This window comes from Numenius arquata, chromosome 8 (genome assembly GCF_964106895.1).
Source record: "Numenius arquata chromosome 8, bNumArq3.hap1.1, whole genome shotgun sequence".
NCBI classification, from domain to species: domain Eukaryota; kingdom Metazoa; phylum Chordata; class Aves; order Charadriiformes; family Scolopacidae; genus Numenius; species Numenius arquata.
The window spans coordinates 4,172,085-4,460,442 of NC_133583.1; the positions used below are offsets into that span (position 1 = coordinate 4,172,085).

General features: G+C 41.4%; 2 protein-coding genes across 7 annotated transcripts; one reads left to right on the plus strand and one right to left on the minus strand.

Moving 5' to 3' along the window:
• Nucleotides 1-49,174: 49,174 nt before the first annotated feature.
• PDZRN3 (PDZ domain containing ring finger 3) lies at nt 49,175-190,515 on the plus strand. Of its 4 annotated transcripts, XM_074152853.1 has the most exons (10): nt 49,175-50,151; nt 56,245-56,331; nt 57,487-57,594; nt 172,148-172,401; nt 174,746-174,833; nt 182,431-182,529; nt 183,417-183,479; nt 184,319-184,420; nt 185,455-185,571; nt 186,518-190,515. In XM_074152853.1, exons 1-10 carry the CDS (start codon nt 49,435-49,437, stop codon nt 188,066-188,068), a joined length of 3,186 nt encoding a protein of 1,061 aa, XP_074008954.1. In that variant the 5' UTR covers nt 49,175-49,434; the 3' UTR covers nt 188,069-190,515. The 4 variants fall into 4 exon arrangements, with proteins under 4 accessions (XP_074008954.1, XP_074008955.1, XP_074008957.1 ...); XM_074152854.1 differs by lacking the exon at nt 56,245-56,331 and having other exon boundaries at nt 49,435-50,151; XM_074152855.1 differs by lacking the exons at nt 49,175-50,151; nt 56,245-56,331; nt 57,487-57,594 and adding exons at nt 158,298-158,366; nt 172,923-172,934.
• A 63,046-nt stretch (nt 190,516-253,561) lies between these two features.
• Nucleotides 253,562-284,987, minus strand: PPP4R2 (protein phosphatase 4 regulatory subunit 2). Of its 3 annotated transcripts, XM_074151699.1 has the most exons (9): nt 284,809-284,987; nt 283,934-284,015; nt 265,225-265,395; nt 260,150-260,243; nt 258,726-258,763; nt 258,159-258,233; nt 257,594-257,737; nt 257,003-257,271; nt 253,562-255,906 (listed from the first exon to the last, which is right to left on the minus strand). In XM_074151699.1, the coding sequence occupies exons 1-9, from the start codon at nt 284,840-284,842 to the stop codon at nt 255,599-255,601; spliced, it is 1,215 nt and encodes a 404-aa protein (XP_074007800.1). In that variant the 5' UTR covers nt 284,843-284,987; the 3' UTR covers nt 253,562-255,598. The 3 variants fall into 3 exon arrangements, with proteins under 3 accessions (XP_074007800.1, XP_074007801.1, XP_074007802.1); XM_074151700.1 differs by lacking the exon at nt 265,225-265,395 and having other exon boundaries at nt 284,809-284,842; XM_074151701.1 differs by lacking the exons at nt 258,726-258,763; nt 260,150-260,243; nt 265,225-265,395; nt 283,934-284,015; nt 284,809-284,987 and having other exon boundaries at nt 257,594-257,675; nt 258,159-258,201.
• Nucleotides 284,988-288,358: the final 3,371 nt, after the last annotated feature.

Sequence of the window (288,358 nt, forward strand, 5' to 3'; positions counted from 1 at the left end):
ATGGCTGAAGCCGGTGGCAGGACGTGCAGGTGGAGACTTGAGGGTCCCACTCTGGGTTTTGGTACCTAATCCCCCAGAATTTTCCTTTCCGTTGCAGATCTGGCCTTATTCTTTCTGAAGTCAGGACTATAACTTGCTTTTATGATGCGGCAAACAGGGAAACTGAGCACTCGGGCACCCCACAGCTGGTCTAGTAATGTCACAATCTTTTCAATATGTTCATTATTCAGTTGTCACAGATTCATACATTTGATAGCTCTCAATCTGCAGATCGTTCATATCATGGCCTAACAGCTGGTATTTCGTGCCATAACACTGTAACTATGTACCCGTAATGTATAGAACATATGGGGCCAACTTTGCTTACCAACTGAGTACATATTGTGTGCTCCGCAGTCAAGTGTAATTTTACACATTTCCAATTTACATTTAACATTGTGTGGGACAAACCAATAAATCATTTGGCCTGGGAAGAGGAACAATTCAGGCTAATTTGTGTAACTAATCAGAAGCACATCATTTTTGTTGTGTTTGTTTTCTCTGGAATCTTGAACTTGAAAATATTTCGGGTGGTCTTTGTTCTAAATTTGTTCCCTCCTCTTTCCAAAATCAAGTACTTCGGAGTAACCTCTATTTATCTTATCTGTTCCACACAAATGGGAAAACCCAGTGATTCAATCTGCTGACATATGTTTAGAGACCATTCATAGAAGGCTGGGTCTCTGGATACAGCTCAGGAGGGAAAAGTATAACTGGATTCTCCAAAGGGGGAAAGTTCAAGAATAGAAATAAATCAAGATGAAGAACAATAAGAAAATATGCTGTCAATTTATTCCAACACCTTCTGGCGTACACCAAGAAAAATAGCCCCTGTGTCCCCATCATTACTTAATGCAATTCTTTTTTTCCAGGTCACGGTAATACATGCTCCAACCACCATCTGAAAATTAAATACAAAGCTGGCCAGAAACAGAATTCACACAGCTCCAAGGGAATGCGTTCAATAATGCCCAAGTGCCTTAGAAATTTAAGTCAAATTTTCAAAGTCCCAAAGCAACATTTAGGCCCAATTTCAGTGCTTAAGTCTCATGCCTTTAAATATCCTTTTGCAGCTGGCTTAGGCCAGCAAGCGCAGTCAGCTGTAGTTACACAAATGTCTTCATTTTTTATAGGAGAACCAAACCTCTCCATAGCAGATCATCTGATGAGCAACAGCAACTAGGCCTAGGAACAGCAACGCAGTAAAAACCAATAATTTCAAAAATATGCTGCCACTGCTTGTTGCTGATGCTCCCGAGCCCTCCACAGGAGGTGAGTTGAGGACAGAGAGCGAGCAGCAAATATCCTGGCTCTACCCGCTGCACGTAACAACTCCCTTCGGTGCTATTTCAGGGTATTTCTTTCCCCTTCCCAGACCAATACACCCTTCATAATTTCAAGGATGGATAGATGCGGATTGGGGGTTTTGAGGTTTTTGGATGAATCACAGCAGTAAGGGCCATCCAAGTGATTTGAATTTCAAATCCATGGAGGAGCTGGAGGGCAGCCCCTGGCAGATGGTTGGCCGTAACTGCCTGTGCAGCAGCTATTATGGTGTATTCGCTTCCTAACTGCATCTTACTCAGTAGCAGACAAGTCTTATTTAGCAAAACAGATCACAGCAATGTGCACTTTCACTGCAGTCCTTGAAAATTTGCGTGAAAAGAACAAATGTTTTGCTTAGGAAAAAAAAAATGTGTGTAAATATTGTGTAAATACGGAATTAAGTACTTATAATGATTGTGTGCATCTGAGTCACATAAAGATGCTCAGAGACGTATAACTTCCTAGGAGCTTTTCCCAGCTCTGATGCCATGAGAAAGGCACACACACTACCCCAGTGATGCTCTCTCTCTAACCAGTTCCCTTGTGATGTGACCGAATCTCAGCAGCCAAAAGCAATAGACCTCTCCAGTTGTGGGCAGACAGTCGTTCTCAGCTCATTGCCTGGTGGGTAGAAATCAGAGCACTCCCTTGTGCTTGGGCAGTTCATGTCAGAGATACCATCAAATAGTCAGCTTACGATAAACATTTAATGCTCTCAGTCCCACAGTCCTCCCAACACTCCCACAAAGTCATTAAGTGCCTATTTTCAAGCATCAGAATACCAGAAAATATGAAAATTTAAACCCCAACAAGATTATAGTGTTGCCATCACGTTGGCTTTGCTAATATTGCTTCATATTATGTAAACTTTGCAGGCTATAGTTATGGGAAAAGGAAAGCCTTCCTTTCCAGGGTGGTGAAAAATGAGGCTGAGCCCTTTTTAAACTACAGGGATGAACCGTCTGGTGTCTTTTAAAACCCACACCCAAGAGCCAGCTCTTCGGCTTCATGCTCACCTATAGAGCACTTCGGGGAGGAGGTGCAATACGTAACGGCTCTGCTTGGCTAATTGAGCTCTGCTCTGCCTTCCTCAATGGCAACGGCTGGCCTTACACAACCAGCTTTAATAACACCATGCTCTGGAGGGAATACCAGACTCAAACAAAATCCTTTCGTTTAATCACTCCAAAACACAGTAGATATTTCAAAAGAACTTAATGATCTAAAAGCAAACATGAGAGGCAAAATCCTGCTGTTCTGAAAACAATTTTAGAGTTGTTTTGTGTCCGAAGAGACCCTTTTAAATATTGTCAGACCTCCAGAATGTTCTTATTATTCCTACTACCGCAGGACCTGTGAGCTCCGGTCAAGTGCTTTGACCTACTGTACTAAGACATGAAGACACAACCCACCCTGAGGCAGTTTGCAATTAAAACAAGACGAGAGAGAAATTAGGTATAGAGGCAAGCCAGCAGGGCGTTCGAGGTAACCGTGATCATCAGCCAAGCTGTGCCTCAGTGTAATCTTCAGATTTTTGATGCGTGTCAACCAACCACGGGGAGTTCTGTGGAAGTTTTGAAGGAACATATGCACTTCATGAACGTGCAAGAGAAGTTCCTCCCATAAGCACGAAGAAAAATGCAAATGTAAATCTAATCAGCGTGGGACAGAGATGGGCATCATGGGCCGTCCCCATTTGGGAGTCAGCCTTCTGGTGAAATGGCCAACTGGAAAAGCTACAGTGGGCCTCAGCAGCACCTTGTAAGCAACCCAAGATGTTTATAGGGGATGGGACAGAGAAAGGGACGTCAGTCAATGGACGTCAATAGTTAGGACAAGTCAGAGAATGGTGCAGGTACTGGAGGGTCAGGAAAGTGTAAACAAAATGCGAGATTGTGAAAAAACCTGCTGAGGGTGCTGTTTCATTTCAGAGTTTCAGCTTATTTTGTCTGAAAATTTAGTGTCCTGCTGTCACCCCTATTTTTTCCTTCCTCCCCACATGCAGCCAGCATGGACGGACCATTGCTACTCATCTAAAAGAGTGGAAAAGGCTGAACCAATTCATGGTGCAACCAGACCAGATCTGAAGCTAACACGGAGCAGGAAGGTTGGGGAGGAACGGAAGAGAGGTCTGAATGGAAAAGGACTCTTCTCAGGAAGAAAGGGATCGTCATCCTTTGAGTGATAGCAAGGAGAAGGCTGGGAAGACAGCAGTGCAACAGGGAGATAACCACTCCACCCTCTTCCCTGTTTCACACACTGTTCTCATCTTGCTTGTAGTCTTAAGGACAAATCAAGGCTGCACCAGCTCTGCTCATCCCAGAAGCCTAATGTTAACAGAAGATATCAAATGAATTGCTGTTCCTCAAATGGGAAAGAGATGGTTTAGTGGCTTGAATTTTCACTGTGTGGGTGTAAAGAAAATATGCTTATTTTCTTTTTTATATACCAGGAAACATATGGAAGTTGGATTATATTTGTCCCAGCCTGCCAGTATTTTAAATTTATAGAACCCAAATCCTTTGGGGAATGTCATAAATTTACATATACTCTCAAGTGCTAATGCTTGCAGAGGGATCTGTAGATTAGCGGATCCATGTGCAAAAGCACATATGTACAACCACCTCTTTAGAGGCCTCGCACATATGGAAGCCAATGCAAGTTAACGCTTCTAATGTCCGCATCACTCAGGCCAGCATCACATCAGAAGCTCCTTACTCCACACCATCACGGTTCCTCAGTGGACATCTCCTTCGAGGATCTACCAGCCCTAACAGTACAAAGCTCGTCAGTTTACCAACATACATCACCTAGGATGCAACACGAATGCTTTCCAGGCTCTATTATCTATTAAGGCTCAAACATTTCTCAGCTGGTCTTTTTATCTGATGCTAAAATATAGCCCTAAGAAATATCAGCCACTGCCCAATCTGTCCTAGTACAACAGAGCAGTTTATCTCAACGGTGCATGCGAATTGAGGAAAATCTCCCACTTCAAACTATTTTACCTTTTCACTGTAACTGTTTTGCTTTAGTCAATGACTTCTTGATACATCCAAACTGATTTACATGTGTTATGGTTTCAGGTGGGATAGAGCTGACTTTCTTACTAGCAGCTGGTGTAGTGCTAGGTTTTGGATTTGGGCTGAGAATGGTGTTGGTAGCACACTGGTGTTCTCGGTTGGTACCAAGCAGCCAAGGCCTTGTCTGCCCCTCACACCGCCCCAACAGTGAGTAGGCTGGGGGGGGCACACGAAGCTGGGAGGGGACACAGCCGGGACAGCTGACCCCAACTGACCATAGGAATATTCGATGCTATATGACATCACGTTCAGCATATAAAGCTGGGGGAAGAAGAAGGAAAGGGGAGGACATTCAGAGTGATGGCATTTGTCTTCCTAAGTGACCGTTACACATGATGGACCCCTGTGTTCCTGGAGATGACCGAACACCCACCTGCCCGTGGGAAGCAGTGAATTAATTCCTTGTTTTGTTTCGCTTGCATGTGCAGCTTTTGCTTTACTTATTGAACTGTTTTTATCTCAACTTATGAGTTTTCTCACTTTTACTCTTCTGATTCTCTCCCCCATCCCAGCTGGGGGGAGTAAGTGAGCGGCTGTGTGATCCCAGCTGTTGGCTGGGGTTAAACCACGACAATGTGCAACTGCATTTTGTGTATCAACAATACCCCCTTATACAGTTCTTCAGAAACATTTGAAAGGTATGTCTATTCCTACCCCATAAAGGCTTAAAACCAATATTTTTCCTCATGAGTTAACACCAAATTCCTGTGCATCCTGACACGCTGCAAGACAACAGACTTAAGAAAGGTAATGTCTGATCTGGGGACATGCAGGAACACAAAAGTCCCGTGAGACCAGGCAGAGCAGCTCCCCAAAGCATTTCCCCTTGTGTGTGTCAGGATGCGATCTGCGGGGTCTGGCATCCCAAGGGGACCCGGACCTGGCCGTCCCATTCCGCTGGGTGATCGGAAGGTGGCAGTGTTGGATCCACCATAGTCTCCAGCCTCAGCCCAGCCTCCTCAAACAGCAGCTGCCAGCACAAATGTGGCCTTAATAATGACAAATTACACATCCGCTGCTCAATTAGTCATCATTCATGTTGTGAGCCCGTCCTCCGTCAGGTGGTAAGACAAAATCCTTAATACTGAATTAGCCGGTTTGTTTAATAATCACTAACACAGTACCAGGGAGATGGGGCCCCACAGGCTGGTGCCCTGAGCAGAGTCACTGACACGGGGCTCTCTGCTTCCCCGGGCTGAAGCTTTTCAGAATAAAGCAGATGAACTACAGGACAGCATCCCCAGATGGTGCCCAACAGGACCACGTCAGCCTTCGGTCACCTCACAGCAAACAGGAGAGGCAGGAACCCCAGCTGTCTGCAGTGTGAGACGGCAACTGATCCTGCAGATGCTGAGCACCAAGCAAAAGGCTGGTGGGCTCAAAGTTATGAAGAAGTTTAGTTGCAGCAAAAGCACTGCAGCCTCTCAAAGGTCTAGAGGCTCAGACCCTGCTCAAACAAGTTTTGGTTACACTGCGGGGTGCAGACAGACGCGTATGTCCCCTGCCCGTAGTAGCCACACACAGGCCAGCTCTAGCCTGGGGAGCCTGTGACAGCGCTGAAAGGAGCCTCACCACAGAGAATTAGCCCTGCGCAGGGGCAAGATGCATTAATTGGGCCACAACCATCCAGCTACCGCAACCACTTTGGGATGTGCAGGAGCCGATGTAGGTGCCTGGGTGGCCAGATGCCTTTGCACGGGGTGAAGGGTGCAATGTCTGAGGCCACCGGACTCAGGAATGTGTTTTGAAAATTACATGCATGTTCTAAGTCAATTAAGCCTTCTAACTGCCAACGGAGCCGTGTCTAGGTACTCTTGAAAACCTGAGAAAAGTATGAGCCCAGAGACCTCACCATCTGGCACAATCAGTCCCCAAATCAACCCTGGATTCAGGGTTTGCACAGCAACACTAGCATTTTTCCCTTCTACCCTAGGACACCACGTCCAGGTGGTGAACTTCTGCCTCATGTCACATCTGAAAGAGCAAATCGCTGAGGACCAGCTTGTAAGCGCTCGCTCACCCAGTCATATTTACCCCAGTGGAAACACTGGAGGAAGTATCCGCTGCTCAGTGCCAGCGAGAGGCAAACAATCTGGCTCAGAAAGGAAACATAACACCAGCTGATTCAGAGCTTTTTAGCATATGAATGTGTAAATTTGCTGTGACAGGTGGGACGTTTCAATGACTTTCAGCAGAAAGCCAACTGCTACTCAGTTATCATTAGAAATTTCTCACTGAAATGCCAATGACTGGTGCCCCATGCTGGGTAATGGAGCTCCGAATTAGTTCTTAAAAAGAGAGAGTGAGAGCAACTAAAAACAATATCCCTGCTGGGTGATTTCCTGATCAGAGCACAACTAGCAAAATATTTGTTCATGCAAATGTTTCCTGCCATGAGCAGCTTAACAATATCAATGTGTTTCACGCAGGAAAATAAACAACAAATAATGAAAAGCACATGAGGCAAATAGAAATATTTGGAATCATCCTAATTACAGAAATCTTCACTTTAAGGAAAGAGCCAGATAGTCTGCCAGCCCAACACTGACCTCAGCCTCTAACAGAGCCAGGGCAGGAAGAATCTTGGGAGGAGATTCCCAAGACAGCTTAGCTCTTACACCTCTTTGTCAGATATTCAAGGGTATTGAGTACGCAGCCAGGCTTTCAGTGGCAAAGGATAATTTCACTAGACAGGTCTCCTGCAAAGTATCAGTAAGACAGGGGACACATTTTAGGGACCTGCTAAGACTTTTTGGTTGCTCCTGTCCAACAGCCAGCACACAGGAAAAGAGCCTGTATATTTTTACTCTCCTGGAATAATTGAGAGAAAAGTTCCCATCTGTGTCCTCTAGCTCCATTCCCCCTCCAAGATGAATAACAAGACATCACCACCCGCTTTTGCCCAGCCACAAGAAGAGACAGAGCGGTCCAGCAGTCCTATCAGCAGCAGTTGAGCCCAGGATTTAAATCCCCAGTGGGTCACACACCTCCTGCAACACCCCTCTCCACCTCAGTCCCCTCATCACTACCTGCTTCAATCAGTGTTTCAGTTGTGCTTCGATTTGTTTTTATTAAAATAAACACAGAGGTGCTCAGAAGCTGCAATAACAAAATGACCCAACTGCAGACAGACCTACTGATGTCTGGGAGACTTGTAACAACCTCGGCCAGAAAAAGAGGGATTTTTTTCCTACTACACCGGGCAGAACCTGTCTTCCAGGGACAGATGGGATTTTTCTGAAAACTAGAAAAACACTGTTTGCTGTGACCCAACCGAGTCACGCTCAGTGAACCAACTGTCATGCTCCAAATACACTAAGTGGTACACTAAGTGAAACCAAACAAATGAATTCAAAAAGATTAACAACTCTAAAGCTAAAAGACATGGAGCCTTTTATGTTTTTCTCTCCAGGATATCTGGGACATTTGTTGTGAACACAAATATACTACACATGATTACAATTTATTGAATTAAACCCAGAATAGTTTCTGTTGTATAAAGTAGCACTTTCTTCCCTTATCTAATGCAGATGAAATCTTGAACTTCAATGCCCATCTGCAATATTGTGTTCCGTTACAAATACATTGAGCAAATTAAACTAAGTTCATCTGGAATGGTATTTTTTTCTAGTTTGGTTTTTGAGGTTATGAGCAGGGCTTCAGGCAGCTGCTGCAATCAGTCTGTAAGTTAAATGTTGGTTTCATGGTGGCTGATGACCTAACAGAAACAGCAAATGTTGAACTCTAGGGGAAAATAGCAGAATCCTGTTTAATCATCTTACATTTCCTTTTTCTTTTTTTTTTTTTTCCTGTTTGGTCTAAAAAAGTTACTTTTCTAAAAAGGGATAAAAACTTCAGCCATTTTGCTGCAAGAGCCTTTGGTTTCAACCCGCAGAAAGACACAGTGGGAGGATTAATTTTGCTTAACAATCAACTTGAAAAGTTCCCTTTAAACAAGACACGCTGCGTTTAGCTTTGAAGTTCAGATGTGAGCTCCAGTTCGAATCTAAAGAGAGTTTTGAGGGGCACGTTCGCACCTAGGCTTTGCCTGCAGGAGAGGATTTACAGCAGTGGCCCTTTAGCCACGAATCCCTGTGTGTACCCCGTAAGCAAAATCACAACGCGTGTTCGCAAGCCACCGACATGCACCAAAGCTGCTGGTGATGTTTCTGTGACTCCCGATGCTGCGTTCGCAGGGTAATGGCTCGGCACACGACAGCGCGTTAATTTGCAGCATGGACCGGGCTACAGAGCCAAAGGGCGTTCAACAACCAGCACAGAAGATGCTGCTGTGTGTCCGCCCCAGAGATGTGCTCATCCGAAACGTATCAGGGCTTGGGCAGCCTGTGCTCACATCAACAATTATATTTTATATCTAGCAGTTTAGAGAGGCTTTGCAAGGTCCCTTCCTCTTCTTGCTTGGTCCTGCTCACCCAAAGGCCTCCAGCTATCAAAAACATGACATCAAAGCTGAAGGAAAAAACAGAAAGCAAACATCTAAAAGCCCAAATGGAGGCAGACAACTACACCCAGTGCTCCAGGAAGTGTCACTTTACAATACGCGAAGTCTGTGGAGGTGATGACATTAACACTCACAGCAGAATTTCACTCCCAGTGCTGCTAAGAAGCAGCTGAGAAGCTCACAGCTCTGCTCCAAGGTGTCTCTTGAAGTCTCCTGTATTTCTTTGCACTTCCCCGACAACAGCTCTCCGTGGCTCTCTCATAACACTGCATATTGTGCAATCAGAGTTATTAGCTATGTTAGCCAAGGCAGGGTGCAAAATAACCCCGAGCCCTCTTTCTCAGATCTTGGAAAACTATTTGACTCAGCTTTATTTCCTTACCACGAGTATTAAAAAAAATAGGCACTGAAAGAGTTTACAAACCCTTTTCATGTGGTGAGGAGGAACGTGAGTTCCCTTTAATCTTTCATAGCTTGTGTGTGTTAACGGCATGCTTAAAGAGTGCCAGCTGATTTGAATTTTGCAAGGGATACGCAGGGACCACCAAAGTCAAAGGGGGTCTGTCCTTGCGATGAGAGAGCGGCTGCAGGAGCCGGGGCAGAGGTGGCTGCGGGGAATGTAGATCTAGAAAGAGACGTTGTGCTGAGATCATCACCCGAGCAGGACAATCTCTTCCACAGACTGAAGTCCACACGCACAAATCGGGTCTACCCTAGACCAGGGAAAGGCAGATTTCCCTGTTCACCTCTTCTTAGTCCACATCTCCAACTTGCCAGGAAGGATGAAAAAGGCTTTCTTGCTAAAGCATAGGCATCTTTGCAGAGAGTGTAGTCTTCACTGCAATGATGGGGATCAACTTTAGTTTAGAAGGCAAAAGATGAATTAACTATGTAAAACAGAAGACAGATTAATGATGGGGAAAAAGCCACAGGTGAAGAGAACAACCAACAGATTATGTCCCGAGAGCACTAGGGCTGCTGCTATTACAGGGTGACTAGATCTAGATTTTAGTCACTGTTTTACCACCTCCCTGATTTGAAGTACCCATATTACTGACGCATTTTCTAAGTGCTTTCCAGAGTTTAACATTATTCTATAGAAGCTCCTTGCATAGATAGGTTTGAAAGAAATACTTGCACAATGAGCAGTACGCGAAATACAGTGGGGCGCATACTGTTGTGCCGTAAAACTCATGCCTTGAGTGTGTTGTGGGGCACGATGCAAAGAGCCTTCTGCCTTCAACTACCTGCATATAGGGCTCCGATCCTTCAGCTGTGACTGGCCACAGACAAACCGACTGCGTTCAGGAGGTTTTTATGGAGCAGTATTGATGTGAATTTCATCACATGTTACAGTTCTCCACATTTGGGTTGAAAAATTGGCAATACTGCCAAGAAATCTATTAAATAAGGCTAGGGGAAACAAGCAGCTTCTAATATGAAATCTGCCAAGTAACGCGAGATGGAGACAGTGAGAAGTTTTCCAGCAGGACATTCTTCCAGGAGGAAATTTGGTTTCCTTGAATCCAAAATGTTTGCAGAAATGTGTCAGATTCAGTGACACTGTTTTGAAAAAAGCTGGAACAGGGCTTAGGTTGAGACTGAACATTCAAGGCTTCCTTTGAGTGAAACTTTTCTGTTTTCAAATGCGTTTTTTCAATCCTTTTAATCTTATGTTACACAATATAAAACAGAAAAATCAATTTCAGACCAAGATTATATTAAACCAAAAAGTTTCTGTTGTCTTAAAATAATTCTTCCCCTCAAAAGCTCACGCCACAAGAATCCAAAACTGTGTTACATCCTCTTTTTGGAATAGAAAGCGATTTGAAATCACAGTAAACTCCTGTGAAATGGAACCCTCTGTTCCAGCACGGCTTCATGGCTTCCAGTTAAATTCACAACTGGATCAAAATGTACAGTGGGGAACAGGCCAGCTGGTCTGAAACACTTATAAAACTGTAGATTTATGGATATGATATATATATGAGAATGCTAGAGGGTTAATTATAAAAGATATTTTAAAACTACGGCTAACAGCAGTGTTAAGGCCCTAGAAAGGATCTTGAGACGTTTCTGCCCCAGTTCTGCTCCTCATGCTCTGTTGACTCTGACCCCAGAGAGCTGGTGAGCACCAGTCGTGGCTGCAGACAAATGGCTGCCTCCTTGCAATTAGCCAGATTTCAAAGCCTGAAGGGATCACATAGACTCAACGCGTGTGTAACACGGTACCAGCCTTCATCCTTTTAACGCTTGTGTCCCATTCCCCAGGTTGCCAAGTCTCGTGAATTTTTGGCAAGCGATACATTTTGGCCGGGGCGAGAGCTGCTCTCCCCCATCACATAAGAACCTCCAACTTTCTCAGAAATTTTAGCCAAGCTAAGGGAAACTTCAGCCAACCTCTCTGACAAGCTGTTTATCCTAGCGCCTGCTCCCCAGGATGGAAGCAATTGCAAGTTCCCAAAAGCAGGCAATGCTCTCTGCTCCCACCAGTAACCCAATACCAGTCTGACAAGGCAGGAGGGGGAATGGAGATGGAGAAAGATCAGCAGATAAATAGGCTCAGGTTTCAAGCACAGAGAGTAGCTCCTCTGGGCTCCCTCTCCACCCCCTCCTTCTTCTCTCCATCCTGGATGGTTGGAAAGAATAAGAAGGGAATTGGGCTGCCGCTGTATATCCCTCTGCTGACCTGGGGAGAGAGAAAGAGTTCTTCCCGCTCCTGTAGCCCAAGACCATCCCAGAATGAGCAGAGCTGATGCTAGAGGGACAGGGTGGATGGAAATGAAGTCTATAGCGGAAATAGGAATACGCAGAACTGATGGGAATGGAGAAAGCAGAGAGAACACAACTGATTTGAAGGAGGAGTCATCAAACAGGCCAATTTGGGGATAAAAAGTACCCACCTAAACAGACCGAGTAATTTTTCTTTATAAATACGAAAGAATAGACAGCACTGCCTCATATTCACACTGAAAAGGGAAGAAATATGGAAAAGAAGATTATCCAGAAAACAGATCCCAAAACTTTAAATTTGCATAATTGAGAGTGGAAGAGGGAAGCGTAAAGTCTCTCCCGTTTTCAGTCTAGTTGGGTTAAAACTACTGCATTCTGACACAGGTTTACCAAACAGCCCACATCAAAATCAGTTTGTACAGGAGGAATCAGAGATACCAGAGAAGCTGCTGGGTGTAAGCTGGGTTCTCCACACACAGCCCCTTCCTGAAATGAGATGGTCAGACAAGAGACGCCTCCTCATGCAGAAACACCACCCAGCCTGCAACTCCTGTTGAGCAGCTCTACCTGAAAAGCTGAGCCTGAGCAAAACCCCAGGCTGGGAACATGATCCAAACAGAATTGCTTTAACGAACCAGTTCCTAATAGCAAGACTTTCCTGGGTCCAGCCTTGGCTTCCCCACTAAACAAGAACCTGGGAGGCTACGGGTTAGATGGGTGAATACAAACTGGAAGAGCTTTTCCAAGGTGTTTCAGGGCTGATGAAGCATTCTACAGATAACAGGAAAATAACATATGATTTCCTAATCTGAACTACAAGTAGTAAAAGAGATGGATCCAGCATGAAAAATCACAAGGGCAAGCTGTACAAAGCAGGCAAGAAGCTGAAGGGCCTTTAGATTTGGAGGGCGAGCAAGACTATATGAAATAACAACAGCAACTGAGCTGAAACGGGTATCATAGCTAATCACATCCGTTCTTCTTCCCTAATAATTTACAGCTGAATAGAAGGCTCTGTGGAAGCATTGGATAAGCAAATATTTCGTGCAGTGCCCACTTTTAACAACTGCCTGGGAGTGATTATTTATGTGCGAGTGCCAGAGAATTTGACATGACGGATTAGAAAGTAAAACCAAATTCTGCTCTCAAGGAAATCATATTGGATTTCAATGAAGTAACTGTGCATTTACATTATTTTTTCACAAGCACCGAACTTTGACATTTGGTCCTTTTAGAAGAGCTCAAGGTAAGAAAATAGGGTGGAGGAATCAACTGAAATCTTAAATGATCAACAAACGAAAGAGTGGAAACGGGAAAAGGTCCACATTGTGCTATCCAAGCTCTTTTATGTTTGTTGGAAGAAACTTCCCCCATCAAGCCCAACTTCTACTTATATGGAGATCCTGATGTTCATCCAAGCCCGTCTTTAGCTATCAAGAAATGAGCTTCAAAGAAAATTAGCCCTTTTAAGTGTGTTGGCTTTTTTTTTCTCCCAGTAGCTTTCATGGCATTTTCACTTGCTTCAGCTTTTCAGATTTCAAACTCAAGCAAGCGTGAAATCTTTGCTCTGTTGGAGCCAGTGGCAAAATTCCCACTTATTTGGATCATCCCATCATTTCATGCAATATATTTTGCCCAGGCTTTCCTGCAATCAAAGCTTCTTTGTTGCTCCAGTTAACAGCAGACTGTTTCCAGATTCTGGCATTTCTAACACGAAGACGAAGAGCTACAAAATTGAAGTAATACTGGAAAGGAAGGTCCTGCTTGAGCAGAGGCAGTCTCTTGGATGAAGGCCCAAGAGAAAGAAAAGTGATGGACGTGCAAGAGTGGAATATTTACAGCCCTACAACAACTCAGGTGGACACCTTCCATACTGCAATATCCAGTTTGCTCAAAAAGATCCCAACAGAAAGGAATCGCCATCAGCTCACTCTGCTGATGCAGACGTGTATGAGCTGACACCCTAGATTATAATAAAATCTCAAAGAGCTAAAAAGCAGCATCAAATATTTAAAAAGAAAAAAAAAATCACAAAAAACACTTCCCATTTGGTCACACACCCATTAAAATGGGGAAATAAGCAGAAGGGCAGGTGGGGAAAGGCGGACACAGAAACGCAGCATTTTGCTCAGACTGCAGAGGGTGGGAAGGTGAGGATCTCTCAGTGTCTCACACTGATTTGCCTTCACGTGGAGCTAAGAAATCTTCCAGCAGACAAGAGCTGCAGGCCAGGCACCAAAAGCAGCCCGTTAATTTCCTTATTTCACAAAGGGCTTTGGGATCACTGCTAAATACAAACGGTTTCTTCGTGGAAACATGGGAGAGCCTGCACGGCCTTTTCAGTTACTCGGGGAATGTCTACACACAGAACCACAATCCTGCCTCCTGTATAATTAAAATTAGTCCCTTTGTTCTGAAAAAAGGAAAAGCTTAAATTAAAGGCTCCAAGAAAGTATCACAGCATTTATATAAAGCATAACTTCAACAATGTTTTCTCATCTACAGATAATACACTGGTTAAAGATAAATCTCAAATTAGTATGACCCAGTATGCACTGTCTGTGTTCGCTACGTCATTAAGCTAAAAACCTCAACGGTTAGCTACCAGCATAATGAATAAAAGAAGATGAGCTGTGCAGTATTCTAGTGGGTTTGGAAGAACTCTTCAATTCAGGAAGATTTAGCCTACCAAGATATTGAGGGTGATAAATAGGATTTCTTCCTTCAGCTCCTGCCTTAGTATTTGCAGAATATTTTAGCAGGAACTGTAGTGCTAACTCCACCGGCCATTTTTTAGCACAAACCTAAACTCTATACACACACACCCCCACACACACCCCAGAAGCACTCATCCCATGGAAAACTTTAACACGGCTCGCTCTTTCTTTCTAGATTTTTAAGCATTTAGTTGTGAAGTTGGAATACACTCTTAGTGGGGCTGTTTGGATAGGATTAATGACAGTGAGCACTCAGGCAGCCTAGAAAAAAGATATTTACTATTTAATATTAGCATTCCAGTTGATCTTTAAGTCAAGTCTACCTGTGAAGACATTCCCATCGGGTTTCTATGAGTCCTAATATAACGCCACCTTTTTCAACAACTCTCAGTTCTAGCCATCAAAAATCCTCATTGTTTTCGCTCAAGTGATGCGGGACCAGGCAGCAGCGACACAGTGCTTTCTTACCGCCCTATACTACAGAGTAGCCTCTCCGAGGCCCTCGTATTTCTGCCCCCTCATACCCAATGCATTCAGATCAAAAAGGGAAGATTGCAGCAACAGCAGCACAAAGGGATTGACAAACGGGCACTGCCCGACCTGAACACAGCATGGAGTGAGTCAGAACTAAGGAGCAGAGAACGTCCAGGGCTGTAAAGCAGGTTTTGAGGGGCTAAACACTCCTAAAATAGCAGATGCACCCCTGAACTAGGGAAAATTGTGACTTAGAGCCACAGCCTGATTCCCAGTTTGCTCACGGGGTAGCAGAGACCCCATACAATGAGCTCGTAGCAAAGTAATGAGTAAGTCCTATGAGAACATAACATCACCTGAATTATGCAGGCCACGTCTAGACACAACTGCTGACATTCCACATAATCAAATGATTCTTAATAAGCAGTTGTCTAAATATCGGGCCCAGGTCTGGCACCCAAATTCAGATAAAATAATCACCGACTCCAGAAGTCACCTCTTGATTTCAGTCACAATAAGGCTCAGTCCAACAGCCCAAGGCTGGCAGGGTCCGGTCTGATATGGTTTCAATTACTTGTTTAAAGTCAAGCATATTCTCATGACCAAAGTATATTTTAATAAATATATTCCCTTAAATGTCCAGCAAGGCTCACGGTAATCCACTTAAGCATTATTTTCTGGAAGGTTTAAGATTCCTGTAAGCTGAATTACATGTGGAAAGTTACATTAATGTGTCTTCACATAAACTGAAAGTTTATTGTTTTATTATTATAGAAAAACCATAAAAAGATTTGTCTGAAGCTATTGGCTATTGTGCTACACATCTGGTGGAACGTTAGTTATTACAATAACTCCTTCAGCGCCCTCAAATGAAGCCCTGGGCTAAAAATGAAAATAAGTAATACGATAATACTGTAAAAAGATGTTATGGAATCATACGGAAATACTAAGCCAAATCCAGCTGTCAAGGGAAAAAAAAAATCCTGGCTGAGTTTTAAAAATAGCATTAAGTTAGACAGGAAAAAAGGTCAAAAACCTCATGACCAAGCTGGATCCATAGCCAAATCCAGGGTGCTGTTGTTGCACGCTGGCAAGACGAGCAGCGCTAGAGCCAACTGCGGAAGGATCCTTGGCTAGTCCGAGGTTGACACTCTTGTTTCTATTCCCAAAGCTAATTAAAGGCTTCCCAGAAATATTGGCTAAGTTTAATTTTGTGCTGGTCACAGATCAGGTCTGGGGACAGTGGGAGCAAGAAGAAGAGACAGCAAAGAGCCAGCAGGAATGGAAGGAGGTGAAGATGGGCAGGAGCAGCTGAGAGGTGGGAAGAGCCAGGAGGTTGTGGATAAGGACAGGCTTTGAGGAGAGAAGCAGTGCTGAGGCTGCTCAGCAACACAGGCAAATTCAGACCAAATTCTGGGGTGGGAGGTGGGTATAGAGAGCTTGAGGGAAGGGATCACAAAATCTGGCTCACAGCGGGGTTTTCCTGGAGAAGGTGAAAGGGGCAAGAAAGACTGGGAGAGGCCAGTGGGATTTGAAGTAGACGGATGGGGATGTAGATAGAGAAAGGCACTGAGGAGGAGCGGATGGGTGCTAAAGGGTGGGAAGAAGACCATGAAGAGTCAGGCATTTCAGGAAGCGTGAGCAGGGGGAGGATGTGCCTATCCCGTTTTGCTCTTTCTTTCCACCCTCCAGCCCTTCCCTCCTCATCATCCCCCTGATGTGGAACAGCTCTTCCTGCTGCCCAGGAGCCACAGCCGTCCTGGGGCCCTGCAGTCTCCCAGCAGAGGGAAGGGCTGTGTAGAGGACAGCAGAGTCAGTGACACAGATTTAAGTCTGCAACAGCTGATCCTCATCTCCTCAAGCAAAGGCAAAGTATGCAGCCTGTCATCCCTCCGTCTGCTGCCTTAATCTCTCGTAACCTCTGTTGGAGGCAATATCCATTTTCTGGTGGAAAAGAAATGTAGACAGGACCATACCAGCTGCCTAAAAAAAGGTGGCATAACTGGAAGCAGTCTTGAGCGCTTTTACTTCTGCAAGTGGGCCAGACTGGTTCCAGCAACCAATGTCTATATTTATATTTATTGCTTTCCTGATCCAGAGCATATTTACCGTGAGAGCTAACGGAGCAATATTTCTTCCCCTATCAGCGCTGGCTGCTGCAGAGCCTGGGTCCTGTGGCAGAGCAGGGTCCTGCTGCTACACAGCTTTCCTCACCCTCATCTGAAGCAACTTTGCTGTAACATCCAACCCTGAGTCTGCCTCCTCTGGGAAACTACTCTGTGTACAATATATTTGGGGTTAGGGCAGGGGATGAACCAAAAATAGTTCACAGAGACAAAATTCTTCATATATATTAATCTTGTTGCTTTATCTAAATCTTAATGCTCTTTTGTATCACTTACCTGAACATCCATCTTCTCCAGATGTTTAATTTTTCATACTGGTGGCACATTGCATCTGTATCTAATAATATTACTGGTAATTGTTGTTATGAAAGAGACTTTTTTTTTCTGGATCAAGCTCAGTAATGTTGTTGGCTTATCAAAATGCCACACACTAATTTAATTAATAATGATAGTAGGTAGAGGAAATAAAATTGATAGTCTTATTCTGGAAGCTCCTGAATAAACAACTAATCAGTTAAAAAGCCCACTTCAGAAATGTGCTGTCTAGTCTAGACTTATCTCAAAAAAAAAAAAAAAAAAAAATCAGGAAAAGTGGTTAGGGATAAATAAGCTAACCAGAAACATCTGCCTTTAATATTCCATTTTGACGTCAGTGAATCTTTACTGGCCTCCCAAAATAGTCTAAGGTTTTGTGAAACAAGCAGCAAACAAAACATACTGTTGTCCGGTTTAAAAGATTTTTCCATTGATGATAAAAGTAGAAATCATCCCTACTTCATTTTTAAAAAAGTGCTTTTACTGCACTCATGGCAAAACTCAGGACAACGCGTGACCTCAGGCTTTATCCTGTTTCACATAACCTGAACGCCGCTTGCAACTTTCATTAAACCTACTCACAGCCTTTAAAGGATAAATATTATTTTTGCTTTGGCTGTTCAGCTGCATCCAGCAGAGCACCGGCAGCCTCTAGCCCCTCTCCAGCAGGAGACTCTCCAGCTCGCCTACAAGCCAGAATCCCTCCGTAACTGGCAATATGGCCTTGTAAAGCTTTTTTTTGAGGGGGAAGAAAGAAGTAAAAGCCAGCAACGCTGCCGCTGTGAAATTCATACGGAGGAAGCACATCAGGCAGTCCCGCAGCCTTGGCAGCATTTTTACTCCACCGACCTGATCTTCGGAACAAATTGCTCAGGGCAAAACCTGCTCCAAAGCCTTCCCAGCCCTGGAGCCCAGCGGCGCTGCACACCCATTGAAGAGGACTCCCCACATCACGGAGCTGGGACTCCAGGCTGGCTCCAGAACAGGCTGGCACACACTCCCAGTATGTGCTGGAGACAGAAAAGCCTCAGGCAGGCCAGAGGCTCTGTGGTTACGCAGATCCAGCCAGTCCAGCTCCCTGTGCAAGCCGCATACCTCTCCTGTGAGTAATGGGCTGGAGCTGGGGCAGAGGGAGGGCTGCACGGTGAGCCGTTTCCTTCAGGATTTCTCTAACACCTCTGGAAAAGAAAGCCTTTGTACATCAGCTGGGTAGGATAAATTTCACACGGCAGTAAGATCTGCCCTATTTCAGGGAAACGTAAAGCTTCTAACACCTCAGACAGACAGAAAGAAGCCACTCTGATTATGCTTTTCACTTCTGTATAAACATTTCATTTCGAAAACCTCTTCATATCGTTTCGAGCACACTTTTAACGGGCTTAGAAAAATTCCCCCTCCCCTGCACACAGAGCAGAAAGCAGAATACATTTTTGCAAGCCACAACACAAAGTTTAATGACATTCCAAGCCTGATGCACATCTAGGAGTGATGATGTGGCAACAACAGCCCGGCAACAACTGGAAAGGATGTGAAGAAATTTAACGTCTCTCTAAACAAAACCCCTTTGATCCGTTTCCCCTTGGACAGAAGCGTGATGTTGTTGTTCTCCTCGGGAATTATGAAATCACTTTCTAAAACTTGAGTTTTCTGTAAACAGGGAAAGTGTATCTCCAAAACCACACAAAGGAGACCTTTGAAAATACATGGATTTTCTTAAGGCTTGCATTCTGTAAAAACTAACTGTGGTAAGTCAATCAAGCCTTTTTTTTTTTTTTTTTAACGAGACTGTGACAACCTGAATCTTCTGTGATAAATATTTCTCATGAATCAATTCCATAAATGTAAATGATAAAGAAACAGGTTGATATCATGGAACAGACACTTTCCCGCAGCCATCACAGGTTGCTTACAGCTGTCCTGCCTGTGGCTCAGCCTGCTGGAACAGAGAGGACCGCACTGCCGACAGATACTCGCATTGCGTTGACAGTCAGCTTTGAACTCATGCGTGACCAAACTGTGAAGTGGCCTTTCTATCAATATTTAAATAGACACTGCTACATCACCCCACAGTTTCTCTCTTCTTTGACCCATACGCTGACCCTTCTCTGTCAAATCTCTCCACCACCATAGTTATTTCTTGGCTTTCTCAATCAATCATGCTGTTGAGAACTCCAGGATCCAAGCTATGCCTTCACCATGGACTTCTAATCTGGATGCTCAGCTTGAGAGATGCCAGACACCTGCATCTGCCGTGGCCTCAGCTCACCCTGTACCTCGGTTTCTTTTCCTTAACTACAGCTGGAAACCAGTATTTGACATGAAAAAATTGCGCCTTCCATTTTCAAAGACGGAAGACAAACAGGCTCCTTCAACCTCTTTTCTCCCTCATATTAGAGTTTCTCAGATTTGAAATCACCCTTTCTTAGGGCTTGTGGCATGTGCTGAGCATGGGTTCAGCAGGATTCCAGCAGACCCCCCAGAACAGAGCTCTCCTTGAAATCCAATTTTACGTCCCTGTTTACTGCTGCCATTCTAACATGGCTTGGATGTCAGACACAGACATTGAGAATCACTTCTGGCAGAGAAGGGAAGGCTGTACCAGAGACCCAAGAGGTTTTCTGACAAGTCTTCAACATTTCAATTGTGTCTGTGTTTGTCTGGAAGCAAAGCTCCCTCCCCGACCCACTCAACATATTTGTGATGTATTGTCCTTGGGAAGACAATGGTGGGTCTCAGAGGCTTTGTCTGCCAGGTGGTTCCCATATTCAGAACCAAGCCATAACGTCAGATGGAGCAGAAGGGAGGGAAGACGTGCAGTAAAACAAGCCCTGGTAACCTCACACCGGTCCAGGAGGAGACACAGAGGTACGACCACATTGCCCTGTGAGCTCTGCACAGCCTGTGTGCTCAGACTTGACTGAGAAATGGGGACAAGCTAAAAATACCAGGTTTTGCAAAGAGCCTGGGATTTCAGCCCAGCAGACCTTGTGTATGGATGAAGATAAAATCTGTAACCAGTTGTGTCAGCCCTGAACTGACCATCCTCAGCAAATCCAGTGAGCACAAACTACAACAACAGCTGCTGTGATACTTGTAAGATCCTTTGTTCCAGACCACTGGGGTTCCCACACTCCTCCAGCAGCCCGGAGTCTCGCTCCAACTTCTCCCCAGCTCTTCCCTTTGCTTTTTCAGCAATGCCAGCCCTGGCCATCCATTTGTACCAAGTCCTCGGGCAACAAATGACATAAATGACCTTTATTTCTTACAGTCTAATTTATCTGTTATTTACTGCACCTTATCTAGCTCCTTCTCTATGAAAACCACACCATAAATATAGCCGAGATCTGCCAGCAAGCCTCCTGCTACTTTAATAACCCATCAGTACCTATTATATATAGTGTAACACATAATGAAATCCAATAGCGCATTAAAATAATTGGCAACCATGCACACCCTTATCTTTCACCTTCTTACACTGGAAACCTTCCCATTTCACACATCTTATGCTTCCTGAGACCAGTGCTTCCCTTCCCCTCACTGGAGTTTTATTGCTTTGTCCAGAAAGAAATAGATATTCCCTCAACAAATCAGTTACGTGTTTGTTTAAAGCCTAGAAGGCCTATGAATCTCCTTTATCTCACTTAGTCTTTATCTCCCTCAGTCTTTCCTAATGAAAAACATAATAATCTTTGCCTTTCAGATGACCTAGTATGTGAAGTCAGGAACACATTACTTATTTTATGAACCTGAAGATTAAAGGGCCACTGTAGCTTAGGTTACATTCTCCAGTTGGGAGTGCATACCCTTCCCCAATTCATTAAGAGTTAATTCCATTTTTCAACTCTTCCTATTGATGAAAAACATTTATAACAATTCCACATACAAACAGTTGCGCCAGACAATATAAATCCTCTGCTTTGGAGTTTCTTCTTTCCTGTGGAATATTCCAAATCTTTTCTATCATCCTGACATTACCTGGATTATAGTCGTCTTGATTTTTTTTAATTTAAATTCTTTCCAAGGAAATGATGATCCTTTTGAACTGACAGTCTATTTAGGTTTTGATCACCGCTGAGTATCCTGCGCAAGAGTTCAAGTAGCTTAGTTCTTAGGCAAGTCAAGGGGAGCAACAGCTCAAATTAGGGCACCAATGTGCAGGTTGCATCACAAAGAACAGAATTTACCCCCCAAAGTTTCTTTAGATTTTTCAGATAAGCAGAGGCTGTAAGACAATGATAGGGTGTCATTAAAGAAACTTTAAAACGTATAGGAAAAAGCAGGAAAGTAAGTGCCCAAGAATAATTTCTGAGAATTAAGATGATTCCCCGAAGTGCTGTGCAAAGGTCTGTGGTGACACAAGGATGAAAGGACAAATGGCTGAAGTGGTGAGAAGGGTAGTTTTAGCTACACTACACTAATGTGCCCTTTTATCCTTGAAAAAAGAGCATCTGCCATTATCAACACTGTGGCAGGGGTATACAGCAATACACGTTCAGTGTATAACCATTAGTGAGAGCAAATCATTTTAGGGACACTGGGTTTAATCAGCTGATTCTGTAATGGGTCAAAATTCCATTAATTCAAAGAAGCTTCTTTTTAAAACAATAAAGACTGATCAGCTACTCTATTTATCAAACGGTCTTTAAATCATAAGTGAGTATATATATATAGGTATTCCTACAAACAGACACTGTAATGAAAAATGAGTTGACATGCTGGTTTTTCCTCTGCAGGCCCCTACATTCATTTCAAAAGAAGCTGGATATGATCTTGCCTTCATTTTGAACACGTCTAAAAAACAGGAAACAATTTACTTGCTGTAACTGCCTGTAGCTATAGAAGAAAAGGACAATTCTAGATGCACACACTTATTATCAGATCCAAAGGTGATGTGATTTCGGCTTCTTTCAGGTTCCCAAGACAGAGATGGAAGAACCCAAGACAGTCTGGAAGAACCATCAACTGAATAGCGAGAAGAAAGCTCATAGAGGGGCAAGCAGGTAAGGAAGAGAAGAGGAGAAGAAAGGAAGGAGGGAAGGGGTTTGTATTTTGGAATCTCAGCGTGTCGAGGGTTTTTTGGGTTTTTTTAAGGTTGCATCTTCTGCATGGATTTGCTACTTTATGCAAGTGTTTCTGTCGTTTGTAAACTCAGGGAATTTATCAATTAAATTCTTGGTGTTCTAACTTCTAATTAGGCTCTGCCTGTCTCTTCATCCTATGAGCCCCAGCACAGCTCCTGGCAGTTTTCCATCCTGACACTGACAAACTTGTATCTCAAGATCTCAATTATAGCTCTAATCTTGATGGATTTTCTGTCTTCTAGCCCCAGTCATGGAAGTGCTGTGATTGTGCCAGCGTTCAAACATTTTTAGGAAAGTATACACTTAGTCTTCCTGATGGTGGGAAAAGGCTTGAAAACATTAAAAAAAAAAAAAAAAAAGACTGAAAAAAGAAGGTAAGCAGAAGCATATGGGCTTTAGGACTTCATTGTATATTATTGCAGCAGAAGTAATATCTTTCTCTGTCTTCGTAGTCCCCTACACACCGTAGTTACACCACTACCTAAACCTTATCCCATCATCTCTGTACCCAAAGACCCAGAAGAAGAAAGAAGGTGCTGCACCAACAGAGAGCAAGCATTATATAAGACAAAAAGAATTTCAGCCTAGGAATTAACTCGTTTCTTCCACCTTTCGTTTACTTTTTTTTTTTTTAGATTGGGATTTTTTGACATTATTCACTGCTTTTCCTATACATATGTAGGTACCTAAGGCCTCTTTCCATTCAGGATAGAAGCTCTTCTAAAAAATATGCCATAAATATTAAAATTATCGGTGAAAATACTCAGGCAAATGTTTATATTTCACAGGCACCGGGAGTAATTGGTGAAATATGCTTATTCTGCAGAGTGGCCAAGCACATAATTCTGATGCAATGCTGCTGAGAACTTGTAAACTGGTGTGGATTTTGCGCTAACGGTGAGAGAGAACCTCATACCACAGTACGGAGTAACAGAAGCTCAGACCCTGTATCTGTTTTCTACTGTGGTTAAATAATGTCCATTTTATACTATCATTTAGTCTTAAAGAGAGAAGAAACAGTAATAAGAACTCTAAACCAAAAGATTTTAGGCCAGGTGGGACACTTATGGTTAAAATTTTGGTATGTGCTATTCCAGGAATAAAGACACATTTTTTTAGTAATGTTAAATCCTTAATTATAACATCTAGGAATTTAAAACCATGAAGCTTAAAAGCTGGGGTTTGAAAACTTAGAGAAACTGAATCTTTTAAAACATTGTCTGGCACCACAGGTAACCCTTTCATTCTTTCTCTTTTTTATTTTCTCTTGAAGTAGGTAGTACCTTCCATCATTAAACTAAAGAATTTCTCACCGAATCATCTAAAGCATAACATTGATGAGACGCAGTTAACCTGTACTCTCGTCTGCCACGGAGCAGAGGAATAAAAGCTTTCTGGTATGTAAGTTCAAAGAAATGGACCTTTTACCAGATTTGAACAGTTGTCTTGGGAATGCAGATTTATGAAAATCGATACCCTGTCTTTGTCTACTGGAACAATGCGCCTTTCTTCTCCACGTTTGCCCCCTGTCTATTCCACTGAGTCAGAACTTCTTCAGAAAACTTTTTTTAATTAATAGAGGATAGCCTTGCAGCCACAAGGTTATAAGATGTCTCTGACAAACCTCTCTTCGGATACAGTCAAAGAGGAAGATATTTAGACTTCACATTCAATTTAAAGTAGAGGTCAGAGTTCAAAAGTGTAGTTTGCCCTTGTCATGTTCTATTTGGAATTCAAATAGTCGGAAAAACAAAAGGCAAAATGACACATCCCCATCACTGGTGTTCTCCAGTCTGCTCCAAAACAGGCTCAAGGGTAAAATAAAGGACATTTCTAATGGTATTTATTGCAATATAGTATATCTAAGCTCTGCATTCCAAACTACACAAAATAATTGGTCTAAAAGAGTGTGGGTATACAGAGCTACTGACTATCACTGAGTTCAAAACTACTCTCAGTGGGGATAAACTTAAATAGTTTATTCTTATTCTTCCTTAAACTACCTTTATAGAAAAAAAATAACTTCAAATCAGAATTTAGGGAAGATGATAGATTTTTAAATGGCCTTATGCTAACTGCTGCTGTATATGAAATTTTCTTGCCATTGCCATTTAGTCTGCTTGCTTATTCTCTGGGAGGAAATAATAAGAACTTCACTGATTTCTGCCATTTTCCCGAAGTAAAACAGTGGAAACCAGAAAAGAATCAGATTATATACATTACCAAAACGAGAAATGTTTTGGCAAGATAGATTTTTTTCCAAATATTTGATCATATAAGTTTTGCTTAAAATAATAGCACTTTTGGGAAGCACTTAAAATAAAAGCACTTTGGGAACTTCCAAACCAGTTTCCTCCTTCTACTATACTTGCTGCATCCCACCTTTGTCTCTGAATAACGTCAGAAAAAAAGATGTTAGAGACTGCATCAGCAGCAGCTACAGAAGCCAAAAAAGCAGCTGAGATAAGACGAAATAGACAAACCTCATTCCTTTTTAAGTATTCTTACCAGATGGAAACTTCTATTTACACAAGTGCAAGGCTCCTTCAACCATAAATATTTTTTGTATAAAAGTATAAGGACTACATAGAATCTGTAAGGACTTATCGTTCATTCATTTATTGTTCTTCACATAGTCATGTACCTTTAGATCTGTTTTTGTTGATACTCTTACTCAGAGCTCCTGTAGGTAAAATTTATTTTGTTTTCTAACCATGCCAACTTCTACTAAGCCTTTTCCTAAATTCCACTGTTCTAGTCATAGAAGCTCCTTGTAACCTCCTCCTGTCTCTCAGTTTGAAGCCTAAAGTCTAAAACATGTTCCAGCCGGTGGTTTTGTTCGTTCCCACATCTGTCTGAAGCCTCCACATCACACCCACCACCTCGCCACTCGGCTGCCTTGCAAAGCACTAACCACGGACCTGCAGATCTCACAGTCTCCAGCCCTGTCTCTTCTCTGTATACAGGATGCTCTGGGATTACTGTTGGTTGACGACTTGACTAATTAAGTTTCTTTGAGTAAGACCGTCTAACCACAAGGGCTGTCCATGTAAATAATGAGAAGGATGGGATGGAGAGGTAACACTTCTCACTAAACTGGTATCTTTGAAACAGGTAACTGATGAGGAGGACAAAGCCAGGTTATTTATTTCTATTTCTTCTGTCTCAGTTGTGTCTATGCTAGAATCAGGAAATGAGCTTGAAGAATTTATAGCCCCAACCTACTTAATCCCAGTGGTCACCTAGCAGGCAAGCAGTGAAGTTGGGAATATATCTAAATCCTGGGTCCCGGATTTACTTTTTTAGGGTCACTAGTCCCTACTCCAAGCACAGCATTTGCCTGGTCAGCACATTTTGAGCAGCATCTCACCATCGTGCCTTTGACACTGCTGCAACCATTAGAAATGATATCAACTGTCCTAAGTACCGTGCCTATTAAATCATATCTTTGGTATCTATAAAGACATACCCCAAGGTACGAATTAAATAAAAGACATGCTAGTAATCTTGTCAGATTATTGTACACATTCCTTCATACGCAATCATCTTCCTTTCTTTCCTAGATTCATTTCAAACAACTTTAAAACGCAAATATTATTCTCAACACAGCACTTTCCAGGACTTCTTCATGTTTCAGAGCTTAGAAAATGACAAAATGCAAAAAGCTTTGGCCCTGCAAAATTACTTGTGACCTCTGCCTGATAACACACTCCAGTTCTTAAACTGTATTTAATTTCAGACATTTATAGGCCTTGTCATCTTCATTTCCCGGAGCTGTATTACTGAGCTCCTCCTCAATCGTAACATATAAAGTGTGATATGCTGCTGGCTTACGCTGAAAAAAAATTCTACTGACAAAAAGTCAGCCTCTCTCTCTAGACCAGTCTATGAAATGACATGATTTATTGGACAAATACAAGGTTTTTAACATAAAGAACCCTGAAAAGTGCTCACTGCTTCTCTATTGTAATCAGATTCCAGGCAGTGATTCTGCTCAGAGGCATGTTGTACCGTTAGTGTCAGGAAGACGGATGGAAACCTGAAGTTCATCACAACAGTCAGACAGGACCGGAGAAAAATGTCGCTTTCCTGACATCAAAGAATCAATAAGCAGCACTTACATTTTAAGTTCAGAGCGATAAAAGCAGATAGACAGCATTTTAATGTTTGTTTCCCTTTTTATAGCATATTTCTAATGCGGGGTTGGTGGAGGGTTTTTTTTTTTTTTGTGCCAGACAAAGGAGTTGGAGATATTTTCTCACAGCACAAACTAATGTCCTCAATCTGTTTTTCTTTTCTAGGGTCTGCATAGACAAATTCCACAGCAACATCTGATGATAAGATCAGACAGTAGTAGCAGAGACATGTTTAAATCATATTTACAATATGTCCCCTCCGGGCCAAGCAAAGAGCAATTTTTCTTAGAACAATACATATTGGCAATTTTTTTTTTCTCTCTATTTAGAGATAATTTTAGCTCTTCAGTGTCATGCAAATACACAGGGCTTTACTCAGATAAAACTGCTATCAGGGCACTGGGAGCTCTGCCAGGAAAAAAAGTAAAGAAGTTTCCTCAGAGGAGTTCAGCTTGAGAAAGGCTTCAGGATTTACTCCACTGGGCATAAAACAGTGCATTTTTAAATGCCTGTTTAAGAGACAATGAAAACGTGTTTTTAAAAGGAAAAAAAAATAAAAGGCACCAAAAATCATTAGTTTCTGAAATCTAAATTTACTTTAGACCCACCAAAATTTACATACATTTACATTTAGAACATCCTGCCTGGCAGCCCCGCAGGGAGCCCGGACCCTCAGCCGCCCCCTCCCCATGGCCCAGGGACCTTCTCCCAGGTAGGGAAGCCAAGAGGCTGGACCCTGCTCCTTGTGGGTGGTGTGGCCTGGGGAGAAAGGACAACTGCCCAGATCTCTACCCTCTCCTTAAAAAAGGGTTTGGTTCATAGGAGGAGGAATCTACACACGCATGTTAACCCTTAATCAACAAAATGAACGCTATTCTGGACACCAAACACCAAGCTCTTTGCTGCAAGATGGAGCAGAATTAGAGATATTAATGGATACGGGTCCAGACGATGAGAGCATCTGCCGCTACGTCAGGTAAGCAGCTTAAAAATGCTCCTGCTTCCTGGTATGTGCTGCATGGCCAAAGTTAGGAAAATCTTCTGCCTCGGAAAGACACCACACCATTGCCTACTGCTGGGTTCCCTTTCCTGCGAAGCAAGTAGCACTTCGCACTGTCGGAGGAAGGATATCAGACAAAACGGTCCATAAAGTCCAACAGAAATCGGACAGCAAAAAGCTCAAAAGGAAGGAGAGAGAAACCTTTGCTATGGAAATAACGAGCAGAATTGCTAACCCGGACTTGAAACATTTCCTGCTGCAAACACACACACTCCATGCACCAAACTGGAGAAGGTTCTGCACTGACCCTGTGAAACTGCTCTTAAACTGCCCTCGGAGATGGAAAGTTGCCCCGCTCTGCCCAGGCCCCACCAGCCACAGTGATCCCTGCACGCAACCACCACCACCACGTCTTAAATACGCCGCAGCTTGAGGGGATCTTGGCAGATGAAAGTGATGTAAATATGAGATTATATTATCTGGTATTGCTATTATAATTTTATGGTCCTGTCTGTATACAGTGTCTTAAAACTTTGTAAGCTCTTTTCTTGTTTGGCTTTCACTGCCTTTAAGCATCTTGGTAAATTTATAATCCCTTTTCTTTAGCTTCTTTTTCTATCTCTTTACTTGAAGACCTGGCATGCAATGAATCAAAGAAGGGATATTTATACCCATACTGTGAGAATGTTTACAATGTACAGAAAATTCTGTCTGTGGTTTGGTCTTTGTATATTTTCAGAATAAATGACAGTTTTCCAAACGTACTATATTACTGTTGAGTCCACAGAGTCTGTATTTATGTAACTAAAATGCTTTTATTTAGACCTTTGCAACATGCCAAAATTAAAAATATTTTAATGAATGAATCAAAGTAGTACAGCAAAGAAATCTGTAACGTATTACCGTTTCAAAATAAAGATTTCTGTGAAAAGCCTCTCAGATATAAAGAATCTGTTTGTTTTACAAAAAGTAATTTTGTTATTTTTATGCCCATTGTTTTAATAACAGAACTTTGATCTTGAAAATATTTTAGCGTGAAACATGAATATGGTAATAGCCAAAGTTTCCATTTAGCTGCTGCTTCATGTTCCAAGAATATTGGGTTCCATTACATGTAGTATTTAATAATTTACATATGGGCTCCAGGCGACCGCCTCGAGGTCTTGATGCAGACGCTGTTTAAATTTTCCAAAATTTTACTCAGGTATGTGGATTTTCAAACTCCAGAATATCAATAGCATCACTAAGGGCCTGACTTAATTTTCCCAATGCCACGATCTGGTTTGAAGAACCTGAATGTTATGGGACAATGTTCCACTCAATCATGGAGACATTAAGCACTCCATGACTTCCCCACATTTCAGAGTTCCTTAAGAGAGCTAAGAAGTTGTGACGTTACTCAAGCATCTCGTATTAAATTGAGTCCTCTATGAAGCTTTGGAAATAAAGGAAGTGGCTACTAATACTCCATTTCCTTAATTCCCTTCAAAGGAGTTTCCCTTTCTGAAATACTTCAGAAATTCTAGCTAAAATCTGTTTTATTCTAACACATTTGCCTCCTTAGGCTCTACTTACAAGCGTATGTATGAATGAATGAGGCAACATCCCACCTTCCCACCCACAAATGTCGCTGGGAGAGAGGGTGGGAGGGTGGAAACAGAGGATTTTGTAAATTTATCTGGCACTTCCAGATGTCAAGCAGCCCTGTCTGACCACATATGGATCAACTCCACCGTGCACCTGTAACGAGCGCGGTGCCTCTGGGACCGCCAGGCTGTGATGAATGCGTAGGTCAACGGAGACTGATGGATTTATCGAGCACGTGCAATCGTCTCTGTAGCACGCTGTATATCATAAGTCTAACATTTACAGAAGCATCAGTTCTGGTGTATGTTCACTACTGAAATGGAGCAGAGATGTTTCTGGGCTTCTGCATCCGCTCCTGGATGCCAGCTACTCAGGTCAGGGAGACGGAGGATCAAGTTTGGAGAAGAGATTTATCACGGAGAAGTTAAAGACATGCTGCTGGCAGCACTGAGGGTATTCTGAGTATCCTGGTGGCAACCAAATGTGCTTTAAAAGCAGATGTATAAACACAGCTACATCATGAGCAGATAGCATCTGCCTTGGAGGGTGACTGATGTCGGGTAGAATGGTACCCTGGGCTGGTATTTATTCTTCATTAAGAACATTTCCGGTAAGCTGAAGCCTTCGTCCCATCCCTAATCAAGTTATGTGTGCATTCTTTGAGCTTGCACATCTTTCCAGGATCCTTGAGGTGAATGAATAAATCTTACAAATGGTTATATGCCTCTAATGACACCTCTTGAAAGGAAGCTGAACATAATAAATTCTAGTTAATCTTGATGGATGGGTTGGAACCAAGGCATGGAAGAGATAGCTAGCAGAAGCACTAGTATTAGACGTTTCCGTTATCATTAAACATACCACCCTGCCCTTGAAAGCTGATTAACATCAACACCTCCGAAAAAATACTGGAAAATCTCCAGCATCGGATGTGACCTTGCAGCACTGCAGCCCATGGCAATTGCAGAAGGCAGTGACTGCTCTAAGCATGTTCTTTAATCTTCAGTTATGATATGAGAGCCATTAACATTTTAGAGGGCTCTAAAATTAGGAAGCTACGTCCTTTTCCTTCACTCCCCGTCAGTAAAGAGGACATACGCTTGGATTTATCGTGTGTCTGAAAACAATGATATATTTATGTCCCAATCACAAGCGCAGCTTGCCACTGTGGATGAAGAGATCCATACGTGCAGCACACCCTGGTCACTGCCCACGCTCTGGGAAGAACATGCCCCTCCATCCTCTGAATTCAGTGATTCCAACAAGGAGATTCTGCTCTTGGAGCGATGCTGGCTCAGCGTGGCCCAAAACAAACAATGCGATTATAATCCAGTTACTGATACGGGAGAAGTCTGAATCATCTCCTTTTAGATGCTATGTCCAAGTAAGCTTAATCATACTGGCAACACGGGAAAGTTTGTGTGGCTACTGAACAGAAACAGCCTTTTGCAGAGCACAGGACATTTGCCTCTATTAAATAACTGGAATACTTCAGTGCAGCTACTTTTACATTTAAAATACCGTGTTTGGGGCACGGAAGCGGGGACAATGCCACTTCTCCTGCCAGCTGATGAGACCCCAGGGGTTCCACACACCACCGGGGCTCGGGCTGCAGTTGTCCAGCCGTGGGTCTGGCGTGGGGCACAGGTATCGGTGCTGGCGAGCCCTGGCCGGGCTGCAGCAGCGCTCCCCATTCCAGGAGGAAAACCATCTGGATTTCACAGTTCACAACTGGGGCAGGCATTCCAGGGCAGCCAGGCTCCCACTGACTTTCACTTTGTTTTCTTTAAAACAGACCGAGTTGCTGTCAGCTCCCCTACGACTTTCTCCCGCTTTAATTTACATCCCATGCAAACTCCGCAAACATTTTCCACTGGAATAAGCCAGGGATGGAGCATTTGGGGGAAACCAAAGAAGTTATGCAGGGAAGTTTGGATTTCTAGTTTGAACTTTTTAAATTTTTCTTCTTATTTAAAACAAACAAAAAAAAAATTTAAATTTCAGGTTTTGTTTGGGCTAAAAATATTCTTACCAAGCAACAAAGAAGGATAAAATTGGAAGCTTTTCTGAAATTACTGCTACGTTTTTCAGATCTCAGTTAGGCTTATGACATTAGTCGTAGCTCAAGAGGAAATTACCAGAACATATATAATTACCGGTTCATTGGTATATTAAATACCAGGATGCAAACTATCCTCACTATACAGTTTAGGACACATCTGTGTCCACATACATTTGGTTTTCTGATGTGAGGAAAGTTCTCTAAGAATTTAGCAAGCTCAATTCCATGCAGTGTCTTACTATTTTTAAAAGGAGTCTCCTTAAATATCCCTGTAATTCTAGCTTTCCTCTAGCATTAGTAGTTTGGGAAATGGGTGACAGCTTTCTGTGAGTTGAGTGGCCACCACAGTATGGCATACGTATTTGTCTCAGATTAAAAAAGAAAAAAAAAAAAAGCAACCCACAAGCATATTTTAATGCAGTAAAGTGTCACAAAGCCAACATAAAATGTAATAAACTTCCACACATCATTTGATGTTCTTTGCAACCATACGATCTATCTCTGAATGTCTTATTGCATGGGGTTTTGAAAGGGAAAATTTCTGAGCATAATGACTTGGTCCACTTTAATATAGTCAGGTCCCACTCAATAGAAAATGGATTTTTACTCAACCATTTAACTGGCCCCTTTTGAGACAAGCTGCAGGGTGAGGTGGATCCGTGCACTCTCAGGGGCAGTCTTGATCCTGGGATTACTGTTTCTCGCAAGCGAGATGCTTTAAAAGCGCGATACTTGTGTATGTTCCCTCAGTGGATACCGCTTTGCTACAACTTTAGATAAAGGCAGATTGTGAGACTAAGGAAAATAAATACAATTAATTGTTTCTAAATATCCAGAACACAACCACACGCAGACCTCATTATTACTGATGCTTTGCAAGTGAGTTTGAGCCTTGAGGCTATTCCCCTTGTGACACAGCAGTGGGCATAAATTGTTTTCTTGGATACCCCGAAGGGAAACCAGACTGTGACCATTCTTTTCTGTGTCACTGCTGTCTAGTGTCACGATGTCAGCGAAGTGGCCAGAGGCTTCCACCAGCAGACGAGGAACAGAATTCCTCCAGGGAGCCCAGAGATGGGCAGGACACCGATTTTTCCATTTCTGGGCTGTTTTGACAGTTTCTGTTTTTTTTCTACTATATAAGAAAACATCAGTGTTTTCAGAGAAAAAGAAAATATGTTTTGGGTTCAGGTGCTATGTTTCAGTGTTTATTTTTAAAAAATCCTGAATTTTCTAAAGAATTTCTCATAAGAACAAGAAATCTCATCCTCAAATTTAATTTTAAAATATCTAAATGCTTTATTTGGAAAATTACATTACTAAAACATTCTTTTTTTTCTCTCCCAAATGAAAGTGAATCAACTTGATTTGGGTTGATATACCATTTCCAAATGGAGGAGAGGGATGTCTTCTGGAAATAAATCGGTTTTTTCAAGTAAGCCAGGTTCACATTAGGGTTTAACCCATAAGCATGAACCTGTGTTATCCCAGACATTTTCAGAGTAACTCTGAGTCCAAAACAGTTTCAAATTACTGAAAAGAACTTTGAAAGTATTAAAAAAAAAAAGTTATTCCAAGACAGATTCTTAAGCATCAGGCAGGGAATTCCAAAAAACGACTGGCAAATCAAATTGATCTTTTATGTTATCTCTAATCATGGTGGTCACTAAACACCAGCTCAGAAACTTGTCACCACACTCAACTGAAGGCACTTTTGTTTGAAAGATCAGGCTTGTGTCCAACCACAATCTTCTGTCTTTGTTATGAGGAAATAAAACAACTTCCACGATATATTTAAAAATAAATCCCTGGATCTCTCCACCCAATTTAAAATTCTTTCAATTAAGCTCTGGAGAATTATACAAAAAATCAGATTTAAACATTATGAAGACATGGCAAGTAGGACTCCAGGGGTTCCTTTAAAATTCTACAATGAATAAGATAAGTAACGTGAGGTTTAGTAATTCCCAAGTGAAGGTTTACGAGTTCAAGTTGCAATGTTTCCAAGACTAGAAGGGAGGTAAGGTCTGTAGGATGTAATAATACTTAGTAGACTAAATGATACAGTGAAAAAATACACAAATTTGGGACACATAATTCATTCTTCATGTCATTGAAGAACCCCTGAAGAATCCCACAAAGTCCTTTAAAAAATGGCTTGTGTGCCAGAAAACTTTGTGTTCTTTCTAACGAAATCAGTTGGTCTAATAATAGACGAAAAATTACTCTGCCTGAAAAGATTTTGCAACTCCAAACAAATCGGTTATTTGGACAATGATACAACATTCAACCCAGTTATAAATAACTCCCTACCACACCGTGGAGAGCTCAGGAAGGAATACGTGTGTATTTACACAAAGCTTGTATACGACCACTGGACAAGATAACCAGAATATATGTGGTTTCTAAGTGTTTCGCAAATCAGAGGATATCTCCACAAGTACACTCAGGAGCCGCAATTAGGTAGACCGTCACCTTTGATAAATGACAAGGCATTTGTTTCCTTTGGCCACAGAAGGACCTGAACTGCAGCACAAGCACCTCAGCACAGTTGGTGCAGTCATTAGCGACCACAAGCAGGTCCGGTTGGAAAGGATTTCTCAGAAAAGTCTTAATGAGAAGTTTCTACTGAATGACTTAAGAGATGTCTATCGAGGTTTGCTATTCAGTTGCTATGAACAAAATGGTTTCTGAGTCCAAATCAAAATACTCTGCAGTTGTCACATAAAATTCTTATTTGACCAGTATTAAGAGCAATACATATTGTGTGAGGTCCTGCCCGGCTTAGGCCTTCTACTAAAAGCCCTAGGATCTCCCACGAGTAGAACGGTTCCTTCATTCTTTGGTGGGACACACTGCACAGGACTAACCACTTACAGACTCCTGCTCCGATTCTGAAATAACGTAGTTGGTGCACTGTGAACTGTTCTAACTTACTTTTTTTTAAATCCTCCTACCTGCCTCCCACTTTTCAATCCACCGAAAATACATCAGCTAAGGGCAACCCCCATCAAATCAATGCTATTGTTTCCTAGCAACTTTTTTTTTTTTTCCATTAAAAAAAATTAGTCATACAAGTTTTTTCCTTAGGGCAAGCCTAGCCAGTTAATTATTAAGTAACTAAATGGCTTAACTAGTTAGAGGAACTCTGACCCATCACTAGTCATCATTTGGTTTCCAATGTATTCATGGGTAACAAGCGGTGAGAAGATGTGGCCACCTGATACCTGTGAGGGCAAGTAGCCCCGCAGAGCCCCTTTCCAAAGCTCCGGCAGAGGATGGGGCTGTGCCGCAGCACACCGAGCCCCGCTCCTACAGGGGTGGTTCAGACTTCTACAGATTTTGTAAGATGCCTGCTGAGGTTGGGATAGAAGCCTATTCTGGGCAAGGAAGGCCTCGTTGTTTACACAAGGATGCCAAACAGCTCCCCGAGGAAGGATCTAAATGTAAACTCATTTACGTGAAATGTGAAAACTAACTGTGAACTCACATCGTTTCCATCGCCCTGCGGCAGTACAGAACAGTTTGTCTTCTTATTTAGGCATCCCCATGTCATCTGCAACCTGGATCTTTTTCTCAGCTGTGTGCTGACAATGAATAAATTAAAAAGTCAAAACACACAAACAGCCAACTAAACTGGACTAAATCAACCTTGAAGGAGAAACGCACGGCGACCGCTGCAGAATACGCTACGCTGCTCAAAGCCCGGGGACACTCGAATGTTGTCGGTAGCACAAAAAGGTGTTTCTTCCCTTGGCTTGTGCACAGCAGGAGACAAATGAACTTTGACGTCTCATTTCTGCTCATCACGGAACAAAGACAACAAAAGGTGCTCCGTGTTCTGGCACGGGTTATTCATGCAACAGCTACTTAGTCTAGCGAGGACACGGGTGCCCCTCTCTATGAACCCTAAGTCTGGTTTATATAAAGTCTGATGTTTTCTTTCATAAGACTGCTGTTTCCAAAGACTAGTTTATTCTTGCAAGGATTAAGTAGATAGCAAGAATAACATGCTGCAGTGCGTGTTGCCAGCCAATTAAAGTAAAGCGGATCACGGCCTGATTCTGATAATAGAGATTCTACAGAATATTATTCAGACTCCCAGACAATAAATCTTAGGAGTAATGTCTGGGATGTTGTTCCAGTCCAACAGCATCTCTCAAACATTTATACAATAGCATATTTATACAGCTAGTTTTATTTGGAGCAATGGTCTCTAGATTGATTTAAGAAACTCAAAAGTTGAGCCTCGAAGCCTGTCTTATTATGGTTCCTCTCCAATTAATCAGTACTGAAAACAAATAAACAAGTCACTAAAATAAAAAAAAAAAAAAAAAAAAAGAGAGACTGCAAAACCAGAGCATAAATCGGTACTAGTCATTTTTAAAGTCAACAGTAATTCTTCTTCATAAAGATTTTGTGTCTGCAGATACTACTTACAGCCAGGGATTCTGCCCTGACCTCTCATTTTGTTTAAGCCCTGCATTACAGTCACAACAGTTTGTAATTTTTCAGTCTCTATTTATTAACTCTGTTTTCTTCTGACTTTCTCTTACGTGTTCTTGTTTTACAAACCTATACTTTTTATAGTATGAACTTTCTTACAACTTCTATACATATATTCTTACTAATACAGAAACATTTCTATGTATTATTGTTATCCAGAAAGACCACCAAAGTCCTGTTCTAGAGATAGAGGATGCACCTAAGGTACAAGAGATTAAATCAGCCTCCATGTGGTTAGGGATAACATTGATAAATGGCTAAAGTACAAGAGTAGACCTGAACAATGCTGGGCTCAACTGCCATGTGCTTCTAGAAAAGTCCCTTCAATCACCTTGACCAAAAATCTGCTTTCTAGTTAAAAGCTGGGCATTGAAGTTGAAATCTGCGAGGGCTGACACCCAAGATCCGCCACTCATTTTTACTGATGTATTTGCCTTTGGAAATCATGAATGAATTTCAATTGGGTGTTCACAGAGCAACTTCTGCTGCACAGTGTGATGTCGTATAATATGTATTTGCCTAGAAATCCAACACAGGGCTTAGCAATGTAAGCCTAATGTAGAATTTACTGGTGGCATAAGATGCTCCTAATAGAAAAGATACTGGATACGCAAAATATTGCAATGAGTTTCACTCCCATAGTTCAAATGTTTTATGAAAAGTTTCCATTCAGCAGATAACAGAGTGCTGAATGCTCTGTCCATAGAGACACTGCAGAGCAATTTAAGTGACATTTTTGAGCATAGAAGTATTCTAGCAGGAGGAGCTCATTATATCTGATAAGAGACAGTTCTTTTCAATGTTGCATTAAGATGATACTGAGATCTACCTGGAACATTTTTTATGACATCTATAAAAATGGTACAAATTGATTCCTACTAATGATATTCACAAAGAAATGGATTTGAAGAGCCTGCAATACTTCCCAGAAATGTTTGTCCTCAAAAGACAACAAGCTTTGCAATTTGGACCGTGGGTTTTGCCTGCCTTGCCTAAGCAATAATGCATTACTGAGATTTTATCTATCAGTCTAATTAGAGGCCTGATTCTGCATAATGATTCTTGTGCTTCCCAAAGTCACAGGTTTCAGATAAACAGGTAACGAGCTTCACGACTGCAATACTACTCCAATGAAACAATTAGCATTAAACAAACAGCACGAAACTTCTGCTTCTTAGATCTCGTCAGCCTTACTTTGGGACATGTTATTTAGAAACAACTTGGAAGAAAACAGAAAACCACTGGTGAAGTGAATGCAAACTGTTTCATAAGACAGGTAAGATTTGCGTGACCGTACATCCATGTAAACAATAATCCTCATGCTGTAGACAGCTGGCACAGATATCTCTTCTTTAGCACATGGGTAGATTGAAAAACACTTCAGGTAACCTCTTTAAGTGTTATGTACGATATCATGAGCCTGATCCAAAGCCTATTGATACCGGTGGAAAACCAAAGTGCCACATACTATGTGTTTTGAGTAGTCTGAATTGCAATACTAAGAGTACTAAGAGAACCTTATTTCCTTTGGAGAAGCCACAGACAACCCCGAAAAACCATAAGAAATCAAATGCTTAAGGAGCACTCTGGAGCGACAAATTTTGGTGAAGAGGAACACTAAACTCTTATTTTCTTCCGAAAATCAGGGCTTTAATCATATGTAGAAACACAACCTCCCCTGCTATGTTTAATGTCACAAAAATGCTAACTGCTCATGGGGGAAGTATTAGATCAATGCTAAAAAACAGCTGGGAAAGACCAGGGGAAACATTGCACAAGATCTGCAAGCACTTTGTGGAATATTTAGTTGGCACTTTTTTGGAGTGTTTCTGAGCATTTTCTGATATTTCTGAAGGCATGCTGGGAAAACACTCTGGGAAAATAACAGTCAAATAGTAGAGCCATATGAAAAAAATCAACAACAAATAATAATGAAAGAAGCTAATTTATCCCCCAGATAAATCAATGCTAAAGCAGAATCACACTGGCGTGTAACAGCATTTCTTGCTAGGAAAGCACAAGGCTAATTGTGTGTTATTTCTATAATCGGTTCCCTTCATTACTACTCCCACTGAGTTGCCAGCTTCCAGCAGGGGATGAGAGAGGCATCAATGTGTCCATACAAGAAATCTGCCAGTCTCCTGCCTTCCTCTCTCTTGGCCTGTCGTTAACTTAATTCTGCTCTTGCAAATTTTCAAGACTGCATGCACTGTTTTAAGCAAAACAGCCTTCAGTCTGTTGGGCAGAGCTAAATGGCATTTAAGCAGTTTATATTCACTAGAGTTGTAATTCTCGCCTCCTATCTCCTCATATCTTATCACTTGTGATACATATTTCTTCTTTGCAGTTATTTTAAGTAGGATTAGACACCCCCCTCCCTTTGTCCTGCTCCATGTGGGAGAGTTTTTCCAACCAAAGAGGAGAAGCATCTTCCCCAACACAGCACCTGCCTCCGCTCCTCTCCACTTTACTATTTTTAAGTTTTCTCCATAGATGCACCACTTCCAAAGGTGTGTAGACCATACCTTGGAGCCTCCTCTGCTCTACTTTTTTCCAGGTCCCTTTGATGTTGCCCTCCTGTGCAACGTTTGAGAACAGACATAGTCTTTGCCCTTGTGACAGACTTGACTCCAGAGACCAAGAACTTCTGCAAAATGCCACCAACAGCGCGCAGGCACAGTTGGAGCATTAACATTTAGCAGCCAAGGCCCCAGAAGGGTGTAGATTCCAGTAAGAAGCCAAGCCCTTGAGCAATATAAAAGGCCTGCCAAGGACAGGCAAGTAAAACCAGATGCCGTGGGTTGGAAAGATAGAGAATGGTGGTCACACTGGTAGGCAGCGTGAGATGAGAAAATACAGAGGACAAGGAAATGAGTCGAGAAATGAAAGAAGACACAAAAGAAGATCAACAGGGAGAGAACTGACATGGGCAGTATGAAAAAGCATACGACAAGCAGGTTACATAGGACAGTAAGAAAAGGCTGGCGTCAGTGCAAAAAGGAGAAAAATGGGTTTTATATGTAGACACCCAAATTACTGCTAGCTGTAACGCTGTTGTCTACATATCACAGGTAATTAAGCAGTTGGGATTTGTTAGACAAGAATGAATGATCTCCAAGTGTTTGGAAAAATATGAACCGCAGTATTTGGCTATATAAAAAAAAAAAAAAAAAAACAACAACAGAAAAACAACCTATGACCTTACCGTTATTACCTACAGTTTTACCCTTACTTTTGTCATTGGTCTGAATGGTGCCGTTCTGTTTGTCTTCAATAAATTCCTGATAATTGCACATGTGCTAACTGTACACAGTAGAGGTCAATACTTCACTTTGATATGATAACTGAGGCCAATGCTAAGGGAATGGCAAGTGTACAACTTAAACAAATTCCAGCAACATGAAAGAGCTTTGCATGCCTCCTGGAATAATTCCTTACACCAGTTCAGTACACTAACCTTTGACTTTAGAACAGCTATAGTTAGATAAATCATTTAACTCTACCATCAAGGCTGTTACCTTTGGCTTTTTCCATTATTTTCTATCTTGTTATTCAATGACTTAAATCAGTCACTAGAGCCTACTTCATCCAGCTTCAATAATCTATCAAACAACTATTTATACCATGATATTCTCGTGAATTTTCACCAGCCGTCCCAGTTTTCTTCACAAACTTTATTGAATTTCTCTTTACATTGGTGGGGAAAATAAAGTCAATTTCCACAGTGGCTAACGAAGAAAGTACTGGAAGGCATAAAGCTCTTGCAGAATAAAAAAACCACATCTTTAGGTAATACCTGCCTTCAGAACTAAATAAATCAGCCTGGGCTAACGGGACAGGCTTTGGGGCTTGAGTTACATGGGGCTGTATCCACTCTGACTGCACATAACCAGAAACACAACCAGCGCCTGATATAGACATGTATGAGGGAGAGACAACCAATCTGCTCTCCCCACAATGTCTCTCAGCTACAGTTCCCATGATCAAACACCAGACTGGGTAGGAAAAGCACCTCCCATCCCCAATACACAGCTGTTTAAGTAGCAAATGTCAAGAGGGTCCCTGCAGCCCATTTTGGAACATGTAGGGTGCTGGGTCCAGTCACAGTCATAGCTCACAAGTGGTGAGAAGGTTTTGTGTTGGCCTTAAGTAGGTGAAGTCCCTCTGACTTTATGGCACAAGGTCCTTTTACACAAAGGAGTTATTTTAACTGGAGTATGGAAAAATCTTGTTGTGGTCTACATAAATGCTGTCTAATGGAAAATGAATTAGCAGAACATGAAGAGTAGGTATGGGAGCAATCTCATAATGTCCTCATTGTTACAAAGCAATGTACAAACATACAGTGCAAGCCATTATATTGAAAACAATCGTCTTCCTAAAATAGCCTGCAGCAGCAAACAGTTACAGAAAGGGATTTGTTACCAATCATGTAACACTCTGTACAAGTCAGATCTTCTCCTGATGTTTAGCAGGATTCTCTGCTTTGCAATTTGGGAGAAAGCCTTGGTCCTAAATAAATTGTTAGGCTTTCGGCCTCCTAGTTTAGCTACACTCTGAAAAACATGAGCTGCAGTGAAGGAAAAGGGAAAAAAGAAGCAAAACCTGTGGAACTGCTACTAAGGCTATTTCCAAAATTTTATTCCCATTGCAATGTCAATGGAAATTTTCAAAGAGCGGTAAAAAAACCCACCTTCTTCTCTGGGAGAAGAGAGCAAAAAACTGGAACAATTCAGATTAATTGTGGAGACACAATTAAATTAAATAATTAATTAATTAAATTAAAATAATTCTTCCCCACCTCCAAAACCTTTCCCTGGAGGAAGGCTTGGTGCAAATGAGCCACACAGTCGACCTGGGACACTGGCGTGTTCAGATCATGGACCTCAGCTCTGTTTCTGACACGTGGCTGGCCAGGCTGTAGGTAGCTGTTTGTTTTCTTACCCTACCTTCAGGCCCTGCAAGTGTCTCTACTCCTTTTTGTAGACACGACGCTTGGGAACAAACTCTGGGTGACGTTAACTAGTAAAATTATGAAAAAAAAAAAAAGTGAGAGTGACCTTAAATAGGGGAGTTTATGACCTTGTGGTTCCCCCTGAAACTGTTTAACCCAGATACAAATACAGATCTTGGAGGACACAAACACATGGGACCACCTTTGTTCTCTGTAGGAGTCTCTTCACCTCCTAGAGGATGTCAACTGCTCGCCCTGGAGCCTCCATTGGTTTCCTTATCTTTTCTACGTAACACTCAGAGAAATCTCCATCCCCTGATTATCAAAGCTGCTTATCCTACTCACAGACGTATTCCCAGGAGAGAGACGGTTGGCCACATGCTGAACGTGGAGCACAGTCCTCATTTCAAACTTGACTTACTTGGATGTCCACGCCGGTCCTCTGCTCCAAACCATCCTCTCTTCTCTGAAATCCCAAGCTTCAGCCTCATGAGTAAGTCCTCCTGAAAACCCAAACAAATAAACAGTCTCATTCATGCTCTTGGTGACTTGTCCTTTATATTATTAGACTTGATTGAAAAAGTTAAGACCGTTTTTACATTAATGTATTTGAAAAATGTCCCTGTTTTGTTTTTAATTAAAATATATCATTAGCTGTATTATCATCATTACTTCGCTAATTTTTCAGATAACACATTTTCCTTGCATTTTTATGTGGCATCCTGGTTAACAAAATGTTTTGGTTTTGGTTTTTTTTTTTCAAAACTAGTGATTTCAGAAATAAAAAAAGGTAAGTATCCATTTCAATACAAGTTTAAGGAAAGAATTGTAACACAATTTATATTTTGCATTTAGAAATTGTAAGAACAGCTGTGGACAAAGTTTCCTCATCATGATCTGCTTCTAACTTTTTACAGTGACAACAAATTTGACATTTCAAGTTTTCAGAAAATTCTGCTTTTATTTTTTCAGTCAGATCTAGTATTTATATTAAAATCTGTTTTGCCAAGAGGCTTACAATCTGTCACTGAAAAATGTAGCAGAGACTGCCAAAAGAAAAAGACACTACTTTTCTACTTTTCTTCATTTTGGAACCTTTGTGAAAGTTCAGAAAAGATCTTAGAAACACTAACTATGCTTTCAAACTAAATGTCTAAAATGCTCATGAAATTTCAGGGCATACTTAATATTGCAAAACCACAAAGGAAAAAAAAAAAAGAAAAAGAAGAAAAAGAAAGGAGCTGGAAGTTGCCTAGATAAGACATTTGAAAAACAAAAATAAGGCTAAAACAGTTCTGAGCGCTACACAAAATGTTTCTCATTAGAGCAAGATAGCTATGAATATTAATATTTAATAATGTAATTTGACTAGATCTGGCACAGCATCTTGTGCAGTAGGACTACGCTCAAGTTCTGTGGCGTTGGGAGCACAAATCCAGATTCTGAAAGCTCCTGATGCTCCACATCGTTGCACACTTAGAAAGCCACATAAGCCAGCCACAGCGGGGAGGCCTGGGGGGGTGCTCTGTACCTGCTCAGCCATGACGCCGAAAGAAGTTTAGAGATCCCAAAGGACCCTGCTTGTGCAAAGAGGAAGAGTCTTTGCACCTTCAAGTGTGTTCTTTTTTTAAAAAAAGAAAAGACCCCAAAACCTCCTCATGTTTAAAAAAAAAATACCTTTTGTCTCTTAACAGCAAAACTGGCTTTGTTTAATAGCTAGGATGTGCCTTCTTTCCTTTTCTAAGCTGCGTGACTGCTCTGCAGAACACACACCACTCCCATCGCCTGCACTATTTTGAATTAAGAGTAAATACTGATGCATATTAATGAGAAAAACGATGGTTTGACCGAGTGTAAGCTTCTTAGCATACGTTTTGTTAATCCACTGACTGTCTAATTCAATGGAGGCTAAATTCTTAAGATCTTTGATCATTAATATTAATCAAGACTTTAACTTGCACCAAGGTTTTCTCACTGGCTTAGCAGTTCCCCAATTCTAGCACTTCTGGGGCAAAAATGTCACTGATTTAAGATCCCTGAACTATAAAAACTAAGTTTTCGGGATGAGCTCTCTAGCTGTATGTGGGAAGTTTCCTACAGACATCTTTTGTTTCTATCACACGAAGGATCTGTGATAGTTCAAGCTCACAATTTCTCAAAAATGTCACTGTGATGTTATTGCACGTCTCTCTACAGTTTGGGATAAACAGCTGCGATACACCAAGCAGAACACTGATGTAAAATCCTCCCATATGAAATCTTTTAACACGTAAAGTATATAACCTTTTTGAGCTGTTGTTCAGCTCCCAAACAGAGCCGAATGAAGCGCACACACACTACAGGGCAGCTCTCAACCCTGCCCATCAAAGTCCAGACCACAACAGGACAGTTTCGACCCACATACCCAGTTTGATGCACGTTATAGCCTGATAATACAGTTTATTTTTAAAAGCATCAAACTTATTTTTATTACAGTATTTAAAATCTCATACATTATTATTAATTTCTAAAACTTTTTTCAAGTGGCACATTCCACACACTCACCATATTTGCTTCTTTTCACCGAGCAAATGTTGTCATGTTCCTGCTTGAACTTCCCAAAGGCTTCATTTTATCCCAACCCCCTTCCCAACAAGAAATAAAGAAATAACTCTTTGAAATCCATGCTTGCTAGTTCTAAGTACTGGAACCCCCTTTTTAAAAACTTGTGTTTTAAAGCAATATAAATTCCACAGAGAGTCCAAGAGCACTGGAATGAAAAAGCCTCCTTAAGCCACCAATGCTTTCCAAGATACTTTAACTACCAAAAAAAAAAAAGCCAAAAACTCAATTAGGATCAAATTAAAGGTCATCAAGCCCAGAATCCTGTCTCTAAAAGCAATCAGCTGGAGATACTCATCTACTCATCTTGCACAGATAAGGGCACGGTCTATTTGCAGTGATTCTCTCCTAGCTTCTGGCAATCTGTAATTTAGAAAATTCTAGAGACAGAGGTCAGTGGCAACTGCTGGAGTTACCGTCCAAAGATGCTCCATGCCATCCCTGAACCCACGTTCACCTTGGGTCTCTACAGCATCCTGCTGTAGCACTCAAAGGCAAAGCAGCATTCTCCTAACCCTTTTTGTTTCTCGTTTCTATCCTGGGGCTCACCTGACCCAGAATTCAAGAAATTCTATTTAACAGACTGGGCTTTCTGCAAGGCACATATGTTTTAAAAGGGAGTTTTTCCTTGGTTTATAAAAATGTAAACAGTGCTGTAAATACATAAGCAGGGTAACTGCTCACCTAAGAAATAGCGGCTGATCACAAAAGCCTGCTTGTCAAATACACCTTGTGCAAGTATTAAGAAGTGTTTATTCTGGAAACGGCACAAAAGCATCCTGAGATAAAGAAGCATTTTGCTGATGCGGAAAAAATGGAACATTCCACATTATTCACAGTCATTCTGCCAGTATGAAAAGTGAATTAATTTCTGTTACTGTTCTTGAGAACAGTGATATTTTTTTCACATTCTAAGAGAAAAGGGTTGGAATTAAAGACACATCGTCACGGATAAATATAGCTTCACCTCTTTTTCATGGGGCCAGACTGTCAATTAAGAACAATTCAAAGGCTCTCAGATTTGTCAGCTAAACACAATCCAAAACACACCTACCCATGCAAAACGCCGCCTGTGTCAGTACTTTCTGACAGGTCTGCAACATCCACGTGCCTGGAAAATGGGGAAAAGCTGCTCAGCAATTTGTGTTCGTGGAGCACTCTCTATTCTCCAAGACGTGGACTGACCTCCACTATTACTGAACTCATGGTACAAACTCCTACAGAATACGCCTCTAAATTATGGCTTGCATTTTACATCCCTCCCATTACCATTGAGTTAATTACAGTCTGGATTTAAACGTTATCATTAGTTACAACGTGGAAGATGTGTGAAAGGGAATTAGGCATATATAATGTCAGTTCTCTCTCTCTAAATTGTTTAAATAAGGGAGGAAAAGACAAAGAAATTATATAGTACAGAATGTGGCATCTACATCATAATTTGATACCTACTGTATGTTTTTAATGGCTGAGGAAATTCAAAGATGCAGCATTTGTGGCCATAGCACTGGATACTGGGTGGTTTCTGGGATGTAGCCTCCACTGAAATTTGGCATCCTCGTGTCATTTTGGGCAAGCAGCGGTCAGGTCTGGGCTTCAGTCTCGTACTCAAATCCCAGACTTGCTCAGAAAAAGCAACTGCTCACCAAAACTGGCTCCAACATCAAGTGAAGAACGTCCCAGGAAAAGCAGAATTCAATTTCTAGCACTCAGCTGAAGACTTAGTGAGGATTGTTCATAATAAAATGTATTATAAATAACTTCAAGACTCTCAGATATTGTAGTGGTGAATTAGTGTAACTACTCAAAGAGCACCCAACACGGCTGACCGATCAAATTTCCTAAAAAGCCCCAGAAATAAGAGCATTATGTTATATTTATCTCTATCCATATTAATATAGGAATGTATACTTATAGCCAAAATTCTTGTGGACCCTGTCTCTCAATTATTCAAGAATAAAATATAAACTCTCCTACGACTTTAGTTAAGAGGTGAGGAGAAGGAAGCCAGTTATGAAATAGGCTCAGATGATGCCAGTCCAAATATGTGGCTGAAAACAGCCAGATTTCTGAGGCAGTGAAGTAGCTCTTAAGCAACTACAGAAAAATACGTAGGGAACGTCAAGAAGGGATACTCAGGTGCTGTCTTTTACTTCTTGCTTAAATGTTTCTTCTGAAAGAGAGGGATTTGATTCAGATTTTTGATGTGGCTTGTTCTGTTGCTAATACACAACTTACTTCTAAGCATCCATTTTAATATCGTATTGACCTTCTGCTCGTACATGTAAAACCCCGAAATCCCAGCTCAACTGCCAAGCCAGAGACAAACCTCTTGCCAAATACTTAATATAAATGGCATATAATCCGTTATCATTATGAACCATCTCTACAGTGGTTGATACGGATGATGCTCTACCATTACAAGACATTATTTGGTCTACATTCACCAGCTCTTCTGTGTATCTTCTATTAATGAAAACTTACTTACATTTCTACCAGCAGTAAAAATAATGGATTGAGGCAATTTTACTTGAATTTTAACGATAGGAGCTACGCAGACAGATAAAGAAAAAACATGTAACGTATACCTAGTACAAGAAGGGTCATGAAATGTCACAGAATACAGAATCTTTCAAATTTATTACTCTGTACAGTGCTTCAGTGCTTGGCAATGAACAGAATGTTGAGAAGATCTTGACATTTTAGAGACATTTTAAATATACTGCACATATTCTAAATACACTGAACATACTTTAAATACGCCCAGGACTGTTGTGAATTTCAGCTTCCAAAGGGCTCCAACTGATGAGCTAAGCACGTAAGGAGGAGCGTGTTGCATTGAACATGTCCTATTAACCTTAAGGGTTTTGTCAGACTCAAATAAGGCAGAAGAAGGATGCAGATGCTGTGGAGAGGGATTCGACTCTTTCACTGCATTACCTAATGGTTTCTACTTTTTTGAAGGCAAACTGGTGCAAAAAATACCAGGTTTTTTGCAAAGAACTCATAAGCAAGTGTAAAATGATGCAAACCTTTATGAACAAAAGGCAAATGAAGATTAATTATTAGCTCAAATTGCATTTGATTTTCTGTGAGACCAGAAACTTTACAGCAGCAAAAAAAAAAAAACCCAAAAAACCCAGACTGAACAAAACCTGCTGCAAAAGCCTTAGTTTTACAGACCTTTGAGAGCCGGCATTGCGTCTGTGCCACATCCCAAAGGACAAACTGAGATGCCCTCACCCTTCTTATGACGGGACAGCAAAGTTAAATGACAGAGCCCTAACGGTTCGGGAATGGTCCCACCCCAGTGCACTACCTCTGATGATGAGAGACCTGACTAAATAAAAATGACCTTCCATGGCTGTGGCAATGTAATTTCAGCCCTGGTGGCAACACACTGGAAACCAACCCTCTTTTCAGTTTCAAACCTCAGCCTTTGAAAATAACATTAAAGGCTCACGTTGAGAGACTGCTTTTTAAACATTTTTTTTGAAGGGAGAACTGAGATGTAAGTGTCTGCAGTAGGGGAAGCACCACTTATGCCTTCTTCCGTGGATAACGGCAGCAGGGAGAGAGGAACTTCAGTTCCCTGCCAGCACTCCAAAGTCTCATCGAAACGCAAGGCTGCAGTGGCCTTCAGAAGTTTTAATTTATAAAGAAAGTATCTGTTCCTACATAAATGTCACATTAAAGTATATCACAGAATTCAGCACGCCATCTGCCCAGGCATGAGTCCGAATGAAAATGTTATTCAAGCTCTTGCCCATATTTTCCATCCAAATATTTGTATAGTTTCAAATAGCCTAAAGAACCCGGCACTGACGTCACTCGCATTGAAATCAATAAAAGCTCTGCCTCTGGCTTCAATGGGAACGGCCTCGAGCGTCCTGTAGCGACATCTTTGAAATACTAAACCAAAACTGCTCCAGCTATCGCTGAAGGAAGTAATGTATTTCTGTTTCAATTTACAAAATGCACAGGGCGCTTTATAAACTCATGGAAAGAAAGTCACAAGACGGTGGTCACACGGGGCAATAATTCAAAGCTGTTATTTTAAAACAGGCTCTTCAGGAACAGTTGCATTGATGGATTTCCTCATCAGACAAGGCCTGATGCAGCAGCTACCGACACGAACACCAGCACCCAACTGGCTCGTCTGTACTGTGTGCATCCCCAGACCATGTAATCTGAAGTTTTATTCCAGATAAAATGCCCAACGTGAAGAAAAGATGCCGTGACTCGTAACAGCTGTCCGAGCTGTTGTGACAAACTGCAAAACAGCGGTGTCCCTCGGTGACGTGTACCGACATGGCAGGCGAGAGGGATGGAGAACCACAGAGCGCGCGGCTGGTGGTCCAGGTGGTGGGAGTGAGGAAAGGAGATGCAGCATCGCAGCAAGGGAAAGGGCAACAGAGGCTGGTGAAAAGAGGAATCCGGAGGAAGCAGAGATGAGAAAGAGGAGGAAGAGGAAAAAGGCAGTGAAGGACAAGAAGAAAGTATGGGAATCACCATTATAGATCAAATAGAATAATCAGAAAGCCAGTGATATACATGTATTAATCACCATGGCCCTGGACTGCACGTGACCTTCAGATGGATTTAGCAGAAAACCTGCATACGCAGCCCTATATTCCATCATTTATTTGTTTTTTTAAAGGAATAAAACCATAAAAAATTCCTTAGCTAGATATATAACTGACTGTGACGCGCACTTTCTTCAGTAGGGTGATGTATGCAGCTAAAAGCAACCTTAAGCTTTATGGAACATTAATTATTAGAATGAAATGAGAAATTCCATCTACAGATGGAATTCATATTTGAAAAGTGAAAACCCTTAGTACTAAAAACTACTTGCCTGAGACCGAATTGGGAACATAGCTGTGTAACCACTAGTCTGTTACCTTCTAAAGGCCACTAACAGACAAATAATCATCCCAGACGTTCAGAAAAATCATTTTACCGTGATATAACAGGCATATACTAAAGGTCATTTGAAACTGAAGTTTCTAGTCGGGTTTCTACTTTGCCATACAGCAAAACACATTAAAAGAACAATTGAGCTGGTATGTGGCTTCAGTGCATGTGAGAATTCTGCTCCACCATCCGCAATGAACAAAGCTGTTCTCTTTTATTGCTTTATTCGGCGCTTGAATATCTGCCTTGTAAGAGAAATTGTTTTTGCCTAACGCTATGTCTGGTACTTCAGGTGTGGTCTGGCCAGCTTTTTGTAGCATATTCTGGAGTGCTTTTAAATCATCTGCAGGCAGAAACAGATATCAAAAGCGGTAACCTTTTCTGATCCCCCCCCACTTACATCCAAGTGGCATTAATGGGACATAACCAGGCTGTGCAAACACAGAAAAAACGAATCCCTGTTCCACGAGGATACGAGCAGCACCGGCGGACCGGTCTCTTCGCACTTCTTCCCGGTGGTAATGTAAGGATGTCTCACCAAAGTGAGATATTCCCTGTACTGAAGAGTCGAAATTTCTAAGCAGCTCGCCAGGACCTGGCCCCAGGACCAAAGTCCCCAACTTCTGCCTGTCCCCAGCCACCCTGCCCCTACCCTCTCCTTCGACCAAGCCGTCCCCTCCGTCACCGACCGCGCGTTAAACGGGACCATCGTTTGTGCTCCTCCTTCCTCCCCTTCTCTCACCTTGTCGCATCCCCCCGCGTCCCTGCCCTCCTCCTCCTCTCCCCCCCGCTCCCCCCTTCTCTCCCCGCTTTCGTCCCCTTTCCCCCCCGCTCCCCCGGGGACCTCTCCCCCCGGCACCGACCCCGCTCCCCGCCCCTCCCGCCGCCCACCCCCGGCTCCCATTTACCTGACACCCCCCCAAAACAAAGCCACCCTTGTGTGCGTGCGTGTCCCCTTCGCCGCGGGGGGACCCCGGGGGGCGTCCCTGGTGGGCGTGTCCTGGGCGTGGCGGGGGCGGGGCGGCGCCGTGCGCAGGCGGCGGCGGAGCGGGGCCGGGAGCGGCGGGGACAGCGGGGACAGCGCGGCCGCCGCGGCTCCCCCGGCACCGCTGCGGGCCGGGCTGGGCGCCGGAGCTCCTCCTCGGGCGGCGGGGGCAGCTGGTTGATATTTATTTATTATTATTTTTAATTGCCTTTCCCGTCCCGTCCCCGCACTTTGGTTACTTTGGCTGGGCTTTTTTTGGGGGGGTTGGGTTTTTTTTGTTTGTTTTGTTTTTTTTTTCTCCGCTTATTTCTTTGGCACAGCGGAAGGAGGATGGGGTTCGAGCTGGATCGCTTCAACGGGGAGGTGGATCCCGACTTCAAATGCAACCTGTGCAACAAAGTTCTGGAGGACCCGCTGACCACCCCATGCGGCCACGTCTTCTGCGCCGGCTGCGTGCTGCCCTGGGTGGTGCAGCAGGGCAGCTGCCCCGTCAACTGCCAGCGCATCTCCACCAAGGAGCTCAACCACGTCCTGCCCCTCAAGAGCCTCATCCTCAAGCTGGACATCAAGTGCGACAACCACGCGCGGGGCTGCGAGGCGGTGGTTCCCCTGCAGCACCTGGGCGAGCACGCCGAGACCTGCGACTTCTCCCCGGCCAAGTGCCGCAACCGCGGCTGCCGCCAGGTCCTCAACCTCCGCGACGTGGAAACCCACATGCGGGAGCGCTGCGAGGCCCGCCCCGCCGGCCTCTGCGAGCAGGGCTGCGGCTTGATGCTGACCCACGGCGAGCGGCGGGCCGGTGGCCACGGTTGCCTCCGCGCCCTGCGAGCCCACGGGGCCGCGCTGCAGGCGCGGGCGGCGGGGCTGGAGAAGGCGCTGAAGAAAGAGGCGCTGCGAGCCGGCAAGCGGGAGCAGTCGCTGCTGTCGCGACTGGCGGCGGCGCAGCTGGAGCTGCAGGTGACGGCGCTGCGGTACCAGAAGCGCTTCACCCAGTACAGCGCCCGCCTCGACGCCCTGGCCCGCGCCCGCGCCGCCTCCCCCGGCAAGGTAAGGGCGGGGGGGGGACACCCCGGTCCCCCCGTCCCTGCGCTCCCCCGGCGGCGGTGCGGGACTCGGGGGAGGCGGGGGGGTGGGGGGGGGGGGCGCCTTCCCGTCTGTGGCTCGGGGGGTTTCAGCGGAAAGAAGGGGCCCCACGGGGGTCTAGGTCCTGCGTGGGGGCTGCCCCCCCCCCTTCCCCCCCGCCGCCCCTGCCGGCAGCGCGGCGGTGGGCCCGGGGGGGGGGGGGCGCGGTCGGAGCGGGAGCCCAGAGGGTCCCGTCCGGCCCCAGAGCCTTCGAAATTCCTGAGCTTTGGCTTCTAAGAGCCCTCGTGTACCGGTTTCCATGTATATATTTCCGTATATATATGTATATGTGACCATCGCTGGTATCTGGACCCCATATGGCAACGCACGCATCAGAATACCAAGCTCAGGGTATAACTTTTTTTCTTGGTTCTCTCGCCAAAGAAACCTCTAAACAGTAAAATTGGAATTTCCAGGGCTGGAAATGGTGCAAAAAATCGACTCCCAGGAGTAACGCAAAGTGGAGTGAATGGGAAGACGCTGTTGTGACCCAATGCTTTCCAGACCCTGAGCTCACCTACAGTCCCAGAATATGGCTTCCCACAAAATCCTGTCTTTAGGGTTAGCTATTAAGCCACTCGGACACCTCGCCAGCTGTTTCACGATCCCAAGCCATCATCTTTGTAACATCTGTGTCCAAATACAAGACGGTTGCTGTGTACTTGCATTTTTTTTCCAGAGTCACACAGGGTTCTTTAAAAAGCTCAATTTAGCAGGAGAAAAATTAACTTGACTTCAGCCCCTCCGAATTAGACCATGTATAAAATGACCAGAATCAAAAGCCAGAGCTACAACAATCCCTAAGTTTTAATTGGAATGAGGCTCCCCAGCGAGGGAAGCCCTTGAAGCCAATTATCTTTTAAATGAAGACATTCAAAGTCCTCCCCGTGACCTGGAACGCGCTACCACAGACACAGCCAGCATTAAACTGTTCAGAACTGTCAAACATCTGTAGTCACACCTTTGGTAATGCTGGGGTTCAGAAAGCTGCATAAAAGAAACAAAACTTCATGGTAGAGTCTCTCTTCTCTTTTCTCTGTTTCTTTTGAGAAATCCAGGGCAAAACAACCCATCGTGTTTTGGCTAACTCAAACCAGAAAGAGTATTTTAATACTGAATGTGCTGTTTTAACTTCTGGCTGTGACGCTGGTTAAAATCTTGAAACTGAAAATAAATCGGGGGCTTCACATTCATGTAAAGATTGAGGCCAGTTCTCTTCTGTCTCCTCCTTTTCCTGCAGCCCCCTCATACTTTGCGATGGCCGTGGGGGTCTCTGCTCCCCCAGCCCAGCAGGCAGCTGCCTCTTGCTCTCTCTCGCGTTGCTGGTGATGGGAAAGCCCTGCGTCCCATCCCGCTGTGGGAAATCATCTCACTGAACCTCTACCTCCTCGTCTCTGAGCCGATCCCAACAGCACACCTTTATTCTCACACCGCCCCTCCTTCCTTTCTCTGTGGCTAGTGGTGATAATGTTGCTTTTGCATTATTCGGCTCTGTAAAGTGTTGTGTGAGCTGCTGTTACCATGAAAGGTGCTGTAAACGTGCGTGGTACATAGTTTCCAGCAATACTTTTTTCTCCAGTTTATGGATACAGCTGGGCCAGACGACTGTGCTGGTTTTCAGCCCTCTTACAAAAGGCTGTTATACGCTTTTCTGAAGCAGGGCCTAATCTGAAGAAAGCTGGAAGGTGTCATGTCACCACAGGCTTGTGGTCTAGCGGTCAATCAATTACATGTCTTTCACAGCATTTTGGGCAGCTTTCCAATACTAACAGCTTTAGTCTGCCCAGCTCCCAGAGAAGTACAATCGGGAAACTTGCATCTTTGTGCGCTGGAGGGTTTTTTAAAAGCCCCTTGGTAATCACCTAGCGCAGGGGATGCTTTACCAATTTTGGGCTGTGGCAGGCTTCCAGGTTTTCACTCCGGGGTTATTTTCTGGGAGACGCTGGCGTAGACTGCGCGGTGCAGATTGTAACGCTCAGCAGGGCACGCAGGCTGGGCAAGGATTCGGTCCCTGAACACAGGGATTACATGTATGGTAATGCGGAATAACTTATTTCAATTTCAGAACTAATTGCTTATTCAAAGCATGCGGTGCCGTTGCTGTCATTTTTGAATTATAATCATTATTCGTATTTCATATATTTTTTTTTTAAGATGTAATTCAGTCTACGTTAAAACACAACTAGGCCTAGTGTTAATCAACTGGGTTCATAGGTTAAATGTGGTGGTTCCAAAACTTACTGTAGGATGCTCTGGCTCCTCAGGAGATGAAGAAAAAGGACCTTCTCACTTCCCTGCCTGATGGTTGCTTGTCGCTACAGCTGTAGAACCGATCTAGAATAAATCAGATGACATATCCTCCAGTCAAAACAGAAGAAATGCTCGCTTGCAGTTCTGTTTAAATGCTTAGTTAAAAGGGAAATACGATATTGAGGGACGTTAGGCCATTCATGAAAGCCCCCCCATTCGGGGTATTTTGGCTGGGTCTTTCAGCAGGTTTGAGACCCAGGTCTGGGTTTGCCTTAGCACAGACTTCCTTTGTGATACTGGATGAATCCCATGGCTTTCCTGTGCTTCCATCTCCCGTTTCTGAAGTGAGTTTCATAACACTGCTGTAACTATATTGACAGAAGACATACATAAAATCGATACATTTTTATATACACACATTCATCTGTAAATATCTCACAATTTTATAAGTCCCTTTAAAGAGACAAATGTGCCTTCATTGCCTCCAGTTGTTTTCCATGTGTGTTGCCACTGAGGGAACATTTTCATTTTCCTGGGTTTTTACTGGATGCCTGATCTGTGCTTATTCCAAAAGACAACTTTGAAGGTTTATTGAGAGAGCGACTATTTATTCCTTGGCGGGCAGAGGCGAGGCTTGTTGTGGTGAGAGGTGAGGTGAGCTTGAGGAGGGGGAGTGGTTGGGAAGATGATGTGTCTTACTCAAAATTAGTATTTCCTTTGATCAGACATGTCACTCCTGAAACATCAAAGTCTAAATAATCAAGGAAAACCCGCACACTATTCAAACAACGCTTAATCCTTGCCAAAACATACCACCGTTCACACCTATTGATAAGCTGATCTGGTCGTTCCTTTACGTACACAGCCCTCAAAGTCCTTTGGGAAGAAGTGAGGGAGGGAGACCCCGCAGCAGCTGGTGGTGCTGGCTGCAGCCCTTCTCTACTGGCCACCGAAGGCGGGGATGGACTTGCAGTAAACCTATCAGACATACAGGACCCAGTCCATATCTGGTATTTAATGCCTCTGTGAAGGTGGGAACACAAGTTTTAATTGTATAAAAGCCAGATGAATTCCTTCAAAACAAGATGATTTTTTTTTTCTCCGCCTGTCCCTGGGCAGGATGCGCCGGGCTGGTCCTGGCAGCCCTTTCTCCTGTAAACAAGTAGCTAAGTGCTTCCCGTAATGAAGACAGACCTTCTTAGCCACAGCGCTACCAAAGAAATTAAGAGTCTTGCAGTACCTAAAGGGAAAGGCAGTCTATTAGCTCCACATTACTCAGCTGGGAAGTACAGTAATTTCAAGAATTATGTTTAAGAGTTGTGTTCAGCTGTGGGAATACAACATGCCAGGAACCATCAGTTCTGCTGCCGAACCAGCTGCCGGGGCAGGGCTGGACGGTGGCCACCGCGTTTCCAGTTACCTCACTGTTTAATGATTGTTTCGCTGGAACGCCAGACATGTTGGGGGAAGAGAGGAGAAAGACAGAGCCCTGGAAAACTCATTTGCATCGTGGCTTCCTTACGAAAGTGAAGGTTGTTAAAGAAATTGTTAAGACGTGAATCTGCCCGAGTGCTAGGGGCAGTTTACTGCTGCCTCCCCGCTGCCAGGGCAGGTGGGTGCCGGTGGTGGGATTAATGCTCTGCACTGACATGAGGGTTGTGCTCAGTAAAAGAGCAGAGAAGATGGGGACAGTGTACACATCCATCGCAACGGGCTGAAAAGTCTCTCTAACGCCCCCGGGGACGTTTTTTGGGAATACCTACGAAAAACTGCATTAACTCCCCCCCCCCCCCAACTTTTGACTCATTCCAACCCACCTGCTTTAATACATGTTCTGCTAGGTATAAAAGCATCAAATTATAGCCACATAAGGAGGCTTTAATGAAAACATTCAACTTCAATTACTGAAAGTGTCTTGGGAGCAATGTCGTAATTGTTTCTTGATTGTTCTAATTGATTTGCCTTCTTAAAAAGGCATAATAGGGGAAGTAAACAGTGGCGATAGGCATGGCCTTGTCTTTCAAACCCCAAATTATCAGCATCAGAAAATGGTCTTAGAGGACTGGAAATTTGCTCCTTGAAATCCCATCTGAGGTCGGGGTTTGAAGACTTGCAGGGAAATAGCCTTTAATTCATTTTTCAGTCCTCTTCTGGGCACCTGATTCTCAGTGATGCCGAGTGTAGGCAAATCCAAATAAAATCAGTCAGAGTTGGTTCATGTTTCTCAGCATCAGGTCCAAGCCTATTTATCATTCGACCTGCAGGAAAGATAATGATCCCAAAGTGATGCAAAAACTGTGAACCGAATTTTGAGGTGGAGTGCGTTGGTGCAGCTCCGAGCACGGCCAGTGGAGCTCTGCCAGTTCACACTGGCAGGGAACTGGGCTTTGTTATCGGCCCCAAATCTGTAGCAGTAATTGGGTAATCCAGGATTACTTTGACATTTTTTTATGAGTTTAATAGACATTAATATTTGATTGACAACTTCAAATTGACATGTTAGAAGAAAAATGCACAAGCTAAAAACATCTGCATCGAATTACGATGTAACTGTTGTCATTTTTGTCATTAATTGGTTATGAAAACCAGACTTGTAAGATAACTTCCTCAAACTTTTTTGTGTTCATAACTTTTTCACCCTTTGGATAAAACAAAGAAAAAGATCTTGGAGGTAGCGAGGTTCATATGTATCTGTAGATGCACAAAACACCAATCCTATCCTGATTTCTAAAAGAAATATTGTTATTCAAATAGCTTTTTGTAGTGTTTTGCTGTTGTCTGTTGTGTAGTTTTGTAGTGCTGTGCTGTAAATAACAGCCACTTGATTGAGATTGAAGTTAGTACATTGTGAGGATTTCGTTGTCTTTAACAGTACATGCACTTACTGTTATCTTAAGGAAAGTTAACAGACCTGAGTAACATCCCTGTGCCATAAAGGACATTTTGTTTGGGTTTCTGTCTGTTGTTAGGAACAAGGTGGGGTAAGAGGGCAGGATAACAGTTCGTGTTTACACAGTCCCCAAATGCTACAGGTCCATCCAGTCTTTGTTGTACATTTTCTTGTCCAATCGGAGAACTGTTCACTGCAGAATTTCATGTTTTAGGGAATTAACATAATGTTTTTCAATGATGGGAGGTTTCTGGTTTGCTAATGTTAAAATTCCAAAGGAAAAAAGATTATTCATGGCAGGCACTGTGAATAGTAATTGGCATCTTAGGCCTTTTGCAAAATTTGTAGCTGTTTTGTTTAGTGCTGCTTGCTGAAACTCACCAGAGAATTTCTGTTGTATAACGCTTCATGTTTGATGCTGTTTAAAATGATGCCATGTAGAGGGCACGAGAGAGAAGCAACATAAAAATGCAGTCCTAAGATTCAGTCACCATCGGAAAAGTCAAGAATTTGACTACTGGAACCGTGGAGCATGTTAAATAACACATCACATATGACTAGGTCAAGTAGTTGCAGGAACCAGTATTACATATAAATATCTTCTGTTGCTGTTAAGTGTCTCACTGTAGATATCAATAAAAAATAGGCATAAATCTTCGGGGGTGGGTTTCGCAGAGAGGCGCTGCTGGAGGAGGGTAGGGTGGCTGGAGGCTGGGAGCTGCTGGCTTGGCTCCTGCAAAGTTCTTCTAACCATTTTTCTCTACTATGTGGGGGAAAAAAAAAAAAGAAATCAACCCGACAGACCTGCACAGAAGTATTGTCTGTCCTACCATCCAATGCACACAAACGTTTTGAATATGTTTATCTGTTCTTTGTAGGGTGAAGAAACTAAAGCACTGACTCTCGTCCTTCATCGTGACTCTGGCTCTCTTGGATTTAATATTATTGGTGGCCGACCATGCATGGTATGTTAATTGTTAAAATATGTTTGCCCTTTCCAGTTGGGAAAAGCACGTAGGTCAACACTTAGAGGAAAAATGCTGCTGACAAGCATTTGCTTCTCTTGGGATTCTTTCAGAGCAGTTCTTGCCTTCGGATTTGTATCGGGTGTCTGGTGACTGCACTGTCCTTTCTCTCCCAACATGGTTATTCTTGCACATTGTCACATCTAGTGACATTGATATTGGTGCAGTGTCACTCCCAAACCAGTGAAACCCCTGGTATCTCTTTCTCGGACCATACGGCTTTGAAGATATTGCATGACTTTGGGGCCCACAGCTTTAGGGTCTTTGCAGTTCTTTAAGAAAAGCGTTATTTACTCCCCTTTCCACCAGAGATGAAGCAGCCCCCTGTGCAGGTGAAGGGATGTAACTTAAACAACCTACTTTTGAATTCTGTGATTTCAGCAGATGTTTCCTGCACCGTACACTCACTAATGTATTTTTTCTGGATGCTTGTTGGCTGGGGCTGCTGCATATGACTTTAATTAGATCAAGGAGTGGATTATACCTTGTCCTAGTAATTTAGAAAGTATTCAGAACTACTTCTTGGCTGCTCGGAAATCTGACATTAATCACGATTTATTCCTAGTAAATTCACTTGAAAGTTATTCTTTCATTATAGTTAGAGTTTTTCAATCTTCTGAAGCACTGTTCTGCACTGGTAGAAGCTGGTGACACAACACACAGGAATATGAAAATGCCTTGTTAGGTGTAAGTTGTTTTTCATGGTTTTATTTTTAAGCCTCCAGAGGAAGAGCTGTGTGACTAAAAATAAAAATGCACTGTTGTCTTATGTTTGATGTGCAAGCAGGCTGCCGTCTCACCGGATTTCACGTTAAGAATAATTGTAATGACAATTACTACTGAGCTGGCCTAAGTCAGAGGAAAATTATTATCATGCAATGCATGGACCTAATGGAAGTGCATTCCTGGTTGTTTAATCTTTTAGAATGGGAGTATTGGGTGTTTTCATTAGCACAAAAGTAATTCCATATTAAGACATCAATAAGAATATTTCTTTCAAATTACATGCATTGTTGTGACATGGACAAATTTTAGCTGAGGGGTAGGGTTAGTTCAAGATACAATAGTATATTCTTTTTCTTTTCATCCTTAAAGGACAATCAAGATGGTTCATCTAGCGAAGGAATTTTTGTATCGAAAATAGTTGACACAGGGCCTGCTGCTAAGGAAGGAGGGCTACAGATCCATGACAGGATTATTGAGGTATGTGAATGCACTGTCCAGCCTCTTTTAATAGTGCGACTTCCATCTCGGGTCTTCAGATGGCACAATGTTTGGTGTGGGTTTAGGAGAAATGTACCGTGGTAAACGCTGTCTAGAAGACATATCTGTTAAAGTATGCTTGACTTGATTCAGTGCTGACCTTCATGGCTTTAGGTATAGTTCTTAACTAAATATAGAAACCAGATTATGGATGGTATGTGCATGTCCTGACTTTCGGAGGAGCTAGCATCTATCTGGTATGCCATAGATATTTCTTTTTAAAGCTATTGGAAACGTGTAAGTTATTTAGTTAAAACCATATGTGAAATATCTGTGGTGTAGACCATGATTTTATTTTTCTTGGTATTTAAGACCGAGTTTTGAACAGTTAGAAAAAATTCTGCTCTGCAATTTCTGTATGGTTTATTATAAACCTAAGTAACTCCCTTAATGTTGTCTGTAAGTCCTTACAGCACTCAGATTGCAGTCTGAATTTCTTCTCATTTTGCCAAAGTCTTGACCTCAATAAAAAGTCCTTCCTGTGAAAGAGATGGTTGCTTGAAACGTTTCTCGCAATTTGCAGTGAGCGAGTTTCTTTTTTTGGGGGGGGGGGGGGAGGAAAGGTTAGTTTTCACGAAACAAAACCAGCTGATTGTGAGTCAGTTTCCATTGTTTAGCATTTTACAGTTAAGAAAAAGTATTCTTCACTGTCTTATTTTTGTAGGCTGGAGAAACTTTGGGAGTCTATTGTTCAAAAAGATAAGTGCGGTGTTTGTTGCCAAGGATATCATGGAACAGCCAGTTTCTCTAAGTAATGGAATTCCATTGCTCTTATGTTTTGCAAATGAGTAATAAACAGCTGTTAAGGATTTTCTGTTGGCAGGGGACAATGTGTATTTGCTATTTTCTGTACTGTTATGGTAAATTGTATTCACAATTTAGAAGGATATAAAATATTAATTAAGTTTCTTCATATGGGAAAGAATGGAGCCACAGTAGCAGAACTATAAAAAGATAAGAGGCTGAGCTGTGAAATGATCCAGAGTTGCTTAAACTATATATATATGATGTAACATAATTGCGAAAAGGTCTGGACAGTTTTGTGAGAACTGTGCAATTTTGTTTGAACTGAAAGTTTTCCCATAAGCACGTTATTTCCCCAAAGCCTATTTGAAAAGCTGACATCCGTTTCTGAAGTAGTACAGAGTCACACAAACCAAACAACGGTATGAAAACCAAAACTTTGGAAGATCAAATACCCCAAAGTTCAGCAATGTCCTAGTCCTTCCGTGTAAGCCTGGTTCAGTCTCCCTGAGCGTTAGGGACTTTTTCACTGCTCAAGTTACATTTTCACATAGGAGAAAACCCCAGAATAAAGACACTGGAGCGATTTGTTGTATTTGTAACACGCCAAGGGTAGCAGGAAGCCATGGGTTGACATGGGTTGACAACTCTTGTTGGGCTGACCACAAAGTCGTTTTCATATTCCCTCTTCTCGCCTCTAAACATACACAAAATCCTGATGAAAATTTAGCACGTTGTTTCCCGGTAGTTGACTTTGGATGTCTCCACATCAGCGTCTCAGTTTGGATCAGGAGTGTCCTGTTGAAGCCAGTCTCTGAATGGTGCCCAGTTAATGAGGTTTGAGTCCTATTGTGGAACAGTCTCCACGTGTGCTAACTGGAATTTTTTTAGATAAAATTAATTCATTTAATACACCTCAGCTACTACAGGCATCCTGTTCACAGAATTGGATTTGAGTGCTCTAGCACAGAGCCATCAAATTACACGTAGTGTGGACATCAGCAACTCTTTCATTCTATATTCTGTGCAATTTATATTTTGTGCACCATATCTAACCCTACTCTGGATTAAGGAAAAAAGGGGATACTTCTTGTGTGAAGGCATCTAAGTGAGCTTTATCATACTAACATCCAATTATCTTAGATAATTGAAATATCCTGTAAATGATCTAGATGGAAATTAAGTCATGGCCAGTGACAGTGTCCTTCTAGGGGCAAATTTTTTTGTAACCTTCACACTGCCAAAGTTTCAATTTGGCAGTTTGGCTGAAAAATCATTTACAGATTTAGCTGCAACTGGCAGGACACAGCTGGAGGACCCAGATAAAACTTGGCATAGGGAGCAGAGCATCCTAGTGGGTCACATTTGCTCTCAAAAGCATGCAAGATGGTAAAGAAAGACAGTAACTTAACTATCTTGAACCGAATTTAGCCATCTAGAGCTCCTTTGACTTGTTCATTCAATATTAAGATTTTAGGTATCACCAGCGTCATTTTAAATAGACTCCTTCACAAAGAACTCTTAAGCTGCTGAGCATAACATCTCCAAAAATTCCAGCATCCATTACAGAGAATTTACAATGAAGTAAAATACAAATGATTTGATTTCCTTTTGGAAAATGTTCCTTTGCTGTGAATCTTCTGGTGGATGTGTTCGTAAGCAAGAGTGTCATTTCTCGTTTTCAGAACTGTTACAACATTTCTAATTACTGAGCAGGGATTAGGCAGTGTAAAATATAGACACATACGTAGTACTCTTTATAGCTGATAGCAAATGGGCTGTTATATTGATATTTGCTCGCAAATTCTATCCCCTGACAAACTGATACAGAGATAAACTTTGAATTATATCTGAGATAATATTTAAACGTATTTTCCTTATGTAATTTGCATTTCCTGTTCTACATCTTTTAGAAGGTTAAATGCAAAGAAGTTAATCAGCTTTAAGAATTGTCTTGAATTTTCTGTAAAAGCAATTTTTTGGCCCGTTGTATCTCATTGACATAAGTAATGCCACTGTGAAGTACATGTTTCTCCTGCTAAATGACATATATCAAGATGACTGTTGCATGGTCTGTGCTACTCAGCCTTCAAAGCAGCATGTAACAGAAACGCAGAGAAATGCCCCTTTTCCCTTGTATTTTGTTTTACAGAATCTGTTAAATAATAATGGTATTTAGTGCTTACATAGTGCTATGAAGATCGTGTTATGGCTATTAACTGCTTAATAATTTCCCCCCACTGTTTAATAATATTATCCATATTTTGCGAATGGGTAATCTGAGGCATACAGGGAAATAACTTCTACAAGTTCTTATCAAATTAGGGTTAAAGACTTGGATCTTGGTCTATTTGTAACTGCTCCATGTAAACCAGTGCTTCTTACCTATATCGGTTTTCAGATCTTTAGAAGTGAGGAAGTAATGATACTACGAGATTTTCTCTGGTTTGACTACATGTTTTTCATGCAGTTCTGTACTTACACATTCAAAGCAAGCAGCTGATTTAATGCAGTCCTGAATTATTGTTAAGATGTTCCACAGCAAATTGCCATGTTAAAAACATGCTGAAACTATTGGTTTTTATGCAAAGGAATTACTGTTCTCATAGATTTCGTTTTTGTCAGGGTAACAAAATGGTCCTAATTTCCTCTCTTAACAGAAGTTGGGTCAAGTCCCAGCCATGAATGCCTCCTCTCCGCAGCTGCTTGGCATTTCTTAAGACAAAATTAGATTTTCAGGGTTTTTATTTTTAAGCACATCAGCTCTGAAAGATTATAAATTAAATATGGCATTCTCTTCTCACTAACTAGCAAACTTGCTTGTTTAGCTTCAGGCCTGCTTGGAAAGAAGGCGGCTTTTGAAACGCTGACTGCTTGCCACCTTAAAAAGTTTGAAGCACAATTAGGGTACTGTTGAGGTAGTATAAACTGTCACAGCCCCACTGAAACCTGGAGGATTTATGCCACCTGGGACTTGCCCGGTGTTTCATGCCGCTCACAGGAAGGATCATTAGTTTAGGAGCTGAGAACACGTCTTAGTGCATTTGATTGATTTTCCCCAAAGCACACTCATTTGCTACAAATTACAGGCTGCTTTTCTATTACCTGGATTTCTTCGCAGATTACACATAAGAACAATGAAACTTTTTAGGAAATCTTCTTCTCCTGCATATGCGCAAACAAAATTTGTGGGTTCCCTGTTCGCCCTGTAGTAACATGCTGCTTTGGCAGAGGCACTTTCTGCTTGCACGAGATGAGGTGGCTTTCAGCAAAATTAATTTGGTAGCTGTGTTAACAACAAAGCCTCTGAAAAGTCAAATCGGCACAGAGAAAGTACATGGGGAGTCTCCGGGCTGAAAAGGCTCAGTGTGTTGCCAGCAGAATGCAGTTGTCCCTACCCTCTGCGCCCTCTTCCACTTATCACCACTCACAGACAGCTCACAGGAGACTTCCACAAATAATCAGTAAGTAAAATTACTGACTGAATACAGCCTTCAGTTTCTCATTCTCAGGAAAACTTACTGCAGGCACTATCTGAACGCCGACAAGCCTATAGGTTAAACAGAATTTTTTCATTGTCACGACTGGAAGAGTTCAGCTCTGCGAACAAGATTTACTGTGCAGCTACGTACACTTAGGAATTAATTTTTCTGGAAGAAAGCATTTTCAGACAGTGTCTTAAAATTGGCTGTTCAAGTTCCTGCCAGGACACGCAAGCACATTAGAGTATTTGTGGAGAGCAAAGACGACGGGGCAGCGAGAGCAGCCGTAGCAGAGTCAGCTTTTTTAAAAAGTTTATAGTCCTAGAAAACTTTCCAAGCCCTTTGTCCCTATCTGCTAATGGTATCTTACACAGCAACATCGTGCCCGTGCTAAAACATAGATCCCGCAACTTGGTCAAAAGGGAATAGTAATAACCTTAAGAGGAAAATGTAAATGAAAACAGGCGGCCTTGGTTATCACTGCATTTTTTCCTCTCATAACTTTATTCGCCTGATTCCGTGCCGGCGCTAAGGCCCGAGCTGTGGCAAAGCAAGGGGGTGAGCCAGGCAGCAAAAAGAGAACAAACCTAAGAGGTACAAGAGGATTTTTACACTAAATACTGTACTATTGTCCTTCCCACAAACACAAAAGAAAGATAAGTTGGATGGGGTGAAAATACAAGCGTTGCAAACAACGAAAGCAGTGTTGTTTCTAGTATTGGGGACCTACGGTCTGTGCCTCTTCCCTGATGAGAGAGAGGGCTGCAAAGCTCAAGTTATCAGCACGTTTCATGCTCCAGCTTTTTCCTAATATCCATCCTAAACCTCCTCTGGCACAGCTTGAGGCCGTTTCTTCTTGTCCCATCACCTGTTCCTTGGGGGAAGAGACCGACCCCCGCTTCTCTACACCCTCCTTTCAGGGAGTTGTAGAGAGCGAGAAGGTCTCCCCTCAGCCTCCTTTTCTCCAGGCTGAACACCCCCAGCTCCCTCAGCCTCTCCTCATAAGACTTGTGCTCCAGACCCCTCACCAGCTCCGTTGCCCTTCTCTGGACACGCTTCAGCCCCTCAACGTCGTGAGGTGCCCAAAACTGGACAAAGGACTCGAGGTGGGGCCTTTGGTAATTCCCCGGCCTGTCAAATCCAACATTAAGTGAGGGGCTCAGTTGACTCCCCCATTGCCTGATCAGACACCTTGTGAAATATCTCCTCCATCCTCCCTCAGCTGTGTTTACCATTCTCTGGTAAGCCAATCATACTAATTACCTTGATAAAACAGCTCTCAGCGGGTGCCCAGCGCCGAGGCAGAGGGGAATCCCTCAGTGGAATGGGGTGGTGGGACAGGACGGTGGTCCTGCAGGAGAGGACAAGCCTGGTGTGTCACCTCATGGGCTACAGGAGCAGAGACGATGCTGCAGATCAGCCCACGGCTGCGAAAATACAAACCACTCGAGAAACCTAGATTTTGGTGTTATGAATTACTCCTTTTTCAAAGAAGTGAAAAATAGCTGTTTGATATTCTCTGTAGCTAAGCAGAGGGAAACGTGTCAGACTCCGCCAGACAAATAGTTTTTTAAAAGGATGCATATAGAGCATATAACAATGGGACAATTTAATCTTCTTTTCACATGTGGTACAATTCCTTGCATTTTAAATCATCTCCTGTTCAGTTTTCCATATTTGAAGCCAAACCATTATGATTAACTGTTAGATTTTATTTTTAGATTTTTTTGAATGCGCTGGGTCTTTTTCGAGAAAACACACAGAATGTCCTATCAACTATTTTCACACATTTTGTTTGTATCATAATAATTGGGCAATCAGACACAATCATCCTTAATTTAGCACATATGCGGTACGTTACCATGTCAATTGTACTAAAAGATACGCATAAAATAAGTGCAAATTAACTGCCAAAAAAAGCAAGCTCAGACCATCGCTATTCAAAATGCATTTGAGTAAAATTTGCATAAGGTTTCATTTGGAGTTTAAAATGGAATTTGTCCAGCAAATGTGAAAAGTACTGACTGTGAGAGAGTGGCCAAATCTTCCTGGGGATCCTGAATCCTGATCCTGCAGATCAAGCCTGATTTATTCTGGTGGAGGGATTTTTCATAAGACCAAGAGCGTGGCGTGCAGATCTGCTTGCCACCACTGCCTTATTTCTGCTTTCGTCACAATAATACGTTTTTCACACACAAAATGCAGAAACGGAACTGAAATCCTGGAATCTGCTCTAGTAATAATGCGAAGTCACCTCTGATTAATGACATTCGTAGTTTTTAAGTCGAATGGAGTCTTACTGCTTGATAGTAGACAAAGTATATTCCAATATGGGGTATGGGGGTTTGTTTTGCTTCTTTTTTCAGAATTGCTAAATGTTAGTTAATGATAAGGCATGAAACACGACAAACAGGAAAACTTGGAAAATGAGGGTACTTGATGAGAAGTTGATGACATTTACTGTATCAAATAGTACGGCAATAATGGCATTAGATTCATAGTCCCTCTCATACATAAGGCTTTTTCCGTGGCCTAATTAATTTATTCTTTACACTACGGAAAATTGGAAGCCGTGCACAATTAACTGCAGTTCTGTGCTTTAAACACTAAGAGGTGACAACTTATCATCCTTGTGAAATTAATTCCAATATCATCGACTGCTCCTTTATGCATGAAGTTTTGATAAATTTTAAAACAATGTAATTTGACTATTTCATGTTCCACTCCAAAGCGCAACTACAGGACTTGTAAAGTTTGTAGAATCTCATAAATACAAATGGTACTGGGCTGACAATAATGGTTGAGAATTTTTTGCTTCAGCACTGGGGCTTTTAAATGAGAGTAGTATTTAAGTTGTTGCTTTTAAGACTTTATTGTGCCTTTTAGTATCCAAAGCGAATTTGTATTATGTTAGCTTTCATATAACGGTGTAACATTTTTAAAGAAGTTCGATCTGTAAATTCTTATGTCTGTAAAGGGAATTTACCTCTGAATATGGAATTTGGGTTTTAAAGACTGGGCGGGGGAATAATGCTTCAAAAAAGGAAAGTTGAGAATTTGTTAGGAGTGGGAGGAGTGGTACAAAGGGGCTGTGCGGGCAGGTCACGAGATGGTAGAAACCCCGATCCCACCCCTGTGTAGATGACAGGAGACATTCCTTTTGTGAAGAACGAGGTGATAACTCTACTCTGGGCCTCTCAGTTCCCAAATAGCCCAAATGGCGCAAGCATCTTGTCTGCAACTTAAAGTATGCATTAAATGTACCTCAGTTGGGTGAAGCAGGTGGAAAAAAGAGTCACAATATGGAAAACAGTATATTTTGTTGGTGCAAGCCTCTTTTTAAAAGTCTACTGAAGCCTGGCGTTAAAATAATCTTTAAAAAAAATATTCATTAATTTATGTAGCCTCTGTTGTAGGACATGACCTATGGATGGATCTCAGGAATAGTATACCCTACAGCAGGTTCTCCTTACACACCAACACAATTATCATCCATAACCCCAGTATTCACAGTTTAATTATATGATGCATTTAACAGCAGTACAGAATTAATCCTGTTTAAACTGAGATTAGAAAGCATATGAAGAGTCATGACTGATCTCTTTACTGTAGTGAATTTTATCTGGAAGTACTTGCCTTTATTCTTTTTTTTTTTTTGCCATCTTTCACACAACTTTGAAGAGCACAAAATTGCACAACACTGAAAGCAAGTAACAGCTTTGGTGATCGAGCTTGGCTCAGGATCCCATTTTATTTATGCACAGATTTTCAAAGACACGAGCCACAAGTGCTCAGTCCTGTAAAATATCACAGGGACATTGGTAATTTTGAAATCCCATCTGCAAGTTTAACAAATGGAGTAGACTCATTAAAGGTTTCACAGGATCACCAAATGGCTGAGGTTGGAGAGGACCTCTGGAGATCATCTAGTCCAACCCCCTTGCTCACCATGGGGTCAGCTAGAGCCTGTAGCCCAGGGCCAGGGTTCTTCCTTGAGTAAATTAAAGCACCTACACATTGTGCATGTGAATAGTCCTTTGGGGCCATGGTGTTGAGCAGGAATTTGAGCTGAAAACTAGTAAATATCTCTCTGTTTGATTGATTGGATTAATACGAGAAAGAAACCAGCAACAGGAAGGGAGAGTGAAAATGTTTCCTGAATCATTTGAGGGGAAAGAAAAAAGAAAAGAAAAAAAGAAAAGAGACCTCTTGAGCACTATTTTTTTCTTCTTCTCTCTCAGTTCTGCAAGCTTCCTAGCTCAGGAAGATTTAGTTTATTTCTTAAAAGGTCTTGCTTATAAAGCAGACCTTTTTCTGGCCTTCTCCAGCTCTAATAAAAATTAGCAGTAACTTTAGCAGCTGCCGTACCCCATGACTGCTTGGAATTGCATAACTTCTTTTTCCTCCTAAAGAAACACACAAAGAGATCATCTGATCTCCGCCCTTGCAGTGTTCTCTGAAGTGTATTTCTCTAACTTGATTTCCAAACAAAAATCTTTTTCTTCTCTCTTTTAACAGTCCTCTCTTTTTAAGACCAAAATCAGACTGTAAATAGTTATGGGCTCTAGGTAGTAGAGCTTTCATGAGTTAAATGGATAGGGTGATTATTTTTGCTACTTCAAACTCTATTACTGTTTATCAGTAAGAAGCCATGTCATGGACAAAAGATAATATTTAAGATAACCAAAGAAATATTTTGATGCTGAAAATGTGGGGGGTTAGGGCTTATAATACTTCTGAGAGTGTGCTTTTGAGTGGAGATGGATTGTGGTTTCACAAGGAGAAGGTCGTGGTGAGCTGGAAAAGACTCCTATGGCCATACCACACATCAACTGAGCACAGACTGTTGGCTTAGACCGGGTCCCATTTAATTCACTGGAAATCCCAGAGTATCTAACCTGATCTGCAAACACAGAGCAGTTGGAAGTTTAAATTCCTCTTCCTGTGTGGCATGTGGAGATGCACCGCTGTTTTCTGGCTAATTGGTTTTCCCTCTAGCAAAAAAAGGACATTTTTTTTCTTCCTTAAAAGCTGAGTCTGTGCAGCCCCTAACACTGCTGATGCAGAGCAAGTGCTGCTGTGTGTAAGGGACAGAGGCGGCACTGACGTGTAAGCTGATGGCATGTGGTCCTACACGAAGATGCGGTCTGACCTGTTGAACTACCCATGGCTAAAGGCATGGCTTTAAACCAGCAGCCCCTCTGCTGACCAGAGCAGTTATCTTACATTTCTACCATTACTTCCTTTTACCACAGTTCTCACACAAACTTTTAAGCATTTTTTAAAAAAGAAATGCTTGATGATCTTACATAGGTGTGTAAATCTGTACTACACGTGGAAGCTTATAATAATTTGCTGAAACCCAAGAGCAAATTAACCCCTTTCTGTACATGCTTTTTTCTGATGCAAATTTCTTGCAAAGAAAAAAAAATAAATCTTTGTTTAATGAGGAGACCTTACTGACTGCATATTTGTGTCTCCCTTGTAGTTCGTTCAGAATCAAGGCTGATATTCATATATTATGTCTTACAGAAATCTCACATCCATAGTTGGAATGATTTAAGAATTCTTCCTATGTTCTTTCCAAAAACTATGTATCAAACTCTTTAAAGCTTAGTTCACCCCAAATCCAAACAAAGAAAAGCCAGGTAACGATAGTGTCATAGGACATGAAATGTTTCTAAAATAAGGAGCACGTTGGCACACAAGAAAGCCTCGGGAGCGGCACTTTTCAGAGGCACCATCCCTGGCTTGCACCGATTCCCTTACTCCAGTGGAGTTGAGGCAGTTGCCTTAACCACAGGCTTGTGATAAAATTTGAATTTTTGTAATTTTCACTTTTGCATTTTCTCTGCTAGTAATACTTTGCTGCTAGTTTTGTCAAGACTCCCTAGCTCTCCTTTCAGAGTAAAAGATTTGGCACCTTTCGTGCTGCAGACTGGGGAGAAGCTGCCTCTCCCAGGCCGCCTGTAGCAGTGGTGAGCGTCAAACTGTTGGGAACATAAAGCAATGAACCGTCTTCAGATGCAGTTACAGCTCATAAGTGTCCTGCTAGCAACTCTTGTTTTAATTTAAAAGTTCACACAGCCAGCTCTCCAATTCCTTCCTGGATTTGAAGGAGCCAGTACATACCAATGCTTTTTTTTTTTTTTTTTTTTAATATAACCTTTCATTGTTTTCCCTTCGTTTTGGCCTCCCTCTTTCCTCTTAAAAGCTTTGTAGGCAAAGTTTCCTCTGCAGCAGGGGAATTGCTGACTGTTCGTATTACAAACCTTTCTCTAGCAACTAGAACCTTTTCCTTCAGTTTTTAGCCCATTTAACCCCCTGCTGCTAATTAAAATGTTCTCTCTCTTTTCTCTCCTTCTCTCAAAGTTTAGCAAAAAGCGAGTCTGTTTGCCCTCTTTGTGGATTTTCCATTGCAGGAGGCATTTGCAGACTTGCAGAGCAGCGGACTTTAGAAGCAAGTAATAAACACAGGAATGAGCAAGGGTGTCAGAGAGAGCGATAGATAATATATTAGCCCCTTGCAAATCTCCAGGCTTTATAGACTATTGAAGGCTACTTTCACTGGGCTGACACTGCATTTGGGTTTTCCCAGCTTGCCTTCCCCAGACGCTCCGCTGCGGTTCTTTGTTAGACACTCGAACTCATTAGATTAACGAGAAACATTTTAGTAATGTCTTTCAGGCAGAAACAGGGAGGAGTTCGGGGGTTGAGGAGATGCTGTGAAGTTTCTTTTGGGATGAAATTAATTTCATGCATAAGCTGAAGGAAAAGCAGTGTTCCTGCCAGTCCCCCAGATTTGAGTGATGCACTGTTAGTCTCTCCTTAAACTTTCTGTTTGCTTTTGAATACTGGGTTATAATTTAAATAGATTTATAGAACAAAGGAACCAAAACCCCACAGTCAGAACTGAGATGATACACTTGTCACTGACTGTCCCTTTTATCCTGAATAATAATTTACCCTAAAAATAATTTGCTTTCCATTGGTTAATTCCACAGCCTGAGGTTCTGTTCAGTATGAAGGAGGATTGCAGAGTCTGGCCCTTCCTGCTTCTTTGTGTCCGACAGCAACCATTTAATTCCCCTCCTTTACAAAACCTTGGAAAAAAACTAAGCCCAAAAGCTTTAAACTGCTTAGAAAGTGTTTTCCTGCAGTTTCAGGAAGAAATGCAATTATCATGGCTGCTTAATTAAAGTGCGTTGTCAATGAAGCGATAAACTATGGTAGAATTTACTTATCCTTGTAGAAGAATGCAAATTAAGGCTATAAATGGAGGTCTTGGGAAAGGTCTTGACCACTTTTTGCCACCAGACTAATAATCACATTAAGTCATTCATATTCTTAGGCAATCAGATGATGTACATCATCTTTTGCAGGGAAAAAAAAAAGGAATATGGAAATAAGTATATAAGTCAAACACACTAAAAGAAAAAGTGTCTTTGTTTATATCTATCCTTGATGAGTTAACCAATGAGCTGTTAACTGCAAGGCACAACATTTCGAACCATGCAAGCCCTTTCTCAAAGGAAGCTGGCTGTAAGTAAGCAAGTAGGATAGGTAGAAGGACAGTATTTTAAAAGCTGCTGAAAATGGAAAGACAAATCCTGACCTGAAGTAATGAGCATAGTGTCCAATTAATTTGATATCTGCTAGGGCAGAAACCATGTCTAGCCGAAGTCAGCGGCGAAGATTTCACTAAGTGAGATTATGAGAACTGATGGCCACATTTGTAAAATCTTTTCTAATCTAATGATAAAAAGTAAATTTAGAACTATTTATTGTAACTATTATTGTAAGTTCCACGAAAGCCTATGGTACGATCTGTAGGGGAGCAGGAATTCTGAGGGATAAAGCTGCCCCTAATGAAAGCCGTGTTACCATAAGCTGTCTATTACAGGGGAGAAAAAGCCTGAACATGTAAAACATGTACGGTAATGCTTAAATAAGTATGGAATTTGTTTTGCTGAAGCCAAAGGGACTACTCATCTGCTTAAAGTTAAGTATATTCATTAGAATAAGAAAAACTGGGGTCTTAGGTACTAACTCGCATCTATAAGCATGTGAAAATAATCCACAAATGGCATATGCACTCATCTATGAAAGACACAAGTTCATTTTATATTTCCTTTGAGTCTGTAAAACCCTAACTGGTCATTAAAGAATCCAAACTGTGGTATTTGACACCTGAGAAGAATTTTATGGAAAACAATTGACAGATTTTTAGTTCAGTCTCCCACTTCGGAACAACCCAGTCGGTGTAAACTGCTCGACTTCTGCTTTCTTCAGTTTGTAACATCCAGATTACCAGCTGCTTTTATTCTCCTGACAAACTACATTTCTGACATGAGATAGTGAACCACAACATACTATGTTGTGTTACGGATTACTATGTATTTTCTTTTTAAGAAAATTAAATGCAACATTAGCTTTCTGTTTGAAAGTGGAAAAATGTTGGGATTTTTTTTTTTTTTCAGAACATTCCAATTATTTTTGTTACAGTGCACTCATTTTCTAGTCCTTATTTTAAATTTCAGTTTCTACCATTAGTGGCAGAGTAGTTACAGGCATGGAACCTGGAATAATGACTTCGCAACTGAAACACATTCACTTCTACCACCCCTTGTGATTTAGGAGACGTGGTACTTTGCATTATTGTCAAGAGTCCAAGTTATTTAAAATTACATTCAGAGAAGAAAAGTGTCATCATCTAACTGAATTCATTCTATAAAAGTTTATAGTTCGGCTCCACAGTTAAAAATTTCCTTTTGGTTGGATGTACGAATTCAACAAATTCTAGCTCAAGGTCAATTCTAAAGCCACAGTTTATTATCGTCGTCGTTCTCTCCCAGTCTATCATTTAAATGGCGTTTGGATTAAAGTATACTATTATATCAGAAACACAGAGCATTTTAGGCATTAAGAGCACTAAGTATCTCTGAATCACAAAGGGGCCTGATTTTTGTTTAGCTTTATCCTTTACTGTGTCAGACAGAGGATTTCCTACCCTTGTTTGTGAAAAGAAAGCTGGGACTGGAGTCAGAAAGGAAAGCATAAAACTGATTGCTGGCTGGTTTAGTGTTACAGACCACCTACTCGGAGGAGGCTCAGAGTTTGGAGTCAAATTGAATTCTAAAGAAGGAAAAAAGCTGTAGACGAGCAACAAGTAAATTGGTGGAACTTAGTAGAAAATTAGAGGAATAATAAAATATGATTCCATTTTGTTAGCAGTTTGGTACTTGGAATGTAAGCTTTACATGTAAGAAAATATAAAGCAAAAGAAGGAGCCACTTAGAGGAAAGACATTAGACAGATGTTTAAAGACTTCTAGACTGACCTAATATAGTTTTATACACTTAAACACCTTGTGATAAAAGCTATGTATGTTCAGATGTTGTTTTACATAACTCCTTTATAGTACAGTTAAAAGAGGAAAAAAATAGAAGTAAACATATAAGGAAGGGGAAGAGAAGAAAACATACTTATCTCCAGAAGCTTATTTAAAAGGGAAAGCACAAGGCAGGATTTTTGTAGTTCTTTTGGGACCTCAACAAGCAATTTATCTAAAAAGTATTTGGGTTTGGATAAAATATGGAAGTTAATGACAAAGAATAGATGTATCTTTCACTGCACTGCATACAATTTAAAACAAGGTATTTCTAGTCCTCCCTGTAAAGCTTGAAAACACATCTTCAATTTAAGTCTACAAGTTGGGTGTGCACTGAATAATACTAGCTATTTATCCAAAGTTCTATAGAAGTATTAAGAAAGTATGGAAAGATTAACCAAAGTTGAAGAAATTAATACAAAGGGCTAAAAATTGGGATGTTTAAACTGAAGACATTAATGCAAACACGTAAGGATATAACGGTAATACAAATAAAGACACGTACTGCAAATAAGTCAGTGGTCAAGTACCTGATATAAGTGAACATTTTTGTGTGTTACATTGTTAAAGACAAATTAGTGAAAAGCAGTTAAGGCCCCTTTGAAAGGAATGAAGTTAAATTTAAAATTCACTTTTGGTTTAAATATTTACCGAGCTTTATTTACCATCACCCTTAAATAAATGGGTTTACTTTGGGGCATTGTGCAGTACGTTATATACATGTCTGAGATAACGTCCCTGTTTGATCACCCTTCGAGTTAACTTACGTGGTGTTTGTGTGGATTTTGAAGAGTAACAGAGAAATTTTCTCAAAATAGGAGAATCTGATTGCAAAACTACAGATTGTTATGGACTACTGAACTCAAAGCAGAGCATTTCCACTGTTAGTTTAAGGTGGTTTAGCTTAGTGTAAGTGAAAAACTTGAAATGATAAAGAAATTAAAAAGCTGTCGCCTGAGGTTTTAAGTTTACTCAGAGTATTTTCCAGAGACAAGGGCTACACATTGCTGCTATTTGTCTGGCTGTTCAGCTTCCACGATGATAACATTGTGTAAGAATTTACATAGAGTGGGCTAAAACCTTTTATTCCCAAACACATTTATCTTAGTCTCAATCAGTTAGGAATCCAAGAGCACCAGCATAGGAGGCCAAGCAGAGACATCCTCATCTGTGTAAAAGCCAGTTCCTGCGAGAAGAGAAAGACCCTGGCTGCTTTGGTAACCCTGGGAGGGATGTCATTTTGGGGTGTGATCTCTTCTCTTTGGGGCAAGTCTGAATCCATCTATTGTTTCGTGGGAAAACAGCTGCAAGGGACGCCCGGGGAGTTTGAAGGAGAAAGGAAAAGTTGTGATTCTTCTTCAAGACAGAACTGAAAGTTTTCTTGGTAAACAGATGTTCCCATAGTGGCTGTTTTTTACTGATATCCTCAGTTATTAGCCTGGAAAGGCCAATAGGTTCAGTGAAGCAAAGTGATGCCTGATACATTTTAACAGGTGCCAGGACAAGCTTTCTCGCTTCACAGACCTAAACCCAAGTAAGATTGCAGTTCGAACCCAAAATGGCCATTTCCCCCCCTATCACTAAAAGGAGAATTTCACATTAGCAGCTGCCAGGCTGCGGCAAAGGCTGACACTGACTTTCCTTTCCAGGTGGGGAGTGTTATTGTTTCGAATGCCCCTTTTAGAGACCTCTTTCACAGAGCCCCGGGATGTGAAAAGACACTGGAAACTATTTTGAATCCTTGCAACAGGTGGTTAGAGTCAAACCGCACTACATAAACCTTGTAGTCTTTCCAAGATTTCCATTTTAGCTGCATGAATTATTTCTTATTTAGCTAGATAGGAGTTTCAATAAGTTGTGCTCATAATTTTTACATGCTTTTTATAATAAGCAGTCAGGGCAAGTGTTATTTCTGTTCTTTCTGCTTCAAAATGCACGTGAGCAAACAAAGGTCTGATCTAAAATGCAGCAGCGGCACAATTGCCAGGTGTTGTCTCTGTGCTTGAAAGTATTTTTGTTTAAGCCCATAGGACAAAAGTTCTTTCCACTTTAACGATGTTCAACTTGCACTTATTGCAGTTAAAGGATTCCTAACGATAGGGCTGGATGAGCCATCACATCATACAGCTAAATACCAACGCTGTTGCCAAGGTCTTACATGATCTTTCTTATATCTGTTTTGAATCAGTTTCTGTGAGACTGTATGATGTTCTAAGGTCTGCTCCCATGTTTGTATTTATTATTCCCCTGGACAAGAGCAGATTTGGGCCCCAAGACCAGGTGAGAGCACAGATGTTGTATAAAACCTAAACTGAGAATGCTGCTCAGCTCTGCGGCATCAGCAGGGTCTAAAGGATTTCCATTCCTGTTTCTTAATTATAACAGACATCAGAAATTGTCACACATGAAGGTTTCATGGCTCTCTTTTGCAGTGTCCACTGTCAATTCTGAAACCCATAGAGCCCAAATGTGAAATCTTTATCAAAAAAGTGTTGTACTTATATAAATAAGTAATAGCTCAAATAGCAATGCCTCTGTGGAATAGTTTCAGCTCCTACACTTTTTCCCTGCTGCCATCAGCAGACACTATTTTTTCCTGTGGCAGGAGGTAGGAGGCCTGAGGAAAATGGTCAAATACTGGTAATAACAAAAATCTCCTGAAATTAATTTTGTGTTACTACTACCAGTATTAAATGGATAAATTAGTTGTGTGGCATGAATGGAACAGAGCAGACTTTAGCAACAGAAAGTAAACAACACAGTGTTTTACATAAGCATCAAATATTTGACAGTTTTACAACTGGCTTGTTATTTCCAACAACTGTTGCATTAGGATGAAGAGCATTTGCTCTTTCCATTTCTGGCTTTCTCATGTACTCAGAACGGCTCATGCCTGGAGGATGTGCTAAGAAACTGTGGCTTTGTATTAATTCCACTTGGGCATCTGAAAGGTTATTTACTTATTCAGCTATCACAGCAGAACCCAAAGGTTTATTTAAGCAGCTCACCAGAAACAAAGTGAGGCTGCCCGGTAAGGTCGGGGCTCATATTGGTTTCAGTGGGCTTTTTTCACACGTCAGAGTCAGACTGGACTAATATTTTTTGTGCTTGCACTGGCGAGGTTGGCACCTTCTGGCCTCCTTAACCTCTAACCCACGGTATAAAAGTTACATGAGATCCGAGGCTGTGGGTTGTCTTTTATTGCTATTACTCTTGTAGAGCCTGGGGACCCTCACAGAAATTGAATCCCCACTGACAGTAGCGCCCGTCTCAAAAAGTGTGCAGCATAAATATTCAAAAAACTCAAGAGGGGTCGTGTCATCATCGTCATCGGGGAACTGGGGCACAGAAGCTTAATGTACCCACCGTCATGGCTATGTCAGGTGTGGAACCCAGACCTTTTAGTCCATCAAGTTACTTAAGCGCAGAGGCAGGCTGTTTCCCCGGAGGGCTGGATAAACCCAGAGGAGTATAATCCTCAGCTCCGGGCTGCTGTGGTGCTGCTCTCCCTCATATGGATGGATGGAAATTTGTGGTAGCTTCACGGTGCTTTTATCTAGACTAAGATTTAGATAGATAATACTAAAGATTTAATATGTGACACATTTTAAAGAGGGGTTGACAAGGCATTGCATGTATTAATATATGCTGAACTAGTCAAGGGAAGGATTAGGGAACCATCACTTTTAACGTGACCAACTGAGCCTATATTAAAGTACATACCACGCCTACACTAGGTTTTTTTGGTCATGCTAGAACAGACTCGCTAACCAGGTCTAACAGAGTTGAGTCAGAGTGATTTATGGCAGCAGCATGAAGCGATAGAAAGATGATCAGATAGAAAATCAGGCAAAATATTACCTCATTAATGAATAACAAAATACTCTGTGGCATTTTACTAATCCTTAAAACATGAGTCAGTTACTTGAGACTAAGAAAATCATGAGAAGTCTGAGACAAAATAGGAAACATTTTTTTAAAAGTCCTGAAAGCCAATAATTAAATTGTTAAAACACTTCTTAAGCCATAGCTACACCACCTGCAGTTATATTGTTATATTCCCTATAAACAAGCTATACTTAAACTTACGATGAACAGGAAGCATCCATAATAGTGATAACAGCTGCTTAAAATTACTATTTTAATAAAAGTTGTTTTAGCCATGAATTCTGTATTCAAATACAGATTGCTACGTTTGACTATTTCTAACAGCAATTAATAGAGCTTCTTTTTAAAAAAAGAGAAAAATGTGAATCACTTTACAGATAGAGAAAGCATTTATTCTTTGTATACCTAAGACTCCCAGAGGGAGATTTGGGTGTTCAAGGAATGCGGGGTGGGGTGGACTGCGCTTCCCTTCAGCCCCTGCTATTAGATTAGCCCCGAATTGCTGTTTCTGCTGCCATTTTTAGTGATTTGGTATCAGCAGCTACAGACCCTTCTGAGATAAGACGAGGGCATGTCAGCTCTGAAGGGTTCTCATTCTGGTGCAGGACTATATCAGTCTGGCAGCTGTTGCTTTGATTGAAAAGGTCTGCTGACAGTTCGGGGCAGGCTCCGACAAATGGCACCCGCTCCTGAAAAATGTACTTCTAACAGACCTGCCCCCAAAAGGCTGTTTATTTAAGGATTTCGCTGTTGTTAGGCCTGCCATTTCCGTTGAAACCCGAGTTTTTACAGTGTGAAATGAAATAACATTAAAATGTTTTCAGAAAATATATTTGGGGATGTATGATAAACACTAAACCATTACCCAGTAAGGATCTGTTGACACAATCTACAGCACTGACACATTACTGCTGGTTTTAACCAAAGATTGTTAACGAGTATAGCTTTTTTTTTTTTTATACTGGAGAAGATGGCTTGCAGAAGAGTGATAAAATGATAGCCAAAATGCAGATGATTCTGGGACCCGAAGCTCATAACTAGCCCCCAAATTCTGGGACAATAATGCTGGTTCTGGAGAGCAGAAAAATTGAGATCCAGACTAGACCCTCCTAACAAGCCTGGGAGTCCTTAAATCCAAGTGTAACACTCAGACCATCTCACTGCTATACACGTAATAGCGATTCTCAAACTCAGGAGAAACCATTATTTCAGATAATTTTTCCCATGGGGCATATTCTCCATTACCTTGTCCCTTGCGTGGTCATTTCATTTAATGTGGAAAGCATGCAGAACACTGTTGTTCTCACTGATGGCGTTTCACACTCACTGTAATTTAGATATTGCCGCATCAGGTACAGGGTAGGAGGGGAGAGACCCAGTGTAGCTAGAGTTTTGGTGCAAAAAGATGTTAATTGATTTCCTTTCTGCCCTGGATGTGCTGCTCACTTTACACTCTTGTTTCCCTGCCCAAAACCCCGTGATTTCATTCATGCTGGTTTGCAACGCAGGAAAAACATTGTTAAGGAGTGTTTTGACTTGTGTCACTAACTAGAAAACCTGGGGGCTGACTCAGTATTCCAGTCCCACTCATAATAGCGCTGCTGGAGCTAGACATTGTATCTTTCAAGATCTGTATATATATAGCAAGGTTAAGCTATAAGGACTTACTACCATTCCTCCATGATAGCAGGTGCCATCCTAATGAGAGCAGATAGCCACATCTTCATTTCTTTTTGACTTTTTTCATGTGCTGTTTACACCTTCTGCCATGCTTGTGACAAGTGACAACCCCAGAGCAGCCTCTCAGTAGGTTTGCCTGCTGCTGGGAGAGCCCTGGGGCTGGCTCTACAGCCACCTTCCAAAATCCCCAGGGAAAATACCCTACACACCCTGACCCCTTACAGCCCCCCCAGAGGGTGGGCAGGTCCCAGCCTGCAGCCAGGCCACCTTGCGCCACCTGCCTTCACCATGCAGGGTTCTTCCTCACAGGGTCACTAAACCCATCACCACCAAAGGATGGAGAAGTCATCTGCCACAGGCAGGCTGAGTCCAGGCTGGTTTCAGGGGGACAAGGGACAGCTGCTGCAGGGTCACAGAAGTAACCTGGGGGTTCCCAGAAGCAGTGGTACCAAACAAGAGAGTCTTGAGTGCAGGCAGCTGAAGGTGGGCTTCTCCAAGCCACAAAGGCAATCAGAAATAGGGATGGAAACTAAACTGAGTTCCGGAATCCCCAGATACTTTCCTTTCCAATTAAAAAAAAAAAAAAAAAAAGCTATTTTCTATTTTAAGTAATCTAATTACTAACATACTATCATTATATTCAGAACTTTCCAATTCATTTCACCCAAAACTATTAAGTAGTGGATGAATAGGCAGTTGAGGTAACAAAATCAGATTAAAACTTTGGGGTTTATTTCTCTAGTGTGCTGAAATCATCACTTCCAGGATGACTTTGGCTCAGTTTATTTCCACATGGTACTTGGTGAATGCAGAAAGTGCACATGCAGGAAGTTACCATGGCTTTGCTGAGATATGGCTATTTGTGAAGTAATTTAGGGTAACGTAACTGGTTTTAATTACATCTCCAGATCCTGTCTTTCATTGACGAGTTTTACAGCCTGGTGGTAGTAGCCCCACCAGTCCTTCAAGCATGGGCTTAGGAAAGCCTGTGCCACTTGGTCTCCCGGTGCCTGGAAAGAGAAAACAGGGCCACTGTTCACGAGCTTGAAATAACATGTTTCAACTTAGGGAGCTGACTTATGCCAGGTATAACTTCATAGAGAATATATGAATTATGACTACTAGGTTCAGATATATGGAAAAGATCTTTGTGCTGTACGTTAGGAAGTACTGATTTGTGTATATACAATTGCAGGAGATTTATTGTAAAACTGATGCAATTATGTGGCTGAAATAACCTGTTAGTAATTAGGATTTTGAGTAGGATAAGTATAGAAGAGCGTGAAAATGGGGCTTGATTAATACCAGAAAATTCCCAGAGCGCACCATATGTCCTTATATCCAGTGATTCACGCTGGAATCCCCAGTGCCTAAAGGAAACCGCCCGTAGGCACTGCTGCTGCAAGGGCCAGACACAGGCTGTCCTGTTTGCTCATCACAGGATCATTCCTTCATTCCTTTCACACACTCTGTTCCCAAAGTCACTGGGAAGCTAAAAATATCTCACAGCAGAGCTGCGAGTCTTACAAGTGTCACTGAAGACTTTTGTTTTCTAGGACAGTGTTTGAAACGTGTGGAAACATTTAGTTTCAGCCAAGCATAAATGAATATGAATTAAGAGTTAGTGTGCCTGAATTAAATATTGTTTTATATTAAATCTGTTGATGAATATTTCTATTCCACTAAATACATATATCTTCAAAGCAGTTTTTGCTGAAGAAATGGATGTCACAAACTTAGTAGTCCCTGTTGTTGAAGTGTGGCAAAAAGTCAGGCAGCTGACTCAAGACCAGAAGTGTTCTAAAAAGAAAGCAAGAATTTTTCTTTGAACTTAACGTTTTAGTTTCAAGCTTTCCTCCAATGGCTAGAAATTTTGTTACGAAAGCTGATGTTCCCGCTTCAGACCATGATTGCTAGACTTGAGGCTTTAACACAGAAGCATGAGCTAGCAGGGCGCTGGTGGGGGCGTGAGCCTGAGCAAGTCTCATGGGGTAAGATTCAGAGTCTGCTTTGGCAAGTGGGAGATGGAAAGTTGATGTCTCCAGGCAATTCAGAGAGTTAACCCTGAGGGACCACCTGGACATCAGCTCCCACTAGTACCTCCAGGGAAGAAGTGTATAATGTCAGAGAACCCTGGACATGCACGGAGTTTACACATGAGGCAGGTCAGCGCCCAGATGAATCTCATCGTTGTACGCAAAGGCTGCCTGAGGGGCTCAGATGCTGGGGAGATCGTCAGGCAGTAACTGACATTTTTCCATCAACGGTTTCATTGTCACCAGTAGTATAGATTTACCAAAAATACATTGAAGAAACTCACATGGTTTCTTTATCCAGAAAGCAGAAGATGGAGAGGGTTGCCTATCCGTATGATGGCTCAGAGGTCAATCTCCTGCTGAATACAGCGAGTGGTAGCTCCTTCCCCTGGAAACAAGGGACTTTGACAGGAATACAGATGGCCAGTCCAAAAGAAGAAGAGAAGGGACTAATTCTAGGTGCATAGTCCAGGAAAGAGGTTTGTGCTCTCAATCAACCCTTCATGTTTCTATGCCCCAGTTCCCTGAGCTACATAATGTCAGGCAAATCACAGTTTGCCCGAGACTTGTGTGTGTTTGGGAATTCCCTTTATGTACATCCACATTTGCAATTTTTTACCCATAACATTTATCACACTGAGACCCTAATCTTGGTGAGGTCTCTCAGATGTTTTAATAAATATAGTGAAGTTTTTTCCGCTCTAAACATACGAACTGGTTTTGAGCCATCACTGCTTTGCTGCTGAGTGTCAATATTAACTGCTAAGCAAGAAAAATTGTCTACAGCTCGAAGACCTACAGACTATTCTCATGAAACTATCATTTTTAGAGATGCAGTGGATAAAAAACAAAGCTATATTGCTGATTTAAAAAAAAATACAATCAATTCTCAGTGCAAACATTCAAAGATATAATGAAAAGCTGCTGTAACAACAATTCTCCCTGCATAACTGCTGTTACGGGGTTGAATATGCCATTTGTAAGGTTTAAATTGCTTTTGCAGTCAAGTGTTGTAATCCATTAGTGATAAGAAAAGGTATTTGTCTATCGGTTGTGGTTAACTACATTCCTTGTATTAGAAACAATTTAGTCTCTTACGTGAACCCAGTGCAGGAAATTGTTTAGAGAGAGAGTCTGGCTGCAGAGCTGGAAAAAGAGAGTAGTTGGTGCTCCCTTCCCCCCGCAGGGATGGGATGTGGAACTGAACGCTGACAGCCAACAGCTTCACCTTTAAGAGTGTTGCACAGAACAGCACCACATACTTCTGCTCAGAGGAGTTCCACTGCTACATTCAATAACTCCTTCTCAGTAAAGTTGTGTAAAAAAAAAAAAAAAAAATAATATGTTTTTCCACCTTTCCCTGGGATTTTTCTCTTTAAACATTGATGTTCCTTCTTTTTTCTGTTTAATCATGTTATTTTTTTTTTTTTTAGATGCTATCATTACTCATAGAACAAATAAATCCTAAATCTCTGAACAAATAGAAGAGGACTTTAAGATTTGATTCTTGTAAACAGGAATTGCAATTTCTCTGTAAAAGTAAGATTTGCTACCAACCACGTTGCTTTCCTCTGGGTTTTGGAACAGTGCTTGCTAAATATTATCAGCTTTGCATGTTTGGCTAAACATTAGTAGTGAATCAGTACATTTCCTAGGGTTTCTTTTTCCTCTATAAAGACGCTGACAAATGTTGCAACAGACCTCTAACATATGATCTAGCACTGTAAAGCACGATAGATATTACATGTCACAGACTCATCGAAATCGGAGATAGGAAGGACATATCAGATGGTAACATCAATGCCCATACTGGCATGGAACTGGTATACCAATAATCTTGGCCACTACCTGCTGTCTAGCTTATTAACATCCCATAGCAGAATTATAAATTATTTTAGGATCCATAATATACTGCGCATGTACAAGGCAAGATTTTTTTTTCCTAAATATTTTAAAGTAATAATTCAAAAGCACTTCAAGCCCAAGTCTTTCTGATCATAATGCAGTCATCTCCTTATATGTTTATTATTACAAATAAGTTTCGTTTTCGGAAGGGGCTGGTCCCACAGGAAAGCAGGGTCAGCAGCCTGTCAGAGGCTGGTCTCAACCTCTCCTGAAGCCCCGAAGCAGCCTTCCTGTGGGATTTAAGAGCTGCGGCTCTTCCGGCAAATTCAACATGTGCCTACAAAGCTTAGGACCCAGACAAAAGCTCCAGTCATTGGACTGGACACCACCTGATATCGTACATAGGATCCCTGTATTCTCCTGTTTAAAATAATCCTCGCCCAGTATGAGGTTTTTTAGGTTTCCAGAGACTCAGTGTTTGCTGGTAGTCTTTATTTTGTCCTGTAAAACGCCTGAATTCTGGTTTTGGCAGAGGAATTGGAGTATAACTATGACAGAAGAGTGAGCTTTCCCACCTAACGTATTAGGCAGGAGGAGCTCTGAACTACAGGGCAGGCTGCTAAACCCCCAGGGGAGGACAGTTTACAGTCTTAGGAAAGCAAGCAGTGAGAGGGGAGACTCAAACTGCATTACGTAGGGTTCATTTGTTTATCAGAAGCGCTGCAGATACTTAGCTACTGATTTCTGAAAAAAAAAAAAAAAAAAAGAGTATAGAGTCCGTGCCAGGACCATGTCTTCCTTACAAAGGCTAGGCGTCTAGCCACGCAGTGATAGCATATTCTTCACAGCAAATAATCACATTAATACCAAATTCTTTCTTGTGGGAAGTGTTTGGAAATCATACATCATTGTTAACAGGAATATTTCCTGCTATCCTACTGCCAGGGTGCTTCCAGCAAAGCCTGCAAGAAGGAGCTCGGCACGTAGCGATGGTGGTGCTTGCAGCGGAGTGGGAGGGCACTAATGCCACAGCATCCGAGTGGGTCAGATTTCTCTTATGGTTTTAATCTGTGTTCATCTGACAGTGATTCCAACTTGTTTTCATTGAGCACAACCATATGTTCGGTTTTCAACAACACATGAAAAAGTAAGGGCACTGTTTGCAAGCTGAAATGCCTTAACAGAGAGGGAAAGGGTAATGCTGCATGTGCACCACCATTCGTTATTTTTCTTCAAAGGCTGGGTTAGATTTACTGCCTCTGTCAATCATCTCCAAGCACTTATTCCATTTTTTTTCCCCCCTCTTTGTAAATCACATCCATCAAATCTACTGCTGTCGAGCAGATAGTAAAAGGTATCTCCCCCCTCAAGGGCCTCTCCAGCTGAAAGCAAAATAAGCACCTGATAATCCACTGGAAACCCTGCGGGATATAAATATACCTGCAGTATATCAGGTCAAAATAACCACGGGGGATCGAGAGGTTGGAACACCAGGGTGCTCCGTCCAGCCAAGTCCAGTTCACATGAGCATCCCTTGTACGTCTCAAGTTCTCCTCAAATGGGAACGGTTTATCCAGTCTCTTAAAACTTAATTCCTCCCCACCCCCCTTAGGTTTACTCTGCCTTTTTGCTTCAGGTAATGCAGTAAAATACATATCCAGCATCTGCTTTATGCACAGCTGAGATTTCTGCTCTGGTTTCAGGCAGTTTCTGCCTCCACAGCCATAAAAGAAGGCAGCACTGGTGGAATAAACATCGCTTTGTCCTTGCATAGAAGGTCCAGACGCTGTGGGACGATCCTCGCTGCCTGCTCAGCCTGATGCAAGTTCCCAAGTATTTGACAATTTACATTCTACTTGGGATTACTTTTTTTTTTTTCTTTCACCCTGTTTCACACAGAAGGGGTGACTGGAATTAGCTACTTGGTGCTCACCTGACAGATAAATATCCTCCAAGCTGTAAATAGGAAGCCGGTTCAGTTTTTTGGCCATAAATAATTGTATGAAACAGTAACTATAGGAGGGCAGACTTCAGGCTCCATGTTGTAAACACTGTCAGATGCAGAAAATAGTTTCTGGATTTTATACAAGGTATTAGACTATCAAGATGTGATTACAAGGCATACGTTTTTCTGGAAGCCTATTTATATGCAGCTGAACACTGCTTTTGATTCATGAAGCTCCTTTTTTATATAAAATGCAGTTTGGCAAGTTTTAGCACTTAGTTAACTAATTCCCACCAGAAATACTGAAAGCATGGTTTCCATTTATAGCAAAACAGATTAAGCTGATTTAGAAATACAGTATGTTGACAGTACTATTTAAAAGCATATGGACAATTTGCTCCTTTCTTCTTCATGACAAAAATGAGGGGTAACCATCAAATGCTGCGCATCAGAACGCTAGCCTCTCCTTTTGGTAGAGATCAGCGTAATCTTTTCCAGTTGTAAAATCGAATCCAAAGCAGCCTGATTTATTGTTCTTTGCTATCCTCAAAAGTCACCGAGGCATCCGCCTTTGCAGCCCTTTCTAGGCAGTTAGTGTAAATCTCCGCATGGAGTTCTGCAGAGCACGACTTTGATTGGTACAATAGTTCACAACACTAGATATTGTTTAATTGCAAGTATTTGGTGATGATTTTCTATTAATTGCAATTGCTAGTGTAACTCCAGGCTTCAAGAGATCTACGACAATATAGAACTAATGCAAAAGGAGAAGAATTATGCTTTGTTTGTTATTAGCGTATGTCTTGTTGGAGCCTCTATAATTAAATATTCTATTTGTGCTTTATGGAAAGAAATGTCTCTTGGAGTCTTCTGCAGGAGAACAGAAACAATCCCAGAACAAAAGATGCATGTCTTTATACTTAAATATATAGATACACAAACACAGTGTGCCCTTATAGAATTAAAGTATTCATAATGAATATAGAAAACAGATTTATTTTTTTTTAAATCCACATATAATATGTGGCTCAATAAAAGCACAGTATTTGGTGACTACTTAGGCCACATTTTCTGCTGCTCTTGCTGATCTCAAGCAGTTTCTGACTCTGACTATTCCCACTGACTTTTATTAGGTTGGAAATAGATATATACTGAACTCAATGACAGAGGATTTGTTAACGATCCTAGGCAATAGCCTGGCTTATGAAGGGTCCCAGTCACCCAGTAAGTATACAAGGCTTCTTACTAGACACAGGAATTGATCTTTTCCTTGAAATACTGGAGGAATAACTGACTGATGTCATACATGGGTACAGTCACGTTACAGGGACAGTGAGCACTGTCACTGTGGCCAGCAGGCGCTGGCTGTGTTCATCCTCTTGGGCTGCCATCTGCCAAAGGGTGCAGGCTGTAAGAAAGATCAGGGGTTTCGTACAGGCACCGAGAAGCAAGAAATCAGAGCAAGAAATGATGCTGTGTATCTTTCCCCTGAGACATTTAGATTTGTCTCAAATATTTCCACAATTTTGAATTCACAGAGCCCAAGAAAAATATATATACTGTGATACAAGACAGTAAAGGGAAGAAGTGGGAAGATCCATGAGCAAATCCATGTAGCGAGTCCTGCCTTCAAGTGCAGGGAATTCTTTCAAGTCCTGTGTGGACAGTTATATTCCTTACTTACAGTAAGTGCACTGGACTGGAAAACACAAACCCTCTGACTTTAAACAGGCAGAGACTGAAATAATTTTCAGCTGAAGTCAGTGAAACTTTGTGTGCCTACATGATCTGATACCCAGCTCAATCCTCAGTCACCCTCTCTATCCATTTGCTGTGAAAGAATAACACCATAATATTTTCTTACAAATATGCTAGACTAATGCCATGAATACTTTTGTTAATGATCCAGAACATTTCCAGTTCGTTTTAATTATTTCTTCTCCTTTTTACATCTCAACTATTATTAAAATAAGCAGAAGTTAACAAGAAGTGTTAGGAACAAAGTTGAAGCATGAAAAAACCAATATAATATTAGAAAAGATGGTAAGCAGCAGCAGCAGTCTTCTCTGAGAAACTGTTTGCTCTCAACAACACCATCCAAAAAAAAAAAAAAAAATTGGTTCACAACAGTGTCCTGACTGATGGAAATCACACTTGCACCTGAAATCCATACTTAGCTACATCTTGGGAGTCACCATGGGGGGTGGTGGTGGTACCAACCTGTCAGACTTAACACACAGAAGGAGCGCAGGGCATTTCAGGAAAGTTATATTTTAAATGGAACAGTTCAATATATTTTTTGTTGTTCCTCAGGTGCAGAGGATCTTTGAACTGTACTGACCAGAAAATACATATTTCCTTATAGCTGCACCTTTGATAGGGAAACCTAACAATAAGGAACGGGGGCAGAAGGAATCTAACACAACAGAACCCCCAGGTTTCTCTGTTACTATTGTTAAATGTTGCAAATTATGGTAATATTTACTGAGTGTCAAAATCTGGAAATACTGAATAATTAAGCCAAAAAAGAAAATACATCAGAAAACAAAATTAATCCAGACAGGTGTATGCCAAAATTTTTCAAACCCTCCCTTGTTAACAAATATCAAATGAAGATAATTTGCATTCCCCTTAAGCAAAGCCATCACATGCTTCACTCTGTAGGAGTGGCCAGTTGGAGAAATATCCCCAATTAAAAAAAAAATGCGCTGCACCCCAGTGCTCCATGGAAATAATCACCTGCACAGCAATAAGCTTTCTAATGTTTACACTCCTTGCTTTTTTATGGAAGACCATAACACGAGGCAAGTTTAGGTTAGTTTGGTTTAAAGATTTAGATTAAAGATTAGTCTGGTTACTGTCAAGCTCCAGAATCCCTCAAATACTTCCTTGACTGTCCCTAGATAAGCCAGCTATCAACCACCAGATATGTTACATTAACTTTTAAATATATACACACATACAACAAAATACATGTGTATATATACACCTTGAACACAATTTTCAGAACAATGTTTTTATGATTTAGTACTTTCCCAAAATAGATGCATATATCTGCAGACTTGAAATATCTTACCCTTAGGAGTTCTAAAAAATACATATAATCATGCCACATTTTTGAGAAAAAGTCCTTCCTATCCTGGGATCTTATTGCACTCAACTTTGTTATGGATACATCAGTGTCTCCAGGGCTAAGCGCACTGAAATAATTGTAATCCAATTGTGCTGAAATATTTAAGGGAGTTTGTTGCTGTAAGAACATTCCATTTGACTCAAGACACACAGCCAGTATGGTTTCAGAAATAAAAGTTATGGCTCTTATCCAGCTTCTGGGAAAGTAAATTGCCAGGCTGTTTGTTGGCTGGGATTGGACTCAGTATCACGCTACCTGGGTCATGTAACAATTGTTCGTTAGTGCTAAATAAGAGGAGTTACCAATTATAGTAGCAATTTACACAAGGTACATGGCTAGATAGAATAGTAAGTTGGTTTACTCTGCCAGGTAGGTACCCGGGAACAGCAAGGAATGCCCTATTTCAGTCTTACTTTTCATTAACTGCCCAGCATCCTGGGCTTTCATATAGTATTCCATCCTCCTGTTGGCTAAACTTGCTCCCCTATGTGTGTTATTATTGATTTTGAAACATGTAAATGCTATTTATATAATTTTATCCAAGTCATTTCAGGTTTTCAAAATTTTGAGATTCAGAGAAATTCTGATTACTAACTTATCTAATATATGAAGCTCTCAGTCACGTAATGCAAATCAGGACTTCCTCTCATTGTTATGCAGGTATATATTCATGTGCGTAGCATATATTTATGGCCCAAATCTGAGAAAACAGCTCTGAAGTTTTTAAACATCGTTGATGATGAGAATCACTGCAACTGTCTCTCTTGGGACTTTGAGCACAGAAACCTCTCTCAGATGCTTTTTACAAGTCCACTTAGTTACTTGTGCTGATAGCACATCTTGGGGCCACAGTCTAGCTCTTACAGTATATATACTTTAAGACTTAATTGCAGCATACTTGCTCTATCTGAATGACGACCTTCAAAACTTAAGTTTGAGGATTGGGTTTGCTAACTCTCCCAGGTAAACACACCAGTTTTAGCGAGTGAGATAGTATTTATACCACTGTTGATATTTATCGATCAAGGTAGCCTGTTAATATCCTAATACTCCTCACCTTTTCTACCAGAGCATAATTTCACATGTTTAAGTAGTTCCAGAGAGCTTTTAGAAGAACCCAGTTCTGCTGCTTAGTTTATACAGCGGCTGATTTTAATGGGACCACTGACAAAGCTGATCATGAGCATCAGCATAACCTTAGACACCATTAAGCATATTTTGGCCTTGAAGTCACTGTTAGGTGTGGATGTTGAGTAACCTGCTCGGTGCTTGCACAGAGCAGTAATCTGAAGAATGCAGACCTTGATTTGTTTCTGATGTCTCCGTGTAAAAGGGTTTGCTCCCAACAAAGAGTCAGAAGAATGGAGTCCTGTTTTTATACAAAAGCCCTCTCAGTCCACGGCTCAAAAGAGTACGCCACACTTTCATTGATATAGCAATGACATACAACCGTAGTAATTAAAGGCTGAAAATGTAATCTCCTGATTTTTGCCTATTTCATTTTACAAAGGGTTTTTTTACTTCCTTTTGGGTTTGGCCCAATGGCAAACTAAGAAAAAGAAAAAAACCATACAGAAAAAGCACATTTACCCATTGCAATTGTTAAACCTTTCCGCAACGCCTGCTGGTTGCATCTCTCATGGGACCAGTTCTCTTCTGATAAAAAAGAGTTGCTTCAATTTCAGTGGAAGCCCCTGGCTGATTTACACCAGGTGAAGATGTGGTCTACTCACACTGGAGTTGGAGATCAGTGTATTTTCTTTAGTAACAACTGATATTTCTAATGAGTAACCTGTATCAGTAGAATGAATGGGACAAGATTTAATGATTTCATAGGAGGAATCCTTAAGAGGAGAAAGGGACCCTATTAGCAGAATTTTATAAAGTTAAACCTGTAAACAGCAAGGAAAAAAAATCTACAGCAAAAGCACAAGTGAATAAAAAAAATGCTAATCTTTTTGTCCTGTGGTAATTAAGTGTTTGCTAAGTAGGGATACAAGGCGCTTAATGTGATTTGAATGCTTCTACCGTAGTTAATATTTGAGAACTATGTCCTGAAACATTTCAGATGAAGTCCTGCTTTCAGTATTCACCTCTGCTAATGGAAATCAAGGATAAATTGTGACCACATGGTCAATCTTACTCCTGAAGTCAGAGTGAGGAAACATGCTGACGGAAATCAGCTCAAAAATATTCAGTGAAATATTTCCAGATTTCCTAACCCAAGGCTGATGATCCAGTTCCAAGAAAAGATAATGCAAATTTTATAAATGCAAACCAGCTGCTTTCTTTAAATCAGCATGTTTTCTTTCAGAAATGGGCCAGAAAGCTAAGCATATTGAGGAGTGAATTTGCATTGTTAGTTTTGAAACAACCGTCATTTATCTGTAGTGAACTTGTTATTTAAAAATCATTGCAGCTTCAGGCTTAAATTAAAATCTTTTGAAATTATACTTTTAAAGCTCCGTTAAGCGGTGCTGTGTGCTGTCCTGAATAGCACATGTGTAGTTGTATATGTTCTAACAAAAACCACTAACACTTCCTTGACATGTCAATTATTTTTCTGTCAGTATCTAAACCATACAAGACAGGCCTGTTAGAAACTTTAACCATGATTCTTAAGTGTAACGTGCTTTGTCAACTTCCTCTGCTCATTTCTGGGGAACAGATTGCATAAGTGCATAATGTGAAAATCCACATTTTCCACTCCTAGCGTGTCGCCTATCTCCTGCATCACTTTGTCTTTCAAATTTTCCACTTACGCAGCCAGACTGACAGCCCTAAAGATGCCGTGTCCTCCATCCTCAGACTCACGGGAAGGCTTTGAACCTCTCTGCACGAGTAGAGCTCCATCCAGCTTTGCCACGCAGTTTTTGGCTTCTCCCTGCTGGCACTGGGTGACATTTTCTGATGCAAGATACTGTTTGTAATCAAAATCTGTATCTTGTTTGACTTAGGGCAAATCGTCAAGTTGGCAATTTTTGTGTACTACTTTAAGTCAGATTTGTAGGTGTGCTCTAGTTCCTTGCATTTCCCTTCTGCTAGATGCTGTATGTGTACTCCAGCCAAACCTCCTTCTGTGTTCATATTGGCCCATGACAGGACTAAAGGAGTTATTCTAACCTTTCTTTCAAAAGATTTAAAATCAAGATATATAAACTTACTCAGGGCGATAAAAGCAGCCTGTGGTAGACTTGGAAAGTAAGCCCAGGTCTCTCAAATCCATCCCCAGCATGGCCAGCTTATGATCACAGAGTGTTTGCAATGTAGTTTGTTCTGAAAATAGAGTTTTCATTTCTATTTTGTGCATTCCCTGGATTTATGGGGGCTGTTGGCTCTCATAACTGTTGTCATAAACAGTTGGCTTGGTCAGGATGAAAGTCCATTGACTGTCTTCATGCAGAGTTCACGGGAAGCGTGAACGAGCCCAGAAAATTTCACTCTGGGTTTGAGTGAACAAAGCGAAGTTCACTTGGAACCATCTGACTTTCACCAGATTGTTTGTCAGAACGATGTTAAACAGCAAAATGCAGAGTGTTAAAGAATACCAAGGTTGTTCAAAACTAGAGTTCTAAGAACTGGATAAATTTGTTTTACCGTTAGAAGATTGAAATGTAGCTCCTTTTTCATACCAGTGGAAGAGCTTAACCCATCCTGTCTTTCCAACTTTTTAAGAAAATAGCTGAACAATTGATACTATTTTATAAACAAAAATACAATGCAGTAATTCTTAAAGCCTTTATTACTGCCTTTCTCCTTAACTCCAAGCGCTGTTGTAGTGAGTTATTTATAAGATGTTATTTTGTGTTTCCTGACCTAAATAGCTGCATAATGTCAGTGTTACTACACTGTAATTTGTTGCATGGTCACCAACCATGTTTTAGTGGTATGAAAAGTGCCATCAGAATATAGTAAAGCACAGCCGGCACCAGTTGAATTAAAGGAATGAAAATAGAAACAGCACTGGTATTATTTTCAGTAATAAGGAAATTAATTTTCAGGCACATAATAGGTGCTAGCAAGCCTTGCTTTCTCCTTGTGCAACCATCTATAAATCCTTACTTGGACTTGCAGTTTAGTAACTCATTGAGGATTCCGAAAATATAGGTGATGTTGTTTCCAACTGTATATCATTCAAGTTTCAAAATTACCTTATTGAACAATATATAGCATAAAATCTACCACAGGGATTTAGCGGCAAACCCAGTGTGAGGCAACATTTTACTATGGAACACAGCTAACACCTTGAATTGTTGACTAAGAAACAGGATGAATGATAGCCATTTGTACTAATGTCCCAGGTAGGGACAGTAACACAAAATTAATAAAAATATTGAGATTGACCACTAAGTTATGTTTATGCATGAAAATTTTTTGTCATTATATTCAAATAACAAAGAGTTTTCTTAGGTGATAATTTTAAATATTGGGAGGTAGAGATTTACTACAAGTGTACCCATTGCTATAGAGCAGAAAAATATCCCTTAAGTGCCAATATCACTAGTCAAAATGAAAAGCTGATTTCAAGAAGCCTTTGCTTTCATGGAACAGAACACAGCACTGGAAAGTATATACCTCATTAACAACCTACAGTCTGTTCCAATTTGGACACATGTAAATAGCACTGGAGTTGTTCCAGATTCATATCAGTGTAATTGATAACAGAATTCAGATAGTATATACACACACACACATATATATATACACACACAGAGTAAGCTTTCCTCACACTACTGTATACAAGGATTTTAGAAGAAAGGCTCCTTTAAAAAAAAGCAACTTGTATTTTGGATTACAGATTTTTTGTCAGAACAGTCTTTTGCTTATTTGATTCTGAAGTGTATTAACTTCTGTAATTCCAAATAATTGATTCTCCCTTGATAATCAGAGTTCAGATTTAGGTTTCTGGGCTGTTTTTCTTGCAGTGTTTTGTACCTTGTCTTGGAAAGCACTATGTGAGAAGGCCAGCAGTGAGCAATTACAGTTTACTGTATTTCTGGCTGGATCGTGGCACAGGCTGGATATTTGGCTGATGTCTTTAACTCTCTCTACAGTTGCATTAATGTCTTTCATATGTTCAGAACTCTTTCCATTAGAACATCTCAGCCATTTATAAAGGTGGGTGAGAGCTGTTGTCCACGTTTTTACAGATGGGGATCTATAGGTACAGAGGGGCGATGCAAAGGGCAGAAGGCAGCAGTAGAAACCAGTTTATTGAATCTTATTTCTGCACTCCAACCACTGGATTCTACCATCTCCATATAGATTTAAATGATTAGCTGTAAACTAAGTCAGTATTACAAAATGCATGCAAGTTGCAGTGGCTATTTTTGCTATGTTCAGAAATAAGCAGCAACATCAAACAGCGTAATGGCAGGGAAACCACAATAAAGATCCTTGTGCATTCAGACTGGGTTGTGCCGGTTCGGGACTCCAGGGAGTATTTGCCAACGCTGTCAGTAATTTTATCATCCACAAAGTGGTTCATCTGTAAGCTGGTGGCAAGGGCCACATAATGGTTCCCCTTGTTGAAGGGGAAGAGAGGAAGAGGATGATTTTAGCAGTTTCAAAGGGGCAGCCGGCAGACTAGAACCACGTGGAAACGCCTTAAGCAAATTATCACTCATTCTTCCACAGAAATCTCTGGCAGCTTGAACAGCCCCTCGGGACTGTGGGCAGCGAGGCACAAACCCGAGCAAATCTGAACTGCTCCAAGTTTTAATCAGGAGCCCAAATGGTCTCCTCCACCAAAGAACGCCTCTGCCTCCAGGAGAAATCTTCAGCTTAACAGAGCTAAGAAACGTCTACCATTAAGACTTTGATAAGGCCTCGAACCCAATCAAAGACTAAGCCTTTTTATCCACAGTGAAACACGACCTTTCCCAATTCAGTTTTATGCCTCTTGCTTCCTCGGCAAAGGAAGGACTCACCAGGATGCGACCAACGTAACAGGCAAAGTGCCAAAAACCCAGAAAGTTCCAGCCGGTAACAGACAGCGACTCTTGGCCTACTACAACTAAAACCTGAATTTGATAGCAGTGTAAAACACCCCATTAAAAATAAAACCGCCACTGATAGAGCAGTGACAACATGGCCTACCAGTAGTTCAGGGATCACCAGAGCTGAGGCAGCGAGCCAGGTCCACGGCCGAGCCAAGAAGTCCAGACACCTCAGGAACGGGCCTGGAGACCAGGACACCTCCAACACGGCTCAGGAAGGGACTGAAGCCCCAGGGCCGAGGTCAAGTGGACTCCTGGGCCCATGGGCGGGGTGGGCAGAGAGCCCAGGTGAGGCTGGTCAGGACCATCAAGACCTCAGGATGCCCGAGGCAGGCCCTGTTTCTGCCAGGGCAGGACAAAGATCTTGTTCTGTCATTTAGGCAGGAGGGCTTTATGGTCCCAGAGCCATATTCTGCTTTCACGTCTATCACGGCCTAAATCTGGAGTGAATTTGTTGTGGTTGTGACACCCTTAAAGCGCCACGTCTTCCCTCTGAAAGACAGAGGCTTCACGTGTAGCTTGAGTCAGGTGGGGGACAGTCTGCCGTCGCTCCACGCGTTTTCCCATTCCATCTCGGACTGTCTGGAAGGGCTACCAGCCCTGCTTTCCTCTTAAAAGGGTGATAAACAGGACCTTTGTAGGCTCATCCCAACTCCCCGTAGGAATTTACACCACAAGTTGCTGTAGAGCAATCTTAGTAGATTAGTAAGAGTAATTTGCTAGCCTATAACCAGACAAAAATACTTGCTTTCACAAGTAAGACTAACAAGTATACCCAGAAGAGAAAATACGCATAAATGCTGTGGAAGGGGTGTTTTTGTTTTTACTTCTCTTAATTTAAGGTGATTGATAAAGCTCTAAAAGCAGTGCCGGCCACGTGGGCTTTGTAGCGGTTTGTTGTCCTTCATGCACGGTCACTTTTCCTATTTTTGCTTATTATTCTGATAATAATAAGCCCTCTCCCTGTCCCCATTTCCCCATTTCTTCAAGCTCTTCTCCAGCCAGGGCCAGATTTTGCTCGTCCTGTTCCCGCTGGTCTCCCACCACCCCAGGGCAGGCTGCAGAGCGGGGTCCCTGCCACGAACCCACCCAAGAAGGCGACTGCTGGTGTGCAGGGGCGGCCGGGTCCCTCTTGGTCCCCTCCTTTCCCTCCCCGCTGCCGGAGGCTGCCCCGTCCCCCGAGGTGCTGGGCTGCTGAAACAGGATCTCCCCACTGCTCCCGGCCATGGACTTTGTTTTTCTTGGCTCACCGCTCGCTGAGACACTTTAAACCAGAAAGCTTTTGGCTTACTTCCTCGCCTCTTCTCCCCCCTTTCCTTTCCTTGCTTGAAACAGTTTATGAATAAAATAGTAGTATTCTCTCTTAAAAGCGTTCGGCTACAACGTTAAAATTTGGATTGCAAGGGCTCTTTTCAGTGCTCAGAAGTGGCAGATGTTTGCAACAGGCACAGCAGGAAAAACCCATCCCGGATTCCTGCAGCGGGAAGTTAAGGTGCAGGCTCGATTTTTGGTAGAAATATGAATCCCCGTAGATCACTTGCTGCATATTTTAATGACATTTAAACATAACCAGATACAATTAATACTTGAGGAGCGGGGAGCTCTTCTAAGCAGCAGGATCTGAAAGCACTGTGTTCAACTGAAGACTTATTCACCATTCACTTAGAAATAGGCTGAAAGCAGTCTGTAGGAAATTAACTAAAATAACATTCTGCCCAAATGCAATATTTTAATTCATGCTAATAGGAATTGCTAAGAAAATATATGTATCTGTAAAAGATTCTTGTAAGCATAAAACAAACGATACTTCCCATGCTTCTTTCTCAGCACGGCTGATATTTGTAGAAAATGTGCAGGAATTTTAATCTCTCGCGACTGTGTAACACAGTGCTGGAGTCTGGGGGGGGGTGTGTGGAAAATTTAGATGTACCTGGAAGCGAACATAAATCACAGTCAGCCCGAGCGCTTTGCCGGCTCCACGGCCTCCTCCAGCCGGGCAGCTATACATTGCAACTCATTCCAGACATTTTCAAGACCAGAATATCTGCTGCGTGTTTTTAATGCAGCTGCACTGCACCGTTCACACTCGCACAACAACTTGCAGGCAGTTAAGCTGTTAGAGTGTGTAACCTGGCACAGTCATGGTTTGGCCCAGCCTTCCGTGATTTTACACTGGTTGGGGATCTGGTCCTTGAAACAGGGAAGTGAGAGCAGCTTGGGGTCCACAGAAAATCTGTCACATCTATAGAACCGTAAAGGAACAGCGTGTGATGCGAACACGCTCAAGTTTGCAATTCTTCAGCGTGGATGGGCTGACACTGAGGGCTGTGGGACTGACACCAGCTGGGAATTCGCTCCAGCATTTCCCAAAGTTCACATTGGCCATGGGAAGATGGTAACACATTTCTCCTTCTTTTACCATTCTCTCTACGGCCAAAGGAAGTCACCTGCAGGAGATACCATCCCAGAACAAAGTGTCTTTAGAAAGGCATTAACAGGAGGTTCAAGGCTGTTTCTCCCCAGGAACTGCAGTCGGAGAGCTCTGCTCATACATACCTGGGGACATATGTGTGCAGGCAGGAGAATGCTGCGTCCTGTGAGAGAACCGGGTGACTTATGCCATAGGACATCGTTTCTAGTACATAAATACCTTGCACAAAATATAAATGTAGTTCTGAAACTGATTATGAGTTTAGGGAGAAAATAAACCCACATTTTGTAAGTTCTTCTAGCAGAACGATAAACAAAAAATCCATATCTCTTCATGTTATTGCAGTGCTGGAGGTTTGTTTGCCAGGCTTTGTGTTTAATCTTACCTACGTTACTGCAGAAAATTAAAGACATCTGAGAAATCAGAAGGAATTCCAGATATACTCTATAAAATGTTGATACAATACTGCAGTTGTACGAGTACCTACAGATAAATCTTATGTTTTGACGACTTCAATAAGCATGTAGTACGATAGAGATAATGTCGTATGATAGAGATACCAACCTGATATCATTTTACCCAAAAGAAACAAACAGAACACTAGCAGAAAAATGCAGTAGGAGGTATAAAAATGCTTCGTACTTTTGTATACCATCTCCCGTATTGCAGCAGCACCCGCAGCCTGGCTGAGTGCTACATATTTGATGGGTTTTGAATGACCGTGTATGTCGTGGTTCAGAGCACAACATGAAGGAATTGGGATGTGTGTGTGAGAACTCACGGTATATTTTATAACATTCTTACTACAGCAGTACTTGAGCGTGAAATTTTTTTTGTCAGTGATGCCGGGAGATCTGCTGGCTCATGTTCAACCATTTTTGCCTGGTTGTTCAGAAATCTTACAGGGAGGTAGAAAAGGGGGAGGAAGAAGGGAGGAACTAGATACAATTGTTGGTAGGATTATTGATCAGAGATCAATTCCAAAATACTGGTATTCGCAGATGTAGAGTTTTCTTTCACCTGAGACTGTTCAAAAGTGCCCTACTAGAAGGGTTTAAGAAAGGTTAGTTCTAACAGTCCCTACTCATTGTGCCTACTCTTAAATACCAAAATACACCACTCAAAACTTCAAATTGATGGGAATACTCTGTCTTTAACAACTGTGAATTCTAAATATTGCATGTTGCATTTCACATAACACGTTGTTGTTGTTTGGCATAATATATTAAATATTTAGGTAGTAGGAATACTTCCCTGGCTAGTTCTTTTGAAGAGATTCTTCTGCTGGAAAAGTATGCAATAGCTGATGACACTCATTTCCATGTAAAGCAGATCCATGGAAATGTAATAGCCAAGGGCCTAGATATATTTTTTTCATCATTTAGATTTTCTTTTAGGTCACCCACACAGATTTGCACAGCTCTGACAACTCAGGTCACTCTCAGTAAAGTTGTGTTAGTCTACTACACTAAACTATTCTGGTAAAGTTAAAAATCATTTAAACCCAGCAACCAGTCTCTTGGCTGACGGTCGCAAAGGAGGAACAAAAGATTGTCCACAGAAACTGAATCAATTTGGGGAAAATTAATGGGTATTTCTTCTTCGGTGGGTCAGAGAAGCAGCCGAAGAAGTGAGGATGGGCCACGGGGCACAGCTTGTGCCGGCTCGCTTCTGGTGACAGTTAATTTCAGCCATTGAGGTGATAAATTGGATTATCAGGAGGCAGAATCAGGAGTTGTCCATGTGATGGAGCAGCTCGAACACACAGTGCTGCTGAGTTTGTGCTGCACTGAACCCAGTCCCTGCTCGGCAGTGGAGCACTGGGACTGGGGAGCATCTCATTAGGACAATGCAGTTAGGAACAATCAAAATGTCGGAAAAGGCTATGTTTGGTAAGAAAACGCTGTCTTTTAAACTCCTATTCTAAAAACCCCTAAAAACTGGTGTGGGAGGTATTGCAAAATAGCCTCTCTATCATTTATAGAGTTTGAACTCAATATAGTGTTAATAAATGTAAACATTTGCCTTTTATTAGTAAGAAAATAATTTTAATGGCTTGTGCCTCTCCTTAATTTAATAAAACTGTTTTACATCTCTGGTATGTGTGCTTAGTGGATGGTACTTATTAAAGAAGTGTATGCCAATGAATGGTAGTTATTAAAAAATCACTGTATGCCAAAAGCTGTCAGACAAGCTTACTGTTGAATAACGAGTGGCAAAAACATTTGTGTGGAACAAACAGAAAAGAATTAAGGCAAAAGCAGTAATGTTACACTAACATACGATGTATGTTTTTTCTATGAAATTGGTCTTTGAGAACACAATATTGACTGTTGTTTAAGCACGCGTTTTCTCCAGAGTCTTTTCTGGAGACTACAACTAGTCAAGCTAGGACTGCCTAAAAATTGGGCAAGTCATCTCATAAATGAGGGTAATGTGCCATGCCCAGCGTGTACCCACACATGCCCCAGTGCCACTGCTGTGCTGGAAAGAGTTTTAACTGCCTGTGTAAACCCAGAGACACTTTCACTCAGTGAAGTTCTACCACTGGGTAAGATTTCACTGGGCGAAGGTGGGATTTACCAGCAAAATACACAGTAAAGTAAGGAGTAGCTCAAAATGAATCCCTGACAAAGAGAAACATTTTGAGGAACACTTAGCTCCAGTATTTCTCCTGTGACTGTGTTGTCTTCTTCTGCGTGGACCTTTTTCTGCTCCTCTGAAATTCTTGGTAGCATCTCTTGCCACCGTCACTAGGGTAGCGCAGATACACCATCCTCTGGGTCTCCCAGACATGAAGATACAGCACCTCTGGCTCAGAGTACTATCAAATACCACGATGACAACTCATTTTATGGATCCAATTGCTGCAGGAAGACACAGATGTGGAGCAGGAATCTGACTGCTTTGTATAATCTTGGCTACTTAGCAGAGACGTGGGAGAGCTCGCAGGAGAATGGGGCACAGGAGAATACAATTGTGCACAAAAAAATGGAGGAGGGTCACACCCTGCACTGTCCTTCTGCCAATTTAGAAGACAATTACACAGAAGAGGCTTTGCTCAAGCCACACACATTGAAAAAAGTGGAATTAGAGGGAAGTGATTAAGAGAAGGGTTAAGAGAGGGAAGATGTAAATCCAGTCTCCTGGGCTTTATTTAGAAATGTCTGGCAAGCAAGACTTCCATAACAAGTCAAAAAGCACATTTGCATTTTGAAGTCATGACAAAAGACATGTTATGCTCAGTAATGTTACACTTCTGCAGTTACAATTGTTTTTAATTAAGCCTGTGTATTACATGTATACATACCACTGCAGAAATGGATGGCCTAAGTTAACTGTTTGTCTCCTGGTTTCCAGGAAGGCCACAAAGAACTGACCTTACAACATTGGCTATTTCACCACCAGAACTCCGCTACCCACATTTTGGCCTCTCCATTTTGCCTCAGGATAATCTTACATCACGTATTACACTGTATACGAGACAAGGAAGATCATTTAAGAACAAGAGAAACCATCCTTCATCCTAGGGTGACCACAGAGGCAATCAAAATTGCCCATCCTATAGCATGTACTCAGACCCCTGCATAGAATGTAAGTTAATGAAAGGTTTTAGATAGCTGAAAGTAGGAACAGGATGGAGAAGTAACAAGTGCTATTAAAGTAAGTGTATATCTTGAGAATCCAAAAGATTAGCCATTTTTTCAGGGCACTGTAAAGTTGCAAGGACTAGAAGATGAATAAAATGATTAGAGGCTCCAGTGATAGTTTTATATGCTCACTTATCTTTTAGATATTCTCAGATTTAGCTGTTTCCTTTTTCCACGTGGGCTCCAACACCAAAAAAGCAGCCACAAGAACAGAAACAAACATTTTTGATGGAGAACGTTGCACCGTGGTTTGGGAGGTGCCTTTACGAGAGTGAGCTACTCGGAAAGACCAGAATAAGCTATTGTCAAGCCCAGCGGTGTGGACCCTTGGACAGGAAAAGAGTAGCTACTTAAAAAGTTGCTGAAAAGAGCTTCACTTTCTCAATAGGAAATGAAGCTAAATACTTCAAAATGGAAAACTTACAGTATAGTCAAAGCAAGTGAAAAAATGTCCTTGGGTTAAAGTGAGCTACTTTGGCTTAGGTCTCCGAGCATTAATTCCTGCCAGCAATACTTAGAAAAAATATAAACTTAATTAGGACAGAAGGACTGGTGGTGGGTATTGGCCTTACTTTTATAAATCCTTCAATGTTGCTCCATTTAACTCTGCCAATGAATCTTTTTCTTTGATCTTAAACTAACAGGATTAAAACCAACTTGTTAAAATTGAATCCTGAGGTCACAGTGAAGATTTGTTAAGGCAGAACTTTGTTAAAGCTGCTGTGTTTTCTTTTAGAAAAACAAAAGCAGTTGATTATGGAGTTTCTTATTCCAAAAAGCTTTTATTACAGAGTTCATTAATCATGATGGTAGATAATAATTATAGTTTTATAGTCACGTATTTTTTAGTTATAACAAAAAGCTATTTCTCATCCATCATCCATTCAGTCTGGGTTATGCTCTGTGAAGGGGCTGTCCGCAGGTGTCACAGCATCTCCACGGTCAGGAGGACTGACAGCCCCTCTGGCATCTCTGCTGGAGCTCCTGCATTGTCCTTAATAAGTGGAACTTTGAAAATAAATCTTCACAATGATGTTCTAGCAGGTGGGCCCGTCTTTCTGCCCTTTGATCCCTTCCAGTGCAATCCATAATGTTACCGGGAATCTCATATAACTATTGGGAATCTGACCCTGATTTTGTAAAAAGGAGTAAGTTGCCAAGCACTGTATCATTTGATTCCGACATCTTTTCAGAAATGTTATGTTTGAAGTGTTGGCAGCGATCTTGAGGTTACTCACATTAATAACAAACTCTATAACAACATTTACTGCTACACAGAATTTAATAGGTAAATTAAACATAGTAGTGGTTTCATTATTTAGTAGTGGCCTTACGTAACAATTTTATTTTTATTAGCAGGGGTGTTATATTGTAAAAATTGCTTATATTATGAACTACAAAACTACACTATAAACCTTAGCAAAGAGGCCAGTCAACCACGTGCAACTGCTGCATTCCAGAATCAACATACTAACTTCGTCTCGTCTCTAACATCATTTAGTGCATGGCTAATGAGAGTAAGTCATGAGAGACGTAAAGAGCATGTATTTATGTAGAAAACGTGAACCTTATTCTTTTACAAGTAGTCATGGAATATATGTGCTTGTAAGTTATGGTAAATGAGTAAAGCACAGCCGTAAGATGAATTCATAGAGATGAATTCATACAGATGAAATACTGTAGCAGTTCAGCGCTGCGTTAGTAAAATGCCGAAGAATGTCATTTATGGGAAAGCCTGGAGAAGCTGTCATCATCTCATTAGTTTGCTGGAAAAAAATACGGTCAGTTCAGAAAATGATGGGTTAGGTTTTTAGTTAATGTAAATCATTGCTTTGTTTGTTCAGAAAAAGAGAACCAACCCCAAAAGATCTCTTCTATTCTTTCTTTTTTGTTTCATCTTTTCCTTTTTGTTATAACTAAATTAAAAGAGATTTCTCATTTCTCACATTACTTAGTCGAATCTGTTTGAAAGCTGCTTGACTATGTACTTTCTTATTCCAATTAAAGATCTGTGGAGCTACGGGTACTGTTTATTTGCCTAGTCAATTGGCTAGATTTTTGATCCACTTTATTATTATATACTAAATTCCTCTGAAGTCATATTATATTTACTTGTAGCCTTGCCTGGGCGTAAAAGAAAATACAAATTCACGTCTTTGACTTATTGAAGACTAATCATATACCATAAACAATTCTGAACAGGCAAGATGTGGATCAGATTCCCTTCCCATACCATTTTTTAGAAGAACTAGTTAGAGGTTTAAGTACAAAAAGTAGCATTATTTTACCTTCTAATTAATGTGTTCTGCATACCTTCAGGACTCTTCATTACTGGTTATTTATACCATTAATAAATATATTCGTGGAGTAAAAAGTGATAAAAGCAGTTGACTGGTAGGGAGAAAATTTCCTCAGAACTAAGACAAAACGCTATTTGTGATCAGCACAAGTTATAAACACTTCAAGTGGCACTTTGAAAATGAAGAAAGCTGCTAGTGTAGAAAATGAGGAGGGCATGTCATTGACAAATATTTACATTGTGAAAGACGTTTTCTACTAAGATGGAAAAAAAATGCTGTCATCTTTTCACACTTTCAGAAGAATGGCCAATGTGTTGGTAAGAAGTTGGCTTCTTGCTCTGGACCATTTACAAATAAGTATGAATAAGCAAGTTGTAAAATTTCCAAGCTCACATCAAAATGCCAGTAACAGGGCGCTGATTCCAAGGGAGTTTCCAGTGCCCCGTGTCACGGAGCCAACCATTCATTGCGACGCAGAAAAGCACAGCGGCCTTCAGAGGTTGCACTCTCACATCGTAGAAAGGGCGTTGGGAATCCAACATCAGCGTATATAAGCATTCCCTTAAAACCCTAAGAAAGCGTATGGCCAAAAAATTACAGTCACCCTGAAGAGCCACCCTGAGCAGCTCGTTCTCTGCGGTTTAGATCAGTGGTGGGGCTTTACCTCTGAATCTTAAAATGCTGCTTCAAAGCACTAAGATGAAAGCTTAAACTACCAGAAAAAAATCATAGTAAGCAGTTCTGTGAGGAGGATAATTGCAGGTTGTATCGCTTCAAAATACATCTTTTTCTGACATTCTGCATGAGATCTGACTGAAGCCCCCCACAGTAGAAGACAGACCGTGTAAGGCCTAAGAAACCACAGATGGAAAGCGTAGAGACCATTATTTTGAAGTTTATCAAGCAGATAATCCCACATCTTGATTCATAAGCTGTCCCACTGACTGAAGCAGTAAGGAAGCAGAGAGAAGATTTCAGAGAATGGGAAGTTCAGCTACCTGTTTTTCCTGTACTCACTTGCAACCAGGTTTAGTAGTAGAAAGTGTTTGGATTATCTAGAGAACTGAAATATGAGAGTAAGGTATGTTGGTTCTTGGTCGTCATAAGAAACGGTGACACAAAGAACACGCTCATCTGCACGGAAAAAAAAGGATTATCCAAAATTACATATGTTTAAAGCAGAAAAAAAACCCAATTCTTGTGGAATGCAGCCACAGAGGAGGAGACACAGCACAGAAAACCTCGGGGTACTTTTCAGACGAGAAGAAATATCATCACAGCCATGGCTAAATTCAATTTTAGATCCAAAAATAGACCTAAAACGATGCAAAACTGAGCTCTATAGCCCCTAATGAAGATCCTTGCTGCCTAATGAAATCCAGATCCCTAAGTTAGGCACCCAACTACCTTTTCTCTACAGTAAGAAGAGAAAAGCACCTAAACATTCAGAAAAGCCGAACACGGATTGACACGCTGCCTTCCAGCTCCTCATGATTTCACCCTTTAATACATGTGAGCGTGACTCTCACTGCTGAGGTTAGAATTGTAAATGTCACAGTTAACATTCAGTTTTTTAAAGTTTGAAGGGGAAAGTGTGGTTTCATGTTGAATATTAGCTTCTTTCAGAAAAAAGGCAATAATAAAAGTGTCAGATATTCCCCTATAATCTGTTTAAGCATGCCAGCTTTCCTTAGGGAACGTAAAAGCTTGACTGAGGAGAAGAAAAGCTTTGAATTTCAGTCTAGCCTTTCCCCCCCAGCTCTGTAGCATTACACTAACTGTAATAGAGATATAATCTATATTGTCCTAATTCTTTGTATAATTCGTGTTCAATAGTCACTTTAAGATTGTTTGGAAACCAAGAAACTCTAATGTCCATATTCTTCATAGATGTGTTTCTATTTCAAACCCATTTTCATGTGCTCTTACAGGCTTTTAAAATTACACTGGCAGTTTCTTGTGAACTTCAGGGAAAAAAAAATATCAGGCAGCTTTAATCTTCCCAGTGTACTTCATGAAAGCAGTCACTGGGCCATTTGAGGGATTAACCACCAGGAGCTTTAAACTCCTGGAAGCGAGTGTCCCAGGCAGCTTCCAGCGAGGCGTGAAGGAGCCCAGCCTTTCAGGGCAGCCGGCGTTAAGGAGCGCTCCTGCATCACAGGCTTTGGAGGAAGGCCCTTGACATCAGCCAGAGCTGAACTCTGACCGTGGCCCTTGGCCACCTTCATTAGCAGCGAGAGCAATTTGTTAAGGGTAATTGTGTGCGTGGGTCTGCGCCCATCGGGCCGTCAGGAATTTCTAAAGCAAACAGCGAGAAGCTCCGTAACGTACTACGTACAAAGGGCTGTCGCGTTTAAACTCATAGACCGCAAATTGCATTAAAAGATAATTCATACATACACAAATTGCATTAAAAAGTAGTTAAATTGTACATTGAAAGGCTCGACGGCTGGGGCAGCTGTATATTCTTTTCTTTATTGCTGTGATCACACTGTCCCCAGAGCTCCCTTCAGTGCCCACTGGCTGGGAGAAGCAGCTTTTCACGACTGTTGTGTTACCCGTATTGTTGAGCGGCTGTTTCACGTGGCCGGCTTCCTGACACGGCCTGAACTTCACTTCAAGGACAGAATTGCTGATTTTCCCACTGCTATCCCTTTTTCTGTCTTTTTCACAAACACTAATTAATCTTCCCAACAGCAAAGTAAGATGATATTAAGAGGTAGGAACCTGAAGTACAGGGAGAAGAATCATCCCATGGTGGGTGACAGGTTAGATTTGACAGGTTATAAGCCTTAGACTTGATCTCTCAGAGTATTAGAATCATAGAATCATAGAATTGTCTGGGTTGGAAGGGACCTTTCAGATCATCTAGTCCAACCATCAACCTAACTCTGACAAAAAACCATCACTAAACCATGTCACTAAGCACTGTGTCAACCTGTCTTTTGAACACCTCCAGGGATGGGGCCTCAACCACTTCCCTGGGCAGCCCATTCCAATGCTTAATAACCCTTTCCATGTCAAAATTTTTCCTAATATCCAATCTGAACCTCCCCTGGCACAACTAGAGGCCATTTCCTCTTGTCCCATCGCCTGTGACTTGGGAGAAGAGACCGACCCCCGCCTCTCTACACCCTCCAACCTACACCTATTTAGAGTTAAATTATCACTTGGAATGTTTAGAGCAGGGACACTGCTGCAGTGTGAGGCTGTGGGGTGGCAGCACCCCAGCAGATCACCCAGATGAGATGCCTCTTGCTGGGCATCAACACGTTGGGATGTTCAGCTTGTGGCCACCTGCAAAAAGCTCTTTTTGCGTCATCTGAAGCACACCGGCACCAGCACAGAAATGCTCAACTCTTTGGAAAAAAAAGAGACCTTATTTAGAATCACAGAATGGTTTGGGTTGGAATGGACCTTAAAGATCATCTAGTTCCAACCCCTATGCCATGGTGGGGGGTTTCCCCATGGCATTTCCCCCCAAAATCTATCATCATCATCATCATCATCATCCCCTGTCTTTCTGGTCTGGTGACCAGACCTGCCAGAGCAATGTGCCACCACAGCCCACCTGCGACGTGTGAGGTGGGATCTCCTAATACTTACAGTGTGCAAACCAGCATATTTTCCCCTATATTGATTCTCAGAAACAGATGAGCAAATTTTTTTTTACTTGAAAATTGTTCCACAAAACTAAACGCGGAGCAGATACCCAGCAAGGATAATTTCAGCCTCCTGGATGAAACTGGCAAAGGGGAACTAACTGAGAAACGGTCTGAGAAGGTGTCAGGGATGACTAATTACAGGTATTTTTACCAATCCCACTTAAAATATATAATGTACAAAAGACTATTGATCTGGAAACCTCATATTATATGTGTAAAGGATGGAAATTGTACTTAGCACTGCATGTTCTGCAGCTGGGCATGAACTGAAGCATAGGGAAGTTGATAAATGTTTCTAAGGACTGTATTTTAAGGATCCAGAATGTGGTAGGGATGAAGTAAGACAAGTATCAAACCCAGTCATTGCAGCAGTAAACTGAGACTGGAGGGCAAGCAGTAGAAAGATAAATATCCGGGTAAAAATGGGAATTGGGACGTGACACAGAAGAGGAAACCACCAGACTCTGATGCTGAAGCCAAGTGAAAACCCAGGCACGAGAAGGCAGAGGATCAGGCCCCACCACCAGGGCCACAGACTTCGGATGAACGACAAGCAGCTCTGCAGGTCATTTCAGTAGCTGATAAAACACATAGATCTGCAATCATATTTTTTTTTGTTGTTTAATTCTGGTGTTGGTTTTTTTTTTTTATTTGATACTGACATTTTTCATTTATGAACTGATGCACTGAGGATTTTCGTAACGGGACGGGTTTCTTTAAATAATCTACTTATGACAGAAATGCATACTTTGGCATGAAAAAATAGTTGTGCTCCCCAGCGTCTCTGGAACACCATAGACTTGAAAGGAAAAGTTTTTGTTGTATAAGCAAAAAAAAAGTGCCTGTCAAAGCTGAATTTCCTTTATTGTTTTCCTTGAAAATATCAGCTTAACTTTCCAAGGGAATACATTTTAAAAATCCACATTGGTTGATTAGAAACAAATCAAACCAGATGCACTAACAGCCTTCATATGAAAATTCCCAAGCTAGACTAGATCATACTTTGGAACTGAAATTGTGCAGCAGCTTGAAACCTGGAGATTGAGAAAATATGTTCAGTGCTCTTGTCTCCAAGCCTTACCCCTGAACACACTCACAGATTTCCCTGAGTTGGTTCCCCATCACAGGGTGCGTTCTGGAATGTGTGGGCTGCAGAAACGAACTCTGGATGCGTTTCCAGCTTTGAGACTGGCAGCTCTGTCAGATGTCACCCTTTCCTAGTTAAGATATTTACTGACAAACCGCTCTCTAGTTCTGGGCGAAAGGCATTCTGGATTTCTAGAGCTGTATGTGCAATGCATTTGTTTATATATATAAAGTTACTAAGGCAAAAGTATTTGGAAGGGCAGGACCTACTTTTTCTCAAAGTAGCAAATATGAGCTGCGTGTTAATGCTGAAACCTCCTTCATGACTGAATATTATAGCGTGTGATAGTAGAGCTTCAGAAGAGGAAGCCGTTTCAACAGGGTATCTATAATGAATGGGATATATAATGAACGGAAATCACTTCCAACAGCTTTAAGTTTAGTAGATGGTATCATTTGCTCTACTGTCCTAGTCTCACTCCGTGCCAAAAATGAATTTTTCATAAATAAAGTCATTGAAATGGTTTAGATACTTTATTTATTAATGCTGAACTGCGAGGCAATGCATTGACCCAGTTTGGGAGATGCCACTTAATTTATACACATTTAAGTGTGTCTAAAGAGAGCACTACCTTTGAGCAAGTGAGTACGGTCCTCAATTATACTGATTTACACCAGCAGAGGAATCATTTCTCTTTCTGACAAATAACACCTGTAAATACTGAATTGAAGCTGAAGTATTTGGCATTTTAAAATCTAAGGACACATCTTGAAGAAACCAAAGAACAAAAAGGAAAAATCTTTGTTATCCAGGGTGCCTCTGCCCTCCTCGGCACCCACTGGAGTCCAGGAAAAGGCTCCCATGAATATCACTTGAGAGCTGTACAGCAGTTGGCAAAAACTTCAGAAAGCAGTCTCTCCCCAGTGTGAAAAACTAATTATTCAGCATTAAACAACATATTTTCTGATGTGTTGACTTTAAAAATACTGTCCCCTTTCTATAAATGTCATTTGATTACAAACTCTTTTTTCCTTTTGTATTACCTATTACAAATGCAGCTGACACAGATCTTCTACTTACAAATCTGAGTTAATTAAATTGGAGTATGCCAGTGAAAGCAATCTCTTTTTTTAAATACAGACTCTTTGGGTCCTGAAAATCCCTCTTACTGGGAATAACTGCTATTACTTCAAAGCAGCTAGTCAAAACCGAGCGCTCTTTCATTTTTTAATAAAGAGATTTTCTGGTCCGAGGGGGCACACCTGATATTGTTTGCACCCAAAGCAAGTGGGCTGTAATAAGTGGCCCAATGGAAGTTTAAGCCTGCTTTCAAGGGTCATCGGCTTTTCTGACTGTTACTTGATCTGTTTAGAACTGGCTAATTTGTTAATCAGAGCAAAGCTTCCAACTTACTGTGATCACCTCCTTAATGCTGTTTTCACACCCTAATAGTTAAAGCAAAAATTCTATACAAAATTGTCATACGCTTTTCTAAAAACACAAAATACATCAACATCTGGTGGAGTGTTAAATCATGCTTCAGGTGTCAGGAGTTTGTTCTGTGCATACAGGGATTTAAAACTCATTTTCTCTAATATTTTGCATCAATGATTTTTCTTTTCCTCTTCCACACTACCTATCACTTTGAGCTGATTTTCCTCTCTTGCTGCTTTATGTCGATGTGTTTTAGTGGGATTAGTCCCTGTTCAGACGGTGCGTAACGCAAACCAGACTCACCGTCCCCTCTGTAGCCTAAAGTTTAGTTGCAGAAAGCATAGGATCTTGAAGTGACTGAGAATTTAGGGGTTTTTTCTGCATGGTAAAGTGTATATGTGATATAATTTGAATCTGATTTTTCAAAAAATAAAAATAGTTAATTGATCCCAAACTCCAACTTTCAAATTCAACTTTCTCATTTAGTTCAGTCGAATCCTTTCCTAATAGCTTTACGTTAAATCAAAATACTCCCGTCTCCAATGAAAAGAGTGTCCACGCAGGTTTTTACTCAAGTTTTACTGGAAGAATTTAACTTGTGCCAGGTCAATTTTCTCATATAAACTGCTTTCCCTGTAACAATATGGACTCTGTGTGCAGGGAAAATAGAGGGAAAAGAGCGGAATGCAAAATGCATGTCAGCTGGAAAATAAGTGACCTGCTTGTAAGAATATTTATGTGTTTTCTCCTGACTTGGCTTGGGGAAGAAAACAGCTTGACAACACATCAGCTGTGAGCAGGATGTTTCTGCCATCGAAAATCCACATGGTCGCACTTGAGAGGCTTCTGGAAAAACGAAAAGCTGTAGTTTAGAATCTGGAGAGTTTATTGGAAAGGCATTTACCCTAACATCCGCCAGGCAGGGGCGTGCTCTGCCTGTTTGAACTGGTCACTGAGGAGTTATCATAATAATGGCTGCTTTTAGCTCTTCGGTGCGTGTTTAGTGAGCTAGAGAAAGGCACAGTGAAATCTTTCATTAAAAATACCTTCATAGTTAGACCTATTTGCTCATTTTTTTTAGACCCAGTAGAATATTTTCTTTGCCAGTAGAGTATTTGAAAGGGAAGATGTATTCACATTTGAGCTCGCTAAAGCACAAAGTCCTCCTCTTCCTTACTCTCTGTGTATGTAAGTCCCTGAGAAAAACGCAGCGAAGTTCAAAATCATTGTTCTTTATAGTCTTTCCAGCCTGGAAGTCAGATACATGACTGTAGGCCAGTCTCATTGCATGAAATAAAATATTTCTCCGGAACACCACAGTTAGTCTTTAACTGATTTACTGTAGTTAAACAGTAACAGTGAGAGTGTTCATCGTACCAAGCCTGGTGGCAAAACCACCCGCACAAACAAGCCATTCATGAGCGCCGTGAACAGGCTGAGCTTTCTCTCAGCCCTGCAGTGCAGGGCAAGGCTATCAAGGCAATCTCAGCCCAGCTCTGCAGCCCAGCCGGAATAAATTCTAAAAGGAAAGGTCTCTAGACACCGAGTAAGACCGTGCGTGTTTTGAACGTTACAGGGAAAACGAAGGGTCTCTGGATGAAGGTCTGCAGTGCGGCGAAGGCACCTCGGTGCCCTGGCAGCCTCTCTGGATGGTGGATGAAAAACACGCGAGTCCCCAGCGGTGGGGACAGTCAGCATCGCTGGACTGGGGAATTAGGTGCTCTGTTATTAACGGGAGCTTCTCCTTCTTTGCTAGTTAGAGGAGGGAGCAGGCAAAAAAAGATAATGAGGATTATTAAATCTGTGCCAGGTGGATGAGCTAATCTTCTTCCATCCCATCCATTTCATTTCCATCACGCTGGCCATGATCAGCCAAAAAAAAAGCCAAGCAAGCTACTGAACGCTTTGCTTAGCTACCACTTAGCAAAACCAACCTGCCTGACAGATGATCTACGATCTATTTATGACATAAAAATCGCTTCAGTTTGGACGGCTTGGGGAATAGCATCTCATCCACGTATGAAGCCCTTCCACATTTCTCCACCCATCTTTAAGCTGAGTATCTGGCATCTGCTTTTGTTACTCTGCCCCACTATTTTATAGACAATGCTGCTAAACAGAATTTTACAAACTTGCAGAGAATGTCTTGCATGTACCTTTTCTAGCTCTTGAACTACCCATTATAACAAGAATTTACGTGAAGACTTTGGGTGTGTTTGTATTCTGTGCCATTTGAACACCAGACTGCCCGATTACTTATGGAAAGACTAATATCTGTTGAACACAACGGCCTTCCAAAATGCCTGCAATTTTGCAAGATTATTTGTGTTACCAGAAAACAGGAAATTGAGTGTGGCAATAGCCAAGAGGGCGCAGAGAGCAGCGCGATGGCTTTCCTCAGGCAGCGCCCATGGACGGAGCCGGGCGGGAGGGGATTATGGCATTATTTAAGCACAGCATTGTAAAGGTACACTTAAAAAAAAATCTCTGCTGCGTATGTCAGGAAATGAGAAGATGGTTCAGAGACAAAAGACGGGTAAACGTAGTGCTTAGCGATACGGTTCAGTGGTAGGTTTTGTCAGTGTTAGGTTGATGGTTGGACTCGATGATCTGAAAGGTCCCTTCCAACTGACAATTCTCTGATTCTGTGATTTATCGTATTATTGGATATTGTGACTGTCGTATGCTCCCATGGGGCGACTGACTAGTATTTAAAGGGAGTCTGTGAGCAGTGCCGAGGTCTCCCCGAAGTGCCATATGTCCCAGATGTCATCCAGCTCCTCTAGAGGCAAACACAGACGAAGGAAGCCACGTTGGTGACCTGGGCTAGGCAAAGAGCCCCGAGGTGGCCAGGTGAAGGGCTGGCCCCAGAAGAGGTGACTCTTGGCGGGGGCTCTGCTGGGCACCCAGCTCATCCTCCAGCCTAGAGGGTCCCCTGCCCAGGGCCACCAGCCCCCTAGGACAGTGGTAACAACTGATGCTGAGATTTCTCTTTCTACCTACATCATACGTCTCACTGTGACTAAATATTCCTCTTTACAGCAGTCATGATAGCACGAATAAACACCCTTCCTGGGGCAGAAGAAACAAAGCAATAGAGATTTAATAAATAAAGCAGTGCCTACAGAAAAATCCCAGCTAGAACCCACTTGCTTTTAGGTTCTCATAAACCTTCTCCAGCCTTTTCCCTTTGGAGAGGCATTTTCCACAGCTGAAATCTGCGCAAAACAGGTGGTTCAGAGTTGTTTTGGTGTTTGTTTGGGGGAGCTTCACAGCAGAATTACAGCTGCCATGTTCTAGTTTTCAACACATTCAGAAAATAGAAACAAGTAGTCTTCCTTGTAGAGCTACAGACAGACACAATAAGCCAAGTTTTAAGGCTGCTTCAGTGTTTGTGGAGTTCTCACCAAGAGAAATTTTTTTTGTATGAGCAGTACAATTTTTGTGATTGCTTTTTGTGCCGGGATCGCAGCTTTGAAAGCTGTTGACACACATGCACAACAGACTTTGCCCTTTATTTTTTTTCTGCTCAATTGAAAGCAGCTTTTCTTTCCTTAGATTTATGATATCTTGTTTTTCTGAGTATTAAAACGCTTTGCGAAAAGACAGAAAAATATATTAATTTTCCACGGGCAATACATTTTAGTAGAAAATTGGTGAATGCTTATGTTAAACCTAAACAATGCAAGCTGTTAGGACAGGGAAATGCAATATTAGCAAGCTCGCTTTAAAAAAGAAAGTTAGGCAAGAGAAACATGGAAACAGCCCCCAAACCTGAGCAAATTATCTGTAAAAGATTAACCTTTCACGTAAGCCTAGGCAGCAGGATGCAAGGCAAGATTTGTTTATCAGGACCTTTAAGGAATCATCTCTGTTATGATCTGGAGCCGAGTCCAAACTGGATCTTCTCTCAGCTGCGTCTCCTGCAGCCGCATCACCGGCACATTCAGGAGGGAACACACTGAAGCAGAAAGTTCAGGTCTTTGTTCAGTTCAGGGCTGATTTCCAACAATTAAATGATTATTCCAAAAATTAGGAAATTCTTCTCAGTTCAGGGCATGATTCTGGAGCTCTTTGTCACAAGTTGTACCAACGCAGCAAAAAGAGATAGGCACTTTTTGCGTGGTTTCTCGAGGAAAGGCCTGAGGATTTGTATACAATTTGCATTTTGCCCTGTGGCTTTCACATAATTAGGGACATCTCTGGATTTGTTTTTCAAATTGAGAGCATTAGGGGAGCGACAGTGAATTCCTGTATGAGCCTAGAGGGATGCGTTTGCCAAGGTGCGAGGCTTTTCCCAGGAAAGGAAACAAAGACTTCATTTTAGCTTGCTTTATAATGAGCCATTTAGAAAAGATGGGAGAGTGTGTTAACAAAGAATAAATATAACAGAAACTGAGATACTTAAATTGTATATCCGATAGAATTATCTTCTGGGGTTTTAAGGTTTTAAAACTTCAGATGTTCTTGGAGAGGAAGTCAAGTATTCATTTTAGGGAAAAAAAAAATCAAGATGACTAACATTGCATGTATTTAATTTAGCTCCACCAATGTTTACAGCACTGGACACACAGTGTTTTACTGCAATAAGATGAATATTTATTAACAATTCAAAATGATCTGTTCCAAAACGTACAGTGCGCTCGCAGTGATGTTTTACCACAGAAGTCCAGGTGTTTCCTGTCTAAGTTTGGAAAGGCTCGAGCTTACGATAGGTTTACTGAGCAATGCTTTTCTGAGTTTAATGTGCGGCAAAATAACATTCTACTCTGGCTCATCCCTCAAAATGGTTAAAATTTTTAAATGCTGGTATTGCCTAATCTAATGTGGAGGATGGACTTGAGAAAATCTATTTAATATGCACAAGGGACTGTTGTTCTTCATTGCGACATCTCTGCTGTAGATCCCTAAAGAGTTTCACTAACATGGACTGGGAAAGGGAAGAACTCGATAGAAATGGAGATTTTCTTACATTGTGCCTCCACGTGACATTTGTGTTGATGGTTGGTTTGGTGCTTTGTTCTTTTCTGAACAGTCCATCTGGGCGCGTTGGGCTGTTCAGGAGGTTGCATTTCAGCAAAGCGTTTCAAGACTGTTAAGACAACCTGCCTGAGGTGTAATGTAGAGCCTTTCCACGTATCCAGAAAGAATTTAGGTTACGGTTGTACTGGCAGAGGGACTGTGATGACACACTTCTCCTTACCCAGAAAACTGTGAAATCACAAAAGAGCAATTCTGAACAGAATAGGTGATGCTGGGACACTGTGGTCCTGCTACCGGCCCATCCCTGGGCCCCTTCTGCCCATACAAGCACCTTTGCTTCCCGGAGAAACGGGGGAGTGGGAGCAGAGGAATAGCGCCTGGGATAACACCCACGCTGTCCCAGGGTTAGCGGCAGGAGCAGCCACCCTCTGGGAGCAGAAGCACTCCCGAGGCCAACCCTCATCACACAGCCATCATTAAATGGGTTTGAAAACCTCAGTGTTCTCCATGATTGTGATCTTCATAAAATTTTACTTAACATCTGAAACCCGTCATCACGGAGCTTGAACTCTGGAGTATATTGCGCCAACATTTCCGCATTACTCGTGTACGTGTCCAAGCCACCGAATACATATTCAGTGATACGCAAACTGACCTCCTTTTCCATGACACGTTCCCCAGATGGAAAGCTTTACCTTCGGATTGTAAGTGCGTGCCGTGTTTAGAAAGTATGCGCCTCTATCTGTTTTCACAGAGAGGAAATTAGGTTTCTGTTTATTTCTGTTTACTGGAGATAGGCTACTAAATCTCTCAGTCTGCAGATTTTCCGAGGAACTCGGAGCTGCGCTGCTGTCAGCAGTTGTACTTCTGTGTGATCACCACATCACACCAGGGAGAAGATTTTGAGAGCATTCGGTTGCATACAAAGTCCATTTCTTTTGAAAATCGAAGCTTGATGGGAGCTGTTTGCCTCCTGAAATGGCAAGGTGGTTGTCACTTTCTCAGAAGGACGAGATACAAGTGCTTCTCTGTGAAAAGTAACATGAAGATCCCTTCCAAAGAGACCTGACCAGCCAAGGGAAACCAATTAGTGCCAATTAAGCTGGCTCCCAGCTAAGCTAGCTCTGTTCTGCAAGTCTTTGTGAATGCTCCGGTGGAAGTCAGGACACGGTTCCTTCTTCCACAGCTATGTCCTGTGACGGCAACTCGGGCTGTTCCAGCCAGTTCCTCTTAATCCCTACACCAGGAGCGCATCCCTATTCCCCCAATCCCTATTTTCTCCCTCTGCTTCGAGAAACAACAAACTACACGGTGCCTGTGAAGGTAAAGCTGAATCGTAAAAACCACTGTATGAGTAGGAGGGAACAGAAATGTTGGACAAAGTTCTAAGCCAGGAAGTGAAGATATTATTAGAAAGCTCAATTTCTAAAAAAAAAAATCCCAAGCCCGTCGCTCGGGAGCCATCTAGTGCCGCAGCGGGAGAGCAGCCGACCCGGGTGTCACCGCTTCAGCTCAGACCTGGCTGAAAACTAAACAACTAAACCCAAAACTAAATAAAGGGACCCGTAACGTGTCAAGTCAACTCTTAAAAGAGTTGGTGTGCAGTCCTGGAATCCTATGTGCATATCAGTGTTTTGGTTCTTCTGATTATTTGCATGTCAGTGCTCACAGAACTTGACCTTTATTTTGAATGGTAATTAACACATAGATATTAATCAAAGACAAGAGGGTGAAGGAACGGAATATGCTTTCTGCACTGGTTTGTGCAGTGTTTAAGTAGGTGGGACTGGAGCTGGGGGTAGGGCAGAGCTAATCCTATGGACTCCTTCCAGAGTTACTACCATTCATCATGTGCAAGGGATGTTCAAATTAAAGGATGTGCGCTGAGGGTAGGAAGAAACATGCCTGAAGTTTGAACATGCCGGAGTTTTCCTGACTTTCACCAGCCCTCACCTCTCATGGCTTCATTTTCAGCCTCACCTCATAAGCTTTAATTTGTTATTCTTTCTTCGCTTGGGAATAGTGGATATCGGGAGCAGAATTATGTAAAGCATACTCCTCCTTGTAACAAGAACTTTATATTCATTTTTTTGTCCTAAAGAAGTCTCAGTAGGGTGTAACTCGTATTTATGCATTGTTACTGAACCAAGAAAAAGTCTTTCTAAATGTCTTTTAGCTGAAAGCTCAGGGAAAAGAAGAGCTTACACAGACCATCTTCAGAGATCCCTTTCAAAAAAAAATCTGCATTAAAAGGTGTTTGATACAGCTGCCTATTTTTACTCTCAACACCACAATCTACTTTCAAATTACAGACTCGAAGGTGATTATTACACTTTATTTTCCAAAGTGACCATAAAATACTGTTAAGCATCCTCATACTGTTCCAGCCCAGCCCAGCCACTCCAGACCGGTGGCTACAGTCCAGTCCCTGCTGCTTCTGCATGAATTCTCCTTTGTGCCAACTCATCCTTAGATCCAGCTTGTGTCATGTAGGAAAAGGTCTGGTGTGTCATTTTACACAAAGAACTGCAACTAGAAATCAAGTGGCCCTGGCGTGTGTACACCACAGATGCTCTTCGGAGCCCCAGACCAAGGCTGGAGCTGCTGCACCTCTCTCTGTCTTACCCCTTTGCTGAACATGGCTCAGACTCAAACAAGAGAAGAAAATCTTTGCCAAAGAAATAGTTTTCGAAGTGTGGTCTCTGGTTTTGGATGCCAGTAACGTCACTGGGAGCACACTAGGTAGAACTAGTCCCCCCACTAGAGGGGACTACAGGAGAGATGAGGAGGGACCCTTTATCAGGGAGTGGAGCCATAGGACAAGGGGCAATGGCTTCAAACTGGAAGAGGGTAGGTTTAGATTACATATTAGGAAGAAATTTTTCACTCTGGGGGTGGTGAGACCCTGGCCCAGGTTGCTCAGAGAAGCTGTGGCTGCCCCATCCCTGGAGGGGTTCAAGGGCAGGTTGGACGGGGCTTTGAGCAACCTGGTCTGGTGGGAGGTGTCCCTGCCCAGGGCAGGGGGTGGGACTGGATGATCTTTAAGGTCCCTTCCAACCATTCTGTGATTCTGTGATTCTATACTAGGTGTGTTCTACCATGTAGATGACATTAAACCTGACATGGCTGATGAAATTAAAGAAAAAGGTTGTTCTGTGGCCAGAAAAGCCAATCAAACCATTTTTCTATAAATTAAAGTCCTTTTTCCTAAAGGATTTTCCCAAGTCTTTTGTTTCCCTCTCCCAGCCTTCGTGTCCCTGTGACCCATCCACCAGGCGATATTGGAACATGCTGTGGCTTGCCCAGGGCAGCACATGTGCTCCTCAGCCACCTGGCTCCTGCCCTCCCCTGCCTCCTGCCAGCTTTCAGGACAGCTGGGGTCTCCTCCAGGCTTCCCACCATCTGTCAGGGTTGGCAGAAATGAGCCAAGTTCAAAAGTTACTGGGAGGAGACTGGAGAGAGCACATTCAGACAAGCTGCATTTCCCTGTGAAGTGAGGCTAAAAGGGACCTGGAAACCTTTGTTGGACACTGAGGACTCCTCCTCCCTGGGGGAAGTGGAGTGTTTCCAGGAGAAAAGAAGTATTATATACTACTGTAAGGCAAAATGTCACACCTAATGCAAATGTATGCTCCAGCATGTGGGGTGTCCCTTGGCGTTTGTGCTAAGTGCTTTCCCATGCTCTGCTCCGAGGCAGGGGCGGCTGTGGCTGGTGGGAGCCACATGGAGGTGCCCAGCCAAGTTCTCCAAGAAAGAGCCATGGCGGCGAGCCCTTCAAACTCACCCCTTGTACAGAGTTTGCCAGAATCAAAAGAAACCAGCCCAGAAGAAGGCAAGGAGACACTGGCGCATCGGTCGAGGTCTTGTCAAGTCAGCACAGGGTTGACTATCTTGGGTTTGGGTCAGCACCGTGCGACGGATGAAGTTGTAGATGCCCCATCCCTGGAGGGGTTCAAGGCCAGGCTGGACGGGGCTTTGAGCAACCTGGTCTGGTGGGAGGTGTCCCTGCCCAGAGCAGCAGGTTGGAGCTGGATGATCTTTAAGGTCCCTTCCAGCCTGAACCATTCATGATTCTATGATGGAGGTATCACACAGCGGGGCCGAGCTGTGACTGCTCCCTTGTTTCTCCAGCCGAGACATAATTCCATCAGGGCTCGGGCAAGTGGTCGGAGCTTGAGTTCAGAGCCGCTTCCAAGCAGCTCTGGTGAATAAAAACCCTCATTATTTCAGAGATTTACTAATTATTTTTTTGATTCGGAACACTGGAAATGAGAACACCTATTTTTCTATTTCTGCTGACTCCAGCGCTTTTTGGCGTAGGCACCCTGGGGAAGCAGTGATTTAGTCATCCAACCACGTAACAACGTGGGGCTTAATGAGTAACACATTTGTACTTTCCATTCTCCGTCTGAGAAAGGGCCTATAAATACAGCATATTTGCCCTCAGATCAAGAAAACCTTTTTCTCAAATTATGTCATTAAATTTTAAATTAGATGTACAGGCAATTACTGGTGAAAATGTTAAATACTGGATAACCTAGGAATATGACCTAATTTAATATAATTTTATAAATGCTTGAATTCAATTAAATAAAAACTTTTGTGTAACATTTAAACTGTTTGCTTAGTTCTCCCCAGAGCTCGCAGTAGGTTACTGTGAGCCAAAGAGCATTACAGCATTTGTTTAAAATGCCAAAAGGCTTAGGATAGATCCCATACACTTCTAGCTGAATCCCTGGTCACCGGACAGCAATTTCTGGGCAGAAGCTGCTGTATTAAATAATTGCTAGCTAATAAATATATTTTAGACACATTATAAACCTGGATGTTAAACCTGTTGGAGTAAATGAAATGTTTATTGCAGAAAAATATACAATTTGCTGGTTTGACCTAGGTGCGTTGTCATGGAAACCAAAATCTTTCTTGTGCAATAAAAAATCTGCTTGTCATCTGATTTGAGCCAGTTATTTGCACAGGTGGTTTTCTTAGCAGACAAGTACTTAGTAAAAACAAATCTATTCTTTCTCAATAGTTCCATTATGTGTTCCCACAACAATGTGTTTCATTTCACTGGCTTTGTAATTAATGATCCATTATCAACTAATTAAATCGCATTTAGATTGTATATGAGTTCATCTGTTACACAAGGCTTGCTCCCCAATCCTCCTTCCTGGGTGTGTTAACCTTGTAAGAGTTTTAATTAATGGTGAGAATGAAGTATCGTAGGTTGCACCGTACTTCAGACAGGCTAAAGTGGTAACAAATGCGGACACGTAAATATATCCAACAATTTAATACCAATTTCCTTAAATGAAATAAAGCAGCAGTAGGAGTAACTGAAATCAGATTTCCAATCTGTACGTAAAACTGTTGTAAAATATTAAGTTCATATGGTCGCAGACAATGGAAACTGAAATGTGAACTATGCTAACAGCTCCAAAACGTCATCCAAAAGAAAATTCAACTTAATAGACAACATCTTTGCTGTTAGGCCTGCTCCGGGCCTCACTGAGATGAGGGAAAAGAGGTTCATTAACTGATTTTGGAGCCAATCCTGGTTTTGCAGTCCTTTGGGCAGAGGCTGTCTCCCTCGGTGACAGCCCATCGCACACTGGAGCTGGTTTGTAAGCCCGGGCCGACTTTCTTACAGTATCACCGAAAGCAGTAATAGTAGAGGTGAGATGGAAACAGATGAGATAAAAGAAAGCGCTTTTGATTGTGTGATATTTTCTACAGGAGTTTTAAGACGGACTAAGATGACACAACCATAGAGTTTTAAAAACAAATGCCTGTATGATTTCACTGGCATCTTATAAACGATTTGTACTTGAGACTAATGATATCTGTAACCCGTAATCAAACAGGACCAGGTGGACAGTGTTTTTTCATTTCTCCCTTACACTCATCAGTGCACAGCAACGTCACACACACATTTAAATATCCAGACTGGCAGATTATTCACGAGATTCCCGCAACATCCCCACTGGGGTGCCCAGTTCAGGTATAACTGCTCTCCAGTTGCGCGAGCTGAGCAGAGCCCTGGCTCGAAGCACCATTCCCCCAGAGGCAGCATTTATTTTTCTAAAGAAAGAAACGCTGTGCCCTACCTGGGGGGGACAGGGAAGGGTTAAATGTGAACTTGCCCGTTGGAAGCCATTGGCTCTTGAGCTGCTTTTTGAGGCAGTTTGGAGCGTCTGCTCTGAGTAAAAAGCTGTGCAGGATTTAAGATTCCAAGAAAATACTCTAGGTAGATAGCACATTCCTTTGCAAATGTGGCAAACGGTGTAAACAGCTTTTTCAGATCGATTATACAAGTTACATGTTTAGTCTACAAACTGGGTACCATTAACTAAAGTCCCTTTGTTTCTACTTGGAATGGCTTTATCAAAGATTTAAGAATCAAGTGTTACACGTGGAATGGGCTGTTAAATCACGTGCCTTGGAAACGCAACACTTTGGGGCACTTTTAAGAAACTATGTTAGTTGGAAAATTTATTTTATCTGATCACTATTTGTATGGAATTTTGCACACTCGGAGAGAACGGCGGTATATATATACTCAATATTGGATTTAAAAATATATTTGTTTTATTAATGCAAAAAGGGACTTTACTCTGATACTAGAATATTTGCTGTCAATATTTCGCTAGATGGCACTACAGTACTGTAAACATCTGCAGATCATGGAGTTCAGTTCCAGCGCCTAAGTCTATCTATAATCCAGTTTACTTTTACGATACCTATCGGGTGTGATGGTGATGAGTACCACCACGAAGCAAACAATGTTGAGATCTCGACTCGTACGTGTTGGTTTGCCCTGTCCCACGCATGGACAGAAACACGTACACATTGCCCCGAGAAGGTCAAAAGCTGGAACACAACAGAGAGACTCAAGGGGAACTGGATACAGCAAGTATTTCTGGAATACAGCAAGTCTTTCTGTTCACACACAAAAAAAAAAAAAAAAAAAAAGAGGGGAAGAAACTTCTCTGAACAGTGAAAAGAGCAGGAAAAGAACAGGTTTCAAATTTTTGAGAGGAATCAGGAAAAGAGGGAGCTGTGGCCAAAAATGAAACGACAGCTTTAACACATTAAAAATGCCAATAAACTTGGGAAGGCTACGTTTATAGAACAGAAATTCTACAAAAAGCTTAGAAAAGAGGAAAGACTTTCCAGATTGGATTTGAGGGTAGATAAGAGGTACTCTAGGGATATTATATTTCCTTATCTTGGAGAAAGAAAATACTCTGTCCATAATCTTACGATTTCCCTGAAGATTAGTGAATAGCAAACTAGGGCCAGCTCTTCATCTGCTGTTGACTTTTGTGGCTCCTCTGACTTAAGCGAAGTCACTCTGACTTAAAACAGATGAAGATCAGACCTCTGAGAGTTTGAAGCATTTATCAAGCAAGCAGATAACATCTTTTTATTTTTTTTTCTCCCGAAGAATATTATTAAATTATGTGCAAAGTTTAGGCATCCTGTGTTTTCTGTAAATTGTGTTAACAATGTGGCTTTTATCGAAGCACTCAGATGTTCCAGTTGTTACTTGCATTTTTCTTTAATCGATCTCATCCGGGCTAATGCATTGTATTTAAAGCAGTAATTTGGTAATCCTGAGGTCCCATACACACGAAGCTAAATGTATAAACTGTGTGCTCTGACAGATGAGATTTGGCAGATTTAGCTGCAGTGGCTTAAGACGTGACCACCTCCAGCTGTTCGCCTAATACCTCTCTGCCTCCCAGCATCAGCGTCCTCTGGAAGGGGTGACAGAATGGGACACGTGTCGGCACTTCAAGTGCCCCCATTCCCAGCCTAAAGCGCTGATGAGGGGAGCGTGAAATACAGGCGTGAGCCAGACGGACAGACGGACACTGCAACGGCAGCAATGGGCATCAAGGCAGAGCAGAGGGCTGGGGGTAGGGACAACCGCCGTGGCTGAATCTACCCGGGTTTGCTCACGAGAGGATCGACAGATGCTTCAGTCCCACCCTATGAACAGCACACTTGAGTGCCTTCTCCATCTCATTGACTTCATAGGTCTTAATGCCCTAAACCAAAGCCTGTAAAAATTCACTGGCCAACTTTTAATCCATTCTGAATGAGGATTTAAATAAGAGTATTCAATTTAATTATTAAAATCATTTGCAATTTTGTGGCAGTATGTCCCATTCCTTAGGGCAATAATACTACTTTCCATTAGCCAAGTGGAAAGACCCATCCCGTGAAGCCTGTCCTGCAGTGACAGCAAAGAGGCAGTAGGGTGGGCTGCAGCTGAGTCTGAAGCATAACCTTGTTCTTTTTAGAAAAAAATTACTTACTCAGTATTTCCAAGCCTGGTAATCGTGGTTTTCCTGTTGATTCAGTGAAAAGGAGTATTAATCTTTTCCCTGAGATGCAAGTTTCATTGTACGATATATACCCTGTTAGCACTGGAACTGGTATTACTGATGACTGCAAGTGTCTGACTGAAAAAAAAACCTTTATCAAAATTGTAACTGCTGAATACACGTACGTGAGTTACATCACACGAATCTTGATTTTGGCTCTGGAGGATTTAGAGGCAAGTGAAAATGAAAGTTTTCCCAAATTCCACAAATCTGAGCCTGAGACGGGCAGTTTGTCTGTCTCCAGTCACAAGTCCCAGTAGGTCCTGAAAAGTGGGACACGGAGGAGCCATCAAACACCATCACCTCAGGAGAAAATGCAACATGAATTCTGTAGCGTTAAAATCATTCTTTTTAATCTGGCCCTTCTTTGACTTCTGGTGCACGGCGATTGAAAGCCGCTGCCGTGACATCAGTCCATCTCCAGTGAAGTTTCCAATTAGTTCCTGTCCGGTTCAGACTGCTGAGACACGCATCCAGCCTCCCCCAGACAACTTGTCTTCTTGCAACCAGAAGCATTGACAAGTGGAGGAAGAGTGATTTACCCGTTCGGGCAGGATTTAAGGCCTTTGTTTTGCAAACAGAATGCCTGGTTTGCAGAAGTGCCAGATAAATGGCTCGCGGTTCTAGCGCTGCAGGTTCCTCCTTACGGCAAAATTTGAGGCGATGAAATGTTGATGTTTGTTTCAAGCCGAAGGTGGGTATTGACCCATTTTGGACAAAAGGTCAATACAACTTTTGCTCGGGAGAAGGAAGCGATCATTGGAAACGTGACCGAAGAAGCTTAGGGGTTTGGGTGGCCTTGGGAGCCGGTTTAGGGAGCGAGTGAGAGACATCCAGCCTAATTGGGTTCTTCTGGAAGTCACAAGGAGCTTGATCATTGCTGTCACCGGGAGCAGGGTTAGTTAAACAGAAAGCGCTTTTGTACCGGTATCACCCTCATACATATAGGTATGACATATACAATTACTTTAAATTGACAAAGAGCTTGTATAATTGAGGTATTTGAATAATAAGCCTCATTTAGTTGGAAATGTTAATAGGGCTGTAACCCCGTGCAGCGCGGCACATGCTTCATGGCACGTGAGGCTCAAGTGCCTCTTTCCCCTTCAAACTGATACATACAGTGTTGGTTTTTTTTTAGAAGTACTGAAATATCAAAAATGGCCAGGGCAGTTGTGTTTCTTTAAAGATACTGTAGTAGAATTTGTTATTAGAGTTAATTACTGTGCATGCATAAATATTTACATCTTTTTATGAGTGTATTCACTGGCCATGACAGATTCAGAAGCAGTCTGAGGTTTGAAAGTGTCAGTAAATAGCAACAGTTATGTGGTTTTTATGTTTTAATAACAGTGTGTTTATTTAAATGTTCTCTCAGTAGCCAGCTGCATACTTCTAAATGATCATTCTGGAGGTTGTCTCTCCAGACAGAGATACAAAAATATATTTGACCCACTTGTAATATATTGGATTTTTCTTTATAATCTTATTAAAAAGTGTGCAGTGAACACAAAACCATAATTTACCTGCTGTTGTAGTTTCATTAAACATCAAAAGGGTGCCTGATGGAGTAGAATAATCCTATTTTGCATCCTTCATTGAACATCTTTCAGAATAAGTTTATTCATTTAATTAGAAGATTTCTCTAAGTGAAGATTGCACTGGTTTTACTAGTCTGACTGAATTTGCATTTGTTATCCCAAGCACCCTCTATTTCACTTATGATAAGTGCATTAGAGCACATGCTGCAAAATATCTCCACAAATTGGTACTTATTTTCAAAATTGTGTTAGCACTAATTCAAAAGTGAAGGAACAGAGAAGCTCTATTACACTTTAAAGTGGAATTTTCCCTTCAAATCTGTGGATTAGTCATGGCAAACAATGAAATGTTTAACTCAACATCAAATGGGATTATTAAATATCTTTTCAAAGTGGAAAATCACATGCATTATTCTATTCCCAGTACAAAAAGGACAGTGAATTAGTTTCTCTCTTCATTCAGTATCAAACAATGAATAGTACCATGGGCACACTTCAGCCTCGGAGGACTCTGCCGAAACTCACGCGCTGAAAAGTCTCTGGATCGTTTTAACGTGAAGGTGACATTCTCCGTGATTAAAACATGGTATTGTTGTAACGATGGTGAGGCTTGTAAAAGTTGGGATGTCGCAAACTGGGATATAGTAAACTGGGATATTGCAGCTAAGGCAAGTTTTGACTCCCCATCTCAGCCCTCAATGCAGACCAACAGCTTTGCCGTAACGCACAGCTGGAGGAGTAAAGCCGCTTCATTTCCATTTTTCTCTTTTATGTGTCTGGCTTGGGAGTGTGACCTTTCTCGCATCTAGATCGATACGTCTGTAACCATTAATTCTAGGAAAACCAGGACCTGTTTGTAATGCCAGAGATTAGGATATAACACACCGTCAAGTCTCTCCCCGCGGAAGAAGGGGTAGGTGGCTAACCAGGCAGTTCTCTTCTTCATCAATGACACCGGTTTCCCTGGGAAAGGGACGTGCTCGGGCTGTAGAGGTGCAGTGATGGATGGCTCTTCAGCATCCCAAACAGCAAGAAGGGAACGGAGCTGGGATATCTAGCCCACAAAATAATGCATCATTGTAAAGCAAATTTTTTTCTTCCGTAATATCTGACTCCTTCTCATGTCTGTGTTGGGGTAGGTGAAGGCTTATTTCATGCACGGAATCAAAAAAATTGCAGGTATTTTCCAGAATAAGTTATCTTCTCTCATGTGAGTACTAGTCATAATAAACATCAATAGGTGGCAAAAACATTGCCGAATCCCAAATTTATGGTGCTCAGGATTCTTACCCCCAGGTAAGCATGAAAAGCTTTCAGCCGACTGTGCAAAATTCTTTTTAAGGAAAAAAAATGTCAGATGGAAATTATCCCAGCCCAACAGAAATTGTCTTTCTGTGGGCACCTGAAAGGATCTCTGGAAGTAGGGTTGTTAGTTAATGAGATCGTTTGAATAGTCTGCGTAAGTGGCTGGCAATCCCAGGGGGAGGGAGGCAGAACCAGCCTTTCACCTTTTGGCCCATCACACGTTGAGCGCTGACAGGGTTGCCTGAAATGTATTCTTTGGAGACTGCTTCAGAGAAAACGAAGCGAAGGGCACTTACTAGATTTTCATACCTCATCTCATTCGCTGAGGGATACCTCTCAGGAAATCCTTTCCTTTGCCCACGGTTGGAGTCATCGCAGTGGACGGAGAGACAACACGTTCTTTGATTGCAAATAATCTTGTTTCCTTGGCTTCAGGAATGGCTTCACAAGTTTTTATACTGAACTCTTCCTGGGTAGGCAGGTCTGAAGAAGTCTTTGCTGGGGTGCACTGTCTGTTGTGAGTGAGCTAAAAGATCTATTATGAATTGAAGCCGGCTTAGAACTAATTAGGTAATTCGCTGGTGGTTTATTTGGGGCCACAGGGGTGAACAGTAAGAGATAACAGAGACCCGGTTGTCTTCAGGTGCTTGCTTCTTTTGTTACTGTAATTACTACTTGGAGGCAGGTTAGTATTTAAAATCATCTGACACTTTTGTTACACAAATCCATATTAACCCAACAGAATGACTACATAACTTGAGGGGATAGCTTACGTATTGGTGAGACATGGGACAGTGGCTGAGTCATGTCATGTTTTGAGGAGTTCTTAACAGTCAGTACAATAAAACTATATTTATCCCTAACTCCACCAGAACATACAGGGGAGCGACGTAACTGCTTCTACAGAAAGGAACTGGAGGGAGAAAAATAATTGAGCCTGAATACAAAATATTTTGAACACAGGAGGATGCATTTCAAAAATGTATCTTTTCATGGGATGAACTAAAGTTTAATCAATTGATCTTGTTCTGAATATTTCAGGGCAGGAAATAAGTCTTTATTTCCTTTAGCAGCTGCTTCCAGTCATCTCTTGTCCTGCCACTGTTCAATGTCCTGTGATCTCCATTTCACATCAGAAGATTTCTCTCACTGAGCTTTGTGCCATCCCTGCATAAGGCAAATAAAACACGAGCAGGTACAAAGTCATGCCAAAAACTCAGTCCTTGAGCTAAGAACGGGTTTTGGATTGAGGCAGCGCGTTTCGTGGCTCAGCAAGCTGGTGTTTTTCTGGGGCGGGTGCCATCGTGTGCTTCAGCAGCGAAGCATTCGCTTTTGAGATAGTGTGGGTGTAAACCCGTCTCCACCGAGTCCATGGCAGAATTCCCATCAGCTTCAAGGAGACGAGGGTGACTTCTCAAGTTTCTGGGCTCAGTGTGATATTTCTTGTGTGGCACGCTATGCCAATGCTTCCCTTCTCCCATGTTTCCGGTGGATTATTTGATACAACAACTATTGGTCTATATTAAACCTTTTATTTTCTTTTTCTCTTTTCTTTTTTCTTTTCTTTTCTTTTCTTTTCTTTTCTTTTCTTTTCTTTTCTTTTCTTTTCTTTTCTTTTCTTTTCTTTTCTTTTCTTTTCTTTTCTTTTCTTTTCTTTTCTTTTCTTTTCTTTTCTTTTCTTTTCTCTTTCACAGTGCTTCCATCCAGCCCTTTACTGAAAAAATAAAACATTTACTATGAAGACAAAGCAAGCCTGCAGTCCCTTTGGATTTGAAGTAAATCTTCAACATATAAATTGAAGGGCAGGTACTTGAAGGTTTATCCAAACGATGCCAAGGTGAAATACGCTTTCAGAGAAATGAGAAATGGCAGAATTCCTTGCAGTGGCGCGTTCACTCTGAAGCATAGTGGTAGTTCAAAGGGCGTTAACACTCTCAGCATCGCTATTACTCTTCCACTGCTGTGCAGTTACAAATGAGGCAAGCGGCACACATTTCTGTGAGTGGTCATGAATGAAGACTGAATGGGTCACGTACCTGCCCAAGTACTGAGACAAAAACTTTCATATGGAGTTTTTTCTATATGTTTTTTCCTATATTTTTATCAGCTCTATTTCTTAACCAAACCTGCTTTGCTCTTACAACCTGGTTCTGTTTGTCCCTGCGTGCTTGAGGTGAGATGCTGATGACACAAGAAGAGTATAAGCTGATTTAATTGACGATGATTTATATTCTTTCTCTGCATTCAGTGTTTTATCTTGCCCCATTCATCATCTGCCTGATAAAAAAAGTACCTAAATATTTGTCGTACGTAACGTATCAAATCACAGCTGAGCAGACACTGAGCTAAGATACTCAGCTTCATAGCCTTGTCTTGTGGTGTGGGGTTTCCATCTCTATCGGGTGAGGATGGGATTAAGTTGGGTGTTAGAGGGACTAAGCCTGAAGGAGCAGCGTTGAACCTGGCCCATGGCTATCTACATATGGCTACTGAGAGAAACAAATCTAAGTTTGTTTTAAATGGATTAGTCAAACTTCACTAAATGCTTGTGTCGACATTCGCATGTGGAATTAAAGGGGCCTTAATTCAGTTTCATTCACTTAGAAAATTGATTAACTGTATGGACAGAGCATTGCAAGCAATAATATTACCACGGCTTAATGAGTTACCATTCATCAGCTGAGCGTCAATAACTTCTTGTCTATAAGCTCCCATTCCACCACAGTTGGCCTTGTTAATTGTGAGGAGCTGACGGCCTGCACACGGTCAGGGTACGCAGGTGATGGGCAGTAATCTTTTCATCTCAATTGCCTTGAAATGATACCCCATCCTCCTGAAGGTTAGACAAGCCCCACATTTGTTGAGCACTTAGTAGGGACTTCGTGCAAACAGCCCTTATTCACGTTGAGGACCACCACCAGGAATACCATGTTTCAGACAAACAGCATCCCTTATGAGAGAAGGTAGAAAACCTATTTCCATCCCAATTTATGGGTGAAGGCTACACAAGCTCTGTCGCAAGATGGGGGTGCAGGAGCCAGGGAAGAGGGCCTATTGGCATAGCATTTCTTAGCGGTACTATTCCACAGAAAGCCAGGGTGCTCTTGTGCCATTTTTGGACAGTATATACTGCCCCAAGGGAGTTGGTATAGACACAGAACCATCTAGGTAGCAATCTGGCTTTGCCAACGAGGTACTTACTGTAGGCTAATTTACCCCACTGAGCATCCCAGTAAATCATAGAATCACAGAATCATCTAGGTTGGGAAGGACCTTCAAGATCACCAAGTCCAACCATTGACCTAACACTGACAAAACCACCACTACATCATGTCCCTCAGCACCACGTTTGCCCAGCTTTTAAATACCTCCAGAGATGGTGACTCAACCACTTCCCTGGGCCACACTATTTCTGATACGGGCCAGGATGGTGTTGGCCTTCTTGGCCACCTGGGCACACTGCTGGTTCATACCCAGCCAGCTGTCGACCAACACCCCCAGGTCCTTTCCAGCCATTCCTCCCCAAGCCTGTAGCGTTCATGGGGTTGTTGTGACACAAGTGCAGTACCCACCACTTGGCCTTGTTGAACCTCACACCATTGGCCTCAGCCCATTGATCCAGCCTGTCCGGATCCCTCTGTAGAGCCTTCCTACCCTCCAGCAGATCAACACTCCCTCCCAACTTGGTGTCATCCACAACCTTATTGAGGGTGCACTCAATCCCCTCGTCCAGGTTGTTGATAAAGATATTGAGCAGAACTGGCCCCAGTACGGAGCCCTGGGGAACATCACTTGTGACCGGCCACCAACTGGACTGAACTCCATTCACCACAACCCAGTGAGCTGGGGCCGTGCTCGGTGTTGCAGTCAGCGCTCTGCTGCCCTGAACACGAGGGATCTGGTGTCAAGTTCACCCAGCTTTGATAAGCACAGAGCAGACATTCCTTAAGCAATGCTAAATTCAATGCAAGCAACCAAGGTAGATGCAATTGCAATTTCAGTTTTTCCATAATTATTTCCAATAAGCATTCCCATAATTTAAAAACTCTACAAAGTTGACCAGACAATGCAACAACTGTTCTTGAATTACACAGTTTAAATTAATAACGAGCCCCGGTGAAGGAAGTAAGATGAACAAGTGAAAAGCAAGCACTCTGCACGGCTTTTCAAATTATTGTACAGTTCAGAAAATTGGGCCCACTGTGTCTATTACCCACTTTATACCAGTCATAACGAGATTGTTTTGTTTGTTACACTGCTGGATACTCTCACGGATCTTAAACCTTGCCAGTTGTTTTATTTATTGGTAATTTTGTTGAGTGCCACGGTAAAATTAAATAATTGGACGTTGTTTATAGTGCCAAAACATGTTTTCCTGAATGACTGCTTTCAGCAGGCAGTGCGGTTAACTAAACCCATGGTCCATATACCACGGAGAGATTTAAGACTGCTATTGGTTATTTGCTTCCTGCATTATCTTCAGATTTAAATCAAATAAATTTTGAAGCAGCTTTTCACTACCTTCTGTTGTACTCATATTGAGATAGACTCCCTGTATGGGGTTTTCTCCTCCTCTTGGCCATCCAGACTCACTCAAATACCCACCTATTCTTGGCACAGGCTCTTCGATACGAGCACAATCGGGGTCTTTGGGGGAGGCAGAGTGGGGTTTGGAAATACGTGTTTGAACTACACTTGACAGCACAATTAAAAGGTGTTCAATCAATCTCTGCAGTGATTGACCTCTCTTTTCACTTCACATGGTAATGTCCAGTTTCAGCTATCTTGAAGGGACCTGATTTTTGGAGCTTGCTAATATCTAACGTACATGAACGAGTCCCTCTGAAGTCACTGAATTCAATGGTGTATTTGAGCACAAGCACTCTGGCTCCTTTTGTTGCTCTTTCCCAGGCTTTTTTGAAATATCAGGAATAAACCAATTTAGGAAATTTATACTCTGACAAAAAAAGAGTATTTGTTGATCAGCAAGAAGCAGGCACACAGAATCATATTCATACAAAAGGCACTCAATGCAGAGAAATACCTAAAACCCAGGAATGATACGGTTGGGAGTATCTGGCACGGCGGAGTCTTAGGAGACGTGAAAGGCGCGTGAGGAAAGCGGGGGGATTATAAACAGAGAAGCAACACCGTGGCTTGTGGGAGAAGCAGGGACACCGGTGTTTTAGTTAGATAAAAATGACAGAATTAGTTGCTTCTTCTGAAAGCCACTATAGGCTTTTTTTTAAAATTCATTCAGCTCCCCTTTTATCAAGGAAAAACCTGTTTCTAGTGAGGCTGTATGAAATTTATCATTTTACATGAAAACATTCCAGTAAATCACCTCTTTCGCACCCTTCTCTCTTCCCCAGAACTCACCAAACATCAAAACACAAGCAAAGGGGGAAAAAATAAATCTAAGAAAAGAAGTCTGCTATCTGTTCATTTATGTGTCATTTTAAAATAGTCATTGTGGGGTCTTTGCCATTATCTGTGGCAGGCATATAATTGTGGAAAACTTTAAAGGTCCCATCTGGCTTCCCAATACATTTGTTCTAATTGTGAAAAACCAGGGATATTCTTGCCTCTCATTAGTATAAGCTTACTTGCCTTAGTTTCTTTCTCATAACAACATAGGTCAAAGAGGAGACACCTTAATGAGAATCTTGGTATCATAAACAGGAAATATGGTTCATTTTCCTTATCTTCATTTGCAACTCAAAACTTCATGTCCAAAATGAAACCACTAATTTTCTAATTCATTTTTTTGCTTTGTCTTTCTCTTGGGCCTTTATCTATTAAGTAGGGCAATTATAGGATGTATTTTCATCCTAAGTATTAATATTCCCATTTATGAATTAATTTACCAGCACAGGAGCAAGGAACTAAAGGACAATATAATTTTAATTCCTTGGTTTTATCTCTGGAAATAGTTGTTTTCACTTCTTCAACCCACAAAAATGGAAAGGAAGAATTACATAGAGTCAAAGCTATTTAAATTTCAGATGATCAAAAAGAAAAGACCAGGGCACTTCAGCTTTCTGTCAACACCTATTTTATATGTATCGCCTTCATATAGTCATATGGAGGCCAAAGATAACAATTAGCTGTATTTTCTGGGGAAAGCAGGAAAGGTGCCGCTGTTCTAAGCTTGTCACTTTATTTCTTGCCCACAGAAAAACACACGTGTTTAGGAGGTGGCTCATTCACTGTGCTGGACGATTGCTAAGCTATGGATACAGGAGAAAGTGAAATAAAATCAAATAATCCCTCTTCTATTTTACATATGATGCAATCCCACATGCATTTCTTGGCTGGTGAAAACTGGCGCTGGAAACAGAGGGATCTGTTGTATCAGCTGGGAACTGGGTAAGTGTGTTCCAATTGAAGCTGGAAGGCTTGGCCAGGGTCAGCTGGGTGAGATGCACTGCTCCTCACCCCATGGGGCATCTTCTGCAGCTTGGTTGCTCACTCTTGACTGAAGTTTAAATGAAGTGCTGCCCTGCCTTGAGTTCATCCAAACACTAATTCCCAGTCCAAGTGTAGTACTGGTTTTAATTGTGTGTTGTCATAAGCATCAGTTAGTGAAGCTCACAAGGCCCTTGCACAATCCTTCTCTTCAGCTCAGGTGCTGTCCCCATAGGAGGGCTGCTCTGCTTCTGACTCGGCAAACATAAGAGTTCTTTAACGAAAACTAACTCTTCTGTGAGGACATAGTGATAGGACAAGGGGCAATGGCTTCAAACTGGAAGAGGGTAGGTTTAGATTACATATTAAGAAGAAATTTTTCACTCTGGGGGTGGTGAGACACTGGCCCAGGTTGCCCAGGGAAGCTGTGGCTGCCCCATCCCTGGAGTGGTTCAAGGCCAGGTTGGACGGGGCTTTGAGCAACCTGGTCTGGTGGGAGGTGTCCCTGCCCAGGGCAAGGGGCTGGAACTCAGTGATCTTTGAGGTCCCTTCCAACCCAAACCATTCTATGATTCTGTGATTCTACGACATGCCAGAATATGTTGCCTATTGTGCAAAAAAGTTTAATGCACCTATTTTCTTATACTTCTTAAGCTGTTGTTGATCCTTGTTGCATATCTCATACACATCATGCGTGATAAGAAAAGTCAAACCTGAAGGTGTCCTATGGTTTGATACATAAGAGTGTAAAATTTAGCATGAAAAGAATTGATTTTTCTTCCTTTCTGGTGAAAAAATTATCCTTGAATGCTTGTATTCGGATATTTGAAACAAATGTCTTCCCAATCAAATTACAATTTAATTGAGTTGAAATTAAATGCTAAATACAACAGCTATAGATTTTTAATACGCTCCTTCAAATCACTGCCCTTTAGCATAAAAGTAGGTTACTGTCACTTTTGGGAATGGGATCATCCTATGAAATCAAGTAGCAAAACCTTCCCAAAGTCACTTTTTCTCAGGCATTTAATTGAAGAGCTAAATACACAATCACTACATGCATTTTCATAAAGCTACTCGAGGGATGGTATGTGAAAATAATTTATGTCTGCTTTATGCAAGGTCATTAGCGCTCATACAGAACACCAATAATGACACTAAACCATCTCATATACTTACCATGTTTGCATAATACAGTATTTTTGGTGAGAAAAAAAGAATTTAATGGCAAAGTCCGTGTCTTTTGGAATAGAGCACTGAAAGGTTGCTGATGCTTTTTGTGGGATATTTAGTTTGTACGTGAATTGCATTAAAAATAGACTCATAAGTGAAAATTCTGTACAATTTTAAGCAAATTTTAGCTTTAGAAAAAACCAGCTGTAGCCATTAAGTGAAACAGCTGTGTACTGTAAGAAGTAGTTTTGCTCCGTGAGGATGACTTTTGTGTTTGTGTGTTCTTTGCTTTCTGGGCTGCTATATTCTTTCTGGATGATTAGAGCAAGCAGCTGAAACACAGACTGTATCACACATACCTTTACAAACACGGAATGAGAACCAGACTTCACCCAAACGATTACAGTTTAAGCAGATAAATAGGACGGAATCTTAAAATAAAGGCAGAATAATATCATCCTAAAACATGAAGAAGTAGTAAAACTGATACAAGACTTGCTACAAAAGTATTAATTTGGTCAGATGGGAATGGGTAATTTATTTAGTTCAATTCAAAAATCCCCAGGAGCTTTAAATTCTCTTTTTGCATATAGTTTCCTTCCACCTAAGCCAAGTTGCAAAAGCAAAACGTTCCTTGTTTGAGTCGCCTAATCTGAGCAGTTTGGTCATTAGGCAGGGTCATTCCATCCCTATCCCTAGGGATAGCATTGGGTACCTTGAATTGGTTTACTTTTCAAATAATACAGTTAATACTTTCACAATAAGCTAGTTTTTATGGTACTCGGTAAGAAGCCTGCACGCAATACTCTGCTCAAATCCACACTGTCCACAAACTAGAGTAATGCCACATCGCTCTGCATAGGAAAAGGGAAGGAAAATGCATTTTCTATCTGTCCTGCTGAACTTGTGACTCTCATGGGTCAGATTCTTCCTAATTTGGGTCCTCTTGGATACCTCTCATCATTTGTATTCATTTTTTTAACAAAAACGGCAGGGTGATGCCATGCGTTACGCTGCAACCCTTAGGGGAGCCAGCACTGCCTGCGTGTAGAGCATCTTCTCCAGTCCACCGTGCTCACTGGGACCACGCGCGTGGTGGGACATCCTTCTCCCACATCATCCCGTGTTGGCGTGTCAGAAATGCCAATTACAGAGTGATGGTGATCAGCATTCACTGGGACTGTCCTACCCATGTTGATCTGCCCATAAACACACATAATCTGCTCACTAGATCCATACAATGTAGGTAACAGTAACACCATTAATCTACAAGGCCCTGTGTCTTCTTCTCCATTATCTCAGCCTTTCTCTTACATCCTTCACTGCCCGGCAGCTGTATCCGCTCTTCCTCAAGACTATCCATATTCACTGATTAAGATAAAATTTTCTGGACAAAAGTGGCAAAGCAGTATCTCACATGCTGTTTATTGTTAAGGGGATATTTAATAGCTTTTAAATTCATTTAAGAAAATGGGAGCAGTGAGTCACATGTAATTATTCCCGGATAGATCATTAATTACTCGATAAAGTTTCTACATAATGCCGCCTTTTGATTTTTTTGCCATAATGATGGGTTATTTCTCATTTATCTCCGTTTGCCTGTCAGTTATTCCAGTTCCCTTTTATCCCCTATCCGTGATACGTATGTAAATATTACAGATTGAGATTGATAAAGGTTTAAAAAAAGGGCTGTTACTTTATTGGATTACAAAAGGGTTTATGAGAAACTCATTTGATTATTGTGTTAGAATGGTATCATTTGCACCAATACCAGTATGGCTGGTTCGGTACCTAAATGGTAACTGCATTTCTCATAGGTTTAGTAATTCAGCTTTAGAAATTTGAGGGGTTTTGAGAATGCCAAACAAAGGTACCAATGCAAATACTGAATTTGAAACTAAAATTGCTCTTAAAGAAAATAATTCACCTGGTTACACTAGGCTTGTCTGCATTTAATCACAACTTTAGATGAAGTCCTCAGAACTTTAGATATGCATTAAAAAGAAAAAGTGAGGTTACAGATGCATTTAAGCTATATGTTCTTTAAAAACAATCAGTATATAGGCTCTAGGAAACTCAGGAGATGGATGTGCCAACTGAAATGGACATTTAGGTTATATAAAATAAAACCAGCGTCACGTAGGCAGTCGGCTGACAGTTGGATGGTTCTTTGCAACCAGCACATAGTGACTTTCTCCCAGCACACTGGGATGCCCAGAGGATTTAAGTGTCCGACTGGGCACAGCTCCCCAGCAACACCTACAGAAAATCCGAAACAGAACAGTGATAACTTGCTCAGTAGCAGCTGGTGAACTCTGGGAATAAATTTATCCTCCTCCATAAACACGCGGACATTTATGAGCACAGGCTGCATTCGTTCTCTGCTACACCCAATGCTGTTGTGAGGTTATTACTAAGTTATTATTACCCTGCCAACTAAAACACATCTAGCTGAAGTGTTTTAGATTAGCTTTACTGTTCCACATTATACTCTTTATTTTTCCGTAAATAAACAATAATAGAAGAACTACCACGGGGAATTGTAGAGAGCTGAACTCAAACATCTTTACTATGTTTGAGCCCTAACTGTTCCCACTATCCCAAAGGTTGTGTTCTTCACCCTAGAGCAGTTCATCGTTACGGCCATACCATGAGGGATACGTTACTGGTTCAGTAATCATTTAAAAGTGGGTTGTTTTTTTTTTTTCCAAGAAGACAGGAAGGATCATCTGCTGTCGTGAGAACTGATAACACAACAATCCTGCTCGGTACGGTGCTGCCCGTTACTCTGCAGCTCGCTCAGCGCAGAGCTCGGGGGGGACGAACGTCAGTAGCGAGTCTCAAAACTCTCTGCAAAAGCTAAACAAAGCTCAACAAAACTAAACATTTGAAAAGATGCCCAGTCGTTGTTACCGATAACCAAGCTCAGCTGTCTGTCCCAGCTTCAGGCATCTTGGGACCGGACTACGAGTCCGAGCAGACACGAGTCAGTGTTACAGCACCTTCCAGCCGGGGAGATAAATCACACACACGATTACAGGCTTTGGGACCAGGCACAACTATTAATTCTTTAGTCTTGGTTGTAGCACCTTTGCAATCTTGGTTTAAAAGCAGCTGTCTGCTTCTCATATTGCTTAGCGATATGGTTTAGTGATGGTTTTTGTCAGTGTTAGGTCGATGGTCGGACTAGATGGTCCCTTCCAAGGAAGGTTCCAAGAAAGGTCCCTTCCAACCCTTTTATGATTCTCACTGGTTGTTTTCAGTGCCTGAATTCTTAAGTAGATGCCATGATATTGTGGGGTTTGTAACATCTCGCAAATATTTTGGCCAAAATGAAGAGTTAGAAATTCAGATACAACGTCCGTTCTTCCTGCAGCACAGGTGTATGGGAGAAGTGGTTTATTTGTATAGCCCATATAAATGGGCTACAGGATCAACCTTAGATAATGAACCCAGAAATACTCGTTTGCATCACTGATGTTCAAAACCTGAGGACCACAGACAGTGAAGCGGGAATCAGTTCAGACCACCAACCAAATCCTAAATTTATATTCCAGCCTGGGGAGTTAATGCAAATGCACCTCACTAGGCTATCAAAGATGAAGGCACGTTTCACATCTTCTGGTCAAGATAGTATTATTTTGAAAAAATAATGAAAACAGAATGTATCTCACCAGGGTTTGATGAAGTGAGATGCCAGCTCTGGGAAGCGGTCTGCTTAGGCTGTGGCACTGATGATGTTAGCTCTGCCCCACACAAATTACATTTGTATCAGTCACAGAGATAAGCTCTGATGTAGTGTGGTGTGGTCATAAAATAAACTAAGTGGAAGCATCTGAGTTTCTAGAGTCTTTGATACTTCCATCAGGTTCTCAAGGGACACGTGTGCTCCCCAGAGCCTGATGTGAAGGCGTTTGAAGTCTACGGAAATCCTTCTGGTGACTTCACACAGCTTTGGACTTGGCTTCTAAGGCTGGGGGGGCAGAAATGTGCTTCATCTCTCGGGATCAATGTCATCAGCTTTCCCTGCCTTTAAGGAGAAGCTCTGTTTTTAGAGAAAGGCGGTACGATACAAAACAGCCAGAAACAGAAGAAACTTCCTCCCCCATTCCTTCAATACAACTTGGAAACCTGTTGCTTTGGAGCAATAGGTTAATACTTTGTTTCTTAGCATCTTGGCTATGTTTTGGGGATACTGATTGCTGTAGGGTTTTAATGACATTCCCCAGATCCTGCTCCAGGCCCACCCAGCCCCTTCCCCCAGGACAGTGACGCTCGCTCAGATGGAAAGAATTTCAGCAACCACTGCCCTGGGATAAATCAAACCAGTAGCCTTGAGATAAAACACCTTTTCCACCTCCCAGCCCACAATCAATCCACGGGCTCAATACTGTCATATTTAACATGTGAGACTTCACAGCTGATTAGCAGAACTCGCTTGTAAGAGGAGCAGAACTTCCCAAAATCATATTTATGGGAGTTTAATAACAGCTCTCTTGTGCACTAAATGATCTGTGGTACAGACGTTCCTCTGTATGGGAAAAGGGCTTTATGTATTTCCTGTTAATGGCTGCAATGCAGTTAGTAACAATTTATACAATATTTCACTTTAAATGTTCTACATTTATTTTAAACATACTTTGGAAATATTCTAGGGTCCAAACATTTGATTGTAATAATATATCTGTCAGTTTATGAAAAGAGCTGGTTTAGGGCTAATTCAGTACACACAAAGTTAATGTAAATATTTAAATTGATTACAGTGAGGCAAATATTTCACTCTGAGGTCTGCTGTCTTAGCATCCAAGTTTTAGGACATATTTTTAGGTTAAATCTAGTTAAAACTTTTACATTAAAATATTTTAATGTTAACTTAAAATTCTAATTGTGGGGAGCTGGAGGTAACTGCCACGTTACCCTTGATTAATTACAGTCCCTTGATTGGCATTACTGGTGTTTTGTGTAACGGTGCCATTATTCCAGATGTGGTTTTAAGTGCACACCAGTTTGCTGGGGACCAGCAAAGGCGTGGGGAAGGAGAAGGCTGTTGGTGGGATGGTGTTCCCTGGGAACCTCCTTGAGGATGCAAGTTCCTATCTCTGCCTTCTTCAGCTTTCCATTCTACCCATCCTTCATATTATCTCTCCTTATACTAAAGATGGCTTTTCTGGGGTGGGCTAAGGAGGACAGAAAATAACCTTATAGTGACCAGTAGCAGTAAAGTTTGAAGTGGATGCTTTCTCTTTAAAAAGGAATTACTCGTTTCCTTTGTGGCAAAGCACGAACAGCTCACATAAAGCAGCCCCCTCCTGATGGCGAGGACTCTTAATTGCACATATTTGCATGTTCGTGTGCAAGGTTCGATGGAAGTAAACAAGCAAGAACTATAATCAAGTGGTGTACAAGTATAAATCAATTAATCAGTTAATAACTGATTTTAACCTTTGGTTTAATAATGCTAAACTTTGAAGTCAAGCCTTGTGTGTGTATCTTCATCTCCGCTCCCGCAGCAGCAGCTTGTGTGCTGGAACTTCAGAGGATTAAGAACCAGCTTGTTTATCTTACAGCTCATTTCACAGCTTGCTGCCTTTATGCATGAAGATTCATCTTTGGGGGGGTTGGGGTTTGCCCTTTCCATTCACTTAAGAAAAATTTCTTTAAATAAAAAAAAAAATAATAATAAAGGGCCTTGACTGGTTATACCCCATGCTGATTGCTTTTGCTTAATGGCCTGTTTTCTGAGCTTTAAAAAACCACAACTTTGAACATAATAATGGCATTTGGAATATGCTTGGGACTGGAGGAAAATTATAGGCCTGAGTCATTTTAATGTAGCCATCTTTTCTTTTGATTCATTTCTGAAAAAAAGCGCAAGGGACTATATTTACCCCTGTCAATAACATTTGATTTATTGTTTATTATATGTCACGGTATGTGGTGACTTAAATTTACATTCCAGTTTTAACAGAAGAGTTGTGATATAAAGTATTTTTCATCGTAGTAATAATGGCTGATGTGTTGGAAAACCTCCCCGTGTTGTGTAACACTCTCTAAAATAGCTGAATACTATTTGATAAATATTTGTTAAATCTCATTATTTCTATTCTTGTTTTTACTTCATTAGTCATTCAGGATCAGGTTCACTGCTTGTTTCTCTTTCAATGCCTAGAAGAGGTGGTAGTAGGAAGTGAAAGGAAAGGCTACTTTGTTTTTTGAACCTAGATGTGAAGCTGGAGGCTATTTACACTTTACCACTGGAGATTAAAGTTTTGGGTTTGGAACTTCCTGGCCCACGTTCTCCAGTACCAGGGAAGCTGAATTTGGTCTAAGTCCCAAGAGGGAAGAGCAGATAGGGGTTCCAGCTACCTGGAAAGTCCTCTTGGATCTCAGAGTGATGTGGTTGAAAGCGTTGAACAGGGCAGTGCCCACCAGCTGCTTTCACACCACCCGAATGCACCCTCAGATTCATCCTTCTGTCTAGATTAGCTCAAAATAATCTTCCATTTTTATAAAGCTGTAGTGATCCCCAGACCAAACATATCTATTTAATAGGTAGCCAGGGTAATTTTTAAAGAAATGCTGTGATTTCACTTAGCAGTAAGTGTGACACTTTCAAATCAGGTATTTTATACGCGGAATGGTTTGCCCAATCTGCATGTTTGTGGGAGGATCAGCCTTTGAACAAAGGTGGGAGGAAAACAGGTGAAAGAATTTTACCGGATTTCCAAAATTATTTTAAAAATTAACTTACATAAAACATTAAATGTTTTGGTTCTGAAAGAGAAAAAGGAGAGGACCTCTCCTGGATGTCTGCAGGAGCTAGTGGAACTAGAAACTCACTGAAATTCAGGCAAAGGATGAGTGTGGAGCCCATGAGGAGAACCTGGGATTCTGGCTGGCTGTAAAGGAGTGTTTCTTCTGTTTTAGAGGAGGATACAGGGGGTGACCTGTTATTCATCCTTAGCCCCCAGGCTGCTGGCTCTACCACTAAATTAGACCTTTTAAAATACACGAGTTCAATGATAGATACTAGCTTGGGTTTTGGGGGGCTTTTTGAATTTTTCAGCCTGGAAACTCCTCCCAAACTCAGTATTTATAACCTACTAATAATGCCACAATATATGTATTTTTATTAGACTTTCTATTGAACGCTAGTCTAATACCTTTGCTTGCTTTATTTATGATGAGATTGTTTCCAGCTACCGTTAATTTATTTTACACAGCCCATGATGTAATCGTTAAGCAGTTGTAATGAAGATTGAAGGTTTAATAATGCCAAGTGTTACAAATTTCTATTTAATCATTCCTAAATCGATTAGTTACTTTCACCCAAATGCCGTGCCATTGAAACAGAGAGCTAAAGACACAAACCGCTGTGGCCAGTGTTTGATAAATGTTATTTTGGTGCAGTGGTAATTGAGTTATTGAATTTACTCATCTTCCAAATGATGTTTGCATTGTCTCAGCCATATGTGTTTAGGGCCAGGGGAAGGTCATTAGGAGCTTCAGACCGGGGGCATGTTTGGGTTAAAGTGATTTTGAACAGCCAGTGTTGAGGTTAGTCAATTAAAAGAAATAGCACGGCGAGATGCTACAGGAGGGCATGTTAGAGGCTGGTCAGCAGGGAGGTCCCAAAGGCCTGTTTAAAATAGTCTAAAGATTCTGTAAGTAAATGTCTACTCCCAGCCCCAGGCTCTTTAGCCACTGACAAATTGCTGTGGAAGACGCCCTTCCCTTAAAACGGGTTTCAGCCATAAACAAATTTCACCCTTTCATGGCTACCTATAGGACAAGCCTATGAGGGCCAAGGAAAACACTAAATGATAATACCTTTAGTATATATAAACAAATTTAGTTAAATTAGTTACATTAGTTAAATGAACTTCCTTAAGGGAAGGTCAGGGATGCCAGTGAGACACAGAAAATGCACCCAGGGCACAGCAAATCCTGCAGACCTGTGTTTGGTGGCAGGGGACACCCTGGGCCAGCTCGGTGGCTCGTCCTTACTGTGTAGGACTCATTTCCACCGAGCCCTGCACAAAGATTGGCTCTGGATTCAGGGGATGATTAGTTTGATATGACTAAGCTGTTTCAGAGACACAGTTCAATGGAGGATATATTTATATCTACACCCTGGACACAGAGCTTGGGAGCATTTTGTTCCCCTGAAAGGGTGCATCATTTCTATTTTAGACTGGGTGCTGATGTGTGCCTCTCTGGTGGGAAAGAACTGGGTGGGAAGGTTCCCTTCCTAAGTAGACATCCCCTCTCCTGAGTGACCAGCAAAGATGATCAGGGGACCTGTATCCTCTACTCTGAATAGAGTCACTGGGGAGAGCAAAATCTCTCTTGAGGTGAAAAATGGCCCCACTTTATTTTTAATACTTGGCTAGTTGCTGTATATAGAGACCATTTGTTTCCTTCCTTCGGAGAGAAGCCCATGTTCTCTAATACTTCTGTTGTGCAATTCTTTAAAAACCTGTTGTTTTATAAATACAATGTTTTGTATTTGATTTCTGTCCTCTAAACACTATTTAAATCAGAAGTAATAATTTCTAATCCTGTAAAATGCCCAAAGCTTAAATCAATAAACATTTGATGAATACATAACCCGAGGACATTCTGTTTGGCTGATAAATGAAAATTGTGGGAGTGCCTGGCAGCTTTTGTGGTTAAACCTTTGCTTTTATACAATTAAATGGCAGACTCCTTCAAACACTCGACACACTCTTAATGATAATTGCACAAGGAGTTGGAGAGCTTATTGTGGACAAAGACCTTTCTCTTTAGTGCCGGTAGATGATCAGCTGGAAGCCAGGATGGCTGGGCTCTGCAGGCTGGTTCCCCAGGGGACTCAGGACACTGTGCCCACGTCCTGTGGAACTTTTTGGGGTCACAGCTCATCTTGTGTCTGAAGCATCGCCTCTGCTCGCCTGCCCTGCTGCTCTGCCAAGGGTACAGCCACCCTCTGCCACCGCCTCTGCTGCTGCCATAAACTCTGCCCCGGGCCATACAGTCCCCAAGTGACCCAAGGCCAGGAGAGCATTCCCATGGCCAAGCAGCACTCTTGGCTTGGGGGGGGGGGACACGTAAAACAGGCCAGGACACATAAAAGAAGCCAGGACCCATCTGGACCCAGTGGTACCCTAATGAGGGTGGAATCCTTTGCAGTCATTCATGGCCAGTTTACATCATTTTATGAGCTGTAAGCACAGGAAAGGCACTATAGGGTCACTACAATAACGTACAAAGCCCAGGATTGCCTCCTGGAAGCAGTATGAATTACCTGTGAATTCACTGCAGTCATGCCTTAATACAAAACCCCATCCCTTCCAGCCCTCCCTATAATTTTCCTTATCTCCAGCAAAGCCACCCCAGTGTATACACACAGGTGCAGATTCTCCCTCCTCAATCCATCCCGTTGGAGAAGCTGCACCTCCCGTAAATCCCACCTGGTTTGCGTATGGCACAGATTGAAAAGGAGCGGCGGCATTACCTGCAGAATGATACTCTGTCCTGTAGTTTGCAGCTACTGAGTCATTCTCAGCCTGTGCAGTTGCTCTACCATATGCCAAATTTGTAAAATCTTGTTCCCGTTTTTTTTTCCCTCCCTCCAGCCAAGAGCAGCTCTTTAGGGGAGAAACACGGAGCTGACAATTACACTGTGTCCTGCTGTGAATAAACCATAGGACATCCCCAGCCATCAGGCTTTACAGGGAGACTTAAGAAGTATCTTTAGCCTTTCTTCCCTCTGCTGATGAAGTTACAAAGTGAGGCACAAGCAGTTTGACGATAAGACCAGAAATCAGGCAGGAAAAATGATTCTGTTTTAATGTACTGTGCTTCCTTTATGTTGACTCCTGCATCACTCAGGCAGAAATGATGGAGAAAAAAGTGGGAGAAAATGAAACCCTAATTATTTTGATCTTTAATGATCACTGGCAAAATAAACAGAGCATTTAGAGGTTCTGGCGTATATGAGATTGTGTGTATTTATTTTCTGTATTATTCTAGCCACAGTGTCACCCAGGACCACATCTCACATGACAAGGAGCAATTAAAGGAAAATGTGTCCAGGCTATGCCCCTGCCAAACTGAATCATGACCCTTCTTTTGGCAGCCTCACGCATGAATCCCTCCCCATGGGGAACACCAGGCAGCAGCTGATTTGCCAACTGACATGATACATACATTTTTTTTGTCATGTATGTCATGTTAGTGACATTACGCACCCGTTGAAAACAGCTTATATCTCGGCATAATGTGCTATTTTAGTGTTGCTTAGATATTCAGAGATTAACAGCAAGGTCCAAGGAGAGAGGCAGAGTCTCTTCACAGAGTGTTTGCTTTGTTCCAAGTCCAAATTCACAGCCATTTGATTTTAAAATGCACTGTACAACATATACAGATATAAGCGTATTAAATTACCTAGTTTGAATATAAACAGCTGTAGATATAGTAGCTGAGAGCACCTGGGGAGTTGTATACTACAGAAATAGGATTTTCTGTACAATTTATTCAATTAAAGTGTGAAATGTGTCTAAAAGAGTTATTTGAAGGGCTTTTGTTCTCCTGCACAATTTCTGCCTCCCACTCCCTTCTTCCTTTTGTAGAGAAGTCCCAGAACACAGCTCAGAAAGGCAATAATGAAGTTAAGAAGTATCTGGGAAGGACGCGCAGCTACAGAGCAAAGCAAGCTTAGCAACATCACGTCCAGTATTTCTGCTTCATAGAGGAGATTTGAGTAACTGTCCTGTATACTTAACATAAAACTACTCATTAGAATTCAACTTGCTTATATTTCTTCCGTAGCAAATATTTTCTTTATTTCACATAAAGACATCCCATCAGCTAAAAGAACATTGCAGTGACCTATAGACCAAAGCACAATAAACATAGGAAGAAACTTTATACAGAATCACGTGTAACCAGTGTAAATGTGCATTTGATTTATCTAGAAGTAGCTACAGCTCAGCTTTTTCCAGCTGCCTGATCAGCTTGGCAATAGAATTCATACAAGACCTAAACTGGGGTTTTGTTGCCTCAACATGGAAGTTTACTGGCTTTTAAGCACTGTGGAGTATCTGGGAGGACACAGAACATGCCGTTTACTTGTGAAAGTCACTCACAACATACAGAAATGAAGGCAAGGGAACAAAACCTCCAGATATCCGTCTCGAAAACATAGCTCAGTTAACGCTTTAAGTCCTTTATTTCTGCAGACCAGCCATCCAAGCCTTTCCTTCCCCACTGGCAATCACAAAAACAACGAGAAATACTCTCTGCACAGTTTCCATTAGAGGGTCCATAGCGTCTCCACCTCAGACTACATAAATCTGAAGTCTAAAAAACCCCAGTAAGGCACAGGGTTTCGCTACAGAAAGTGCATCTGAAGATGCCCTAAGCCTCTGCACAGTGAGAGCTCTTGCCCTTGCACTCACAGGGGTTGTTTTCCTCACATGGTACCACCTGGCTCAAATACTTAATGCTAAGAGAAACTTTATATTTCTTGGTAACAGAAAGCAGCTTTTGTTAATCCAAGTTTGCCAACACAGACTACATATTCACAAACCACCCAGAACTCTCTCTTCATACCGAGCCTGCTGAGGAAGGAAAAGAACAAAACCTCTGGCAAAGTCGGAGTCACAGTAGCCCATGCTCTCATCAGCCAGCCCATCACACAAATAATGCTACTTAAAACTTGTAAGAATTTAGATTTTGGGGATCCTGTACTCAGTCCTCATTTCTAATACGTCTGTTTTATCAGCTGAAGATCAGACTGTAAACGTTTGCCTTATTTAAGGACCATCTCAGATCACCAGTCTGTTCTGCCTGTACAAAACAGTCCCTTCCGAAATCAGACTTGCACAGTATTCTTCTAGTGTCCTGTTTCTCTTCTTGCTAAAGGATAGTTGTAGCATGGAATTACACAAGTACCACCATTAAATACAGATTCAGGTTTTGCAGAACACAGTGGTAAACTATTTCACACAAGAGAGGAATCATAATATATGCTCAAGTTTATAATTGGTCATTACAGTCATTAAAGTCCAATATAATTCCCTTAACATAATCCACCCATTTTTAAATGAAATCTAGTTGGCATTAATCAGGAAGAAAGATTCAGTAATTAGCTGGGATCATCCTGTGAACATGAAAACTCCTACTGGTGATTAAACGTAATGTTTTCCATAAAAAATTCCAAGCCTGAGTACTTCAATACTCAAAAGTATCATTAGTATTTGGAAAATTTTGCAATTGTTCCAGGGTAACCTTTTGTCCAGCAAATACAGTGGCTGGGTCTGTGGCTTGGTGTGGTTACAGCGTGAGATATTAATTTTACGAGAATCCTAATCCCCAAAGTGAAAGTTCAGAGCAGACACAACTGATAAATACCAGAAGGTAAAACATGAGCCTGGTACTATATTCATGAAACCCAGTCTCCTTCCAGTGTCCAGAAAATAGAGAAATCAGAAAAAATGCTAGAATTTCAGACATGATAGCTTTGCCAGAATCGTATTTTTCATTTTCACCAGTCTGTTAACTGCTTGGTGCTATATATTCTATACAGCTGGAGAGATAAGGAATTGGTTTGTGTCCCTGGTGGGGTCCCTTGCAGTGGTTTCCAGAGGCAGGAACGTCTCCGCTCTGGGTTCGTTCCTCCAGCTGCTGTTTATGTGAGGAAAGATTTCCCACAGCCGCTTTTCTGCTTTGATGATGTGTATTTTCTGTGTCTCAACAAATATTGCTAGAGCTGCTCACAGCCTTTCTGCAGCATCGGGGCCTCAGCCGTGACACAATTCCTGATCGTTTAACAAGGTTACAAGCAGCAGTTTAAACACTCGGATCGTCAGCAGAGCTGGGGAGGGGTAGGGGGTTATTTCAGAGCTGGGACACTGGATGGAAGGGGTAGAAATGTTCCTTCTTTTCAGCAGAAGTTCATTTCTGCAGTTGCTGATGGTACAGATCAGGGCTTCGCAGGATAAACTTCTCACTCAACGGTGAACATCTTTTCAGAGCCAACGTCATTCAGAGACATTTAGTACAAGCAGTTGTTCAATTTATCGTATCTAGGAGTGCCAGCATTTTTAATAAAATTAACAAATAGGCATCTCATGGCAAGCAGGGTAGAAATCCTTTTTTTTTTTGTAATTAGATTTCAGACAATGTTATATTATGGAGTTAAGGGAAAGGAACTTTGCCTCAAGTTTCAAAGTGGTGAATCTCAGTTTAATTCTGCTAATGGCAGTTAACACAGATGGCTAAAAAGAGTAATTATCTTCTTTAGCTTTCTGCCACCTGCCACAAATGAACTGTTTTCTTTAATTGCTCAGAATTACTCTTAATCACACAAAACAGATACTTAAATCCTAGTCACATATTGCAACTCGAGCAAGATTTTAACCTAAAGCATGCGATTTAGGAAATTACCACCCTGACCAGTACAACGTGTGCTGTGACAGCTGAAAAGATTAATCCTGACTCTTCCAGGTAGGAGCAAAGTTTGTGGGGCTAATTATACAAGTCCTGTAGTCTGATCCAAGTAATTACCAGAGCAACCAAAAGGCTATATCCGCAGGAGCAGGAAAAAAATTCACACAATTTCTTCCTGCTTGATACACTTTCTCTAACAAATGGTCATTTTGAAAAGCCACAGAGTCAAATAGACTTATCTTAAAAGTGAATTAGTGAAGAACTGAACGATGTAACATTAACTATACCTGACTGATGAGTCAAAGATTGTTTAGATTCCTGGGGATATTTTAACAGAGATAAGAATCCCATTTCCATTAGGGAATTATTTTGAACTAAATTGATGATGGGCATTTAAAAATCCCAACATGACACCCTTTGGAAGTTTCTGGCTACATTATATTTTATAACAGCAATTCTTGCCCCCCCACCATTCAGAGGTGATGTGTTTGTTGGAAGAACAGAAAGTCTTCCCTTTCTTCTTTGCTGTAGTTCCTGATGCCTGAACTGAAAACCAACAAATTTAGCTTCTGCTAAAGCCATCTCTTTAATTCTGTCTGCTGAATCACCACATTAAATTGAAAAAGCACTTGTGCAAATCCTGAGTTTTAGCTAGATCTCTGTGCTTAAGAGAAAGGAAAAAGCACCAAACTTACTCCTCCATGAATTACAAGGTCAGTAACTCTCCATCAGAAGTGCTCCCAAATTTGTTAGAGAACGTTCCCACCAGAATTTATACCCAGCAGGTGATAAGAGGAAAATTAGGGTGGACACCTCTTAATAAGAACTCTTTAAATGAAAACCAAACCCAAGCAGTTTCACTTCTCAGTATAAAATCATCTCCAGCAGAAATGATTTGTACTGCATGTGTTACACCTTGGGAACACATTGTTTTTAAAAAAATATTTTATCATTTTGAATTTAGATAAACTCATGAATACTGCAGTTTAGCATCCTTTTCGATCTTTATCGAAATTCCTTATCTACAACACTCATGTTGTATGCTGGGGCTTTGTGCTGTGCTGCAAATTAGTGGGAGTTTCTATCCCATAAATTCCTTTCACTGGTCTGACCCCCCTCTTCTGAGAGAGCCTCAGCTGCACAAAATGTCCGTGAGTAGGTGTGAGAAAGAAAGGCTCTGACTGCATCATTGCCCCTGTGTATTTATAGCCACAGCGGGGAAAGTTAGTCTAATAATAGTATTTACCTTTGTTACTTGGTAAATAACAAACTATTATTGAACAATTATAGTAAAGGTCAAGATACACCTTTTTTTTTTTTTTTTTCCTTTGCAAAACATGCTTATTCTGTGTTCAGCCTCAGTTAAAAAGAGCTTTTCATAAAGTAGTGTAGTGTAGCAAACATTTGACTGTATCAGAGCTTGTGATGCTGGCTTAATTTAATGGTAAAAGATAAGGAGTTTTCAGTGGTGCTTGCTCAGGAATCCTTATTATCATCCGGCTCCGGCTTTCATATGGTTTTGTTACAATAATAATAATAATAAGGGTTCATAAAATGTAGCTATTTTCATATAAATGTTGTCCAAGTGACAATGGGTTTTTATAACGGGCTCCCGCGGTGGCCGGGGACCGCTCTCCGCTGGTGTGGAGTTGTGGGGAGTGCACGGCGCTGCAGGAAATGAAAACAACTTCAGAAGGAGGAAAGATTAAATACAATCAATCCATCACCCTACGATAAGTACCAGGCTTTTGGAGTTTTAATGGACTAAATAGTGTAATGTGTTTGGTTTGGTAACCACAGAGTTTAATCAAGTATTTTGAAATTTTTAAACAGGAAATGGCCTTTTCTCCAAAGGATATACACATTTGCAGGGCATAAATCAGCTCCTGAGTCCCGTGGATCCTGATCTCATGGTCTTTACCATGCAATTAACTTTAACTCTTTTTTTTTGTGCAGAAACTCCCGGTCATTCTGCCGGTGTCATGTGATTTGATGAGTTCTCACTGTTGTTTTTCCATCGTTTTGTTCTGTTCAAGCCCTTGCCTCAACGCTGTTCCTCTAAACCACTTTCAGGCTGGGGATCAGTCACACACCCCACCCCGGGGTGACCTTTGGGAAAGGGGGTGCCACCGGAGCAGCTGGGTGATGGCAGGGCCATTCTCTGCCCAGACCCCCTGGCAGAACGTCACCGTCACAGCCAGCACTGCCACCACCATGGCCCAGTCTCATCTTCTCTCCCCTCCTTTCTAACCCTTTCCCAAAGTAAAGGGGATCCCCAGCCCCGGCTGCTGGTGCGGGGACGGGAGGGCTCACATTTAGAGCACCGAGCACAGTATGGGGTTTATTTAACACTGTACAAATGTCACATTTTAGACAGGAGAGCATGTAGCTATGACAGCTGTCTTTTAAATTATGCAGAAGAACAAGCTGAGGACAAACACAACCGAGCGGTGGCTTGTTAAAGGCATCAACTGAATATGGCAATGTTTATTCCTTCAGAAAACCCACACTATCATTTTGCAATAAAACCAGGTAAAGCTGTAGGTGCATGTATTTTCCGAGCTGCTTGCTAGATATCATGATATAAATACTTATTACCATCATAAAATATGCACGCACACTCACACACATATATCTTTCTTCTGAGATCACTGATAACTTCTCCTTTGCCAAAATGAGACGGAACGTTTACAGAACGTGTATAGCTAATATACCCACTCACGGACGACTTTTGAAAAACCTAATTCATAAATTATACATTAAGTTAGCAACTATACGTGCATGCATCAACAGGATATTATTATGATGAAGGCGGCTATCTTTTCCAAATGTAGGGGACACATCAAAACACTACTGAATGACAAGCAGAACTGGGAGCATTTTCAGCAAGAGCTTAATCAGAGGCTAAAAGAGTGCTGGGAATCCCATTCTCTCCAAAGAATCGGATGCCGCGGAATGTAATCTGTGCACAAATCCCCCAGTTTACAAGCAGAGGATCCCCACAGACTATTGGCCCCACCACCTCCTGCACAAGAAATATTTTCAGTGTTAAAGCTTAAATTTAGGAAAGTCTTATTATCCAAAGTTGTTTTCTTTCCCCCATTCTAATTTAAAAAAAAATAATAAATGAATGTTACAGTGAGGAAGAAAACAGGAGTGCAGAGATAGAAAATGTTCGAAACAGTCTCAAGTAAACACTGGAACTAAATGGAAAGTGTTTGAAACATAAATGTTCTCACGTAAGTTGTGGGAAAGGTTTTCTGAAGCATTAATTAAGGGAGACATACGCGATACAGGGAAGTGTTCATGACTATACCTGTGATACCGTATGGAAAAATACTGGAAAATACTAAAAAAGATAAAGTTGTCTTCCTCTCTTCGAAAGTAGAGGGTGTTCTACTTTAACTCTCTCAGATGAAGAATTGCTGTAAAACTGCACATGAACAAGATACTACTTTGCTAAAATGCTTGACAGAGATGCAAAATAAGCCAACAAACTGCTGGAGAAAAACAGTTGAGCCCTGAACACAGCGTTGCTGTGATTCCAGATCCTTGTCTCCTAATGATACACCAATGTACACAGACAGCTTCTGGTAGGCAGCTTTCACAATAAAAATTATAAAGCACCTGAATAGGGTTAATATCAATGATAGCAGGGAAACAGACACACATTAAGATCCAAAAAAATATTGAGGATTTTATGATTTTTTTAAAAATGGGAAACACATTAAAAACCTGCACCCATGGGTGGAAGCGTTTGAGCTAATAAAACTGTATTTTAGACTGTAACCTTTTGTAGCTTTTTTTTTTTCATTGGCATTTGTTTTCTATTCATTTGCTTCCTTAGTACTGTCTTCTGTGGCATCATGCCACCATGACCAAAGTGACAGACTTTTGTCTCTGCTGGATTAATCAGTGTGTTCTTTGATCCATAACATATGCTCCTAGTAGACATTTAGCATCAACATATTCAAGATTTGTGGTCTGGCAGTTCAGTGCCTGATGTTAACCCAGCTGATAGACAGTTTAGAGTATTTAATTTATTATTTTTTTTTTATTGAGACCGTCTTTTATCCATAATAGATCATAAACAACAGGATAAAATAGGGGATGTTGAATATTTGGGTTGATATCTTTGCCTTCCTTCCCCAAGGACAGGGGCTGGGAACACAGGGAGGGTGATAAGAAGTTTTATTTCCTTTATGTGCTGTGTGAAATCGTTAAAAACTTTTGTCAAAGGAAACTGGTAAAGGGCAGGGTAAAGAACAGAAGGAGCAGGTGTTTTTCTTTTAGTATATCAATTAAATAAAGGATATCAATTAATGGGATTCAAACTATTTAATTATTTTTTCATTGAGAGGTGTAGCACGTGACTGATGGCTCAGCTACTCCTTTACCGATCCTACTGCTATAAAGTGCTGCATAATATATTGCTTTTTACTACGTCGTGCACAGATAGACATGGCAAGTGTAAAATGGGATTAAGTGCCCTCAAAACAGTCTGGGCTTGAAATTACTCACACGAGGATGATGTCAAAACTCCCTTTGACTTCAGAAGGTGCTGAATTATCTCCTCGTCCCCATCCTCTGCAGCACACAGGCACGTCCCTCTCTGTGGCCGACCCGTACAGGGCCCCAAAACAGTATGTGTAATACAGAGGAGAGGGGATCTATTTTTTTTTTTTTATAAAGCACTGTCCTGCCATGAAGAATTAAAGAGAAAATGAATGGAGAAACCAAATGTCAGCTGCTCCCTCAGACTTCAAGGTTCAGGAAACTCTGCTTAGTGGGAGTGGGAAAAGACTGGCAGGCTGAAACGTAAGGGAATAATTGTATTATAAGAAGATTATGGGAGATTATTTTTCTTGCGGGCCCCAGATTTCTGCAAAAAAAATCCTGAATTGCATCCTACAAGGCAAAATTAATTCACCCATTCCTCTAAACGACAGGGGTTTATTAACTGCGTATTCATTTGGTGTGCGCAAAATTAAAAATGGGCTCATGTTACAAAACGTTAGGTGTATCTTTCTTTCGTTTGACAACATGGAGCTCAATGTGATTAACAAGGTGGCGAGAAGCAAAATAATTGTTTTTTCAATATACAACCCCCATAATAATTCAGAAATCAATATGCGTCCTCGGAGAGTTTCCCCCAGCAGAGGTTTGGTGGAAGCAGGGTGGCCTCCTTCATTTCCTCCTGGACGGGAAGCTCTTGCAGCCCTGGCTAGTCTGGCTTTTTTTTTTTTTTTAATCTTTAACTATAACCACTGGGACTGGAATCATAGCTTCTAGTGGCCTAGTATGAATATTAATAAGACACTGGGCCATGGAGTTCCTTGCTGATTTTGACAGTTTAAAGGATCAGTTAGTTAATTAGAAGATGACATGGCACATCGCATCCCTTGGCTCCATCCTGCCTTCTGTCTCCTCTTTTCATTTGCTTTTTTGACATGTTAGATTACATCATTACTTGTAGTTTCACTTGTTAGCCACACCATGAAATGAGAATATTTTAAGCTGTAATTATTGTGATTTCTTTCCTCCGCTAGGAACATGAAACTCAAAGAAAACACACAGAAACCTGAATTTCAAAGACTTAGGAATACGTGCTTGGTAGTTTATAATCTTCTAACTACAGCCAATAAACAGAAAAAGATTTTAAGTAGCACAGAAAATTGTGTTGATCATCATACTGGCAACCAATGTAGTATTTTAAGTAGGCACCCCCATCGACTGTGCTTTATTTGTGAGTTACTTAACGCTTTCATAGGCATATTTCTCAGAAATCTAGAGTCTCTTTCCCCAGCCCTGAATTGGTTGTAGACATGTACATGCAATCCAGTACATTCATTGCATCATACTATCCTAAAAAAAGCATGAGTTTTCTATCAGCACCATAGTCAGAACAGACAAAAATAATGTGAACAGAAAGCACAGTACTACCCAGGAGCCCTCTCATTTGGGGGAACCACAAAAGATGACGAAGATGGACAGGGGATAAAAAATTTCACTGAAATATTAACTTATTTCTCAGCTACACCTGATACCCTAAAATAGACAAGCCACAATCCAAAACACAAATAAAAAATAACCTGCAAAGCTACAGCCATACTATAAATCATAAAAACTTTCAAGTTTTGTATCCCAGTGTCATACTGCAGGTAGCCATTAGGACAAAAATTCCAGACCCGTAATAGGACTTTGGAAGAACCACAACCACTTATTTTGAGTTTCTGCATCGTGGAGAGCCCGCGGCTCTGGGGCTTCGCTGGCAATGACAAGATTAGTGGGTGAAGGCGCCTTCCAATAGGAACCATCATTTCTGGGTTATTATTGGTATTCATCACTGTGTCTGATTGCCTGGGTCCTCTCCCATTTCTTTTATCAAATGTTTATATTCGTGTATTCATTTCAATACTATTTAATCAATAGTGGTTATCAGAATATGTATTTTGAGGGAAGAAATTGCAGAGGAAGTATATCTGCATAATAACTCTATGCAGTTAGCCAATACAATAACCTATGCAGGTAATTTATTTTCTTCATTAAGTTAAACGTGTAACCTCCCATTGATTCACAGGGCTTCACAGAAATACGTTGCTAATACCAGGTGGAAATTGCTTCTATTGCCACTGAAGATAAAGTTAAGTAACGCTACCTGTAGAAGGAGCAAAGTTGGGAGCTGTGCGCTCTCCAACGACAGAATTTACTCATTGAACTAGAAATCCTTGTTCAAGGTGAACCAAGTTAGGCATGAAAAGTGTCCTTCTCGCGTCAGAGAAGGGATTAACGCTGGAGAGTGTCTTTTATCAAATCAATGTTATTGCAAAAGTATTGATTTCATAATGAAACAAGAAATGAACCAGCGTCGCTGCAATTTCATAGGCTGGGGAGATTATACTGTAAGGAGGATAAATGGAAAGCAAACACCACACTATATTGTTGCTGTATTTCATACGCTAAACAACACAAACCCGCGCACTCAGCCCTCGGTTGGACCTTAGCCCTCTTCTGTATTCCTCACAGACTCAAGATTATGGCTCGGTTGGGGCTGGGAGAGCAGCACAGGCCCAGCCTGGCTCTGGGGTGGAAACCAGTCAGAAACCAGTCCCTGTGTGCCCCTGTTACCCTTTTCTCTTATCCCATGCGGCTCGGCTATTTTGACTGCACTTTTGCTTCGCGTCCTGCGGTTGCTGCCGGTCCCTCTGCGTGCCCACAGTGGAATTAATCACACAGACCAGTTCTGGAGCTAACGCCAGTCTCCCTCAGTAGAAATGCATCTCTCCCAGCTTCAAAGAAAGAAATAAACACTTACATTTCCTTTGTTCCTAAAAGCCTTAAATCCCATTTCATTTGAGGTCTGCTCATCTTCTGGGTCTTTTCTGCATAGGAGCTCTAGCCAAGAATTAGCAATCAGATTCCTCATTGTCCACCTGAACCTAGAAATGAACACAAAGGCAAACATATAAGCAACTTTTTTCATTTTGACTGCCATTTACCATTAATACTTAATATTCCCACATATCCTTTTCATCAGACGGTTAATATAAAACCTAATGAACCATAGACAGCACTCCTGTTTTGCTCTGTTTCAAATTAAATGTGGAGCAGTAAAAACTGAGAAATGAAAGTTAATATCCTTTCAAATAGAAATGGCTTAAGATTCCTATTATGAACACAGTAGATAAAATGCAAAAGTAAGAGAAGACCGTGATCCTTAGCAGGTCTTGGCAGTTTCTGGCCATATATTATTAAGCATTATTCAGCTGACCCTAAGGGGAGTTCATCTGGAGACATTAAGGTCAAAGAGTAGAAGCATTTGGACACAGTCAAATGGATTTTACACCTTTGTATCTTTCTGACATTACTGTTTTGCTTCAGCAAACTGCCTAATATCAGATATATCCTACTGGGTACCTTTCTAAATCACTGCAATTTTCTTTGTCCCTGGGCTACAGTTATATGATCAGGATCCAAAGCTATCACAGACTATGATATACTATTTTACTTGCTCGTTTGTATTAGAATGAACTTTATTAGCTTTTGGGCACGTGTCTATCAGTTTTAAAGATTAAGTATTATGTCAATAGTTTTTACGCAGCGTTCAAGTACACTGAATCATTTTGCTTTCTCTGAGATTATTAAAAGTATATTATCGCTTTTACAGAAAACATTTTGATTTTAAAATGAACCATCACTCACAGCAGTCTGTGCTTACCAAAGCTATCCCTCTAAAGTGATATTTCACAGCAAAATCAAAATGGGGACAGATGCTCTGCAAGTAATTTTAGATTTGAGAGCACGCGAACCTTATAAACACAAGTGTATAACTAACATTTGACTCCACACTCCTGTGCTTTCACTATCCACCTTCTTCCTTTAAATATTCTTAATTTTCTATTTTATATCCCTGTAATTGCTAACAATAACCACAGCACTTTTGCCATGTGAAAACTGACAATTTGTGCAGGCTTAAATTTGTCGCTCTTCTTAAATAGAAACCATCCAGTTAAATAACCTGTAAAAAATTACAAAGATGAGCTTGGCTGTTCCAGTATCAAACCCAGGAACTCAAGGATGCTTTTTTGCAAGGAAGCTGAGGTTTCAGCTAACATGAAAGAGGCTTTTAGAGCACAAATCCAGCCTATAATCAGATTTTCTCATTTCCTTGCCAATCTTCCGTACTTTTTGGGTTTGTGGTTGATAGTGGCTGAGTCCATTGTGTGTCAGGAATGGGAATATGGAGGAGGAGAGCACGTCGGGGATCTGAGCTGAAGAACAACTCTTTAAAGCGTGATCTGCCTCCAGGTCCCTCACTTGGGCTTTGCTAGGCTTGACGTATCGCAGCTGGTGATTTCAGGGCTGGTTTATGATTAGGTGAAAGAGCTCTCCCTTTTTGATTAGTTCATTCTCTGTCTTCAGTAGCTAAAACCCTGTTTCACCCATTTCCACCCCAGTGTCATCCCTGTAAACCCAGTGGTTCAGGGATTGCCCTTTGTCTTAATCTTCAACCAAGACCCCTTGATCGAGCTGTAACAGACACCCGAAGAGGCAGCCCACGGTAGGAGGAGTTTCGTAGTCCCTAGGTCAGCTCTTAGCATCCCAATTCTCCCCATCCGAAGGTCTCAGTGGCATATTAAACAGTTATTTACCCTGTTCTGACCTCATCATTTCTGCTTCATGAAAGACTGAATTAACACAATAGCGTTCTCGTATCCGCTGGCCTTGCAGTGCTTACAGGGATGTTGCTCTAATGTCCCTATAATATCGCTGTCTTTCTCAAGTGGCGCAAATTAAAGAGATATCAGACTCCTTAAAGAGCTTAGAGGACAGAACAGTTCCTTCAGTGGTTTAACAATAAATATCATTTCATTTAAGTTACTTCTGAGGATTGGAACTCTTTCAGAGATGCTAAGTGGAGCAAATAAGGATCTCGAGACTTCGACATTAACTGATGGGAATAAAGCCAAGGTTTTACATTTGCTTTCATATCCTCTCTTGTGGTATGTTTTAGTTTAAATATTTTGGCTCCAGTCGCGAAGCTTCCAATGCATAGGCAGATTGCTATGCCCACATGCAAAAAAAAAATTACAGAATTGAGATCTTTTCACTGTTATATTTAGAGTATGTATTCAATTGTTGTGCCTACACAATGCCATAGAAAATCTTGGTTTGGTTTCACATATTCACAAAGGACTTTTTAGAAGGGTATTTTTAAAGTAGATCCGCACTAATTAAATGTATTATTAAGAAGCTAACACTTCACAGCTATCGGTCGATTGTAGTATTGAAAATTTGCAAATAAACACAGAGAAACAGAACTCAATCCGAACACGTTCTCAACAGCAAGGCACTCCAGCTTTAATAGAGGTAACCCAGTGGCTATAATTAAAAAGCACCCTACCACACTTTGAAAAATTCCAGATAACTTACTTTAAAGTACAGTTGTGTAGCACAGCTTTCTTTCACACCACTCTATGTAATTATAATCCGTACGGTTTCCTGACTTCTGTTTATATAACACGCGAATGTGAGAATTATTTATAAAGTCACAGCTGGTCTCTTTCCTAGCCTTTGTTTCTCGCAGGTCTTAAATATTTGTAAAAAGAAGAAAAGTAATTAAAGTATTGATACCTCAAGCAAACATTTCCCCAATCGCACTGCTGAAATAGGAATCGTTTGTTTAAACAGAACTTGCTAAGTATATGTACAAAAATATGATGTTAAATAGTTACTACGTACTAGGAAAGCCAACTTGCATTTAAAGAAACAAAATAAACAATGCCAAACCGTTACTAATATTGCAGTCAGCCCCTCAAACATTAGGAACTCCCAGAACCGAGCGCAATGGCTTGGTGTTTGCCCAGATCTGTGAAGTAGCTCTGTGCCATCTGCTCCCCGCACAAAGGACATGAGTCTATTCTCGCTGGTGGGAACTGCTGTCGAAGAGCCAACACTTGGCAGCGCAAGTCCTTACCCTTGAAAAGCTGGCAGAGAGCGCTTTTTAGCCTCTGAGTTCCCTAATAACGCTCCCCTCCAGGGTGCAGGTCCCTCGCGAGTGCTTTATTTCCCTCTTTATTCTGAGTCACCGTCCCGTGCAAACGGGCAAGACACCTCAAGTGTGTCGGTCTCCAGTGGGTTCCCCTTACCTGCCAACACCTCATGGGCTTAATTGTAAAATAAATCAAACATTTAAATAGCAAAATTTATACTAGGCTTGTAGTTACGAGCTGAGAGATTGTAGGGTGTAACTAAGACAAAAGGCTTGGTCTAGATGACCTTTAGAGGTCCCTTCCAACCCAAACTATCCTATGATTCCATGAAAAAGCAGAAGCAGCCTGTGGTCTGTGGCAGGATTCCCTCCTCGCCATCCCCCACCCTCTGCCCAGGACACCCCCCTTCCCGGAGACGGGAGCAGCACCCAGCCCTACGTGGTGGCCCACGCAGCCTGGCCTCCTCTTCCTTGGGAATTTGGACACAAAAACCAATGTCTGGCAGTGGGAGCCAGGTATCTTCATAAAAGAGATTTTGCAGACTTGGTCACAGTTAATCAGTCAGGGAGCGAGTAATCTAGATAAATGCTAATGAAAGGCCTTGCTGGCACCTTGTGCATTCAAAGGCTATTTACTATTGTTCCCAGTCAGCTGGCTCCCTAACTTCCCATTCACTCTGGATTGCTCAGATTCAGCTGGGACCACTCTAATATTCACATTACTCGTGACAGAAGCCATCCACTCCGCGTACGTTTTGGTAAGCTCATTATCTGTGGCACACCGTGAGACCACACATGACACGTTGTTATGGCAGATGACAGATCTCCTAACGAGCTGCCTTATCTGGAGGCCAGTTTACCTCCAGAACGTAGGACGGTCATTGACGAGGGTTCCTGTAACGCACTGGGCTTGGTACATATGTTATAAAGCAAGAGTAATTACACAATTAACACCCGCCCCATCCCCGACAGCTCAGGTGGCTCTTTCTGGCTGCCCAGGTCCAGCAGTGAGGAGCACTGAGAAGGTCTCTTTGTTCTTGATGTCAGTCTCCAAACTTCACAAAGAGCAATTAGGAAACGGAACTGGCCTCGTCACACCTTCTGGTGTCCCCCACCAACCTTCTTCATGATGGAAGGAGTCTCATAAAAATTAAACTGAAAACTCATAGCAACTTCTTACTCAGAACGTGCAAAATGCAACAGCTTAAAAGCTGACCAAATTTAGCAGATTTCACAGGGACAACACAAACCATCCCTGTGCCAAACTTCTAATTTCTGTTTCAACTTATGTTGATACTAAAACCTTCTCGAACAAAACATATCTGGAATTCCTTAACATGGGCAAACAATGGATTTTTTTTCTGTAATCTTACTCTTGGAAGTTTCTAAAGCACTTGGGCTGAAGTGTAGCAATAAAAGCAAAAATCAGCCTTGGACAATGCCCAGAATACAAATTTACAGGCCAAATGTTTAAAGTTTGGCAAAATACTGTAAAAACTAGGCTGTGTTAACCTGAGGCAGCGCTACCGTTTCTGCCTGTGAGATGAATAGAGAAATACGAATTAGATTTCAATGACGGCAAACACCTCTGCTGAGAGGAGCGCTGGCCTGACAGCCGGGCTCGCTTATTTACCCCAGCAACCCCGCAAGAAAGCCAGCTGCAGCGTCAAGCCACGCTCTTCGCTGCCGAGCAACGCGCTCGGGCTCCGTTCGCTGAAGAATCCCAAACATCACATTTATGGGATCCCTCCACTCTTACCTCAAAACAGCAGTCTTCTGCTGGACCGGCTCTCCCGGCCTGATTTACGGATTATCTTTTTGAATCAGAGGAAACTTTTCGAAAACAGGTTATTGCTGATCTCAGTGGCATATTCTAGATTTAATAAAAATTATCTTACGTAGTGTATCATGTTACTATAGGAAAATAAGAAATAGGTGCATTTCCGTCGAAACTGGAAATGAAATATCCCGCCTGTTTCTGTTTAATTTCTCATCAGATTCAGCTGCATGCTATTTCTGAAACCAATTCCTGACTCAACTTGGCCACCTGAACTGAACAAGAACATTTAAATAACAACTAGTATTTAAGATGAAACTTAACTGCATTTTTAAAAAAAACCCATAGGCAACATTTTTGAAAGTTTTACCTTAAGTTGCTTAATCAAATTACATCACCAAAAATTATCTAATCAAAGCCATGAATTTTTTTACAATTTCAGTAGGGCTTTTTTTTTTACTCAATTCAGTTATCATCATCATCTTCTCTGCTTTCAGGGGACACTAGTTCCCTCATGCAAGAACTTTCCAGTTGTTCAAGATGCATAGCCACTGACTGTCAACCAGCTTTGGAAAAGCCCGTAGCGTGTGGTTGAATAGAAGCATCTCTCACCAGGGATGGCATGAATCTTTCTTCAGCTTTGAGGGGCCAGCAGTAAGATCCAGGCTACCTCTGTCTTGCTCTAACCTTGCAAGTTCTACCACCGTGGCTGTGGTCATCTACTTGTCAGGGAAGTGTCACATCACAGCACAGGGATGGAGTCCCCGCCTGTTTTCAGGTGTTGGGCAGGGATTTGTAGAGGTCTCCCTTCTTTCTTTTCCTGTAGGTGGGTAGATTTTGCTACCAAAACACTGTCTCAGAGTTAAGGGACCCCCTTCTTGTCCCAGTCTCTATTTATTATAGCACTAAAACATACGGACAGCGTGAACTGCATTTCAGCAGCTGATCATTTTAATGCAAATTGTGAGTGGGTACAATGGTAGCAAAAAAGGTCTCCTACAAGATACCTGTGTACAGAGTTTGGACACAAAAGCTGCAGATGATCCTTGCACAACACTTCCATTGCCATCCACAGAAACTTGCCAAGCCCATAGTCAGAAACCAGTTAGAGAACCGCAGGACGAGAGCCAGCCCCTCTGCCCTACAACGCCGGTATGGGAATTGGACTCTTGGTCCCATTCCTACCTGCTCTGGCATCTTCTCTTCTTTACAGCCAAACGAATTGGCATAAAGAGTATAAAAATGCACACTTTCTGAATGCTTAAACAATTGGAAACAGTACAGTCAATCCAAACTCGTAACACAAGGCAGTGTTTCCTGCAGACTGGAAAATATCCATAAAGCTTATGACCTATCAGTGCTTTTCTAGTTCGTTGGGCAGTTCACTGATGTTTTATGCTTTACATGGATGGCACAGGTTCAGCGTGGATCATGGCACTCAAATACTGAATAGTCATAAATGGCCATACTTACTTTATTGTATATCTTTTTTATAATCTGGTGACGTTTATATTTTTAATATAAAAAATAATATGTGAACCTTCAAATAAAATGAGAATTAGTAGCATAGATGGCCATTTTTCACTTGGTATAAATATTAATCTAAAGCTAATCTATAAATATTAATCCAAGAGACTCTTCTCCCCCCCCCCCCCCGCCCCCAATCCACATATATTCACGTATATCTCTTCTGCTCTCTAGCCAGGTGCTAAGGCTGCACGTAGGCTTTCAGGGACAGAGGTGGCCTTTCTGTGCTGTGGTTGTTAAACGCCTGTTTCAATCACCTCCTGCTGTAAAACCGAGCCTCTCGGATGCACCACGCTAAGAGAGTGGAAAAGAAATGCTGCCCAGCGTATTCCACTTTGCCACAGCCACTGCTGAGCTCTGTACCATCGCGCTCATTTCAGTGTGACTCACATTTAAACTGTACTTCTAGCCTGCTTGAATATGTTCAGAATTATCCTGAGGGACCGTAGTAAAATGTAGTCGTGTTTATTTGTAATTGCTACAAAATGGTTTACAAAATTGTTAGTGTCTTTTATTATCCCTGCTACTGGAGCACTTGCCTGTTAATTAGAGAAATTTCAGCTGTCATAGCTGGCAATTATAGCTTCTGTATCCCTGTCTGTTATGAATAGTCAATGAGAGCTGATTAATATGCATGAGCAGCAGTATATAGGGTGTGCTGGAGCCGAGTGCCGCAGCCGGCGCGGCAGAGGGAGTGCTGTGTGCTGCTGGGGAAGCAGGGAGAGCAGGGACGGACGGACGGAGCCCCCATCCTCCCCAACACCCCGAGCCGTACCACTGCCACCACTCCGCTCCCACCCCGGGCTCTGGAGGATACCTCTGCACGCACATGCTGGCTCTCAGAGACTTCTCTGCCTGCTCCGGTGAATAAGGAAGATTATTTCTGCCACTTACTTAAACATGGGATGCAGTTTGTGCACTCTACAGAAGCAGGAAGAACAGTACAAGTTACTGTATGAAGTTTGTCAGGTAAAGAATTAGATTTCCTTTCTAAAAGCAAATGTTCCTTTCAGGCTTGTGAGTGCTGTTAATGACAGGGAACATGGAATACCAAAAACTGCTTGTACAAGTGGAAGTGAAAGGGGTTTTTGCCTTATTTGATATATGGATGATAATGATCAATGTTTTTATGATGTACCTTCTCATTCACACTTGTGGAACATCAAATATTTAAATGTATACTATTACACATCAAACTTCTTACAAAAATGTGCCTCACAAAACAGGACTCTGTACTTAATTTTTCCATTATGTATTAGGTAAAATTTCTTGGAAAGGGTCACGGCTTGGTCACACACTCCTTGAACAAGTTAGGAAAGAGGGGTTTGTGTCTGTTTATGAGTACTTTGTCCTGTGCAATGCATTCACTCGGTGCTTAGTCTGGTCTTTAAGTGCCTGTTCCTGCCAGGGGAAGTTGATGCTGGATGTTGTTGTAGTTTTTGCACCTCTGCACGTGTAAATACCAGTTAACAAACAGTTAAAACTGACAGCAGATTAACACTACTACTCTACAGATCTTTATACATCAAATTACTCATATTAAGCATCTGATAAGTTTTCTAAAAATGAGATAACACACTAACCTCTATTACAAAAATGTTATTTCCTGTTTTTATTTCCTATGGTTTTGTCTCTGAAATGTCTCAATCTGTCACATCATAAGATTTGGACCAAACCAGCGTGATGGATCCATGCAGAGCGATGGCCAGGCGTTTAGGGACACGCTCCTGCTCATCTCTAGAAATAATCACAGCAGAAAGCTTATGGTAAACCCTGGAAAAGGTGAAGTGGTTTCTCTGTGCAAACACTGCAGATAAACAGAAACTACCCAGATATTCCAGCTGTACTTCACCTCCTTCCCATTCCTAAGGCAGTTTAGAAAGTGACAGTTACTCCCAGTCACAGGAGTGACATTTCCCAGTGCTGCCGCCTCCTGCACTCGCCGGCAGAGGGAATTGCTCAGCGGAGCACGGGAGGGAAAGAAATCCCGTGTCCTCACTGCGTTACCACCTGCATCTGATCCCAGATACTGATGTCACTGACAACAAAGTGAATAAAATATGGGGGCTGGGTGTTACGCTGGCAGGGAAGTGATTAAATTTTAAACACATAGTTTTGATCTCATTCTCGCTCCCTCACCCGAAGGACACTGATGCTTTGTGGAAGAAAAAAAAACTTGTGAGAGCAAATAGGAAGACATGGTTACCGTCATTTCTCTTTATACTAACTCACTTCCACTTGCTAAGCCGCTATGCATGCGATGGGGGGAAGAATTTTAGAGAAAGGTAATCAGATTTGTTGGACATTATTCTGTACCAGGAACTAGTTTCAGATGCTGCCGGCAACAGCAGAGCTGGTGCCAGGGTCTTGTTTCTGCAAATCCTCTGTTCGGATCAAGCAGTGGCCGTGGCAATAGTTACCTGTGCCCTAAGGTCGCCAAGTTTTCATGCAGCCGGGGTTTAGGGACTATCAGGGAATCGCATTCAGAAGTGCAACAAGCGGAACAAACTGAGACAGGAAGAAATTAGGAATATGTTGATTGTTTAGGAAGCTTGCACATTTTTTGTTGTGAAATGAAGGCAGCAGAGAGCCTTCCTGCGTAAGTTACTGACATCTGACAGATGCAGGACAACATTCTTTAAATACGTGTCCTTAAAATCTGCCACAGGGACAGTCCCACCGATACCCGAGATGACTAAATGATCCGGTGCTGGCTGCAGGTGCAGATCCCTGGCAGTGGTTTGGGTTTAGAAATCAACCTGCAAAGTGCTGCAACCTCGTTCCAGCAACGTGTGGAGCCCAGAGCTCAGCACCCCGCCTGAACTTTAAGCATGGAAGTCCTTTGGGAAACATGGTTGGAATATCCTCAGCTTCCACAGAAGCGAGAGGTGCATGTAATCCTATAAAACTGGGATTTCTAACATAGTAAAACCTGAATTATTTAAGACTATAATCCCTGATTATTCCAGAATATATATTATCATGCAAAATTCTTCTAACAGGCTACTACTTTGATTTCTCTGGTGGAAAGCAATTCTATAGCTTAGGGAGTACATCCAGATAATTAAATGTCACTGTAACTATAAAAATGCATCCTCATGTAACCTACACATAAGAGCAATCAGTTAAAATTTAACGGTGAGGGAGATGAAGAACCATTTTCATTTAAAATAACCAGATATAAAAGACAGAAGTTTCTGAATATGCTAGCAGTAACAAATACCTCTTACAGTGGTTTTATTTTGTATCATCCATGTAACCCTAATATCATGTGACAAGATGACACTGCCATTTCTGAGAAAAGTAAAAGAAGCTTTTTTTACAGTCTGACTTAGACAAAATTTGCATAATTTGGGTTTAGGAAATATTGAGTATTGTTACAAATAAATCCCCTTATTTAGCCTTATTTTTTAAAAGTTCATGACTCTGAGATGTAGGAATTCAGAAAACACTTGCAAGAATTAATAATAGTACATAACTGCACTTTCTCTATTAGGCCAAGAGCTTTAGTGTGGCTGGGAAATTAATGCTTCAATAAATTACAATTCCAGAAGGTCCGGTACGTCTGGCTCCGTAAGTCCTCATAACAGAGAGCACAAAGAGGATCAAATATACCAGGGCTCAGGCTTTATCCCTTCCTCATCCATAGATAATTCAAAGAGATCCTCTTCATTAAGGGCTTTGGCACATTGCCTACAATTTCTTTTTGGGCTGCTGTGAGCCTAATGATGCAGAACAATGGTCTTCCCTCTTGTTGAACACATACCTTATTGTACCTTTAATCACATAATAAAAACCAAATTAAGACACCTCGTCATTAAAGTCTATTGTAGCTGTGCATATCAATGCTTTGTATTCCAAATACAAAGGGGACTGTGGCAGCTTGAAATCCTGATGCAGAACAGCATCACCAACGATAAGTGTGTTTGTGGCAGCAACGTGATCTAATATCTTAGATGTGTCCTGAGATTTACTTCCAGTTGCCTGCAGCATATGAAATGAAGCCATTGTATGCTATTAAGATTTTGGGGTTCTAGTTAAATGGAAATTTTCTTAAGAAGACTTTTAAGGCTGCGAAAGTGGAGGGAGAAGGGGGATGAAAGAAAACCAGAAAATTGGGAGAGTGTTTTAGGCCAGTTTTCCAGGTTGCTTTTCTCAGTATCATCAGCTCTTACACAAACAATAACAGAAACAAGGGATTTCTCTTTGAAGAAAATTCCTAGGGGACCAAAAAGTAATTGCCACTGAAGGAAGCTTACAGAAGAATGAATCCTCTGAGATAGAGCTTTTGAGTTTGTAAAATAGAAAAAAAAAAGATTAGGACCTCAATTTAAGAAACTTTCTGAGCACCTATTTCACTTTAAGCACGTTTACACACAGTTTGGGAGGTGAGCACTCGGTGAAACCATTCACTAAATAGACACTTAGTATTTCCAAGGATAAGAACATAGTGTTTTAAATCACAGATGACTCTTAAACTGGATGGGCAATGCTCAAAGCTGTTTCCTGGGATTCAAGATGATGGAGTTCATCCAATTCTCATGGTGGGAAGATATCATATAAACAACCCATCAAAACTGGCACTTCCAGCTGAGGAACCATGCGATAAGCGAGTATGGAGACTAACCCCCCCGCCTCCAGGCCGTCCCTCCAGAATAAGGATAGAAACGCTGGCAGGAAACAAGCTCACGTTGCCGCTGCCCTTGCTTCAGATGATCTGAGGTCAGAATATTTCTGCCTCCCTGATTGTTGAGCTGGCACCTTTCACAAATACTAAAGTTCACATATAAATAAACAGTTGATGTAATGACCTTTTAGTGTTTTCAGTAACTTCAAAGCCCCGTTCACATGCTTCGTGGCCTGGCACGTCTCTGAGCCAAGTAAAAATGAAAATAGTGGGCAAAGTGGATTTGTCTTTTAAATCAGACTAAGATAGGATGCGGCCAAGGTTATGTAAGCCCCAAGGTCAGCATGCAAACTGCTGTGCTAATGAGAAGCCGGTAGTGATGAGGAACAAACCCACGCTCTATTTCACTGGCAACTTCCAGCGGCATCACTGTCGAGGAGACTATTCCTGCAGCGGAACTCACACACAAGACCAGTTGCACTGAGCTGATCACCGACAGAGTTCCCTGCGCCGTTAGAATTCCATTCGCATGTTTAGACTTGCAAAAATTAGACTAAAGTAACCAGTCATTAAGAAAGCCTGATTCAAGGAAACAGCCTAACTGGACTTAAACCTAGTGAGCAATGATGCTATCCTAAATCAGGGCCAAAGTGGAGCTTGCCATAATAAGTATTAAGGTAAAAAAAAAAAAAAAATTCTAATCAAAACTGTAAGATTTGGGAAACAAAAATAATTGCCTCCATATTTATGCTTTTCACACCCTCCCATTTAATTGGGCAGCCAGAGAATTAGTTGGTCCACATTTCAGTAGTTTTCCATGTTAAGACCAAACTGGTTGTGCCAATTATAGCAAACTGGTCTACTTGAAATCCACTGTGTGGCTTCAGTTACTCTGTGTGTATGCTGTGCTGCAGCTGAAATTAAGGATAGCGTTGAAGTTATATTCTGTCACTTCACTACCGTTAAACTTGACCTCACTAACAGTTGTGAACCAATCACACTTACTTCAAAGTAGGCATGTGTTTGCTTAAACGAGATGTTAATTCCACAGGCTTTGTTCTAGACAGGGTTTTCTACTGCTGAATTAGTTCAGCTGTAGAAAAACTCTCCTTGACAGACTGGAGACTCATAATCTTCAGAAAACTGCCCTTTAATGATTGTGGCGCCTGTCTGTGGCTCAGAACTCCCCTTTCTTAATTAGACATTTACCAGAAACTGGCAATTGAAATTTTCCTCTTCACTTGATGATGAATAATGCAGTGCCTCTGTTAGGGTTTCGCTGGAAGATATTCTTTATTGCATGTTAGAGGAATATTTTGGTCGTTAAAGGAACGTAAACAGGATGTGATATGAAATAAACAAAATGCCTAATGGTCACCTGTGATGTAAATGGATAATTGGACCTCCTGTGCACCTGAAATCTCTTACTGCTTCATAATCTTCCAAAAATCTACAGTGCCTTCCTTCTTTACATCGAGCAGATAAAATGCTTATCCATAGCGTAGCTTTATTTGGATTTTTTTAAGGTGATAAATGATTGAAAAGACGAGTTTTGTACTGCTTTACACTTATACATCTGTTTAATGCTATAAAGCAGGTGGTAAGAAGTCACAAGGGAGAAGGCAGTAGGGACAATCACTCTGTGCTTTTCTGTCACATGTCAGACACGGGCTGGGAAAAAGGAAACATATGGAGTAATGAAAAAGTGCAGATTTAATAAATGTGTTTCGTTGTGTTCATTAATAATGAAACAAAAGGTCAGGCTTCACTTTCAGTAGGACAGGACAACTCTGCGTTTATACGTAGATTGGGATTGTTCCTTATGGACACTCGGTAAATGTAAGCAGATCCAGCTGGCTCTCCAGAACTCCAGAGCCATCGAGGATTTGACAGGATGGTGGCAGAATAAATAATATAAAATATACCTAAACTTTAAACAAGACTACAACAGTCACTACTTTAAACAGTGACTGTTGAAAGAAGCCTTCCTATTAACGCAGCACATCTTTAGGCAAAAATCTAGAGGCTACCACTTAAAAGAAAAATGGTAAACATCATGGCGGTGTTTTCTTGCTTGTGTCAATCCCATGATAATTCTGGACGTGGCCATGTTGTAGGTGATTGGACACACTGGCCACTGCCACAGGAACTGGACACTTCTTCATTTCATTTCTAATTGCTGAAACAGCTTCTGACTTTACATGGAGACACCACCTTAGCTGCATTCGGTAGCACTCCATTTCTCAACCACCACCATCAGCCTCCTTGGGAACACTTGAGAAATAAAATGCTTCACAGAAAGAGTAATTGTACAATCAGACTTAAAATGAAGGTATTTTTATCAATAGCACAGTATGAAAATTCTAGACTGTGTGGGGAGCAGCATGAGCTGGAAGGGTAAAGCGTTGTGGTTCGACTTCTCCCTACACAACAGCTTCTGAGGTTTGTGTTCTTCAGCTGAGAACACCGCTCAGCTCTCGAGACAGATGGCTGGAGATGACCAAACCTATTCTGCAGATACCAGGTAGCTCCTAAAGGAGCAGGGCCTCTTATTAATGGACCCACTTGGATCTGTCACTGCTGCTGGGTTCCCGGATAGCAGCACTGGGAGTTCTTTCCATCTTTTCTTGGCAGCAACTTCAATAATCTCTGCAACACAGATTATCTTCAGAGCCATCCACAGTTGCTCTTTCCCTGTCTTACATCATGGAGATGTTTGTGGGAGAAGGGAGGGGAATGGACTCAAAAACTACAAATGGTGGGCAGCAGTGCAGGAATGGGAATGTCCTGAATTAAAATGGTCTTAGACCCAGTGTCTTGGAGGTGAGTGTTCAGGTTTCATTTGTGGTGTGCTCTTGTGTGACCTCGGGTGGATCACTAACTTGGTTTGTGTTTCATCTTCTCATCTGTACCACACTCCTTCTGCCTTTTTGGTTGGAGCAGGCTCTCCAGACGAGGCACCGTCTTTTGTTCTGCGTTTACACAGTCTGATATGCTACTAAAATAATATTTGTAGTATTTTAAGGCCTGATCTACACAGCAACTTATACTACTCTGATTTTAATTGAGGTATATTGTTAAATATTGCTAAACTGTCAACTATTTGAGCTGTAGGTGGTGGGAGGGCACAGCAGGAGAAGACTCCCTCCAAGTATGTCTTACTCCTACACCTTCTCAAAGCACCCTCTGCCTGCCACTGTTGGAGAATTTAGCTTAAACTCATGTAACGTTTACACCCTCAACTAAATAGATTAATCTTTTTACGCTCTTTACTATCATTGTGCATTATACTTGTCATCACATGATATAAATGAGACGTTATCAGTATGGCAACCCCTCTGTTGACGGCAATTACGTTCTTCTGGAATGACAAAAGGCGAGACGACTGAGGACACCAGTCAGTCACCCACCCGCCTGCACAGGGACCCCTTGCTACAGGATTCTGCATTTTAAAAGTAAATCTAGAAACACACAGCTTTTACAGTTGGACTCGATGATCTTAAAAGTCTTTTCCAACCTAAATGGTTCTATGATTCTAAAAATAGGAAATTGTCATTCATTAAAAAGCTTTAGTTTGCTGTACCAGACCGGCACGTAGACAGTTTTTGCCTCTTGAGAAGGTCGAGAGGGTTTTGGGGTAAGGCCAGAGCAGAAGCAGCCCAAGGTGCCACACCAGGGCAAATCCAGAGAAGGAGAGAAAGTGGGTAATTGCACTTGCTCAATTCTGCTCATTAGTAATTCATGATTATTTATGGCTGTCATTTGTACTTCACTCAGAAGCATAATTGATTGGCTCCCTCTGGGTCATGCCACTGACACGGCGGAAAGAGCCATTAAAAAGGGAGGGCCTGTAAACTTCAGTGTGTTACATGGACCAGGGTTATTGAGCCATGAACAAAAGATACGCAAAAAGATCACCTGTTTAATGCTGACAAAACATGAAAAAGTGTTTCTGCATTGATATAAAGTCATTCAACACGATGAATGCATATTTAAGAAAATTGGGCTCCCAGTAAACTTTGCTTATAGAGGAAGTACAGGACTGTCAGGATCCCCAGCATTAGCCTAAATCTGTTTTCATTGAAGCAAATGATAAAATTCCCTGTGGTTTTATTTTGAGTCATGATACACAGGAGCGGAGCCTGAGAATGCACCAAGAGCGGGCACATTTTAGTATGCTATATCCAGTACTGGGGCTGTATTGTTCATACGTAAATGTGCTAATTACTAGCAGAATAAAAATTCCTTTATTTCAAGGGTCTTTTCCCAAGATTTTCCATTTGGAAGTTAACGGTTTGGAGAACAAATGTATTCTGTACTCTTAAGTAAAGAATTTTTATTTGGTCTTAACTGTTTTGTCATGGATGGCTCACAAGGCAGAAGGGAAATGCGCACACATGGAAACAGTCTATTACTAAACAATATAATTCTGGTTTTTTGAAAAAGAAAGACTGTCCATATGAGGGAAATAAAAGAGGGATTAGATGGAGCTGCAAGAAGAATTAACCTATATTTTCAACCTTCTTTCTCCAATTCCTGAGGAAAAGGGGGTTTAGAAAATGGGCTTTTTGCTGCTCTAGTTTCTATAAAAATCTTTAAAGTTCTCCTGCTTTTTCTTAATACACAGACTTCTTAAGAACTTGCTAAAGAAGTGAATCAGACCATAAAGAGCGTTTTAAATGGAGCACAGACGTCTGTAGTCTAACAGAACTAGCATTTTTATAGTGCACTTCCCAAGGATTTGCATGAATTTCTACAAAGAAAAGCTGCTTACTCATTCTTAAGCAAAAAAGTTTTTTTCTCTGTGACATTTGTGAAGCAGAGAAGAACCAACAAGCCATACAATGCATACAAATGTTTACCATTCATGACGTTAAACCCATATAAATCAGTCTAACTTGATGATGGAAATATAATTTTCTTTTACAGAAACCCTTCTAGTTGCCGTTGTGTACCACCAACACCCAAAACCAACGTTACACACTATTTCAGCAAAAATAAAGCACAAAATAATTATAATTACACACAGTAAACTCTTACACGCAGGGATTTTCTGGCTTTCTCAACCTTTCAGTTACTGCCAATGTCCAGAGTTACTTCATCTCTGCTATTGCCAATGATGTTTGCGTGGGCTTGAATGCCAAACTCCTACATTCACTGAGAGTCCTGCCTCATCCTCTTCTGCAAACCCCTCTCCAGCAGGGCCCCACGTCACCTCTCCAGGTCTGCAGGGCTCAGGTGGGAAACTGGGAATCGGTTTGAGGACCATCTTTCCTGTGTAAATAACCCAGGTGTGTGAATTCTGCTGTCACAGGAGAAGAGAAGAACATGGGAAATGGTAGTAGCCGAGAGGAAATTTTGTCTGTGTAAACAAGTGGCACATTTTGGTATACCTGAAAGCCCCCAATTTATGTCTGCCATCAACGAAGTGGCAATTAGTCTTCTCTACCCACCCAGAAAAATAAAACTCCTTTACCTTGCTAAATAATTAAACAGCAGCTATTGATAAAATGACATTTACGGGATGGCACAACCGTGTACTATCTTATCAAAATACCTTCCTCATACCTCAAACAAAAATAAGAACATGTTTTCTAGGAAGAAAGTACAATTCTGTCATCTCGGCCACAGCTGCGGACTCCCTCTGACCTGCACAGGAGACGCAGCCTTGTCCTCCCAGTGGGAAGACTGGAGGGCTCCCAGTCTCCCCACCTCAGGAAGATCTGGCCTGAAATTAGCATCTAAACAGTGGCAGTTGGCTCAGGAATTGCTGGAGGATACCAAATCTCCCAGGAGAGTAATTGTTAAAGTAGAAGCATAAATATATGGTATAAAACAATGTTAGATAATCTGTCTTCACAAAAGGTATTTCACTGTGACATACATCCAGATCTGATTCGCCCATCACTGATTCATTCCTTCTCCCTCTCTAGTGGCCATGTCTGTTGTAGCATCCTATATTCTATAACGTATATGCATCCAACCTTAGATGATGCATGTTCATAACTTAATAAGTAGCCTGTCAGCTGCAATAAGTAGCTACCAAAGCAAAGAGAGATTTGAAAACAGACTCAAGAATGCACTCGGGTCTCACCAAGACCACATCCAGCAAGATCCAACTGCCCGTTCTCAATCTCCACGGTAGCACTCAAACTTTTCCAGCCGCCTTCCCTGCTTTAAGAAGTTTGGTCGTAAAGTATAGTCACATTGTATTTGTTCCTTTCACATTTAACTGTCATGGGCCGTTCTTCAGCAGTTTCACCTGATGTTTAGGGTTCAGCAGTGAAGTTCATCTGCCGCTTCCACTTTCAGCTAGATAGCGCATATATTGCCTTTTCTTTTTTTCTTTTTATTAATTCCTGTTTATTTTTCTCACCATTTACTTCTTGAAAATAGGAATTAACGAAAGCCCCAGGACTGAAATGAGAGTTTAAGACATCATTTCCCTGTATTTGTTTGGTGGGACCCTCCATTTGGATCTGTCACAGCCTCCCCTGTTACACCTTGTTGCATCATCTCTCTTTTTCTCAGTTCCAAATATACATCACATTTTATCTTGATTGATCAGGACAGGATTTTCCTTTCCATTGGCAGAGTTTGGTCAGGCCAATTCAGTGCTGATGGCACGCTCGGCTTCATAACATCTTTATAAGATCTTGCTCAGTCAGAGCCTGAACTGAGGCATTGCAAAGGCAAAACTCCCTGTGACTTTAGCGAGCGCTGAATCAAGCTCAAGTGACTGTTTTATTTCCATTCCAAGTATTAAAAGAAAACTTGCAGGAGACACTGCCCTCCCAGACAGGATTATGCCGTGTTTAACAACAGATTTCTTGCTGTCTTTCCAATGTAGGTTTTAGGTAGCGTGCTCTCTGCAGCCTACTTCTGTGCAAAAGAATATAATGTATGGTGTATATTATAAATTACTATACTATAAATTAAAATGCTATAAATACTATTCTGTGATCATTACATAATTTCTGTTTAAAAAAAAATCAAGTGTCCCTTCCTGATTTACTCTACAGTTTCAATTCAGGGTAGTTATCTGTGCGTGTCATGTAGTTTTGCTCTGGCTCCATCACAAATTTCATCGAGGTCCATTCAGTTCAGTTTAACTACAGCTTTCTCCTCCACATTCCCTGTTATTTCCAATGCAAAGAAGGTCCAAATGCTAAGCATTTCAACATTTCAGACAAGTTAATTTATCCATCTTTTGTGCCATGAAAGATCCCATTGTCTCTGTCACACGGCGTGTAAGGTTCTTAAGAAATTATGTGCATTTGTAGGTTTTGGCAGTCTTCTGAAGCATTCATATGCATGGATTTTATTTTTTTTTTAGTTATTTCAGATGTAACTCTTTATAAGAGAGAATTTTGCTGAGTACAATTCAGCAGCATTAGGAATGAAGTCTATGATTATAGAGCCACTTTTTTTTTTTCTTTTTTTTTGTTCCCAAAGTGGAACTGTGCAGATATATTTATTGGCTTTTAAGCACTGGAAATAACTGTTTGTCAATTGTGACAAACTTCCAGAGAGAAACTAAACACCTTAATTAATATAATCTATTTGCTAAAGTTTCAGAAGGACTCAAGATTGTCTACGAGTGCTAGTTCTACACAGATACCAGAAATCAGGCCATTGAGATCATCCCAATATATTTTTCTTCCGCATTATTTTTGTGCTACTAAAAATAAAATACCAATACCTGCTACTTTTTCCAGACCAAAAAAAAAAAAACCAACACAAAACCCAAGGCAAATTGGCTGTTACACAAAAGACTTGAGCACAAAGATGTAGAAAGCAGCTCACATGAAGTTTCCTGCTCAAGAGTTATTCTGAGCACATTTCTGAAAAACACTACACATTCTGCAATTTAGATTCTTTTATTTTGATCGTTTGTTGAATTTAGTTGTACAAAAAAAAAAAAAAATAGGATGCACACAGCAAAATGTGCAACATTTAATTTGCAGCAAATAATAAAACTCTAACCATAATCAGCATTTCCTTTTTCCAGAGAAAACATTACACTGAACTTAATTTTACAGCTGTACAAATTGTTTTAAAGTAATCTGCTTAATTGGGCGAATTAATGATATTTAATTTGACCAGGCCAAACTTTACACGCTGTGCGTTACTGTGAGCAGTTGTGGTCAATACGAGTGTTTGTGTAATGAAATCGTGACGCTAACACCTTCCAGCCTCCCCTGGCTTAACAAAAAACCTGGTGTCATCGCCTCTCTTAAGATAAACCAAAGATGACAGGGTAATAAGTGTTATGTGCACAAGGTAATTCAGCAGGAATTTAGCCTTTTCAATCGATTCTTCGCTGGAGTTAACCCTCTTGATTATCACCCAGCTTTTTGCCGTGGGCAATACGTTAAGTACGGGCTAAATTCAGTTACTGTGCTGAGTTATGTTACTCATTCAGTTGCCCCACCTGCTTTAATGGGATTAAACATGGCAGAGAACAGCCTGAACTAAGCGCGATCCAATACAAGTGAAGATAGCAGAATCTGGACATGTATTTTAGAGTTTTCAATCATATTGAAGTTAATGTGGCAGAGTCACCATGTTAGTGTACATTTCAGACATGTACAAAAATGATTAAATAAGAAAGTAGTAGCCACCACTAATACCTGAGGTTAGACACTCTTGCATCTATGTCCAACCAAGGCAATTATTTTTATGCCTTGGAAAAAATATGCTACACTTCCACGCAGAAGGCAACAGCTTCCACTGTGCAACCCATGCCTCTGATACAGTAATGTGATTTACCAGCTGAATAGTGCGTGACTGGAAATAGCTGTGTGACTGGAAGGAGGACAATTTAAGACATCATTCATAAAGAAAATAGATAAACAAAGCGTGCTCCTTGATGAGAAGGACTCCTGTGATAGAGGCCCTCGCTGTCGGTGCCAGTGGCATCATCAAATCTCAAACTGGAGTTTATCTCAACATCGCAGCCAACGCTTGCCCCAGTCCAAAGAACACAGTAACAATTATATGACAGCACGTTGCTTTAGGATCCTAATTTCACTGAACAGCTTTCACTAACGCATTGCTCTGGGCAGCTTGTTTCTAAATGTTTCTTTTCATTGGTATTAAAATGACAACAGTTTGCAGGTTAAAATAGGATAAAAACTTACTGGAGTTAGTAGTGGTTCTCTCTGGTTCTGCATAACATAGTTTTTTGCATATGAGCCCAGAGACTTTTGGATTTGCAGATGTCTCAGGCTGAATTTCAAAAGAAATCTCCGTCTTGGGCTGGAAACAGCAGGAAGTGGGCAAACATTCAGGCTTTTCACCACAGTTGCCATTTTTCAGTTCATGACAAATATGACCTCATCTTTTTCACAGCCTCTGGGTAGACTTAGATACTTATGGAGGAATTCATTAGAAGCCATGCGAGGAGGGAAGTTGAGCAGGAGTTGAACGCAAAGCCAGAGTGGGCTGGAAGCGCTCAGGAGCTCTCTCTGGCTCGGGAAGGACACTTCTGCTTGCCAAGGGTTTGAAACTGTGAACCTTCTACCAAAATTAAAGGCTTCATCTGGGTTTCGCTGCTGTGAAGAGGAGCTTCACTGCTCTATTCCTTATCTCATTATAGCGATCCCAACCCTATAATGCAAGTTTTTTATTGCAGTGAATGGGTAACACCACAATGTTTAATATGAAAAAGTGTTTATCAGACAAAGATACATAATATTGTAATTTCAGCTCGTGTCCCAGTAGTTCTGTTCAGTAATAGGGTTAAAAGATTTTTTTTTTAAAAAAAATCAACAAAAAACTAGAAAAATGACAGGAGAATTAAGAACTTGTTTTGTTTGAACAAGGGCTGAGGGGTTTCTAATCTGGAAGAAACAAATGGGATGTTGGTTTGTACTTTAGCTCAAAGAGTGAGCCCAGTAAAATCTACCTACCAAAATAAAAAGCTGAGCACAGGATTTGTGAAGTTACTGTAGTGAAAGGGGAAAATGAGATGTGTAACATCGCATAAATAGTTCCTAGTACTTGCTGTATGTACCTTTAGATGGAAGCTGAGACTTTCAAATTAACCGCCAAACCCAACAAAGATATCCTCCACCTTCTGACTGTTTCTCTCAACGCTTCGCTTGCTTTTTCCCCACAGGTCAATGGGAAGGATTTATCCAAAGCAACGCACGAGCAGGCAGTGGAAGCGTTCAAAACAGCCAAGGAGCCCATCGTGGTGCAGGTCCTGAGAAGAACTCCCCGCACCAAGGCCTTCGCTCCCACTCACGAATCTCAGCTGGTGGATGTGGGCACGCAGACAGATATCACTTTTGAACACATCATGGCTCTGAGCAAGATGGGCTCTCCTACTCCTCCCGTCTCTGTGCTGGACCCCTACCTCCTACCTGAAGAGTAAGTAACGGTTTGGGAAGCCCTCAAAAATCCTTGCATTCCTTAATGTGGCATAGAATCATAGAATTGTCTAGGTTGGAAGGGACCTTTAAGATCATCTAGTCCATACATCAACGTAACTCTGGTAAAAAACCATCACTAAACCATGTCTCTAAGCACTATGTCAGCCTGTGTTTTAAATACCTCCAGGGATGGTGCCTCAACCACTTCCCTGGGCATGTTAGAAGTAGTTCCCAAACTCACCTTTACTTGCTGGTGAACCTGGTTACGTCCCAGATATAACCAGGCTTCATACACCACTGACCATAACTCAAAACATTTTCATTTTTCCTACCCACCAGCAAGCCATTATTCACATGAGTAATGCCACTGAGTCACAACATGGCCTCATAAAGCTCATTTTTTGCTGGCATTTGATAGATAAAGTTATTGCTTCTTGTAATTCCTCTCACTGCCTCTTTGGGTTGCTTATGTTTTAACTTTCTTTTTTATGGCTGCCATAAATTGTGCGATGCTAAGAGCTGCTACATTCTGTTCCAGTGTATTAATTACTTTATTATAACCCTGCAGCGATGTTACTCAAATAAATTATTTTCTAGGACTAAAATTACTTACCAGTGCTGTCATGGATGTTTTAGAATCAAATTTTAATTATTGTTAATGGTAGTTTGATGCTTTTGTACTTACAAATAAAAATGACAATTATCTCCTGGCACACACACCCCACGCCCTCACACGCTGTTCAAGAGGAAAACGGCTCCCCCAGGATCCCATGCAAATTGCCTGTCATCTTGCCACGCACCTCCACAGGGGGAAAAAGGAAGAAATAGGATTCAAAGAACGTCTCGGTTGCCGGGTAGGAGAGCGTGGTCTGGTCTGGGCTCCTCTCTGCAACGGCTGCTCCTCTCGTGACTCTCAGTGCTGGTTACTTGAAAGGTGGTTCCATCAGGTATTACTTGATGGTCACCTATTCCCAGCCCATTGCAAATCCAAGCACAGCTGCGTGTTTTAGTGGAAATGCTTGACAAAAGACTACAGCTTTGAGCTTGTTCGCAGTGAAAAAGCACCAGGGCACAGAGCCCCGTGGAGAGGACACAGTTATTCCTAGAGCACCTATGCTGCAAACCCCCACACACGTTTGCAGGAAGGGCTTTCAGCACCTTCAACTTTCCAACTGTAAACCCAATTACATTAGGAAAACGGCAAAGATTAATCCATGATGAATCATTTAGGTTGCACCGTGCCCGCATAATACCAGCTCAGTCCTATCAAGTAGCTTCATATTGCCCCTTAATTGTTAGATTCCAACTGATGGTATCATCAGTGGCCTTCCTTGGAGCTGTAGATGTTGGGCTGAACCACACAGGTGGCCTCATGGCAATCCCTGGGTACAAGGACAGTCAGGTCACTAGTCAAGTGTCCTGTCACCCAGCAAACAGTCTTTTTTTCCTAGTGCTTCCTGTAACTTCTCCAAATTCCATTAAAATTAATCTAGCCTGCATGCAACAACTTGGGTATCTTAGCCAATTAGCAGATGCCGTTACGTAAATAGCCTCGCACTTACAAAGAAACATAGATCTAGTTAACAGAGAATTAAAGGGAGTTTACTTTCATTGCAGAAATAAAATTCCAGCATAGAAAAAAGGGATCATAAGAGCATTATGCTGCTTACAACTTCCAAAGTGTAGATAGTGAAACTGTCAAAAAGTTCAAATTGTAAAAAGCAGGATGCCAATAGTGAATGGCAATACGAAGCGGTGCATATTTAAATAACAGTTAAATCATTACACGCAGCCTGTTGCATTCAAATCACTCAATAGAATACTGTTGATCTAAACAGTTGGATTGCAAGTTATTTTTGTTTTTAAAGGCAAAGTAAAAATACCAAACAAGCAGGCAAGGAGGATTTTACTTGCATGTCTGCAAATAACCTGAGCTCACAAGTAAATAATCTAATCTTCCCTCTCATCTTGAACCCTGGCAAATACCTCCCCATTTAGCTGTCACCTGGTACCCCTTACCCTGCTTTGCCACTCTTGTCTCTATGTGTTTTTTCTCTGAAGTCAGGTTTACATTTGGAGAAAAATCATTAATAAATGGTAAGACTTTTTACAAGTCTGTCATTGATCATCAGATGCCAAATGTTTTAGGATCCTCTTATAATACATGTAATTTTTGTCTAATACACTTACTGGTCTAAATGGTATAGTGTATAGAGTTGCATAGTGTATGCAACTTCTTGCTTTGGTCGTTGGTCCATCATGTTCACAACGACTTGCTTTAAGCTTGGAGTAGATCCATATGATAAATTCTGTCCTATATATATATACCTTTTCTTCCCCAGCCATCCATCGGTGCATGAATACTATGATCCAAATGACTACATGGGAGGAATTCATCAAGAAATGGACCGAGATGAGCTGGAATTAGAGGTACTTAGTCTTTAGTAACTATTTCATTTACTGAAAGTTTAACATGTGCGTGTCGCGGGCTTTATATTGTATATAAAGTGAGAAGACATTTCAAAGCAGGTATTTGTAATAACATCGCTCATTAGTTACTCTGCAGGTTACAAACCTTACTGATATTAGTGGTGTATTTAACTATGTGCCACGGACTGATGAGCCAGATCTTCAGCTAGAAAATTAACATAAATAATGAAGTCATTGATTCCATTGATTAAATTCTGTATAACTATGCTGATTTAGCAAGTTTGCTGAGTGGCAGGACCTCTTCCACATAGTCACAATAAAAATGTGTGAGTTTCCCCTAAATATTCCCCAGCAGAGAAGCAGATGTTCTTGATCATATAATTTAGAAGTATTTTGAATTTACAAGACAAGACCAGAGTAGATATGCCACTATACTAAGATGTTCCTCCCTTTTTCATTACTGAGAAATTACATATGTATACACATAAAATTATAGATAATAAAAGTTGGACCAGTCATGAAGGTATGCAAGTCCATTTTCCTGCCAAATCCTGAAAAATCACTTGTGGTTTTAGTATTTGTATATTCCATCAGAAGTTCATCTTCAGTTTTTTCATTCTTAATTTTAATAACCTGCTCCCAACCATTCAGAGTGCAGCGTTATCAGTTGTGGGCCTTAGTTCTGCAAGATAATTAAGCAGTACTGACCCACTGAAGTGTTTTTAATCGTTTGTAATAAATAGCAGTAAAGTATCTCAGTATTTCTAAATACCTCCAGCCATGTCTGACCCAGCTAATCCATTCAAGATTATCAGGAAGCAAATAGTTTACTCTTAGCTTCCTTGCACTTCTGATTCCTTAGATCCCGGTCCTGCTAACGCTTATTTGTCAAAGCAAGCGATGCTGACCCGTCTGTAGCTCTGCCCAAATCAGTTGTAGATTTATCAACAGCTTCAATGGGAGCAGAGTTCAGTCCTTCTCTGGGCACAAAGTTGTTCCCTTCTATAAAAGTGTTTGCAGGATCAAGGACTAAAACCCCATAAAAAGTTTGCAAGCTGTTCTCAAATTCTGCAGATCTGGTAGTAATTCATCTCTGTATACAAACGCAAATCAAAGTCAGGATAAAATCAAAGTGCCAGTAAAACAAATGCTGTTTAGCAGACTTCAAGGCCTTACTTTTCAAACAAGTGCTTTTTTTTTTTTCTTTAAATAAAACCAAATACCGGATAGATTTCAGTCATAAGGGAAAATTGTAGAACAAATTACTATTTTCTCCCCGTGTCTTTTCAAAATCTATCTTTTAGGAAATCTAATATTGTGGATAGATTATATTGCTTCCATTAGAAGGTCAACCAGTTGAGCTGAAAACAGTTTAAGCACATGCGCTTCAGTAGCCAGACGTTAATATGCCTTAAACCACAGCATTAATAATTCTGACATTGATATAGTACTTAATGGCAAAAGGTGATCAGCTCAGTAACGCGGGGAGCTGAACATTAGAAAAGTCTCTGTAGCCTAATAGTATTTCTTAAAAACCACTAAAGATTCTTGTTCAAATTGTAGAGACTATGATCAATGGTAAGGTCAAAGTGCTAACAGAGACTCGACTGGCTACTTGCTTTTTTGTTTGCCTTTTGATAGATATGTTTTAAAAGACCACAAAGGCACTGTTTCATTGACTGCAGCAGGAATGTCTAAAGTAAGAAAGCCATCAAGTCAGCCTTCTGGGCTTCTATGTCCATAAAATGTGCTTTGAATTTAAATCAGAAGCTCCTCATCTAAACTTTTATGGTCTGTAACTGACTTGTTAGTGATTTGTAACAAGTAAACAAGACAAAAAGAGTGAAATACCTAAGTTCACAACAAGCTTCTAATGTAAATATCTGTAGGAAGGAATTTATGCTGGCAGTATTGCCGAGACACCAAAATTGTGTTCTCAGTTTTATCTCTCAACGTTTATCTTAAAATTGATGACTCAGAGGTAACTGCCATATATTCCCTCCTACAAAAATAAATAAATGCCATTTCTTTTCTTTTGAAGTTTACATGCCACAAGGAAAGAGGGACTAAATCCTGAACTACTATTTTATAATAAATTAAAAGTACATTCATTCTTCACAGAGGCCCCGCCAGAAGTCATTTCAGGTTCATAAAGGAAGAATAATGTCACTCCAGGATTCCCCAGCAGCGTTATGCCTTAATATGTTTATTCAAACAAGTCTGTCCAGCTGTCAGACACACAGCCCGAGCGAGGGCTTTCTCAGCATTAATTTTCTCAGATTACAAAGGAGAACATTCTACATCAAAAAGGGGGCTTGTTCTCTCACATCTGACTTTCTGTCTTTACCCCTTCCTATTTGCAACTTGTGCATAGGTCTTGTTTTCTTTCTGAGAACTGAACTCAGCTGAATGGCTAATTGAGACTAAGTACAGCTCGGAGATGAAAAACTACATGAAATCTTTGCTAATTGCTAAGAAATCTCCCTTCTGATACTCTCACTCGGTCTTGGACAGAAGTGAAGTCTTCACGTCCAAAGACTGAAGGAGGACAACAGATTCATTCAAGCAGCTTTCTGCCCTCCCAGCCCCCAGCTCACACGGTGTTCCCGGCGTGAAACCACAACAGCTGATCTGCAAAAAATGAACACGCTCAACACCAAAAGCCACGCTTCAAAATTTGAAATTAATACTCCATTTCTTTGAGGAAACAGTACATAAAAGCCGAGTGCCAGGGTTTTGAGCTCTCCCCTTTGCTTTGGTCAAAAGTTTTCTTTTACTTCTCCAAAAATGTGTTTGCAAGGGAGGGGAGGAGGCAAGAGGCAACTACCTCAACATGGGAATCAGTAGGTTCCATCACAAGCACTCTGCAATTTTTATTCCATCCTGGGTGTAAAGCATTTGAAAGCATCTTTTATGTGAATGTATTTCTTCTCCATGAAAACTCCCGCTCTGCAGGAAGTTGCACCGATCAGGAGCTTCTCAAGGCATCACTATGTCTCTGAATACAGAAGACTTCAGCCCCAGCAGCCCTGGCTCAGGCAGCGACTGAGTACATGAAGGTTTAGGAAGCAGCATCTTCCTTCAGCTTCATGACTGTACTTTCTAAGACGAGTATCTGTATATTCTTTCTTTCTTTGGAATAAATCCAAAAGACGTAAAACATTTCAACTTGCCGACCAATACTGAAAGTGTGTCCTCCCTTAGTGTTCTGGAGGACTTCAGCCTGGCCTTACCACCTCTTGCTGCATGAGAAAGGTCTTGATCATGGACCATTGGCCAATTCCGCTTGGCAAAGAGCCTGGGCATCCTTCAGGTTATCTTACTTAGACATCCTAGGCCCCTTTTCATCATGGTGAGATGCACTTTTCTCCAACCTTCCCCAGAACCTCTGACAAGTTAAGCCAGTGCAGCCTCTGTGGTCCATCAGAGAATTCCCATCACGGAGCTGGGCTGGCACAGAAATCCCCAGACAGATTTTTTACTTATTCTCTAGGTCAAAAGAATTGCAAAGAAAACCTTTTTTATAAAATTTTCTTCCCTGAAAAGTGGAGGGGTGGGGTGTTTTGCTTTTTGCCTATGTTGAAAACCACATTTACGTGAGAAGACAAACGTAGAGATCACTTTCTTTAACTTCAAGACAGCAAGAACAAGATTTTTTTCCTCCTGCTGTACCAGGATCAGTTGCCAAAAGGTACTAAGGTGGCCTCACACAGCATAAAAGGAAATAGTTATTTATATTTATTTCCCTGACATTCTTTTCTGGGTGAAACCTATTAATGGAGTAGCAAAAAAGTGGGCCCTGCTCGGGAGGTACCTCAGAAGTCAGCACAGAAAAATGCCCACCGCTTTTTACAGAGAGACACAAAAGGACAGAGTACTTCTTACGCAAGCTTTGGATAATGCTTTCTAAAGGTTTGAACGTTTTTTTTACCCACCGTTGTCCTCTCATTTCAGATTTCTACTGCTCATTTCTGTCTTCTTAGAGAAAGGACTTCGATTTTTATAAATTTGCAGGCAGGCCATCATTTTACATCAGCAGTACAATAATTCGATAATCTGTTGCAAATGAAGGATCTTCCGAGCTTAGAGAGGTTAATTTACTATTATCACTTACTCCTAATTCATTATTATGAGCGGTTGCAGGTATAATGTCATAGAGCATGTTCATTTCTTCTTGTCTTGCTATAAATGCCATATGGATTTCAGTAACTGGCTCTCTGAGCCCCTCTTGGCTCTACATTTGATCTGGAGCCAATAATCTTTCAGACAGTTCTCTTGTGCAGATGCTGTTTTGAAATCGCATACAACAACTTCTCTGGAACATCTCTCCAAATGTCGCTTCTACCTGATCTAAAGAAGCAGATTTTAATTATCTGTGCGTGTTAAAATTATATCGCTTATCTCTTTGGAGAGGTGAGGGGGGGAGCATCTGTCATTCTGATTGGCCAATCAGGCCCAAACCACGACATACAGGAATTTTTTACATTTATCATATTAACGCACCCCAATATTACCACACTCTGTGGATACCACCGTTCTCTGCTACCTCGGTTCTGCAGATCTAGCCCAGGAGCTGAATGGCTTCAGCGCCTCCCTTCGCAATGGAGGGGGCTGATTCGTTTCATACTGTTTTACACAGAGTTCACAGCAATACTATCTGAGCCCCAGCTGAGCACTGAATATTCTCTCATCCCAAGACCGTACAGGTCACTGGACTCCTCAGAACGAGCTGGTGTCTGGCAGGGTCCCTGGAAGGGGTCAGGGGGCCGCTGTGCTCCCAGGATCAGGCCCTCGGGCTCACCAGAGCTGCCACGCTGAAGCCAGAGGAATAAGAAACAGCAAGCCCAGCGGCACTGCAAGCACGTGAACTTACACCTTCAAAGTTCTCTAGGCCCATATTAATTCCTAGAGTTTAATTAATTCCTGGTACAATTACTGAAGATACTGTGTATCCGTCGTTGCCGATGCCAATTTTCTGTTCTGATTTTCCCTTTCATGTATCTGGGCATTACACAGACTCTACTCTGAACACGGGAAGTAATCTTTGCTTTGAAGACTCTGGAGTTGGTTCTTCAACTCCAACTGGAATTGCACACTTTTATCTCTCAAATATTTCAAACCTTTATGATTATATTAAAACTTCATTGATGCAAAGACCCACAGAAAGCAGCTGTTCCTATCTTTAAGTACACAAAATTATCATATCTGGGTAGCATCAAACCCACTTACTCTTTTCCTACCCAGGACTAGAGGGATTGTACCCAAGGGTAAGTCTGTCAACTAATTACTCATAGAAATTCAGGTTCTAAACACCTGCTCTAAGAATTTTTTGTTTACTTTAGCTTTTTCCTGCTTTATTTGTGAGCGTGTTTTTGAACAATATGTTTCTGGTTTCCTTTTAAAATATATAATGTTGAATTTACCACATGATTTATTACCTTTAGTATATCACAGGTGCATTTTAAATATAAATCCATCCTTATTTTTTAATTATAATAAAATACTTCATAGTTGTATACTGTTGGAAAACCACCTATTGTTATTCAAAACACGCAGCAGGTAAGAATGAAACTAACAGCTTGTTCCCTCCCGTTCTCCCGCTCCGAAAGGTGCCGGCAAGTGTTTATGGTTACATAGGATGTATTTAAATAATGGCCAAGGTCACTGTGCTTTTTTTGTTGTTATTTTTTGTGAGGTTTTTTAACATTATATATAAATTTTCACTACCAGTATGACAAACAGTATAATGAGCTACAGCGCTAGTTTCTTGCCACTATTTCATTGCCACGTTTTCAAATGAGTAAACTATATAAAAACTTTCCTCAAGACATGAAATCTTTTTGTTGAAGCGTGCAGAAAATACGGGAATCATCCGAGGCCTGAATTAGGCCCAATGCACAAATTCCCACCTTGCCCCCAGTTCGCACCATGATTAAATGCAGGATAAACGCACTGACTGCAGTGGCGTTCCCAAGGATCAAATGAGATCAGAATCGAATCCACTTTGTCTCATCTTTTCTTCTGAAGAATTTCCATCTCCTCTCTAGAAAGCCCCAAAAGCTTTAGAAATCTGAAAAAAACCCCACTATTAGAGCATTGTATTCAACCCTTTAAGTAACAAAAGAGGGAGAAAAAGAGCAGCGGTTTACCATAGATACTATTGATTGAAACCATTTAAATACCATCTGAAATGTCACGGACATTTACAGCCATGAGTCTTTTTTTTAAAAAAAAAAAGAAATTACGCATGTTGACAAGTAAATAACATGAGATTGCTGATCTTGGCAGCTGTCATCTAGACATGCCAATAAATTATTCATATCAGCTTGTTTTATTGTCTTGCCCCTTACAAATGGCACAGCGCCGGTCAAAACAGAGAGACGTTCAGGAATAATGAGTTATCAGGACTTTTCCCCTGGAACAGACAGGTCCAAGCACAAGCGCATAGTTCAGGCTCTGCCCTTGGGCTGGGATAGCCCTCGGATCCCATGCGGGCTGTGTCCTCTTTCCCGCCCCATGTCCCTTTGTCCCCTCTGCCTGGTCCTGACTCTTTCTCTTCGCAGCAACGGGGCTCAAGTTTCACAGCCACCACCTCCGTCCTGCCCGGTGTTAGCCCTTCCATTGCTATTGCACCTCTACCTATGAAGAAACGTCCTTCCCCCCTGCAGCAGCATCCTCAGGATGGACACAGCAGTGGCAATAAGCTGGTTAAACCCATCCTTCGGCTCCTGGGATGTCCCTCAGAAGCAAGAAGGCAAAGCTGAGAGATGCCACACGGATGGTTACACAGACTGTGCCCCAGCCAGGAGCATCCCACAGCTCACGGGCATCTCCGCGGATTTTACAACCCCTTTATACCAACCAGTACCACAGAGCAGCAGCAAACGTAGGAAAAAAAAAACAACCCATGTGAAATCCTCATGGCAAAAAAGCATAGAGGAAGAACATAGATTTTTAAGATGGCTTAAATGTCTCCAAGACTAACAAGACCACCAAAGAGCACTAGAATGATAAACCATGACCTGCTGAAACCAAACCCTTGCAAGATACTGAAGCGCTTATTATATTTCTATTACCAATAGTGAATGCTTTGCTGACAATATATTGATTTTCAGTCTCACTTTTGAGAAATTTATTACATCATTTCAGGAGAATTACACGAGTTAATGTAATAGAGTATTATATTTTTCTCTGAAAAGCCAGAAAATTTCCCTACTTATAAGGAAATATATGTCAGCTGTGGCAAATATTGAAATCATACTTTATAAGTATTTCAGCATTTGAAGACTTACTACTACATGAAATATAGGTAATTTTTCTTCTTTAAGATCAATAAAAGGTCTGTTTTCAAAATGACTTCATATTGATTGAAGGGTCAAAAATGCCCCAGGTATTGATTCTCTGCATATAATCACGTTTTGCTCAGTAAGTTAACCTCGTCTACAAGTGAAATGAAAAGAGATCCACTCTATCACTTAAGCAAAATATTTTCATTGCATTTGAAAAATTGCTTCCATCAGTCACCAGTGTCTCACTGAGAATGCATTTTCTTTTCTTTTTTCTTTTTTTTTTCTTTTTTTTTTTTTTTAAACCTCAGGAAGTAGATTTACATAGAGTGAACAGCCAGGACAAGCTTGGCCTTACTGTGTGTTACAGAACAGATGATGAAGATGACATGGGTATTTATGTGAGTGAGGTAAGATGGAGCTGATTTCCATAAGATGCAATTTGTCTTTTAAACTGCAGCGTTGGGCATTTAAGACATTTGTCTTCTGTTTGTACCACGTTCAAAAAACAACCAGAATGCAGTAATTGGAAGAAATCTAATTATTTTTCCTTTTTTCCAAACTGAATGAAATCCTATACCCAGTGAAGTCAAACTTCGTTATATTAACATTTAGTGTTCATTTTTCCCCTAACACAGTCTGAGCGTTCGATTTCAGATGATGTTTTCAAAGTATTTTTATTATACTCTCTCTTTAATTTTTGTTCTCAATTATTCCGGAAAAAATATAAATAAATAATAAAAAAAAACCCCACACATCATTATTTGCAAAGATTTGGAGCCTGTTTGTCTCTCTTTGCTCCTTTCATGAAATAAGTAGCATTTAATACATAATTTTTTCATCATGCAGATATATTTCAAATTAGTAGCAGCAGTTTGGGGAAAGAAACTCATAATCAAATCTAAAATCCTCCCTTAAAACGCATCACTTAGGAAATAATCCTGTTCTATTTGCAAAAACTGGTTCTAATCAGAGCACTGCGTTGTAAAGCAAAATGTTAAATTATGAGGTAACTCGATCTCACGCAAACAAGATAAACCTACGTTCTCTGATGAGGCAACTCAGGAAGAAACGTTTCGGTTTTGACTTGATCGTTTCAATTTTCATTTCACTTTGTCTGACATAAGAAGGAAAAGTCCTGCAATCACTAAGCAGGACGTAACAACCACAGATACAGCAGCAATGATGGATGCACTGGCTTCCAGCATCAGTCCTATTACCAGTTCTGGGTTTACGATGGGAAGTAAATTCCGAGCTCTCAAACCTCCAAAGCACTCACGGTTCTCTTCTTCTGTAGATTGATCCCAACAGCATTGCTGCAAAGGACGGTCGACTCCGAGAAGGGGATCGCATTATTCAGGTACGCGTGTAAATGGTTGTAAGTCTGCTGCCACACTATAATCTACTGTGATGTCTTTATTTCAGTATAATTTTTACAAATCATTCCCTTCAGACTGGTATTCATACGCTTCCTTTTAACTTTCTGTGGATATCTCCCTTTCCTCTGTCATATCTCAGTCACGTTTTGACAGTCCTGGCCAGGTAAAGCCCTATGTTGGCCCAACTCTGCAGGCTAAGCGTTTTGTCAGCAGATGTCATCTGTTCCCAGCACATACTCTGATCCACTTCCACTTTTAAATCTTCCTTCTACCACAGAAATCCTCTTATTTTGGCCCAAGTAATTATTCCTCTTTGCAGAATCTCTCTGGGCAGCCCTATTTATTCACAGGGATTTATTCACAGTAGTCATTCAGCAAGGCTGAACACCCAGTGGCATGTGCCAGAATGAGTTGTCTCCCAAACACAACGATCCTCCACCACAGGGGCTTTCTCAGAAGGGGTCTCCCTTCTGCAGATACTAACGGGAGGAGACATCCACATCCCACCCAGTCTCTGGGAGCAGCATCCACAGCCTCACCTGTCCCACAAAGGCATGTTCCTGTTCCTCCCCACCCACCAGACCTGATGTTGCGATTCTGCTCCTGCCCAACTCTCCTTCTCCAGCTTCTCTCCTCGTAACAAGGCTCTGCACATCACGCGCAGCTTCGCCTCTCCAAACCAACACTTGCCCAACACTTGTTTGGACAGGGACCGTGCCTGGCCTGTGTTTCTCCAGCCATGCCACTCTGTAGAACTCATCTCAGCAGCATTTAAGTGTTCCTACAAAAGGATTTCTTTCTGTTGCTCTTTTCTTTAAAGATTAATGGCATAGAGGTGCAGAACCGAGAAGAAGCCGTTGCGCTTCTCAGCAGTGAAGAGAGCAAGAATATCTCCTTACTTGTTGCAAGACCAGAAATTCAGGTACGTAGCAAAAAAAACCCACCCTTCTCTTGAGCCTCAGTTAAAAGAGTTGCTGTTTTGTAGAAAGCAGTTAGTATCTTTTTGAAGAATTTTAACGTACCCAAATCTACCTAAAACCTTATTATATAGTTTGACTGGACATATATATGGTCTAAAATAATGGAATTCAGCAACCACATTATATATATATATTTTATATTAAAGCTTAATTAGACATTCAGGGATTTATATATGCTGCAATTCTATTACAAACATCAGTGTGAGGTATTATGGATGGTTTGAAGCCATAGCTTTGAAGACCACACTGAACTCTCATTCCTATAGCTATCGATTCATTAAAAAAAACTATTATTTAGCCCTTTATACACCATCTCTTAATGTAGTTAAATGCTGTCAAGAAGCATCCTAGGCTGTAAGGGAAGGTTGAACCAGATCCCTTTGTAGAGCAGGGATTAGCACAACAAAGATGTTGAACATACAGCCATGAGCGCTGTTGTTTGATCTCTCTGCTCCTGGTGCTGGGAGAGCATCCCTTGCCCACCCACCTGCAGACACGGAGTCAAGTTCACGACCAGCCTGTTTGCTTACATGTTTCTGAGCTTTCCCTTGGGGATAATTGAGGTTGGGAGTAAAAATTCTTACAGACACCTCGTCAGCATTTTTCCCTCCGGCCCTTGATGCTGCCTCGCCAAGTGGTGCATTCAAGCTGTGGGCTTTTGGGTGTTTCTATACATCCTAATCAAGTCGCACACAAAGCAGAACAGCCCCAACTCTTAGAATTATTTCCATAGATGAAAAGGCTGGGTTTTTTTTTATATATATAAAGGCTGCTGAAAATAAAAGCTTGCTGCTGGAGGTGGAGGCAGGACAGTACATACCCACACTTAGCACAAGGAGACGTGCTCCTTCCCAGGACACAGGAGAGACTCTCCTAAGATTTCCCAATCACTTTTCACAAAGAAAGAACATAATTTATGTCAGTCTTCATTCCTTTGACAACATTTGGTTTGGTTTTTCTCTCCCTTTCCACATAGCTGGATGAAGGATGGATGGATGATGACAGAAATGATTTTCTGGATGACTTACACATGGACATGTTAGAGGAACAGCACCACCAGGCAATGCAATTTACCGCCAGCATGCTTCAGCAGGTACTGCCCTTCTGCTGTGCCATGGTGTCAAAACTTCACCTTCCACTCAATATTCCAATATTGAGCTTGACTGAATACACTTAGTGTCCTGAATGATGATCGAGGCAAAAGGACTCTCTGTAAAATCAAGTTTTAAAATGTTACTTTTTGATTTTGCCCCTTACAACAACATGATCACAGTTCCTTGAAATGCACCGTTCTGGCTGTGGTCACTGAGAGAAGTCCAAAGTAGGTGTGTGGGAGATATAGCAGGCAGAGAGCTCACTCATAAAATTCCCTATTTGATATGCCTGCACATACTGAAAACAGCCCGCTTCCTGAAACCTTATAATCCAAATGGAGAACTCAGGCAAACGAGTGAAATAAGGTCTATATATAGGGAGAAAGGCAAAGAAAAAGGCTTTTCATAGCAAAGTTTATGCAGGGCCACAGATTTGGGCCTGTATTCCCCATCACGCTGCCGTCATTAATGCAATCATACAAGTTCATTAATAGTTTTTCAGTTTTTGTCTAGAGTTCTTCTAGAGTTTTCTAAAACTCTACATCCTCTGTGGCATCCACAATTTTTGAAGAGACATATTCTCACTTTGGCACCGCAGTAAAACTGGATACTTTTGTGCCCTTAAGTGGGAGAAGAAACATTTGGAAAATGTGAATTCTACCACTGCTGCTCTATAACTGAAAAGCAGACCTCGGGTTCTTCTGGAAAAGCCATCCACGGCAGGCTGTGCTTTGGGTCACCATTTCTATGAGTTCTTGATAATATTATTTCCATACAAGTAAAAGACAAAGATGCAGAAAGTGTAACAAGTGACAGATTAAGAAAACTACTAAAAACTAAAATCTAACTAAAACCTAAACTAAAACTACTGAAAACTAAACACCCTGAAATATTTTATGTCCTTGCCCTAATTTTCTCTTTCTGTCTTTTGATTTTTGCTGTTAGAAGAAGCACGAGGAGGACGGAGGTACCACAGATACAGCCACTATTTTATCTAACCAGCACGAGAAGGACAGCGGCGTGGGGCGCACTGACGACAGCACTCGCAACGACGAGAGCTCCGAGCAGGAGAACAACGCGGACGATCACACCACCTCCTCCAACACTTTAGGGAGCCAGAAGAAGCTGACGTACAGCCACGACACCCTGGGAAGCGGCGATATGCAGTTCAGCAACGAGTCATTTATCTCGGCCGACTGCACAGACGTCGACTTCCTTGGCATCCCCGTAGACGAATGCGAGCGATTCCGGGAACTGCTGGAACTGAAATGCCAGGTGAAGTCTGCCAACCCTTACAGTCTGTATTATCATAACAGCACGCTGGATATGAGCAAAAGCGACCAAGAAAGTGTTGACAGAGAGCTGGAGATGCTGAATGAGGAGCTGCGCAATATCGAGCTGGAGTGCCTGAATATCGTGAGAGCTCATAAAATGCAGCAGCTCAAGGATCAGTACCGGGAGCCCTGGATGCTACACAACAGCGGGTTCCGCAACTATAACACGAGCATCGATGTTCGCAGGCACGAGCTCTCAGACATCACGGAGCTCCCCGAGAAGTCTGACAAGGATAGCTCGAGTGCGTATAACACGGGGGAGAGCTGCCGAAGCACACCGCTCACGCTGGAGATCTCCCCTGACAATTCCCTGCGCAGAACTGCAGAAGGCATCAACTGTCAAGGTAGCGAGGGGGCAGTGGCATATAACGTCTCCCAAAAGAATTTATTTGCTAGCTCAGAAAGCCATGAATCCAGCACTGGTAAATGCCACGCCTCTGCTAAAGATCCCGACCTCGGCAAGCAGCTGGAAAGCAAGGAGAGAAAAGCCAGTGATGGAAGTAAAAGCCCTACTCATGGTCAAAAACCTTCAGGTTCCTACGTCTCCCCGTACCATCACTCTCCATACAAGCATGCTCATATTCCTGCCCATGCCCAGCACTATCAGAGCTACATGCAGCTGATCCAGCAGAAGTCAGCGGTGGAGTACGCACAGAGCCAAATGAGCCTGGTGAGTATGTGCAAAGACTTTAACTCCAGCCAGAGCGAGCCCAGGATGGAGTGGAAAGTCAAGGTCCGAAGCGATGGGACCCGCTACATTACGAAGAGGCCGGTGAGGGACAGGCTGTTGAGAGAACGTGCCATAAAGATTAAGGAGGAGCGCAGTGGTATGACCACCGACGACGATGCCATAAGTGAAATGAAGATGGGTCGTTACTGGAGCAAGGAAGAGAGGAAGCAGCATCTAGTGAAAGCGAAGGAGCAGAGGAGGCGGCGTGAGTTCATGATGCAGAGCAGGTTAGATTGCTTAAAGGAACAGCAAGGTGCAGAAGAAAAGAAAGAGATGAACATCATTGAACTGAGCCACAAAAAAATGATGAAGAAGAGAAATAAAAAGATATTTGACAATTGGATGACAATCCAAGAACTGCTAACCCATGGAACAAAGTCACCAGATGGCACACGGGTGTACAATTCCTTCCTGTCAGTGACTACTGTATAATCACCATTGCTAAATTATGTACATAAACCACTACCATTGGGGTAGAAATCAATGCCTCGTTCAATGTGGCAAGATTTTTGTATATAAGATACAGTTCATCGAGTTTATAGTTCAAATACTGAACTCTACAACTGTGGGTGCCGGGCTCTCCGTTCGGAAGCGGAGAGGAAGCTCGCCCGTCTCCTTCAAAGGCAATATTAGCAGTGCTTTTTGGAATACTGATTGTACTTTTTTACTTGTTACCTTTTACATGAAGTGTTTAAATATCAGAAATGTATTAACCATACTTACACAGGTAATTTGCTTAAACTATATTCATATTAAAAGGTACCCGTGCTTTTCTTTACCTAAAAAAAAAATAATGCAAAAAGCCCACGAGAGCAACTGCACATACGTATTTTTTGTGAAACCATATTTTGTGATATTATTTTGCTGTTGTTCACTTCTACACAAGAGTGCTGTTTATCAATATTTAGCTCAAGGTTTAAACTCAGAATTAGAGTCATTCTCTTGTAATATTGAACATTTATCAAACAGCAGTTTTTAGAGTTATGCTCAACATTTAAACATTTTTCTTTTTAAGGTTTCTGAAGAAAGTATATAGGTTTCATCTGAAAAGCCTGAAGCAAAGTACGCTATACTGCAGCTTTAAAGGATTTTAAAGCATGTTTGCAAGTGTTGCAACCTATTGAAAAAATGTGCATGTACAGCTAATTTGTTTATATAAGACAGTTTGTGGAATTTGAAAGGCCCATGGTAGTAACTGTTTGCTTTCTAGATTTGAATGTATTGAATTATAAAAGCAGTTTCATGAAATCATCATTAGCTACAAACGTTAACAAGTAAAATGAGGTAAAATAAATTATTGTTTTATATTTCAAACTATTTTAAATTCTTTGCACTGCCTTCTGGTTTCACCACGTAGAGTATTCTTTCCTGGAGGGTAGCTCCTGCGCTGTGGGAATGCCTGGACAGCCTTCCAGAGTCCAACCTAACGGAATTATCTGCATCCTGACTTTGGGGGGAATTTGGATTGAGGTTTTCTTGAGGGAAGGAGAGATGAAGGGAAGAGACAAGAGAGAAGTATGAGAAATACACGAGGGTAGAATCAAGCAATGTGTATCCAACTCACAAGGCATTTCAGATGATCTGTAAATGAGAAATGGGACTTCTACTCTCCTGTTCTGCTTTGTTTCATGGTATCTTAATGGTATATAAAACCAACTTGAAAGCTTCAGTGACAGTCGGCATTAAAAACAGACAATACATAAATTAAAGCATGTATAAATTAAAAGAGACGGTAAAAAAGACAAAAACTAAATGTCAAAGAGGTGTCATGCTCCTTTTCTTGCTTTCTCTTTCTAATTAAGAAGTCAGATATAAATTGGAATATTCTGCTGCATTAAGTAATGTAGACTCATTACGAATAGCTCCCAGATTCTCCATCCCTTTTCTCTTGCCCCCACAGAAAACTTGCTCCCAGACCCTTCCCAGTTTTTGTTCTGGACTCTTCTGTCTTAACTGTACAGAGCAAAAATTATAATCTTAATGACAGAAGTGTAAAGTTGGAAGGGAAGAGATTAAGAGGTTATCAGTCCCTATTTTGTCTACTATAAAGAAGTAAATAACAGATTTGAGGGTTTTCCCACTCCCTTTGTGGACTAGCACTGAATTAGCATTGAATGTGCATCCACCGTATTGCACAATAAACTCTTTTACAGACCGGAAAATGCATCTTCAGCCCGCATAAATTGTCACTGTCCCTCGAAATCTGGCGCTCATGTCAATAACCCTCTGTGAATTTATCTTCAAACAATGGTTTCCTTTGGGATAACATACTAGTCCTACTCCACTCTATGAAAGATTTTCTGTCGACTTTGTTAGAGCTAGGATTTCACCAGACACACTGCCAGCCATTATCATCACAAGTGGTACAGCAGGAAAAATACAGGATTTTCACAACACACTGCCTTCAACACAAGACACTCGCTGTCTCTGGCTCAAATCTGCTTTACTCCGAGTTCATATTCTGTTCATCCCAACTGCAGGTGTGAGTGCCATAGCAAAACACAGCCTCTCCTAAAGTCCAGAGATTCAGATTCACAAGCAGAGCTATGATTAGTGTGGAATCACAAGCCTTAACCCAGGCATGAAAAGAGATTTAAGCCATCTTTAGTCTACCTGGAAATACCAGAGTAAGATTTGAAATGCTCTAAAGAGAAAGAATTATCATCATCATCATCAATGTGTTCTTCATAAAAACAGGCTCCTTTGGAATAAATTCACAGGTAATGGTTCCTTTAGACATCGGTATATAAATGCTGAGCATTGTATGCGTGTGTGTAACAGCAGAAACGTATTTGGGAATTTGAGTGTGATGTGTAGAAATTACACCAAAGCATCAACAGTATAAAATTTACAGTCTTTATGATGTTGAAATAAAATTACTGGCCAAGAATTATTCTCACACCTTTGAGTTTTTTCCTCACTAAACATTTGTTATTTTTCTCAGTTAAAAATCACCTCTCTCCTTTAATATTATGATTTATTAACTAGCATCAGTTCACAGAATCTATCGGTTATCCTGGAAATCCAGGCAAAAGCTTTGCAAACAACAGGTTTTCCTTTGCCTTTCTCAGTTATCACACACCCCTTTTCATTGCCTCATCGAAGTACGTGATGTGGTGTTGAAAAGGGAGATTTGGGGTCTTTTTAATGCTTGCAAGGAAACATTAGATATTACCATGATGTTAGTCCAAACCTGACTTCATTACAGTGAACTGAATCAGACCAGAAAGCAGCCTTTGGTGCCTAAGAGGAAATATTTCATCCAACAGCTTTTCTAAAAATTGCATTATAGAACATGCCCCCGTGCTTAAAAGACAACTGAAAGTGTTGTTCTAGTTGCCTACAGGACATCTCACGCAAGAAATCTCCATGCAGCAGTGGCGATTGGGTCTCCTGTCTCGCTACAGGCTTTACCCAAAACCCAGCGCTCTCCACTAACTCCTCCACAACCCTGCAGGGCAACAAGTGCCACCCTCAGCCTGGCCACAGGGGCCCGTCCCACAGCAAGATGCTGACTCAATGTGGTGGGTTCACCCTGGCTGGACACAGCGTCAACACCAGTCAGCACTGGGAGGTGTGCTCCTTCCATTGAGAAAGTTCATTCCAAGGGTTTTCGGAAGTTCATTTGAACCTGGAAGGAACTAAAGGGAGTGTTGCTCGCCTGGAAGTGTAAATCTTGACTTCCACCCTCCTCGTTTTCCCTTCCTCCTCAGCCACTTTACTGAGTGTAATCTGAAGCTTGGGTGATAACTGAGCCCAGTGAGAAATCCTAAATACACAGAGGGGGAACAAGCAATTGCCAAGAAGCCTGAGAGGTTTTGCCAGAGCCTCTCACGGAGCTGGTGAGCGCAGCTCCCTGGAGGCTCCATCGCAGCCGTTATTGATTCTGGTTGTCTCACACCCCGTCTCCACTTTTGCCGTGGCACCAGTACAAGAGATTACAGACCAACACCTCCGTCCCCATCCCTTGCCTTTTTCCTCTACAGCAAACCAGAGATGTAAACAGGACACCCTGGGTACAGGTTGGTGTGGAATTTGACCTGATTCTTTACAATAAAAATCGGCTCCGTGTCAAACTGGGGTCAGTTTCCCCAAATTGCAGAACGTCTCCCAGACGTAAGATCTATAAAAATGTAAAATACTTATTTGCAAATAGGGTTTAAATCAGCGTGGAATCACCCGGTTTAGAGGCGCACTGAAATGGGAAAGCCCTGAACCAAACCTAACAGCATTTTTTTGTAAATTAAAAGAAGAGAACTTGCACATTAGGGATGGCAAATAAAATGAGGTAAGACTACATATTGCCTAGGGACTACTGGTTGGAGAACTAATTAGGATTATAAACTGAAAGTATGTAAATTAACCAAATATAATTATCTGCTAGTGGCCTTTGGAAATAGGTTACAGGATACTTGTTAGCAAAATTGCTCAAATGCCTGGAAGCCATACAAAACAAGCCATAAGCAAATTAAACTCCTCTTTTTGTTTTATTTTCAATTGTTTTTTAAGGCAGTTGTTGTATTAAGGATTTATTGGAACATAAACTAATTAGAGAGAAAACTCAAAAAACAGAAGTAAGACGGAAACTGTCACAGCAGATGCTGTACCTCCATCCCGAGGCCCCCGGTTTCATTAAACGTAAATTCTTGAATGTGACAAAATAGCAAGGATTCTGCTTGGGGTTTCATCCCAGCAGCTTCATTTCTGCAACAGAACAGCTTCTGTGAGCTCCAGCCAGAGTTAATCTGGAAGGGTGGTGGGTTTCTTCAACGAGTACAGCTTCTCAGCTACACAGGGTTGGTGAGGAGGTGTTCACTGTTCAAACGCAAACATACAGAATTAATGCCCCTTTTCTCCAAGCGTCTGTCATGACACAAAGTAGTACGAGATTCAAGGGCTTCTCTGGGGAAAGCTGCTCACTCCCAGTTCATGTCATCAGAAACACAAGATCGGCCACTGGAAAGACTAATGGTAGTCGAGACAGTGGTATATATTATACATCAAAAAAAAAAATAAAGGGGGGGGTCACATATAAAGGTTGGCTGGGCTGATTTCATGCTCAAGCATGAGGTTTTTAGTACACGGGCCTGACACAAAGCCCACTTACGTGATCTGAGAGACTCCAAGCAATCTCAGATGATTAGAAAACGGACTATTAGCTTACATAGTTAATCACCCTAAACTGTACTAGTGAAGGATATGAAAAGAGCCATCACAGCTTTGCATATTGGAACAGGACTCGATTTTCTGCTGCTAACCGTACCTCCCACATGCCTTCCAATGGTCACTGCTTAAAAAAGTACTAATCAACCCACAGCCCTGCAAACATACCCATCACCCCAAGCTGGATCCCTCCTGAAGCTCCAGGAGATCTGTGTCAGAGCTCATACTGCAAAATTAATTATGGAACTATTTCTGTTGCAGGACTGATCATAATGGGCAGGTTCACGATTTGGTATGCACCACTGAGGAGCATTCTTGTGTCAATTCCTCCTCTCAGTTGGGTCCTAGAGCACCTTGCTGGAATTCTAAAATGCCCAAAACACTGGAAACATCCTCATTTCTGCAGCATAAAAAGATGCAATTGCCTGCTCCAAAAACTTGGTAGAAAACACAAAACCAAAATTAATGAAAAGCTACTGGATTCAATCTGCCAGTTTTGAATATTTGGAATTAAAGCTTCATCTGACTTCTGTTACCTAAATTAGACATGGACATCATGGATTGAAGAGCATAATTGCAAAGCTCTTTGCTCATCAAGTCCAAAGTAGAACAAAGTTCTACCAGTTTCCTATGAAAAACTGTGTCATCTTCTGAGAGACAGACTGTTTCTTAGACGAGATTTAACCAAAGCAATTATTAATGAAAATAACGACCTGGTAACAATGCTCCAATTAGTGTTTTAATTTACGAAAATATAATGCCAATATTATAAAAATCAGTGTAGCTCCACTGGAGTCAAAGCCCACATAAAAATCTGGGCTGATATTCTTACTATTTCCTTCTATGCAACAACAAAGTAATTTTTAAAAGCTAACTCAATTTCTCCAATACCTTTTTCAAGCACCTGTATGCAGACATGAAAATCAAGTTAAAGCAAGTCCAAACAGCCCATACCTATTTCTCCCAGCAGATGATGTTGGCCTTAGGTCATGAGCTTCTTGCACCCTACTCCCATCTCCCCCCTTTCTGGGAAAAATGAGTCAGCTAAGTCAGAAAGGGAGCAGAAGGAATAATCCCCACAGTCTGTCAGTTGGGTCTGGGCCCAGCTATGACTAGGGATCAATTAAATTTGCTGGAAATTACATACGTAATGCACACACATACAAAAAAAAAAATAAATGCCAAGTCTGTCTCTGCTTCTGTGTTTTGATTTTGTGTTTAGTTATTAAGGTCCAAAAATGGACCTAGTCCATCTCACATGATTTAAGCACATAGTATTTCATGTTAAATTATAAATCTGCTGTGTTGGGACTAGGAAAATCCCCTAAGGACTGGAAATGTCTGCATTTCCATGGCACAAAAAGATTAAATGGCTTGTTCTGAAACCCAGGTAGGAGATTCTATTATTAAAAAAAAAAACCCAACCCTAAAGAACAGCAATTGCCCAGAAACAAGGGGTTGAAATGAAAATGCTGACAAATCCTAAACTGCAGAACTGCAAAAGGGCACCCAGCTTGGGTGGCTGGGTCATGGACCGCTCACTCTGGCCAGCAGAGAACACTTGGTCTGTCCTTTCAGATAAGTTTGCCAGGGAGGAACTTTAAAGGTAATTTCTTTGACAATCCATCCTTTTTATGTTAAGCAACGGCAGGACCATGCAACAGGGAGCCCCATTAATTGAGAATAAGAATTTCTCTGTAAAAGTGAACTTTTGTTGACCTTCTCTCAAAGAAAATACTTTATCATATTGGAGCGCGGGCCTCCCAGGTGTCACGGCGAGGCTCGGACCAGGCGGGATTCCATTGTCCCTATTAGGAGAGCTAGCTTTGATTTTCGATAATCCATCCTTCGGCTTAGCTGGGCTTTGTTAGCTTAGAATGCCACAAACAAAGACTCCCCAAAAGGCAAATCCAGCTATAATAGCTTAATAAAAGTAAATCAAAAGGCTGCAAATTGAAGGTACCTAAGGTTTGTCCAATTTCTGCTTAGCTCCAGTTAAATGTAGGCATCCACCATTTAGTGGTCCCTAGGGCTCGAGGCAGCAGCCAAAATAAAAGCAGTAAGGTCACATCCAAATAATTTCCACAAGAAACACGATTCAGTTACGCCGTAAGGTCCAGCAAACGCAGACGCCAAACGTAACAAAAAACAAAGCCAATTCTACAAAGCTATTCCAGAAAACGCTTCTCTGATCTGACGCATTTGAGCTCTCATTCAGAGGAACTCCACAGGCCCCTCTCCACAAACTGAGCTCAAGGCAGCGGCAAGCACTACATGATCGTTTGGTAATGAGCCGATGAGCCTTTTTCAGTATTTCCATCCTAAAGTCATCAAAAACTGTCTCTGGTAAGGAAAGACTGACCCTTGTTACATGTCCAACCACACAGCTTTCTCCTGTGTCAGTGTTTTTGAATGAGGCTAAAAGTTTTTGCTTCATTTATTCTTTCCTTCATGTCCCAGTCCTGCAAGGCTTTTAATTAAGCGCCCTAAGTACTAAGCTTTCCTAATGCGAACAATGGCAGGGTCTCGGTTTTTAGAAAGGTGACGTGAGTGGCCCTTGAGGTGCGGGACAGGGCAATGCCTGTATTAGCAGCATCCTCTGGGGCCCTGGTAAGCAGCACAGTGGCACAGTTCCCGGCCCCATCAGCGACCCCAAGCAACAGCTGGTTCGTGAGCTCAAGAAATAGGAACAAAGCTCAAGCATCCTGCTGTAAAACAGCGTATCACGGCCCTAAACGCAGGCAGGCAGGAGAAGAGAAGCCGCTGTGCAAGGCTTGAATTTGACACACAAGACTTGGCAGATGTTTCTGTATTTCTCCCCTTAAAATATCTGCTCTGGAAGCAGCACACACGCACACACACACACACCCCCGCCCACCCAGAGGACAGAGAAGGTTACACGCTTTCAGGCATGCGAACAACAGTATTGTTCCTTTGAATTATTCAGGCTGGGGAAAAAAAGTCACATTATTAAGAAAAAGTAATAACCACCACATAACACATCTGCTTGTATTTGTGAGTCACACACGTGCCAACTCTTCTCCTTCTCGAGTCCCAGTACAGTTTCTACATCCTTTGCCTAAGCATAAACGGCACCAGTTCCCCCAGTGGAAGCTTTGCTTGACTTTCTGGGAGAAGGAGCAGACCTTGCTGGAGAAAAGCAGCTTCCCAGCTTCATCAGCATTAATAGGTTATATATCAAACACTCACACACAAACGAGAAACAAACCCAAAGCTAGAAAACCCTTTTCCCATGTTTTATAATGTAGCATCTGTCGTTTTCAAAACAAAGTCAGAATAAATGTGGCAATTTCAGTTGCCTGCATGTGGCTGCTGATGAGTGCAGAGAAATATTTCCAAATTAAATGGATGAACATCCATGTGGCTAAAGTAGTACAAATAGGGCCAGGCACAGCTGGTACTTTGTTTCCTAACATGAAGATTAGTGCCGTCAGCAGGGGCACACAAGCCCAAAATGCAGTAATTCTGCTAACTAACAAGTGCCTGCCAAAGGGCTTGTATATTCCCAGCACAGCTTTAAACCTCGAGTCATCACCAACATCTGAGGCAACGAGGTTGCCTTAAACACGGAATCACAGAATTGTCAGAGTTGGAAGGGACCTCTAGAGATCATCTAGGCCAACTCCCCTGCTAAAGCAGGATTTCCTATAGCACATTACTCAGGACTGCATCAAGGCGGGTCTTGAAAATCTCCAGAGAAGGGGACTCCATGACCTCCCTGGGAAGCCTGTTCCAGTCTCTCTGTCCTCTCCAGTTCCTCTGTCACTCTACTGGAGGAGGAGGAGGAGACCTGCTTCAGACGCAGGTTACCCACCAACAGTAGCAATGGACCCCAGCAACGTACCTCACAATATTCTACTTTAATTATTCCACCAAGCCCTCAAACATCTCTCACCCATCTCTCATGTTCCAGGCTGATCAGTTCAGGTGACAACAAGCTTTCGTTAAAACCAAACAGGAACACAAGTTACACTCGGTCGCTGACTGTATCACTCACCTGAAAAAGTATTTCAAAAGATTTTTAAATACATTTGAACCAAATTAAGAATCTTGAACTATGTTCACAAGTGCAGCCAGCACTTTCCCGTGTAAGTCAATAGTCTTTGAAAAACTGACCCCTCGGGTAGATCTCATGTGCTTGTGGTCCTCAGATACATAAACGGCTGTGGGAAGCCAAAGGGAATGACCTGTTCCCAGGCAGAGGGAACCCTGTTCTTCCCTGCTCCTCTGCTCCAAAGCAATTTATCCCCGATGAAGATAGACCATGTGATAGGGCTAAAAGGGATTAGGAACGAGCACCCATGGTGAAAAAGAGAACATTACAAAAGGCAGCAATTGCAGGCCTTTCACAGGTTCTGTGTTTTAGCTTGTGATTCTTCCTCATCTTGGGCCAATCTTAAATTTGTCCTCTCTCAAGACTGGCTGTCTTGTGGAAGGTCACACTGCAGAAGGGCTAATTTTCAGGGCTGTCAACTAGCGGTCAGGTGTCAAGAGGAATTCAGCCAGGACAGGAGGTGACCAGCTAAAAAAACACTGGGATTGAATAAAGCATCTGTAGTTCTCTCGTTCAGCCAACGAGCGCAGTGCTCCAGTCGCTGTCTGTTTGCTCCTCCTGCACAACCAAACTTCTCCACACACACAGCCACAAAAGCATTTTTGTTTAAACATTGACACAGGGAACCTTCCTCATACAGACCACCAGGCACATGGAAACTCTACAGCGGGTTATTCTCAACAGGTTCCACCATTTCACTGGATTCTTAGGAATTAAGAGAGGAGCAAGGAGAATGGAACTGCTGACACATCAGACTTCCCCGCACATGCCGGGACACACAATGAGGTGTTTGATCTCTCCTCTGAGACCTTTCTAGTCTCTTTCAAAGCAAACATCGTCCTCTGTGTGGGACTGAAATTTTACTGTGGTACTGAAAAAAATACCCAAAAACTGTGGTACAAATTCTGCAGCAACACCGTGGGTTAGAACAGGAAAAGAAGAACTGGACGCCAAAGCACAGGAGCAGGAAGAGCCTCCCTCCAGCAGCTGTGTATCACACCACCATCCGGAGCAGGTCCAAATCTTAGCCTTCCCAGGCTATTCCCAGGTAGGTCCCACCATCTCCCTTCAGCTCGGAAGTCCTTCCGAATCTTAAAATGTTCAGAGAAAGCTGAAGACAGATGCATGCTTTAACACAGAATTGGGCTATTTAAGGATAAGCCTGGATTATTTGCAGAAAGCTGGGAAAACGCAGCAAAAATAAGTCTCTGGCAACAGCTGACTGACTAGTTCTGAAGGGGGGTAGATGAAAGAGCATTGGTACTCTTTGTAAATTTATATTCTGAAATACAGTGGGTAAACATAAATTTAAACTGACTCAGTATGAAACGGCTAGTAGTTCTTAGTAGTTAGTTCAAAAGTCACTAAAGGTAGTGGATTTTTGATCAGGCCTATATGAATACAGATTCTTCCTCCAACTCTGGTGGAAAGATTAGGATGTATCCTATCAGACCCTAGCAAATCCACAGGAATTTAAAATGAGATCAGAATTTGATCTATAATTTCTTGCTAGCATTTTCAAGCCACAGCTGAAGGAAGCGAGGCATCTTCTGCCAGAAGATGAATGATTTATACCCATGAAGTCACTGTCTCAGATCATTCCTACCCTGACAAGTCTCAACTGAGGCTTTATTTTCTCATTGGCCACCTTTAATTGATAAACTATTTTTATTAGTTCATTGTCTTTCTACCCACACACTTGTAAACAGGCCAAAGTATTGACAGCGAGGAGTCCTCCTAATGAAGATTAAAAGCTCCAGGCCCCACTGGAGAAGTTTCCCAGACAGAGCTGAACACAGAGATAGAAAGTGTCTCTGCAAAGATTTTCCATTGGAAAATGCCCCTCTAAGTGATCCAGGGGAGCTTTACTGTCCCAAGCCCAGAACTGGGGTGGGCACCACAATGGCCAATGGCAAGAGCCGCTTCAAGTCATTTCTTCATTAAGCCCTAATTGAATTGCTTCTTTTGTTCAATAGATCAACAGACTTCCTTTGCTTTGTAGTGTTTGTCCATAACAAGCCAAATACCATCCTGCACTTCCAATGGCAAGCGTGACTGTAGCTTAAGTTTCACTGAATTTCACTGAATTTTTAGAGTTGGAAGGGACCATAAAGATCATCTAGTAGTTGAAGAGGAGAAATTTCACTGGGGGCGGGATAAGGAAGGAAGGTTAAAAATACCATCTACCAAGATTAGAGCTGCTGTTATGTGAATAGTGAGAAAACGACCAATACTGCCTAATAGTTGAATCTCAATCTATGAGGCTTTTTTTACTTTTATGGCTCTCTGTCTGCTTCATGCCAGTGTGAGCTACAAACCATAACTTTAATAGCTTCAACCAAAGAGTTATGATAATATCAGATGCTGTGGATGATGAGCAAATAACAGCAAAAATGTAATGAAAAGTATATATTTATGTCCTTGCTATTAAACCCAAAGCCATAAACATTGACAGCTCTAAGAGTAGCAGTTTCTATTGTCATTGATTAATGCCTTGTTTTGAAGAACACGGAGAAGGTTAAAACAAGAAAGAAACAAAAGAGATTTGTTTTGCTTCTCTCAGTCCAAAAAATTACATTGGCTATTTTAGATGGAACCTGCATTTCTGGAACATTTTGATATAAGGCAAAATGCCTCGTGTTGGAAATGCAGTCAGAGAGATCTTTTAGGGCCTTTGAATCATACCACAATGCACATGTTAAAACACTAATTAACCAACGACCGTGCTCACTAATGTGTACGCTTCAAATTTGGTTTTTACATCCTTTCCATTAGCATAACTCTCAGCTGACACTGCAGCCATACCCATCATGTATTCCCTGAAAAACAGGGTTTCTTTTAACTCTTAGTTAACTATTGCCTCAAAGACCTTGAGGAGAGAAAGTCAATCCAGACAAATCAACACAAAAACTTTGCAATTAATGCAATTCATTAGGATAACTTGTGATGAAAAAATATCTTCTGCCTATAATGGCATCAGGGTTGCAGACAATGGCTTAAAAGTTAGTCAGAAGAACCTTCTATGTCTGCCACAACCTACAATATAATGGTTCTGCACCTGGCTCCATCCGCTGTAATACCATTTTTACCCTCTCTTCCCACCTGGCTACACATTCAGAGGATTAAGTTTTTCCAGTACAAGCCTTAACCCCATACTTGGTTCTGAATGGAAAAACTAAGGTCACACACTCAATATTTCTATAATGCTACCACCTTCCTCCAATCTGATAAGAGAGAGGTTTCATTTCTACTGTTCCTGCTCTGATGAAATGCTCATACAAACCTTTGCTGAGAGAGCACAAAAGATTTGTACAATTCTTCCCTCCAGCACTGCTCCCCTCTCCTCAACTCTTCTCTTAACCTCCTGTCTTCTGCACCATATGAACACAACATCTGGTAACCACCCAGAAAATCCAAAACTGTCCTCTTGAGATTTCCAGCACAAAAGAGCCTAGAGGTTCTCTTTTTAATCATTTTAGATTAAAAAAGAAATATAGAAAGGAAGGAAAAGATCTAACTAAAGCTATAAAGATCGTAAGTCTGCGCCATTTCCTGGGGACAGACATTCTGCTCTTAAAATCCAGTACACGGCCTTGTCTCGGTGTTACACGCAGCACATTATACTGGCAGTTCATCAGTTCTCCTGCCAGCCCACTGACCCTTCTCTCATTAAAAAGGCATCAGCTGTTCCCTCTACTGACATTCACCGTTCTTCTTTCTCAAGCCTCCAAGCCCATCGCTTCGGGTTAGACTAAGCCCCCCCATGGCGTAACTCACTGCTTTTCTCCAGGTAGCCATCCTGGGCGTTAGCCTGACTCGCTGCAATTCCACAAGTTCTCTCACCGCTTGTTCTAACAAGCTTAGGTAAAAATGAGTTTTCCTACATAGGCAAGGGTTGAGGAGACAGCCTTTTCGGTGAAAAGCCTAATATTTTTCCTCAACTGAAAGAAAAGGATTTCTCCTGAATGTCAGAAATGTTTATTGTGCAACACCGTTGTATATTGTTATTTATGTGCACTATTCTTACACTGGGAGCAAAGATGCCCAGTCCTATGGACCTTCGCCATGGCTTTGTGCTACTCCTTAAGGGAACTGGTCTGATATTTTCTTCTTTCTTTTCGTTTTTTTTAATAACCTGGATTGTTATTATTATTGCTGCTGTTGTTGCTAAAGAGCTCTAGGGGGAGATGTGGAAATAGTCTGTTCCCTTGTGTAATGCCTGAAATCAAACCAGAATACATCAGGCTGACACTGCCTGCCTGTTATTGCCTTAAAGCTTGTTATTAAAAACAAACAAAAACAATTGCTGCACCAACACCAGATTCCACCTCCCCGAGAATGGCAAGGCAATTTATTCTAGTGGTGAAAGACAGACAGGATTCAGGACTCCGTTACAGTGACTCAGGGCAGCCAAGATCACCATGGGCATTTATATCCCAGCCTCTTTGGAATCTAAGAAATGTGGAGAGTCCCCAGCTGAAAAGAACCCCACTTGCTTATGCAGTTCTCTATCTAAACTGTTTGCTCTGGAGAATGGCAAAAATCACTGAATTTTGTCTTTGCAAAGGTGAAATGATTCCAGAATCCCTGGAGTGAAAGCTTCCCATGAACACCACTGCCTTGTTCTGATATCGGCACTGACAAGCAGCACATGTCTAAAGTCTTGAAAATTGCTTTTCTGGTGAAAAAAGATGACCAACAGACAGTGGGATTTCTCTGCGGCTTTGGGTTAACAAACCTGAGTGTTACACTCAAGCCTGTGAAATACATTTTTGTCCAACACCTCATAGTTCTGCAGGCAGTAGGGACAATAGCAGAGACAAAGCTCTGGGTCCTTACAACCACAGGGACTTCCATTCAAAATTCCTTGATTTTGATTGAACACTGCGTATACAACAACTGTGTTGCTCTACCACCTACCAGCCATGCGCTAAAACATCTGGTTCCCTGAGTGCAACGTGCTAGAGCACAAGGACAGCAGTGATGGTGTTCAAGGACACCAGTCCCCAATTTGGTGTTACTCTCCATTCAGCAGAGATGAGCAGGTCCAATGGATACTTCTGGAAGGCAAGGAAGTTTTTTTTCTTCCTCTGTGAGCAACTGCAGATGCTCACCAGACAGCAGATGGACAGACTGCAGAGAATTCCCTCTCATGAGAGACTTACCTTGGGTCACAGTCCTATAGGTACCTGACTTCAAGTATAAAAGCCTTTCAGTCTTCTCTGGAGAGCTCACTGTCATAGAAGGTCTACACACACCTACCTCCAAAACTGGCCATCTCTGGATCTCTAGGACTTTATTGATCATTTTACAGGAACTACATAGATAAACACAACCCCCTGTTCCATCCCAACGTGCCATGCTCCATCTCCTGTCTGAGAGGGAGGAAATAACAGATTGGGGCAGGGAAGAGGAAACTAAGCGGTTTCCTTTCTTATACAAAGAAATCAAGCATGCGGTAATTTTTAAATACTTTGAACACTCTAACAAATCCCTGAGCACGTGATATGGTTAGTCTGGCAATAAATGAAGTGAACAAGAAAGAGGGTACATAAAAACAATCAAGTGAAGCACTAAGGATAATAGCAGGCAAACACAAATCTCTACAAACTTTAAAGAGATTGCTATTCTTGAAGCACATACAAAGGATGCAGAGCTAATCAGCCATTTAATAGACAATCCTATAAATTAAGGGACTATAGAAAGCTGGTGTCTGGAGATAAATGGATTTTCTTTAAGTGTTTGCAAATTTAGGAAAGATGGAGCTAGCCTTTGTTTTCTCGAAAATAAAGCATTTGGAGAGATATTACTCTGCTACCAGCAATGAAATTTAGAGGAAACACAAGCAAATAAAGCCTGATGTATACGTGATGTGTTAGCTGCAGTGCAGAGGGCTGGTCTCACTGACCCAGGAGGCTCTGTCTAGTCCTTTGTACCTACAGCAGTTAAAATCAAAAGAAGAAATGAACGCCTACACTATGAATGTCAACATGGTGGAGGAAAGGGGGGGTCTGTCCATCCAGAGGAACACGGACAGGCCTGAAAGGGGGCCCATGCAAACCTCATGAAGGCTGAGGGAGTTGGGGTTGTTCAGCCTGGAGAAGAGAAGGTTCCGGGGAGACCTTAGAGCCCCTTCCAGTACCTAAAGGGGGCTACAGGAGAGATGGGGAGGGACTCTATCAGGGAGCAGAGCGATAGGATGGGGGGGTGATGGTTTGAAACTGAAAGAGGGGAGATTTAGATTAGATCTCAGGAAGAAATTCTTTACTGTGAGGGTGGTGAGACACTGGCCCCAGTTTCCCAGAGAAGCTGTGGCTGCCCCATCCCTGGAGGGGTTCAAGGCCAGGCTGGATGGGGCTTTGTGCAACTTGGTCCGGTGGGAGGTGTCCCTGCCCAGGGCAGGGATAGAACCAGATGATCTTTAAGGTCCCTTCCAACTTGAACCATTCTACGATTCTATGATTTCCAGCTTTCTAATTCCATCATAATACTGTCTTTTAAATTATTAGGAAAGAACAGCAGGGGCAGTCAATTTTTTTTCCAATAAATTGTTTTTCAGTGAAAAATCATGCACTGGACCAAACACATCATGGGTTTTGGAGTATATCTACTTCTTGATTCACATTTTACTCAAAAAAAAAAAAAAAAAACTTAAAAGTAGCACAGCTCTGTGTGCAACAAGACATGAACCCAAGGGTGTTCCTGCTGCCACCTGCACATTTCTCTTGATTAGCCAACAAGGATATCATTATCCTGCTTAAATTACTCAAACAGCACCAGCAGGGAAAATACATTTGTAGTGTCAAAATAGTTACAATCACAAGACTGAAGATTCTGTTTTTATCTCCTCCTTCTGGTTACTCTATTCTTTTTTTCTTTTAAAGTTTTCTTCGTTGGTGTTGACAGAAAGTAGCAACATAAATTAACACCAAGTTTTACATTTAATTCCTGATTACATATTACAGTCACCTTTGCGATTATGATTCCAATTTTACATTAAACAGGTTTTCAGATTTGGGAAAGTTTTAAGCTACATCCTAGGAGACACATACATAGGAAAAATAAGATGCTCAGAAGACTCCTTTAAAAGATTTTCCGTGGCCTATGATCCATCTTGCTTGTTAAAGCACAGGGAAGAAATGTTCAGCTGAGAAAAAGCAAAAGGGTTTGGACTTTTCAAGCAGTTTCTTTCAGACTGACTTTTAATAAGCTTTGACTGCTAAAACAGTATCTCAACAGGCTTCTCACATCTATGCTACTACATGTTATAAATCTGTTTTTATTTATATTTCATGTGCATTATAAATCTTTTAGATGAATAGCGTGTACTCTCGCACCACCGCTGCGGAACCCTCACTCTGTGCTACTCCTAACTGCATCCTTAATAACAGTAACACTAATCCCAGCCACGTCAGCTTTCTCCTGTTACCACTAATGCTAGTTTTGGCAGACCCTGTTTCAACATGAAATGTCTTCTCTTCTTCTTTTGGAGGCCTGAGTGCCAGTATTAAAATGGAGAAATAGCTTGCTACATTCACTCTTCTTCTGTAAGCTTGTAACTTGTGGTGAAAAAGATATGAAAAATAAATTTCAAATACAGTGATTCCTCTGAGAACTAAGACACGCTACTGTTTAAGGGATAGCTGAAGAATTTATACAAGACAACTTCAGGAAAATGTGCATATAAGCTCTTCAACAAGAATAGTTATAGAATAATAAATTCTTAGCTTTGAAATATGCTTTCAAAAGCCTGTCAAAGTAAAACTCTCCTGTAGCATCACAACAGCACCTGAACCAGTTTTATATAACGCATTGTAATCATCTGAGGATATGTATCTGCAGAAGACGATCCAAAATCCAGTGTTGCAATTATTTGTGTGCTATTTAGCAAGTGGCAAGCTCACCACCCGTGACACGCAGGTTTTCAACACAACCCCTCCCTCCAGAAGCAAATGTCACCCACTGTCTGCTCCAGGCCCTCGCAGGAGTCCCGCAGCACCTGGAAAAACCTGACTGAGCACCGATGCAGCTATTTTGATCAAAGAGAATTCTACAATTTGGCCTCCTAAAAGAAAAATATGAATCATTTCTCTCTTTGGACCTGACACTAACACTGGGGTTTGCATGAAGGTGCTAGAAGAAGTTCTGTACTTTTATTAACGTTTATCTAAAGAACGTTTGTCTTTTTTGTTCCCCCCCTCTGGCTTGGAAAAAGTGGCGTCTAGCTAATAAGAAGTCTGTAAAGCTGCATTAATCTCTGTGAATCACTATCTCAGCTGCAACTACTGTTCGATATTCTTAACTGTCAGCACCAAAAATATAGGTTTTCTCCACAATAAATGCCTTTTAAAATACCAGTAGGGCCACTCTAGGGAGAACTGTTATCATGAAATAATTATGCCCTTTTGGGATGTGAACACATGGCTGTGCTTTATGGATTAGAGCAACACCCCACGTGAATTACAGCCGAACAACATCTCCTGTTGTGCTTTTTTCTTAAAGGCAGGAGGTTGGCTGTCCTCCCCCCCTCATATTTTTAGAAGATGGTTCAGACACCTTAGCTCAAAATGTGTTCGTAAGGAGAACAAACAGCTGTGGTTCTTACTCTACAGCCATCTGTGTTCATGTATTTTTAATGAATCATTTTGGCTATTCATTCACACAAAAGTTGTATTTGATTTGGTGTTTGTGGATTACCTCTGCATCAGACAACCCTCTCACTGCTGAGAGGGTAACTTACACACGAGCTTTACTACAGCAGGTCTGACCCACGTGTCACCAATGAAGAGGAGCACCAGGACCGTGTTCTGTGGGAAGAGGGACAAGCCTTTCACAGCTGCACTGTCCTCTCCCACAGTTTGGTGTCACAGAGACAAGTAATTCAAACTCCCAAGAGACTATCAAAATAGACTCAAAGCCATTGTCAGCTGTACGGGAGGAAAGTACAACCCCAAAACAGCTTCGCTCGCACGTGTCTTTATCATCTCTAGGAGTTCACCCACAATAATACCTTATATATCTCGCTGTGTGTGCACATACAAATTAGTGCCCCATCTATTGTTCATAATAAAGCAAGGCTAGATATCATAGCACTTACAGACCCATAGAAGAACTTCTCTAAATTATTAGAAAAGGTATTGTCACGGTTTGGGCTGGCTATACAGTATTTACAGATATTAAAACAGAGTCAGACAGAGCTGCAAGGACACTGTACATCTACAAGGGCATGGTGAAGAGGTCTGGATGAGACAGGGTCAGATTTAGGGACAGGAGCCAATTCCAACTGGAGACTGAGAGTCAGCAGTGCTGACACCTCACTGCTTGTCTGTGGGAAAGAGCTGTGGTAGCAACTGTGATGAGACCACGGCTAATACTGAACTAAAGAAATTAAAGCCTTTCTCTCAGGGCCTGCTTTCTTAACAAGGAGATTCACCTGGATGGGAGGAAGCCACCCCACTTCCAGCGAGAGCCATGAGAAAAAGGTTCACACTGCAAAGAGCTGATTCTCCTCTCAGGAGGTCCCACACCTAATGCTGAGCTGGGTCCACCAACAAACCTCCGTAGCAGCTCATCCCAACCAGCTGAGGTCACCTACGCCCATCTCCACGCTTCAGTGCCAATAACACCATAAAAGACGTGACTCTTTCAAGGTTTCTTTTTTTCCCCAATCAAAATGAGGAAAGGTTGCAACTTCTGTAAGATTTTGGACACTCTCCCAAGGGAAAAAAAAAAAAAAACAAAACCCAGTCATTACCTGGTTTGGAAAACAGCCTAAATGCAACACTGGGGACCTATTTACACATAAAGAGAAATAAATTCAGGATAGGGTCCACACCCATTGAGCGAATCAGGCTGAGGGATGAAATCACCCTGGAAATTCATACTTCAGTCCATACGCCAGATAGACGCTTTTGTGTCAAAAATGCTCATTTTTGATCATTTTACATGAGTAGGGGCTTAAAGGAGTGGGAAGCACACAGTGGAGACTGAAAAAAGGAAACCATAAAGAAAAGACTGAAACACAGTAGGACACCTGGGACAGGCTGAAGGCTGAGAACACATGCAAAACCAAAACAGCAGGATTGAAGCAAAAAATGGGTCGTTGGGCTGAAAAGGGGCAGGAGGCAAAGAACTGGGAGGCCAAAAAGGGGGCAGAAGGACAGAAAAAAAAGGGGAGCAGAAGATAAAGAGGCTGACAGGAAGGTGGGAGGCCAAAAATATAGGGAGGCAGAAGATGGGCAGATGCTGAGACCAAAACAGGGTAGTAGATCACAAGGGGGGAAATTGAAGCCAAAAAATAAGGTGGGAGAGTTGGAGTTGAAAGAGGAATGTGAGGCTGAAAAAGAGGGAAAGTTGAGGATGAAGTAGAGATGGGAAACCCAAGGGAGAGTTCAGGCCAAAAGAGGGGCAAAAGGCAGAGAGAGGAAAGGGAGGCCCACTGGAGACCTGAGGCTAAGAAAGGAGTGGGAAGTTGACAGGGAGGTGGAAAGCCAGGAAAAAAAAAAAGGCTGGGAAAAATAGTGGAGGCCAAAAGGGGTTAGAAGGCCAAATGGGGTGGCGGAGAGGGAAAAAAAAGTCAAGGCCAAAAGGGTGTTTGAGGCCACGAAAAAAATCGGAGGCCAAAAGAGGCCAAGAAAAAAGTAGAGGCCAAAAGCAGAGGATGCAAAAAAAGTGGAGGCTGAAAATAAAGCGCAATCACACCTGCTTTAATCAAGGCAGCTGTTGTAGTCTATTACTTACAAATTTTAAATTAATGAACAAACCCCCATTTTAATCATGATTTCTACTAAGAAAGAAGAAAATGACAAACGCATCAATGTGATGTAACAAAACTTATCTTTGCTACTGTAATAACAGCTATGGGTTTATGAACCATCGGATAGAACAACCAACAGAAAAATTAGATCATTTGGCTGTGGCTACTGGAATGTAATAGATGGCTCTTCGGCTGGGATAACTGAGCACATACTGCGGTGATTAATGTGAAAAGCCGGGTGGTGTATAAACTGTTTAAGAGAAGAGAGCAATATGGCATGCAAACCAAACTAAACCAACCACAGATAATTTAGGCACCCTTGAAACGATTTACGAAGATTTATTTCACTGAATTTGACTGAATTTTTAGAGTTGGAAGGGACCATAGAGATCATCTAGTCCAACTCCCCTGCTGAAGCAGGATTGCCCAGAGCATGTCAGAGCATGTTACTCAGGACTGCATCCAGGCGGGGCTTGAAAATCTCCAAAGAAGGGGACTCCACAACCTCCCTGGGCAGCCTGTTCCAGGGCTCTGGCACCCTCACCGTGAAGAAGTTTCTTCTCATATTTGAGTGGAACCTCCTATGTTCCAACTTGTGCCCGTTGCCCCTCGTCCTCTCACTGGCAACCACTGAAAAGAGTCTGGCTCCCTCCTCCTTCAGCCCACCCTTTAGATACTTATAAGCATTGATATTTCACATATAAATCCTCTTCACTCTAATATCAGAAACAGGATGAGCATTTCATTGGCGTACTTATACAGAACAGAATGGAAATACCACTTCAGAGAGAGAAATGTTCCACTTCCCCCCCCCCCAAGACATAATATAGCAGTATCTTGGCTAAAGGCCTCCTGAAAACTTCAGCTGTAAAATCATGTTCATCAGTGCTACATAATTATATAGTAAATATTTATTTACAGGGTTGAAATTAAAACTTAAAACTGTGTCTATGTTGCAGGTTTGAGCGGGCTGCCGGGCGCCAAGCCCTGAGAAGGATGGGAATTCTCACAGTCAAAAGAATATGGTCTATCATGTACTCACAAGGGATGAATACAGAGCCTCTCACGTTCCAGCAAGCCCAATTTCATGAATAGCCTTTGGTCAAGCAAGGAACTGTTATTTCTTCATTGTTCAGCCCGCGTGCCAGGGCAGAACTTGCTCTGGGATGCCTTTCACTGACATGACAATACCTGCTGTTTGCTGTTCCAGTCTAGTAACCAAACAGCACAGCTAAATGGGGAAGGACTGGGCCAAACCTTCCTGTCAATACTCCAGTGATTAAATCAAAGTCTGTGGAAATTCGTCTAGCAGTTAAATACAATTGGATTTATCTTTCCAGCCCTATGTACCGCTGCCAAGCACCACATATTCCTTCATTTGAGCTCAAATGGTAAAGTCTTTGGAATCCTGACATACACAAATCAATCCACAAGATCAAGAGCAGCAAGCAGGGCATTGCTTTCCCTGGGTGCCCTGAGGTTGCGCGATAAGTCAGGCCAAGTTTAAAAAGAATCATCACAAACCAGAGTGACTGGAGCTGAACTTTATGCCACCGCATCTCCTGCAACAGGGAGAGTCCACAGCTCTGGTGCAAGTAGGGGAATGGGGATGCTGCACATCACAACACAAAGCATAACCCTCTCCCAGTTCAGGTTGCACGTGGGAGGGACATCCTCTGCACTGGGTTATACAAAAGCACTGACTGGGGGCTGTAGCCAAAGACACATTCTTTAGCTGCTGCACATCCCAGGGAGCTATAGTTAAAAACCACAAAGCAGCATTAAGACCACAGTTGGCCGGTATCTTAAGAGTTTGGAAGACATTTTTTTATATCATGATTTTAGACGTTTGCCTCTATTCACCCACTTTGGGCACGCTCTGTATGAGTTCATCAGAGACAGGTAACGCCTTCAGTCTGAAGACAGTGGTGCCCCGATGCTTACATATATTTGTAAGAGTTCCCAGCTGTCTCTGAAAGCAGGATATGCCTAAGTCTCATTTGAAGTTTGAAAGTTTGGTTCACAAGCAGAACAAAGCCTCAGGATTTGACCCTTTTTATTGCTGAAAATGCCAAGAAAAGTTTAAAATTAATAGCAACCAGCATAAATTGGAGTAAGAAATAAAAGAAACATTTACTGCCTTAGATACAGGCCTGTGCACCTGACATTTCCATATCAGGGCAGTATTCTCTCTGCTTTAGCAGCAGGCAAGCATAAAACATGCTCTTACTGCAAACACCATGAATTTTTCTGTCCTTTTAAACTCAGCTGTGGAAGGTTGCATACTATAAAAATAAAGAGAATGAAAGACTTTCATTGTAGATAAGGCAATTACCAGGGCTGTCAGTGAGGGTAAGATTTACTACATGGAAAGGGTAAAGAGAAAGCAACATGCCAAGCAGTTCAGAAAAAAAAAAATATGAAAGACACAGAGTTGCGAGATATTTTGCCAACCCCAAATTTGGTAGAGGTAGCTGTAGAGTGACCTCCAAAACCCCAAACACCTCACAAGTCTTTATCTGTACAGGTGACCCCATTAAAACCAGAACTACCTGTGGGGTGTGCTCTTCTCAAATGGAACACGTGGGACCACAAAACCAGATTCCTGTGCAGTTCTGAGGTTATCCCAAATAGTCATCTGGAAGCTACGATGGGAAATTTTGCCAAGAGACACTTGGCTTCTCAGTAAATTGTATTAACCCTCCAGAGGCTGCCACTTCACAGCTTGACAATCTTAAAAAAAAAAATAAAATCCATTGATTGCAATTGGTCAGTAACACGATTTATGAACTAAACTCTTTCTCTAAATCTATATTGCCCTGCATCATAGGTCTCAGTTTTGACCATAGCACCACTATAAGAAATAACTAAACAACATCTCACCCAAAACTTACTGTAATTGAAATTCAGGTACTACTACTAATAATATATGAAATAATGGTCAGGGTTGGAAAAATTCCTTATGCCTGTAAGACACTCTCGGCCGGAGAAAGCACCTTCCCTGGAGCTCCTTTTCTGGCTTAAACTGAGACAGCCATACTGGAGAACAGCTGAGGTTCTGCCCAGAAATCTCAATGCAATTAATAGTCTTTGACAATGTAAGACTCTTAAAGATTGACTGCTGCCATTTTCTTCAAAATGGCAAGAGATTAAAAAAAATAGTTGTGTTTTTTTTTTTTTAAAAATGCTGGAAAAATACTACAGTTTTGACATGAAAAGACACCAAATCAGCATTACCACTTGGAGAATGTGATGCAAACTCAAGAATAAGTATAGAAACCTTTGGCAAACTCCCAAAGAAAGCAAATGTACTGGAAGTCTCAGCCAAACAAACTTCTCACTCAAGTAAAAAAGGGAATAGCAAGGGATTAATTCCATATAGCAATTGTTGGTGTGGTTTTTGCTTTTCTTCCCCAAAGGATCCTCACTCAGCCGCAATGGGGAGATACTGTGGGGATGAAAGCTGCAAGAAGTTTTAACACTGAATTGTTAGTTATTGCTATGATTGCTGGTATTAGTAATTTTGGATTCTCAGCTGGCTCAGAAGTGACTGTTCCCTGTAGACAAATTGTCATCCTTAGCACAAAACATACCTGCTGCCCGTACAGCCAGTGAGAAAAGCAATCTTCTCAGTGCAGTCAGAGAGTTAAGCTGAAATCACTTTTAAAGGGCTATGCCATCATTATGAAAGATTGTGCATAAATATTAACACCACTGCTAAGCACTTGCATTTCATATTCCTGCTTGAAGCAAGTTTTTATTGCTGAGTTGTAACTGCCTGAAATTAACACCTTTTCCTGAAAACGCTGGCAGATCACACATTGTAGTAGTGCTACAAGGCACAAAACACAGCTATAACACTAATACCAGTCTATTTAAACCGGAAAGCAAAGCAAAATGGACCTCCGGGTGTTAACATTAGGCAGCCAGCTCTAGGGCAGCCCATCGTACCTTTACAGCCCTACAAATCCCCCCCGGGGGATCAGCTCAGCTGCCAAAGGAGAGTGAAGAGCCCTTGCTTGAGAAATACCTGCCGTTGCTCGGCACTGGTACTCAGACCTGAAACACCGATACTGCTGGGGAAGGAGGGTCAGGAGAACGCCAGGATTCAACTGGAGGCCACAGAGGAACCAATCTGCCAAGGACAATCTCACCTTGACAGCTTTTGTTTCTCAGGACAGATATCAGCATGAATTGACACAATCATCCTGACCTGGCACCGACTGGTTATTTTGTAGGTGTTCATCTCATTCTACAAAAGCAGCCGACGCGAGGCATCCCCCATCCCAAAACAAATGGAAGAATGAAGGGGGCTAAGAAGGGGAAGAGATGGTTTTGGATGCTGAAGCGATTTCCTTCTCCTTATACTTCTCACTTTCCCTTTCTACACAAGCACATTTGCAAAGAAATCTTTACTATTTCTAATTTCAAAAATTTATAACATTTCTTTTTTTAAAAATTTGATAGCAGAAATGCCTGAGTTTTTTTTTCCCCACAAGACATTTCAAGCAGACAACTTCGTTGAAGTTACAGACATAGCTTTTACTTCCTCTGCAGCAAAATGCCCCCAAAGGAATCTGAACCTTCCATATTGATCCCAAAGGATTCCGAACCTTCCTTATTGATCCCAAGTGAAGCTGTCCTGCTGGTACACTCTCTTGCCAACCCCAAGGTAAGATTTGTGCACAAGAACCCTGGCCGTACTTTTGACAAACAGTGTTTATGTCTCACTTTAGCCTGCCTGGATGTGGCCCAAGCTGCAGCCCCAGGAGGATAACCCTTCTGCTCCACCCCGACGTCTCCCAGGCACAGCTCCAACACCTCTCACCTCACTTGGCAGCAGGGAAAGCAGCTCACTTTTTTTCCCCATTTGCAGCAACAAAAGAGCTCATCAAGCAATTGACTGCCTGATTCCTCGCCATGAACCACACCACGCACAACCTCACAGAGAACTGTGACACTGTGCAGTGCTACAATGGTTTCCCCCATTGTAATATTGCAGGTCCAGGGTTTCATTCTGTACTCTCAAGCTGGCATTGGTTATTCACGTCATTTTGGGGCTTGGAAGAGTCACAACATGGGGCGAAACCCAGTTTTTTCTGTAATTTCTGGTCTTTCCTTCAGCAGGTAAATTGGTCAAAAGGCCTGACGGCATATTTGCTCCACCACATCCAGATTCAATTAAAATAGCTTGCAAAAATTACCTTGAAAACTTCAATGCACACCAAAACTGGAATAATTTGTCTGCTGTGATGACTGAATAGAACCTATCGTCTCTCCTCAGTAACGCCATCCACCCACACGTTTCCAAGTAAGCTGCCTCTCTCATAGCACAATGCTGCTCTTTGCACAGGTTGGGCAGAGGCACCAAGAGTCCAGCAGTGAGGTTTTCAAAAGGCACTTTGCTTTGACCAACCTTCAACCCCTTTTGATTTCAGCAGGAGCAGAGTCAAGTCAGTGCTGGGAGCTACTTTGATAATCGAGGCCTGAATTAAGGCAGCAAGTAGTGGCAAACTGAGAAGGGTCCTGACTCCCATTAACCTGTGCGGTTTCTTTTAGTCCCAAAGTAACAGCGTGCAGAAGAGCTCTTCTGTTCTGCATGGGTCATTCTGTATCAGATTTGGGAAAATGCTTAGATTTCCCTCCTCAATCGTTATAGTCTAATTGCATCCCAAAGCACTGGGTCTTTATGCAACAAACAATCCCCTGTACACACTTACTTGTTTTAAAAAGAACAGATTTCCTCATCAGTGATCTGAAAGTTGAATTTCTGGTTTTAACAAAGTCCTTTGTAAAATGCCTGGGAAAAAGAGCACACTGCTGAGCTGAAGTAGAGATTTTCAGCCATATACTTTAAGATTTTAGTTTTAGGATTCATCTTTCCACCTTCTGAAAGAAGAGAAGGGAGCAAAAGCTTAAAATTTCAATGAAATATATAATCCGTCTTTGCCTAAACCCTCCAAGTCACAGCATGCTCACCACCTGCTTTACTTTTACACACACAGCCGGGGCTCAGTAGGGAACAGTCTGTTGCAGCGAGGATTTCAATGCAACAGCAAGGGCAAGTGCTACAACTCAATTTTAAAGTGAAGAGAGACAATTATAAACAAAATCTTGCAAGCATTAGCAGTGTGTAGTGTGTACATGCACCTGTGCATTTGCACACATAGAAAGAGTTCAGGGACTTGCCTTGTGACACTGGTTATAACAGAGGGGAACAAGCCTACTAGACACCAACACTTCAGTGTATTTCTGCAACCAAAGTTAGAGAAGATTAAAAAAAAAAAAATATATATATTAATCAGAAAGCACACATCAGAGAATTCAAAATAACTTTTATCCCAAAGGCTCAGATATACAGGTAAACTATCCACTTAAGCAGCTCAGTGATTTTCTTTGTGTCTTTAGGAAAACTAAACAAAATCACCCTGCCTCCCCCCCCCCAAAAAAAAAAGCGAAGACAGCCTTTCTTTGCCCACTCATCTCCTATACCACCTTGCTATTAAAGGTACGCAACACCACCGCGCCGCCCAACACTTTGAAAATATCCTGATGAAAAACTGTGTAATCACAAAAGTGACAAAAGTAATCCAAGAGGATCTGCAAAAGCCATTATTTACACAGGAAAGGCTCAGCAGATGCTGACCTTCCCCTGTGTTCTTCCCTAGCCCAATGGCAGATAATCTGCACTGTAGTTATTAACAAAGACAACCCTACAAGCCTGATACAGTTAAATGATTTAGCACCTCCAGGTAAAACTTTTATACTGCATCTTAATTTACTACCCACTAGCGACCCTTCTTTTTTTATCAGTCAGAACAGGATAAATTAGATCTTCCACGTAGATTTTATGTTTTGTCATCTAGGAGATTTACGATCTTAGTTGCACCTACTGCATTCAATGAGGCAAAGCTGGGTAATAGTTGTCCTCTTGCAACGCATGAAACTGTAAAGTGTTACACTTCTGAAAAGCATCGAGTACTGAGGATGCATCAAGCAGAATGCAGTTCAGGTATAAGGAAACTGAGATGTGGGAAACTGCAATGTAGGATTGCCTAGAACTAGAAAAAGAAACTATTTTCTTGGCGTGTGACAGTTCCTGCAGTTTAGGCAGGAAGGAAGGGGGAAGGGGGGTTTGGTTTGGGTGGTTTGTTGCTGTCGTGTTTTTTTTTTTAATAATAAAAATCTCGTAGCACCAAAATCTATTACTACAAGTTTGAGGCAAAGACTTGAACCTGCCTGTCTCCTATAACGGCCTTAATGAGCCATATCCCCTTTTTACCAGTCACTCTTGCTGAAGCTGGTTTTGTACACACAGATAATCAGTTTGGCCACTCTGGAATTGCCCAGCAGAGCTACTATATTCCTCTTTGCATTTACCTACCCATATACACACGAGCTATACAGTACACACAGCCCATTTCAGATGCACTGCACAGGACCTGTGGACATCTGCAAAAATACTGACAGGGTTTATAGATATCCACAAATTCCAGTCCATGGAAAAAATATATATATTCCAATTCCAGGCAGAGAAAATTTCTAGACAGATAAAGAGGATGCATCTGAGGAAGCCTTGATATATCAGCTTTAGTCATGGTGCTCATTTGGAACAAACCGCCTTATTAAAAGTCATTTTTGCATTTCAGGCTGGCGTGATTCAAAACAAACACCTTTCAGTAAGGAAATACCAGTCATTTGGATTTTAAATATTGTTTCTATAAAATCCAATCATAGCACTCGGCGCTTCAACTTAAACAGGAGCAATAGTTGCCGAGTACCTCACACGGTTTGGTCTTCAACAGCACTGGAAATAAAGTGTTGCAGAAACGTTCTACTTGAAGAAACAAAACCCCCAGATCTGTGTATAAAATCTCTTCTACCAACAATAAAAATGGTTGGGTTAAAGTTACATACTGTATCTCCTTAAGTAGATACTTTAGGAAAAAAAAATACAGGCTAATACAGACAATGATCCATTTGCATATAGAGTGACCATAACAACGACATTAATAAACACTAATGCACAAACCACATCAACCTTCATTTCTGGAGATAACTTCCCTGGGCAAGTGCATTATTTTCTTTGTGGCCTTGTGTTTGTGAAAATTCCCAAAGCTCAGTATTTGATCAGCAGCTGCCTCATCTTCCCCAAAAGGGTTAATGAAAGCATTAGAGCATGCTTATTTCTCTGTTGGTTTTTTTTGGCATTGCAGTGCCAACACTTTCTGTATAAGAGATGGAAATCATGACAGCAGACAGTTGTAATGGGATGGACAGGTGTCTGATTACAGATAATATCCTCATTGTTTACTAAGCCACATCTCAGCTTCCCAGAAATGGAGAGGTAAAGAAAACAGCCAAGCAGGTTGTAATTTAGAATGACAGAACTTTGCTTAATGAGAAATCTTGACTCCACATTTAATCAAAATAAACTAGATTATGAGCAGTAGCGCAGTCTAGTGTGGAATATGTGTTATTAATCACACATCAAATAAACTCTGGGAACTTTCTACTACAAATCACTATTCACCAGCAAGTTCATCAGAAATTTAATCAAAATAAAGAGCAAGTATGTAGCTTAAAAATGTGTTACATGAAACAGTAAGGTTAAGTATAGTACCTGAAGCATCAACTATTATATACGCACATAAAGCATGATACATTAAGAGCACATCTTTCAAGAGCACAGATATGATACATCAAAGTGAGATTTTACATCTGCAAAGTAAAGGTAAGAGAAGTATCTCACAGGCTGTGAAACAAACCTCTTTCTCAAAATCAGGTGAAATTGAGAGTACCTCAAGAGTCACCCCACTTATTACCCAATTATTTAAAATCAGAAGCATAGCATTTGTAGGGAAGTCTGATAACATTCTGAGCAGGACCTCATCATAATCTGATTTTAGAGGGGTTTTTTTGATGGATATGTGTCTTGAAATTAATGTCAGCACCCCAAATGCTGTAGGGGAGTAATGATTTTTATTTGGTTTCGGTCAGAAGTGAGATTTGTGTACATCATTGCCCTGACTAGACAGAAATAAATTAACCTGTCGCAGCACTTGGGAGTCTACAAAATGAACTTCTGTAAAACTGCTGATTCCCCAAATATTGGGTACGTCTATCCCAAAGAAAAGTGTGTTGTGGGAACACCCCAGTCAGGTAGCTCTGCAACTAGAGGCAGCGCAATCCCATGGGAAAGCGCTGGAGCTGGAGGGCAGGACACAAATCGTAGCCGTGCTGCTGTCAGCCCTGCATCACCCGGGGTCCGCTCTTTGCTTGCTCTGGCAGATTGTCACTGCCAGTCCCTGCAGCCCCCTCTGACCCACGGCTCTGAAAGACCCACATTTTCAAAACTCCCCCTTGTTAAACCCCTTCCTCTGCCTTGATCCCTGCAACTGATCAAAACTCTCTTTGTCCTCAGTTTTCACACAAGCTCCGACTCTGGCAAGGAACCTGCTTGGTTCTTTTTTGCATAACTGAGGACTTAGGTTGTTAATTTAGACTGGAGCACACGCATCAGCTTCTCTGTGCCATTCCTCAGGTAATGCTACCTCTAATTCCCATTGATGGAAAACACATACATACATATACATAAATATAGAGAGAGAGAGAAAAAGAGAGAGAGAGACGCAGACAGAAATGTTAAAGGTACTGCTCAAACTAGTCTCTTGATACAACTGAAGAATCATTTTCAATAATGGTTCTGATTAAGTAAGAAAAAAAAAAATCTATCATATGAATTAAGTAGAACCCTTGACAAATATCCATGTCATTTTACAGTTTTCCACAACATTATCCTACTATAACACTGTACCTCACTACAAGCAACACGTAGCAAACTATCCCTCGATAGTACCCCATTGTTCTAATCTAGCTTTATTCTATTACACAGCCACTTTCTTATTAAAACCTACTTCTAAAGAGAACTTAGTGATTGAATGAGATAAGCACCTTTTTAATATGGAAATCCTTATAGCAATTCCATATCCAGGCAATTGTAATAACATGGAAAATGCCGGTGGATGCACACCATCCTGTGCCACCTCACTGCAGAACCAGAAGGGCTGTGTCTGAAGTGTGAGAAACAGCTTAATATATCTTCATTGATTTTTTTTGGCCTCCTCACTGAGACTCTCAACTCAGATGCCAGAGGTTATGCTGCTTTTTCTTCCATGAGTATCTATTAATGACCAAACTAAAGTCCTTGGCTTATTGTATAAATACCACGGCAATGGTGCGTTTCGGTTATTATTCACCAGGATCAGATCTCAAGTGAGGGGAAAAAGCTCTAAATTCCTTTGCCAATTGCCAGACATATCAAGGACCCTTTTCATACATTGATTTTTTTGATGTTATTTACTTTACAATAGTAGGAATATCCCTTTGCATGTTCCAGATATAAGAAAGCTGAAGTAGTAATCTATATGAGCGTAAGATAGGATATTGAACTAGATTCCCTGAAGCAGAAGTCACTGGCATAGAGGTAATATTTCAGAAGGATAGAATTGATTTCTGACCCAGTACTTCAGCATCCTGCATTCATGAGCTCATATTGGATGAAAACAAGTCGATACAAGAGGCATATGAGATTTAAAAGGCTATGAAGTACAGTAGGATAACAATGGATAATTTACACATGATGCTTAATAAGCAACTGCAGAAAAGCTAACTTTTTTTTTTTTTTTGCCTACACTCAGTGTAATTTTTCTTTTTCTTTAAATTTACAAAGTAAACTTTACAGGGTGATCTTGTTAAACCTAAGCCAGGCCACTCGCTCATATTTGGGCAAACCCTTCTGGTTTTAACGTGACAGTAGGCTCCCCAGCAGGACAGTGTATTTCTTCCGGCCAGTGCATCTCATTAGCCAGAACCAGGAGCAACTAAGGGGTACCCAAGTGAAAAAAATCCATAAAGCTTGCTTTTGCCCATCGCCGCAGCATGAGGCAGCCTGAGAGCTTCTTCATCTGGAAAGGATGGACGTCCTTCATTTAAAACATACCCATTTAATGAACAGGTAGCTGCCCCCTCGCTCAGAAGTTGTTGGGACTCTCTGCACTGAATTGTTTTCTTGACCCGAACAACGTGGTTTAGTATTTTTAGTATTTTAGAATACACACTGAAGAAGAACATCACTACAAGAGCATTTTATTACTTTGTGGTATTTAAGCCCGCTTCTGCTTGTGGTTCTCTCAGTAAATTTTGATCACCAGCAATCTTTTCAATTTTATCTCAGTCTCTCAGGATTTATATCCAAGGAAGAGAGCAGAATTTGGCCTTGCTCCGATTTGTCAAAATAATCAAAATGGGTTTTCTCTCATAAAAATGTAAGTAATAGAGCTGTTCTGAATAACTTTAGTTAATATTCAGCCCTAGCAGATTACTTGAAATCAAATACCCAATATTACATTAAAGCCTTTATTTTACCTCTTTAGGTAAGCCTATACACTAACAATGCCAAGTATTGTCAGGTTAAAATATGAGATAAATTAACCCTCATTAAGAAAATGCACCTGCAACGCAGCCTACCAACTGTGAGAAAGCAACTGTTCACTGGATTTGCATTCGTATTGTCTTCACCCCTCATTACACAGCCCTGCTGAATTTTGCTGATCAGTCACTGGCTGCTGTACATTCAGCAAGAGGCATCTCTTTGGAATCATGACAATTTTGCAAAATCAAATTATTTACTCAAAAAAAGTTAGCAGGCCTTTTAAAAAAAAAAAAAAAAATCATCACTCCTTCCCCACTCCCCCCCAAAAAACAACCTTATGTAAGACATCTGGTTACCCAAAATGAATATTTTAGGTTACAAGAATAACTTTTTAGAGTTTTGTTAGGGTTTATTTTTGAGTAAGGAGAACCAAAAATACATTAAATACTAGATGAAAGTGTGATTACAACTTGACATAAAGTGCTGTAAAAAGTAAACAAGTCACAGACTCCAAGACCTAATCCTGACAGAAGTGTTTTCAAGCAGCTTTCAGAGACAGATACAAAAGTTTTTTGTTGAATTAACATTGCCCTCCACAACATTCACTTTCATCAGTTTCTAAGGCATAAAGATACAAATAAAGTCGTAAAAATAAAGGTGAAATAGCCTAAACTTTGTTTCTCATTTAAATTCTGCAGCATAACTAAAAGGACATTAAGCCATTTAATATGACCTAGATTATATAGTTGGAAGCGCTTAAGTTATCTGTAGTACATTTAAACAAAGCTAACTCTAAGAGATGCTGTATTTATACATTTCATATACATGGGGACCACTAAGTTTTACTTAATGGTTCAAGAAATTTAGAATCAGGACCAGACCTAGTAGCCAAGAAACACGGATATCAGACAACATCGTGATGGCTACCAGGAGAAAATTGCTAAAAGTTCAACGAGCTTCTGTTGCTTTATTCCTTTACAGTGGCTTTTTCACAGGAAAATAAAAAATAAAAGAGAAATACATAATTATCTTACAAAGGAGCCTCATCCCATTACATACAGCTCTGGTGGCACAGACCTACATGTTGCACGTGCAACTTGAAGCACAGGAGCAGTTCCACAGATTTCAACGAGGACAGAAATTTTAAAAAAAGCATTTAACTTGTCTGTTCTTTGCTTCCGCATCATGCATTGCTTGCATACTTTAGTTTTCAACTTCATATTTAAATTCAGAACTTTGAAAACACCATTTTCTGTGCATTGCTTCCCACCTCCAGCATGCTTTGAAACATTTGCTTATAGTTAAAATGTTAAGTTTATCCACTGGAAACACTTGCAAATAAGACACCTGTGTTACTTTATGTTAGTAAACTCTTTCAGCATTAAAAAGAAAAAGTGATTATTTGGTGAACAAATGGTCACTGATGTTTGAAACAACACCAAGAAAAACCTGCAGCCAGGTCTGAAGTTCTGAAGCCAGAGAACCCACTTTGGAATAGGTGAGAGGAAGTAACTGGAGTCTTAGCTGCGATGACCACTCCTCCCAGTCTAGTCAAGGAGCTGGCACACGTCAAAGTCCTGCAGACGGACAGCTGTGCATACCTGCCTCATAGCCCTTCCACTCCATCCTTGCTAAATACCCAGCCAAAAATCAGCATCCTTCAGCCAAATTCATGCAGAGAGCACTGCCCAGTTGTATTAATCCTTCACAAGAGGCTCATTGCTTAGATCAGAGCCAGCCTACTTAGCGTGGCAACCAAATGAGAGCCACTCAGCTTTTCTTTTTGTGGTCCTCTGTATAACTGGCATCAGGCTACAAGCTGCAGTGACTTTGGCATAGACCCTTATAGAGGTGTGGCTCGTGAGCATCACCATCATGTTCTCCGTTGGCTGCCCATCACAGAGGTCTGCTGAAACACTCAGCTTCGCATAACCTGAGTTCTGAAGCCACCTCTGGATCTAAGCCTTCCCCTAATGTTGTCTAAGGTCTAATCTTGTGATTGACTGAGGACCTTCCAAAAGCTTGATTTAGAAAGAATGGAAGGGTCTTAGTTTTGCACAAGAACAACTACAGTGGGACAGACAGGAATCCATTGAGACCAATGCCCTCTCCATCAGTTGCCATTAATAGACATGGAGGAAAATGAAAAGTGTACAGTGTGTATGTAGTGATATTTCTGTTTGCCACAATCCACAGACTCTTCGTACCCCACAGCCTACTGTGGATTTTTGTTCTGTGTTTCCACACATCATATGAAACGTGAAGTTAGCTTTTGGACAATCTGCTAAACATCTACATCCATCTGCAAGCACATGTATCTCTGCACACCTTTGACAAACACACCACAGAGCCTCCTTCCCCAACCACTACAGCAAAGATAATGTTTCACAGACCTCATTTGATTTCTTCATGTGTATTTTCCCCCCTGCAACTCATAGCATAATTAAACTGAAAGATTTAATATTCATGGATCGTTGTCTGGAAGCTGGTGTGTGGGGATGTGTGTGTGTGTAGAAATCATCGCTCTTTGATTTTCAACCTATTCAACAAACCCTGCTCACCCTAAGTTCATCCATCAATTGAATGGTTAAGTTATATATTATCCAAGACAGACAAAGGAAAATTCTTATATAATTCTCCATCAAGAAGTGATATGTCTTCTGCAGTCTTTAGATATATTATTCATGTACATCTTATACGGCAGAGTCACAAAGATAATGCACCAGGCATGAAAAATATATCACTGCTTATATGGTATATGTGTGCTGAAATCAAATGTGAATTGCTTTTATTTAAACACAAGATATTATACATAGACATTTTATACCTCTGTAGCTACACTGAGGTATTACATTCACACAGCCAAAAACCAATAGGGCAGCTGTTGCCTTGTGCTAGTCCATTCCAAAGAACTTCCAGCTGATCTACAGCTGGAAAAACCTCAGTCTTGATGTAAAACCTTCAAGTGACCACATCACCTGATTATCTGCATAATAAATCATCTGCATAAATCTGTTTCCCCACATGACCAACCGTTTTGGAAGTATATCAGTACAGACTGAAAAGAAGCTACCACATTTTATTCTTTTTCCCAACACAAATGCACTCTTTTGGATGAGCTGCAAATATTTTTTCATGCTTCTAGAGGGCTGTAACTCTTGCCATACACGTTTGCAGCTCTGTACATTGCATTGCCAAGACACTGCCTTTCTTAGACCAGCAATCATCATATCATTTGCTTCACATCATTTTCTGTGGAGCAGATACTTGCAAAATCAGGTGCCATCGTGAATCCTAACAGCTTGCACTTCAAACATAAGGTGAACTACCTTAGGGTACTACTTCCTACAACAGGAATACAGACTAGACTGTACCTATGAAAAAGAAGAGTGACTCATACTTTGCTTTAGTTCAGCCAATTTGCTCTGCCACTCACCTTGGATGAGGTCACATACTAATTTTACAAATACATTAACGGTACCCGTGTTACTTCAGGGCCTATCTGAGTCCCTTTGATCTCTGTGCCTTCAGAGGTGGCATCAGACTGTCTCTCCAGCTGAGCTGTAAGAATCTACAGCTTATAATAGTAAAAATAATGTACCCAAAAATGGAGTAACCTCTTTTTCCTTGGCAGTCTTGAATTTGAGGCTGGATGTTTTTCTAAAATGGTATGTCAGAGCCCAAATAGAAGTTATCGGCTTAATGCAGAGATTGATGGTCAAGAGTCCATTGGCTGTGTTGCACAAGTCAGACTAAGCGACCAACAGTTCTTCATAAAAACTCTGATGAGGTGTACCACTAAGTCCTCACCGCCATACCCCATGAAGCAGAGAGGCTGTGGATAGCACATGTTATCTATGCTAAGAATACTGCAGTTAAAAGCTGGGTTTTTTTTGAAAACAAAACAAAAAAACCACCAAAAAAACCCCACAAAACTTTCCCGTATCAATCAGGGAAGAAAACCTAACAGCAGAAGTCACACACATGTGTTTGTCTCTGCCAAAATGAAGGTCCTGTGAAGGCTGCCAAAGAGCAAAAGGGTAAGAGGCAAGACATTCAAAGACAGTGACAAAGACATAAACAGGTAAATACTCACAGACCTCTGAGCTGACACGAAGAGGAGTCTATACAAGTTCTTTAAAAAAAAAAAATAAAAAAAAATCAATTGAACTATCAAGAAAATTAAATGAGAGGTCACCAAATACCTTAGCACAAGAGAAATCCACAGCTAATGGAGGGTAAGTACTGTGATGTTATGTCTCAAAGGACATTGATTGTTCAAAAGAAGTCTGACTTCTATCCAAGATCCTGAGGAGCTCTGTACGAAGTAAAACACACGCTATAGCTAAGTACCTGCTGATGGGCAGGTGGACACATCTCACTCTGCACATCCTCTTTAACAAAATGCTGTACTTGCCATCTCAGCTGAATAACTCTACTCTGTTTGGTAGCACCTTTGGCAAGCAGCCCAGCAAAAAGTAGGAAAGAACCGGGAAAAAATGTTAACATAACAGAAAAACAGAGCGATGAAACCATTCACCTTGTTCTCCCAACTGCCATGGTGACCTCCTGCATGCGCATAGTTTGAATGTTTCCATCTCCCTAATGGAAAACCCTGACAGAGAAAAGCTGTTCTTTTGCAGGAGCCCAAGTGTCTGGTGCAGTTTTGGTTTATTCTGGAACTAATGTCCGTTTTCTTCTAGTTGTTGTCCTTCTCCAGGACTCCATGTGAACACTTCTGGAACATCTTCAGGTGCCACAAATTGAACAACCGCATTGTTCAAACCACGATCCCACAGAATTTGATTCTCAGGACAAAACGGTTCTGTAAGGAACACAAATCCTCCATTTTCCTGTTGAGAAGACAGATCAGTGCAGTTCACCTTGCACCTTCAGCAGTGCCAGAAGTGGAACAGGCACCTAGCATGAAACCCCGGTTCCAGAGTTGTTTAGAGAAGCCAGCATTTCCAGCCTCACGTGTACTGCAACAACCCTAACTCCTGACAAATGTCACCCTTTAGTTTAGTTTAATATATACTACTAGAAGGGTTCACACTATAACTTTATCCAAATTATGCAGAGCCTACTTCAGCACTCTTCAGTCAATGCATGTGCCTTTAAAGGAGAAGGAGATGCATGTCTGCCAGTGTCAATTCAAGCAAGCAAAATCTTTGCTTGCTCTTCTGTTTTTCTCCATTTCCCTTTAAAGTTGCCAGAGATTACATTGTTTCCTTATTTCACACACACACACCCCCAAAGCTCTTTTTTGATGGAGGAAATGGCTTCAAATGTCACTGTAGTTGTACAGTGTAACTAATGGGACAAATGATGGAAAACTGGCTTGTTGAGCAATCTGACTGAATGAATGCATAGCCTCAGAGCAGGCTGTGGCTAGAATCTAGAAAGGGGACAAGAAGAATAAGTGTTTATTTATTCTTTATAACTTGAAAAAGTAAAACTAGGAAAAGGATAGCTAGGCAACGTAGTTCATGCCGTCATTCCCAATGAAAACAGCCAAACACCATTTTAATCATCTTCTACAATTCATTTCTTTCTCTACACAAGCAAAAAATCTTTGCTGAGCTTGATGTGAAGGTACAAAGTTAGTTGTTCGTGCCTTTTGGACCTTTGTGCCTTTTGAGGGGTTGCCAACAGGAAAATCATCCATGACAATCCTGCTACAGTGATCACATCCAAAGCAATAGGCAAAGATTTGATGCAGTTGTGAGATACTTCCTGAACTTGACTGATTAGCTTTTTCCTGAGAGCACAACAGTATTATTCATTTCAAAAAAGCCAGTGATGAAATAAAGCTTGAAGGCTATAAGAGCTCTGAAGTCACCGTAGAGTAAGATGATTATGTAAGAAATATAACATTGAAGATGCTTAACTGCATTGGCTCCATTCCTACAGCCTACTCAGCCAAGAGGGGAGTAAGTCACCTCAAAGGTACAAAAACACTATTAAGACACAGAACCACCACTCCATGACTGAAACCCAGACCTTTTTCTATCTTACCTCATCGTGAATGACATTCCTACAGACAGCTACAATGTGGCTCCGAGGCAAAGTTTCTTCAACATCAGTGTTTATCCTAACGTGGCTGAATTTGTTAAATAGCAACCGAGTTATCAATAGCACCACAGTAATTAGCTCTAGATCACATTTTCCCAATACCTTACTGCTTAGATTACTCCTGAAATTCAATAGGAATTGAGGATTTTATTATCTTAAGCACTTTTGAGAATATCAGTCTTCATTCTGCCTGTATTCTTAATATGATCATAGAAGAGAAGAGGTATTCACTGATAATGCTGTCCAGATTTCAAGTGTTCAACAGCATTTAATGAAGAAGTTTGAGGTGCCATTCTTAAAAAAAAATAGTCTACAAAATCATTTCAGTAGCTTGGGAGTTTAAACTCTTTTTTTTCCACAAGTCATTTGGCAGTTAAAAGCCTAAATATAAAAGTCAGTATAACATAAGCACTGCTGAGTAGTTCATCCGTAGGCTGGTAACATCCAAGGCTGGATTTGGAGTAGAATGACCTTTGACTTCATACTTGAAGACTGAAGATATTTAGTTAATACACTTCACTCAATATATTACTGAAATTAACCAAATTGTACTAAGAAACATGGATTTAGATAATGTGATCAGAAAGGAAATTATGCAATCCAACAGACACTATCCTGAGATAAAATTTCAGTGTTCCCATGACCTTGTGTGTTGCTAATTGTCCTTGCTCTCCATGTAACAAATGCTTATAGCAATAGATGCTTTCAGCAAATTCCAAGCTACTATTCGCAGGAGTAATTGCAGGACAGTAAATTGATAACAAAGAACAAATTAAGTAAAACATGCTAATAAGAAGTCTCTTGCAGAGTAAAGCTCTGCCCAGCATTAATAGCAGCAAGAACTGTTACCTCAGATGCCTACAGGATGCCTTTAGATGTAATTACACATTCATCAGTGCTGCAGGTAACACAAAGCAGACCCTCAAAGTGCCTGCAAGTGCCACCCAAAGTGTAGAATTATTATTACCAGACTTCATAAACCTGCCAAATATGACAGTCTGTCTCCCTAAAAATCAATATATTTACTCTTTTTTTTTTTTGTTCGGTTTTACCCAGCACTAGTATTATGCCTCCTCATCACGCCTGACTGACCCTTAACAAACTCTTCGCTTCTAAGAACCACATTTCTAACCCCAGATTCAGCCATTTCAGTTAGTGTTTGATTTAGCTGGAAAAGTCTTATAAGAGTCTGTAAAGAAAACAGTAGTGATGTTACTAAGAAGTCTGAAACAAAGTTTTTGTCCATTTAGAGACTTCCCCAGTTCTAGTTTAATGGGTATTACATAGATTTCTCCCTACTTTTTTTTTTTTTTTTTTTTTTTTTTTTTTGCATGTTGATGGTGTTATTCCTGCTTCTAAAGAGAGCTCTGCGGGTGATGTTGGAGAAGCACCCATCACGTGAGTGACTAGATATCCTCTTTCCAAAAGGATTTAAAACATGTCAGCTTGAAGTAGCAATAAGAAATTCAGGGCAAGAGCCACTTTGCTGGAAGCTGTCTTAGAAAAGACAAAATGTAAAATAAAACCTATTGACTGAAGTGAACCCCAAATATGTATGTCTTAACTGTAAAACACGAATTAAAAACCAGAAAAAGTTTCCAGTGCTTATAGACCACAAACTCGCAAGATGAACACTACTGAACACAGAATATTTTCTGTCTTTCAGATGACATCAAAACTGAAATAAAGAACACACCCCACACCCATCAAACACAACATTACCAAGTACATTTTGGCACATAGTAGAAATAATCCAGCTGCATTTCATCTATTCAAAAGGTAAAAGTCCAATAGCATATAGCAATAACACGGGAAAGTGGTAGTGATTGATGGCACAATATAATTTAATTCAGAAAATGCCCTCATTTGGCTGTATTCCATTCCTCTGACACAAAAAGTGAAGAGGGAGCCAAGGCAAAGGAATCAAGAAGGACAATTTGCAAGGCACCAAATAACGTAGTTGTTGTTGAGACATCAACATTGCAGTGGGACACGGGGGCTGCTGGACATTGAAAGTGAACCTATGTTCTTCTATATCCAAAAATACATAGGTTTCTTCATTATTTTACATGCAGGGAAATAAGTGTCATCCATTGTTTACCCTGAAAAACCAACACTCTTAGATTTTGGAATGGGTGAAACTCCACAGCATTTTCTTTAGACTTAAGTTATTGCTCTTTAAAAGGAAATTCAATACAAGCACAGATACCTAATTACTTGTGAATCAGTCCTATAAAAATATTAGGCCATAAATTAGACTGTTTGAAAGTAATTCCTCTGCTTCCTGAGGTCTACTGAAAAATAAATTATAATAAAATAGCACTCTGCCACAGCATAAAAGCCTTCATATTTTACCAGAGCTGAGATAATGAGAGATTCAGATGCTTTAAATTCTCCTCGAGATTCAAAATCTTGGGAAATCCATATATAGACCCACATACAAAACTCCTTTATGTTCTGATAACAGCCCTGCTGCCTTCAGAGCACTGTTTTACTGAGTTCAGCTTAGTACTCAAAGGCTTCTAGAAGAGGACAGACCCTTTCTCCCCAATGCCTATTATTTTCAGGTAGGTCCTAACTTCAGAAGCCAGAAGAGTTGTGACAAGTTCTAAACTAGCCAGAATAGATCCAGGCCTTTATTATTTCAGATGTGTCACTTAAGTGTTGAAGCATCAGTGACAGATGGAACAAGCTGCATCAAGAGTAGGGACTGAACTGCCAGTCTCCAGAGGGGTATTTAGCTACAGACAGGCACAGATGTAGCAGGAGACTCCAAGTGCCATTTGCACCACAGCATGAATCTTCGTCTTGTAATGGATCTTAACAGACCTGACACTTGGCATCATACCATTCTCCAAAGACCTAGGTGTTCTGTCACACAAAGCACTATAAATCTCCAGTAAGGGAAAGAACATACTTAATAATTAATCTCTCCTGAGATTTTAATGTTGGCCACTAGCAAACTCTGCAAAGTGTTAAAGATTGATCAACAAAACTGCCTTGTTGACAGGGGGATTTGCCCTAGTGATAGCTCGAGCAGAGATGCTTGTGTAACTCTGCATGAGATTTTAACAAAGAAATATACTTCAGGCTTGGATGAGTTCTGCAGTGGTAACAGTCAAAAATATGCAGTTGTGCCTCTACTTCCCCTATACCACTACCAACGAAACAGAAGCAACTTCTTTCACTCCTTTTTAATCACATATACATAACTTTTCTTTCTTACATGTAATCATTACTTCATAGATACAGCTATCGCATGTAAAGATTCCTACGACGTCTCCCAAGAACTCTCCCTGAATGAACATAAACTGTGATAATCTTTGTTTAATTCTATCTTAAACAGCATATTTAAGTTATACAGATACTGAATTTGATCTAACAGTGTCCTGTTAAAAGAACTAAAGGTTGAGAAGGTAGTTAAAAACACCCCTTTATAGCTCCTCCTCAAACCATTACCAGTTATTTTAATCACAGTTAATGGTGTCTGATAGCAGGAGATTTTTTTTTTTTAATACTGTGCTGTCACCAAGATTAGAAATGTAGCAGCAATTTATATTCTTTTTAGGCAATAGAGAAAAACAATATGCAAATAAATTGTTTAAAATGGCAGTTTGCATAATGTCCAACTTCAGAGAAAACCTCTCACATAACGAATATCCAAGAGAATTACTAACTTTGTTCACCTCAGTGGAAAATGCCATTTCTAAATTAGTGTAAATGTGTTCTGTACAAACAGCCTGGGTGCCTCAGTCCAGGCACCTTGGTTTGGGATTACAGACATCACAGGTAAAGTCAGGCAGAGCAGCATCTGTGTGCCTGCATCCTTCATAAAACCATTGTCTCAGAGGAGACAGAAGCTTCAGTGCATTTTTGTACTTCATCTACACATTCTTAAAAAACACAGGCTGTTTCACATGGGAATTCCTGTATATTAAAAAGTTAAATAAGGCTAAATACTCCCTCCCCACACTTTTTTTTCTTTTTTAAAGACCACTTCTTCTACTAGGTTACTTTCAGAAAACTACTTTTATTTACCTGGCCTGCTAATCAAGATTCCTGGGCACTGTTACCAAGTGTCAGTCTCACCCTGCTGTATCACATTGATAATAAAATTCAAAGTGATTATACCTAAGTATTAAGGGAATAAAAGGCATACCTTGTCCCAGCAGAGTCTGAGAAGTTGTGTCATGCACTAACAACAGAACACGTTTACTAATAATCTGCCTTGCTTAAACAGCAGCATCATCAGTATTGGCCTTGCAGCAACACCACCATACTCCTCAATCTGCTTGGTTCATGATTACGCTGAAACTTTCTCTTATGACAATCTCACTGATTTCCAGCAAAATCACTCTCATTAATGAAGGTAAGAACACACAGGTATTTGCAAATCTGGACAGTGGGCTAAACTCACGGGATATGGGCTGATTTTTTTTAATTAAGTGTATGAACAGTGCAATGAAACCTCAATTAAGATCTCTAGAGGTTACAACCATCCAAGCAATAAAGCCACAGTGGTGATGTTGCTTGCCACGTGCAGTTGGCACATTGATCCCAGCACACCAGTTAATAATTTTGATTTACAAGAACACACATGCTCGCTGCTGGGAAAGGTCTTGAGCTGCTCTTACTCAATGAATGCCAGTTTGTGCACTCCACTGACTGTGGCAATATTAAAATCAAATTTCGGGTGAATTATCACAAAGTAGCATTTTGGTCCATCTTCCCCACTCCCACCTTCCCCACACTCCATTCTCCATTTACTAGAAGTTAATGAAGCTCTGTCTCTGCAGCTGACGTTTACTGTTCAAACCTGAAATATAACCAGGCAAAATTTATGATAAATTCTAGACAAACAATCCATTCTCACACTCAAGCCATAATTTCTCTGGTTTATGAATTTTTGAGTAAACTATGGTCAAGTATCAAAGAAAGCTGGATTAAAGCTGTCCTGAAATTCCAGTGCTAGGTAAGACTTCAATTGTTTTGGGTAGAAAGCACAGGAAAAAATCAAAAGCTGTAGACCTTTTTGATCCAGCAATTTTCACCAGATTTTAGTTCATATAAAATCTTACCCAAAAATGAAAGTCTAGAACTATCTCACTGAGACCAGGGGGGAAATACCTTTCCACAGATCAAGCAGACATCTGAAGACCTGCTTCCACAAAGCCCCATTAACCATATTAGGGTAGAAAATAACAGACCCTTGCTGGGTAAATTGCTGCTGACAGTTGGAGCTTTTCCAATGAAAATGTCTTATAAGCAATAGGGACATCTCAAATGAGAAGGATATTGGAAATCCTGCTCTGAAACAGCTGCTATTTCTCATGTTATCGCCCACTTGGGAACTCATGTCCTTGCACAAAACAGATTTTGCAGGAGTAAGCCATGTCGCTGAGTCTGGAGCACTCGGAACTGCTGGAAGTGGCTCACGATCTAGGCTCAGATGTGCCCCATTTGGCTTCCCCCTAAAAGAACCTGTGCCAGCCAAGGCTTTGGCATGAAGCTGCCCACAGCCTGACATCGAATACGCTGTAATGATTTATGACAAACCTGTAAAGGGCTAAGTTCCTCTATTCCATCCCTCACCACAGCTTTTCTGCACAGTGAAATCTAGATAACAGGGCAAAGAGCAGCCTTCGGGAAGTAGACAGGTTTTTACCCTTCCTGAGGAAGTAATCACTACGAATACTGGCATGTCCTTACCTCCATTATCCTGTAACCAGCTTTCAGACTAAAGCATATTTTATATTTTTGTCCTTTCTGTGACTGAGTTAATTTTTTTCCCCTGCTTTCCTGGGTTAGTGGCCTAGGAAACTGTATATTTAGCTTTTCTTACTATAGAGGCACAACAGAATGGAAGTCTCAATCCTGTTTCCCTCTCACCCACAGCTTAAACACAATTAACTTTTCATTTGATGCATTCTTCCTGTCTGCACTCATAATGGTCCCCCAGGAAATGAGAGCAAATAAGTCCTACACAAGAGTAGAGGAGCAGGGTACTGACCAAATATTGTATAATACTATATTATAGGCCTATGGGAAAAAACTTAATTAAAGACCACAGATATCCTTTGGGAAAATGTTTAATATATTAGCTCTTGCAGCACAGGAATACAATATAAACAAACCCCTCCTCTTCAGAAACTGAATATATCACATTTGGGAAAAAACAGCAAAATTCAATGCTGTTTTTATTGGTCATTGGCTGCAAATATATCTAATAAGATACAAAAAGAACACACTTAAAGAATATTAAGTCCAACAAACATGATCTCTACTGTGGCCTATACATCACCTTCCTGAATTGGGAAGCACCTTTGTATAGTTCAGGTACTGTCATAAGTTTTATGTAATTGTAATTTTATGTAATTGTAATAACAATTAATAAGCATTTCTACATAGTTCCTAATGCTCAGTAAGCACAAGGACGGGCTCAAAGACAGACCCAGGCTTCTGAACACTCCCAGAGTAGGAGCCTTGGAAGTCTGAACAGTTGTATCCAGAGACCAATTCCAAAGGGTCTCTCTCCCTGCCTAAATCTCCCCAAAGGGATGTACAACATTAATATTCTGCAAGGTATTAATTTGGAAGGTCAACGACTACATGCTCCTATAGCCACACATTTTATGCAGAAGAAAAGTAGAAGTTTCTTGAATAGCTTACTCATTAGCATACATTTTTCAAAGGAACAAGCCCAGTCTGTAAGGTAACATTAAGCAAGTCTCACGGTTAGGTTTTCTTTTACTTGTGTTGACTCCCACAGGAGCAGATGCCAAGTTTAAGCCCGCAACAGGTTTACAGAAGTGTTTGCATTTGAATGCACACAGGATGTTTGTTTAAAAATTAAGTGCAATTTTCCTGCAATAGGCTCCAATAAAAGCCCATCTAACACCAACCTCTCAACCAGCTTTGATGGGCCATAGGCACGTTTGTACCCAGCCTCCTTGGACACCCCACTACCATCAGCAGGACGATCTGTGTTCAGAATTGCTCTGGAAAATCCTGTGCTTGCTTTGCTCGGAGTTGATGGACGACATGAGAGGAAGCAAACTATGGCCAGCATGTTTGACGATACGAGAGAAATTACTTAATCCAAACCACAAAACAGGGATAACGTGATTTGCAGTGGGGTCTGAGACTCTGCCTGGTGGGACACAGTCCCAGAGCATCCCAGGTATCACTGCTCACTGGGCTAGTAGCTATGTCTGACACACAGGTCCCAATCAGGGGAGAAAAAAAAAAAAAAAAAAAAAAAAACACAAAAACCACACACCACCGAAACAATCAAAAGTTGGCAGCACAGCAGACACCTGGAAGACTAGGATCTACAGCTTCTAGCCTTTAGGAGGGCACACGGCACATGAGCAGTTCAGTGTTTACATTTCACCTTAAGTTTCAAAATTCAAGGCAGAAACATTGATCTGGAAGTTGAAATCTGAAGCTGTATATTCAGTGTAAGTGAAGAACAAATACAGTTGGAAAATGGCTACATATAAGACAGTTGAAACATATGCTTTGTTTTTAATTGACACTAAGATTTTTAATTCGTATGTAACATGCAGCTTGCTGTTGTTCTTAACTAGGACACTGACACTTATTGGGTCTTGCCATCAAAATTAAGCTATGTGCACAGCTTCCCCCCACCCACTCATGCCTATACTTATAATCACCAATATACCTTAGAACAAATCACCAATATACCTTAGAACACTATTTGAATAGGTATTCTAGAGGGAGAAGGATGAAATAGCCCATCAGGCTACTGCCAAAGCTGTAATGCCAGCCCAGATCATGAGTCAGGGCTATCTCCTGTAGGCCATGATGCCAGCTCCAATAAAGAGGTCAGGCCCCTGAATGGGGCACTCATGGGACCAACACCAGCAATAGCAAGGTCAGCTCAAAGGAATGTCCTCCTTGGTATTTGTTTTGGGACTTTTGTGGGTTTTTTTAAACAAAGCTACCCACACACAAACTCTTTATAATCACACATATGTTCTTTTACTGGTTCTTAAAAAAAACCCATACAACTGCAACTGGGCCACCCACAAATTGAAACAAGTAATTTGTCCAGCAGGGTTTCTTGGTGGAATACGCAGCAAGAAAGACACAGCCTCTGTGCTAAAAATAAGCATGTATATTCACTATGTTTGAAGTTTTAACTTTAAGCTTTAGCTGTAAGCTCCTCTCTGAATAGAGCTATTGTACCTACAATTTATCAGGCAACATATTGCTATTTACTTCTGTAATTACAAGCACCTTCTCCAACAACGCTCAAATGATTGTTTCTCAAAAATAACTTCACATGAAAGGAGTAATAAGCAGAAAATGATGTCTCATTAAGACAACTAAATAATCTTTATTAGCAGTTCCATCAGATTTAAGTAGCATCTTTAGTTATGTGCATGTGCATATATATAATCTGCATCAGATTTGTCAGCTTTTGATAGATGTTTTCACTCTCAGTGTTATTATTACTCTTATATAGTAATACTGGCAACAGGGACCTATAGTTTATTAAACCTTATGTTGCATCTGCCACAGTGCCCTGGGGCTGGAGTACACTCATCTATTCCAAACACCGCTCCTTGCAATTACACTTGATTGTGAAATGTATGTGTTCAGGACCACTTACGTTTGACTGTTGCTGTTCTGAGGTTTCCTTCCGATTCCTTCCATGCTTGAGCTGCCAGATGGGTAACAGGATTATACAGATCATCAGAACTGAAACACAGAATAAAAATTACATCAGTATAGCTAATAGTGGATTAAAATACCAGTGATAACACAGCCAACAGCATCCTCCTTCACCAGTATCAAGTACCAGAGAAAAGCCTGATTCCAAGAGCATACCAATGAAGGAAGAATACATTGACTTTCTTGTTTGCTGTATCGCTGTTTGATCATATATATCATAAAGCCAGCTTCTTCCAACAGAGAACTTACTTGAGGTGTCCTTGGGACTCGAGAACAAGGACCACAAAACTAGCCTGCGTGAAAACTACATGCTGAGTGGTCCTGCAAGAAATAAGGCAAGGCAATAGCACCCACTGCTCCACAGAACAATTAGCTTCAAATTGCAGAGTAAAGGAAACAACCAAGAAGGGAAGTCAGTCCATCCACAGCATTTGAATGGAGGTTGTGGAGCTGCTTTTGCTTTGAGACAGAATATGCTTGCTCGTCACTAAAGCTGGCAGTTTAGCCTGAAAGGGTGAGAATAACAGAGCTTTGTATGAAACCCAGTAATCTGAGGCACTGCATACAAGTTTATTTTATTCGCAGCAAAGTTCTGCAAGTCAAACTGCAAGAAGAGGAAAGAGTGGAACTTAACGACAATATTCGCTTTCATCAAGTCAGAAAGCTCTTCACTATACGCTACACAAGCTTATACTCAGGTACAGCAAAGAATCAGCATAAGCCAGAGACAAAACACAGGCATCTGCCACTATCAAATTATTTTGTCAAGTTATGCTTAAGGGTTGATTGATGCGCTTTTAACACCAAATAACATTAAGCGTGGAGGCTCCGAGATACAGATATCATTCATCAGTTAAGCTTAAGTCTTCAAATCAACCAGTGTGAGATTAATTAATACGGAAGCTGTCTTTGCGTAATTATTGTTCTCCAGCAATCGGGAAATAAGTTTACATTATTTGCTAAAAAGATAGACAATCACTAAGCCTGTTACCAATAATAAATTAAGTTCTTCAACAAATTGTTAATCTCGAATACAGACACTTGCATAGACATATTTATTTACATTTTTCTGAATATGTTTGCCTTATTGAACACAATGAGTTTGTGTCTATTGAATATGAAATAACTCAAACCATGTTCAGAAACATTAAAAAACCCATACTTTGCAGTAGTATCAGAAGGATCATACTGGCCTCCTAAAAATAAATAGAATAATTAAAGTCATACCAACAGACAAGCAAAGATGGTCTAAAAAATATCAAGAGACTGAAAGCATAAATCATGATTACAACCCATATAATCTTTGACCTACACACAAGCTACAAGGTTCAAAGGTGGCACTGCATTATGTATTTATTGCTTGCCTAAGCCATTATTCAGCAGTCTTCGTTTTAAGAGGTAGGTATGATGGGAGTCTCATGTGGGGAAGAATACATCATAAAATCTTCCATATAAAGGGTGGTACAGCCAATTTATCTTGTGTTGCCTTCTTCTCAATTTATGGCATGGCAGCTTTCTACAAAATAAAGATTCACAATGCAAGAGCAGAACAGAGTGCAGTCATTCCCAGAGCATTCGCCAGAGTCCTCAGGAGATCTGCTCCTCATATTGACAAATGAAAAAAGTATCCTATACCATGAGGACAGTAGAGACATGAGCAGCAAAGCACTATTCCAGCGCCAGCACAACAGCATGAACTGACCCACAGTGATTAACACGGGCCTGAAGCAACCAATCTGCCCCTTTGGACATGAGGATCAGGTTGCCCAGCACTCCCATTAGCACCTGCTGGTATGTCACAGCAAATACACCCCAAATCACATCCAAGCTTTTGAACATGAGCACTCCGGTATCTTACTGCCTTCCTGCTGGGCATTTCTGACAACACCCTGCTTTCAGTGAACATAGACTCCAGCAAGGTTGACATTTCCTATATACCAATAGGGAATCCATGAGTAGTATTGGGATTTTGACAGCCCTGTGCTGGTTTTACACAGTTGTTCTACAGCTCCAAAGTTTTCAAAGCTCTGTGCTGGCCCTCTCTGGGACACACTGGAGAAGTTATACCTTTGGAAGGCATAAAAAGAGCAATGTGAGATCAAGAGTAGACCTTTACAGCACCCATGCAGATCTAGAAAGGCAAGAACTCTATTAGATCAAATAGATTCCAACAGGGAATCTTATTCTTGATTCACATAAAGTAAATACCTAATCAAAGGGTCATGTTCGCTAAACTATATTTGTCATGATTTTCCCCAAACAGAATTGTTTGCATTCCTTGAAATCAACAGCAGCGTGATACCCAGCTCTTGCTAACTCACTTGAAGAGCTTGGCTGGTGACATACCATACCCCTTGCTGGCTGGGTGGGTTTGTCCCTTCACAAGGGCTGTGAAATGCCAAGGCCAACCTTCCTTTTCTCTGTTGATCACAAGAGACTTCTTACAAGCTGCTTCATGTAGGAAAAACATGAAGACTACTTTTTTTTTGACTACATCCAACAGAACACAGGGTTGGTTTAATTGCCTAAAGCCAAGGAGTTGTGTCTTACTAGGAAAAACTGGATCATAACTCCTTTGCCAATACTCAGCTCTTCCCAGTAATACAAGAAATCCACCTTAATGCAAAATGTTCATAAAGAATGTAAAAAATATTTCAACGTATGCATGAATGTGCATTCAGCTTCTCCTGTATTCAACTCCAACAGAGGAAGCAATTTCTGTAAAAATGACTTTTGTTGCATGGTTCCTGGCACAGTTATCTAACATGCCCTCAGGCAGTTATTTGTAGTATTTACATTTTTTACCAACTTATCAAGAGAAAATCCAATTGTTCCTAATGACAGTCACACTGTGTGTCTCCCATTCTCATATACAGCAAAGTGTTTATTATCCATTTGTAGTAATTAAGGCACTGATGTTATATGGTTCCATAAAGCCAGCTTCATTAAGCAAACAAAGGCTTTTTTTTCTTCCAAACTCACAACTGGAAAAAATATTCTAAAATAAAAGCTCAATTATAATGTGTAGCATAGTCTGAAGAACAAGCCAGTATTGTCAAATCTAAAGTATTCTTAGAATTAGAAAAAAATATAAACACAGTCTGTAAAATAATTGTTTTTCCAGCATTAGCTAGAAAGAATCAAAATAATTAGCAAGCTGAAAACATCAGAGAGACAGTGTTTGACAGTGTGTCTTTCTGTATTTAAGCTTTTCTTGTAAAATGGTTAAACAAACTGCTTTTTACAACTTCAAGGCCACGCATTACCAGGGGAGGGGAAATTCCCATGCCCCTTCAGAGACTTCACAGCGTTTGTTTCTGATAAATTAAATACGTTATTGGACAAGCGACCATGAGCTGTTGCCACCAAATGCCACTGTTTTTACCAGGGACTTACTGAACTGTAATTCATGCAAACATAAAATTTGATTACTTCTGTAGAGAACCCCCAGACCACCAGCATTCCTCCAGAAGAAACACAGTTCTTCATCTCTTGAAATGCTGTCTCTCTATAAGTCCCATTATATTTTCCTCTCTTGGCAGTGCTGTAGTTATCCACTGAAACACATGGGAAATTAGGGCTGGAATACTTTACAAGTATTTTCTTCTCCCAGCCATGAGGCAAAACAAACTTTATTCCTCTGCAAATCCCTCCTGTAAGTGCACATACAATTCCAAACACAACAGTCACAGTGACTTTTTTTCCTGCAGAGCTGGAGAAAGGGGGAGTTAAAGTCTTCTCGTGGCATAGAGTTTAATGAAATGTTTTAAAGAGGTGTTTTGCTGGAGCTGTGCAAAGTTTTTGTAAAAGTGACCAAATCTTAGCAAGTTTGGGTTTCAGTAATAGCTAAAACTTAGACTGTGTTTTCTGAAGTTTGCAAATCTTACGGGCAGATTTAGGCTTTAGTTCAAACAGATCCAGCCCAATTTATATTTTGTTTGAAATTATGCCGATAATGATGATTAAGTAACGTTTTCACCAAAACCCTCAATTCAACTCGATGGAGTGGTCTCCTTTTTCCAGCAAGATGAGTCCTAACGCATTCAGTCTTCGAAAAGGAGACAGGCGTGAAGAAAGCTTCTCCACAGCACACTGAGATGACCAAAAAAAAAAAAAAAAAAAAGGTGCAGATTTTACTTTAGCAGCTCTGAAGCACAGACCTGCTTCTCACAGGAAGAGAGATGGGAGCTTCACGTGTCACATTCTTTCTCCCTTTACAAACAGGCAGGTGATTTTTTTTCTTTTTTAAACCAACCTCCACTTAAATATATTTATGTACTGGGTCCTGATTGAGTCACATCTTTATAAATAGGAAGAGTAACACTCTAATTCTTAAGCCAGAGATAAAAATCCCACCTGCTTCGCCTCAAATGCTCAGCATGGCATTGCCAGTAACAGTACTTAGGAACATAACCACTCAAATTATTTGCTATAATGGTGCCACGTTATAGTTCCCAGTAGAATTGGAATTGCTGAATGCTACAGTCTCCACGAGGAAGAAAATGCAAGTGTGGTGCTTATGTGAAAATTCACTAGGTTTCTGCTCTCAAGGGAATAGTTTCCTCCTGTGATAATGCTAAATGTAAAACACAGGACTGATGAAAATAAAATTGGTGTGAATAAATGATTATTTATACAAAAAATGCACAGTCAGGACATCTACTACATATGTAAGCCCATAAAATTTAACTATCCCACTTTGTTGCTATAGTATACTCCTGAAAGCTACTGACCATTTGTGGTCACACATATTTGTCCTCATCATCTACAAGGATCACTGCCTGAGTAATGCATTGCAAAATTTAATGGACAATGAGATAGAACTATTTTAGGAATAAGCTGTCACTCACAGTCCTTGCAGTGAAGGGACATGCTCAGGTCATTGGAAAGCTGTTTGTTTCCCCTTTGCATCTGAAGACTACATTTCCCAGTCACCACTTGCACCATTACCAAGAATTTAGAACACAGGAAACATGCTCTGGCAGAAAATGGGTTTAGCTTAGTTTTCACTGAGCGGCCTCCCATGCAAGTCATGGCTCTTCCTCAATCTCCACTTCAACTCAAAAGTCTTCGGAGGTAATGTATGGCTTAACCTGCAGTCTACAACTAAAATACATTATAAAAATTTTTCTTCAAATCGAGAGTTGCTATTAGAAAAATATACTTTACACAGATGTTTCTGGAAGGCTTAAGATCAGCATGACAGCTTCATGGATGGAGGTAAAATACTTTTGACAAGTTTCTCTGCTCGAACTTGATTCAGCAAAGCACTTCAGCATATGCTCATGAGCTTTGCTGAATCAGAGCCCAGAAGTGAAGCCCCTTTTGACAGCTTCCTTATAACCGTAAGAAGTTAATCCTCTTGTGGGGACCTCTCCCCTCCCTCAGCCACTCTCACACATGACGGAACAGACATATGGTATGACGTACCCCTGCAGTGCCGGGGGACTTGCATCCTACTGGTGGACAGTATCCATTGGCAAATGGCATACGGCAGCAGATGCGCATGGCTCTTCCCCTGTACCCTCATCCAGCACAAACAGCTGAAAATTAACTCAACTATTACCACTAAGCAGTTTAAAAATCGCTAAACTGCCGTAAAAGTAAAAGTTAATTCTTTCCTGATAGCATTTCAGTAACGCCAGTACTGACATGCCTACCCCGCCGCATGTTGACAGAACTGGTTATTTTGACAATCATAAAGACAAACTTCAGGCTGCTGTGTAGTGACTGTGAGTTCTTTGGATTCTCCATTGTGTTACCTACTGCAAGTACATGCTGAAAGAGTTCATCTGGTGGAACATGCTTCCAAGAATGTGTGAAGTGTGCCCCAGTGTTCAAATCATACAGCCCTAGTATCTGAATTTTTCATTTAAAAAATTCCCTATTGAGACTAACATCACCCATGGACTCTGTGCTGCTCATGCCCCTAGAAAGATTAAAATCTTTTCCCCCACCTCTCCTCCTCTCACTTCTGTCATCCCAATAGTCAGTTCTCTCCAGAGGGTTACCTCCGAAGGGAAACAGTTTGGTGCGACAAACACTCGCCTGTGACACCACACTGTACACACAGGGTGCAGTTCTTCACTCCAAGCTGTGTGCCACCATCCATCAGCCCGGTAGACTGGAAGGCAGAAGGGGCCAGTTTAGTGGTTGAGGTTCATGTCAGTAATTATTCGTGACTGCTGCCAGCTGCTTTGATCCTTGGCACCCAGCTCCACAAACATCCCATAACTCTGGATTTGCAGTTGTCCTGAAGGTGCATCAAACAATGTGCCCCAGATCAGCTTCTCTGCCTTTCAGCCAGGGGTTTATCACTCCTCTGTATGAGCTTCCCTCCCCGACAGACCCAGGGGCAGGGCAGGTCACCAGATCACTGCTCTGGACCCTTCCATGCAAGCCACTCGAGGCTCCCCACCATGCCCCAGTAAGGCTGGCTGTAGAAGCTGGGCCCCCCAGCACCCCTCACTTGCAGTCATAATGCTGAGGTCAGACATTTTCAGTCTAGACTGCTACGGGGTTTGTAAGTCACAGAACTTTAATTTTAGAGTCTGCTTCCTAAAGAGCAAAAACTAAGGCTGTTGGAAGATGTGCTTCACACTCCCCAAAACAAGATTTAAGAAAAACTCTATCTATTGATCAAGTAGTTAACTATCAAATATTACATTCTACAGTCTAAAGGGGTGATTTATAAAGAGATCTAAAGAAACTATAAGAGGAAATAATACAGTGACCTATTGCTTAACACTGGCAAGTCAACACACATAACACTTGTTCAAAGCCCTGGCTCATTCAGTTCATGACAGTAGCCCTTATTGAGTGGCTGAAGCCCCCGTGCACAGACGGGAATCTCATTCCCCACCACTATCCCTTAATACCTGTCCAGATATAACACCCTTTCTGTGCTATCATTTTAATGGAATACTAAAAAAAAATAATAGTTCACAGAATACAAGATTTACTGTAACACATAAAAAGAAAATGACAATAGTCATACACATAAATTAAGCAAGAAGCCCTGTAATCTAGTCTGTATCAATGCTGTATTTTCTCTCATGTCGATGTCTCATTCTTTACCTTCTTTGAAGTAAAATGTTACCATTATTGGTTAGTATTTATATTCAGTTCTGCAATGCCAAGATACTGACAGTTAATATAAGTCTTCCAAAAAACATTCCCATCTTCCCAAGACAACACAAATATTTAATCATATATGTCTTTCTGAAGGCTTATGCCTTTTTGGAAATGAGTTTTAGGATTATCTTTATTCTTCTCTCAGCAACTTTTAGCTCAGAAAACTAGAACAAATTAGGACTCTGGTAGCCACATACACACTAGCTAAAATCAATAACTTTAATTTTCACATTTAAACCTACAATTTTCATCTGACAGGCTCAGCAGGTTTTAATGCACACAACAATTTACTTTTACTGTTTTAATTGTTTTTAGTCAATCACTTTTATTGCTTCTCTGCATCTGACTAAACAAATTAATAGAGCTATGTTCATAAATGATTACTTTGTGAAATGGCTTGATAGATACATTTGCCAGTTTCACCTTCAATTACTGCCAACATTAGTAATATTTATACTAAAAGGTACATTTATCCAGGTTTTATAATTAAGGGAGCAACAGGAGCAGCAATAGCAAAAAAAAAAAAAAAAAAAAAACCAAAACAACCCCACAACCTGTTTCGTGAGCTCCATCATATCAAATTTCGTTTTTCTAACAGTGTTTCCCTCCCCAGGCCAACTGAAAACAGCAAGTCCTGCCTGCAGAGTTGGCTGAAAAAACGTATTTTATCACCACTTTTTAGTATCCGTGGATTAGGAAAACAGAACTTAGGATTTTGGGAGAAATCTGTCCATCCCTCTCATTATATCTTTTAAACATCTTGCCTTGCAAGTAAATACTCCTCCCCACCTTTACAGAGTGTGTTCTTTTTTTCCCCCAAGTAGTCACCAGAGTACTAAACCAGCTGCTGCTTTTGTACAAAAGCTAAAAATGATTCTACATTGGTCAAAACTGCTGACATCAAACTAGTTTTTCATTTGATATTCCTACATAAAATCACTCGCATTGGATTTAAACCTTCATTGAACACGCACCCTCAGAAGCGGTCTGGGTCTTAAGCTGTAGGAAACTGATAAACTGCATAGTGTGGTAGAAGGGCTTTTTACTATTCTTTTAGAAACCTGCATAATATCTTCTATGAAAGAGCCCTGACTGATCTCTGGCTGAGGCTCCTAGGTACTTCATGAATATAAACTGAATATATTAATCCTTTTGGTCCTTAAGCTACCAAGCCTATACTCTACTGTAACAAGAAAAATCATGAAAAGCTTGGATGACAAAAAAAAGTCTTGCTACATCTGTAAACTGCAAAAACCCAAATCTGTTTTATTTCCTGAGGTTCATGCAAAAATATAATTTGGATTTGTTTTAGTATTTCCATATTCCTTGAATCAGTTCCCTAGTCTAAATAGATACTATTTTTATTTTGTTTAGTATTAAACAGATAACTGCTGGTGGCTCAAGTTTCACGCTATCAGCCCTTGCTCCCCTCCCCACAGGGAGGCAACACAGTTTCCATAATCCTCTCTTTTTCTCATCAGGCAGGACAGCTCTCTCCAAAATGTCAAACTGAGGACAGCCACCTTGCTTGGATGACATATCCCAGAGCATGTCTGTCTTCAGGACACTTCAATAAAGAGCCAAGTTAAAAAAAAAAAAAAAAAAAAGGTAAATAAACAAACCTTCTGTCACAGATTACTCTAGTTGCTGCTACTCAGGGCAGAGGTTAGCAGGAAGAATAGACAAAGCCAGAGGTGGCAACAGCATCTCCACCCACAGCCAAATATATTTGTTTTGATCAAACAAAGCTATATTACAGCAGCAAGAAGTGATGAACAGAACCACAGTCACAGCAAAGCCTGGGCACATCTGTATTCCCGCAGGAAAGGCCCAGGAAGATCATCTTAACTCTGTGCCCCACATGGCAGCCCAGCAAGGCAGCAGGCTCAGCTCATTTTTAAAATTGCCTCGAAATGGTAACAACTTACAAAAAAACCAGCCATTTGTTGTTGTGCAGGCCGGCACCCTGGGATACTGACCCACAGAATCCTTTGCACTTACGGATTGAAACAGCCAACATGATATAGTTGATCATGATCAGCTGGAAGCTTTAAGTGACAATATTTTGCTATTTCCCTCCACACCCACTAGAACCTGCTGCTCTGAAAGAACTTCCAGAAAAGGTCTTTTACAAATAGGGTCATTCTTTGTGCGGACAGATAAAACCTGTTGAAACACTGTTCAACATCACCTGTTCTACAATGATACCAAAAGATCCACCCCCAAGATCAGACAGGTGGACACACCATGCAGAAAAAGCCTGTAGGTCCCTGTCAATACAGTCTAAATAGACAGGACAAGCAGGAAGCAGAGGAATAAAAAAATAAATAGCTTGCCCATATCACATAGAAAGTCTCCATGAGAACCAAGAAGCACATATAGATCTCTTGACTCCTGATGTCTTACCTTAGAGGTCATCCTTCCGCCCTCTTTAAAAAAAATAAAAAATAAATATTTAAAGAAAACGACAAGGTATCAGCCTACAACATCAACAGTTATTCTAAACACCTTTTCAGGAAGTAGAACTACACCAAAGATCAACCCGGCCCACGTGTTTAAGTTGGGGACAGAAATCAACACTAAAACTTGCTGAAGTTTATGAGAAGTTCACCAGTCAGCAAGATCCTCCCTTCCATCTCATCTACCTAGAATGGAACAGACTTCATATCGTGTACCATGCCAAGCCACCCCCCAAACATTCAATATACTTTTTATAAAGATGTTACAAGTGTATTCCCAGCACATAAATAAATATTAGGAATGCACTGTTCTCTCCCCTTCACTGAACTCCAGCATAGCAACTCATACGCATCACACGGTTCACTTTACACCAGCCGAAATAGATGGAAAAGAATCATGTCCAAGCTATAAATCATATCAGCCCACTGCAATTAAACACATTCAAATTCTAAATCCCAGAAAACAGACTCTGTAATGATACAATTGCTGACTGCATCTACCAAATACTCAGTTGCTGCCCTTCAAACGTGCTTTCCATTCACAAGCGCACAGAAGCTACTGCCAATTCCTCCATTGATGGCACATTTTATTGACAAAATACAGCTGAGCCACCTAAAGCAATTTCAGCTACAGAATAACCTTTCACACAAGAAGTTAACCAGCTCCTCCATCCATTTGCAGTAGATTTAGATTAGCAAACACCACACACAGGCACATTCAGATCCTTCGAACAGCCTCATGCCGGTTGACAACTAAGGACAGGGTAATGTTATAACAATATTTCACGCTTTGAGTTCTAGGAAGCAAAGCCTTACTCAGAAGTCAGAGGTTTGGATACCCACCCTGCCACAAACTGTCTGCTCTACCTATTCCTTTTCTCCCCCATCTCCACTTTCCCCTTTCCCTTGTCTTACCCCTCTCCTGCATTGCAATTTTCTCTTTACACTCTACAAAGATTGTCTTAGTTTAAATAATGCTGTTTAAAAAAAAACAAACCTGCCCAAAAAGCTGTAAAAAGCAGTGATAAGCAGCTTGATAAAAGTAGACATGGAAGGACAATTTAAGAAGGGATTGGGTACAGGAAAGACAGGAAAACAATAAAAAATAGGGACAGCAAACATAATAAATGTTGACATGGAAAGAAAATTTAATAAGCAATGGCATTAAGTGAAGACAAGAAAAAATTAAAAAATAAGTACACAGTAAAGAATAGGCATATGTGGAAATATAATTTTAACAGTGACAGGGTACACGACAGGAATAAATTAAAAAATATGGATAGGGAACTTGATAAAAGCAGACATAGAATGAAAATTGAAAAAGCAATGGGGTTCAGGACAGACAGGGAAAAAGAATAGAAAATAAAGACAGTGAATTGGTTAAAGTTGACAGAAAGAATATTTAAAAAGCAAGTAGGTAAAGGACAAGCACGAAAAAAATTTAAAATGGGGATAGAAAACTGGATAAAAGTTGACTTAGAAAGTTTAGAAAGCAAACTCATTAAGGAAATAAGAAAAAATTTTACAAATAAGGGTAGGGTGATACAGATATAGGAAGAAAATTACAAAATACAGATAGGGAGCTTGATAAAAGCAGACATAGAAAGAAAATTGAAGAAGCAACAGTGTACAGGAGAGAGGAGAGAATTAGAAAATAAAGACAGGGAACTGGATAAAAGTAGCCATAGAAACAAAATTTAAAATTGACGAAGTATAGTATAGACATGAAAAAAAGGATATCAGGAAACTAAATAAATAGAGGCATAGAAAGAAATTTTAAAAACAACTGGGTACAGAACAGAGGAAAGAATTAAAAAAATAAGGAAAAGGAGCCAGAGACACATAGTAGCACCACCAAATCTGAAATTTTAGGGTAACAGGAGACAAGCTTTATAGTCTGCCCATTTACTGACAAGCTGAGAAAAATGCTCAAAAAGTCTCTAAGTGAGTTAGAACAGTGTGAGCTCAGCCACTCCTTACACTGCTGTTTCAGAGAGCTCAGATGTATCAGATGACCTCGAAGGGAGGCTCATCTGTCCGTCATCTATCCTTTTTAGCTCACATGCACAGCATCAATTTTATTATTATTTTTTTTATGCTCCGCTATACCATCCTTACCTACAGAAAACCATCAAAACCCACCAACACTCACAGAGGAATAGGAAGCCCAGCCTCTTTGTACCCTGCTCCAGCGCTGCTCCACGGATGAGTTTGTATTGCTACCAGCTGACAGACACACTCCCAGCTGAAATAAATGAGAAGTTAAAAGTGAAGATCCCTACTGCATACACATGTGAAGGGTTGTTTCAGAGAATCATAGACTAGTTTCATAGAATCATAGAATGGTTAGAGTTGGAAGGGACCTCAAAGATCATTGAGTTCCAACCCCCCTGCCCTGGGCAGGGACACCTCCCACCAGACCAGGTTGCTCAAAGCCCCATCCAGCCTGGCCTTAAACACTTCCAGGGATGGGGCATCCACAACTTCCCTGAGCAACCTGTTCCAGTGCTTCACCACCCTCACAGTAAAGAATTTCTTCCTAATATCTAATCTAAATCTCCCCCCTTCCAATTTAAAGTTTGGGTTGGAAGGGGCCTTTAAAGCCCATCTAGTTCAACCCCCCTGCCAGGGACAGCTTCAACCAGATCAGGTTGCTCAGAGCCCCGTCCAACCTGGCCTTGAATGTTTCCAGGGATGGAGAATCCACCACCTCTCTGGGCAACCTGGGCCAGTGTCTCACCACCCTCAGCATAAAAAATTTCTTCCTTATATCTAGTCTAAATCTACCCTAAGATTTCTTATGAAAACGCATGAAAATAACTATTATGTTATTGTTTATCATCAAGTTCCTAAATTGGAAGTTCATTTTGTTATATAAAAATGATCTAAGAATTTAGGAGAATAAGGGTGAAATTCCCACTGTAAATGTTTTAAATGTATGGGAAGAAAGTTTTTATGTTTAAAAGCTGGTTATTTAGGAGCTGCAGAGTGACTTAGCTCTCAAATGCCATACCTCTCCATACTCACACACAGATATACGAGATAGCTGTATGTGCCTCTGGAGGGTCCTCACCCAGGCTGAGAAAAGCACCTAAGGGTTCCGTGAACCAGCAGAACTCCGCAGTGATGCCCTGGCAATGCAAAACTCCTGAGTTTACAGAACAGCCCCCTTTAAGACCACACAGTCAAGACTTCAATTTTCTGTGGGGTACTTTAGCGGTGGTACCGCCAGATCTCTAAGCAGAGGCTCTGCATCTAGTTCTAGTCTTTGCCACACACAGCCCCCTTTGAATACACATATTTAAACAAGATAGGCAAGACCTGCAGTCAGGAAGAGAGATCTGAAGAGGAGGGCCTTTGGTGCATGGAGCACAGCTCTTTGAGTTGAAAGTCAAAGAGAATGCAGAAAGGAATAACTAATCAAAAGAACAGAAGTAGAAAGAAGGCGGTAAGACTCTGAGCGGCACAGATCTATTCTGATATTCCTGGAGCACCAAGAAAACAAGGCATTTCTTTTGTTGTTTAAAGTAGATTTTGTTGTAAATTACATTACTACATAGAAAGAAGCACCTCATAATAACAGAAGTTTTTTCTTGTCCACATGACTTTAGTTTATCCCCTGTACAAGAGAAGAGTCAAAGTTGTATGAGTCCAGGAAAAAAAAAAAAGATAAAAAGAGCGAGTTTGGGCATGGAGCAATAGCCCGGTGATCAGAGCAGCCACCTTGGCAGGGAAAAGACACGTCTCAACATCCTGCTCCCAGGGCTGTTCAGGGATTTACATGAATCACTCCTCGACCAGACCGTGGGGTGCAGACAGTCATTGACCAGGGACTGCTGCTGAATGAGGACGCCCCAGCAGCGTAACATCCCAAGGCAAGATCCTGGGGGTGTGGGAACCGTGCGGAGACGGGCTCATGTAAACACGGACGGTCTCTCCTTGCTAAGATTCCCAGGGAGATAAGTGACGCCGGTGGAAAACAGGAGTCTCTCTCTCTGTGTCCCACACATAAACAGTGATTTGCTTGATGCAGGACCCAGCATGTCTCCTCAGCATCTTTACAAGTCGTTAATAAAATGTCAGACAGGCCCAAGAACTCAGAAAAAAACACCTGAAGTCACTGGGACTCACTGGTGAGCAAAGATATAGAGCAAATATGAAACACTTGAAGGGAGCAGCCCCAAAGGGAAAGGCTTGGCACTCAAAAATAGATGTACGTTAGAGGAATTAGGATACCTTTAATTATACCTTGGGGAAACGGGATGAAATAAAGTTTATGATGAACATCAGGGAAAAAAACCTAACCCTGAAAGGTAAGTACGTTAGAGAGTAGAATCATCTTAAGGAACTTACGCAACTTGAACTTTATCACATCTTTTCTGAAACCGGACTGGAAAAGGCTCCACCTCCTGGAGCCATGAAATTAATACAGAAACGGCTCAACTTGCACTTGAAGCGAGGGTGCGAGTTAGAGGAAAGTTTGCAAAGAAGTGAATCTTAAACGGGGCAAGATTTAAAATTATGAAAGTACCCCTGGTTTGTTAGCTAAGAAAAAAAAATAAAAAAATAAAAAAATCAGCTTTAATTTGGAAGCTCCTCTCCTGATCTGGGAGAACTCAATGTAATTCCTCAGCACTTGGGAGCAGGGATGTGTGACAGGGTTCCCACAGCACCTCCGTTTGGTGTCTCATCAGAGCCCGACACACTGAAGATTTAAGGCTATTTCTAAGGTAAATACAGGAAGCTAATGAGGACTGCTTCCCCGCCATTTAACTCATTCCCCCCCTTCTCACGTCTTTGACCTCTCCACCACCAGCATTTCACAGCGCACCTCAGGCACGGCCCGGGCTGTGCCCCGCTGGTTCCCCGCCTCGCACTGCAAGGTGCTCTCCTCATCCTCCCCCTCATCCTCATCATCATCATCATCCTCCTCCTCCGCGGCGGGGAGCTGCCGGTCGAACGGGACACCGGCATGCCGGCGAGCGGCTGTTCCCGCCCCGCGGCGGTCGCTCCCTCAGCGCCCTCAGCCGCCCGCAAAATGGCGCCGCCGCCTCAGCGCCTTCCCGGGGCAGCAGCGCCCTCTGCCGGCCGCCGGCGGCGCCGCGTCGCTATGCCCGGGGCCCGGACGGCGGCGGGGGTCGGAACGGGAAGGCAGCGGGGGAGGAGAGGGGGCCACAGGTCCTTCTCCTGCCCTCCTGCTGCTGGGCTCTGCCCGAGGGACGGTCAGCGGGAGGGACGGGGCAGAAGAGGCTCGGGGGAGCTGCCCCCGGGTCTCTCATGGCGTCCGGTCCTCCCTCAGACAGTGCCTGCGGGGTCTCCAGGGGGTTTGCGGGGGTTTGCCAGGCCTTTCATGGCACTGGTCAGAGGAGTTTAATCCTCACTGACCGCTGTCACAGGCTTCTCCTCCACCTGGCAGAGCGAAACGGAGAGGACCTGACCCCCAGGGAGGCCGTGCTGCGGCCACGGGTGCCATCAGGGCAATGCCGGTTTCCATGTTCCACAAGGCCCGGTGTCTCCCCGAGTCTCAAACCCTCCCTCGCGCTTTGCCCCCTCTTCCAGAGGGCAGCTCCACGTCCTCCGCTCTCAGGTTTCTCCTGACGCACGTCAGGTTTCTCACCCATCCGAGGAATCCGCATCCTTCTGCTGGCGAGTTGAGGTGCCTCCGCTCACTGGCCTCGGACCACGCTTTGCTGGGACCACTGTCTCCGTAATGTTGGTGATGGAGAAGGCTCTGCTTTCTCATCAGCCTCTTTCCACAAGAATATAAGACAACTTGTCAATAAGAAAGGCTGCTTGCCATTCTCCAGCCTCTTTTGGGTCTTTTTATCAGGTGTGTCGAAGAAAACGGAATTGTTCAACTGCACAGAAGTAGATGGTCAGGAAACAAATGCGCAAGAAAACCCGTCTGCCCCGTCCTCCTTCCTCAGTCCTCTTTTGTGACCAGTGTTTGGAGGGATAAGGATATTTACAAAGGGACAGGGAAGATTTTTGGGGCACTTCTGGAACAACCACAGAGTCCACGGCAAGAGGGGCAGTGACTCATTTGGTGAGGGCTATCACCAGCACATTGTTTCAGGAGCATTTGCAGATCTGCAGCAAGGCATTCCCAGGGCATCTGTCTGCCAGATTATCGCAAGAGGCTGTAGGGACAGCGCGAGGTGAGTGGTGCTAAAGCTGCCTGAGAACATGAGTGTCAGGATGAGGGATGGGGGCAGAGTCGGCAGCAGGAGCGGAGAAGCTGCCTGTTGGAGCTGTTGACTCCTACAGTTCACGTGAAACCCATAAGGATGAGCTCCATTTCCGCTACACAAATACCAACATACACTCCCCTTGCTGAAGGTCCTAACACATGGTTTGAGATCAGTTTGAATCCCACAGGTACCTGTTCTTCTGCTCTGGGCCCAGTTCTGTTCCGAGACTGTTACTAACAATCAGAGAATCACAGAATCTTCATGGTTGGAAGGGACCTTTGAGATCATCAAGTCCAAACAAACAAAAAAAAAAAAGCAGCAAGCAGACAAACAAACAGACACAAACCAACAATCTCGGGCACTAGAGCATGCCCTGAAGTGCCATGTCTACACGTTCCTTAAATCCCTCCAGGGATGGCGACTCCACCACCTCCCTGGGCAGGCTGTTCCAGTGCCTGACCACCCTCTCAGTAAAGTAATTCTTCCTAATATCTAATCTAAACCTCCCCTGCCGCAACTTCAGACCATTTCCTCTGGTCCTGTCATTATTCCCTTGGGAGAAGAGTCCAACACCCATCTCCCTACACCCTCCTTTCAGGTAGCTGTAGAGGGCAATGAGGTCCTCATTGGCAAGACAAGATGGCAGTGTAACATGAAGTGCCCCTGACAGCATAGGCAGAGCACAGCGAAGGCAGAAAGACCTTATAGAACACGATGAGAATTCAAAGAAATCTTTACAAAAAAAAAAAAAAAAGAAAAATTTGGAAAGGGTACAAAAGACTGCACGATGACGTAGCTGGAGGGAGTCAAGAGCGGAACAGTACGCTTCAGGCAAAATCAAATATGCGCCACAGGACATCATGGCTGAGAAACAACTTGGACAGAAAATGACTTGGAGATTACGGTGGACCACAAATTGAATACAGTCAAACATCACTTTGAGGCATACACACAGCACGGGGGAGGCGTTTCCCCGCACAGCTTGGGAGGCCCCGGCTGGCATAGTGCATCCCCATTTGGATACAGCAATCTGAGGATGCTGGAGAAGTGCAGTGGCTCAGAACAGCACACATTATCGGGGATGGCTGGGAGAATGGGGTTTGTTTAGTCTTGCAGGGGTGGCAGGATAAACTAACAGGGTTCCCAACACACCGGAGAATCGCTGCCAGGACATTGGTCACTGGGTGTGTTCTCCATGGCGTGGAAGGACAAGATGAGGAGTGACAGCTTCATTCACCACTGACATCATTTCTCTTAAATATTTGGTGACACCCTTACTGACCTGTAAAACAGCCCAGATTATTGAGAGAGAGAAGAAATCACTTGGATCGGGTATTTACGTTTGTTTCATACAAGAGCGTTGTTGCACGTTGACAAGAAGCTGCAGCAACCCATGAGTGGGAATGAAGGTTTAAGGATCGTTAAACACTCACTGAAGAGTTTCCTGTTGTATCCCAGTGGCAGAAGACACACACATCAAATAACACCAGCCTGAGCCACTGTTAAATTTGAGGTGTTTGGTGGCCCTCAAAATTTCTTGTATCTTTACCTGCGCTGACACGGTTCAGCAATTACAAACTGGACCACAGAATAAAATACACAAAAAAGGGAAAAATCCCAGTCCTGAGTAGTTTCTGTCACTGTTTACTCATGGTAAGAATCTCCAAAAGCCAAGTCATCCAAGAATTTTGTCTATCGTTTATTGCAATCAAGATGGATGGAGAAAGGCAGGTTTCCCGAGAAAACGAGAGGACAGAGGGTCAACGTACGAATGAAATAATCCAACAGTTCAGAGTGAGCCTCGCAGAGGAGCTGTTAAATAATAGTCCAGAGCTGGGGGAATGACTTCAGGTGCCTTGTTCACATGCATTAAAAGATCATCCAGAACCAAAGCACGATTGCCATTTCTGTCCATTGAAACCAGAACGTCCTCTCTTTCAGCTCGGAAATACAGCATTATTTCTTAACCTAAAAACTTAAGTCTGCGGGAGATTGTTGTTGGCATGAATACTTTTTGACAGGCTGGAAATCCTGGGAAGAAGGTGCCTTGTGTCCCAGAACCTGTTCACGAATGCAGAAATGAAGACAAAATATGCTATAAACTTGTAATAACAGTCTGTGGGAGAGGCCCAGTGCATAGGTACATGGTACAGCCCAGATATGCAAATTTCAGAGCTAACCCCTTTCAATTAAACCATGTGGATATCAAAAGAACGTTATATCCATAAAGAACTGCTGGCATGAACGTCCGTGGTGCAAACAAGGATGACAGAAGTTAATCAGACCCACAAATCGTGGGTCTCCCATCGGTAACGGCAGGGATGTAACTGGGATGCCTTCAGTAATCCGTGCCTCTTGCTTAACAGGAAAACATTGACTTCAGACACATTGAGATGGAAATAACCTTTAAACCCTTCCTAGAAATGCACCATATGAATAAAAAATGCCAAGGGCTTGCAGGAGGGTGTTTTGTACAGCTGTAGTCAATAGAAAGCATTCATTCTAGAAAAAAAAAAACAAATTTTTTTTTTTTTTTTAAACTTAATCACTGAGTTGCCAGTGAACTATTGCAACAGAAAACTCATATAAATAAGATTCTATCAGGGTTCAGCTCTGGTTTTTAGCCCCTACACACAATTAACAAAGAAGCTAAAGACAAAAGCTTGATTTTTATTATTATTTTTTTTACCAGACCCAGAACAGTATCGCTGGAATCATGATGCGGCTTTTCAGTAAACTGCTCGAGTAACAACCAACACACAAAACTCCTCACAGACTGAAGCAGCAGCAATGTTTTTCAGCCCATTTCCTGAAATTCCAATTTGCTTTTCCAGCTAGGAGTATTTCCCACTGAAATGTTTTAAAAAAGCAATAGAGACTCAGTGCTGCAGATAGCAGAGCCTTGGAAACCCTCAGAACACAATTTTTGTATTTAAAAAAAAACATTTACTTTGCTCAAGCCGGCGGTAGATCCAAAGAGATTTTAAAAACAAGCCCAAATTTCTCCTGGACTTGGGTCAGCAATACAGAAAGTGGAAATAACAGGAGAGACGGGGAGGGACCCCAATTAACCCCAAATTTCAGCAACTTGTGCTCCATCCACTGAATCAAGTCATTTTTTGAACATTAACTTCAACGTACTGGACTTTATAACCCCAAACACACACTGTATTAGAAAGCCATCCCTATTGCAAGCGTTAAAGCAGTCCCCGAGGTATAAAAACTAAGGCTGACACAGCATCTCAGATACTTTAACTCTTCTGAGAAAGCAATATATTGGGGTTTTTAATATCAAGAGCAGAATTAAAGGCTGACCTTCAGCTTGTGTTCTGAGAAATAACCTCCATTACATTTTCTATTTATATTCTAGTCCCACATTACAGGGTTATTTTAATAGGAAATACACCCATGAACATTAAAAAGCAGCCTTAACCTGGCTTTCTGGGGTCTAACCACACACTTCCTTCACGAACACAAGCAGAACGACCAATTCTGCCCAAACGGCTTTATACAGAAACAGGCTCTGGGTGTATGGAACTACGGAACTTAAAAGCACCCAGATTTAGGAAAATACAGGCTATGAAAGCAGACTCAATGCTGCACCTCCACGCACACGGAAAAACTCCTGCCTGGAGGTGGGTAAGGTCTGACAAAATACGGCTGCTTAGAAACACGGTAGGTTTAATTTTTTTTAAATCCACAAAACAAAAAGATGATAATCTTCTGATTTAGTAAATGCACTCTTTGAACGTAGACCCATACTTAGCAGTAAGATGCTTACCGTGATGTTAAAGCATGATCTCAATTTTATTAGCCATTGCAAAAAATAATACTGCAGACAGAGAAATGGATCCACACCTCCAGGCTCTCCTGCGAGTCTCTGCGATTGTGGCACTAGCGCTGCTAAAACAAACATAGCGAAAGGTCACAGGTGCTTAAAGAACGAGTTTATTGACAATATCTTCACAAATAAAACAGTCTAAAGAAAATTTCAGAAATCTCTAAACTTAAATTTTAAAATTTTGTTCTCATTGGCAAAATATTAAAAAAAAAAAGTCACTGGATTTTTAAACTTTCTTAATTTCAACATTTTGGTTCAGTCCTTTAATTTTATAACACACATCCAACCCTATAAGCACAACGAAAATGAGTCAAAGTACAATTTTCCTTCTGTTAAGGGGATCTCAATAATTTATTATTATTTTTTGGCAAGCATCTCCCTGAATCCTGTCTGCTTAGAACTTGATAGGTAACGTCAGCAAGAACTAACTTCATAAATATTCCAACAGAGCCAAATTATTCTGGTATTAAATCAAAACCTGGATTTCCCCCAAACGATACAGGGCATACCATGTAGTACAAGAGACTATCAGCATGCATTTTAGAGGTCATTTTTGTACTCCAGGTATGTGAACTTCAAACCAAAGAGGGACAATTCTGATAAAAATGTACTCAGATATTTCATAACATTAATATTTATTGCTTTATATGAATACTGTATTGAAAGCCCAAGCATTCAGTTTACACACAGAAATTATACAATTATATACCGTTTCACAATGGCAGTGAGCACTCATTACAACCTACAAAAAATCTACTTTACAGAAATTTAAAAATTCTAAATATCAAAAAGGTACAGTTGAAGAAACAGGTATAAATTTGGCAGCCAGTAATTGTGACCAGGAGGTTGCAGCTTGCATGTCTTTAAATATGGGAACTGGAAAATATCCAGAGTTTAAAGCAGTAGTTTGTGCTTTGAGCTGGTTTGAAGAAAAAAAAAAAAAGTAACACTGGCTGTCAAAAGTAGCATGTTCAAAAATACTCAGTTCGCTTCCAAAATGTTATACAAATCATGGTGATTTCTATGCACCCCTAAACCTTTTTGTCGTTTAGCTCAGGTACGTAACTGCGGTCATATATATATATATTAATTCTTCCAATACAGCGGTGTGATGGGAGCGATGCCCTCTGCATACTCAGAATAATTTTGAGACTTCTCTACAATATTCACAATGCTCCAAGAAGCGCTCAAAAAAGGCAAGTACCTGTTCGTTTCTTCCAAGGTATTTTCTTACCGTATTTTCAAACATTTCTTCTACAAAAGTTTAAGCTAATGTTTTGATTACAACGTTCTCAACATAAAGCACATTTTCTCATAAATAAATGAAATCCTTTCACTCAGGCACCTCAGAAGTATACAAAAATGTTGTAATCTGAACAGTTCTCTTGGAATGTGTTTACTCTGGTGTCTTCAACAATGTTAGTATTTCCAGGGTTTCATAAGGGCCAGATTTCATTTGTTTCCTTTTCCAGAGGCAAAACAAAGTGCCTTGAGAGGTGAACTCAGTCTTTCGCTATAGAAAATGTATTTGCTGTATTTGTCTTCTATAGAACCAGAAAAATAGACCATTTCCCCCTTAGAACAGTGAGGGTACACATACATGTGCATGCGTGCATATATGTGTGTGTGAAATGTAATACATTTTAAACACACAACATAAGGTTTCATAGTGTGTATTCAAATAAAAATCTGGAAACCAGCATGAAACCCCGTATTTCACATGTCAAATGTTGAAACTGTAACCAAAATATGAAGTAACTGCTATAGCTGTCAGAAAAAGACGAGACAAAAAGCTTTCTTGCTTACATACAACTAGGTGTGGTAATCTCCAAAAAAGTTGTCAAAATTATAATTACCTTCCAGTTTAAAAACTTTTATTCTAAATAAAAAAAACTATACACAAACCACTGATTTGACCAAACGAAAGTTCAGCGGTAAGCAGGACCTGAAGGAGCTGGTATTCACAGTTCTTATCATGTACAACTCTTTCAAGGTTCAATCCATGGAGAAGTTTATTTTACAACCTGCTTTTTTTCTTTTTTGTAAAACTAAAGGTCCACTTTATTACATAAAATTATTTATACAGTGTAAAACCGGAGCCTTATGGAAAATACTGCATCTAAGTGTATTTAAATTAGTCTTGCTCCATAGGTTCATCTGCAACTTCTGTGGCTTCGTCACTGTTTTCCATAGGGGTCTCTGAGGAAGTTTCAGGAGTCTCACTAGCGCAGGAGCCCAGCTCTGCAGTTTCACTGCCGTCAGCTCCACTGCTGCCGGAGCCACCGACTTCACTGTCAGCTGAGTGTAAATCCTTCCCCGCTTGAGACTGATCCGACTCTTCCATTTGATTGTTCTCCTCGGAGGTCTCTTCATTCACAGTTGAGGATTCAGTGTCTTTATCTTTTCTGTCAGGACCAAGGTTTCTGGGAGACATGAAGGACTCTAGAAATGGTGAGAGTACCAGTATTACTAAGGTGTTTTAAAATATATCTTAATCCTGCTTTTCCATTCCCATTCTTAATCCTTTCCGCTCCCAGCTATGCTGAGCAACACTTGTACAAAACAGCCAAGGACAGCAAAACCTGACAATCCCCAATCTTATCAGAAGACAAAGTATTAGCCAACTTCATAGAATCACAGAATGGTTCAGGTTGGAAGGGACCTCAAAGATCATCTTGTTCCAACCCCCCTCCATGGGCAGGGACACCTCCCACTAGACCAGGCTGCTCTTCATCAGGATAACCAAACTATCCTAATACACCATAAAACAAAGTCTAATTATTTTTATTAAATAGGTAGCTTCACTTAGGAAAGCATCAGTGGATAATGACACGGTCTAACAAGGAACTTTTTCTTGCTTCCCCACATTCCTTCATTTATCTTCAGAAGCAGCCTTTTGGAAATGTTGAAAACATTACTGTTTCAAGTGTACATCCATCATGATCTAGAGGACCATTTTTACAAATACACGAGCCACAAAAAAAATAAATATTTAAGAGGAAACTTTGGAGAATATACAAGAAATAGATCAGTCTCTTAACTGCAGTCATCTTTTTTCAATTAGGCACAGGGTATGCCTTAATGCAAGGTAATTTTCACTGCTCTAATAGGATCTGGAGAGAATATTGCTCAGCCTCCTCAGTAAGAGTGCATAACTTTGTGTCTGTATTTCAGTAATTTATTATTAATAAAGACAGTCAAATGTAGATACGACCCATTCCCCTTCTGGAGAAGGGATGAGAACATCTGACCATGTAGGAATTCTCAAATTCCTGGTGCATCATTACTGCCCTCGTGTAATTTACCGCCCAAGAAGATTTTAAGTACCATTTTATAAATTTTTAATTAGAGATGTAGGACAAAGAAAAAAGAAGAAATAACCGAATTGCTAAATTAAGCTAAAGTGAAATATGAACAAGCAGTTCATCTTTATGCGTAACTGGAGACATTCAACAATCCCAACAGCATTGTCCCCCTGCAAAGAACATCCCAACTCCTTGGAAAATGCCCAGAGCAAGGACAATAAAATGTGAAATACCTTCCTCCTCTTCCTCTGTACAGTGCTGTCTGGCACAAGTAGCATCTTTTTCTTTATCCTGAGATGTAGAAGATGTTTCTGTCTCTTCCCCCACGACTGAAGAAACTTCATTGGAGGCAGTTTGGGTCGGTGCATCTCTGGCTTCCCCTTCCTTGTCAAATTTAAGTCTTTTTACCTCATGTCCTTCTGCTTCTGCAGGATCATCTTCAGAGTGCTTATTTTTTACTGGGCTGCTCTGAGCACCTTCCGATTCAGATGCTGGTGAGTCACTATAAACAACAAAAGGAGCTGGTTATAGTTTAACATCCTGACACAAATATGGTACCTATGAGTTTCTGAACTCTGTTATTCACTCTTCATTTTTACTATACATCCGATAAACTTACGAGATGTGTTACTGCAACTGAGCTAGCAGTTATCTAGACAGCCCAGACAGTAGTGAGTACACATCGAATCCTGCTGCAGGTATTCTTAAGTTAAGACTTAATTATACATACCTTTAGATAGCCTCTCTCGTTTAAAGTATTTTTAAAATGTAAGTAAAACCAATTGAGAATAATAAGAACTCAAGACATACTACTCCTCACGAACCTGTGTTTTTTATCCTCTGTTTGCTGCAAGCTTGACTCCTTATGTTCCGTGCTGTCCGGCAAACCGTTTGTTGTCATAGGAGTTGACAAGGAAACCTTCGGTCGATTTACTGGTCTGGGAGTTCCAGGACCATTTACATTAGATCTGTAAAAATAATAATAAAAAAAATGAAGGCATCCTTTTAGTAATTTGTTCCTAATAGGCAGAAAGCAACTATAGCCTTGTTCTAAAAGATCACCAACACAAAACAAAAAGATCGAGTACTTTGCTATTTTATATTGAATAAAAAATTCCTTGCCTACAACATGGAAACTATGATAAAAACCTTAAATAACAAAAACAAACATACATCTAAACAATGAGGTTACAAAAAGACCAAAAAACAGAGTACACAATGTGTATGTTCATGCCTGCTCTACCCTCCTTCCCCCAATGTTCCAAATCACCCCCCATTTTTGAGAGTACCTATTTGGGATCAGAATAGGTAACGATAAAGGATCTCAACCAGCTCTTTCCAGAACAACCTTGCTTTTATCCAGAAAAAAACTCCAGAAACTAAACTCACCTGTCAGAGTACCCTGGTGAATTTCCTGGGAACATAACACCATTCATCCGATTTAAACTATTGGAATTATTTTTCCTAACAACAACAACAACAAAAAAAAAAAGAGTAAGCATTAGAATGTTATGAATAAAGGAATTTCAAATTACTTTGAACTCATTTCACAGAATTCCCCCCCCTCCAGCTTAAGCAGTCCCCCAGTGTCAGTCTTCAAGGTGCTCTCTACCTGTACAGCAGAGCGGGGAAATAGGTTAGAATATGAATTTACAGCACAATGGTTACTGAGGGGTATCCATTTTTCCACCATCAGCTGTGGTATAAAATAACAGCTTAGAGTAAGGGGATAATACTGAACTGTACCATAAACCTGATGCCAAAGGTGGCTGTTCATTTCCAAATTACTCCATGAAACCCCTGCAGACGACAATCACTGCTGTTGACTTAACTACTGATAATGAAAACTGAACTCTGCGTGGGTCTTGAGTAAAGAAATATGTTAGACATACAGAGTCACAATCTCCCCTCTACTAACACAATCTTAAAAGTTTCAAGGAAAAGAATGATACTTACTCTGAAGATGGATATACACAGCTGACAACCATGACATTCTGTAACACACAAACACCACATTAAGAGTCCAGAAACAGAAGCTTCAGCTCTTGGTAACACCCCAAAACCTCAGAGTTATAGGTTTTTGGTCATATATGTTAAAGTATCTCTACAGAAAATTGGGTTGAAAGCTACCAACAGATGACAGATACCTCTTCAAAAGGTTAGGACGTAATTTCACTAAAAGTCAGTATTTTCCTACGCGGGTTACTGTCAGAAGACCAGCACATTAAGCCTCAAGCCCAAGTGTTTGTAATTTCTAACTGAAGTACCTCTGGAAACCAAAGTATCCTAAAATGCTGAAAAAATTCTGAATTGCTGGAGAATGATGTATTCATACACAAGTCCTGCATTCAAAAGCGTGCAAGCACTATTAGCTATTTCCAGCACAGCCATATTTCAAATGTTAAATTATTTACCCCTGAACAAAGGGCAGAAATAATGATTAATTCAGTATGTTTTGCTCAACCACCTCTCCCTCTTGAATGTCACTGCAGTATAAATCAATTTTAACTTAAAAATTAGGTAAATTTCTCTCTTCAAATCAATACTTAGCCCAATTATACAGGGGGACTTTTATCACAGGGCCAGCTAAATTAACCCAGATGGACTTTAATGAGGGTTCTCCTGAAAACCTGAGGTGTGGTTTCACGGGTCTTGTTACTGGCTATGAAACTGCTTTGTGAAATCCCTGTCTCATCATTTATTCCTGACCATCTCCTTCCCATCTTAACATGCAAGAATACACCCGATGGCATTCACTATAAGAGTGAAAAGCAATCCATTTACAAGGTAACCTCTTTGACCGAATAGTCTAAGTAGGAACCTCAAGCCGTCAAAAAAATCCTATGTGGAACCACATCCTGAAAGTCTGTTACCTACTTCGGAAAGGTCCCACATCCTGACATAAGCTATAAAATACCACTAAATGGCATCTGTATAGTCTCCTACACAAGAGGATTTAAATACTGAAACAAAAGACACTGGGGGAAAAGGGCCTTCCTTCTCCTTCACCTACTGGATCTAATCTAAACTTACATGTGGGAGGAAATGCCTGATCAAAAAAATTCAAATTATTTCAGCTGATTATTTGATTATTTCTAGCTAGGACTCAATATAAAAAGTGACATTACACCCTCCACAAAGTACAGCTTGAGTATTCCACAGCTATTAGGAAGTACAACAGTTGCAGCCCTGAGATTTATTTTTATGTCTTAAATAAGTTATGTTAAAAGGTATGAAACAACTCATACGCTTAGAGTAGCTAGTAGCTGGACTGTGGCTATGAGCCATAATGAAACCAACAGACCTTTGGCAGTAATTCAGAAGTTATTTAAGCGGTACTTGGGACTATTTAGCTGTGTTCTCTCAGAAAAAATACATACCTTTTCCACACCTCTTAGAAATTTGTCTGTTCCTGTGTAATTCCTCCTAGGATCTGTCAGCAACTCACAGAGTCGCTGAATAGTGAAGGGGATGCTGCAATGAAATAGATTTATAACAATTTAATTTTATTTTAATGACCGATTCCTAGAAAGCAACAACGCTATTGCTTTTTCCCCCCTTTACTGAGAAGGCAGAAGGAAAACAGCACTGAAATTTGTTAGTATTAGCAATATAGGTTGGTAACTCAAGGCCTTATTCTTCCCCCCAGTCTCACATACTGAGGTAACAAAGCACTGCGTGTTGTGCTCACCACCACAAAACTCTTGAGTCCTAAATACATCATCCCACAACTCAAACAATTCGTTAAAACAACGAAAAAGTAAATCAGATCATCAACAGTAAACCAGTTTACAACTGCATTTTTTATTCAAATACATAGAATAGAAACAGTAAGTGCTTTAAAACAAATTTGAGTCATACACACTAGAGCTAAAGAATTCTCAACTTGTAGTTTATTTCATGTTTTACAAAATACATTTACAGAAAAAAAAACATTCAATATTGAAATTAGTAGAACCATTATACTGTAGCTGTTACAAATACTCTATTTTCCCAGAACTGGACAGGATGCTTGATCTATCTATCAAGGAACAGCTCAGTAAAAATAATTAAACTCTGAGGAAGAGATAGAAATCCGTAAGCATCCCATTCATTCTGTTTTCTGACAATTCTGCACTCAATTTCATCCCTTAAATGAGAAACTGACCTTTCAGACAAGCAATACTTTACATACATTTACCTGAGATGTAACACACTTTCATTGCAAATTCAGTGTCACATTTTAACAAACTTCTGTGACTTTTGACAAAATAAGAAAATACTTTAGAAGTTATTTCAATAAAATAGACAATCATACATTGTTACAGTTAACTATTTGAAGTTTGACATAAGCATTTCAAAAATTCATCTAAGAAGATTATTTAATACAATACTGAAGAACCATTTATTGATGGAGAATATGACCAATTCCAGAGTAATAGCAATATAGACTTAGATACATATACGTGTGTGTATATATCACTATACTGTAATTATTTTTTTTTTAAAAATTCAACTTTTATTCTTTTCTGAGGAACTCGGGGCACAGTATCTTTAGCTAACACACTATGTATCTCAAGCTCAGTTCATTAGCTAAAAAGCCACATCTTAAAGATGCACAGATCAAGCACTAGTTCAGTGGAAACAGGGTCAGCGCAGCTGGCATTGATCATAGCACATGGCACTTCATTTTGACTAAAAGCAAGTGGCAATCAGAAAGAGAGCGACCAAGTATCAACAATCTAATTATGTTTTTCAGAATTGTCTGTGTATTACATTGCTGAGGAAATTATAATCCTCAACTGGAAGACAGTAAGGAGGCAGGGTGCAACGCAACCACCCTTAGCCCTAGATCCAACACAGCTACCTGAAAAAACCCACATTTACTCTACTAATTAACACCTTCCCTTGCTATTCACCTCAAATTACACTGTACCAAGTTATCTTCACTTGACTCCTAAGACCAGAGAGACGGTGAAGTTAATCTCCATCCAGCAGCTGTGGAGAGTTACAGCTGACGAAGCATTAAATACACTAAATAATTACAAAAAGTAATGCTGTAAGACAACAGTATTTCCAAAATATTTATTTTGACATGTTATTGCTTAAAAGCAAGGAAAATGGCACAAACCAAGTGTTTTGGCACACACCAAAAGTACGTTTCACTTCCTTATTTTGACCCAGAAGTACCTCCTCCCCCATTCCCAAAGTTTGGTAAGTACAAACCAGGAACAAGTGTTCCTTTTAATTCAGTTTATTACATGAAGGCTCTTGAGCTTGGCAATCGTTCTCTTGTTATTGATTTCCCTAAAGCTTCCTTAGTATCAATCAAATAGTGCTGCTGTTCAGCAACTTTTGGTCAACAACTGATCTTTCTCACACCCAAGCTCTTCATGACGCTCAGCTTCTGTGTAGCGGCCTCTTTTAACCAAATTCCCAACTAACTCAGGCACAAAGAACTCACTTCATCTGTTAACTTTTCCACTACACAGGTACTGCACTAATTGTGTTTATTGTTTCGCATGGATGGCCGTTTTGTTTTGGGGTTGAAAAGTCCTAATTAAAGAGACTTTGTAATTTTATTTTTCACCACACTGACCCTTCAAAAAACAATTTAACTCACAAAAACAAAAATACAGACTTTTGAATTCTTTTTCATCAGTCAAATCTGTAAGACATCCTGGAGAATCACTGCCTGTTTCATTTTATTTGTCTTTACTGAACTGGACACCTGGAGCTCTAAGACATGAAGTATTTTGCGAACATCAATACAGTTCTGGCTACTTGGGGAATAAGCACATCCAAAGTCGCAGCCTGCAACTAACTCCAGGAGTAAAAGCTCCCTTCCTAATTTTACTCTCAGCTATGAAGAGTCTGAACAGAAGATAAACCCAGTTCATTCTCCTCCAAAGCTTCCCACAGTAAACTGAACTTCATTTATTGAGCAGCAGATGGCACCAAGCGTCACACTATCACCTCCTTTGCATGTCATTTGTTCAACATTTGTATGTGGTTTTAGTCAGCAAAACCCAAAGTTACCTTCACCTCATGAGTTCTTTTCAGCAAAACTATTATTTTAAAATGGTTTAACAATGTGATTTTAAATTAGAAGTAATTGAAATTGGTGTAAATCTATACATGAACACCAAAGTTTGAGAAGTACAAAAATTGATCTTGAAGGCTTAGAAATTTAATTAGTTCAGTGTGTAAATAGTACCAATCTGCCTTCTTACAATTCCATACATAAACACTCAAAACTGCACTCCTTAGCACAACAGTTCAGCAAGAATGAAAAATTCATTGTATGGACAGGATTCAACAGGTATCTCGAGAAATTACTTATAACAGCCATAGTGTATTTTTGGCTACAATTTACATAAATGAAAATTTTTATTATGATTGGCAGGGGGTTGGACTAGATGATCTCCAGAGGTCCCTTCCAACCCCATATCATTCTGTGATTATGTCTATTATATTAATGCTGTGAAGACTCCTCTGTCACCTGAGATCCCCAATAACTTACCTTGGAACCTTCTGCTTCACTAGCAAAGGATAAAGAAAATGGCAAGGCTTAAAAACTTCCTATTCCAAAGCAATTTTAAAGTATAGCACACGAGTCTGGCCCTGCAGGCATATTACACAGTGTCAAGCAAGATACAGTGAGGTTAGAACAGCCAGTTTGAGCTTTCTTTAAAAGACACTTCATCTAGAAAGACCCTAAAAGAGGGGTCGTTCTTAATTTATTACCTCTGACTTTAAAAAAAAAAGTTTAAAAAAATTTAGATACTTTTAATGAACTCTTCCCCCTCACTCTTTTTAACAAACACCAATAAATACATCCTAATAATAAGATCACATCAAGTAGGTTCCTTCTCCGCTACAGTATCCTGAAATCACACCCACGGCTCTAAATAAGCAGCCTGAATATGCCCAATCACACAACCCAAAACCTGCTGGTGTTACTTTTCGGACACATTTCCGCATGATTCAGCTTTCACGGTCATATCCTCACTGTAGGAGTTAAAGGATTCACTAAATTAACTATTCTACAATCCTAGACTCTGAACATCCTAATGGATTATTTTCTTTAAGGTAACAAATGTACGCAGTTTGCTTCCTCAAAGACTGGGTGTTTCACTTCAAAGTATGAGGAAGTTGAGCACTCTTAAGCATAACAGCAATAGATGAAAATAAAAATAGTATGGCCACAGAATAAGCTCCTCTTGGTCACCCAGAGGTTTGTTTAGTTCACTTTGGAACAAGAGAAGATAACAGCAGCCCATTCATTAGCTGTCTCCACGCCAGAACGTTACAAATTTTGTGGGCAGCGAAGCACTAACAAAAAGCTGGGGGAGGCAGGCGAGAGGCAGACTCGGGCAGAAAGCATCGGTTTGTTTTTAAATTCCTTCAGCGAAGCAGCCCGGTATAAATAGCGGGTGGCTGAGAACAAGCTGAATCTCACATTCTTAGAAGTATCTAATACAGAGCAATAGGGGGCAGGGGGGGAGAGGAGATCTGCTTTGTAAGAGACACTTAAAGTGCAAATAAATTAAGCAGCACGGAACAATGACAGTGTAAAAAATATATGATACTAAAGACATGTTAGTAGTGCCTCCAAATCTGAAATTTCAGGGTAACAGGGAGACAAGCTTTGTAGTGTGCCTGTTTACTGAAAAGCTGAAAAAAATGCTGAAAAAGTCTCTCTCAAGCAAGCACAGAGACTCACAAGCAGGATGTCTCAGCTTAGGGTGAGTATGCAATCCAGGTTAGAAACCAAAAAATACTATATAAGCTCTTAAAAAAGACACACCAAATAAAAGACAAAAGAAAAATAATCATCAGGACCTTTATTTTAAAGGAAAAAAAAATTTCCATTGTTACGAAACCAGCGAAGTGTATACACTTTAATCTAAGACACTGTCAGCAATAGATTGAATACTGCAAGTCTCTCAATTAGGAAGTATCACTCAATCTATAAATTCGAATCTGGCACGATTTTACAACTCAAACCCAGGTAGACTTTGCTTCCTGGTCACACCATGTTTATGACGGCACTACTTCAAAAGCTACCGAACTGCCACAAAACAATTCAGAACTGGGCACCAAAAGACTTCCCTCAATTAGGTATTTCAAAATATATTGAAATAAATCTGACTTTACTATCTATTTTACCTGTTAAATGCACATAGTAATACCATGCTTCATTGAAGAGTATTACTTAAAAACTAACTACATACTGAAAAAAAATGCAGTAAGTGACATGGCACAGGACGTCATAATTTTCATTTGAAGGCAGAATAACAAAGGGAAAGTTCCGAAACTACTAAAATATATTTCCAAGGAATATACTTGCTTCCACTTATCTATTTGAGGAAGCAAAACAAACAAACAGTCACAGATAGTACAAACTACTAAGTTCAAATTGGGAAAATATTTTTTTGTTATCCTGATTTTAGGAAAAAAAAAAGATACATACCCATTAAATCCAGTGACGATTTTCAAGATTCTTTCTTTCATCTCTTCGAAGGGAATATATTCCACGTTTGGATTGGGGGGCCCTCTTGGTTCAGGAGCTGAGGTTCTGAAATCATCCATTACTTTCTCCAGTTTGAAAATAAAATAGCCTTTAAACTGAGACCACTGAACCCTGCAAAAACCACAAGAATTAAGGCATATTCAAGTCAGCTTTAAAACCACAGAAAAGCAGCATAACTTTATGTTTGGAAAACAACATTCCCGCTGGTACCACCAGTCCTAAGACAAATGAGGCAAGTAATGTAGTATTTTTCTTCCTGAATTTAAAGCATGATAACTATTTAAATGATTACAGTAGAACAATATTACACAAGTCAATTGCCATTAATAGGGTAAGCCATTTCCTTACAGAACCAGCATCCACTTAAAATTCAAACCTAAACATGAAATACACACGCGATACAATTTACCAGCAAGCCTATGTGATGTCTAAAGTTTTCACTGAGTTCACAAGAGAAGGGGAGAAAAATAAAAAGGAAAAAAGAAAAAAGAAAAAAGAAAGAAGGAAAAAAAAAGAAGTGTTTTGAGTCTGGAAACCATACAGCAATTGTACACAGCATTATCTGCTTCCGTTAGACATATCTCACTGAAAGGCCTTTTGTAACTAACCGCTCGGTCTCTGTGCGCCTTAAAAGCATTTAATGGTACCTCTTTTTCTCAAGAGACGCAAATGTATTTTGTATCACGGTTAGCAGTTGCTGATGAATATTGGAGAAAAACAACCTTGACTCCTGAAAAACATTCCCGCAACAGCAAATCATCTGTTAAGATCTTCACAAGTTACCCTCTGCCTTACAACTTAGAAGTTTTATCATTCATAGAGTTCTACATACTGAAACTTTCAAGATGGGAAACTGCTGAGAAAGCCCTTCTACACCAATTGCCCCACACAACAGCCACAGAAGGAGTTCTGGGCCTCCTCTGGCTCCTGCATTTCTTAGCAGCACAGGGAGCAACTTGATAGTAACTGATTTAGCCCAGTTGATATCAATTTTATTCTATTCATGCTGATGTGGGAGATTTCACAGCTACAGGATGGAGACAGCAGTGGAGAAAAAGAAATAAAGAGAATAACTTTCTCTCTTTCTTTATTGTTGATTTGTTATCTTTGACATTTATCTGTAATATATGCAATCTGGAATGAACAGGCTGAAATCAAACAAGCATAAAAACTGAAGCCCTGGACAGTCCTTCAGCTCCTGCTGAAAGAAATACTCCTCAGCCCAAGGCTGTAGTTCTACAAGCTGTCTTTCGTAATACAACTAGCGTAAACAGCCCTGACTATTTTCCACCCCACATAACATCTGACCTTCTGTCGGGCTGATACAACTATTTGTGCTGACTCCCCAGCACAGTGACGTTTGTGCCCTGCACGCTATTCCCCAGCGCCAGCACTACCAAATATAAAAAACACCCAATGAAGCCCAATGAAGTCATATTAGCCCATTTTCACCAGGAAAAAAAAAAAAAACAAAACAAAACACAAACAGTGCCACGTTATCTTTGCCTTAACTTTCTCCTTAGTCTCAAAGAAACAACTGAGATGAAAAGGGGGAAAACTTCACTCAGGTTTATCTACAGACTCAAACGCAAACCCCCTTCTTTTATTAGGAGTGATAAATTTGCAAGAATTGGGGAAATCCGAAGAGGAAAACAGACCTCCCTTTTCCTTCACAAGAAACCTTTAAGCACCTCACAACAGAAGAGAACACAGGACCTAGTGAATAATAATAAAGCCAGAAACAAAAATAGAAAGAAAGAAGAAACAAGGTCCCAAAAGGGAACGGCATGGATAGATTAAACAGCACCATTGAGTCTCACCAGATTATTGCTCTAATTAGCATTATACAGCCAGAGCAGAACACTATATTGTTTCCAATGTACCACATTAGGCATTGCTACTACAAATGTTAAATTAAAAAGCTATCCAACTCTGCAGTGCTACCACGAGACCAAAACTTTGGTAAAAAAATCACAGCTTTAATACATAAGCATATCACCAAATACAGACAGAAGAGATCCAGTAAATAAGGCCATGTCAGAGTAGGATTACTCCCTACAGGGAATCCCAAGAGCTTTACTTCCCCCATGAAAGGGGATTCCGCTATTATTCGAAACACTGACAACCTCGTTTAGCTCTTTTTTCCCCCCACACTTTAAAACCCAAACTGTTCTTTGTTTTGTTATTTATTCCTTGCTAAATAGTAACGCTTATCTTTCCATAGACTATTAACCCATCAGCGTTGTGTTGCTGAAATAAACCAACAAAGTTTAAGATGGCCATGGCCTGCCCGAGAGCAGCACCCACCAGCTCCCCTCTACAACGCCGAACCTGCAGAAAACAAAGCATGACACATTTTGCCCCTATATAGAAATCTAGAAAACTGCCACTTGTTTTAAACCCAAGTATTTTTAATCAGTATTTCTTCTATCATAAATAGGCTTGTTTCTCGAGCAGGTTTTTTTTACCGTTGCTGAATTCCCTGCTGGTGTGGCTGCACTGGTTAAAAGCAAGTGGTATGTTCACATCCCAGTGAGAGATGTGACTGCAGTTCATGCCATAAACAACTCCTTCAAAGTCATAGAGGTGTCTCAGGCTTCTAAAGCATAATCTCCTGACCTCACTGTTGTAATTTAGACATTAAAACATGCTCCCATTTACATGATGGTCTTGAAGCTCTTCCCAACTATGCAACTGGTTTCTGATGAACAGTTTTATCCCAGTACCAGTAAGTTACATGGGAACTCCAGCCACTCAACAGGAAATATTTGCACCACAAAAGACTGAGTCAGCTCCAGACTCTTCAACTGTGTAGGCAAAAGTCAGTCCTGCCATGGCAGCACAGTGGATTCCTGGAAGGCAGGAAGGAGGAAGGCTTCTCTGGGATACAATGCAGGTCACTTGCTTCTTTTAGGCCCGACTCTTCTGTCATTATCCCAGAATGAAGAACCTCCAACTCCTGCACACCAGCTCCTCCTTCCTGCCTTTCCCATCAACCCAGTCAGCACTAGTCCTTCGTCCCTCTTTCTTACCTCATCTACTTCTCATTCTGTGTTCACAAGGCTGCTAGGAATGGGGCAGAACTACACAGTATTCCTACAGGAGGAAGAAAATAACCCAAAAGCAAGGGAAAGCAGCCCTGGAAAGCTGATTTCTGCTCCTTCTGCTTTCACCCAGAACTCCAATTGCTTCCTTTTTCCTCAAAGCCAGTCCCTTCCGTCAGCAGCAGCAGCAGCATCTACCATCACGTCACCAGGTACCAAGCAAGAGTCCACCTCCTACACAGCTGTGCCCAGTGCCTCCAGTTTAAGCTAACTCTGAACAAGTCCTCTGAGAAGAAACGTAATACAAGGTGGATTGATGAAGGATTTATATAAAAGAATCTACACTTGTGACGGTGTACTGCAAAGTCTGAACACTATTTTTTTTAAAGTGTTTAAAAAAGATCACACTCAAATCAATCTACAAAACTAGAAAGTATCTGGCTGTGTATCTGATAAAGAAATTGTTAAGATCATGAACTCATTTCTGACAAAAAAAAAATAGATCATTTCCACAGGGACAGTAAGATTTTATTAATTTCCATTTACTTCAGTAGAAGTGATCAGTGTCAAACGAGGAGAGTTACCTTTCCTGTTTTACCAGTCTATGAAAATGACACATAGAAGTTGGTATCAGCTGAACTCTTGTAATTCACTTACATCTCATCCGTAGAGAAAACCAATTAGTTCATAAATGATGGGTAGAATTGTTAACCAATACAGCACAAAAGATTAAAAGTGGCATATCCTCCTAATTATCAAAGCAATCTGTATCTACACCTCTAGGAATTTTAAGTTATCAGCATACACTGAAAGACCGGTGCATTAGAAAGCCAAAACCAGTGGTGAGAAGAGTTAAACAAGTGGCAAAGCTCTGTTTTCAAGAAAAGAAAAAAAAAAATAAAAAAATCATCCACATGACAAGCTCCCCGAGAACAACTCCAGCATTAGGATGCAAGACCTCTATTTTAGCTACTTTGTTATAAAATGGGAGACACTGAAAATGAGCAAAGTTTGGTCAATCTCTTCTGTAGTTAAATCAAGAGCCAAATGGAAGCAAAAGAAAACTCCTCTACACAGCTTTATGTACAACCTCATTAAGTTTCATACACTGGAAAATAACTGAAACACTTTCAGGTCTGTAAAGAAACCAAACTGAAGACGTTCCACAGAGAAAATACTATTCATGCTTTCTTCTGAGCAGGCTTGTTTATAAATACTTGCTCTTCCCACTCACCATTGTACATAATCAGCCTTTTCTACACGCACACTTATGTCTCTAAACCATGCTTTTCCTGTCCACTACACTAACTCGTGAATTTGTACTAGCAACTTTTTGAGAGCTTTGTAGTCACTCAAAGAGAAAAATTCCTGTGAACATTGTATGATCTGTAAAAATACCTTCAGAAACAATGCTTTAAAAAATTAGCTGATCCTAAATTGTTCTGGTTCAGTGTATTTCATTCTAGAAAATTACAACTTTGTAGTAATATACATTTTAGGTATATCCAAAGCATTTTTCACTACAATATCTGGGTCATCCTACGTAAATATACCTGTACAAAGACAGGTTCCCTGGGCTAACGAGCTGGCACTTCCACAGATAGTCCAAATCATAAGCTGGCATTTTTTCTTAAATAAAGAGTTCTCTGCTTCCCTCCCACCAGCTCCTGCACCATCCTTCCCTCATACCAGCCTAAAGGTTTTGCCTGACATACAGAAAATTAGAGGAAAAAACTGACTTTATGAAAAAAAAAAAAAAGCACCCAGCAAGGAAAAGAGTCACCAGAGGCAGTAATGAATGGCTGAAAAGAAGCAACCACAGCGCATTTCAGAACTACAGCTTGTGTAGATAGATATATCATAGCAGAAACACACATCTCAAATTCTCCCAGGACTGATGTAAATGATGGCAGTTGAACTCAACAATTTAATTTTTTTTTTTTAAAAAAGCAGCTTTAATAGTCAAGGAATAGGTGAAAGCATAGAAGCTCACACAGAGTCCAGCAGTTCAGTCTTTGTACATTACTGAAATACATGATACTATGTCCTGAATTTAATATATGCTAATAACTGTGCTTGAGGGTATGAAAAGATGTTTAACACCATAATATTGTACCAGAACGCAGTCCCTGACCTTGCAATTTAAGTAAAAAATTAGAAACGTAACAGAGAAAACATGGATGGAAAAGACTTCGATGTTTGAAGATACTCAGTTGTGTTTTACAGAAATTGAACAGGAAAGCAGACAGCACCTGACCAAACAGCCAATAATATGAGAAACATAAGCAAGTTCTGAGAATATTTACATGTAAGTAGAGAGGATTAAGGAAAATGACAGGCTAAGCAAAAAAACCACCAATAAATAAAAACTAAAAGGAAAAAAAAAATCCCCTCACACAAACACACAAAACCCCAGGATGGGGTCAGAATTACTAAGTGAAGACAAGAAAGCCCTATGAAGACAGACACAAGGAGCACAAGTAAACTCTACAGTCAGAACAGTACTAAAACAACATACTTATTCACTGAAAGTTGATGAGGCAGCAAAAATATCTCCACTGCACAGGGAAGGAAGAACTTAAAATAAGATTAATTTAGACAAGGGACATCACCAGAGCAGAAACAAGGAAGAACACAACCCTAAATAACTTCGTTCTCTAATAAAAGCAAACTATTTCACACTTGAACTACATGATTTTGTTGGAACTAATCCCTTACTACAGATCAACTGAAGTTTGCCGAGTAACATCAATGAAATTTAGAACTCGAGTTTTATTTGCCAAACAGCACCCTTCAACAAGGGACACAGTCACCCGAGACAGACAGCAGGTCAAATAATCTGATGCTACGCTTTGATATAAAAAAAGAATTTCTAACACAAAGCTGCTTGCAAGGTACGATCGCTTCTCTAACATGATTTGCCCCGAGTTCATCTTTCCAAATATGCTTATCAAAACCAAAATTGCGTTTTACATGGAAATAATCTAATCCTATCACTCCCAGAGCACAAAAGACTTCCCTCCCATTCCCTTATCTCCTGCTTACTCAAAATGTTTGTACTGATGAAACTGAGAAAGCAGCTTTCTCCCCCACCACACTGGTTACTGCGAGAGAGGAGAACCCTCGGTTAGTAGCTTGCACCATCGAGATGGTTTTTGTACGTCACAGAATTAACTGATATTTTCCTCCAACACTGGACAAGTTTTTATATTTGATTCTTTTGCCACTTGGTATATTCATTTTGGGAGACTTGACATTTCAACAAAAAAAAAAAGCAAAAAGCCAGAAATGCTTAACAAAGTTGTTTGGGCAAAATTCAACAAACATTAAAAACCAAGTAACAGAAGTAATAGTGAAAGGCAACTTTAGAACCTGGAACAGAGAGGAAACCCTCTGTTTCTCCAGAGAGTCTGGAGAGTCACAGAAAAACATTACCTTTCAGAGAACCAGGATAAGGAAAGGAAATGAAGTTATAACTACAACATCCCTACCTCCTTTGTACAAACACAGTGCTTTCCCTACTATTTTTTAATAAAAACTATCCACATAGAACTATATGAATTGTTCATTCTCCTGTATTTAGTGCTCCACGGGAAGGCTTTGCTACAACCCAGTGATCCCCAACACTAGTACATGACTTGGACACGAAGCGTAGATCGTACTGCAAGTCTCCACAAGTGCAGAAGACAGCGAGGGCAAGTTGCTTATCCCCCTTTATAGCAACTGTAATAAAATATCAGGCATAATACTAAAGTAGCACATATGGCTTACACACGTCAGAAAAACTACAGGATTTTAAGTTTCAAACTTCAGTAAGACCCATGGAAGGTAAGCAGGGCAAAAATCTAAAATTAAATGAAGAACAGGAAGAAGAATTCAGAGTGCCTGAAATAAGGCTGCCTCCTGAAATGAAGGTACTGCAATTATTTCATAAATCTTTCTGGAATTGCTTCACAGATTACAGGTTTAATTAAGAAAAACATTATATTGAAGGGACGTTAAGCTTCTAGAGACCTTGCTATGTACTTAAAACATTAAGACTCCCAGGAGTCCCGGTGGGATGTCTGTCTTCAGATTTCACAGTGTTTAAGTTCATTACAAAATTACTTGGTTTAAAATTTGAGAGGATGCCATCCGGTTTGGCGAGATGCTACGTACCACAAAGAACACAAAATGAAAACAAAAGTAGATCTACTATCGATTCTGTTCATTGAACAGGCCATAAAAGAAACGCCAGAACTTAGTAAAAGGGAGCAGTTCCCTCTCCACCCTTCTATTACCTCTCTGACAAGCAGAAAATAAAAAGTATAAAATAGTATATTTAGGATGCAAACACTTTATGTTCAGCTACACTGATTTTAAGGCAAAGTCCTCAGAACACAGAAGGAAAGAACTAGAGGACAATCTTGGAGGGATTCACTTAACATATAATAAAAGATCTGAGTGACTTGTATTAGCCCCCCCAAATTATTGTTGGCTTAGATTACGCTCCCACAGCAGCTTGCTAGTATGAAACAGGTGTTTTTAAGTGAAATAACTTGCCAATTTTAATAACTGTTTCTTCTCTTTTGTGCCCTGATTTCAGATACATTGATTTGGTATGAACAAGGACATCTAGAAGTACACAGTTACACAGAAGGGGGTGCACAAGCTAAAAATCTTCTTAAGAACTACCTGTACAACCCAATCCCCAGCATTTCTATACAACGAAACACCCCAAAACTGTTGCCAGTTGACGTTTTTGTACTGGAATTTCGCTATTTATTGTATAAATAATAAAGACTGCTTCTTAACAAAGAGTGCTTAACGGTAGAGAAACAGCTTTCAATTTGTTCAGAAAATACCTCTGAAAATTTCTGGGGTAGAAAGCTGGCAACACTGACCTCCCATTAACGGGGAGATGAGCTGTGCTGTGGTTCAGCTGGGGTTCATCATGGTACAGAGGGAGGCCACTGCCCCACCACTGCTTAACTTCGTATTTGGTCTACACAGAAAGGGATAAGCCTGCTCTGCTGCTCCCACACGCTCCTGTGATCCCACACACAGGGAGGTGAAGCAGATCTAACTAATCTAACCACAAAATTAATGCTACAGATAAGGAAGAATAAGATGTGTGATGTGACTAGTAGAGACAGAGCCGTTCCTTTATGCAGCTGCCCTCATGTGCCAGATAAAAGAACGTACCTTACTTAATCCCACTCTTGCTTCAAATATTCAGTGAATTTTAAACTTTTTTCCTACTTTCTGTGCTTTCCTGTAATACTATTTTGACGCAATTAGTTTTAGCGTCATCATTTTGCACACTGGTGCTATTTTCACCATCCACACAGTGCAGGGAAATTTTACATGGGAAATTCCAAACAACAACAACAGATTTACACAGTAAAATCCCCTGGGCATCGATGCAGACTAGTTTCTTAAATGCTCCTGGCAAGCAGACAAACCCTTCAACCTAACATTAAATTAAAGCCATAAGCAAGTGCTAGATTCTTCATCGGTGTTTCTGAAAGACCAAAAAAATTTAAACTCTAAGTGATATAGCAGGGTGATTTTACTGGAACACTGTGCTTTGCTGTGAACTGTTCACTCCTGTTGGGAAAACATGCTGGCAAGCACCCTTCCTGGGGGAACGTCCTCTCCACTTTCACCTGGTAACTCATGTAAAATTAAAACGCTCTCACGTTTTATCTTCAGTAGGATTTGACCTCATGTTACCTTTCACTTTAATTAAAAAGATATTGAAGAGCTCAAAAGAGGAAAAACTGGTATTTCCCACAAGCACATAAGGTATTTCTCCATTTTCACTCGTCGATTGATGTCAGCCTAAATTAAGTCTTTGCTCTCCTCCTTGTGAGCATGACGAGCTCATTCCAGAACCACGGAAACTGAAATACATTAGAACTGCATCTACTTTGGTAGTATGAATGTTCACCTCTCTACTACTCGCAAATTACTACCGCTATTGCCAGGAACAACAAAGATTAAGACTTAGCTATGGAAACAGACAGCTGATTAAGACATTAAAGTAGTACCTGTAATCATCAAGGGACCAATTCTGATCTCCCCTGATAAATATTCAGCTGACTCCAACAGAATACAGCTGTTCCACCGAACAGAAATCTGAATTAGGGCTTGGCAGTTTTAAAGAAACTGCATTTCTCAATATAGTTATCTAAAACCAAACTTAAGTTAACTTTCACTTTCTCTTAAAGGCAAAAACTGACCACAGAATAAAAAAGAAACTACAAGATTACAACATATTCTTCATTCAAGAATTAAAGTCCTTACAGCAGAGTGAAAAGCAATACATACAAAAGTAACTGAAAGCCTTCAAAACTTCCACAAACCACCACCAGTGGCTTATCTATAAAGACAAAAATAAGAGCAGATGGTACTTAAATTAAATCTCTCTTCCACTTGAAAATTTTCTTAAAGGTACCTTTGGCTGATTCAAGTAAACTGGTGTACTTAGTGAGTTATTCCACTTATTTCTGCACTGTGTACCAATATGTAAATTCTTACCTTACTCTGATTTCTTATTCTTCATATAATTTCATTTATGCACAAGTTTATTACAAGTAGAGTGATCACCCTAAACATTGACTTCCCAATAAAGTGCACAGCAAATACAAAGCTCGCCAAGTCTTACAAACACAGACTTCTGGATAAGCATCAAATACCAGTTAAGTCCTCCCATCTGAGCAACATCTACTATAGTATCTATAATATCTACTATAATTAACTGCTTTATTTACAATTTAGTTACCTTTTGGTTTTTTCCTCTATCATGCAGAAAAAAATCACTAGTTCAGGAACCCCACTAAACTTATGCCACAGTACCTGCAGAGCTAGCATCCTGTAGTTCACAGGATACTTTGCCCCAACAGATTTTATTTCTCCAGTTCTGGATAATTTCATTATCAATATTCTGTGTAATTATTACATCTACCTTTGTAAAAAATTCAGTTAGCACCCTTTGTACTAGATTACCTTAAAGTCATTTGAGTTTTTTGTACTTTTAATTTGATTGATGATCTTCTAAATAGTATTTCCTGCATAACTTAATTATAAAATACACAGAATTGTTCAGAACTCTTGGAAATCACTGTGTACAGCAACTGTTTTCCCAGCCCACATCTGCCTCATTTCTGTAGAATGTATCTGCAAGACAGGGACTAGATTAGTACACAGTTCTGCAACACTTAATGCAAGATTTGGATCCAGTTATTACTACAACAAGCTATACTAGGAATAATAATTTCTAAGAGGCATGATTTCAATGACCATATTCTTGAAATCTCATTTTTGATCTTTAAACTTCAATTAAAGGACATACAGATCAACCTCATAATTGTAAACAGTATCACTTAAGCAACTCGCACAAAAAGTTCGAGAAGGGAAGGTATCTGACCTCTCTCACAAGTCACAATCACAGGAGCCCTAAGAAACATTTATATTCCTCTGCTCTACCAAAGGTAACTGTAGCTGCGTTTGAATACACTAGCCAAACAGACAGACATTATCTGTGTCAAAATACCTCCCAAAAATCACTTACATAGTCCAGATGTGCCTTTAAACACAATTAGATATTTTGCTGAAATTTAGACAACCGTACTTATTTCAACTCTAACAATTCTGTGGATTATTCTCAGCTTTTACTTATTTCCATTTCAGATAAAATTTCACTGAACAGATTAGTGTTCACTAAGGCACATTTTAAGAGTGATGCTACGCACTGAATAATAGAGATTCTCCAGGAATTCAGACTGCATCCCATCCAATAGATACTGCACAGGAAAATCACATAAAGGCGCTATATAATTCTGTAGGGCTCTAGAGGTGATGCAGGCAGAACACAGAAACATTAAATAGATGACACTTTCTCGGTAAACCTGTATAGCAGAGGTGCAGGAGTCAAAACTTAAGTATTATGCAATAAGAAAAGCATATTTTAAAGTCTTCCTGAATTTACAGCAAGCTAAAATTACTATCTCTATAGGAGCTGCCTACAGAAAATCACTCTGAGTAACGTAAAATTAATGTTTGGATAATTGCATATATAACCTCTTGCATACACAAAGTAAATTCCACATAGCTGCTAATAGAGGGCAGTGAAGTTATTCCAGGTATCACCAGTTTGCACAGAATAAGCAAATAAACAAAATGAATGCTTTAACTCATCTGGTAGGTGTAGCTACACTGTTTAACGACCAGTGCATAGAGCTCCACGGGGTACCCTCAAAACAGCAGTAGGTCCCACTGAGATAATATTATCAAACCTTTACTATACTGAGCAATAAAACCAGACAAAGGAAAACACACCCTGTGCAACTACTTTTGGATGTGAATTTACTTTGCAGTGTATTCCTATGGTTGCCAGTTCAGTCATTGTCCCACAAAAGCACAGGCTTCGCTGGGGTCTGAAAGCAGCACTACCAGGATCAGATACGTAGCACTTCTGCTACTAAATCCTTCCAAAACTGTAAATAAAAGCCACCCAGTTGTCTTCCACACAAGCCAGTTCAGACAACACACACTAAGCTGGGGTTCACAAGGTGTACCCGACCTCAGTGACCTAATACACAGGCATTAAGTGTTCCTGCATCATCACACTCTACCACTTCTGAGCAAAGCTTCATCATGTGTAGCCATCAAGGAAACCTTGTAACTACCTTCAAGTATTTCTAAAACTGAGATTTGCCAGACACCAGTTCCGTGGAAAGCAGCCTGAGTTTGGTTCATCCAAAAATCCAATAATTCACCACCCCCGAGACGACCAGATTGCTTTGTATCCCGCCTTCTGCATGCACCATTGCCTTCCTCCTTCCCCCAACACATGCCATCAAGCACAAACCTTCCCAAAATCTGTAGCCAGGAAGAGGGAGCAAGGCTTATCAATTACAAGGTCAAAACAGGAAAACATCCTTATTGCTGCAGAGAGTAACACGGAGCGGAACAATACCCAAACATCTGGGCAAGTACTTCCCATGAACAGGAATGAGCAAGGCCGCCATGGAACAGGGGACTTGAGGCCCACTGGAAAAGGGGAAGGTCATACTGAGGAGCCACTACAGCTGTGAAGAAACATTGCTAAGAGGTAAAGGTAAGAATTAAAGTCTGCATGTGCATACAGTGACATTTGCAGCTCAAATAGTCCAATTACACCGCAAAGTTAGCATTGCTCTGAGGAGTTAAGTCTTTTATCTTTCCTTACATGGGTATTCTATAGAGAGACTAAAGTTTACTAGGGTCAATTTATCACACACAATTTATAATGGTAGTTAAAAGTTTGACCTTTATACTGTAAGCCCTACTCCCAACAGATATGAAGCGGCAGCATTTAAAATAAAACCCTACAATAGTGTGCTTTTTCCTAAAGGAGTGATTTCATCCGTATCACAACCGACTCCTCTGAAGTACTACAGCTGTACATTTGATACATATATAATTGTTCATAATATAGGTAAAAAAGCCAAGAAGCTAAACTATCTTCGACAAAGATAAAACAGCAGGCTCTTCAATAGAGATTCCTGTCCTCTGGAAGCATCCGTGGATTACGAGACAGAAAACAGTGTCAGTGGAACTGGAATTTAGTGGGGAATAATTCCAGCCAGTTAATGGAATGGAGTTAGTGAGGAATAATAGCAGGAAACAATGCAAGGAAGTTTACTCACATCTCTTGCTTCACTGAGAACATGGAAATGGAGGAGGCCTATATTAACAAAGGCACACAAACTTCTTTCAAAAAAAAAAAAATATTATCCTGTTTATTATGGCAGGAACTTGAGAATGGTTTTATTTAACTACAAAAAAAAAATCATAAGGAATTACATTCCCTGAATAGTTCTAAAGATTTCCAGGTAATGACTTGCCTCCAAATCAGAATAAGATTTTCAAACTACCATATACATGTCAAGCACAGAAACTGCTAGCTGAATAAAGCCAGAGCATGCTTAAATTTAAGTCTACTTTTTAGCTTATTTCACATACTTTATAGAAAAAAGACATATGGCTACAAAAATCAATATATTTGTAACTTAAGAAAGGAAATTACTATACAAGAGTTCAGAATACATCATTAAAACACTAAAGCTGAGAACAGGAATTTATTCTCATGCATGTTCATTGCTACTGTATCTCCGCTCCCATCTTTTCTACAGCTGACAGACTACTTCACTGCTGTAACAAAATAATATAAAAGCCAAACTGATCCAAAAAAAGCGTTCCAAAAATGTAGCGAGAAAGAAAAAAAGTTCACTGCCACACAGAGTACATGAAACAGTATCAAAGGGTCAAAAATACTTTTCACCATTAGAGAATGGATGGAACTAAGGTTATGTAACTTACATTTATGGTTATACAATTTACCAACAGCAAACCATCCCCCATCTACCTGACCCACCCTGGGGATGAGGGAAGGCCAGCGGACACTGTTAACTCCCACAGTCTCCCACAGCACCCCTGTAGCCAAGCTGGGCAGCTACAGACTCCATGGACCACCAGGAGTGGCTGTGGTCAAGGAGGTCTAAAGTCTGAGCCCAACCAGTCACAAATGATGTTGCTCAGTCAGTACTGGGACCGATACCTGTGCTGGTAGGTGGGGAGCTGAACGCCTGTCAGCGTGGCCTTGCTGTGACAAAGGGCAGGACATTTGCAGGATCAGAAAAAGCCATTATACCCCTCTGCCTGGCACTTCCGAATCCACACCACAAAACTACATCCAGTGTGGGATCATGCAATGCAAAAGAGCAGAAACAGTGAGGTGAGCAGAAGGCCTCTAAAGCAATTAACAGAGCTGCAGCACACAACCTAAGGCAGGAAATTAAGGCAGCAGGTCTTCTTCTGGAAAACAGAAGGCTACAGTGGAGGAATCCAACTGCTGTTTTTCAGCACTGAAGGGGTAATTGTGTACAGGCAAGATGGAAATAGACTCCCTTCAGCGGTGCACAATGTGGGGTAAGAGGCAGTGGTCCCAGGCTGCTCCAAGGGAAACTCCAAGTTGCTGAAACATTCTCCCCAGTGCAGGTGGTTAAGCAGTGAAACAAAAAGCCCAACAGAGCTTATGGAATTGCCATCACCAGGGATTTTCAGAAGAGGCACACAAAGCCCTAAGCAACCTCAACTAACTTTGGAATTAGCTCCCCTGGATGGAGTACAGGGTCTGGCTGAGTGACCTCCAGAAGCCCCTTCCAACTTACATTATTCTATGATGACACTATAGATGTTTGTATTTTCTCTACAATCATGTGCATTAAACTTGACTCAAGAAACTTGGCAGAAAAAACATTTATGCTGATCTTCAAGGAAACTAGCAAATAGACAACTCCTGTCTTCAGGCTTAGATGAAGTACAAATGAGTATTTCAGATCTTCCAGGGAAACTCTGGAGGAAAGAAACTGACTACATAAAGAAATAAAAACAGAATGTATTTTAATGGCTGTTTATACTGCATTCAGGGCAAGAACTGTGTAACTACATTACATCCCAGCCAGGCCAGTGTTCTCTAGTTAAGCCCAGCACTATTTTACAGTCAATCACTTCTGCCTATATACAGTATTTTTGCAGATTTTGGTACTTCACTACTTATTTCTGGATTCCTTCACTGTCAGTAAGCGTCTGTATTATACTTTTCACTATAGCAAGCCATTAAAACTGTGCTTTATAGGTTGCCTGCCTCGGGGCAAGAGTGGGGGAAACACAGAGAAAATTGACATAAAATTTCTTATTGCTTTTGTTTTCCAAGTTTTATTTTCAACTTTAGAACCAAAGGAAAATTCTAGTTTTCCATTCCAGTCCAATGAATTGGATTGTCTTGGTGAAGTACCTAGAAAAATGGTTTAGAAACAATTTTGCTATTGAAGAAAGAGTGATTTTAAATACAAAAGAATTTCCTAAGAGGTAAGAGAAAACTTATTTTAAATTCAAGACGCAAGATCACAATTGACAAGTGATCTTCATATCCATTCTTTAAGAATTCTTTGGAAGAACAAAAAAAAAATTTTTTTTCACTTTTGCATTTCACTTCTAGTATTGCAGCACTGTGACTTCTGTACTGTCTTTAAAGCTGTTCCTACTTCAGAAAAAATAGGTTAAGTGGGTATCTTATGCAAAAAAACCAAACACAAAAACATATCTTGTTTTTAAAGAAGCCTTTTGGATGCAGTGAAGTATTAAGACTAACAGATTTTGTATCCTTCCACTTTACTCAGTTTTGCAAGTCACACTGATGTTTTCCAAACTACAGGAGAGGAGGTTAAAATTATCTTCCCCGACTATACCTGGTCTAAGGATATTCCATGTTAGTATCTCAGTAAAAAGTCACATCAGTTAAGGAGCACATCAGTACATCACTCATCTGAAAAAGGTCCTAAGACTCAACATAGGACTAAAAAGGGTTGAACCATTAACTTTATTTCACCTACGGCTAAGTCTTACCATAGCAACTGTTAAGAAACAAAAATATTTCGAAGTAGCCAAGCAATCAAACTTTTGCTTCTGTTCACATATAATCAAGGAAGTTTAGACTGGCTTTTGTAAATGCAGGCCCTAATCTCACAATTAAGTGAATGGTTAACTTTGCACAAGAAGATAGCTTAAACTTCAAATAGATGAAGTTAACATACATGATTGCATGATCAGGCTTTTACTGCAAGGTACTGATAACCTTACATTGATAATATAACCAAATTTAGCAACATTTTTATTCCAGACCTTCCTTGTAAAGGGAAAAGAGTTTTAATTACAATAAAGACACACTCTGAAGAGCCTTATCACAGTTGCAGTGCTGGCTTATACAACTCTCACCCTTTGTTCCTCCCCCACACCATCTCTTCAGCTGCACTAGGGTTTGACATACCAGTTAAGAGGGGCAAAACAAGCTGGATCAATGAACGGAACCTCGTTAAAAACAGTACTAACAAAAAGAAAGTTACTTACAACTGCGAGCAGTTTCCTGCTCTAGGTTACCACGCAGCTACGCAAAGAGTTGAACAAGCACCAGTGAAACAGTGACACCAGGGCTGCGTTAGCCAAGCCTGCTGCCAAGAGAAATACTAGCAAAATTACAGCCTACCCTAAACCTGCATCTACCTGTTGGTAACTCACTCAGATGAATAAGCACATTCAAACAAATGGGGGCAGGGAGGCACCCAACCGTCTCACATGAGCCCATGTTTTCCATCTGTTAAGCGAGCCATGATCATGCTTTGATGAGAGCATTAAGAGTCATTTTTATTTACTTCATTAGCACCCTTTCAAAGTTTACTAATTGTTTACAAGGTCTGCTGCAACTATGTCCAGAAGGTGGTTGGGGGGAGAACACTCTACATTTAACCCAGGACATAGACTGCAGTATATAATCTAAAAATCAGGATTTGCACTGAGCAAGTTAAAAAGCTGAGAGAACCCCCATGAACACTATATAACTTCAAGTACAAGTAATTCACATTTCACTTGTCCTTATTTGCCCTGGTCCTTACTTACACGGGTACTTTTTGTTTGTTACTTTAGGAACAGGCTGTGACTGAATAAGATCCATTGTTTTTCAATAAATACGTCTGCAAACTGTTTGTGTAATTACCCCTGACTTAACCATCCAATTTACTTTTTTCCAAACTGAGTTCTGAACTTCATAAAAATCCTAATAAATATCACCACAAAAAATTATTTTAGATTTCATCTTCTCATTCCCAGGCAATCTATTTACTATTGGTTTAGATTTGTATTAAATAAAGTTACTTTTGCACAACTGGATATAAAGAATATTTAGCTCATTTTGAATTAACATGGATTTGGTAGGTTTGTGTATTCAGGAACACACTTACAGTGGTCAAGTTGTATCAGCTTAAAAAAAAAAACATTCAGTTCTTATAATGTATATTACCAATCTTTACATGAATGTTTACCATGAGATTTTAATTTCTAAAGCATTTCTTCCTGGTGCTTTGATACATAAACACATCAGTGAAGAGAAGCATATCTGATGAAGAAATAGAGACTTTGACAGGTAATGGGAAGCAAATTAAACATTATGGAATAATATTTCCACGTCTGCCTCCAGATTATATTAGATATTAGATGCTCACATCCAACACTTTTTTTAAGAACAATTTAATGCAACTGAAAGGTTCAAGAACGCTGAAAAAAGCTACAGACCTGAAAAAAGCCAAAGAAAACCCTGGAAACATAGGCTGCCAGGGTCTGTATGAAGTTTCAAATGATAGATTCCAGTTCAGGTTTAAGCAATAGTTTGTAATAATCAAATAATAATTAAAAAAAAAATAAATCTAGATTTCCCAAATGGAAATAAAATCAGGAGTTTATTCATTCTCCAAGTTTCTCATCAGGAAGAATTGCCCCTACACAATCACTTTTTTAAATTACTTTGGAATATATGTAATAGTGGCAGAAACAATAGGAAGAGCCTGAAGAAATATTTCAGAATAGGAAAAATATTTTAAACACATACAGACAACACACACCACAGTAAGTCCATACTAAAATAAGTACTGCAGCAAAATATTAAGCTGTACATTTCTGCTGAGCCAAAGTCTTCCATTCAAAGAGCAAAGTACATTTCAGAACTTGTTTTTCTTTCAAAAGCGTTAATTCAAGCAGTACTAGCAAGCTACTAAACAAAAAATAAAAAATAAAAAATAAAAAAATAAAATAAACCAGCAAAATCGACAAAGCTCTTATATGTTAGAGGGATTCTAGAAACCCAGACAAAGCCCCTGCAATCACTGGTTGCTAACAAAACCCCGGTAAGAGCACGTATCTCCTGCTGAAGCCTGTAGTCTGGCACTAGGCCTCAAAAACAAGGAGACAGCCTGGGAGCCAGAAAGTGAGCAACTCTATAGCAACGCACCCAGGGAAGCCTTTCCCCTTCCTGCCAAATAGTGATCCACCAAGGAAGTCACCCAGCGCAGCACCAGCACTGTCCCTGTCCCCGAGGAGGGGAGCAGGGCCCCTTCCCACTACCCCTGGCCTTCGGGGGGACGCTTGGCAGGGGGGACCTGCCAGAGAAAGTCCAGGAAGAGTCACGCTCTGCTGCCAGCGGAAAAAACGAACGGCTACGGAAATAGAGAGTAGTTCCCATAGGTCTCCTCTGCAGAGAGCAGCTGCGCCGTTCTCCCCTCCTCATCAAAAGCCTTCGGACACAATCATCACGCAGCACGGAACACAAAGCCTAGAAAGGAATCACCTAGGCCATTCATACCTTCATGTAAATCGTACTACTAGACACTGTATACAACAGATACTACAACAGGCATTGCAAGAGTGAGATAAACTTTCCATTTAAAAAAAAAAACTGAATGTCACATAAAAACGTAGAAAGAGCAACAGGTTCACTCTACCCACCAGGATCAGTAAGACCTGACAGATACCCCCTGAGCAAAGTCCATATAAAAAGTCTCCCTGTTAGATAAAACTAACTACCATCAAACAAAACTAATCCATCCAAAATTAAACAGGAACTAAGGCAAGCTCATTTAGCTCACAGAAGCTATCTACAGACAAAAAGGGAATCCAGGGAGCATCTCATTGACTTAACATGCAGAAATGTTTAAGCTACAACTGAGGATCACCAGAAAAGTCAAACTTACATCGTCTCTCCAGTCTTAGCAACATGACAAAGAAACTGATCCAGTATTGGACACACTTCCTTCTTTCCTCTCTTCTCAAAATCTGTTGGTATGAGAACGACACAAGAAGAATGGTAAAAGAAGATAGGACAGAACAAAAATTCATAATAATTAGCGATTTATTTGCTTTAGCGACCAGCACAGCTCCCACAAAAACATTTTCACGCTTTCGCAAAGCTCCAGGTGTTCCCAAGAGCTCCACCACCCTCCCAACACTGTAAAACGCTTAATATTTTCCCGTGGAGAAACTACACGCATCCGAGTAGCAAAAGTTGATTTGCAACTTCTTTTGAGCGGCTACAACAAGAGGAGGAGGCAGATTTCCTCGGGCAGCCCCCAGCCAGGCAAGCCAGAAGCGGGCTGGGGAGGGGGAAGAAGGGAAGCCCCGGGGGATGGCGGCGGAAGGTTGGGGGGGGGGGGGGGAGGGCAGGCGGGGAAGCGGCGGGAGCTCCGGGCGAGGAGAGCCCCGGGCCTGGAGGAGGAGGGGAGCCGGTGGGGTCGCTGCCCGGCTCCCCCTCACAGAGCCCACAGCGAGCCCGGGGGAGGGGGGGCGGCTGGGGCAGCGGGGACACGGGGCTCACGCTTCCCCTTCCCCACAGGGGAGCCCCCGCCCCTCTCCCCGCTCCGTGGGACCCCCTTCCCTCCCCCGCCAAGCAGCCCCCTCCCCACAGCAGGGGGACCCCGACTCTCGTCCCCCAACGGAGGGGACCTGCCGCCCTCAGCGATGGGCCCTCCCTCCCCGCCAGAGGGTCGCGGCGGCGAGGGAGACCCCCCGTCTCCCCCTCAGCGTGGGGACACCGCTCCCCCCACCCCCCCGCGGCAAGCCCCGGCACCACCTTTCAGAGCCTCCTGCAGCCTCTCGACGTCCATGATCCGCCTGGGCGTCTCCCCCCGGGCTCCGCGCTGCTCCCCTCCTCCAGCTCCCCCCCGCCCGCCCGCGCAGGGAACGGGCTCCGGCCGCCGCACACACACAGAGACCCCGGGCTCAGCAACCCTCCAACATGGCGCCCGGGCCGTCGCCGTGCGCGGCCCCGACAGCCCGCCCTCCCTCCCGCCGGGGGGCGGGGGCGCGCGGGGAGGCGGGGCCGGGGCGGTGCTGAGGGAGGAGGCGGCGGCGGGGCGGCTCACACCGGCCGACCACGGCACCGGCTCCGCTGGGCCACCGCCCGCCTTAGCCCTCCTTCTCCTCCGGCCGGGGGCTCCCGCCCGCCTCACGCCGACCTCGCCAAGCAGATCCTCGGGAAAGGGGATGGGAACGCCGAGCTGCCGCCTGACTGGCGGGGCCGCCCCGCCCCGGCCCCTCAGGGAGCTTGGCCGCCCTCCTCTCCCCTCAGGCTGAGGGCGACGGCTCTTCCCCCACCCTCACATCTAATATCTGCATAGATATGCCAGCCACCCCTCCTTTTATCCTCAAGGAGGAGCCATCTTCCCCCTTCTTCGCTCTACCTGCCTCTGACACCCTTGTGGGCACCTTTAATCCCCCCAGCCGCTCTCCCCCCGGCCCGCGCTACCTGTGCTCCGGGGGATGGTCCCTTCTCTCACCACAGCTCCAAGCCAAGGGGAGCTGAAGTCGTAGAATGGTTGGAGTGGGAAGGGACTTAAAGCCGATCCAGTTCCAACCCCCTGCCCTGGGCAGGGACACCTCCCACCAGACCAGGTTGCTGAAAGCCCTGTCCAACCTGGCCTTGAACCCCTCCAGGGATGGGGCAGCCACAGCTTCTCTGGGCAACCTGGGCCAGTGTCTCACCACCCTCACAGCAAAGAATTTCTAGTATCTAACCTAAATCTCCCCTCTTTCAGTCTAAAACCATTACCCTTCATCCTATCGCTCCACTCCCTGATGAGCCCCTCAATCCCCTCCGGAGGAGGTCCCCAGGCGAGGCTGCTCCCAGCAGACAAACCCAGAGACAAGGCCAGGGGCTCCAAAAGGCCCCGTATGGGCTCATCCACCCCAAATGCTTCGGTAGGACCGAGGGACACAAGGTGGCTGTTCCTGGAAGGAAAGGGAAATGCTAATTTAACACAGACAAAAAGAAGTTGTAAATAAGGTAGCCAAATATCGATGCCAACTGTTATTCTAGGCATATGTGAGCTGGCACATCTGCGGTGGTTCATTATTAGGTAGAATCCTGATATAGACCTGGACGGCGTCCCAGCCTCCTCCCGAGGCCTGCCCAGGGCTGCAGCCATGTGTGCAGGGGTGTCCGTCCTCCCCTGCGGGCACATCCCCAGCAGCTCTCGTGGCCAGGGCTGGCCCAGCAGAGAAGGGGCTGGCCACAAGCAAGAGCAGATCGGTTACCTACAGCAGAAACACAGATTCTGCCGTAGCATCTCGGAGGAATCCCTGAAAAGATCACAACGCCAGTGGCTGTACGAACTGCTCCACTCTCCCAGGTGCCACCTTGACAAAAGGAAACCTCTGGTATGACCACGTTTATTAGAAGTGCTCCTAACATCACAGCAAAATGACCCGGGTTGTGGACCGCCACAAACGGCTGAGAGAGGATCTTGGCACCCCCAGCAAGCGTTCCCGTGCTGCAAAGTGCCTTCCTGGACCCCCTTGCGTTGATTTTATCATGCGGGAAACAATCCACAAGGTATGCACGTAATGCAGGTGTGCTGTACAAAATCCTTGTTTTGTACTACTGTGAAAACTTTTGTTAAAATGAGCAGCCCTTACAAGGAAAGTTCTGGGTTCTTCGTGAAGGCTGTGGCTGGGCAGAGGGGAGCGAATGAACCGCCGTGAGCCTCTCTCCCTCTGCCTGGTCAAGCAGGAGGAGGGAAAAACAGCAGCGTGGATTAAACAAACCGACCTTTCGAGACAGATGTTGCCGTTCAAGACACCCTGCAGAGCCAAACGTGGATTTTAACGGTAGGAATCCTGCAGCCCGCGTGTTGGAGGAGGGGGCTGAGCTGTGATTGTGTCTCTAAGTGTGAGGAGAGCAGAGCTGCTGCACTCCTGTGCCACGGCACGACAGAGAGCTTAGGAAAAGCATCTGTCTCATAAAAAATAGTTTAGAATAGGTACAGATACCTCAGATTAAGTATTTTGGGACTCTCACTGACCAAATGTGAATAGCTGGAAGCCTTCTTAAGTGCAACTTTAAAGCGCTACTACTTTTAAGTGCTTTGTGAGGGAATTGTCTGGTTTTTTGTGCCATGGATCAATTCTCAGTATCTTAAAAGGAAAATGGCACTCCCCACTGGACATCAATTACATGAGAACTCTCAATAACAATACTTAGGACTTGGCACTTTTACTGTCTTGTACGTGTCTCTGGTGTTACAGATTCCCTTGCAGCCAGACAGCATCATTAACTCTATTAACCAAACAAATGACCAGAGCGACAAAGAAGATATGACTTGCCCAAACTTTTAAGGGGGAAAAAAAACCACCCCAAACCCACCAAAACCAAACCCAACAAGCCCCAGTGCACGAGATGGCATTAAAGCCATGCTGAATTTAGCTGCTATTTTTCCTCTGACCACTTTGGCTCATCATAGAGACATGGACACCGTTAACAATTTTAATTATTGGCTATTGCCTTTGCAGCTCTGCTGCCACGACTCTCCCTGCCTCGAGCCCTCTGTAGCACACACACCTTTCTAGCATTAGGCATCTCTATTAACCAAAACCACGTTAGTTTGCTTTTATAATTAGACAATAACACACTCTCTACAGCGTTAACCATATCCTCCCCCAAAATATCAGTGAAAAATCTCTTCAGCGTGGGAAGAGCTGTGTTGAAATAAGAGTTGTGATAGGACAGGGGAAGGTTTCAAGGCAAGCAGTGGGTGCTGGGCTGAAAACAGCAACACCGAGGCCCGTACACAGATGTACCAACAACAGAAAAGGACTATACAACTCAGATCACAGGTTAGCCTGGGTCCTTCTCCTCCAGATCCACTTTAGTATTTTAAAAGGAGTATCAAAGCCCGCTGAAAGGCACAAAAAATACTAGCTTACCTTTGCTACCTTCAGAAGAGCAGAGACCTCACCTCTCCTGGAGCAGAGCTTCTCTTAAATAACTTCCATACCCCAGCTGCCCGCATTTCACCCCCAACACCCCATCAGCTCACACCCCAGCACAGCTTGCTCTTTCTAATAATTCTCAGAGCCACTCACATGCTCTCAATTTTCAGCTCTTCCCCAGGAACTGCATTTCCCAGCGTGGTTGCTCTTAAAGAATCCCACCAGCTGAAACGAGCTGAGAGCAGCATAAACGTGCACGTTAAAGTCTAAGAGTTACACAGCCTGCTTAAAAAAACCTTTAGGAGAGCAAATTCAATCCTCCTAAACTACGTCCCATTCCATTTACAGGTATCACCAAACCCAACAAAATAAAGCCCGTAATTGTCCATTTGAAAAGCTGTGGTGTTGGCCTG

Excerpts from the sequence above, each read along its gene's own strand:
- PPP4R2 (XM_074151699.1), bottom strand. The coding sequence starts at position 284,842 with ATGGACGTCGAGAGGCTGCAGGAGGCTCTGAAAG. Across the intron at positions 257,272-257,593 it reads ACAGAGGATAAAAAACACAG|TGACTCACCAGCATCTGAAT; the intron begins GTTCGTGAGGAG and ends TGTTGTTTATAG. Across the intron at positions 255,907-257,002 it reads TACAGAGGAAGAGGAGGAAG|AGTCCTTCATGTCTCCCAGA; the intron begins GTATTTCACATT and ends CACCATTTCTAG.
- PDZRN3 (XM_074152853.1), top strand. The coding sequence starts at position 49,435 with ATGGGGTTCGAGCTGGATCGCTTCAACGGGGAGGTGGATCCCGACTTC. Across the intron at positions 50,152-56,244 it reads GCGCCGCCTCCCCCGGCAAG|GGTGAAGAAACTAAAGCACT; the intron begins GTAAGGGCGGGG and ends TGTTCTTTGTAG. Across the intron at positions 182,530-183,416 it reads TGGGTATTTATGTGAGTGAG|ATTGATCCCAACAGCATTGC; the intron begins GTAAGATGGAGC and ends CTTCTTCTGTAG.